We start from the raw sequence: 240,512 nt of genomic DNA, 5'->3' as shown, positions 1-240,512 counted from the left end.
TGCAAGTCTGAGTCATTTTTTAAAATGTTAATATTTCAGAAGTGCAAGCAGCACTTAGCAGAAAGTTAAGCGAGCTTGGGGGAAGAGAAACAACCATGGATATATGCAGATACATTTAAAGTGCTTTACACACGTCAAGTATTCTGGAGAAGAGTTACTCCTCACATATTGAGACACTGATTCTTAAATCCTGTAAATACATTTGAAGTATTCGTGTTGAATTTTTTTTCCTGAAGTGCTCTACTTTATCTTAATATAGAAAGGTAATATATATAACTTCTGGTGTGAAGAAAGATTGGAAAATGATTACAAATGTGTTGAAGTGTAAATAACAAATGAACTTTTGAACTCTTGCATTCTCTGAGGGTCTGAAAGGGTCTCTGCCAGGCTTGGAGAAAGAGCAGAATATGGATGCTTTTTGTTACACTTTTGGCAAATAAAATTATCTGGAATTAACATGTTTTATTCAGATTTGTTCATTTTACATCTTTTGCTCTTGGGATGCTAGTAAGGCAATTCAAACATAATTCATGCTTCATGATGTTGAATCACATGATACATTTTAACACCATTTTTTTGCTTCTTCTCAGGAGCAGAACCAGTTTGCAAGTGATCTGTCAGAATGGTTTCATAGTTTAGACCCTATTGCATTCAGCAGGTAAGAAAACTAGTATAGTCATAAAGCAATGGAAATTTGCAATGTATTTGTTTTGGGGTTCATTTTATCACTTCAAACAATACTTCTTTTTATTAAGTGTTACTCAGTTTCTCTTCTGAAAATTTCCTGCATGTGAAAGAGTAACAGTGACCCCATGTCAAATGCATGATAACATTATCTAAATAGAGGAATTTGGGGTCAGAGAGTTTGCTGGTTAGCTCTGTTGCCAAGACTGACTGTTCCAGATCCTTATAAAGACATTCTGACACATCCATGTAGTGTGTCAAGGACTCGACGATATGGAACATTTTCCACAGCACTTCTTGAAATGTGAGCTTTTCCTTTGTTGAAAAACTTTCCTGCATGCAGAGATTGCATGTGAAAAATAATAATGAATAATATGCCATCTTCCTCTGGGGGTAAAAACTGGGAAGAAATCTGGGCTCTTTTCCCTGAGCTGGCAAGGCAGAAAGCAATTGAGTGTTCTGCATTAAAATGCAATTTTGCAAAACATTTACAATACAGTAAAAAATTTGGAAATCACCAAGTTTATTAATTGTTACTTCATTCTTTTGTTCTTAGCTTTCAGAACATTTCTGAATTGCAAAACACAACTATCACTTTTAAGTCTGCTCTGTCTTTGAAAAATATTTGCCATATTTTGTATGTATGCTGACTGTATCTGTCCCTTCACTCCTTCCAGCAGTGCTACCGATTCCCAGGAAAAAAGGAAATTTGTGAGAACATTCCTTAGGTTTTAGGCAGTGCCCATTACTGCTCTTGGAACACTTAGACAAAGCAACTGCACAAAGAGAGATACAGTAGCCAAATCAGTTAAAATTCACTAGGTGAAAAACAAATGTAATCTCAGAATCCATAACAACAAGATCTGTTATATTCATAACCTCTTCTGTCAGATTACCTTTTAAAAATGTTTTCTAATCCTCTGCATATATATGCATCTATATTTAGTAAAGATTTAGAAAGTTTTGTGACTGGTAAGAGTAAAATTCCTCTCAAAATAAAGAAGGAAAATTAGAATCATTAGGATGAAAATTATCTCTGATTATCTCAGATTATCTCTGTCAAGGGGTCCAAAAGGCTTTGAAGATGGTTTTCTCATCATACAATTAGTTTTTTCTTTCCTAAACTTCAGGTTAAGTCTTATCGTATAAATTTCTCCAGGATGTAAATTAAAGATGATTATATAGGATTCACTCCTGTAATTAATGATGCAGTAGATTTCTGTGGGAGCTGCTGGCTATTTTGTACTACTGAAAATCAAGCCATTGGATTTCCATCCTCGAATAGTGACCCTTTTTTGGTACCCGTTTGTGTACATGATGGTGATGACACATAGACTTGATTTGCTCATTCATCATGACTGTTACAGCTTCAGAATCTGTCTGGTTTGGATGATCAAACTGACATTTAGTAACCTGCAGTCAAAGTTAAGGTTTTAAAACCAAATGCTCTTCTCCTCTTTTGTTTAAAATATGAGGAAAAAACCCAAGGTTCTAACAATTACTGGAGCAGCTGCAGAGAGATGAGTCTTTCTCAACTGCCTGGTCCTCTGCTCCAAAGCATAAATGGCTTCACCAAAGGTAGAAGTCATAATTCATTTATGTGTGTACAATTTTGAATGCTCCAAATTTCTGTATTTTTGGCAGCAGCAGGTCCATGCAGCCACATCAGGCACTCAAAACTTAAAGCACAGACAGGAGGGCAGAACTGAGGCTTCCTATGAGGCTTGTTCACTGGCCATGTATGCTTCATGCAGACCATGGAACCTATGGAGGCCCCTTGCCTTCAGAAGTCCCAAGCCAACCTTGTCCTTAACAGCAAGGAAATTTTGTTGTCAGTTTAATGTCTTTTATAACCATTTTTTGTCAATTGCAAAACAGGACCAGACCCTAGAGACAGTCTGTAGAAAAGGATTGCTTTGTTTCCACCCCTGGATGTGTATCCAATTCATGTTGCAATGTTTGGCTCTGGACTTCTGTTGTTTTTTTTCTTTTCCCTCTTTTTTTGTTAACTGGCTAAAAACAAAAGAGTATATCCTTGCAAAAGATCTAGGCTTGATTTTTAAGCTGAGCTTCTCACATTTAGAATCACTAAAGCCTGGAAGCAATTATGAAGACTAAACAGTCATTTCAGAAGAGTTTTGCAAGTCACCAAGAAATGAATCAGGCATGAAGTGCTGTCTGTAGATTTAGGGGGCAGCTGAAATAGAAATACCCAGTTACCACATGCTGAATTGAGGAAAAAGAAGAGAAACTGACTTCAATTTACAGCAAGTACCTATTCTATAAGTTTCACACCAGTAACAACCCAGATATATGACCTTCACCAGAGAAAGCTTCCACAAAAAGAAAATGGAATAAAGTAATTGTAAAGGAAGGCTGAACCATAAGAGAGAAGAGTGAAGAATCCTATCCAATTATAGAATCAGAAGTGTTAAATAAAGTCTATGTTGGCTTATAATATGCCACATAGCAAATAGTGCTTTAAGATAATATGTATTGCCAACACCAGAAGAGCAACTCCAGATGACTGCTGAATCTCAGAAGCAGTTGGATCAAGACAGTAAGTTGCTGCAGAGCTCTAGTAATAAAAAAAATCAGGAGTCTGGCTTAAAAGTAATGGGATTTTAAAAGTATACAATTCTTTGTACTTGCCTTTTTGTTTCTGAATCTGTAGCATGGTTTTGTGTCAGGTTTCCAAATTACTCTCTGCAAAGAAATGCCAGAACTAACTTTTTCTTGCAATACAATCTGAAGTGCTCAAATAACGCTGGAATTCCAGGAACTGGAGCTTGAATGAAAAAGCAAAATGTATGAGATACTGCAATACTAAAAAATAATTAAAGATAACTGAAGCAAAGTACTTGCTGAGCTTATTTTTTCTGCTTCATTTTTTTAAAGGCAAGGCTGATGTAGCAAAATTTATCACATAATGAAACAATGCTATGACACTCCTCCATCAGGGTTTCGCTGTTGTAACTTGTAAAGTCCAATAAACTGATCAGACCTCTCTAGGAATAACTGTCTTGGGAGCATTCTGACTTTCTCAGGGCAAAAAAGACTACTCATGCATGACACAGTGAAGTTTTGGCTGTCTCAGGATACAGTCAGTGAAGTGGCTCTTGTGGATTATCTGAAACTAGTATAAACCTCTTCCATTATACACAGCTGATGTTTCTAGACACTTGACTTATTTTATATGCTCTGGATACAGATGTTGTCTTCTGTGGAAGACAACTGTCCCCATAATTTGCACTCATCTTCTGTACTATATACGATTTGCAATGAAATGAGTGTTACAGTGTAATAATTTGCAGTGACATGCTTGACCTCCAGTTAGGAAACATTCTTATGTGCTTCAGACAGTTTATTTGTTTCTTTATGAAGTCTTTAGTAATTCCTTTGTTAATGACAAACTTCAGGGAAATGGTAGGAATGAGCTGGAGTGACTTATTAATTGAATGTTTACCTTCAAATGGCCCATTGCTGGTAACTACTAGAAGACTGTTCACACTGAACATGTAGACTGACATGAAGTAAGGAATCATCTCACAGCAGAGATTACCCTGTTTCTTGACAATTAACTTCAAAACAATAGCAAATGTATTTCTAAACAGCAGTGACAAATATAAGCTTTTCATTTCTCTCAGACAGAGCTACTCAACACAAAAGACCAAAACTCCCCACCCCTTCTCCTCTGTTTCCTTCCTACTGCCTACTCCTTCATCCCAACCTCAGCTGGCCTACAACACTCAGTGTGCGTGCTGTTATTACTGGAATAGAGAGAATTTAATTTGGCACAGAGTTTAACCACTTCCTAAACTGAAAAAGGCTGCGTGGCTTATGCATGATAACCACATCTGTATCTACAGATCTTTTTCTGGCTTTAACACTGTTAGTATAACTGAAGTGGCAAAACAGTCTACAGAGACCAGGCCTTGGCACAAAGCTTGTGACTGTGCAACACGGAAGATAACAGAGCTCTGATTTTGTTCAGATCATTTAGCATCACTGTCAGGTAACCATAAAACAAGATTCCTTTCTTTTAACATTTCTTATCCTAGAGCAGTAATGTCAGAGTGCATCCTAAAGTTTGGATTCCATTTTAACTGTCATAAAGAAGTATTTCAAATAATACTCTACAGGCCTGAAATTCTCTGCTCCTAAAAGTAAAAGCAAATTCTGTAAATAATGCCAGATGCCCTGAACTGAGTCCATGACTGAGTTCATTCTTGAACACATGCTGCTGTACATGAATTCTTCGTATCTTATGTTCTCTTAAGTAAATTCTGAAACTGTGAGTTCATTTTACCACTACTGGATACAGTCTTGTTGTTCAATGAAAGTATTACAGTTATTTGATCCACTGGTTTTCAGTCAACCACAAAGGAAACACCAGCAGCGTTCGTCATTTTTAACTTCTTCTCCATCAAACATCATTTCTGTAGGTGTTGCTTTTCCAAAATTACATAAAAGACACACCCTCCTTATAAATGGATATTTCCTTTCAACACTAAAAGAAAAATCAAAGAGGATACAAGTCCATGGCTGATCAAGAATGCTCATCTGTACAGCCTGCAGCAGGAAGGGTGCTGAAATGTAGGACGTGTCTGAAAGAATCATAGGAAATGGTGTCACCATGAGGTTTTGATCTCAGGTAGGAAAAAGGAAATTCAAGACTGAGCTGGACTCATAAATAACTTGCAGATACCACTGAAATATCTAAGATCTTCTAAAATCTAAACATTTATCACTATTAATAAACACTTAGCTAAAGGATGTGATAGTTCAGAATAGAAACTTCAGTGGTTAGATATAAAACAGTTTAAATACATTTTTAGATATTCCTCACCTTCTAACAGTATTTAACTACCAGGCCTACTACTTGTTAGGAGGCATCTATTCAAACCTACCTACTCATACCCTTTCTGTATTGAAGAAATCATCAACAAGATCATTGTATATGAAAAACAGTTCTGTACTTCCCCATTCTGTTTGGACTTAGCTAACCAAGTCATGGCACTGCTTTAAGCCAGCATATCTGAACAAAAGAATATTTGGTTTTGTATAATTAAACTACTGATTCTTGCCTGGGATTTTCAGGAGCATATGACAAAGTGAGGAGCAGAAAGCATACAGACAGCATCCAGTGATGTTACCCAGCAGACATTTGATTGAAGCAAATCTTGGGTGCTTAATCTCCAGTTTTCATGGAGAAGCAGGCTTTTAACTACCATCAAAATTGCAGGGAGTGAAGTACTGAATGCTTTCAGGAGCTTGTCCTTGGATCACTTGGATGTCTTATCCAATCAAACCAGAGCCCTGCTATTTAGTTGCAGACCTGGGTAATTCAATACAAATGGTTTGTGCAGTCTAACACACAGTTAAGACATAATGTGAAACATTTCTTGAGAATAATTTCTAGAACAATCTTTAGAGTAAACACAGATAATTTTTGTAGACACTGTGAATAAAATAAGATACCAACTTTCCTTTTTTTCTGATTGATTCTTGATATATTTGTCCTTGCAACCACACAAACCTTCATAAGGTATATAGGGTTCAATAGTGGAACATTTAGGGATCTCCCCAACATACAGGGGGCTTAAGAAAGAACAAACCCTATCCCCTCAGCCCCAAGTAATAGAAATTCATGTTAGAGTACATGAAGTACAAGAAAGTACAATACAATAGGACAATTATCTGAATAACAATATGCCACAGGATTTAAGCATATGATCAGAGTGAGATGCTGCCCTTTCTTACACCACAAAGCTCACTGTCTCCTCTTTCCACACCTTCTTACCTCCAATGCCTTTTTTTGTCCTATCCTTAGTTACAATCTTGTTCAGCGTCTGACATTTTACTTAACTCTTCTTCCTTCTTTTTGTTTAACTTCTCATTTTTTAAAATTTCCACCTCCTTCAAAACTCTCAAATGATGAACAACCACAAAAAATTATCCAGTAGTTTCCTTTGCATTTCACATTATGGCAAAAGAAGAGAGGATTTGTCACAAAAAATTCAGTTCTGGAGCTTACAGGCATGCTGACAAACAGGCAGCATATCATTTGCTACCTGAGTAAATTTTGACTGTAAATTCTTTTGAGTGTTCATTTGTATAAACTGGGCTGGTATAGCCTCAGATGAGGTTCTGCTCCTTCAGTAGGTCTGTGCATATAGAATATTATAGCCTCACCCTCTATTTGTAGGTGATTGCTGGTGTCATTCTACACTAAAGCACCTTTGGTTAAGGGGAAAAAATTGCCTTGGGGAAGGGGGACAAGAGTGATCTTTTAAAAGGGACTCTCCTCCCTCCTTCTTCACCATGGTTTTGCATTTCTGGTGAGCAATCTCAGTGGCTGCAGGCACTGGGGCCCGGAGCTCTCATTATGCTCTGTTCACCAGAGCTATAGCATATTTTGAGTTGTAGCTTTTGAGATAAAGGACACCACATACCAGCATTATGCTGTGAGTATACAAAGTTGGAGAAGGCAGATGGAAAAAAAAATAATGAAAAAAAGATATTTTGAAGGTATTTTGGTTTTGTTCTCGTCTTTTAATTGTGTTTTTGTACCTTTGAGCTGCTGTAACCTTAATGAGAATTTACAGAACAAATAAGGAGCAGCATCTTCTACCAGGGAGAAACCATGGAGAAACTAGAGAAGCTGAAGAAATTTGCTGTGTCCAAATGGCTGAATCAGAAAAATGAACTAGCCTATATAAATCCTCTTCTCAAAACACAGTGTGACTGCAGACAGGCATGAAATATTTGCAGCCATGGTCTTATTTAGGTTTTATTTAAATTATTCCTGGCATTTTTGTGTTTTGCTAGCTCACTTTGAAACACAAAATGTCTTTGAGATCCCTAAATCCCCTTTTCAGTGTGCAATTTGGGCAGATGATAAATTTAACTTTGCTTCTGAACGTAAAATAGATAAGAATCAGAAGAAATGTACAGAACACTTCCTTAAAACTAGCAGTCTATATTTTTATTTTCTTTTAAGTGGGAAATAATTAGATCAGGAGGTTGTTTTTCCCAAGGAAGAAAGAATGATGTTGTGAATTACAGTATTAGGTCTTATCTATATCAAGGATTTCCACCTCTTGTTTTCAGGAAAAGCTTCTTATTTTAATAATAAGTGGACCTACTGAATTTTTAATCAGTTCCTTGGAATAAACCAATATTTATCCTCCCTAAACTGAGATTATAATGTTTATAAATTTTGCATAAAGATTTGTGCCTGTTTTAATTAAACTCATGCAACTTTCTTTCTTAGTCAAAACACCTTCAGCAAGAGACTGGATAAATTGATGGAATTAAAGCTTCAGAATCATGTACTTTTATACAAGAAAAAATGTAATAATTTAAAATTCTGTTGACAACTTTGTCCCAAAGACAGTAAAGTCATGTGCCACTCCCTTTCTCTCCTTTCCAGCTCATCTCTAAAAAATTGTGAAAGCTGAAATCTGTCACATTCAATCAGAGAGAGGGACATTAGCAAGGGTAGTGCATGCATTGAAACTCTGGAAGCCACCTTGTATTTTAAATAAGGACTGCACAATAATTAATGCCCTCGTTTTTTTGTGGAGTTTGTTTTGTTGGTGGTTGATTGTTGGTTTGTGGTTTTTTTGGAGGGGTTGTTTCTTTTTTTTTCTGAAATATTGGATTACTATTAGAGGTGAGGTATCAAAACCAGACTAACCAGTATGGCTGTAACCAAAGATTACAATTCTTGATTTCATAAGAAAGAAGGCTGGGAGAAACTCTTTACAGCAAGGGTAAAAAAATGCATGCAGTTTTTAGGAACTGAGAATCTTTAAGTACATTTCAGCATTTTGCCTGCAGTGTTTTTGAAGGGTCTGTGTGCAGATAGGTTTGTATTGAACCAGCTTTGTCCTGCTGCATGTGCAGGTTAAAGCAGTAGTGAAGTCATTTGGCAATTCTACCAAATCAAAGACAAGCAGACAAAAGAAACCTCTTCTTCACCTCTGTCCTCCCACCCCCAGCCCATCTGCCATCTCCTCCTTCCAGTGCTCTTTAACTTCCACCTCTGAACACGTGTCAGCCAGCCTTGGGCTTTTCACTGAAAGATCACAGAGATCATACAAATGTGGGCTTTTTCTGATTGCCACCCTAAACTCCTATGTCTTCTCTCTGCACAGGCTCCAGACTTGGTGTACTAGAAAATCCATGGTATCAGTGGGTGATATGACATTCAGTTCTCTTTCACTGTATAGCAGAGTAGTATGGAAGAGTGCTTATCATTCCTGTGAAAGCAGTGTAGACCTTAATCATTATTTCCTTAGTAGTTATGACTACTCAGTACAAAGCTGATACCATGCTCCGTAAGTGTGGCATACTTGTGGTTTACAACTCTCCAACACTCAAGCAAATAGTTCTTCCTGGTGGAGAATAATGGATATTGATCTCTGCTGTCCTGCCTTGAATTCGTGAGTAGATTGTAATAGTGTGCTCAGATAGCTGCTGCCAGGGAATAGCCTTTGTTTATTTTGTTCTCTAGCCAAAGCCATAGCTATGACAGTGAACAGCATCAGTTTTAATACAAACACTTAATTCATGCTACAACTGAGCAATATTTGGGCTGTTAGTAAAACACTGATTTGTTTTTCTGTTCAATTAAGTAAACTTAGCATAAATGTTTTCCCTCAAAAAGAGAATAACACCAAGAGAAAGACTGGAGGTGCCAGGTTGCCCACCCGTGAACTAAAATATCACTGAGCCTGTTCTGTGGAGCTCATACAATACCACAGCACCAGCACTTACATAGACAGATTCAGCACTTCAGATAGGTGAAGTGGTCAGGGCCACATGGGCTATTTCTCTGCATCCTCCAAAGCTGCTAAAGTGGATCTCTGATACAGACCTTTTTTATAGAATTAACAAAATCTTCATAGCTATATAACTGTTATGGCCCTCCATGGTGGCTCTCCAGTAAAAAGAAAACAAAAAACTTCTGCTCTCTCTCCTCTTCTTTGTTTATTTCTTCACCTGTGACTAGCGCATGGAACTTTTCTTTAAGTTAACATGTTGATAAATAACGTTAATAAAGTAAAAATATTAACATTTGTTATTAACTTTTCATTCAGTCATTAATTTTCATTAAATGTTCACAGTTAAATATGGGTCTGGGTGACCTTAGTGAGGTGATTATACATAAAAAAATCAAAATTGAAACCTGAGTCTTCTGGGGTGGCAGTAATTTTTAAAAAGATACTGCAGGAAAGCTCATAATCTGATCTGAGATGGGAGAAGCTGGAGAGTACCAGTCTTGCACTGGAATTAAGAATGTCAGAGTTAATATTGATCTTAAGATTGCTATATGTATTGCTATATGTAGCACCATATACACCAAGTCAAATGGATAGAACAGGACAGCATCATGTCTCTGCAAAGCAGTATTCAAATTCCTCTTTCCCTCCAGAGTGCTCTTCCTGGCACTGCCAAACCAGCATGCGTCATACGCCTCAATCCGAGCCTTCCTCTGTTAGCTTGGAGTTTCCTACAGCTTCCTTTCAAACTTGTCTTTGTTCCCTAAAAACATTTTCCTCTTTTCAGAGGGACATTGTGACCTGCTTTGATTCATGAACACATTTAGCGCAGTACCAAATGTAAAGCCAGCTATAGGCTGGTTTCTCATGCCTGATAGCCACGTGAGAAGTACCTGAAAGACCTTCTGTGGCTCAGACAGTATTTCTAGATGAGAGCTTTGTTATTAAAGAGAAATGTCAAGGGAGTACAAACACCTCTAAAAAGCACTCACTTTGGGTCTTATTTTTGGCGTTTTTTAAGGTGGTGAACCTGAAGAAAAGGAACCCAGAAATCACAAAGCAATTTATTACTGAAATCCAGAGAAGAATCTGATAAGAGAGATAAACTGCAGGGATAACACCATTTCCTATCCATGAACCACACCATTAAAGGCACATTTCTCATTTGGAATTCTAAAATAAATACTCTGATAATGTTTTTTGCTGTTTAGTCTGTTCACCTACTCTGTGTACCTTTTCTTTTTAGACCCTTGTATGTGGGTCTAGTTGTTTCCCTATCGTTATCCTCTTATGAAGCATTCAAGTGCAATAGATCTTGGTGCTGAAAACACAGCCAGACTGCTTAGTGAAGACAGAAGAACTTTAAAACAATTTAAAAGGATTTATGGACTCACATCTGTGATCTCCGTCTCCTAGGGACGTGTGTACTGACCTCGCCAGCCATCGAAGCCCTGCTCAGTGCACTTGCAAACTACACTCTTCATTTGGAGGGAAGGGTGGGGAAATGCTTTCCCTGTACTGTAAGAATCATCTGCCTTGGGATTAATGTGAATTTTAAGAGATGAGAGGATAAAATAGAGAAAAATAAAGTGTGAGCATAGATGTCTCCTTGAGAACGCAATTACTCTTCATACTTACACTCTGAAATAAAGCCAGCTACACCCATAGAAAAAATGCAGCCATGAGCAGAGCTTGGACCACATGTCCAGTGTGCACCTGAGCTGAAGATTCTCCCAGCAAAGCCTGATTTCTGTACTGGTTGTTGTTGAATCAGCTGATATCATAGGCCCACTGTGAATATCAGACGAGCTGAGGTCAGCTCTATGCATCTGCCCAAATTCATCCATTTCTATTCAGATCAGTGCTTCTCAGCACAAGTAATTTTCTGCTGCTACTCCTTACTGAGCCATCATGCAACCAGGCATAAAACTTCACTGCCTGCAACAGCACTTGCATTCAAGTTCCCCCAGAGCTCTGGTTTCAGCAAGAAGCAAATGGTCCTGCAAATTCTGGTTTTCATTGTTATGGTTTATTTTAAATGAATCAAACTCAAAATTTCACTGTGCTTTGCAGTACAAGTCTCACATGCCCCTTTAAAGTAATGGCAGCAGTGTCAAAGTCCTGTTTGGTAATATTTACAAAGTAGTTGAGCCAGACTGTAAAGGGACAACTCCTCTATATCAGAAATCAGGAGAGCTTTTCTTGCATGTTTTTTGAAAGAACTAACATTTTTCCAAGGAGAGTTCTGAAGTTACAGACAGCCCCAGAGCCATTATCTGCTATATCCATGGTGTAAGCAAAGGCTGTAATAACTCTTCTGATAGTGCCCCAAATTATGCTTGATCATGCAGCTGAGTCTGTGGTTCACAGGTTAGACGAGTGCCCTCATGGCAAATCAGGGAACATCTGCTTTATCTCCCTTCACCAAAATATAAGCTCAATATTTTCCTATGGAGACATATTGTTGCTTCATTTCATGCTAATTTTGCTTAAATCAGCCTATTAATTTTTGTACTATGCAGTCATTCTCAGGATAAGCATGAGCTCAGTCTTTCATTATTTAATGACTTGCCCTTTGTGAGACAATTTAAAGCTCTTCCATATTGCTCATCTCTTTTGGAAAAGGACCAACTTCATGAGTTCTTTGACAGGATGAGGAGGGGAAAAAGGAAGAAAGAGCATTCTTCATTGCTTTTTAGGGACTGCACTGTAGTCTTGCTTTCTTCAGGCTGGAGAAACTCCAAATAATTTCTGACGGCACAAATAATGATGCCTGACTGGCACGTTCTTGCAAATGTAAACAGTGGCACGGTAAATTGTTTAATCTTTGCCTGAAGCATAATTTCTTAGGCAGCGAGGTGCTACCCTCTCCAAAGCAGCTGCAGAGCATTAGGAAGGTGCCATTTTCACAAGTGAAATGGGACAGATTGCAGTGGCAGTAGTAATCTCATATTTTCCCTTTGCTAATTAGCACCAGCGAAGTGTTTCTACACAATTTAACAGGACACACTTCTCTGGGGACCAGGAAGCTTCAGTGTAGGTTTGCAATGAAACAATTACTACAAAACAGTCTGAAAGTGTAATTTTGACTTCAGCATTTAAAGTTTATTTCTTTGTCACTCTCAGAGGCCACACGAAGTTGTTGGGTGAGGCTGACTGTCACTACTGGCAGATGAAACCTGCCCATTTCAGCAGGTCAGGGGAGATGATGAGATCCATCTTCAGCTCAGGCAGGCCACTGCCTACAGGAGAAGAAAGGGCCCTGCCCTGCTGCCTGCTTTGCCTGCATGGGAGACTCAGAAAGTCTGAGCATTTGCTGTGGCCACAGAAGGCCTGGGAGCACACAGGCAGCGCTGGGACTGGTCAGGCTCAGCAGCAGCAACAGGCACAGCTCCCAGGTCTCCCACCCAAATTCTTCTCCACCCAACACACCACTCTTTCCCTTCCTTCTCTCTGGCAGAAGCAGCCTGCCCTGTCCCAGCCTCAATGCTATATTCAGTTTTGCCTGAATCCTAAGCAATTGCTGCAGAAGAGCAGGAGCTGAGGAGGCCAGAGGGACCTCCCTGCAGCTTGAACTGTGGTGGGACCCATTGTAGATGGCCTTGCACAGGCAGGTCACCCTCACAGGGGCAGGCCATCCTGTTAGATTTTAACACCTGAGTGAACCTGAACACCCATTGCTTTCTTCGCCCAGTAAACAGTTCTCCTTATATATCCCACAATAGTTTGTTTTGAGAGGAACTTTCAAGACCACATTGTTCCCACACCCTTGCCATGGGACACCTCACTCTAGACCAGGTTGCTCAGAGCCCTGGCCTTGAATACTTCCAGGGCTGGGGCACCCACCACTTTCCTGGGCAACCTGTGCCATTGTTTCCACCACCCTCACAGAAAAGAATTTTTTCCGAAAGTCTAACCTAGATCTACCCTCTTCCAGTCCTGTCACCACGTGTCCTTGTAAATAGTCCCACCTCAGCTTTCCTGTAGGCCCCTTCAGGTATTGGAAGGCTGCTATAAGGTCTCCTTGGAGCCTTCTCTTCTCCAGGCAGAACAACCCCAATTCTGTCAGCCTGCCTTCACAGGAGAGGTGCTCAAGCCCTCTGATCATCTTCATGGCCCTCCACTTGCTGCAAGAGCATTAAGTCCTTCTCCAGAGATGGACATGGGTGGGGTCTCACAAGAGCTGAGCAGGGGAGAAGAACCACCTCTCTTGATCTGCTGGCCATGCTTCTTTTGATGCAGCCCAGGATACAGCTGGCTCTCTGGGCTACATGAGCACATTGCCAGCTAATGCTGAGCTTCTCATAGTGGCCTATGGTGCATCCCCTGTTGAAATAGCTGCCAGCAGTCACCCCAGGCCCAGCTCTTGGACCACGCAAGGGAACAGCCACTATGTCAAGGCAGTGGTGTCAAGTGGAACCACAGAGCTGCCCCAAGTCAGCCAGCCTGCCCAAGCCACACATACACACACACATACATATACACACACGCACACACCGACCCTCTCCCTCCATTAGATTTCCAATGGCTCTGCGGGCAGCTGGGGCAGGGGGATGGGGAAAGAGAAAGGGGGGCTCCCCCGGGTGGCCTCGCCGCCATGAGCTGTCCCATATGGGACCGTCATCCGCCCCTCCGCCAGCGGCAACGCCGCTGCTTCTCGGCCGAGGGGAGAGAGCCGGGCTGGAGGGAGGGAGCGGGGCCAGGGCAGGGGCCGGGGCTGGGTCCGGCCGGGCGGGGGTGGAGGGGAGCAGCGCCTCGGCCAGAGGGGGGTGCGGAGCCGCCGTGGAGGGCGGAAACGGGGTGGGGGGGACTTGCGTCAGTGAGGGAGCTGGGAGCTGGCGAGGGCGGGCGGGACGGAGGGACGGACGGAGGGACAGACGGACAGAGGGAGCCCGTGGAAAGGCACCGGCCCTCCCCGCTCGCCCGTCGCTCCATGAAGCTGTGCCCGGGGTTCGCGACGCCCTCGGGCTGGGCGCTGCCGCTCCTCCTCGCCCTGGGCGCCGGGCTCAGCCACGCCACTCCGCACCTGCGGTACACCCGGCCGGGCTCCCGCAGCAAGTGAGTAACACCCGCCCCGGAGGGGGCTGCGGGAGCCGCTGCCGGCGGCGGGGCGAGCCGGGGCAGCTCGGAGTGGCGGGGCGGGCGGGATGGGGCTGCCCTCTCATGCCCATGCCCGTGCCCATCCCGTCCCTGATGGCCGCTGTCTTCCCCTCCTCCCTCAGGAATTGGTGCGCCTACATCGTGAACAAGAACGTGAGCTGCTCGGTGCTGGACGGATCGGAGAGCTACATCCAGGCCCAATACAGATGCGCCTCGAACCAGTTCCCCTGCCAGCCTACTCAGGTGTAAGTAGCCGAGGAGGCGACCTCGGGAAGGGGAAGCGTTTGGCCACCCCGCCCCGGTGGTGGAGCGGTGGCTGCAGCGCTCCCGGCACCCCAAAAAGCGTACGGGGGAGGGAGGGGGGTAAGAGGGCGCGTACCGCCTTCTGCTCCCCAGGACGCCCCGAACAAAGCACTCGCTCTTATTGCAGACATCAGGCTGCCCGAAGCTAATTAGAGCCAGATTGAGCGTGTTGTTGGTCCGCACAGCCCGTCCGCTGTGCCGCCCCAGGCACACACCTCGGCGGGGCTTCCAGGGAGGCGGAGAGCGGGCGGGATCCGACCCAGGGGCTGCGGCGGTGCCAGTACCTGCTAGGAACACACCTACTAACCAGCCCTGGCATCGAGGTACAGCTTAAAAACCGGTTTTATGGTTGCTGTGTGGTGCCGGATTGGTGCGTAACAGCGATGGAGAGAGAGCCAGGAAGGCGATCCAGCGCATTTACAATCCGCGAGATCCTGTTGTACAGCAAAGGGAGCAGCCAGTGCAGAGATTTTTAGAGAGGGTGATACAAAGTAACTTGTTCGATAGAGTGTGACAGGATAGCAAGCTGTAGAGTGACCACCCGCAGCACATTGTGAGCCCACAGGTACAGCTGGAGTCGGGGAACAGCTGTATCTCACTTATCTTCTGGCTAATCTCTGGCAAATCCATTGTCCTCGGTTTCCCACCTGAAAAGCAGTAATAATTTGCATACTTCTGTTTAAAAGCTGTAGGCAATAAGCACTCTGGAACAATCTTCCCCAGAAGTCCTTTATTTAAAGGTTTTCATGGGTTAGGCTCAGAGTTGATCTGAGGTAATGGTGAGGATTCTTTTACAAAAGAGAAGAAGTAATTTTTATTTTAACATGGAATAGCAAGGATGAGACTGATATTGCTTGGTCCTGAGTACTACTGAAACAGACTGCTGGACATAAATGACGCTGTCACCCTGGGGCCTTTGACAATAAATGTTGGGCATCTGGCATTCAAGTGAACTGGTTTCTATTTGTTTGTATTGTTATTTTTGTAAGAAAAATAACTTTTTTTGCTATTAGAATGTATAAACACTGGAATTTGGGGGAAATAACAAAGGCAGCAGACAGCTGAGTAACACCATCCTGTAATTTCCCTTGTTTCTCTTTGGAGTGTTGATCTGGCCATTTTGGATTTCTGGGTGAGTTTACAGGCTGTGTAATGGGGTGTGTGTAATGGGGTGTGCCCTTTGCAGTCTCTGTAGTGGGGCTATGGAGTGAGGAAGGGCTGTGAAACTGAGCTCATTGAACACATAAATCACCAAGCATTAAGATAAGGAATTTCAGAAGCAGTAAATTAGGGTTTTCTTGGACTGTCTTCTAGTAGGTAATGAAGAAAGTGCTAAGGCATTGCTTCTAGCTCAGGAAATTCATGAACTGAGAACTGCTTGAGCTGGTGAGATCTTTGGCAGAAGTCAGAAGGGGAAGCCCAGCCTGAGCAGGGAGTTGGACTGGATGACCTCCAGAAGTCTCATCCTTTCCAGATGACTTTGTGGTTCTGTGAAATGGCATTGTCTGTCCCTGTGCTTCTCCTAAACATCTGGAGTTGGCTGCTGTCAGAGAATATGGGACTAAACAGATATTTGGTATTGCCTTTTGTGGCCAATCTCATGGTGTTTTTCTTGTTCTTTTGAGAATGGAATTGGATACTTACCATAAGCCTTTTTTTTCCCCAATTTGACTCTCTTTGTAAGACACAACTCTTAGTTTCTTCATAACCCTAAAGGTGACTGCAAAAGTATCTATTACAGCACTCACTGATAACATGGAAAGCAGCTGGAATATCAAAATCTTGAAATGTTACTGTAGTCAGAACTCTCATTTAAAAGTCTGGGACTTCTGTTTTTCTATTGCTAGCATACACTTCATTTTAGTGGCTGAGTAATAAACGAACTAATCCAAAGCATTTGAAACACATGGTTCAAATCCTGCAAACTCCTGCGAATAGGAGTAACTTAATTCCTGTGAAAACTATTGTTTAATTCAGTAGGAATAGTGGTTTGAATAAGGAAATGTGTTTATATATGTTTGTTAGCTAGTGCTGACAAAAATTGGACTGGAAAGAGCTATAAAAGCAACAAAGAAATGACTGCGGGGACTTCTATGAAATTACTCTCTTTTTCCTTTCTGCACTTACACAGAGAAGATAAAAATGAGCTACATAGCAGATACTCACTGGGATAAATGACAGTGCCTGTGTAGTCTCCTTCTGACACCCATGCTTCATCCAAGAGCTCATTCTGCTGTAGACAGTGGGAACAGTGAAATTCAAATCAAGGAAAGATTTTGTTAACTATATCATAGACATATGGGGTATTTTTAGTACTTAAGTACTATTAGGACTTAATCTGTGAGAAGATTTACTATTGATTTAAAAGAGTTTAAGACTAGGTTTAGAGAGCCATTCTAGTGTTTAGATATAGTACAAGTTATCCATAACAGTTAAATAGCTCACTTCATTAATTTTCTCTGATAGTGTTTCACTGCCTCAGACATACAGGGTACTCCTGAATATGGATTATAGTCAACACTGCTTTTTTTTTTGTTTGTTTGTTTGTTTTAAGAAATAGAAAGCTCTGTTTAATAAGCCTAAAACTCATGTGGGCACGTACCATTTTTATCTACCTTTTAGGCCCATTAAAACATAATTTGTCTGGAAAAAACACACCAATAACTGCACTTCTAGGAGTGCTAACTGTGCTTTCAGTTTGGCTACAGGGCTTATTTCCTGAAATGTTAAACTGAAATTCAGGAAATTATTATACTTCATTGCTTAAGTGTTTTATAGGTATTTGGGCTTGATAGTGCATTTCCTCACTAAAAAGTTAGTGAATGCTTTGGCTGGTTAAGGTGTCAAGGATAAATGTGATTTGAAGTGTGGCTGCTGAAGAGATAGGAAGAGGGGGAGTAGAAAGAAAAATCTGAGAGGTCCTTTGAAGTCTATGCCCTTTGAAGTATGGAGGCTTCTGATTTATTTTTCTTAAAACTGGGACTAGCAAAAGAGGGGTGAACTTTGTTATTAGGTCATTGGACTGAAAGATACACAAAAATATCAGTATTTTTACTGACTAAAAAGAACTTGTATGTTTCGAAATTCAGTAATGTTTAATAAACAACTGACCTCTTTTCACTTCTTTTGTTACAGATTTCTTTTCCAAGCTTTCTTAGTTCAGTAGCTTAATTAACATCATTATCAATTTGTAACCAATAGTCTTGTCTGATTCTACAAGCAAATTGTATTTCCCTTCTGGCTGGATTCTACACACTCTTTAGGGTTGTGGCTTCTCTTGGACATGCTCAAATCAATATACCTACTTAAGAGTAGGATGTTTTTACACCAGTTGTTTGTTTTGTATCTTGTGCTTTAGAGTATGTGGGATACCTGGCTGTACTGTAGGTGTTCCCATTTATGTCCCAGCATTTTTGGCCAAAGCTGTTTTCACTAGTAAGGCTGTCATTTAAAGTTAGAAACTAACTCTGAAGCAGAGGAGTGTTTTCTGGCTTTCCATCTTTGCTACAGAACTGGGAAATGGGATTTCCTCATACAATGTAGTAAAATAAATAGGAAAAAAAAAATAGGGAGGAACCTCTTGAGGTCATGTAATTTCCCGCATAGTCCTCCCCCTAACAGCAAAGATGGCTTCCAAGTGTAAATCAGGTTGCTCAAGGACCTAAAGAAATGTTGTTTTTATCAGATTTCCTAATTCAAGTACCAATCCCCATTAAGTCTGCTCATGACAGTAAAGATATTAGTGTGGTGAAGTGTATAAGGAGTCAGGTGACCTGTCCTTAGTTTGTGGGGGGTGGATTTCATGATTTAGTGCGAGTTGCTCATCTCAACACTAATGATAAACATATCATGATTGTTTCACTAGGTTGTGCATACTTAGAACTGTCAAGAAAATGATTAATGAATCAATAGCTAAATTAGCAAGCCTCTCCAAATCTCTCATTGAGCAATATTTTCCATCTTCTTGAATTTATTACTTTCAAATGACTATGAATAAGCTTGCTTCCAAACTAATCACAGTTTTTATCGTTGCCAAGAGGAAGATTAAAGCTCAAGCCTTCAGATACTCGTTCTGCTAGTTTTATGCAGCTATATATATCAGAATAGATGGCTATACATATTTGTAACACACAGTTTTAATAAGCAGTATTCAATGTTTCTTAATAAAATAATATTGAGTGAAAGTATGAATTGTTTTACTGAAAACAGTATCAGACTTTCAATTTAAGTGGCTTCATCAGTTTACCATTTTCTGGCAACCCAAGAACAACCTGGGTGGAGCACATCAGCCCCAGTCTAGGAACATGTAGGAAATCCTCATGTAATTTTCATCCCTTCAGCAATCCCAGTGTAGTTCAGGTTTGCTGAGACCGTTCAGTAGCTAGAAATTAAGCATACAGACCAGTGTCAAAGTGTTCAGCACCAGCCAGGATCAAACCTAAGATATGCAAGTCAGCACAGATCAGACCCTAGGTTTGCTACTGGCTTCCAGCAATGCATATTTCATAAGAAAAACTTTCAGGATGTACAAAAAAATTGAAGGGAAAGCGAGCACTGTTTAATGTTTTCCCTCCAAATATCTAGAAAGGTCTTTAAAATTATTTTTTTTTCTACTTAGTGTATTTTGTATGAAGCAGAGTTTCTTTGTACAGGCTCCAGATAGCTGACTACATAGGGAGGTTAGCCTAAGGGGTTGTGCATTGAAAACACTAAGCAAACTTAAAAAGCTTCAGAATGTACTTCTGGTTTCCTGGAGTGCTTCTTTGAAAATCTTTGAGCGCCTGCTGGGTGTGGTAAACTTTCCTGGCTGTCTCCTTGAGCTTGAAATTGTGCATCTTTGCCTCCACACACTGAATGCTACAGTTTTTCTCCTTTGTGAACTGGGCAGGGAATTTTTGTTTCACACATTCAGGTTTGTTGCAGTAATTAAAAAAAAAAAAATGTCACAAACAACTCTTTTCTTCACATTAATGTAAAGATTAGAGTCTTTAAGATTTTCTGGTGTCAGAAATGTGTGACCTGGGGTTCTGAGGCTTCTTCGGTTGAATGCCAAACTGGTGCTGAAACAACAAATTGTTAATTTTAGGGAGACTAAATTTAGATACTCCGTTTCTCAGGAATCTTTATCAGGAGCAATGCTCTGCACCCTCACTTGTCTTTTCCACTGGTTTAAACCTGAAACTTACTTTGTGGACATTCCCTACTGGACTTCACTGGTCAGTATTTTAAGATTAATATCCTTGGTGGCTGAGAGGTGGGGTGGGGTTGTGGGTTATGGATATATATAGCTCCATACGTGCTCACAAACACATAGCACCAGAAAAATGAAGCACTAATAATTATGAAACATGGTGGCATGTCTCAAGAGTGTGCAGTCCCTTTGCTGTTTCTTGACCCTATGAGGAGAGGCTGAGAGAGCTGAGGCTGTTCAGTCTGGAGAAGAGGAGGCTCAGAGGAGACCTCATCATTCTCTACAACTCCCTGTGAGGAGGGTGTAGCCAGGTGGGGGTTGGTCTCTTTTCCCAGACGACTTTCAGCAAGACAAGAGGGCATGGTCTTAAGTTGTGCCAGGAGAAGTTTAGGTTAGATATTAGAAAGAATTTCTTTACGGAGAGGGTGATCAGACATTGGAATGGGCTGCCCAGGGAAGTAGTGGATTCTCCATCCCTGGAGATATTTAAAAAGAGACTGGATGTGGCACTCAGTGCCATAGTCTGGTAACCGCAATGGTGCTAAAAGGGTTGGACTCAATGATCTCTGAGGTCCCTTCCAACCCAGCCAATTCTATGATTCTGTGATTCTTCCCAAGAAGCATTTCCCCCCAAGAGAGGAAATTGTATCTTGAATCTAATTTTTTTGGATAGAAGAATGCTAACTGAGATGAATGACATAAAAATCATCAAAATTTACTGTATGAGTAATGGACAGTGGCACTTCTGGAGATTTTGAGAGGAACTGCAAATGAAATCCTGTGGAGCCTGAGAAGAATTGAACATTTTGTCTTCTACCCATTTCTGTAAACTTTTGTGCCTTGTCTTTAAAAACAAAAAAGCCAAGGAAAGCCTCAACAGCCTCTGGTGAAATTCAGCCCCATTCTCTTGGATGTATTTAGCTAATGTCCAGCATTAAAGAGAACCATGTGAGAGAGACCAGGCTGCAGTGAGCAGATTTGGGCATGATGGATCCCTTCTTCCCTGCCATTGATAGATAAGAGGAAAGTGTTCAAGGGCAGAGGAAAATAACTTTCCTCCTTCCATCCCTCCAGCTAATATGCTGGGGGTGGAGTAGGAGGGAAGCATTGATGTCACCTGTGCCACTGCTCCTTCCCCCTGTAGCAATTTCTTCCAGACAGAGGGAACTCTCTGCTCTCCTTGTGCTTCTCAGGTGGTGTAGAGAGCCAAAGCAAACAATAAACACTGGAAAAAGTACTTATTTTGTAATGCTCCTTCCTATTTTGTCATGCATTTGGTAAAACTACAGTGCTTTTGGGGCCTGATAGTAAAGCACTTTTTACAGAGACCTGGATGGGTAGTTTCTTGGTTGGGAACACAGCAGGCAGTTGCATTACTGCAGATGTATAGTGCTGGAACTTGTTCTCTTGCTTCAATTTCATGTTGATGCTCTCAGACAGTGGCAGTTTTTATTTCAGGATTTGGTTTAGATCTGGTGCAAGTGTCATCCATGCTTTACATTAGTGCAAATCTTAAAAGCACCAAACCACTCCTAACTTGCTGTGTATGCCTGGGGAGGCTGAGCCTCCTTGGTACTATGTGTGAGTGGTGGACACCCTAAGTTTATGTATTCCACAGGGGTGCATGAAAATTGTGTTTTTTCCAGGGCAGACAATTTTGAAACGCTCTCTTTTTGCTTTTGATCATGTGTATTAGAGCCTGATGATTATATTATAACTGAACATGGCCTTTCAAGAGCTTCACTTGGGATGGTTGTGACTAGACCAGGATTTGACTAGTAGGTAAAATCAGTGGCAAGTTTTTGAAGAAAAAGTAATTCTCCAGACCTCAATGCCTGGCAACACATGTGCTGACCTGTATATATAATATATATATAATTTTTGGAAAGCAAAAATACCAGCTAGAGGAAGAGGAGCAGTGGAAAGATAAGGCTTTCTCAAGTCCCTCTGTAAGAAGCAGCTTAGTGTCTCTGATGCAAGATCAAAGGCAAAAACTATTTTGGACTTCACTGGGATTCTTTCTAAATACATTTTTGCTACAGCCTATAATTTCAGGTTTTTTCCTGACCTGATGGCTTCCTTTCACTGAACACCTAGACTTCTGGTAGGCTAATCTATTCCTGTCAAAACATCTTCTCACTGCTTGCTGTAAATACCTTAGAGATAAACTCTTGGTAGAGACACATTTTTCTCAAATTAAGCTCACCTGTGGGCCAAAGCACAAGCTAGCTGCCAGTACTGCTGTGCAGTAGCAAGGTTATAAAAGAAAAAAAATCCATAGGTGGGATTCAGCTCACTCTGATTTGTGCTGTCTGCCATGGAGGGGGAAGAACATGAGAATGGGAGCTTAGACCTCTGCAGGTGCTGATGCCAGTGGTGTCCTGCATGCCTTTAGGTAATGGGATGTAAATGATGACTTTAGGACAAGATGCAGCCCTGTTTTGGCTGTTACTGTCTGTATCAACTGTGCTTCTGTTGGGTAAGGGTAACATAGAAAACCAGTGCATGTCTGTACCTACACAGTAGGCATGTGAAATTCAGGTGTACTGAAACTCGCTGTCAGAGTTGCTAGAGACCTTTGTAATTTCATTAGAACAAGGATTTTTGCCACTATTTGTACTCTTGGGAGTAAATTAGGCCTGTACTCTTGGGAAAGAGAAAAGTTAGGGTCAACTGGTTTAGTAACTGTAGTATAAATGGCCAACAATGCTTGGACAAAACATGATTGCATTTAATGATATTTTCTGGGTTCTCTTTCTGGAGGGTGTCCATGTGCTACTTTAGCACTCCCATTGCAATATATTGGAGGTTTGGATGACTGGAACATGCAAGAGCAGGCTGTATAATTTACATGTAGTGGATCTACATTCAATAAAAAACTTTAACTAGTGAAGATGTATTATCTTTTATTCAATAAAGCCATGGTTTGCAGGCTGCTGAAGTTGTGGGACCTGCTCCAATAACTACAGAATTTTGGACCAACCTTGAAGTTTTGTACTCAGAATAAACATATCATACTCTCCTTATGTTCATACTTAACATATGCTGATTCTGCAGTCCCTTCCTCACAGTGAGGATGTGGTGGCACTTATCTCCATGCATTTCCCTGAAGGTTGAATGTTAATATCTAGTTACAGAACTGAGCCATATGTTTTCCCACCAATTTAATCCAAATGTTTCTGATTTGTTTTATTGCTATTAGGTGACGTTCCAAATATCAGTGCTAACTGCTTCCTTCTGTGGTTTAGCACCATGAGAAAATTATAGCTCTTCTCCTAGTCAAAATGTCTAGTGTTTGCAGCAAATGTGTATTTTTAATTAAGCATTTTCCTGAGAGAAATAGTTTTATCTTAAAGACGAAGAATACTTAAATGCTGTTGAAACCCTGAATGACTTTATTTCAACGGCAAAATACTTAACTATTTAAAATGGAGATTTGCATTAGCATTCTGAACATGTTTTCTCATTTTTTTACCATGTTGAGTTCATGGTGAAAGCAGTAGGCATTGGTAATTATAAGCCTTGTGTTTATAAGTTGTGGAAAAACTCTTCAAAAGCAGCTATTCTTATTTTCTCTGTTGCTAGGAAAGATTAGAGATTGTTGAAATCACCCTCTATTCATGCTTTCTAAAATAATGTTTTCATTTGTCGTATTTACCTTGATTCACCAAAATGATAAGCAAAGGGTGTCTTGGACTGGAAGTCCACTAGTGGATGGGGAGAGTAGGCACAATAAATGCTGGTGTGTTTTACGTAACTTTACACAACTTCAGGGATTAAAAAAAAATATCTTTAAGGCACTTGTAAAAATAATTTCTTATACTGACACTTACTTGATCAGTGGAAATCCAGGTCAAGTGGAGGAAGATTTAATGTTTTACTATTTTTAATTACATTCTGTCACATATCAGCATTAAAGTGGAGCTTCAGCTCTTTAAGAGACTTACAAAACTTTTGTGAACCCTTTTGACCAATTTGCCTCACTAGGTCACTGTATAAAGATTCACACCTAAAAGACTAAAGTTGTGAGATTTGGGTATGTTATGTTGTGACTGTGTAATTCTAGCCAGCTGCATAGGGCAGCAGCCATTCAGCTCTTCTGCTATACTGACTGCATGTTGGATATTTAAGTGTGCTTGTGCTTTTGTGTTTGCTATGACTGTAAGTGAGCAATTGGATTCAGAATACTGCAAATGTAAATAAAGACAAGTCTGATTTGTGTATTATAGTAGCTCCCACACCTATATTATTAAAATATGTAGAGTCACATGTTATTCTTGGGATGCGGTCCCTAGCAGAAAGTTATGTTTTGTTTTCTAACTGTAATCAAGAAAATAATTTTGTTCGGTGCTGCTAGAATATTATATCCTGGTAAAATCCTGGAAGTCTCCAGCTCCTCCAGTAAAATCACTGACAGAGCAAAGTTCTGGCTTCAAGGAACCTGTTGTATGATTAGAGAATCTCCCTTGACAGGAAGCTGAACATGAGCCAGCAGTGTGCCCAGGTGGCCAAGAAGGCCAATGGCATCCTGGCCTGTATCAGGAACAGCGTGGCCAGCAGGTCCAAGGAAGTGATTCTGCCCCTGTACTCAGCGCTGGTGAGGCCACAGCTCGAGTCCTGTGTCCAATTCTGGGCCCCTCAGTTTAGGAAAGATATCGAGGTCCTGGAGCAGGTCCAAAGGAGGGCAACCAGACTGCTGAAGGGACTTGAGCACAGACCCTATGAGAAGAGGCTGAGGGAGCTGAAGCTGTTCAGCCTGAAGAAGAGGAGGCTTAGAGGAGACCTCATTGCTCTCTACAACTACCTGAAAGGAGGCTGTAGCCAGGTGGGGATTGGTCTCTTTTCCCAGATGACTTTCAACAAGACAAGAGGGCATGGTCTTAAGTTGTGCCAGGGGAGGTTTAGGTTAGATATTAGAAAGAATTTCTTTACGGAGAGGGTGATCAGACATTGGAATGGGCTGCCCAGGGAAGTAGTGGATTCTCCATCCCTGGAGATATTTAAAAAGAGACTGGATGTGGCACTCAGTGCCATAGTCTAGCAACCGTGGCAAGGTTCAAGGGTTGGACTTGATGATCTCAGAGGTCCCTTCCAACCCAGCCAATTCTATGATTCTATGATTCTTGGGCTGGATGCAGGGAGGTGACTGTCATTTATCTGTGCATCTGGACAGTTCTGGCTCAGTGGCACCATTCCTTGCATGGGCAGCTTCCAATGTGAAGCATATCATGGGCAGAAAAGCTTTAGCAATGAGGCTGTAATTTTAAAGAAACTTTTATATACTGTATCCAAATTAGAAGAGTGTTAGGGCAAATTCCTGTTACCCTCCAGCCTTACATGACTGCCCTTGCTAAAGTATGGTTCATTTAGCTGGACTGGCGATACAGAAGAACCGTAGCTCATGCTGAGTAAATCACAATTTAATTTCTGAGCCATCCATTGCTATAGCTGTCCATAGAGCTGTCTACTATAGCTGTCATCCATTCCTATAGCTGTCTTGTTACCATGGTTCAAGGTGTAGAACATGAAAGTTGTTCTACTTCTAGATTGAAAAGCTTTTTGATTCTAGTTTATTTTTGATCCTAAAAAAGTGGCCTAGGGTTCAGGATAGTTTGTATTGATGTATCACAGCTGAAACAAAACCAGATCCAATTTTTGTATTTGCTTGAGCTCTCAATTTTTCAAGAATTTGTAAGGAATAGACTGCTAGAACATTTTAAAAGTTGTAGAAACAGTGTTTATATTTTGTGATTTAGAATGGGGGATTCTTCTGCATTTCAAATAATATTTTCTTTAAAAAATATTAAAATATTTTATGCCTATTAGGATCATGAAACTAGGAAATAAAAAGGAAACAATGCTGAACTTACTTATTTTTTTATTTTTAAGATGTAGGTTAGAACTGTCTTATAATTTGCCCATATGAAAAGTACAAAGCTTGGGTTTTTAAATTGTTTTAATATTCTTCTTTTGTATTTGGTTGTATCTTGTTTTGGGGGTTTTTTTTTGTTTGTTTGTTTTTTGTTTTGCTATATGTTGAATTCATGAGGAGGTGTCTTCACTGATGAACATAATTCCAGAGAAAGTATGCAAAGAGAAACTTATCAGAAATATGATAGGGATGTCAGAAATGGTACAGAGAAAATCCTCATTATGTAATTTGAGCAGAGAAGTGCAAATCTGCATAAAAGTTGTTCCTTTATAGAACTTGTTTCTGAGCTACATTCTTAAAACTATGTTTGGAAAAAATAGAGGAATGTATGATGATGGCTTCTGAAGACCCTGTAGCTCAAAAACAAGTGTGAGGAACACACACAAAGTTTAGAGTATTTAAGTGTTTTATGTAAATCAGAGACAAGAATGTAAAACCATTTTTGGCGTGTGCAAATTGATCTGAAAGTTCAAAGTTTGCATTCAGCAATGTGATGGTTGTGAGAGGGGTTTTAATGACTCTCAAACCACTTCAAAACACTGAAGTATCTCAGTGATCCTGTCGTTCCCTTGACTGCAAGGGTTAGTTGGAAGGAAAGGAATCAAACCCAAATTACCTACAGGAGATGTGGTTTAATACTTGAGATAAGGGAGAAGGAAAAGGAAGTTCCTGGGTGGCTGGGATGTTGTCTTTCCCAGTGGTGCCCTCTGCCTGCACTCTGCTAGTTGATTTTTCAAGCACTTGACCGTGGGGATGTCTGTACTTCACCCTTGTAAACAGGAGTCAGCACATGTTTTGGTGAAAACTAAAAGAAATGATGAGCTGGAGTGCAGTTGACAGCATGGAAGCTGTTGAGAAGGTAAAAAAAGGACTTGAAACTCACTCTGAGTTTACATGCTCCAAGGCAGAAACTGAAAAGTTGACAACCACAGCGAGGCACTTCAGTTATGAGCACCTAAAAGACAGGTTTACAGCTTAGACTGCCCCTGCCTTCCTATGGAGATTCACAGGAAAAGGGAATCCAGACCCTTATTAGAATAAACTACTCTTTGGCCAAAAAATAGTTGGGAAAATATACAATATTTCTAGTCACAGTAACTCCTTCCCCTTAAACGAGTTGTAGATTAAACAATAATGCAAAAGCACTGATTATTTCCTGAGTTCAAAATTCAGAGTACCTTCTGGCAGATTTTGGGAAGATATGGTTAGAAAAGAAACAAATTCTTAATTAGTAGTTAAAATTTTAGCCCCCCCGCCTGAAGTTGCTTAGCAGCTTAAACAAAGAAACAACAAATGGCTCTCAGATGTGGGATATTATATTAAAATTGTGTCCCTGAAGGTGAAAGAGATGAATCAAAATAATGCAGTTTTTTTTTCATCCATTATTTACATTCAGTGTAAGATTAAATTCTTTCCATTTGGTAGCTGATTACTGATTATTTTTAAACAACAGTAATTTTTTGCATATTGATACAGAAGAAAATGCTTCCTTTAATGAAACATGTAGTTGTTTAGGTTTTCTTCTGTAATAACATGGCTGTTTCTGGTGCCTGTTCTGCATTGTGTCCTCTCTGTCCCAAAATACACTCCCTGTGAGCCCAGCCAGGCTATGAGTGAAATCTGTTGCAGAGCTTCTTGTGTCCTTCATTGCTATCTTCTGTTTCATCTGCCTGTTATTAGTAGTTTAGGACCCCCTCAGCTATGAAGGGAGGCTGTGATTCATTAGTGGATGCAAACTGTTCTGATCTGAAATAATCTTAAGAAAAAATAAAAGATCTAAGAATGTGACAGGAAGGTTAGTGGTATGATACTAGTTTTATTCAGAGAAAGGAATTAACGTGAGAAATCAGGGTAGCTTTTTTGCTTCAGTGCCTGTCCCAAGTGTACCAATTTACAGAGCTCAGGTAATGAATCCCTGCTTTATTTATTTTCCTCATCTCTCATCCTGAAACGAACTGTATCTTAAATTAATGGGGGTTTTATAAAATAGCACAGCCCCTGGTGGGATACCGTAGTGGCTGACTCTAGGTGAACATGCTGTATATGTCCTGAAGGGAAGTTGCAGAAGAAGAAGTCTGTGGTTAAAGAAATTTGCAGCATCACAATCAGTTTGCTTTTGAGTTATTAATCATGGAAACTTAAGGTTGTACATACAGAATGTATGTGTAGGTTTGTCTGCATGACCCTTTTCAAATTAACTGGAGCAATAATGTACAAAGAATTGATTCCTTCACTGGTCATAGCCTTTCATCTGACACCTCCTTTCATGTCCTTATCTGACTCATGCTTTCAGCATTTTGTCCTTCCCTGGAATATCCCCCTGAGCTTTGACTAATCCGTACATACAGGGCCTGAGGAATGGTTTAAGTGGACACTGTGGAAAGACAAGTGGGACAAAGCAGACAGAAGTATTTTTTGATGCCAAGAAGAGCTGCTGCCAGTGCAGCCCTATGGGTGGGTTTGTAAGGAAAAGCAGTTAGAGAAAAAAGGTTTTGAATTTAGAGAGTAATAATTTGGTGGTCATTGTTATACTCGGAAGTGTCTTTTGAGACAAACCTTTACTTCCCACAGCACATTATCCCTCTCCTCATAAAGGAAAGCCCTTGTTCCAGAGCTGTATTTGCTCTCCCCAGCATGAGTGAGTTGAGTGCAGGTAACTTTAAAACGTAGAGAGAAACATCTACTCATTCAATGTTTGAAGGAGAAAGGGAAGAATATATGAAATCAATCATAGAATAATAGAATTGATTTATTTTTAAAATTAATTAAAAAAAAAAAAAAAAGCACACAGCAAACAAGCACCAAAACTGTTTAAATTTTGGATTTAATTTAAATAGCAGCTTAGTTTACAGTCTATTTGGAATGCTTTCTGTTTTGGCAGATACCGAACAAGTTTCAGGCCTCGTTACACAGTTGCATACAAGACAGTAACAGAGCTGGAATGGAGATGCTGTCCCGGGTACAAAGGGGAAGACTGCAGAGAAGGCCCAGCAGAAAAGCCGAACACTGCTCGTCGTCCCACAACACCAGCAAGAGCTGCAGTGAAGAAAGGCTTGGGTAACTTTTTGTTTGAGTTTTGTTCCTTGTTTTCATCTTTGAAGTTTAAGAATCGTTGTGGTTTCTGTTGAACTCAGCTAATGGTAGGTACAAAATCAATGTGGGAGATACCGTGTGGTGGGAAAATAATAGCGAGGCAATGACAAGCTTGATACAGAGAATTTCCTGAATAATAAAGGATTGGTGGGTGTAGAACACTGGCCATAAAGGCCAACTATCCACTCCAGGTTCAGGAGACCCTTTCGTGTTGTGGGTTTTTGTAAGAAATTACAGGTGTTTTTCTGGTTTCTTCATTGTCCAGCAAAAAAAACCCCAACAAACCAACCAACCAAACCAAACCAAACCACACCACGCCAAGAAACCATTTTCAGAACTATTATTAAAACAAAAATCCCCCCAGGCACTAATTTAATGATATATAACGTTATATATAATAATAGTTTCACAGTGTTTTCTTTGTTCAAAGGCATGTGCAAATTTTAGATTACTGTTAGATTACCTGCGTTAACACTAACGGGTAAGGGAATGGTAAGTCTCAATTACTGAAAAAATGTAGTGGAACAAAGCAGTCAGCTGCCTCTGATTACCAAGAAGTGGGTGTGAGCCAGTATCAAATCCACCTGTGCCCAGTTAGGGCAGGCCCCCTATTGAGCATGTGCAAGACCAGGGGGCCAATAAAAGGTGAGGCTCACACCCACCAAGGAGCTCACTCTTGGGCTAGTCACAAGAGAGGCTGGTAGCTCATCGAGCCATGGTCCGATCTTGCTAGTTCCACTACGTGAGTGATAGACTTCGAGCACAACTCTCAAGTCTATACTGCTACACCTACTCAGACCTTGAGGCATCGATCCCTGAAGAAAGATTTGTCCTGCTACAAAAAAATACCTTAAAAGATGAATGATGTTTGTTAGTATGAGGTTGTGTATTCCGAAAGGGCAAGAGGAGTGCATTTACTGCAGTATTATGCGTTTTCTGCATTAACAAAAAACGATAGATGTTTTTCTTCTGAAGGACTTTTTTTCAACATAATCAGATATTAGTATCACATAATCAGACATTAGTACCACTTAGTCAGATTTCCACTTGTATATTTCTGTGTAGTAAAATGGATTGGAATTGAAAACATGGTTTTAAACCAGTCTTAGAGATTACATATCTGCTTTAAAAATAAGCTTTTAAAATATATTCTTAGCCCCCCTAGAATACAATTTCCAAAAAAAGATGATAGTGAAACCCCAGTGATATCTTTAAGTAACTTGTACACTGCTTATTTCTAGAGATTCTCTTTCTGCTCTGACCCTAAAAGAACTGTAATTAATGCAAAAATAGACCAGTGTGTATTTAATAGTAGTACTTTGTGTGTGCAGACTTTTTATTATTGAAGGAATGTCCCACCTTGCCGATCTTGAAGAGTACATGTGTGACTTCCTATCTTCTTTGTAATGTCTTTAAGCTGAAATACAGTGTAAAACTAAGCAAAAGTCCAATTGCATGTGCTTCAGACCCTGTCTCAGTGTTGCTTTCCACTGTATGTCTAGCACACATTGCTTGGAATCACTGCTAAAACTCTTTTGTCTGAAGATTTAACTATTAACACCACTCCAACACAATATAGTCACAGTTTGACAGGAGAATTTTTCTTATCCTTAGTTGTTTACATATTCTCTGGAAGAATCAAGACTTACAGAGTTGTCACAGGTGGGGAAAAAAATGAAAAAAAAAAAAAGTCAGCATGCCCTTCAAAGCATATCCTGAAGCGCCACATCCACACGGTTTTTGACACCTCCAGGGATGGTGACTCCACCACCTCCCTGGGCAGTCCATTGCAGTGTCTGACTACTCTTTGACTAAAGAAATTCTTTCTAATATCTATTCTAAGCCTCCCCTGATGCAATTTTAGGCCATTTCCTGTAGTTCTGTCATTATTTACTTGAGAGAAGAGGCCAGCACCCACCTCATTACAACCTCCTTTCACCTAGTTGTAGAGAGCAATAAGGTTTTTGTAATGCTAACAACTCGTATGTCTGTAAAGAAGTATATTCTCTTCTTCACTTCTGCTTCTTAATATCATTGTGGATTTGTGTTTTTTAGTGTCTGTAGTAGTACATTTGAATTCTGCAAAGGTCTTTAGATTATGAATTGCATTTAAAATATAATGCAAAATCACAATTAGGAATATGCATGATGTTTTAATAGAGTTTACCCTCCTATGCATAATGGCAAAGATATATGGGATTATGCAAATAAAAGTAATCATGTGAATCTACATGATTAAATGTACTAAAGTAGTACTAAATGTTTGTTAAGCAATTGGTGGTCTATGTGCAGGTTTGATTAATGATACACTTAGTATCTTGACTTCCTAGTGCCTTGTTGATGAGAATCCCAGGAAATTCCCTTAAGGGGTCTACTTATCCATCCCCTAAGTTGGGATCAGTTGTGTCTGTCCAGAATCCAGTGTTGGAAATTCTGCAGCTCATGTGGCAAATATTTTCTGGCACTTCATTTTCTGTACAGCTATCAGGCCTCACCTTCACTTTCTCCAGCTGAATCCCATTCTTCTTCTCCTGTCCCATCAGTAGTAGATATGGAAAAGTTTATTCCTTACCAGTGTGCAGGTATCTTGCAGAATATCAGTCTTCCTTCTCCTCTCCTCCAGCTTGTTTGTTCTTGGTGAAAAGTAGATGACAGCTAAATGTCTTTTACATTTTTTTCATGCAGTGAGAAGAGTGCTCATGTTATTTTAATTTAACAGTTTGGGATGTTTAAAGCTTATGCTTATACATGCATATTTATTGACTGATTAGAGATGGGTCAGATAATAAGGTATTTTTGAAGCAAGTGTGATAAACTGGAATATCTTGCACAGCCTCCTCCAGTATATGCATTTGGATCCCAGTTCAGCAAAATACTGGAGCACAAACTACTTTAGTCATATAAATGATTGCTACTTAAGTTTTCAATGGGAATTCAGGAACAGCACCTCCCAAATTATTATTGAAGGAGATGCAGTGGCTCCAAGGTGGTCATGCTGTGATGTGTATGGATCTATAATGGTCTGTTATATATGCTATAGCTTAGATGCACTGTTGAACAAGAAAGAGGGGGTCTGTTTGCTAGTTTATTCATCTATTGCTATTCTATCTTGGCACGAATTGGTCAGTGTGGTAAAATTTTTAGTTTGGAGTGTTTTGATAGCATCTCAATTATAAACTACTGAAAAGAATACAAAAAAAAGAGCAGGCATTATGCAGGTTAAATAATTCTTTGGGTTTAAAGAAATGTGAAATTAACCTTAGCTGGTTAAAACAAGATACCACTGCAAATATTTATATCCAGATTTTGCCTCTTATTTCCATGAAACAGATGCAGAACCAACAGAAGCGCCAGAACCTTCACCATATGAGAAAAAAATGCAGTTTTTGGAGGATGAATTGTTTAGACTTACACGATCGGTGCTTGAACTTCAGTCTTCTGTGGCAGGTGTGAATGAAAACCTGAAGTTGACTGTCCAAGAAGATGCAAGTAAGGTGCTGGTCACTTGGCTGAACAACCTTTACGACCGCCCAGAGCCTGACAGTGCTGTTGGTGGTGAAACAGACAGTATTCATCTGCCTGGACTCCACAGCAATAAAGATCAGAAAGACCCATTTCTTGATTTTGAAATGGAAGATTTAAAGTCTGAGCTAGCTGAGGTCAAAGAAGCCTTGAAGATGAGGAATGACAAACTGGAGGAACTGAATGGAAAAGTAAAAGGCTACGAAGGACAACTAAAACAACTGCAGGAGGCAGCACGAGGGCCTACAATAACAATGCCCAGTGACAATATATATCAGGAATATATAGACTCAAAATTTGAGTCCCTCAGACAGGAAATACTAGATGGATTTGAAAAGAAAATGGCAGATCTGAAGAACTCCTGTGAATACAAACTACAGGATATCCAACAGCAGTGTGATGACAATGAAAATAACTGTGTAGGAATAATTGATGTTATAAGAGGAAAAGAGAATGATTTGAGGAAAGAAATAAATAATCTCCGGACTCAGATTCCATCAAACAAGTCTAGTTGTTGCAAGGACAGCGAGAGAAGTGACTTAGACCAAAAATTAAAAGATTTAGATACGAAGATTGACAGAGTTGCGGAAGCACACAGGATCTTGAATGTCAGAATAGATAATGAAATCAGTCGATTGTCAACTCCAGATCTAGAAGACATGTTTGGTGAGAGGCTGGAGGAGCTGGATGCCAGGATGAATGTTACAGAAAGAAATGCTGAAGAGCATTGTTTTTACGTTGAGGAAACTCTCCGCGGCACTATAGCTACCGAGGTGGATGAACTGAGAGATTTGTTTGACCAAAAGCTACGGTCACTAGAAGATAGGCTGGGTGGCACTATTTTTGAGATTGCTAATACAACAGACCCACATGGAATGTTTATTAATCCCGAGCCCATCTTGCCCAGTGACGCAGGGTTTGCCAATGAGCAATTTACAGCAGAGATGAGTTTCCTGAAGAGCAAAGTACTGTCACTTGAACACCTCTGTGGGCAGAAATGTCAGTCCACACCACCAGGTAGGGGGGACCTTCAGAAAGAGTTAGAAAATTATAACAGCAAACACAACCACTTGCTTTGGAAAATGGAGAACAACTCAGCTCTCCTGCAGTCTCTAAATAGCTCTCTTAATGAGAAACTCAACTTAATAAAGGGTAACCAACGTGACATCCAGAAAATGCAGAGGGATGTACGGGTATTCCGATATAGTCTAAATATCATGGATAAAGATATGAAAAATCTTCAAGATGGCTTGAATAGCTGCAAAGAGCAGCTTCTGGGTGTCAACTCTACTTGCAGAAAAACACAACGAGGTGTCTTCCGAAAAATTGATCAAATGCAGAGGACATTTGCAAATCAAACTGCTCATCCCAGTGATAATTGCTGTGGTGAAGTGAAGGAGAGACTAGAGCAATTGAATGACAATATCCTGAATGATCTTGGCAAGTGCAAAGAAAAGACCCAGGGTATCCAGGAGGGTGTTTCAGATGTTGAGAGCAGGGTCTCTCATGTTGAAAAAGTTTGTGGCAAGCTGGACTCTGTCTCAGGTAACTTGCAGAAGATAAAAGAAGGTCTGAATAAGCATGTGAGCAGCTTATGGAACTGTATCCGTGAAATAAATGGAACTATAGCATCTCATTCCACTGATATTTCTGGCCTCAAAAATTCTGTACGACAGTTTAATAGTCAGGTCTCCAAAATCACCACAGACATTGAAGGCATGCTGAAATCTCAGTCTGGCACAGGTAAGGTCTTCTTGCTTTTTTAAAGGCTTTTTTCAGTTTGTTTTTCAACAGGCTTGATTTTAGGAATCATTTATAGAGGAACGAAACAGGGGAGGAAAAATTTAATATTACACAATTTCTACTTTGTGTTCATAGTGACTCTAATTTTGGCTCTTTGCTCTAGAACACCACAGAGGACTCTGAGTGTTTTTAAAAGTATTATTAAGAAAAAAAATAGGGAAGTCCTATGTGCTTACATGTTTACTTTGAGCCAGAATAAAGAGAGAGGGAAAACTAATGTTTTTGAATTGTGTGTTTCAAGTGAGTTTTAAGTAATAACTATCAGTGGGTATTACTCCAGTACACTCGATTAGGTTTTATTTTGGTTTAGTTTATTTTGTGTGAGATTATTCTTGGTTCCTTGGGGGGAAACTGAAAATTAAATGAAGAAAAATGAAGTCAAAGAAATTCAAATTCATGTTAAAAAAGGTTCCCTGTAAGTTTTGTTCTTAGCATGAATTAATTACTACAATTCAGCAGCAACTCTTTGATATAGGACGTTTGCAAACAAGCTCTGGCATTTCTCGGTGTGGCAATGTAAGACTTCTGCTTCATAACTCTGCCAGGAATTTGTATTCCCACGACGTGGTTGGCAAGCTGGCAATATGTGCATACCCCAGCTGGCAGTGTTTTCATGCTTCAGATGCTTCTGTTAGTGGCCCAACATCTTTGCCCAAATCATCCTCCCCAGGTGGCTTAAAGTTTGTGTTGAAGTGGCTGAGAAGTACAGGCACATTCTCTTCTGCACAAAAGGCTTTGAAATGGTAAACCCTACACCTTGGTGAGCCTTGCCATGACTGCTTAGAGAACTTGCCCTATGCTACTCGGTTCCTTCTGCAGTTCTTGCCACAGATTTCAGTGCTGTGTTGTTTTTCTGAGAGTCAAAGTTTACAGAAGGAAGCTGAGTTCCTGTTTCTGTTAGCATGACGCAGAAACATAGGAATTGGAGAAGGCTCTGAAATTGCACTCCTCAGCTAGTTGATGCTTCTGGTTTAATTCTGTGTACGGGTGAGATAAATAAGAGGCCAATTCTGTAACTGGACTTAAACCAGAAGAGGTGTGGAGGGGAGAGAGCCTGGGGGCTGTGGCTGTTGGTAGTGGCTGTTGGTAGTGGCTGAGGGAGATAAGATTATGGGATTGTGAGCACCCTTGCTTGAATGGAAAAGTTGTGCTTCATGGAAGGTCTGAAAGTAACTGCTGCAGGGAAGAATATCCTTTTCACTCCAAGGTGGAGTCTTGAAACCCTGTGACAGATGAGTTTGTTCTGTTTAATTGCTGAACACCAGATGTATTGAAGTGCTTGACACAAAAATCCCCCTGAGATGAGCTCTTGTGTGAAATTAAAAAAAAAAAAAAAGCTTTTCTTCTTTTAAAGGGAGAATGCAGGGAATCTGTAAGTCTCAGGAATTTCTTTTGGTAAAATTTTTACTTAAGTTCAACAGGTGAACAGACCTTCACCTCTATGATTTTACAAAAGCAGACCCAGTCCCTATTAAATGCAGCATGATTGTATTTATATAATCCTGTTTCTCCTCAATCTCACCCAGAATTTGCACTAGGGACTAACACCGGGGAAAGATCCAAGATACATACACTAATCCTTCTTCTGCGATTTAAAGCAGGTGTCCAAGCTGCCTCATGGGTTGTATTCATCAGCCCCTATTACGGTGCTATAAAAGCATTAAAAAGCCTCAGTGTGCCTGGGTATCTGTAGCATATGTAATGCTGCTTTGGGGTTGAGCCCCAATAATTACAGGACAACATCCAGCATTGGGTGTTAAAGCCTGGGGCAGGACGCTGCTGCTGGTGCTGGGCTGAGGTACTCTGAGCATCCCTCACTGCTCTGGGGTGCTCCTGGCCTCTGAGGGATCCATGAAGTATCCCCAGATGTTTCCAATTACAATAGCACTGTCTGGCACAGCAGTCCATTTTGGTGGCCCAAATTGCAGAAAGATTTTGGCAAAAGAGCCTTTTTAGGAAGCTGTTTGGGATCCCCGTTTCATGCATTGGGTATGGCTTGAACTGCTTTTATGTCCATGATCTGCAGCATCATCTCTGATTTTCAACATCACTGGAAAATAAGCTTTTTGGTCCTGGCTGCAGATGGTGTTGAATTTCTGATGCACTATTTTCCAGTGTATCATAACATTCAGATGATGTAATTTGAATTCAGGAGGGTGGAAACAGAAACAAATTGTTACTCATAACAGTTGTTGGGGACGGTAAGGCAAGGATACACTGCAAGAAATATGATATAAAATCTTATCAAGCAGTGTAAACCCAGTGTACTGTAAACCTGAGCAAAGTCAAATTACCCTGATCTTAGGAATATGGCAGTGTTTTCTTCAGAATTTTTTATTAGGGGATTTGAAGTGCCCCAGTTCAAACTAACAATCCAAGTTAGTGAATGACTGTCAGATCCCTTTGCAAGAGGTCAGAACTATATTTTATTTATTACAATTTCTGTTGAGGGTAGCACAGTGTGCTGCTATTCCTTGTACACAAGGCAGTGATGAGGGCAGCTGTGGGTCTGCTCTAAGCTCATGATGCATGATGTTCTTGCCAAGGTAATGTAATCCAGCAGCTCCTTCTCCACCTTAAATGGTGACTGTCCCCAGCTCCACATCTTTCAGGGTAATTTGATTGAATTCTCATTGCACACTGTGCATCTCTGCAGGTACATTTGCTCCTCAAATGGCATGAGACTGAAAGCAGTGTTGAGATTAGTGGTCTTTTTAAACTTACTGCCTATTCATATAGATTCAGGAAGTTTTCCAGGAGCCAGGAGTGTTGTCTTGCAGCCAGATACCATGCTGGGAGAGCAGTTTGCTTTGGTTACAGTTATTTGACTGGAACTGCAATTCCTCTGGTAATTTTCTCTGCAGCAAGGCTTCAAAAGTTAAATATTGTTCGTTGGAGCTATAGTCTAAGAAGCCAAATGTATGCTCTATACAGCATGGATAAAAGCACAACATAAAATTTTAGTGTAGTGCAAAATGATACTTTGTAACTTCATTGTCAAATCCTTTTGGTGTTGATATAAGAAAATTCAAACCATGCCTTTATGTCTTATTGTGAGTGCAGTCACGGATTGCTTTACCCACTTGTTTGTTTTATGCACTTTTTTTCTATGTGTTTTGGGTGCTGAGGAGAACACGGTTGGGGCAGAACCATACCAGAAATGGGTGCACCTCAAAGATCCACCCACCTCATGCATCCAGTCCACCCAGTAAATCATTCCTTCTTGAGTGAAGCAAACTGTAGATTAAAGCTGCCTGCCTGAATAAACTGAATAAAAGAAAATATTTTTGAGAGGAGGAGGGGAAACAAGAGCATTCTTATTCCAACTGAGGAGGAAAACTCCTTCTGATTCGGTTGTGGATGGGCATGTGAGAACAGGAGCTGTTGCCAGACAGGGTAACCAAGTTTTCAGTCACACCAGTGATGAGAGCCAAGGCAGGAAGGACACTCAAGGCAATCTTGCAGTCCTCAGCTGTGTAATGATCTCAGCTCTGCTCTTTGCCTTCCCAGATAGATGGGAAGATGATGGACAAGATTTCTGTTTTGTCTGCTGCTCAGAAAAGCTTAGGGAGGTCCATCTAGGTTCATCCCAGCCTTCGTTGGGAGTATCATGTTCTCATTGACTTGTGAATCAAAAATACATGTTACATAACTGAACATCTGGATAGGATGGCTCCAGCATTATCATCTTTATCTTGTGATTTATTTATATGTTGTCTTGCTGTGATGCATCTCAGTAGAAGAGGCCAAATGGCTGGCAGAGTTGGCAGGCCAGATCCCTCTAGACCCACACATATCTGACTCCTAGCTATAGCTGAGCTTTAGGCAGATAATTTTGGATTTAGCTCTATGGAGATGTAGTTGTATAATTCTGAATATTGCTGACTTCGTGCTGCATGGAAGGAAGCAGTTTGCACAGGATACAGGATTTGTGCTGTGGGTGGTTATTTAAAGGTTTAGCAAAGCAAGCAGACACATGTATTCATTTGCCTTGTGTCAGCCCAAGTAGCTGTGTTACCAGAGCTCAGCTTAAGTGACTTGAGAAATGAGAATTACGTGCATCCCAATGTATAGTATTTTGTCAAACTGTGTTTTGGACAAGGTTAATCTGAAGATCTCACTTGAAAGTCTAAATCTATACCACTGTGGACAGAAGAAGCCTCACTAAGTTAACAACTCTTAAACAATTAATTTTGATACCGTGAGCTTTTTTTAAAAACAAACAAACAAACAAAAAGTGCTTTAAACCTGGGATTTTTTTCTAAAATAATTTTAATTTGTATAAAGGGAACATTTAATTCTTTGTTCTGCTCTCTGGACAGAGTTACCAAGGGCACTTCAGTCCAGCTTTGTGGTGCATTGCTTGTGTAAGTTTCAATCCTCATGACAGTTCAAGTCAGCCAGCAAAGCTTGGAAGGATTTTTTTTTTCTAGCAAATGAATGCAGGTGGTATGAGACTATGACTTCAGACAGCCTCCCAGTACTCCAGAAGGCTTATGTGCACTTTTTATGAGACTGAAAACAAAAAAAAGAGATCCACAAGGGTGAAGTGCAGGTGCCAAATAGTCACAAAGCAGCACGTGGGTTACCAGTGACCCAGTGACACCGTCTGGACCCCAGCCACACATCACAGCCAATACCTCTGTGACTTGGTCTTAAACTTTCATCCCCTCAGCAGAACCAGGGGAAGCTTTGCACCACATCTGGTTCTGAGCAGAGCCATTTGGTTTTGCCCTAGCCACTGATCAATCTATCCAGGCTGGTTTCGGACTGTGATGAATTGAAGTGCCTCATTCTGACCACTGAGACCCGAGAGCATTGGTCTCCACTGTGGCTCATGGCAGACACAAGTGGCATCAGATACATTTACAAGGGGATGTTTTTCCATTTCCCCAGAAACTCAGTTACTTTTCTGTACCTAAAGCCATCTTTTAGTCTCACAATGAAATCAAAATAACCAATGCTAATGGTTAGTCTAGAATGAAATTCTAATTATTCTGTGTAAAAGCTCTCATTGTATCTGCTAAAATCTACACATTTGTAGATAAAATTCCTATTTTGTGTAGGATGTAGATACAGTTCAGCTACATTTTTAGGAGGATAGTGCATTCTTAAGTATAATCTAAGACTTTGTTTTTATGAATAAGACATAATTCCTATAAAGGGCTTAAAACTGCACCAGATACACAAATGAAATCAGTTTTCAACCCTGATGTCATATATGTTGGCTGCCCTACTGGAAAAGTCTTTTAATGGTGTCTCTTCCCTTTAAAAATAGAGGCTTTTCTGGTCAATTATATCCTAGGGTTCTGCCTTCATTGACAGAAAATATTAGTAATGGGAGCCTTTGGAATTTTAAAATGGTTCATTTTAAAAGTAGAGAAAAATGATGTAAGTTGGTGTTCTTTTACTCAGTTTTTTTTTTGCTGTGGTTGATTTTTATGGTAGTGCTAGAGGGTCAGATAAGAATGAGAGTGCTTTGTGCTAGGTGTTGTGTGAATACAGAGTCAAAAGTAAGAGTGATGGGTGGGAAGAATTCAGGAGACGTGAAGTGAAAGTAGACATAGAGCAATGCAATGGATGTGGAGGCACTGGTGGGAATAGGTTGGACACAAAACCCTCTTGGTGCAGAATATAAAATCTGGACTAGCAGGTGAGTGTTCATGGGTTATTTTGACTGCTGTTTGTCCTGGCTCAAGGCTGCCTTTTCTCCTTTCCCTGGCCCACAGAAAGGGTGAGTCTGTTGTAGTGCAAGAAAGGAAGAGTTTTCCCAGCGCAGTCTTGGGTTTGAGGGGAAAGGTGGCCTCAAATTTAGTCCTGTTTTATTTTAAAGTATATTTTTAACCAAATTATGCAATTTTATGTACTATTTTAGACAAATCATTCTGTATCTTTCCTCTTCTTTCATCATTTTACAGGGCAATCAGAAGTAGGACAGCAGCCATTGCCACCACGACCACCTCTGCAGCCCCAACCTGGCATCTCCCTGTTGCCATCAAGGCCAAGGATACAACCTCCACGACAGAGGATCCCCCTCCAGCCACCACAGCCAAGACCTCTTCCACGTCCAGCACTTCCAGGGTCAGAAGTTATGCCATTCGTGCCTGGAACAACTGGGATCATCCTGGAGACTGGAGAGGCAGGGCCTCCAGGCACTGTTCTAATGTCAGGCAGAGGGCGGCTTAGGAGTGCGGATGGCCAGGCTGGTCAGAGTACCATGCCCATTGCTGAAGGGTATGCTGGGGCACCAGGTGAGAGAACCCAACTAATAGTGACTCACTCCTTGCTCTAAAGAGATGATAACTGAGATACATTGTGCTTTTCCAGCCACCTTTCACAGAATCATATGGTTTGGGTTGGAAGAGGCCTTCCAGATCACATAGTGTCTTCATAATCAAGATCATATAGTTCCAACCCCCCTGCCATAGGGAAGGGACACCTCCCACTAGGCTCCAGGCCCCATCCATCCTATCCTTGAACACTTCCAATGATGAGGCATCCACAGCTTCCCTGGACAACCAGTGCCAGTGCCCTCAATGAAAATAATGTCTTCCTAACTAACCTAAATATCTCCCCTCTTCCAGTTTAAAGCCATTACCCCTTGTCCTATCACTTACATGCCCCTGTAGAAGTCCCTCTCCAGCTTTCCTGTAGCCCCTTCAGGTTCTGGAAGGCTGCTTCTGATTTCTCTGGAGCCATCACTTCTCTGGGCTGAACAACCCCAACTCTCTCATCCTGTCTTCATAAGAGAGGTGCTCCGGCCCTCTCATCATCTTCATGGCCCTCCTCTGGACTTGCTCCTTCAGCTCCCTGTCCTTCCTGTGCTGGGGGCTCCAGAACTGGACACAGGACTCCAGATGGGATCTCACTAGGGTAGGATAGAGTGGGAGAATCCCTTCCCTTGACCTGCTGCTGCTTTCAGCTTTCCATGGGTGCCCATTGCAGCCTTTGCTGCTGGGAACGGGGTCATGGCAGAGGCGATTTGTGAATGAGCCTTTGAAGCCTCCAGCTGGCCACAGAAGCAGAAGAAACACATTCAGTGCCAGTTTTGTTGCCTTTGCCAAGGCTGCACAAAACATGAGGTCAACAGGGCTGATGTAAACTCCTTGGTGCCTACTGCAGTCTTTCCACTAGGAAAAATTAAATTAATTTTTTTTTTTTTTCCCCTTGCCAGAGTGGCTTGCAGTGGATTGAGTGCATTGTAGTACAAATTTGTTTTTCTTTGCCAGAGCTGTCCCAGCTTAACAGTAATTGAGCATTACATGGGAGATGCTACTTGGCAGGTATTTTAGTAGGTTGTTGCTGTAGCGAATGGTGTATTTAAGAAGACTGCAGCAACACTTTGTCATAATGTATTCTCACTATGTACTGTGTGACACATACTACTTTTTCTTTGTAGGATATCCAAAGTTATCTCCTCCTACAGCGGACTCACAAGGTAAGGCAACCTTGCAAGAAATTTTTACACAGGTACTTAATCTTTGTTTCAGTCCTTGAAAAGTCAGTTTAGAGAAGAAAGTGATGATTTTTATTATTTAAGTATAGCATCGAGGAAAATCCAACTGGTTTTTGCTGTACCTTAGCAATAAAACATAATCTGCAACCTCTGAGGTTTTGAAAAATCATTTGGTTTGTTTATTTCAAGTTTGTTGTTTCAGTGTTTGTTTTAAATACAAAGTATTTCTATTTCCCAGCAACTGCCAGTACTGACTGATCTTTTTTTTTCCCTTTTAAATGAAGAAATATGTTTTTTTTTCCTGACAGTTTTGATATTTTTAGCAAGATATAAATAAGGCTAAGACTGAGATCTTGAAGCACTGTTAGTACCTGAGCTAGGGCATGAGTTGGTTCCTCCTCATGGGAGAGTTTTGAGCTTTGCTAGAAATCACAGGGGCTTGTGTTCCTAACTTCAGTGAAAGCAGGAGTGATGCCAGTGCCAACTACAGTTAAAAAAGATTCAAAATGCAGCTTTCTTGGTTTGGTAGGCTATTTTTTTATATATATAAGTGTTAATCTCACAGTTTATTTATGGATTTGTATGATGAACAGGTACAGATCTTGTGTGAGACATGCTATCTTGATAAATATGTTGATTGAGTGCTACTTGCCCTACAACTTCATACTCAAGATCTTATCAAGCCCTAGGGAATGGTATCCTGGATCAAAGTGAATATTCCCACACCCTCTTCAAAAAAGAATGATTTAATCTAAGTTACGTTGAGGAAACAGGAGAAATAGATGAAAATAAAACATTAGATCTTTATGGCATCTAAAATCCTGCCTTTGGGACTTAGTTTGATAGACCCAACAAAATCACAGATAATCTGAAGACTAGTTTGAGGACTGAAAAAAAGAATTGTAAAGAGTTCACAGTGTAATTCTGACACTTATACATTTGAATTAAAAATCTGTCATAGCCTTAAAGCAATCTTTATGCTTTTGAGGATTGTGGTGGAGCCTTAAAGCAACCTTTTTGCATTTTGGGTGTTGTGGTGTGAACAAGCAGTGATAGATGAGGCTTCTGGACGAGGATGAGAAGTAAAGAAATGTTCGTTTATCTTGGTAACAGCAAAGCCAACAGAGATTTCTGATTTCTTTAATAAATGGATTTCCTGGGGGTTTTATTCCACTTCGTACAACCCATTGCCGTTTATAGACAGCAGCATTTTAATAAGTTTATCCTAAAACTGTGTGAAACAGTAGGTGGGTGTTAAGAGCATTGAAGGGCATGCTGTGGCAGGCAGCGTGCTTGTTTGCTGCTTGGTGGAACATGGGGCAAGGAATGTTAATCACCCTGGCATCCGGAGAGATGTGGCCTTGACCAAAGAGTTCCTTTTCCTGTCAAAATATATTATGCCTGCTGATCCAACTTCCCAAAAAATGCCTTGCAAATCCCAATGACAGGTACAGTCATAGGAAACAGAGAGGTAAGGATGGTTCAAATAGCTATTAGACTTCCATGGAGTTAGAGTAAATTTACATTTGCTGTCTCTAATGGCCAGTGCCTGCTTAAAAACAATAAAGAATGAGAGCATTTTGGGGCAGAATTCAGCAGTTAACAGTGTTATGGGAATTAACAGTTGGGGAAGGGAAGACTTTTGGCTTACTGGAGGAGGAACTTAATGCTTAAACAGGGCATCAAGGAATCCTTACTATCTAATTCATGCAGGACCACAGTTTATGATGTCTTTGCCAGTCTTCCCTCAGTATGTTTTGTGGTACTGAAATTCAAATTTGAAAGAAAATCAGACCCTCTTCTACTACTGGTCCTAAAATAAGACGCTTGTACTATTAAATTGGCCTTCTAAGTAGTCACATTTCTGTTTCTGAATAGCTTCTGTTATATAAAAGCAGTGCTTAGAAAGATGTTGAGTGTTCCCACTCTGTCCTCTGGGATTAAACTGATGCTCTCCTTGAATGCTGAGGCATAATTTGCATACTTCCAATACTTAAGAATTTCTTGGGTTGTTCAGATCCATTTGGTATCTGTTTACCTGCATCTTAGAGTATAACTCTGTGGGTAACATTCTGCAGACTTTAAAGTATGAATGAGGCACTATGAGTCACAATATTACACATTAACTCTGTTTTCATAGGTGGGTTTATGGCAAAGGTGAGTTCAGTGTCAGGACCTTAGAGAATCTGCCTAATCCTTTTTAATATAGAAAGAGTTGAACCAATTGTAATTTAAATTAATACCAGCAGCAAATGTTACTGAAGCATGGCAATTTTACAGTTATGAGAATTTTGGTTTGCTAGAGCAAGGAAGATTGCAGAGGCCAAAGTAATGAACTAGCCAATGAACTGGTCTGGGAACTAATGAGAAAATGCTTGTACAAGCCCCAGGTCATACAACTAGGCAAAGACAGAGCCAAGAAGAGGATGTGGATGTTCTGTTCAGCATACAGAGAGGGTCACAGTGAAAAAAATCCACTGAAAGCACAGGCTGCTTTCCCTACCCTGCCCCCTCATGCAGAATGCATTGTTGTTTGTGTCCTTAACTCTGCAGTTTCAATGCAGAGTGGTTGCTTCTCTCTAAAAAAGTCATTGTAGGATGTGATAGAAAAAAATCTGAGCTAGTGAGCCCTGTCACTGTGCAGACACTGCTCTATCTATATATCTGTGCAGAAAAAGGGCTAGTTTTGTTTTTTTGGCTTTTAAATTCTTTTTATCTGTCTGATACTCAGCTGTCTTTACTTTCTATGGGACTTCAAGCAGCAAGCCTGTAGGACATGTTTCAGATACAAAGCCATGATGGTACTTCAGTGGTGTTTTTTTTACCATGATGGTGTTGCAGATGGTCTTTAATTTGAAGAAAGAGCTTACTGAATACATAAATTACCTTACCATACTTGCCATGGGTTCTGCTGCCTGTCCAGCTCTTCCTTTTGATCACTGGGCAGGGAGGGGCATTCTCATGGGTTTACAGTAGTGGCTGAGCACTGGGAAACTGAGTTTACTGACTACAAGGTAAAGAACATGTTATCACCCACAGTGACACCAGTGGCTGTGTTTTGCTGTTGTTTGCATGAGAGAACAGCACAATTCACAGAAGTGTGCTGAGGGATGGGGTAGGGGATGGTTATCTGTGCAAGGAGTGGTAGGTAAGCATTAGGGCAAAACTCTTGCTGCAGTGTGGAAATTGTAAGAGCATGAAGAGCTGTTAATGACAGACTCAGGAGAAAAGTAGCTGTGTCTTCATAATGAGCTAAGGTATCATCTGCATCAGAAACACTCTGATTTAGCAGAGCTAATGGGCCCCATTTTTTAAGCACTGGCTCATGGGTATCAGCATGGCACTGTTCTGTGCTGCATGGCCATCCCATGAGCAGAAAGAATATTTCTAGAAATGAGATGTGTTAGGGTCAAACTGAAGAGATGATAATAATAATAATAAAAAAAGGTGAAAGAGCGATAAATTGCTGATATTTTTGTCCCATTTGCTCTAACTGAAATTATGCACTCTGCTCTTGTTTAGATTTAGGAGTATTGGCCATGCAGAGGAAATCAGACATATCCTCCCTATTCCTGCCATATGCAAAGGAGTTGTGAATGCAGACAGACACATTACATCCTTGCAGTCTCTCTTCTGTGTAGATTCTTGAAGAGTCCTCCTTCCAGTCACTGAACACTTCTCAGCAGCACCATAACACTTGGTTATTTTTCCTTCTTTCATCTTGACAGAAAATGCCTATACTGTGCTGCTGTGCTCTGTTTTGTTCTGATTATTTTTCTTCTCTTTCCTTCTGCTCCTTAGACTCTGTGGGAAGTATGAACTGTTCTGGGAAGTCAAAAGAGAGGTGGAGAATCAGAAATACAACTACCAGATGGGCAGAAGTAGATGTAACCTAGCAAAGGCCACCCACGTATCTCCTGTGGTCTTTTGACTCCTCAGAATACTTGGTTAGGTTGCCATGAACACACAGCCCTGCAGCTGCGGACATATATCTGTATATCAAGTGAAACCTTCTTGAGTACATCTAAAGAGTTCTTTTCCTCCCCCAGAACCTGCAAAACTGAATTTTTAATTCTGTGGTTAAATCTTTTATGAAACTTTTTGTCTTCCTCACAGTTTCTTCATAAGAGCTGTGCATACAGTCCTGAGCTTTTAAAACTTTTCTACATGATTTTTATAATTTCCACAACACCGACTGCTTTAGTGACAGCAATTTCCAAGCCTTCACCTTGCCTAGAGAAGCTGAACTTTGATCTTTGTATGATCTTTGTTTGCAAGTAGGGGCATGTAAGTGGAGGTTGTTCACCTCTCTGTCAGGTTCTGCAGAAGTTCTGCTGAGAGCTGTCAGTGGGACTTGAGAAGCTTCAGACAGGCACAGAGTGTGAGGGAGCAGAGTTGTGTTCTGTCTTTCCTGAACCTCTTTATATTGCCCGCTGACCTGATCTATAAGGGTATTTAGAGGGGCTGAAGACTTCTCTTTTGGACAAACACAGATGGTGTGCTAAACTAGGCTGTAGATCTGAGAGGCAATTTCAGCAGCAAACTCTTAATAACCATTCTAGCAATTACTGTAGGAAAATCTTGAAGGATGCATGGTGAGCCAGGGTGGGAGTTGCTCCATTGCCCAGATGAGAGCAACTCAAAGAGAACTGCAGCTCCTCTAGAGGGAGAGGACAGTGTTTCTGGGCAGTGTGTAGTGTCTGCCACCTCTGCAGAATGACCACAGGGGAAAGAAACCTTTCCAAGTGAGACAACAAGAAGCTGAGGTGCATTTGCAGTTGATTTGAGTCTTAGGGTAAGCTGAGGATACAATGAGATGCTCTGTGTAATAGTCTGGTGTTAAGGTGCTGGAACATGACAAAAGCTACTTACTTAAGTAGACTTCCTGCAGTTAATTTTGGTCCTTTCAAATAATCTCATCTTCACTCACAGGAGTACCTGCAGGCACACTGGCAGAAGGGACTAATAAAAAAGTGTTTCGGACTGTTTTCTGAGCATGAGACAAAGTACTGAATAAGGAGATTTCCAAAGATACAGGAGGCAGATGGTTACTAGCCCCCAAGGGAAATTAAGGTAGTTATTTACCATTTCTGAAGATGCAGGCATGTCTTCTGCTTGCCTTCTCTTCCCAAATCCCTATGCCAAATTGTTCAGAAAAAAAAAATAGCATAGCATTTGTATATTCACATGTTTTGTCACTTTTAAGCTTCAGTTTTTAAGTGATATAACCTGAATTGAACATTGTTTGCTGATTGGCATCTCATACTGAGAGGAACAGAAAACCAAAGGTGCATTTTAACAAAGGCAGAAGAAGGAGCAAGGGGTGAAACAGCATGGAGAAGACATGTGGCCTAACCTGGACAGGGTAGAACACAAAGAGCATCTAAGGACACCTCTGAGTGGACATGCTGTTTAGTTTATTGTCTAAACAAAGCAACAAGGGCTGACTTCTGGTAGTGTGTCCTGCTTAGTGTTAAGAGGAAAGGGCTAAAATGGGACTAAAAACTGGTCAATCCCTAGACATTTGACATGAAGTCAGTCTGTTAAAAGTAGAAATTTGTCTTAATTATCCAAACTGTATTTCATCCAACAGCACTCTAAGGGCAGTGTTTAGTTAGTAAGCAGGCCTCCTATAAAGTACCTCAGGCTCTGGTCTGGTGAGAAAAAAAATAAAATTGTGGAGTGACAAGTCCCACAAAAGTGAAGTGCTGGAGAAAGAAAAGTCCCACTGGTGGTTCTCTTTGCTTTAGTACCAAAGTGTTCCTTCTTTTAGCTACTTTCACTACCCTTCAGCAGAGGAGAAGGCATCTAAGCTGCATGCAGCTTCTCTGTGTGACTAGGGGAGCTGGCATGAGCCACACACCTTTATGACACTTTATGTTGCTTTTGTGACAGTGACAGAGGACAAAGATGTCCAAGGACGGCCTCAAAGGTCTGTGGCAGGAGCATTGGTGGATTGAGAGGTGGCAGGATTTCTGCTGCCAGCATTCACAAGGCGTGTACCTTTCCCTTAGAATTAAAAAAAAACCAAAGAATCTGTGGCCAAAGGGAGAATTTTATGGTGGTCTGTAAGTTTTATGATGAGACACCTGGGAGCTGGGCCAGCAATACCTATCCTGATTCTGGCATCCCTCAAGTGACAGGGTTAGTCCAAGGGGAGTGTGTACAGGAACAGAGACTCTGGGTTACAAAGCATGACAGGGAGAGGCTGTGTTGTCATCCTGATGTGACTCTGATTCATGTTGTTACCCATTTTAGGACCTGCTGCTGCTGCTGCAGCCTCTCTGGTGTCGTTTTCTGCTGGGCTCACACAGAAGCCTTTCTCCAGTGATGTCGGTGTAGTTCACTTCAACAAAGTGCTCGTGAATGATGGGGATTATTATAACCCAAATACAGGTAACACCCAAAAAATAGACTCACAAAGATGCCAGATGAGCAGTACTGTGGGTTAACAGAGTTGAATGCCTTGCTGGGGCATTGAACCAAATAAATCCATCTAAATCAGATACATAGGGGTAAAAGCTTCCCTTGGATGTGGACAAGCACACATTTTGCCACTGCTGGTTTTCTACAACTGCCCAGCAATACTGAGGCCCAGCTCTTCAGCCCACCCCAGGGCAGCTGAGCCCAGGTATCAAAGGTGAGGTTCCCTGCTAAGCCACCTCACTGCAGCTCAGTCAGCTGGGTGCCTGGGGAAGAGGAGTGAGGGAAATGATGCCCACAGCCTCCCTAATAGCCGTGACTGAGTTCTGCCACCTTCCCAAGCAGTGTCATGTCACCTGAGTGTGATAGTCATGTCACCTGAGTGTGATAGCCACGCCATAACTCCCGGGGACTAGCACAGCATGTGGGTGCCCCTTGCTTCTTCACCCAGGTCTGAGCCATAGAAGCTGCTTAGGCCAGAAAGTTTCTGAATATGGATGAGTGTTGCCCATGCCCTGAAGGACTGGTGGGCTCTAACCCAAAAGCAGCAAGCCTTTGGCTTTGTGCTTGCTGTCAGGTGTCCAGATGCCCAGGCTGAGCTTGTCACAGTTATCTGCATGTAGCATGGGGTAACCCTCATCCCTTTGTCACTGTCCTTAGAGCAGTCAGGTCTCTCCATTTTGAATAACTCCAAAAAACCTCAGTCTGTCTCTCTTCTGCAGGCATTTTCACATCACCATACGAAGGGCGCTACCTGATCACTGCTGTCCTGGCCCCAGAGAGGGATGAGTACGTAGAAGCAGTGCTGTCTGTCTCCAATGCAAGTGTGGCTCAGCTCCACACAGCTGGGTACAGAAGGGAACTGTTGGAGTATCACAAACCCTACTCGGGGAGACAGACCTGTGGTGGTCCTGGGACGTTCCACCTTGTTCTTCACCTCAAAGCAGGAGATGAAGTGAACGTTGTCGTCACAGGAGGCAAACTGGCCTACACAGACTCTGATGAAATGTACTCTACGTTTAGTGGAGTTCTCCTTTATCCTTCCATTTCTCATGTTTAGGTTTACCTTGAACAGGAGAAAAGGGTAAGATATTCAGAAGTTGTGTAATAAAATTCAAAGCTTTAATATATTCAGTTTATGTATTTGATTTCAGTGATGGGTTTATAGTCTATGCTGAGACCTTTTTCCTCTCCCCTGTTTCCAGAGGTAGCTACAAAAGATGTTTCTGTGGCTAAATTAACTCCTTCCCAAGCCCTTGTTTACTGGTACAAGCAGAACAACAAATGTGTTCTCAGTAGATACTTCTCCACTCTGCTCATGCTGCCCCCTGTAAAATTGCCTTTGCAGTCTTCTCCTTAGTTTTTCAAATTGTCCCTGCTGTATCAAAGTTTACATCCTTGCTGAAGTTTACAGATGTAGTTGGCTCCTTTCATCTCTTCAGGAAAGCAGGGCCAGTGACATTATATGGACAGGGTTGATGACTTCTTATTCCTCGTGTTATTTAATTTAATATATTGGGTGAAGTTCATTCACATAAACAATTTGTTCAGTGCAATTGCTGAACAAGGTGCAAAGCAAAACCATACAGGTCTGCAAAAGTTTGGTTTTTAAAATTTTTTTTTCTCTCCCTTTAAAAGATGAGTGACTCATTCCAGTCAAGTGGAAGCAGCTGTGCAGGGAGAAACTTAACCTGGCCTCAGCTTTCCACTGGGCAGATGTGAGTGTGAGGTGCGGTTGCTACTGCTAAAAGATGTAGAAGTTATTTGCAATTGATACAGTAAAAAAAGACGATCAGTTAAGCATGATGCTCTTGAGATTAAAGCTTGCTGCCTGAAATGAATAAAACAGGTCAGAAAAAAATCTGAATTGTCTGTGCTTAGCTAGAAAAGTGGTAATTTTGAAAAGTTTGGAATATTTTATAAAGCTTGTTTCTGGTACTACTATAGTATTTGCAATAAAAAGGAGGATTTCTTCCTTGTTGCATTGTAGAGGACAAATCAGATGAAAAATTGCTTACCTAGGAAATCAGCCTTATTAGCTAATACTGTCAAATGCACAACCCAGCCATCTGCACTGAGTCTTTGCTGTAACAGCCTCCTGCATCAGTGCTTTTGAATGAGGTTTATTTTAACACTAAGCATCTGTTTACATGGATGAATCAACTTTCTTAGCTTAAACAGATAAACACATTTTGGGCAAAAAGTTTATTTCTTCTGGCCACTTCTTGGTGACCATAACAAAAGTGATGGTTTGGCTCTTTAGAGTTAGCATTTTGATCTCTTTTGTGGCTGAAAAAAAAATAATAATCCAGACATGCTTTATGAGAGCAGGACTGTTCATTTGTCACCTATGTATTTGTATATAAACTGGTATTTTTTATAGTCTATTCATGCTGCATAGAGTTATATTTATCATAGTGGTTTGTGTAGTATATTTTTCTTCTTACAAATGCAGAACAGCTGTTCATAGCCTCAGAACAAACAATTCTTTTAGGTGAAAGAAGAACTCCTCGTGATGTAAGCAGCACAGTATGTTTAAGCTGAAGCCCTTCCCATCTCAAGAGGTCAGACCAAGACTTATGCCTTTGTTGCTTGGTTTTGGAATAGATACTCCCTAATAGCTCCGTTTCCAGGCGATGAGATGGGGCCTTCCCACAACAAACGATCACATCCTGGAAGTTGAGCTGTTTTTGAGAAAACCAGGTGGAAAAGCTTTCTCTCCACAGAGGAACTCTGAGTCAGTCCCTGTGCAGCTAGCATTGCACTGGGGGAGTTGTGAGCACAGAAAGGAAATTTTAAGTGGAGTTTTAAAGCACTTGGTTCAGGAAGATCTCTTGGCACCTGGTTTTCTGAAATGAAAGTGTTACTGATAAGGATAAGCTAGGACTGGATGTATGTTGTGGCAGGGAAGCTGTAAGAACAGCTGTTAGTAGCAAAAGATGTACAGTGAAGTTGTAATTCACAGCTTGAGGGAGCTGCCCTCATCTCATTTTTTATCAAAAGCCAATTACATCAACCACTTTTATTTTTTTAAACATAATTTCTTGTTATGTATGAAAACCGAAGAGGCACTTTTCCTTTTAGGAAATTTTTCACTCTCCTCAAGCAATCTGTGTTTTCTAAGAAGTTGGCTCCAGACTATGCGTGACTCAAGTATTGTTAGATTATTGTTGCCTGTTCTAAAAATGACTCATGGAAACAAACAAAATGAGCTGAGTGCTTAAGGAGACCTAGCTGGCAAACACAATTTATTTTTTTTTTTCTTTTTCTTTTTTTTCTTTTCCATTTTTTTTCTTTTTTTTTCCCCCCTCCTGTGCGACATTATTAGAATCAGCAGTGCAAGGTTAGTGCTAAAGTTTTATCATCCAATTCTTACCTAACTGCTCCTGTAGATTTCTAGATCCAACCCAAAAATCTTTACAAGCTCAGTTCTGCACATGGAACAGGGCTGTCTTCTACCAGAAAGTTTCTCCTTGTACCCAGGATTTGCTGCTGCTGCAGTGCTGAGATTGTTGGAGCTTTTCAATGCAACATAACTGGCATTTGTACACAGTTCTAAAGCGTTGCCTAAACTGTGTCACAGCAGGCCCCAGACTTCGCAGTGTTTTTTGAGGACACCTTTTAGGAACAGTTTCACATCCCCTGTCTGTAGCAGTGCAGTGGCTAAAGCTATATAACCTTTGACAAGGAATCTGTCTTGGATTCCTGCCTCTGTTGAGGGATACTTGAACCTTAATTGCCACTTCTTTGGTAATTGGTGTAATCAGGGTAGGTCAGTGCCTCCTGATGCGGTTATTTTCCTGGAGTTTACAAGGTGGGAGATCACAACACTGTAGCACCTGAATAGCAAAGAGAGGGGAGAACCCACATTCCAGCTCTGCTCCAGTTAAGTGCTTGGATAAAACATTCTTTAAAGCAGCAGCTGAAAGAGACTCAAGCACAGACACGTTCACAGGCCTGGTCAATTTCAAAGGAAGGAGCAAGAGCCCTGCTCCAGGGTACCCTGAACCCACTGACAGCATTTGGAAACATCTTTGGGGAGAATCAGGAACAGAGTAAGGAAATACCTGGACTGAATGAACACCCTGCAGTGTGGGTTTATGATTTGAATACCATGTCCAAGAGCACCCACCAGCCCAAATAGGAAGCATCTGATAACCAAGAATACCTTATAAAAAACAACCTGGTAAGTGGAAGCTCTGAGGCAGGTACATTGCCTGTTTCATAAATCACTGTGCTGCCTTTCGGATCAGCTCTGCAGGCAGCTTTGTAATGCAGTGTATTAAGACTGTGAGATTCTCAGGAGAAACAGTAGCTGTTGTGCCGGGTGCTCCCATTTCACATCAAAACAGGAAGAAAATCAAACCACACCAGCTGAAGCAGTACAGACCCTTGTGTCTGACAGCCCCTTAGCCAGGCACAAGGTCAGGTGGTTTCTCAGGGACTGCCCAAATCTCAAAAGCCACCACATCCCCCAAGGCAGTATCACTGGTGAGATAGGTAAATTCCCAGTGCCAGGTCAAGAGGCCAGCATGCCCACAGAGACATGGGAAGGGTATCCTACAGCATATAACTGGGAAGGGCCTCAAAGTGAGATGTATCAGTCATATCCCAGGAAAAGCTTGGAGCAAAGCAGGAATGCCAACTTTCACCACAAAACCTGTGAAAAACTACCTCGTTATTATAATTTGCTGTTAAGACTTTTGAGATAGCTGAGACATTTCTGTACTGACTGCTCCAAGCAATTGGTGTTTTCTGTGGTATTCCACCATATTCAGTGTACCCCAGGTTACTTATTGCAGCAGCTTTGTGCAGTCTTGCTGAAAGATTCTATTCAGCTTGATGAAGCCAAGCAGACATACAAGAAAAAATACAAATAGTCAAGTAAAGACACCAAACTCTAAGTGGAAGGCATAGGAAGGCAACCGAACACAAAATGTCCCTCACCATCCTGTGCAGCTTTAAAATGGGCTTGGAATGCAAGGTAAAGGGCTCCCCAACTGCAACCAGGAGATTCCAGTCAGGATTGAATTATTTCCTGAGGCTACACTGTGCATTTGGAGGTGAGTTTTATCTGCCAAGTCCTTTGGTTACGGCACAGTAGTGGATCTATTTCACCAAAACCACAAATGTATTTAGAGCCTTAGCTTGGAGACAGGAGGAACATGCACCACATGGAGACTCCATCAGCAGGGATGGAGCTTTGGCTGCCAGTTGCTCCCAGATAATGGCACAGAGATCAAATTATCAAGTTACCAGGAACACCTGAGGGCTGTGTCCTGTCATCACAAGACAGACTTGCACTTGAGCCAGCACCACCCCTCCTGCAAGGTACTCTGCAGACTTAAAAAAAGATACTGAAGACCAGCTCTGCCAATTCTTTGTATCTAGACTTCAAAGAACATCTTGTAACGTGTTACAACATAACTAGGTTTTGGCATTTATCCATTTTGCTATCTTGATTTTGAAAATAATAATAATAACAAAAAAAGTTATCACTTTTTCAGTGAAGAACATCTCATTTGAGACTATTCTTTATGTGTGCATGTGTAATGTACCTGTGTAATATCCAGAAGGAGTAATATCCAGGAACATGAAGAAAACTGTGATAGATAACTGCAGAAATGTCCAAATAAAGCCTACTTGTCGTGTGATATCTTGATGCTCTTTTGCTTTCCAGAGAACACAGCAGCACTGTAAGCCAAAATGTTTGCTTTGTCCTCCACCATCTTTAAAATTTCAGTTTCTGTCTTCATCAGGTCAAGCTTATATGTGTATTTAAAGTGGATATTCAGTGTCAAGCACTGTTGCATAGGCTTTGTGGTACACAGAAGTTCGGCCAGGACAGTTCCTTACTTGTCTTAGTGACTCATTTGGTGCCCTGATTCCTGGTGAACAGATTTCTTTTGCAGGTGACTGTCAGTGATCACCTGGCGCAGCTGCCTGACCAGTTCAGGGCTGACCAAGAGTTAAAGGATGCTGGTGAGGGCATTGCCCAAATGCCACTTAAGCACTGACGGGCTTGGGGCATTGACCACACCCTAGGAAGCCTGTTCCAGTGATTGACCACCCTCTTGGTAAAGAAAGGCTTCCTAATGGCCAGGCTAAGCCTCTGGAACACCTTTGAACCATTCCTATGTGTCCTGTCACTGCATCCCAGGGAGAAGAGGTATGCACCTTTCTCTCCCCTTCCCTTCCTCATGAAGCTGTAGAAAACAACAAAGTCACCCCTCAGGCTCCTTTCCTCCAGAAAAGACAAACACAGAGGCCTTAACCACTCCTCATAGGACACTCCTTCATAGAATCATAGAATCATAGAATGGGCTGGGTTGGAAGGGACCTCAGAGATCATCAAGTCCAACCCTTGATCCACAACCACTGCGGTTATCAGACCATGGCACTGAGTGCCACATCCAGTCTCTTTTTAAATATCTCCAGAGACGGAGAATCCACTACTTCCCTGGGCAGCCCATTCCAATGACTGATCACCCTCTCCGTAAAGAAATTCTTTCTAACATCTAACCTAAACTTCCCCTGGCACAACTTAAGACCGTGCCCTCTTGTCTTGTTGAAAGTCTTCTGGCAAAAGAGACCAACCCCCACCTGGCTACACCCTCCTTTCAGGGAGTTGTAGAGAGTGATGAGGTTTCCCCTGAGCCTCCTCTTCTCCAGGCTGAACAGCCCCGGCTCCTTCAGCCTCTCCTCATAGGGTCTGTGCTCAAGTGCCTTCCATCCCTTTCATCAGCTTTGTTGCCCTTGTCTGGACACATTCAAGAGCCTTCACATCCTTCTTAACTTGTGGGGCCCAGAACCACACACAGTGCATGAGGTGAGGCTACACCAACGCTGCAGGGGGATGCAGGGGGATGACCACCTTGTCTGAGGGGCTCTCTACTACTCCTCTCCCTTACTATACCTGTGCCTGGTTTTACCCTGTCCTAGGTGCAGATTCCATCATTGGTTCTCATTAAAGCTCATACCATTAATCACTGTCCAATGCTGCAACCCAGCTAAATCCCTCTGCAACACCTCTTGTCCCTCAAGAGAATCAGCAGCAACTCCCAGCCTGGTGTCACCTGCAAACTTGCTAACAGAACATTCACCTCCAGATTCTTGATAAATATACCGAACAGAACCAGCCCAGTAACTGAACCCAGAGGACCAATGCTGGGGACTGGTCACTGGCCAGCTGTAGCCCCGTTTACCACAACCCTTTGAGCTCTGCTCTTCAGACAGTTCTAGGCTGATCACATCTGTAAACTTCAGCATCTGTTCTGTCCCCAGCCATGCTGCTGCCATGCCTGTTTGGCAGGGATGTCACTGCACACCAGCGTGGGACATCAACCCAAGAGGGCAGCCACACTGTTACAACACTGGGGTTTCTCTGCTCCTCTTTGCTACAGCCTCCTGTGCAATTAGAGAGGTCTTGAGCATCTGGTATTGAGCAGAAACATCACTGTGGGTGTGATGAATTTGTCTAATGCTAGGGGAGATGAGGACATCGTGCTTGGAAAACATTGCATGGAAGTGGCCACCCCTTCCATGCAGAAGTCCCTGGTAAGCCCTGGCTGTCCCCAGCAGCAAAACCTCCACACACTCTGAACAATCCCTCCCCTTCCATGCAGCACACAGCATGGAACCATTTGTTGTGGCTATAACCCCATACTGGTACTATCCAATAATGTCAGTTTGATGACAAGAATTATGGATCCATTGCATAAATACTCTGAAAAAATAAACTGAGTGTGAGACAGAAAGGAAATGTATCAGTCCTTAGAAGAGCAACTTGAATTCCATGTAAAATTATGAACAGTTTAACCCCCTCATTTACTAAATTAGCAATACAAGGATGGAATTCAAGTACTAAATGAAGAAATATTTTAGTTTAAGTTTATTTTAATAACATTGTTCTGAACATCAATAAACATTGCACTGAAGTATGGGTTACTGTACCCAAGATAGTCCAGTCTTAACAAAAACCACTGTATTGGTATGATCACAGATTTGACAGTTTTAAACACACTACCTTATTAGTGATTGGGTTGTTTAACAATCAAGTATTCCACATCTTCAACATAAAAATGAAAGAAATGATTGAAAAGAGTTTTCTCCCCTCTCAAAATAAACCAATATTTTGACTTTCATCTGGAAGTAATTAACACTGTAGAAACAATCCAAATCAATTCCATTCTATTAGCAGAATTTAACTTTGGAAAAAAAACCAAACTTCTTCAGGCAAAAGTGATGCTTTAAAGGCATCTCAAAATCACTATGTATTTTTGATGTTTCATTATGAATTTGCATTACGGTCATTTAAACAACTCTCACTCGTGTGACAGCATTTTCTAGAAGACTTGTATGAAATACTAACATGAAATCTCACTTCTTTTGTCTTTACCATAAGCAGATTCAGAGTTTGCTTCAGAAGTTCCATAACAGAAATGACACAGGTGTTAAAATTTTCCAGTTAAAAAAAAAAAAAAGTTTTGGAAGGAGTATACTGATGACAGGAAGCTAAGGATACGTGAGCCAACATTGCACATGGAATTGTATGCCGTTAGGGATGAGAGCCCAACCTTTTGAAGTACAAACACATCTAGTACAGTAAAAAAAAAAATATATATATTAAAGATACAGAAATGTGTACAACTTAAATTACGGATCTTTAAGTCATCAAGGAAATGGGTAACAGGTTTTGAATTGCAGTGCTCCTTATTTATTCCCAGATAGGTATCACTGACTTAGCCTCTGACATGGTTCCAATGCTAAGAGGATCTGCATCTTCAACAACACAGCCTTAACAGGGGGTGTATGCACCTACAGACATACACACTTAGAAGTTCCTCTTTCACAGAAAGAATGATTTAGCTTGCATTAATTTTAAGTAAGTATAGCACAACTTGTTCTCAAAACATTAGTTTCAGGCCACTTCATCTCGACTAAGATAATAAAGGACAGGCTAATACTTAATTCTTATTTCTTCATAGTAATATTGCAGCACAGTCCTGCAGTCTGGTAGTAATGAGATGTCTTTTCTAGAGTCAGTAAAGTGTCCAGTGGTCCAAGTTACATAAGGTATGCAATGGAAGGTACAGTGCCCCCATATTCTGTCCCTAAGCAGGGTTAACAATCAATCTGAAAAGCTTCAAATACAAGCCAGATTTAGAAAAACAAAACCAAAAAAACTCCACAACAAATCCCCACCCTACTGATATGAGAAATACTCAATAACACTTTTAGATTTTATAAAAAAAAAAAAAAAAAAAAAAGTATCAAAACTGTAGCTGTGACAGAGCAGAACTAGTAAAATTTTTAAGCAACTTTTTGGACATCCCTATAATGCAAAATACCAGGTTAGCTGGATGAGCAGCTCTCTACAACCTTACCATGCCCATACTCACACCACCTTAAACTATATGCATTTGGAGATAAACCTGTTTTTCCACACTGCTCATTTACTCAAGCCCCCACCTTTAAATCCACAGATTATGGCAATCTGGAAAGATGCATGGAAGTGAAGAGAAAATATAGCAAAAAAGTCAATTAAGAAAGATATGGCCAAGCCTTGGTAACAATCTGTCCCATCTGGAAACCCATTTCAGTTTCATGAAGTGCTTTTATTTTCAGAAAACCTATGTAAACACCAGGGCCACTGAGAATTAGTTAAGCATGGTAAAGAAAATTTTTATATCCACAAAGGGCTGTTTTAGGAGAGGCACCTTCACTCCCTTTATGTAAAATATAGTCTTTAGATAGAATATTTAATCTAGCAATCAAAATATTGTGTTGGATTCTTATTTATTTTAAAGTATTAAAGTGACTTAAAAGCTCAAATCTCACTGATATTCAAAGCACTTGGTGATCATGAAAATTTCCATTCCTAGTGAAATCTAAGGAATGAAAGGTAAGAAAAGGAAAAAAAAACCTCATGGGATTATGCTTGTAGGCTTCTGACTGACAGTAAAAAAAAAAAATTAAAAATCCTTTAAGTTGAATCCTGTGAAATCCACATAAACACTGAGTAGATTTGTGACAGGACCAAGAATCCAAGAATTTGCTGAAACAGTCACAGAAAGTATTGTTCTCACTGTTCAGGAACAAGGATGCCTTTCAGTTCACTGACATGCATGGAACACTGTGACAGGTAAGTATGTTTTCTTTCCCACTCTGATACTGCTTTGAAAGAGAGGTTCCATGTTGACTTTGTTTGCCCCCACTCTTTATATAAGATTTTATAAACACAGGAATACACAGACGTTTGTCAGGGAGAAAAGTACTTTCGCTTATATAGTAATGTAAAAATTATCCCCCAAGCAGTTTGTCAATTGTCTACTTTTAGCTGGTGTCACATCAGAACTGTGGATTAAGACTCCTCAGCCTGATGGAGAAAAATATCCCCATGTGGGGCAAAATTCTCCAAATGTTTTCTGCAGGTAGTGAACCCAAGAGAGCTCCTTTCCTACATTTGTCCCAAGCAAGCTGAAGCAGAAGGGCTGCCCGAGCTTCTTCCCAAGCAGAGCAGCCCTTGTGCAGGCACCACAGTCCATACAAAGGCATTCTAAAGATCCCTGCACTTCCCTGCACACTTTCTGCTCCCACTGGGAGCTGTGTAAGGGGAGAGCTTGACCTGGAGCCTGGTGGAAACTCTGGACACTGCCCCTGGAAGGATCTTCAATGCTTGGCCCCAGAAACTTGCTTAAGGAGTGACAGAGAAGACTTTGTGCCCAGAAAGCCTGGGATTGATGTTTGAATGATTGATATTTAAATGACTATAGTCCTTAAGCCCTCTGGGCTGGTGGAATGATGCATTCCCAACGTAGATTTGTCCAAACTAATTCAACTTAAAAAGCAGAACTACCTTTGCCTTCAAGTATTTTTGGAGAGAGATGCTACCTGCTTTTACACAGCTGATACACACTAGACTTGGAATGCAATTTGTTCATGGGCTCTGATCTGAAACAGGAATGATGTTTATGAATAACCTAAAATTTAAAAAAAGAAAAAAGAAAAAAAAAGGGTTTATTCTGCTTTGCAGCATTTAACCATTCTCATACCTGGAATCTCACTATTGAGCTGCATTTCCTTCCAGCTACTGAAAACCTGCAGTACAAATTCTGGAAAGACCTGCAGCAGACAATTAAAAAATTAAATACATAATTTTTTTTAGTATTACAATTCCCTGAATATAATCTGTACATACATTTTAACTGGCCTACACAGCATACACACACATATGCATTATCTCTGTGTTGAAAAAGGAAATAAAAATGCCAGCTTCTCAACTCTCACAGAAATGTTCAAGATTTTTCTGATGGAAATTTAACATGACATAGTTCAGCCTGAAAACAAGAAAAGCCATACAAGTATCTGAAGATAACTTTCATTTTAACAAGCTCATGAAATAGCTTAAGCAGTGCATGTAAAAAAAGTAATAAGCAGAGCTAGCATGAGCACAGTCTTGTAAATGTGACCAAAGGCATATTTACATTTAAAGAAGAATTTTGTGTCTCTCGAGTCTTGTCAGGCTAGAAACATCTACACATTTCCTGCATTTTAGCTGAGAAAAAAAGCACACTGGTCTTAGGTTCTAGCTCCTTTAAAAATGGCCTAGTTGCCCACCTGAACATTAGACCACATTTCTTATTAATAGGTCTGACATTCTATATTTGGCAGTTTCCATACACTTTTTGGCTTCATTTTAGAAAATATATAATTAAGACTAATAAGAAAAAACATGTTTACAATAAGGTCTGTATTGATGAAAATGCAAGGTCACAGTTTACCTCAGCATTTAGTTGCCTGAAGCACTTGGGTACCATGACCATCAATGACAGGCCAATCTCAAGTGCTTAGAACAAGTATATAAAGACAAGCAATAAAGAAACAAACAAAAAAACCCCCAAAACCGACCCCTCTCCCCCCCAAAATTAGACAGCAGCTTTGCATTTTCTTTGCTTTAAACCAACAGAGTTAAAGTGATTTCTTTAGTAAGACTTATGGTACCAGTATATAAATTAGCATCTTCGTTAAGAAAAGTTCTTCACATTTAAACTGAAGTTGAGTAGCTGAATATGAAATTTCATCTCTAGGTGAGACGTATCTTTCAGGCCAGATCATCCATATTAAGGTTAGGAAGAGGGTCTCTCCAGTAGCAAAACGAGCTGAATTCTGGGCATGGAAATGCAGAACTCTGTTCTTTATTAAGTAATGGGAACACATGTTCCACAAGCTCACTTAGTCTGTAATACCTATATTAAAAAAAGAAGAAAGATCATTATTTACTGTAGAGTTGCTGTTCAGTTGTAGCCAAAAAAGGATCTTCAGAAGTCTAGATCAGAAAGGTACAATCAAGTAAGGCATCACTACTGCAGAAGCAATTTTCTATTTTATTTCACTAGGTTTTTTGTTTGTTTGTTTGTTTTTTAAAAGTTTCAGATAAGTATCCAAAGCTGCCTCTAGCAAGTCAGATTTTCACATATCCAATAGGAGATCAAATCACAGATACAGCTACAATTATTTTGTACTTTCATTCCTAAATACTTTCTTTAGCTGGAATAACAAAAATGATCTTACGAAGATTTGTTTCCCTTGGTCCGTTCTTGGATCAGTTCACCCTTCGGATTCACAGTAAATATTCTGCAGTCTGGAACTCCCACTTGCATGTAGGCATACACATCCTGTAAAAAGCATGGAAAAAAAAAAAAAGCACATGCTTCAGTACTTCCTTATTGAATGTAACATAAAATTTCTTGAGAAAAGCTGATCCAAAGTTTACAATAAAGTTTCCCCTGAAGAAAATGCCAACAGCAGACAAAAAGCAGCTAAAAAAGCTCAAAACACAAACACTTAGCATAGCAAAACATTCCTCCCAACTCCTTAGTTCCCATTTCCAAACAAACATGCACAAAGTCCATACCACACAAAGCCATTCCTTGTGACAACAGGTCTCTTACAATACTCCCCCACCCCCTCTCTCTCTAGCTCAACTATGACAGATCTGTAGAGAAAATGCAGGAACCACTCAATAGGAAAGAGGAGCACAGAATTAATTCCCTTAGGTTATAAAGCTATCAAAAATGATGAAAAAAGAACATGGAAAGGAGGAACATATCTAACAAAATCATGAGAATACCAACAAATCTTTACAACCTTTATTATATAAGGAGTTCTAGTAACTTTTACTTAAGATATCTGCATGCGGGTTTTCCTGACCAAACCCATAAAAGCACCAGTGTCCCATTTCCTTATTAAAATTCAAACAGACACAACAAAAAGAAAAGCCTGTTTCCTCTGCTTGCCAAGTATTTAATGCATTTTAACCCTTCAATTAGAAAGGGGCAGACTTACATTGGGCCTGTTTCCAAAAGCAGCATAGAAAGGCTGTTTACTGGGAGCAAACAAATTCTTGATATCATTCAAACACTCAATTTTGAACTTCTCAGGCTTCTTCTCTATTACTTCCCTAAAATAAAATTTCAACAGTCAAATTCTAAGTCATCAATTGATAGAGAGTACAGTCCTTTCCCATTTATCTGGCATTTATTTTCTTCCTGTTGCTAACTTTGGTAGTCATAACACGGATTTGTAGCTTTCCATGAATGATACAGGAGAAAATAAAACATACTCTGTTTTCCAATATCCATAATAAAAAAAAAATAGATGAGCTAGTGGGAGGTTTCCCTGCCCATGCAGGGGTGTTGGAAATAGATGATCTTTAAGGCCACTTCACACCCTAGCCATTCTATTCTATGACTCTAGCCTGTGCCTAGGCTAAGTATATGGGATGAAATTCCCAGTTGGGAACTGCTGTTACTGTAGATGATCATCTGAATCAGAAGACTGAATCAAGTACACCCAAACTTATTACAACTCCTGCCTCTGAGAGAAGAGGGCAAGTGGCCTATTAGTGACCTTAATGGAAACTGCACCATTACAAGCCATGACAAACCAAGCAAAACCAAAACGACTTCTGCAGATTTAGCTCTTCCCATCAAGAACAGGTAGACTATGGATGATTCAAAAGATCAACTGAGTGGAACCGTAGCTAAACTCCATATTGCTTTTAAGTAGTTTATGTAAGGAGCACTCCCAATACTGCAAGATCACACACTCTCTATTCCCCAGGTTTTTTTCTTAACCCCCTACCTTGTGTAGTAGCATTACACTACAATCTTTGCAGCTATACTTGAAAAGACAAAGTTGTATTGATATAAATTGAACCTAATAGTACCCAGTCATGAACTACAAGAACGCAAAGGGAAAACAAGCTACTCTGTGACTGGTGTTTTGCAGCCACTTTAACATGTCCACAGAACCAGAAATATACTGCAAATGACACTCAGACAAAACCAGTAGCTTGTAAATGATCACTAGAGACATCAAGTTTCAGTAGCAAATCTAGCAGAGACTGGAACATTTTTAGAGCTATAATGGTTACCATGATACATCTTTTAAATCTGCTGCTTTGTCTCAGATGAAGAGGCAATGAATATATGAAATCTCACATGCTTACCTATGAAAGGCAGAAAACAAACTGCTTGGGGACAACATGAGAGGGCCTCTGGGGAGAATTGTTCCTTCATCATTCACCCAGTGAAGGTATCCTCTGGTCATATCTGCCATCCCAATGGCACGGGCAGAACAGTACAGAAACTTGTAGCCATTTCTAGAAAAGAATTATCAGCTTAGTTCATATTCTTCCTGCAAGGCATATAATAGCCTAAATATACGACTCAATTAAAACTGAGACACAGGAAGTGCAAAAAGAACAGGGATGGTAATACTACAATGACACAATTAGATAGACTACATTGTCTTTAAACAAGTGCCACTTTGGTTTCATCCAGCTTCTTTCAGCCCAGCTCTAAGAGGACGGCAATTATTTAAATTATATGCATGACATAATATTGGATGCCAGATCTCTTGTCTTAGTTGTTGGATTTTTTTTCAGGTTGTTGGCAGAATTTGCAGGACATAATGAAGGGCAAATAACAAGAAGCATTCATCAAGCCCTACATTTTTCCTGCAGACATTTAAGGTTCATCTGTATGATGCAACAGCACAGTTATTGCATGTACAAAAGGCTTGAGTGTTTATGTGCATTTTCAAAGACTTGATTCAATCTGGCAAATAATTCCAAAACTATTCTCTTATAATGCACCAAAGAGATATCCAAACTTCATCTCCTATGGACACCAAGGGGCCACACATGCAATTTAGCCATGGAACAAAGGCCACAAGAATGAAGGTCAACAACAGATTCTAAGACCCCAAATATTTTGGGGGGAAGTAAGACACTAGTCTTAAAATAATATCTTTGTTTTTAAGTGGGTGAGGAAGTGTTTAACAGTTGATCGCCCTGATTAAAAAAAAAAAACCCAAAAACAACAACCAAAAAAACCCCCTCAAAATCCCCAACACAATAACAAAACCAAAACAAAACCCAACAACCAAAAAAACCCCCACCATTCTGAAGAGTCTGCTAATCAAAGGACTCAATTTCTTTTTACAAGAAAGATGGTGAGGGACTTGACTTTTTAGGATGTCAGGTAGTGATAGCACTAGGGGGAATGGATTCAAACTTGAGGAGGGTAGATTTAGATTACATGTTAGGAAGAAGTTCTTCACCATGAGGGTGGTGAGACACTGGAACAGGTTAGCCAGAGAGGTGGTGGAAGTCCCAACCCTGGAAGTTTACGGCCAGGATGCACAGGGCTCTGAGGAACCTGATCTAGTGGGAGGTGTTCCTGCCCATGGCAGGGGAGTTGGAACTAGATTATCTTAAAGGTCCCTTCCAGCCCTGATAATTCTATGATTCAATCTGAAAGGGGAGCAAATATATAGGCTTATTCTGCCCTAAGTTACTGCACATAAATATTATAAAGTTGCATATCTCTTAGATGAACACTACATTTAAAAGGGTCTTGTTCACAACATATTTGAAACAAACACCTCACCACTGCTGCAAGGGTGAAGGCACACAGGCTGCCCCTGCAGGTTCTTGGAGACAGCAAGGTTGAGTTGAGTACCTCAAGTTGGGGCATTCCTGTTCTACTGTTTTACTGGACTGCATTTCCTTAACTCAGAAGCACAACAAAGTGACACAAAACTTGAGCCAGGCTATCAACCTTCCCTTGGTGGCAACAGCAAATTGTTAATTAGGCTTGTTTCAGGATATGAATTCTAACCTAAAGTGCTTTCAGTTGAGTTTGGTAGCAAACACATCAAAACACAAATATTTATGCATTGGAAGGACACAATTACAATTTAAGTTTGAGTTTACATTGTACCATGTTTCTAATAGGCTTTGTAATCAACCTGAATTGGTGGAAACGAACATATGCCTGACTATTTGAGAGACTTTTGCTATTACGGTTTTCTGTAGTCACAACAATATTACATACATTTTTTAGGAACTAAACTGAAGAATCAAACATTTGAGAAGGGAACCAGTGACATCCATTCCTGTAAAGGTGTACATCTGGGGAAAAACTTTGTTTTGTTTGTGAATGACAGAAGTAGCTTATTTCCTAACATTTAAACCAACAAACTGTAATAAACTGCATAGTTATTAACAACAATCCAATTAACTGGCCACTAATCCGCTTTCCCCCCCAAAAAACCCAAACAACCCTGATTGCTTCGCAGATTAAATACTCACTCATTTATGGAATGATAGAGTTTTGCAATGCCCTGGTGAGTCCAGTCCTTGCCAAACTGAGGGAGGATTTGTCCTAAAGCATCAGACCTAAAAACAAAATCAGAGATACATGATACTAAGGATATGAGTTTTGTTAAAGACAAAATGCTAATGAATAAATTAATACATCATTTATAATTAGGATTTACAAGTATATCTCTGCCTATGGTATTAAGAATTTCAAAAGATTGCAGAGCAATTAGTGGGGCCATGCAGCACAGGCTGGTTTCCAAGTTAACCTATGGTTGCTAAATCTGAAGAAGTCTAACAGAAAGAGCAATAGCCACATAGTCTTTAACAAGGCAATTTCTAGTTTGCTGTAAATGCAAGCACAAATTAAAATCAAAGCAATACATTTTTTCCATTACTGTTAATGAACATTCTTTAACAGTCTTCTTAAATCATTATCTTATAATGGACAAGCAGAACAGGATCAATGAAGCAAGAAAAGTAAAAAAAGGTAATTATACTTACTTGGTTATTGTTCCATCAATGTCTGATATGATAACTTTATCATTCCAGTTCCAGAGATATATTGTTCCAGCACAACGGCAAGTTCCTTGATACTGGGTTGTAATACTAAATACAACATCATTAGGGCCGTCTCTTAGCTTTAACTTTGCCTTTAGAATGAAACAAAAGAATTGAAAATTTAAAAGTGAAGCACGAGTTAACACTACCACAGTTTTTCTTGCAAAGTCTGTTTTGTATTCTGGGTACATGTATTTGTCCATCATATCTCCCAAATCTGCTTACAGCAGCAGATATTTGACTCTGCTACATTAATTCTTGCTATTACAGTAGAATTAACAGTATTATAAATAAAGTAGAACTTTCAATTTGCCATAGTAAGCAGCAGCATTTTTTACTTAGCAGATGCCTTCCTTCAAATTTTTTCCTGATTAAGACTGTACATTTAGACAGTATCAGAACTTGTAAAGTAGACTTCAATGAATAATCTGCATACCAATTTAAATGTACACCATTAAAACAGTTCAGATCCCAGGATATCCAAACTGCAGAAGCCAACGTCACTTTTTTGGAAACATCTTAATGCAGGAGTCTAATTATAGAACTATGTAAGAAATTGTATTTTTTTTTTTGTAAATCCAAACACAGATTCTTAAAAACCACAACAGGAGAAAGAAAAAAGAAAAAAAATTCACTGCAGCTGCCCACCCTAGCACAGGAAAATACTTTGTTTCTTTTTTTAAATTTAAATTTGCATATTCCTTTTTTTCTACTGCTAGAAAACAAAGACAAATTCTATTTTGTAAAATGTACTTATATGTTCCTTCTAAAAAAAAAAAACCAGAGAATGTCTAACTCTTAGAATCAGAGTGGTATTATGGAGCATCCTATGTACAAGAAAGGCACCCCACTTACTATTTGGTCTGAAGACAGTCTAAGTGATTTCTTATAAGATGTAATGTTCCCATGGGTTGGATGCTCTAGTGGGGCAGAATCCATCTTCAGGGACTCCTTCAGCTCCTGTGATGCTTCATCACTAGAAGAATCATCTTCTGGAGGTCTAACATCAACCAGAATAAATGTAAGCAACAGAAAATCCTTTAATGGTGTAAGGTTCTTATGCAAGAGTAATTTATGCTTATGCTGAGGATTTGCTACTAGCCTGACAGCAACAAACTCCACTGTGAACTCCCAGATGAGGCCAATAAGCAGGTAAGAATTGTAATGCACACTACTACTGGTGGAGCTCTAAACATTGCCATGATGGTTTAGTAAAGACAGTGTCAACTGGTAACTAATACTCCACTGATGTACTGGGTAAACTGTAGATGAAGACAGATAGTGAATGAGTAATTGTTTTGTTTTTTAAAAAAGCTGACATGGTTACTACACAACTACATAATTTAAACTGTGGGTGATAAGTTAGTGGAGTAGCTCACCTTTTAAGGCTATTCACAGACTTATTTTTCTGCTAATTAGAGATTAAGATTAAAAGCAGCATTTATTTTCCCTGAAGTATTCAATCACAATATATTTAGTTAAGTCTTTAAGATGGCATTTATATCTTTATAATGGCATGTATCTTTAAGATGGCATATTATCTTTAAAAAATCATAGGAGCATATGAATATGCCTAATAAATTACCTACTTCTGTGCTAAATACTCCTAGTTTTCAACTACAGTCTTGGGCAACTTGTGCACTGCAATGAATTCTAATTTATTGTTTCAATTATTTGATATTACAAAAAAATGCACAGTTTAAATAATCCATACAATATTAGGCTTTTACAAAAAATAAACAAACAAACAAAAAAATAACCCCCAAAACAACCCCAGAATCCCCCAAACAGTACTTCAAAAATTATACCACTATATTCACAAGTACCAGCCCATTGCTAAAGGTTGCCATATACATCTTTTGTTCTTCTGTCAGTTATGCTACTGTTTAAGAAGTAAACACAACAGGACTTAGGAAATAATTGTAGTGTATTTGTAGCTCCTACAATGTTTGCTGCCCCACACTATTTTGCTGAATTGTTTACTAAACACAGCTGGTTCCGCTTAGGTAGCTTAAGAGGAAAATATTTTTTCCTGGAGTACATTCCTACCGAATTCTTCATTTAAAAAACAACAACCAAAGCAATAATAACAGCAAGAAAAAGCCCAACAAACAACAACAAACAAACCAACAACACAAGAAAAGACGACCACACTTTTCAGTCCACAAAATAGTGTTCAGACAGGAACACACCTACTAACTTGCTCTTTTATAGTTGCTGGCAGTTCATTTGCTCTTTGTGTCTCTGTTTTCCCCTCTTTTGCCTCTGGTATCTATAAACACCACAATAATAAAAAACACATTTATATTTTAAGTGGATCCAAGTGAATTCATAGTTCACACTTAAGCAAATAGTTGTCAATATAGTACATAAACAATTATATTGTCTCAGAATCACTTTTTCTGTAAGTTATTTAACAAAAGGATACTTATGAAGAAATGATCCCCTAAAGCTTTTTATTAAATATTTAATATTTAAACATTGTTAATAACTATTGCCCAGGAAGGTTGCGGAGTCCCCTTCTCTGTAGATATTCAAAACTCCCTGGATGCAGTCCTGTGTAATGTACTCTAGGTGATCCTGCTTTAGTGAAAGAGTTGGACTACATGATCTCTGGAGATTCCTTCCAACTCTGATAATTCTGAGATTATTTCAGGAAACAAAACTCTGTATGCCAGAAGCTGAGAATTGCTAGTGCATGATTAGTTTGGCACTCAAGGAGCTGTCAACTTTTAAACTTTTAAAGTTTAGAAAGCTTAACTAAGTCTATGGTGTGGTGCCTGAGCATAACATCTATTGCGCACAGCACGTTTTTTTTATTTCTGTGTACATTTCTGAAAGATAAAGCAGTCACTAAAAAACAGCTCTGACAACTGCTTATGGCTTAAAAGAACATATGTTAAGCAAATTGAGCAACAGCTGAATACATTAAAATTTTGTTGAAACAAGTAGTGAACAGCAAGTAAAAATGTAGCATTTAAAACTGTATGTGCAGAAGCGGCTACGGCTACTGCCAAAACTGAGCAACTCTCAGCAGGCAATCAGTGACAGTGAGAATTTTGAGTGGTGTTCTGAGGCACTTCTGGCAAATTAGAAATTTTAACAGCATAGGGGAAGGAAAAAAAAAAAAATAATTAATGTTCAAAATAGGTCTTGAGTTACCTGTTTAGTCATGCTTTCTCTCTTGCGCCAGAACCACCACCTTCCAGACTTCTTTGGCATCTTTTCCTTGACCCAAGACTCAACAGTAGCCTGAAAAATTAGGCATGTTTTTAATTTGTTTAGAAGACAAAAAATAGAGATAATGTGTGACTACATATAAATGTTTTAAAAAGAATACAACTATGTATTTACCTTAGGTAAACTCTTCTGAAACACCTGCAAACTCAAAATCATTGGAGCAGCCAACGCCCAGTTATAATACCTGTTTTAAAACATGTCATTGATAAAGTATTACAAAACCTGACCAGAGGTCAATAAATATATCAGTGTGCAATATAAAATGCCTTTTGGTTGATGAAAATCTATTTGCTGTCAATAACTAATATTAAAGTTTTCTGTAAGAAGGGTTTAATATATACATTTCAACTCCAGTAGCAATTGTTGGAAAAAGTAGTTTCACCTCAGTTAAAACTACATTTAATGCAAATTTTCACTTTAAAATAATTCTCCTTGATGCTGAGAAACAGATCCAACAAAAATACAAATTGCAATGGAAGCTGAAAAGAGACCTTTTATGACCTACATACACGATATAGAGAATTTACCTGTTATAAATCCTTATTACCAAATTAGGATTGTCTATGAGTCCAGGGTTTTCAGCAAATTCATGATAAGTAATAATATGCTCCATGAATTTTTCTGCAATAGAAGTAGATTTTAATTAAAAATAATACTAAAAAATCCCAAGACATCTGATGAGTTTGTGTGTAGGAAAATGCTTTCTGTCATTTCAGAGTCTTTGGCTGATCTTGCAACATCACTCAGGTTAGCTAATATGGCCTACCTGTCAAGAGTCTGTGACTGCCTCCTCAGTTACAGGCAGAGCTTTGTACCACTTCAACACTCACAGTAATAAGAATCAGGAAATTAGAAGAGGAAGGAAAAATGAGAAGGTAGGAACTAATTCAGTTTGCAGGCTGAGAAAAAAAGTCATGCTTGTCTAAGCAAGTTTTAAAAAATTATTATGGCAGATAAGGGGCCTACACACTACATTAAAAGGGGAAGGCTATTGTCACCTTTTCAGGTTTGTTTAAACACTGACTACTTAGAACTGTTTCATGATGAATGACTATACACGATTGCAGAAATTAATGATTTACTGTAAGACCCCTGCAAGGGAAGACATTTTTTTCCAATCAGATCCAGTATTCCTATCACTTTACCTAGAGAGCATTTATTAATAATCATTTAAATTTCACTTGATGCATTAGAGTCTGGATGACCACCTAGAAAAATAATACTAAAAATACTGCAGTACATGTTCACAAAGACTGTGTACTCCTAGAAGCTCCCTTAAAAATGCATACAACTTCAGTGTTGAAATTAACCAGAGCATTAAGACAGAAAAATCAGCTGGTAAATGTCTAGAGGTTAACAAAAAAATTAGAATAGGAAAAGTAGAGGAGAAAAGAGTCCAGCACAATAGCAAAAGGGGTTTTAATAGGTTAAAAATATAAAAAGGAAATAACAGTATGCATTTGGAAAAAATATGAATCAAAGATTCATGTGGGACCAAGTAACTTCAGCCAGAAGAAACAAAAGTGGTTGGTCAGATACATAATATGTAGAGCAAAAAAGGAGACAAGAAAGCTTCTCAAGGCATCAAGTACTCTCAATTAATGATGCTAAATTCTGCTCTCTGCTTGGCAAATGCTTACCAATTTTAGAAAATTAAAGATTAGCCATTTTCTTTTCTCAAAACAAGCATGATAATAAGCCAAAGCTTTGCCAGGTGGAAATCAGAGCACTCAAACCACTTTGCTTTGCTGCCTGAGATTTATTACTCATTATGTTCTAGTCTTTCACATACCTTTAGAAATCTCTCCATTTTCATTGAGACCTCCACAAAGTGAAAGTGTAACATCAGGCAAGTCCATAGCAGAATCAGACATGCACTCTGTTCCACTATCAGCAGCAGCACTTCCTACAGATTGAGGAGACTGGGAACCGGAAAGGGTATCAGACTCTGCCCACTGCCTGAAGCCTGGATCAGAATCACTAAAGGGAAGAAGTCCACATTTTCACTTACAAGAAAAAGGTACAGATTTTAGGTTACAGAACACACTATATGAATACTCAAACCCCTCACTTTCTTGCTGTTGCATTTTAGTACAATATCTTACAACATAAATTTAAAACCATCAAAACAAAAACTAAACATCCACTGCCAGCCCTTCTGGATTAGTGGACTGACAGCTTCCAGTTCTCCTAAAATTAATCTAAACTGGAAAATAATTACATTTCTCTTGACTGCAACAAAATTGATTTTAAACGGAAAAAAGATCCTCTACATTCTATTCCTGCAGAACAATATTATGCTGCTCTATCTTTACCAGAAAGCTGTATAATAAGAAAAAAAGCAAAAAGGACATTGATGTTTTTAGAATGCTGTACTTGGAAAAAGCTCAGTTGAAAGATGGTCTTTCAAATAAAAAATATCACACAGTCATCTAAGATTAGAGTTATTAGTTTGATCCCAAGTAATGTAATCAGTAAGTACTGAATAGTTAACAATTTTAGGTTTAACATAAACAAATAGGCACTTCTTCCTTATTAATCTGTATTTTTACAAAGGTCTTCCTAGACAGTTATTCTTCTGGATAGTAAATTAAAGAGTATAAAATGCTTTGACATCATTGAAAAAAAAAAAAGTTAATTTTTATATTGAGCTGCCTTGCATGAAAATCTCCTGTTGTTTTTTTTTTTATGTTGGTCTTTTTTTGATATTAAAATTTGGAAGGGTTGTACAGGGCATGCAAAAATTAACTAATCTGTGCTTATCTATAGCTAGCAATATGGGAAAAAAACACTGGTGCAAGAGGGGCATGCAATTTAAACTTACTCCCTTCTATCTTTGCAGAACCATACAGGTTCCACAAAGATGAAAACTCTCAGTAATGACCTCCCACATGATCTTTTGATGTGTTTCTTGACAAATCGGAAGCAAATTTTCACAGTGAGAGTGGTACTCATTACTCAACAAAAGCTATTAATCTGAGGCCCACTTCTCATCAGAACTGGCACATGAACTAAATAATGCATGCAACAAACTCCCATAATGCAACTCCACTACAACCCCAGTCACAACTGTAATCCATAGAACCTTGATTCAAAATTACCTTTTGGGAAAATAAAGTGCTGCAACTTCAGGTTCCAAAGCCTTCAGGTCATCCAAGTAAATATCATCAGGCCCTTGATGATGACTTCGCTTATGCACCCCTGTTAATTTTAATAATTAAGATTACTAAGATGAAGCTATCCAGACACATTAAATACAAATACAATTGTGGAAGATTCAAACTTACTTGTATTTATAAATTCAAGAGTTTAATTATAGTTTTAGTTAGATAAGACTTCAAACTGGAAAAATTGAAAAAGACATTTCTAATTTTTCTGCTATAATCTCAAATTTGGTAGATCCCACTGAAGGAAAAATTAACAGCTTTATTATGTACCTTTCTTTTTTGAAGGAGAGTCAATTTTTGTTGTTGGCTTTGTTTCTGGTAAAGGGTCCACCAACAGTCTGGAATGATGATCAGCATCCAGTGGCAATGGATCTTGAGGTTCTGTGATTGCAGAAGCAACAGAATCTTTAACATCCATCTGCTTAAGCAGAGGATGAGTTCTTGGCTCAGGTTTCAGTACTGTACAGACAGAATCTTTCACGTCATCATCATCTTCAACTTCATCAGAGCTAAAAATGACCCTAAAATGAGTCTTCTCTGATGGAGTAATGGTGGCTGTTCTGGGATGTTCCAATTTTTCTTTCTTGCTTATCTGAAAAACAAAACTCTAGTCAACCTTTTCACCTTACATGTTTGTGTTGTTATGGTCTAAACACTAAACTCGTACTCATGGTACATGCCCTTGCCATAAATAAATCTGGTAAGCATCTAAGCACGCAGTTTAGCAACATAAAACATGTGCCACCTTATTAGAAAATTTCCTTGCAAATGGAACTTCATCCTAGCTTATTTACAAGGTCAGTAGACAAAATGGCAAAGAGGAAGTCCTGCCTTGACCAAACCATAGCAAGAAAAAAGCATAATTGTGGATGTACCATGGCTTCTGTCACCAGCTCTCCTGTTTAATACCAAACTTATCAAGGCTATGGTTCCTCTAAAATGAACTAGAAGTTTCAAAAAAAAAATAATTTCTAAAGTTGCTTTCTTCAGCTTCTAACTAAAAACTGAAACATTTCAGATTTTTACTGCTGGGTTTTCTGGAATTTGCTGACCAGCTTTTGAATTCAACAAACTGGACTAGCCACAAGGGGGTGCTACTCCCCTATTTCTGCTGAATTACTCTGCAGAACAGCAGCAGATTTCCAATCCTCTCCAAGGACACAATTTTAGGTATGTCAAAACTCCGTTCACGAAGTCAAAGATAAAAGATAAATTTACCTTGGTGGATTCTGGGAAACCTCCCCATGTCCATTCCATGTGAGATTCCGATCTGAGCAAACTCTCAGCAGGTTTAACTTCTAGCTCTGAATCGCTTTTAGGGCAGACTGGATCAGAGAAAGGGCTAGCAAATCAAGAACAAGAAAAAAAAAAAAGGAAAAAAAAAAGAAAGCTACAGTGTTTAAAATGCATTTGTTGTGCAGCTACTGCTGGTAGAGTTTTCTACAGCTTAACAGAGCTTCAATTATTCAGCAACATGGCAAGAAGCCCAGCAGCGTTTTCAGACAGTGAGAAATTAGGTTAAAACCAAAATCACATTAAAGGACTTACATAGTGATCACCTAAACAGATTTCTCCCTTCAGACAATATTCAATTTTTCAAACAAAATAGAATAAAAGAAAGTTTCTCTAAGAGTAATAGAGAAATTAGCTTTAAGTTCCTTTCCTCTGTAAAAATACAGCATTTAATCTTATTATGCCAACCCTTGACTAACAGAAGTCCTGAAAACCTAACTCACAAATACACAAACCAACTCCAGTTTCTGACGAAGTGAAAACAACATTAACAAGATAACTCAGGAGTAGAAAGGGAGATGACTTGAAAACTTCCCTCAGATGTATGTATTCACACTATATGACTTTTTAAAATTCCATCCTATTTTTCCTACAGTGGTTATTATACATAAATCAGAAACAGACCTCTGAAATTTACTTTAGCCAAGACTACTTTTAAGCCAGAACAACTCACTCCACAAAATGCTAGGAAGGTTTTATTTCAAAATCATTTTGCTCTTATGATTTTAGGAAGGGAAGGCAATACAAGAAGCTGTGTTGAAGTAGCATTTCATGCTGGGAAAGGTCCAAGTCTGTCCTTTCGTGAACAGGGCAATTATATTATTTATTTTTGGTTTGTTGGTGTATGTATATGTACACATATATAAACCTCAGTATTTGAATTGTAGGAACCAGAACTGGACACAAGGACTCCAAGTGTGGCATGATCAGGACTGAGTACAGTGGAATGATCACATCTCCACCTCTGCTGCAGATGCACCCTAGGACCTGATTTGCCTTTGCTGCTTCTGCAGTAGACAGCTGGCTGATGTCCAGGTTGATGTCCACCAGGACCCACAACTCCTTTCAGCAAGAAGTTTCCTGGCCACGGAGATTTGAGTTTCTGCTGGGGTCTTTGGTGGTGTCATCCCAGGTACAAGACTTTGCACTTGTTTTACCAGGAGAAGTTTCATCTTGATATAAGAACGGAATTTTTTTACAGAGAGAATAATCATTCACTAGAGCAACTGTCCCAGACACATAATCCCCATCACAAGAGGCTGAACTGCTGAGTGCTCATTTTGACTCAGTCTTTGCCAATGCCAATTGCTCCCTGAATTGGAAGACCAAGATGGGGAGCAGAATGAAGCCCCCACAGCCCAGAAGGAAATGAACAGTGCCTTGTTGTGCCTCACAGATGTGCCCAAGTCTATTGGACCAGACAAGATCCACCTGAGGGTACTAAAGCAGCTGGCAGAAGTGCTCACCAAGCCACTCCATTTTTTATCAACAGTCCTGGTGAATTGGGAGGTCCCAGCAGATTGGAAACTGGCAGATGTAATGCCCATCTACAGAAGGGCTGGAAGGAAGATCCAGGAAACTATAGATCTGTCAGTTTGACCTTGGTGCCAGGAGAGGTTATGGAGCAGATCATCTTGAGAACCATCACATGGTACATACAACATAACCAGGTGATCAGGCCCAGTCAGCATGGGTTTATGAAAGGAAGGTCCTGTCTGACTAACCTGATCTCCTTCTACAACAAGATGACTCACCCAGCGGATGAGGGAAGAGCTGTGAACATTGTCTATCTGGGCTTTAGTAAAGCATTTGAGACTGTCTCTCACAGCATTCTTCTTCAGAAACTTATGGCACTTGGCTTGGATAAATATACCCTGAATTGGATAAAAAATTAGCTGGATGGTCAGGCTGAAGGAGTAGTAGTGAATGAAGGGATGAGAAGAGATCATCTGACCCAACCTTTCAAGGGAAAAGTTGTCCAGTTACAAACTGAAAACAGAATCACAGAATGTTTTAGGTTGAAAGAGACCTCAAACATCATCCAGTTCAACCTTTGACCAACATCATAAGCTAACTACTAAACCATGGATGGTCAGGCTGAAGGAGTAGTAGTGAATGAAGGGATGAGAAGAGATCATCTGACCCAACCTTTCAAGGGAAAAGTTGTCCAGTTACAAACTGAAAACAGAATCACAGAATGTTTTAGGTTGAAAGAGACCTCAAACATCATCCAGTTCAACCTTTGACCAACATCATAAGCTAACTACTAAACCATGTCTCTAAGGATCAGGTTCAAATGTCTTTTAAATACTTCCAGGGATGGCGACTCTACCACTGTCCTGGGCATTATTATCTTTATTATGATGCCTGGGCATATTAGAAATCCGCCAGCACTTCTCTGTCCCTCTTACAGCGAGGTGTCCAGAACTGAACACAGGACTTAAGATGTGGCCTCACCTGAGCCAAATACAGAGGGACCATCACCTCCCTATTCCTGCTGGCCACTGAGTTCCTAATACAAGCCAGGATGCCATTGGCCTTCTTGGTCACCTGTGCACACTGCTGATTCTTATTAAGTCGACTGTCAACCAATACCCCCAGGTCCCTTTCCACCTTACAGATCTCTAACCACACTTCCCCAAGTCTGTAGCTCACCATGGGGTTGTTCTGACCCAGGTGCAAGACCTGGCATTTTGGCCTTGTTAATCTCATGCAATTAACCTTGGCCCATTGGTCCAACCTGTCTGGGTCCCACTGTAAGACTTCCCTACCCTCCAGCAGATTGACAACCACCTAGTTTGGTGTCATCTGAAAATTTACTGAGGGTACACTCAATGCCCTCATCCAAATCATTAATGAACACAATAAAGAGAACAGGCCCCAGAACTGAACCCTGGGGAACACCACGTGTGACCGGTCACCAGCCAGATTTAGTTCTATTCATGCTAACATTGTTAAAACAGGAATAACGTTGATGGATTCAGGCATCAAACAGCTAAGGGATATCCTTTTTTGTTTTATTCTAGTGAGTAGGACAAACAGGTCCTCATTGAAAAAACTTGGGCTATTATCTTCCCTTAACTCTTCCTGCAAGGTTTCTTAAGAGCAAGATGAACAGTTAGCTTTTCCAGATCATAAAAATGGAGGTTATTAAAATCTCCCACTTCTCTTTCACTGTACATTATACAATCTCTTTTGTGGCTTTGGAGAAATAATCTAATGCAAAATTTCTCTTCCAAAAGGCTCATACGAGAGACAATCCTCCATCCAACCCTGATCCTCAAAGAGGGAAAGGAAAATCACCAATTTTTCTGCCACAATACAATCTGTACTGGATAGCTTCTTCTTACTAAGACAAAACAAAACAAAACAACAAACAAGCAAAAAAATGCCAACAAAGCCAAACAAGAGCTTTGGTATCTCACATGATGCACAACAATGTTGTTAGAGGATGTAAATGAGATGACAGATAGGGTTCCTATCTCCCCAGTACAGCCTGCTAGCTTCCGTTTGCTAGGATTTTTTAAATTTAAAAGGAGTATCAGCCTCCACACCACAATTATCTAACTGATACTATCTGTACAACACCTTGTCAGTCCTCAGGGTCACACACTGTGACTGATTCTCAGTCACAAAACCACAAACCTTTGGGGAACATTTGATGACTACACCTCATCAAGTACAACTGAGGTTGTGGTAGGCAAGCCAAAAAAAAAAACCAAAACATTAAAATGAAGGATAATGGGATTTCCTGTCTAACTGCTTCTGCTTATTAACAAGATATACATAGGGGCAATTAGCAGGCATGGTGTGGTACATTAAGGCTCTATTACTGAGGCCACAACCATGGAAACGTCCAAAGCAAAAAGGTTATATGCACTTCAAAAAGTATTATTTTCTGAATGTCACTTCTATTCTGCACTATCATCTACTGAGAAGAGTAGGCACCTGAGCACTGAGCCGCTAACATGCAGCGATGGATACCACACAAGGCAGACCAGTAATCCTCATTGACACTGTGAATGTATCTGCTATGAGGCAGAATGCTCAGTAAAACTGAAAGGCAATAAAACTAGAATCAAGATAGTGCTCAGCACACCATGCACTATATGTAGCACTATATGTAGCACATATATTCCTGAACACTAGGGCCAGCGTTCAGGAAAAGTATGACGTTTCCCTCAAGTACTACCATAGACAGAATGCTTTCTTATGGAAATTTATGTTACAGTGGTGAAACCCAAAGGATGAGCCTTGAAAAATCTAGAAGCTGAAATACAGAAAAATATAATAGCATGAACATCAAAAACTAAATAATTTTTTTAAAATAATTATTAATCCTTATACAAATTATGACAGTACAAAGTTACTTACTTCTCCAAAGGGGACCAGTCTCCATCAGATAAGGGGTAATGATCCTTTGAGTGATAAATCAAAGATTCTTTTTGTTCTTCACCCTTTGGTGATGAATTTGAGGATCCTCTGTGGAAATATGAGACAGTCAGCACTAAAATTCTGCACTACTAATTTCATTTAAAAAGTTGCTTGTATGTTAATATGAAACACATGCACAAAAAAACCCCAAACCAAAACAAAACACCAAACCAAATGCTGTGGAAGGTTATTGAAAATAAGGTGGCTAAAATGTAAAATAAGTATGCATCAACTAATAACTTCAAGTTACATTATCAATTCTAAGGTATTTATATAGCAGCATTTATAAACAGTGCTACCACTTCTTCTCATCTTTATCCACTTTATATATGGTCTAAATAAATAGATTTTAGGGACAGATAGCAACTTTAACTCTTTAACACCCTTTGCACTGGAGACATAGTGCCCTCTGCTCCTAGTGGTACACACTGTAAACTCAGTCCTCTTGGTATAACTTTGGGGAAGTCAAGCACAACTAACATAACTGAATCATAGCTAGAATATGTACATATGTTTTAAACAGCTGCATGAACAGTTAGAAATGGATTTTCCCAAGGAATAGGAAACAGCTTGTTCTCCATAAGAACAGAAATAGGTAAGACATTACATACCTGTGGCTAAATTTTTGACCTTCCTGTTGGAATATGAGCCTCCCTTTTCCTTTCCTAGTTTCACTTTGAAATACAAAGCTATGTGTAATAATAGGGTTTTTTGTGTTTCATTTTCCTTTTTTACAAGCCACACATTTATAACTAAAAATACTAAACCAAAACTGCTATTAACCTTACATGCCAACAGAATGTGAAATGAAAGCTTATGAACATTTTTTCACAAGTGGAGCTGGGAAGAAAACTGCATGCCTATGGCAAGGCACTTTATCTCCTACCTTGGTATACCACTAACAGATAGAGAGTTACAACCATAATGTCTCTGGGCTTACATTACTACAGTATATTTTTTTCAGTTCTGCATTTACTTGCTATTCATAAGGAAACAGCATTCTTATACAAACTCTTCTTCCTTTCACATCAACACACACTAAGAATGCATTTGTACTGATGTTTCTTGTTTATATACATGGAAAAAATCTTGTTTACAAAATAAACAGCCTTTTCAATCATTCATGCTAAAGGGTATGAAAAATAAAACCAAAGTAAACTTTATGAAAACACCATGGGCTGTTCACCTATGACTAAATGTCACTATAATTTCACAGTTCAGTCAAACCTACAATTTCTTATTAATCTCTAGTCAAATTACATCATTGCTATAACAGCAATGTGGATTCTGAACACTGGACAAAAACAGCCATTAATGGTGTGACATTCCTAAGTTGTTTATGCATTTGTAATAATTCACTATATAACGTATAAATAAATCATGGGTTCTATTTTCTTTCTCCCTGTACTTGGTTTCACTGTAACAAGTTATTGTCATCTTAATACTCTCACACAAAAGACTAAACAAAGATCTTGCTTTTCTTAAATTGGAAAAAAATGAAAAAACAAAAAAACAAAGCCCCAACCCAAACAAAATGTCAATTCCCAGACTTAAAAGGAGTAGTTAATAAATAAATGAAAATTCACTGACATTAATGTGACAGTGAAAATTAGGGCAAATGAAAGCCAGACATTCTAGAAAATACTTCAAAATTTATATTTTTTGTTGCATTTTATTGGCCATAGGTATGACAGCAGACTCACGCTTTTCTGTTTTTCAGACAACACTACATTGAACAGTAATGTTGTCAAACAAAGTAGCTTTGTCTGAAAATTAAGTCCACTTCTTTTGTTAAACAGCCTAAGAAGCTTCCACACAGAACCAATGAGTAGGCACCTTTCCTGGATTTTAAGCATTTATAATTTTGACAGCTTATAACCTTTCCTACTACTTATATAGGCTTCTTCAGCATATAAATACTTTACCATCAGCTCCACTCTAGAAACAGTTTATATGTTTCAAAATACAGGACTGATTTCTCACACCAACATCCCTCCTTTATGACCACAATATATGTAAAGAATTCTCTTTACTAGTGTGAAAGGCATTCATTTTATGTAGTTTTCAGTTATGAGAGCAAACTTCAAGTAACCAAGAAGTCAAATTCAGATGGGTGTACTACAAGTATCCCCCCACACTGTATGTCTCATCTCAGAAACTACACTGAAACTTTCTCAGTCACACTACAGATCATGACAACATTTCTTGATCAGAATGGGCTTAACTGAATCTCATGTCCATAACAAAATGGCCAAACTTGAAGGATTCTGTAAAGATGTGGAAGATAATGGTGTGGATTTTCATTTTGTTTGAGGAAATGCCTAGCCAGAGCCTATTGAAACTTACACATTACTTACACAGAGGAAAGGTACAAGTCACCTTTCAAATGTTCAGTAATAATAGCAGCAAAAGCAGTCAGCAAGTATCTGATAGTTTACCTTAGGGGTTGTACAGTTTTTTCATCATCTGAGCTTATTTCCATTTCAAAAATCTCTTCTGTTCCAGTAGAAGAAAACTGATCTTCCTTCCTGCTATCCTGTTTGTATTTCTTTCTTCTTCTTTTTTTCTTTTTCACAGAACCTGGGGTGAATACAGTCTCTGTTTCCACAGAGTGTGAAATTTCTGAGCTTGAACACATCCTCTCATTTTCACCCGATTTCAAATGATTGTCAGTGTCTTTAAAAAACTGGTCTTCAGTGGGTATTGGAGATGTTGCCAAATATGCAGGAACTTTTTCCTAAGAAAACCAAAACAAAACAAAAACAAACACACCACAAAGATCAGACTATTTTTTTTACTTTGTCTAAGAGAGTTGTTTAGTGCAAATCAATCCCTCCATCTATATTAAGACAGCAAATAGCTCAGTGGTATGAAGCTGATATCCAGAAAGGATGCAAGTTCACTAAAGGGATTACAAAAAGTTCAGAAAAATGCATGTTAGAATTCTTATAGGTTTTGACATTAAAAAATTGATTTTACAAGCAAAATAAATAGGTGGTTAATGGAATGTTATTGAAATTATCTGCCCTTGAGCACACCAGTTCTATCCATGCTTAGTAAATGTGTTAACAAAAATAGGTTAATTAAATCTACTGCTGTCTATTTGAAATAGACTCATAAAAAAGTGTAAGTTGGAAAGGACATCTGGAGATTATCTGGACCAACCTTCTGTTGAAAGCAGGGCCTCATGTTAGGCTATCCAAGGCCTTGTCAAGCCAAAGCATGAGTATTTCCAGTGAGAGAGATTCTAGCACTTCTGTAGACAACCTATTCCCATTTAGTATTCTCACAGTGAAGGATTTTTATTATATCCACATGGAATTTATTCCTTGTGCCCTTTATCCCTTGTCTGATCACTAAGCATTCTTGTGTGCCCCCTTCTGCTCTATAACTATCTTGTAGGTATTGCAAGACTGTGGTTAGATCCCTCTGAGTCTTCTCTACTTTAGGCTGAACACTGTCAATTCAGCAACCTTTCTTCTCATTTCAGATTCTCCATCCCTTCGATGGTGGTTCTCTGGACTCTCTCCCATTTTCCATGTCTCTTCTGAACTGGGAAGTCCAGAACTGTGTTGTAGGCTTGGCCTAACATATATTAGGTTGAGTGGGGCAACCCCATGCCCCTCCATCTGCTGTCTGTACTCCTACTGCTGCAGCCTAGGTAAAAGTACATTCAATCTTGCCATCCATGTCAGATACTAGTTATGTAAAGTATCCTTCAAAAAGAAAAACTTGTCTATAATTTGCTCACATTAAAACCAACAAACAATAATCCTCAATTAATTACAACTCGCTACCCTTTGAAGGAACAACTGAAACAAAGGAAAAACTTTAGCAATGTATTCCCTGGGGTTTATGTATTGACACCTTGACTGAAAGAAAAACACTGTGAAGGAACAAAGTGGAACTAAGGTAGAAGAGAATGGGATTTGCATAGCCAGAGGAAAGAAAAAGTTATGGAGCTTCATGGTACAAAAGAAACTAATTAAAAGATGTATCATTATTTTACAAGACTCGTATGCAGAAGAGTAGTCAGGAACTGTACTGTGATGAGAAACAACCAGAACACTGATACTACTTTTGATGTACTCAAAGTCTGAGCATATCTCTATTATACAATATCAAAATACCATTTTCCCATTGAGCTAAGAGTTACAGACCAAGTTTTGTTCCATTGGTTGTGAAGTATAGAGAAGTGGAGAACAAAATACAGCTCTATATAGCACTACTGACACACAGATTTTGCTTTGTGAAAAAACACCAAATATAATTATAGCACCTTAATAAAGCTAATATTCTATACAATTAGTGAAAAATAATCCAAAACAACAAAACAAAATTTAAAAAAAAACAAACAAAGGAAAAGAAAAACTGGCTGAAAAATTATGCTGGAAATTTACATTATAATAGTCCTGAGGCTTGTGGCTTTACTTCCGAATGTCAAGGAATAAAAACAGCAAAGACCAACCACTTGAAAGAGCTTGTCCAAATCTCACACAAACTGAATGAGAGCTTTATCAGTTATACCTTAAGCAAGGCTTCAAGAGGTGACCACAAGGACAAGCTGATCAGTAGCGGAAATACTGAGAAGAATAAAAAACGCCTAAAAGCAGTAAAAACTCAGTCCTCTGCTTTGTAGCTAACTCAGTCTATAGTTTGACAAGAACAACCAGCTTTCCAGAACACATTATAAACATTATACACAGATAATGCTCTCGTTTTAAATTAAAATATACTGATCAAGTGCAGTAGCTCCTTTAAAATATTGTCCTGATAAAGATAGCAGTAATCCCCCTTGCTCTCTGAAAGTATTAAAACTGATCAGTTCCCATGAATGGCTGACAGTCTACATCTATAAAAAGCTGCTTTCAGTTTTGATTTTAATCATGGTGCATGCTAAAACAGAGCTCAACCTCCCTTTCTCTTAGCTGTTATGAATCCCTACCTAAGATACCAAGCCTTAATGATTCTTTTCTCCTTCAACTTTAGATTATATTTAACTTTTTTCAAACTTCCTCTGATCCCTCACAGTAAACAAGTAGTGCTCTAAAGTAAAAAGATGAAGCTCATTTCCTTGAAAGATTCTAATTCCTAATAACAACAGGAAGTTAACACTTCATCTTTTACTTCAGAGAGATTATTTTTTCCTATCCTCTAGCTGACTATTTTTATAAACCATTTTGAAAACATGTATGTAGAATTCCTTTCCTATCTTTCTGAATAACACCAATAGATTCAAAAGTGAACAAACCCAAAGCTCAGAATCAACAAATATTGTGATTACATAGGTCCCCTACCCTTAGGAAATCAGACTGAAAATGAACCATTTTTCTGTTTTTCAGAGGCTCATTAACTTCCGGCTGAATTGGTTCTTGGGAAATCAATGACAATGGCATCTCAAGCTGAAGTTACTGTTAACTGGTGAAAGTTTGATAGATAAAATTGTGAAAAACTGTGCTAAATATTTTAAGACAAATTAAAAGCATATTAACACTGAAAATCTTTATTACTACAGAGGTCACTAGCACAAGCTATAAGAACTAAAGCAAAAAACTATCATAAGCCACTGCAATTTGTGTAACTAAAGTCAACAAGAATACACAAAACCAAAATTGTTTTAAAAATTAAAAAGCTAATAAAAAGAGGTACTTTGTTATCACTGGTAGCAGAATTGTACAAAGCACCAAGCATCTTGGCAGTATATAAAAGAAGTGTTAAGATTCAGTCACAGCAAATCTAGCTTCATAGCATATTACAATATTGACGACACTATATGAAGCATTTTTAATACGTGACTTTGTTAATACTGCCTTGTAGTAACCATTAAGTACAAAGCTCTTACGTTTTCCTCCTCAGTTTCTTGTACAAAGAAAGCTTCTCCATTGTCACCCAGTTTCATATGAAGATCAACAGCATCACCATTAATTTCTATATCAATCTGCAGAAAGAAAAAATTCAATGTAAATAATTAATCATAGAGGAATGCATTGATCTCAAGGCCCACTTAGCTCTGAGAGTAAAATTTGTTCCATTGTACAGTCATGCCTCTTTCTCCTCCACCTGCTTTCTGAAAACCTGCCATAGTAATGGTCTTTATTTTGCCTGATACATTGCATGCCTAGCAAAAAGCCTAAACACCTACAAGAAAGAACAGAATAATAATAAAAAAACATCTGAAGCCTGAATCTTAACTAAATTAGAGAGCTAGAATCATAAATAATAATCAACCTAGCTTTATTTCCCGAAAGAATGAATGATACTGTTCATATTCCTGTGCTTAAACATGAACTGAGATCTGGCTGAATTTGAGTCCTGAACACCAATGGTTAAAGACCACACACTGGGAGCCTCCTGGAAGCAAGCTTCCTTTAAATGGGACAGAGATTTGCCACCATTATTTCTTCAACTCTGTTAACATTGTTTCAGATTTTCCTGGTCACAAGTTTAGGAGGATATGACACAGGAGCCTAACATTTCCACAACTATAGTGCTTTAGTCAGAGAAAGCATGTTTTTATTCTCCTAATAAGGTACTTTAACTTAGATTACATTGCACAGGAAGGAGACATTACCTTTCCTTACATGTATGAGATAAAAGAAAAGAAGAAATGTCCTTCTAAAACCAAGATGTAACCATTTTACTTCCTCTTCTTTGTGAAATCTTCAGTATGCCATTGGGTTCCATCCCAAAATTTTCCAAACAAAATGTTTTCAATATTCAGTAAAATTAGCTTATTTGTCAGTACATCTGCTTATCTAACGGTATATGTGTGTGTGCATTTTGCCTAGCTAATTACAATTTAATACATGTAAGATAGAAACACAATGGATTTGCCTTATTACTGAACATGCCAACAGTATTTCAGATTATATATAGACACTTTTGTCTAGAGACCAAGTTAAATACTGTAATTGCTGTAAGATATCCAATATGAGAGTTACTCAAGTTCTAATCTCCTGCCAGTACAAAAGAAAAAATTACACCCCAGTCCATACAGCTTGAACTGTGATGGGAATATGCATACTCCTAGCTACTTAGCATGCTACAAAATGGCCAGTCAAAAAGAAGGCTAAGATTAGCAAACAGACTGCCAAGAAAAAAAAAAATGCACTTCCACAGTGCTAAAACAGACAGTATCCATGTATCCTAACCATTGTTACTCTTGCATTTATGAGAGTAAAACCATAAACCAAGGAAATCCAATCATAGAAGATGATAAATTCCAAGCAGACAACCATTCACTAGGGACTATACTCAAATCCACAAGATAGCAGCTTTTCTTTTTTCTCCCACAAGAACTGGATGATTTTAATCTGAAAATCATATATATTTCACCACTGAACACACTTTTTAAAAATATTTTCTTGAATTTTCAACTTAGTAACATGAGTTTTCAAAAAAAAAATAAAATCTTTTCTTCAACCTTCTCTTTTAGCTTACTTAGACAGACAATTATCCCTAATTTTAGTTCCTACACCACACACTGGTTTCTTCAGACTTCAGTATATATCCCAAGTATAGAATCTAAGCACAGCTATGCATATTTTGTGTTCCCATTCATTTTGAGACTACCAAATTATCTTAGCCTCATAACATGCCAGAGAAAGATCTGCACACAAAACAGTAATAAATATTCAGTTGACTGTTGAGACAACAATCAAACACAGAATGGCAACTCCAAGGAAACAAGCAGCAGCAGCCATCCTCTTAAGCAAAAGATGAAAACTACACTGACAACCTGGTAAAGCAATTCAACAGCATTTTTGAGGTACCCAGAAGAAGATAGTGTCTCAAATTTGGTTCAGTTTCTCAGAAGTATATTTGAAGACATTTAGCAAGCCTACGATTCTGATCACTTCTGTTTTAAGGGTATCTCATTTTCCTGCAAAAAAGTACAGATCTACCCCTCTTGTACCTTGCTGGTACTCTGTTGCACATCTGTTGACATCTGTTAGGGAGAATCCACTTTTTATCATCAGTGATGATAAGTGTGCTTATTAAGAGAAAACATCATTGGGAAATAAAAAGACAACAATGAAACAAGAAAACTGATGCTAGTCTGTGTTACTACAATAAACTTAAAACCCTTAGGCTGTAATTCCAAGTGTGGGTCATTAACAAAAAAAAAATTAAATAAAAAATAAGGACCTAACATGATTGCTTTTTCAGTTGCAGTTTGGTCTCCTTTTACAAATGCAGAGTAGTTTCCTGCAGTACCCTTTCACTTCTTATAAAAGCAGCATATAATCCTGAGGTTTTCTGATCTGTCTAAATCAATCTATCCTTTGGCAGCACACCCACAGACAATACTGCCATACACATTGCTCCCTACAGACCGTAAAGTGCCCCCACAATCAGTCCGTTTTTCAGTCAAATTTACAATCCAATCCAACTCACTTCCTAGGCATGTTTACTAAAGGGGCTGGCAGGACAACCTGCTTGGATAGCACCAGGTTATATTTCAAACATGCTCAAATAGGAACAAAGCTTCAGTCCCAGTTCTTATTAGCTTGTGGCTATTAATAGCAACATTTCCTGCTGCATATCAGCCTTGAAGAGAACTAACAAGGAGCAATATTTATGACAGGTCACCAACCCTTAAGACATGCCTACTTGTCCTCCAGACATTCCAAAAACAGTTGCTTACAACATCAAGGATCAGTTCAATAGCATTAAGCATTTCTTTCCCAGCATACTTAAGTAAATAAATAGCTATATAAACACTCTAAGCCTGTGTAGTCTATATGTTTATATTACTTTTTTTTCACAGCTCAAGAGCTGTCAAAGCTTTTTTCCCACTTTTTTTTTTTTTTTTTCCAGAGTTCCTAGATTACCACAGGAAGTTCTGTTTTGCATTCCAAAACTACCACTCTGTACAAAATATATGAGAAACTGCTTTGTACTACACAAGTATGCTAACTGGGTGTGTGGGGGAGCTGGAGAAGAAAGGAGGAGAAGGACAAAAAAAAGAATGCATTGGTATTCAAAACTTTGTTTTGGCCCACTTCCTGAACTTACCACTTTTTCTTTAGATCGCAATACACCAAGCTTCCCAAATCGGACATGAAAAGGAGAACACTGGTATGTACCATCTTGTTGACGGACCACAATGACATCAATGCATCCAGAAAGGGTTGCCTGATTAATGCCTTTGTACAGCTCCTTCACAGTAACCAGGACTTGTCCTGCAAGTTGTCCTACGTAGTTCATAGTCTGAGACTAAGGAAGAGAAAGAGAAAAACAAATATAAATACATTTTAAAATTATGAAGTTTTCAAAAAATATTTTAAAACCCCCATCTAAAGAGATGTGTAATGTCATTTATCAATTAGTCTAGTTACTGTAACATGCTTTACATAAATGTCTTCAAGAGTTAAGAGAATTTTGAGGCAGTTTTAAATTGCTAACAATCTTGTTACAAAACCTATTCTGAATAGTTCATCAACCTGAATCTTTGATTATTTAAATATTCCAAAGTAAATTTTGAAGCATGTTATAGGTAAACTTCAAAACTTACTTTCAAGTTATGCCTAATTACTCAGATAAACTAAAAAGACAAATTCACTCCGATAAGACTGCCTATTTAATACAACTTGTTCATTACTGACAATAGACACAAGTGTACATAAAGAAGAAAAAAAATCTTAAAGTCAGGAAAAGTTATGTATAGTGTAATATACATGACTCTTCCTTTACAGCTTTACATTTTAAAAATGGCTGAGACACTTTAAAGAAATTAGTAAAAGATCTAATGGGAGACTGATGCAGTTCAGATTAAATGTGGAGAAAACAAATATGGAAGAAAAGCAGTTTTCTTCCTATATAAGGAAAGCACAACACCAGTGCATTTATGTGCCATGAAACAAGTACTAAATCTCTTGCAACATACAAATCACAAGCTCATAAAACCTTTCTTGAAAAAAACTGCCATCAACCTTCAGATGCTAAAACAGAGATAAGCAAGGCTTCCACCTGTAGAAGGTGATGCCAAATAGTCAGTTACTGAGACTCTGCCATTAAATTTTGATTAAACAAAACAAGTGTTATCTATAGCTACAATGTACACTCCTCCAAACAATTTATTGAAGCTGTATTTAAAACAGCCGCTGAAGTAAAGTTTGCTCTGTGAAAACACAATGAGCCTAGCAACACAATCTTGTCCAGAACACCTCTCTCATCCATGATCTTGTCCTGAACATCTCATCTACAAGAATTAGATGATTTACCAGCTAACAACTATAATTTTCACAGAAATTATGCCCAAAGAATAAACACTGAATTCCAAATATTATATTTTCATATGTGAAAAGCTCAAGTCTTAGCCAAGTTTACAGACTCATGCATTACATTATTTTAAATATAAAGTTACCTTAACTATTAACTACTTTCCACAAAGATTCAGTCGAGAGAAAACCAGTCTCTTGTAGGTTTTTTTTCCTGTGGTTTTTCATACTCCTGACATCAGAAGATTGAAAGAGAACAACATGTAGCCTAGGTGAAGGAATCTTACTAAAGAATATTAGGGAGTTCAGGACAAAATACACAGAATGGAAGATGCACATATTAAGATTATGCTACAGCCAGACAAGATAAAGAACACAGAATTACTTCTTGAACATCCTGTCTAATCCATTAAAATACTTAAGTGAATGAATTTTGAATGAATGAAAGTCCTCCAGACTAAAAATACAATGTGAATTATGACTACCAGTAAAAAGTGAATTCAAACAATTTCCCAGAACTTCTTTAGTAGAAAGAGGGAAACTATGATGGTGTTCTAATGGAAGCTTAAGTGAAACCTTTCCTCACTGCTGTCTCCTACCACCCACCCAAAGGACTGCTACAAGCTCATTTCAGATATATCCAAACAATTGCAATATGCAAATTTAGCATATTTAGTAGAACAAAAAGACACTGCAAAAAAGAACACTAACCACCGAACACATAACAGAGCTTAAATTGTAAAAATTCTCCTTTGAGCTAATATTTCTACAATGAAAGCCTAGAGTGAATTTCTTTGTTTATTTGCTTATCTATTTTATTAGCCTCTGAACAAGGTTTAGGATTTTTCTTAATGCCTCTCAACAAAACTGTATGGGAACAGTTCTTCCTCTTGATATTGCTTTCATTTTCTAGGTAATAATAAATTATTTCTGTTCAGAGACTCCAAATTCTTCCTTACAATAACACAGAATATACTCATTCTAAAGCAGGCTACTTTTGCAGCATCTACCAGCACCAATATAATTGTAAAGACTCAGAAAATCTAAAACTACTTGCACAGACTTGGAGCAGCTACAGAAGCATTTTTCTTCATCCCACACTTCTCAGGCCTAACAGATATTACTTAATCACATTTAGATTTTTCGGACAAAAACTCTCCTTCCTCGCCATAAGGCTTGAAAAGGAATATGTTGGTTTTCTAATACATATTTAAACTGTTTTCAAACTATCGACAGAATTGCTGTGCTAAGTAACATGCTAGAAAATCTCCTCCTGTACATTTTGTACAACGTGGTTGATGAAGACAAAAAAGAGCAGTCAATGAGTGACTAGTGAGATTAGTAGAATGGACTCTCTATCAACAGTACTAATAAAATTCAGTTTCAATTCTAAGAAGTAAATCTATAAAACTGACTGCTTGCTAATGAAATAATGACTCTCACTAAATGTGGGAGGTCTCACTTCAACCTTTCCTCATCTGTTCCTCTTAATCAGATGATTTTAGTGCTCTCATACAGCTGGCAGGAGTCTAATTTTTTTCTTTTTGTCATTCTTGTTTGTTTCAGTGCATTAGTAAGTTAGATTAGCTCATGAAGAACATTATATAAACACTACAGTGTCATGAGGCACAAAGCAGCAGCAAAGAGAAATAAAAATAAAAAAGCTCAGGGCAGGGAGCTGAACCTTTTGACAAGTGAGGTATTTGCTGCAGTTCTAGGAACTGTAGCCCAAGACAGAAAGGTAGCAATATTTCTCCCTTACTGTTTAAGAAATCAGTCTTCCCATACAATTGCAGTCAATCTTTATTCTAAATCTTAGGAAGAATTCTTTAACACATAGTCATTATCATTCACAGTATAACTTGGCCATTTCCAAGAGGAGTCTATGCTATTGGCTTTCAAAGAAATGTTGTTTCATGTCACCAAGGAGACTTAATTTGTTTAAAGAAATGTTTGGCACAATCAGGAACTGAAATGCTCATTAGAGCCTCCATTCCATATATTTAATTTCAATGAACAGGACTTGAGAAGTGGTCTTTAGCAGGAATTCTCTATAATTTAAGTAGTGACCACTTAATCAGAATTTCACACCAACTGCGAAAAACTGAGTTCAGTTGATAATCTAGTTTTCCTCACATACATGATCTGATCTTATCACAGGAAACCATAAAAAAAACAAACAAATAAGCCAACAAGACTGAACCATTCATCTACTTGATAGAGATCCTTGCTTTCCTGTAGCAAAAGTTCTCTTTTATAGATCTCAGTTACATAACTGTAGCTCACAACAGAGCCACTAACAGAACCTCTTACATGGCAACAAGTTAGGAATTTCTAACCCTACTGAGTATTAAAACCAGTGTTTATAAAGAAAGCTTTTTATGATCCAGGTCTTAATGCAAATATTGTTTCGTACATTGCAAGTAAACAAAATTGTAGTTCAAAACCTATGGTATATTACTGTTTATCAGGTTGCAATTAAGCTTCTAACATAATGATCACTTTGTAAGATAAATATTTAAGAAGGTTCAAACTATAGCAAGCAAATAGAAACAAAGTGTCACTATATACCTGTGAAAAATTAGATTACTAATTTATCTCAAATGTCAACATAATCCCAGCTAGGAGATTAGAGTTTTCTTGTAAAACGCTGGAAAATTTGTGAGCACTACTGAATCTGACTATAGGGAAGAACTGCACAAAATCTTAGTTTTTGCATATTTCATGATACTATTTTGCTTTTAAGTTTTATTTATTTTGATATTCAGAGTACCTATATTACCTGATGCAGTCAAATTCCAAAACCCTGCCAGTGTAGTTCACTACTGCTTCCTCTTCTAGACTAGCAAATTAAAAGGCTATCAATACATAAGGACTCACAGCAGAGACTTTTTGTGACTATCAAGGCTCTAGAGAGATTAATTTGTTTAATATTTATGCAATACCACCTAGTTTGCAAAAATTCTTACTGCTGAATGTATTAATATTAATTGCAACTGTAATTGGAATAGTGGAAAAGGATCTCTGTCCTATATAATAAAAAAGACTTTTTTTCTGTCAAGAAGCCATTACACTGCAAAAGGCAGAAACAAACAGGTTTTTTCCTTTTGCCTTTTTTTTTTTTTTTTTTTGAGGGAGAAAAAAAGTAAATACAAAATAAGAAGGATCTATTTTAGATGTTCAAGAACTAAAAATAAAACTCGGTGCCTCCATCTATAATATACTCAAATCAGTTAAACTAAAATTAGCCCTGCATATGTTGGTTGATTTCTTCATGTTACAGCAATGAGGAACAGAATGGCTCTCAGAAGTTGTTAAACAGTACTACAGCTCAAATAAATTCTCACATGGTCTACAAGACAGATAGCCACTTTTTCTAAACTCATCACCAGGAAATGCTTACATTAGTGTAATTAGAGCAGGAGGTTTTGCAGACAGGAATAGTACCTATGTACCATCAACAAAGACTTGACTTTGTCTGCTACAGATCCAACATGTTTTCTTTAACAATTTCTTACTGTTATTCAGTAATATACATATACACATTCCAAATATAAACAAAAGTCTGTCCACAAATTTATGTTTTCTATGCATTTGGAGTACTGCTTTACTAAAGGTAAACTGTATTTTTTGCTTTCTTAAAGCAAACACCTTTTATGAAGGTTAACTCATATGAGCACAAACACTACAAATGCCCAGTTCAACAACAGAAAGTTCCTCAAAAGCAAGCTATCAGATTACTCTAGAGAGATACAGCTTTAGAGTGCATGAATTTTAACTATCACTGCAAAATCAAAGTGCAGATCTTAGATTATAAGAGAATAGATATTTATACATTTATTTTGAGACACGTTTATAGGATTGTAAGTCAAATATTACATGATGTAAACAGTAAAGAAGTTGCATTTGTTTCAAGAGAGCAGGTAGAAAAATAAAATAAACATGCATAGCAATGGTGTCTCTCAATTTCCCTCATCTTGCCTATATTTACATGTATATATACATGCAAAAAGCTTTCCTTAACCAGAGAAAACATTTAGCAAGTGTTTAACTAGTTTCTATTTTGTACCTAGAAAAGACTGGGGGCCAAAGGGGGAAAATTACAGTGTGAAACAGAACCACTGAACAATCAGGTGTACTCAGCAAAAACAAGCAAACAAAACCATCTTTGCTTGCAAGCTAAGATTTTAATTGAGGTTTAGGATTGCTTCTAGTAATGTGGAGAATACTTATGGAACAAACACAGGAAAAGTAGTAAGCCATTTTGAATGCCTGATTAAAGTCTTTCACATAAAATTTCACATTAAATATATGCAGTCAATTTTTATATATTTTTAACTACACCATAGGAAATTATATAATCATACTTAGAAATAAATCTCTCAAACTCACCAAGATTCCAGAAGGAACCCTTTCATGGGCATCAACAACACTTCTATTGAGGTCATCTTCAAAACCATCCTTTTCTGAGAAATTCATCTCAGAAAAACCTAACTTTCCACAGTACAGGTAAATGCAAAGTTTATAGCCATATCATGGTGTATCAGCATTTCTTCTCTTTCCATGGAAGCAAAAGAATTCTGTAAGTCCTCTGGTCCCTTAGAGAAAAACGTTTGGTGTGCTTCCCCACACAGTACTATGATTAAAAAGGAAGCACTTCTTTAAGAAAGATCACATAGAAACTCCCTCACCAATAGGCTTTGCTTGAAATGTCACAGCCCCCTTGCTCTCAGAGATAAGTACTAACATGGGCAGGCTTTGCCATGTGTTTGCACTGATAGGTAATGATCTTGTTTTACATCAGGTCACGTGACTTCAGCTGAAACTCCCACGAAGAGAAACAGGGATTTAGTTAATGATTCTTAAGCAAAGTCTACATTACCTCACTCGAAGACTTTTTGACCACTGTTGCAACTCTACCACCTGTAGCAACATTCGAAGTCCTAGTTCAGCCCACTGGACACCTAATTTCAGAATTACTACTGACCCTCCATTTGCCTGCTCCCTCTGCTGGTGATTTCACTGAGCTAGGTAGTCATGTTTTATAGGACAAATTTGATGGCATTTCACAGTGGTATTTGTGGGCTATTCTGCCCCCCCCTTTTTTCTAAAATTGCATTATAATAATGAAGAGAAATTGATCAGGTGCCAAGCTGATGTGAAACCATACCAAAACAATGCACACCCAATTAAACATTTTTTTCCTGGGGAAATGTTTCTACTTTCTTTCAATTGAATTGTTAGAGCAGTATAATTTGGGTGTGTGGACAATAAAGCATGTCAAAAGTTCACAGAGCATCTGGCTGACGTTTTTAGTCAATATGATTTAGTGTTAAACAGCTCTGTGAGAAGCAGGGAGTTGTATTTGATGATCTTCATGGTTTCCTTTCAACACCAGACATATTCTATGACTGTACACTTACCTCCATGACCGAGAATAAGAGTTACTTTCTTTTCTGAGGAATTGTTATATGTCATTACTTCTCTAAATAGTATAACAGATAGGTGAAATAACTAAGGAAATTTAGTAGTAAAAGGAAACAATTCTACCCCTGAATGGAAGAGAGATTCTCTGAGGACCATTAATATTTCTCTTAACACAGACATACTCTCCTTACCTTAAACCCATGCATCTCCTCCCCACACTCACGGTGTTACTTTGTGTTTGCAGAAGACCACAGAGGTTTAATCCTTGAATTGCAAGCTAAATGACAATCTATTATCCTACTATCACCTTCACTCTATCAGCCCCCAAGTTCTGTAAACTTACTCATTAGGATCTGAAAATGAATCACGTTACAGGATGCAACCAATGGCTTTTAGGTTTCCAAAATAATTAATGAACTACATTCAAGGCCCAAAACTAAATCAGTCCTCAAGAAAAACTCCCAAACTGAATGTTGGGATTGCTAGATCTGCAGTAAAACTACAAGAAATTGCTCTGGGCCCTTTTCTATACAGTGAATGATTCATATTTAATGTGGGTCTTCACAACAAAAATTGTTAGCAAACATGAAATGTTTATTTTATAGGGTAGTCAAAATTATTAGAGACACTGAATTTTCCTCTGTTTGTGTATCATTTATATATCATTATATAATGCATTAAAACATCATAAAAATAGTTACAAACAGAATGGAAGCCAGTTTAGTAAGACAGTCTTCTATTCAAATTTTTTGATCTATTTTTATGTTAGTTTTTGGTACAATTTCCTCTTATAGCTACAGTATTTCAGATTGACATTTTCTTAAAAGATTCGAGAAGTGCTTTAGAAGACAGCCTTTCTAGAATATTGATAAAGCTGCAGTCACTGCACAGGCAGTAAGGTAAGATTTATATAGGTATTTAGCAAGCCTCCTTCTCATTCTCATTATTAGTAAGGTAAATAAAATACAACTTCCTTTGAGTAAATTTAAAGTACTGTGTAATTTGCTTAAAACTTACACAAGAAAATTAGCTTTAGTTTTGAAAAGCAAACACTCGAAATTTGGAAGTATTAGAAGAAATATTTTTCATGCAACTTTTATTCAGCTCTTTGGTGTTTTCTTTTTTCTTGCCTCTACTCTTTGTGAGTCTACATATCTTATCCCATTGCTTATTAGTCAAAATCCCTGATGGGAACTATGATTCCATTTTTAAATGATACTTCTCTATATTAACCTTCATAAAATATTTTATTGCATTAATCTCTAATTTTTTTCACCTATCCAAAGGAAAATTCTGACCAGAAGATGAAGAACTAAAAATGCAGTGGTTACCAACACAGCTAAAACCTCTTTGCATATTAAAAACATTGTTTCTATAGGCTATGTTTGTAGCTGTTAACCAGATTTCCATACCCCAGATGGTCATGAGGAAAAAAAAACAACCAAAAAACACCCTTCTAACTGCTTGTGAAAATTATATTTAAGTAATTTCACTGTGCCGTGCAAACCCTATCTTGACATTGGAAAAGGTCCTTTCTTCTCCTATTCCTAAATTCCACCACACTTTATTTTCATGTCCTTTTTACACTTTGTCTATTGAGTGCAACCAAAGCAGAAGAGTTCCCAATTCTCCTATGGAAATAACAAAAATCAGACTGCAACTGAAAATACTTTCCTGTGCCCAAGATCTTGATCGTAGCCCTGGTGTGAAGCATATGCTCACTAAAACTGGTAATAAAAGTTCCGCTCATTTTAGCTTGTGATAAAATATATTCAATACAGCATCTTTTTTACTTTAAACTGCAGAAGTCTATCCATCCTCATTGTTGACTTCTAAACCAAATTCAAAGGCAAACAGCTTTGCCAAATTAAAATAAATTTACACATGAATAACAGAAGACATGCAGAGTTAAGACCACCTGCCTCAGATCCTTTCTCAAAGGGACATAAGAATTTTATTAAGACAAAAAAAAAAAAGCTGTTTTTTCCTCTAGTAGACTGGAAATTTACTATTTTAGCAAGTTACCAGCAACTAAAAATCATGTTCTTCTCAAAAATGCTGGAGTGGTAAAAGGCAGAGTTATCTGCTTTCACTCACAATTCCCAACTGTTCAAAAACTAAAAATAATGAAAAAAAACCCCTACCATAAGTAATAGCAGCATGGTACAAGAATCTAAGCAATTAACAAATGTTAGATAAACAACAGTGATACAAAAGCACTGGTGGTTAAAATGAGTCCAATCGAGTATCTAGTTCTCTATCTACGATGCAAAATGGTAAATTCAGTGTCTTCAAGATGGTCTGTTAAGTAAAGAGCCACTCAAATTACAGTATTTGTCAGTGCACCCTAAGTATTTTTTTAATTCTATGAAAAGAAAAATACCAACAAAAGAAATTTGTTGCTTACTTGGACTTGGCCCTTTTGTAATATGTCAACAGCTTTATCCACGTGATCCACTATGAATCATCTGATTCCAGTACTATGGCATCTATCCTTCTATTAACTTAAGCACTTTCTTTTAAGTTACCTTTTTTTTTTTGTTTAGAAGAACAATGAGAGTTGATAGAGCGAGTTTTACTGTTAAAATTACCAGCAGAGCAAACTCTTCTAAAGCCACACCATACTTGGTTGAACTTTTTTCTAGACACATAACACTCAGTTTCTGAATAGAAATTCCCTCTATCATTTTCAGATGAAAGTAGATTGTTTTTCCTGTGTGTTTCTAGAGAACACCTAGCATTTCTCTAATGAACAACCTTTTATCTTTTGATTTGCTCCATTTAAAAAAATTTTTTCCTCAGGAACTGATCTGCCTCAGCAGTATTTACATTTTCTTACAACCTTCCAGGATTCAAAATTCAAAGCATAGAACATAGTAATGTATTTAAGTGTTAAGTATATTAATGCATCTTGACCTATTAGTGATCTACAATATGGTTATCTTTAGAACTGATACATGAACGTAAGATCTGTGACTAGTACATATCTTCAGGATGGCAAGAAAGAACAGAAATATATTTATACTGAGAAACATACAGAATATCCAAAAAATGCTAAACATAGTATATATAGATAAGAAAACTTCTTTTGTACTAGATACTCCATATTGTTGAACCGATTGACCTCTATCAAATTAGAACAACATCCATAAAAACCTAAAGACATGGCCTAAAGCTGGCTTAGCATATGCTGGCTTCAGCCACACAGACCAACAAAAACATGTCACCTAATACAGTGAAGACTTTTTTATTGTTTCTTCATGTATTTACATTTCTGGTATTGAACATGAGCATTTTATATGAAGAAATGGGCCAGTTTCTCAGTTAAAGATCTTGTTCAGTCACTCAGTATAGATAATAGTAATGAAGTAGTGTCCCTTTTGAAGGGGGAGGAAAGGGTGACTCAGGACTTCTGGACTTAATGTTAAATTACATTACTGAGAAGCTGAAAGAAACTGAAGAAAACACAATGTTTAATTAGGAAGTGGAAACTAGAATCTTTTACTTGGAAATTCTTGGAGAAGAAGAAAAGGCTCCGGAGAGAATTCTTCCAGTACCTGAAAGGGCCTAAAGGAAAGCTGTGGAGGGACTTTTCACATGGGTGAGTAGTGATAGAACAAGGGATAATGTCTTTAAACTGCAAAAGAGTAGATTTAGGTTAGGCATTAGGAAGAAATTCTTCACTATGGGAGTGCCCAGGGAAGCTTAGTATACCCCATCCCTGGATGTGTTCAAGGCTGGGTTGGATGGGGCTTTGAGTAATCTGAAGGTATTGGGGGAGGTATTGGAACCACATGATTTTCAAGGTCCCTTCCAACCCAAACCATTCTATGTTTCCATGAAATTCCCATGAACTATCAATACATGAAAAAAAATTATCAAAATTAAAAAAAAAAATACTCCAAAAGTTCAAAGGCAACCTGGCTTGACTTGGAACAAGAGTTTCATATTTAATCAGCCTGCTTGCACAAACTGAAATGTAAGCTCTAATGTTACTACAAAGTAGAGTGTTTGTAACAATGAAGATAAGATAGCAGCTAGGCAGAATAAAAACTGTTTTTTAAGTGAAACATTCCTAGCAAAGCATCAACATTTTTACTCTGCTTGAAGTGGGTAATTTTATTTACAATTAAAAAAAAATCTCCACATACTTGTAACAGTGAGATATCTACAGGGATGAAAACTGTTTGTTACTGTAGGACCTTAAAATGCAACTTGAAGGAGATTAAAAGTTTATAAAGAAAGCAATCCTAATTGGCACTACCAGGTGCAAAGAACATTGGAATAGTATGGTGCTATGTTATGTTTTCAGATTTTGCCCAGTGCGGGATAAAAACACCTAATGCATGTGCTTTACACCTGACATGTATACGCCTGAAAGCTTTTTCACTATAGATGTATGTAACTTGCAGCAGTGAACCTCACACCAGGTGTTCTTCCACCCCTTTTAAGACAGTTACATACAAGGTATTTGCAATTCATGATCTAAGCAATGATTAAAAGTTACTTCATATGTAAGCAGAAGTTATTTTATGGAGGGAAAAGAATTGCATTCTAATTCTGAGATCACACACAGACCTTGAAGAGATGTTTTCCTATATGTTGTGATTTTGCACTTAAGTTGTAAGAGACCAGAAAAGAGGAGAATTGGGATCTGCAGTACTAACCATGTAAGCATTTTCCAGGAAGAGAGAAACAAATGCAACTAATTTAACCTGTAGCTTTGAAAGAGGTTCCCAACATGGCTTTGAACAACATCCTTTCAGCTTTATCTGATCTAGATTGCAAGTTCTCTGGTGCAGAGACCAATTCATGAAGCATGCAAAGAAGAGCTATTTTGGGCCTCAAGATATGTAAAGAGGTGTGTCAAGTGCAGTTAAGTATATTTTCTATTTCCCCATAATTAATCATGACTTTACACTAGTGGAAAGAAATGCTGAAAATCTGGAGAAAGGACAGAAAGTTCTCAGCCCTGAGAAAATGAAATATTTTAAATGCATGTCTTCCAAGTAAATAATAACAAAGAACTAAATTAAATTTTGTAACAAACTAAATGACAGAAATTGAAGTGTCCCCTCTTCAACAGACCATTAAAAAAAATTTTTGTATGCTTAACTGAAAAATTATGCTATGAGCTTAAAAATCAATACTGCAATTGGTTATGAGAGCCTTTCAGCACTCTAGTTATTCCTACTGTAACTAAGAACAGCACTAGAAAAAAACAGCATTTCATTCGAAGTTCCTAACATCCTGGTTTCATTTAGAAACTTTTTGACTTTAGCTTATCTGTTTAATATTCTACTATATAAGAGCAATATGCTTTACCTATCCTGCACACAAACAAGGGTTAGGTATCTAAATGATTGACATGCCCACACTTGGGGTAACATAAAAGTTAAGGCATTCCATGGGTTACGATTTTTCAATCTGACCAGTGAATATCTGTACATTCTTAAGATGTACACTTAACATTTTTTCCTCTTTCAATATGTTTGCAAACATTAAGAACTCTACATTCAAAGTTGTCCTGAAAAATGCTAAAGTATATAAAAAACACAAAAGTAAACAAAGAAAAAACACCAAACAAACAATTGAGTTTTGTAGCATAGCTTATCATCTTCTCCACTGTAAGTCTCCTGAATAACACCACATGCCACTATGGGATATGGCTAATAAAATCTCTCATAACAACAATGAAATTTGGTTAAGGAAAAAAAAAATGTCATCAGACAATGTGTACATACAAACTGCAGCCAAAACACAGGTATAATTATGACCAGATTTTGTTGGACAGAAACACACACCGTTTAAACAGCCTTTTGTCTCTGTTAAAACTCATTGATGTCTTCTACATGTACTCAGTAACCGCTTAACGAGAGGAAAAACGTAGTTCATACAAATTAATGTAGATGAGCACCTGGCAAAAACTGAACTATAGCATACACACAAAAATAAAGAGTGCGCTTCCAGGGACTAACACTTCATAGTCTCTGGGATAAACAGAAAAAACAGAGGAGGAGTGCCCCGCAGATAAGCAAGTCACCAACCCCAGTTTAAGAAATACCCATCGGTCAAACGGAAGGAGCTCGGGCAACGAGGCACGTATCACAATTTTAAACATTTAAGAGTCGCACCGCCAAGCGGAGCCACTAAAAACCGACGCCCGAAAACGGCACACCGCCCTCACGTCACCTCACGGCTGGGAGGCAGCTCCAGAGGTCACTCAGGGCTGCCCAGCGGGGCAGGCAGTCACCTGGCATCCAGGGAACTAGAGGGGATGTTTCCCCTCCACCTCCTACACCTCACCGTACATGGGGACGGCCCGGTTGCCGCCGGCCTGGGCTGCGGGAGAACCCAGGGTAGCGACTGGGAGGGCAGCACCGGCGGCGGGCGGGCGGGCAGGCCGGCCTCCTGCCCAGCGACTCTTAAAGTAGGGGCTCAAGGGTCGCTGCTCGGAGCCCCCTCTTCAGGGAGGGGAGCGAGGCTGGGTGGGCAGCCGGGGCAGGCTCCCCACCACCCACCTTCCCTCCCTCGCTGCCGTCCAGGCTCGCTCGGCGTTCCCCCTCCCCGCCTTTTCTCTCTCACACCCGGGCAGAGAGCCCAGCCCCTGCGCGCCCACTCCCCAAGGCGCCTTGGCGGCAGGGGCTCCGTCTCGCTTACCTGGAGCGAGGCCCGGGGAGGCCGGTGTCAGTCGAGGAGGGAGGGACGGACGGACAAACGGACGGAGGGACGGAAGGATGGATGGATGAATGGAGTGGAAGAGGCAGGGAAGGGAGACGAGGGGAAGAGGAGGAGGAGAGGGGAGAGAGGAGCGCAGGGACAGCGGCGCCCGGCTGGACGCGAACTGCGCCAAGCGCCGCCGGTTGGTGCAGCGCGCGCCCGCCCGCGCGTACTGGCGGCGGGAACGCGCCGCCGCGCGCTGAGGCCGGGGGGGTGAGGGAGGCGAGCGGGGCGGAAGGGCGAGCGCGCGCCGCCTCGCCGCCGAGGTCCCGCCTCGCCGGGGGGACCACGTGACCGGTGAGAGGGGGGGGTGAAGGGAGGGAGGGGGAGAGCGAGGAGGAGGAGGGCGCGCGTGCGCAGGGCGGGCGGCGGTTAAACGGCTGCGGGGGGGGGGGGGAGCCACAGCTCCGCTGAGGGGAGTCGGTGATTAGGACTGGACCGGACCGGACCAGACCGGACCGGTGGAGCGGGGTCAGTGTGGGGTAGGAGGCGGCTGTTGGCGAAGCAGAGTGGCAGAGGTTGTGGTGACTACGGCCTTGCTGTCACCCGCGGCGCGGAGGCGAGCCTGCGGCCTCCCCCGGGCCTGCCTTCCTCACCCGTCCTCTGCCTCGGAGCGTTTATGGCTGGGGTGATGCATCCCAGCTACCTGCGGCCGTGTCTTGGTTCCCGCCCGTTTCCTCGGGGGCCGGACTGAGGTAGATGAGCAGCAAGGTGCTCTCCGGAGTTATTTATTTATAGCCGTACTCTGAGCTGTGTCTGAGAATTAACACCACGTGACGGGGATGCTTCAGGAGCAGCCCCTTTCAAGGTGTTTGCCGCTTTGTGCATGTGTCATTGCCGCCTTCTTTTTGGGGTTGGTAAGAGGAGGCTGAAACAGTTTTTTTGTTTTTGTTTTGCTTGTTTGTTTTTTTTTAATGAAAGTGTAGAATTGAAAAATCAAAGCATGTCCACCAGGCCACATATGTATTTCAGGTCAGCAGCTTCATCTCCCATTGCTTTTGTGAATCATCACTGAAGTTGGCTTGATTATGTGTTATTAGTCACTTGAGTCACACTATTGCCCAGAGGCCCCAGATGAAATTAGGACAATAATATGTACTGAAACAGGATCATGTTCTCGCTCCAAACAACTTGCAGTATAAGGGAAAGAAAAGGTTTGCATAATTGAAAATACAGCTTAGGGTTCATGAATGTGAATTAAATGCATTATCAGTCTTCATGTTACTTCTTCATTTCACTGTACTTTTGCTTACCAACTACTTTTTCATCTGTTGACATGAGCTTTGTTAAAAGCTGGCTTTACCTTACTTGGTGTTGGGGCCATTTGGGGCTCTCACATAGGTTTTTGCATAGAATCATAGAATCGGCTGGGTTGGAAGGGACCTCATAGATCATCGAGTCCAACCCTTGAACCACTGTTGCTGTTGCTAGACCATGGCACTGAGTGCCACATCCAGTCTCTTTTTAAATATATCCAGGGACGGAGAATCCACTACTTCCCTGGGCAGCCCATTCCAATGCCTGAATATAATTGTCACATAATTGTCACAGAAAAATCAGGCTAATTAACAGAATATTCAGTGCAACTGACAAAAAGACCTGCTAGCATGCAAAGTAAGGTATAGACAAAGCTTACTGTTATAGTCCATGTACCTTTAAAAAGATCACTGACAATCTTTTGTACCAGTCCTACAAAGAGGTAAGTTCTGTTGATTAATCTGTACTTCCTGGGGAAAGCTGCCTTATAATCAGGATAACTTATAGTCCTTACTTGCAAATAATATATTTCAATCAATATTTCAATCCCTTTAAACATGGAACTAAACCTACATTACCACTGCATAATATGTAGGCTTAATTTTTAAATAAAGCAGTTATGGAAGAAGACACATGGAATTACATGGACAGGGTGGCTGTACTACACATATGGGAAGAGAAAGAAAGGCCTGATTTCATACCTGCCCATTTTGATGATGTCATTGTCACGTCACCCTTCAGTGCAGCTGTCTTTCAGCTGCAGCAGCAAGTTTCTGAAGTGGCCTCCCATGTGAATGTAATGTCATAATAATTACCTATAGTTATATTAGTGTAACATCTGTCACAAATATGCAATCTGTCCTTCAGCTAGTAGATCATTTCCCTGCTTTACCAAGTTCCTTATTTGGCATCCTAGCTCTTTAGTTCATGAGGGTAACAACATCAGTGGTTGCTCCAACAGAATGTTTTTTATTTGTGTTCCCACAATCCTGTGTGAAAATAAGATTATCCAGAAGTGTCACTGCTGATAAACATTGCAACCCATGTGTGATTTTAAATGTAGTCAAATGGTTCTGTGTGTTTGACAGGAGATTATGTTGCCTGAGAAATAATTTGCATTCTATCATTATGTAGTGGACAGAGACTGAAATATTTTTTCATGGTTATCATGGAGAATAGAATACAAATTCTATACTTCATTTGCAAGAAAAAAATATTGAAACAAGGTAACATAATAAACTTTAATCAACAGTGGTGTTAATTTTTAACATTTTGTTATACATTTGTGAAAAACTACAGCTTAAGTAATGAATATTTTGTTCTCTTTTTGATATTTTTGTGTGTTTTTCATTTACCATGTATGGTAACATGCATACAACACTGCTTTTGAATAGTAAAAAATTGGCAGTAATGACTGCGTTTCCATCCAAATTTAACAAAACAAAAACCAAAACCGAAACACCAAACCAAAGAAACAACAGCCCCAGACTCTGGTGCAGTTTTGTTTAAATTTTAAGGAGTATTTCCAGTAGGATTTAGTTGAAATATCAGGAAAATACTGATTTTTCTCTCAGCGAAAAGGGAAGACCTGATTCTGCTATAGTGACATCAAAGAGTGATCTGCCATTGGCTTCATGGTGAGAAAAGTGGGCTTTGTAATATGTGGTTTGGGACATTTTTAGAACATTCTTCTGAGAACTGGCATGTTTTCTATTAAAATTAATGAAAAGACCCCTGTGGCATTTTGCAGGAATTGGATCAGGCTCTCAGTGGTACAATCTGTTCTAAATATAACTTAGGCACTGTCATTGATGTTTATGGGAGATGGGCTCCATCTGAAGGAGCTGTAAGAGGTGATGGATTTTTAGAGAACAAGTTGAAATAACTGCCATGGCAAAGGGCAGCAAGAGTTGTGTGAAACAGCCTGCAGCTTTAGAACATTTTGAAAGGCTGGTCTCTGGCAGAGTGATGTAATTATTTTCTTTAACAGTTGCATTAAGGTTCTCATTTTACAAGTCTCCTGCCATGGGAAGATGTAACACTGAAATGAATCAAGTTTTATGTGTCAAACAGTACTTAAATGTCAGAAGATGATTTTAGTTGTACTTCTGTCTGTATTTTAAGTTTCACATACCACTTTTTAGTGTAGCAGTCATTATTTTGATTTGAATATTTTTTTCTCTGGAGCTTCCTACGTCTTTCTGCCATTCAGAATGGGCAATCCAAATTATTAAAGGTTCTACCTTGTTTACAGAAATATTACTCTAATTGCCTCCATACGAGCACTCTGTCTAGTATTTTATCCATCAGGAATCTTTCTGTTGGTTTTAAAAAGTTGAATAGAACCCTGTTGGAGTTCTGCTGGAAGGAAATGGATTCTTCTTTCTATCAGTGTCTCAGGTGCTGCATATTTATACACTCTTAAGATTCTTTATTTTTTCATGCCAACAGTCTTATAAGGATGGATTAGAAACTGTTTTCTTTTTTTTTCTCCAGAATGGCTGCATTTGTCATCGGGTCTAGCACCCTAGAAATATCAGCAGGGTGCAGTGCATTTTCATCAATAATGCATGGAAAAGGACAATGTTTGAGTCTTCTAAAAGATTAAATCTATAAACTTTCCTAGTACTTAAAATATTTTTATTTCCTGTATGTAATAATTTCTGGTCACTTAAAAGTTGAACTTAGCTTTCCTATTGACAAAATAAATTCTGACCTTTATTGGTTTTTTTTTCATCTTCAACTCTGCACTCCATAAAAGAGTCATATTTTCTTAAATATGTGAATTATCACAGTGATGATTTAAGGCAGAGATTCTTTAAATTTATTTAAATTATATTTATTCCTCACTTGTGTGGTCTATGAAGCTCTACTCTTTTATAAAAAATCAGTGTGTCTGATCCTGGTGAAGGGACGAAGGGATAGTGTTGGGCTGTGTCATTGACGAGAAGGAAGACAGAGGATTTAGCAGGTCTTGGGAGCAAGAATATGATCATTATAGCATAAAGGGTGTAGAGAAATGAGCATGTGCGGTAGCTGATAACTTCCTGGGTTTATAGCTCACCAAGACCAGGAGGGAATTAATGGAGAGGACTGAAAAATAGTCATATGAGACAAGAAATGGCCAGATGTCATCCTGAGCTACTTGATGAAACAGGTGTACATGAAAGAAACTTGAATCAAAAGAAAATCTGTTTCTGTTCTCCCTGTATCCCTAGGAGATGGTTCTGCTTCTGGAGATCTTCCCCTGTAGCCTAATTGGTCCTGGTGAAAAGTACAGTCCACATGGAGTTAAAAAGACTTTTTTCCTTGAGAAAGTGAGTGGGGTCAGCCTCCAGCTGGGAGGCCTACAGCTTTCTAATAGCAACATTTCTTTACAGAGTAGGAAATATGCCAGTTTGGACAGAATTTGCTCTAATAAACTCTTTATCATGGACATTATTAAAGTCACCTTGTCAGCATACAGATCATTATTCAGTTGCTTAGAAATTACTATAGTGCAACTAGTCTGGTCCTGAGACATAAGTGCCCATCTACTATGCATTTAAAGTTAAGAACTATGACAAATGTTAAAAACAAACAAACAAACAAACCACAAACCACTAACCACCTTTGGTGTTGAAATATTATGGCTAGTCTACCCAACGAAAAAATCCCAGCTTGAACTTATCCAGATCACAAGATCTCGTCCTCCATTCAAAAACAGTGAGGTTTCCTCAAGGCTTTTTTTCAGGTGTTTTTTTTCCCTGCCTATCCAAACTTCCTGCAGGCTGAGGAGCCTTTTCTGCTACTGCTGCCTTTCCATCGGTCTTCTTTGCTGCTTGCTGGTTGCTTTGTGTGTCCTTTTCTGTTTCCACAGGGGGGATTTCATTTGGATCAGGTGTCTTTTCTGTAGCAATAATTTCTTCTACTTGTGGCTTAATAAAATCTGATTTAGGAGAAGTAATAAAATTTCCCTTATGTATCCTACGCTCAGCAATGCGGAGGTATTTAGAGTAAGATTTTGCTTTCACATTGCTTATGACCTTACCATGTTATTTGCCTCTTCTCATACCCATATAAAGAGATTCTGTATCACAAATAACATTACTGCATTTTAGAGCCAAAAGCAAACCTGAGTCTTTACGGCCTCTAATTAAAAAGATTAAGGGGTAGAGCCTGCAGAATATTTATTGTTTCTCACATAAGTCATCCCATGATGGATGGACTGTGCAGAAATGTCTGGCTTTCTCAGTAAGGCCAGAGAGGACAGAAATCCAGTTAAAGATCTGTGCTTGCCTTAGGAGCAGAAAGGGGAGCAGAATAAGAGCATGGAATGTCCTGTCAGCTATGATTTAACATGTATACACCCTGTATACAGAATTAAAATACTTAGGCAAAAATATGAAAAACAGGTGTTTTGATAATGTTGGCATTTAAGCCTTATTTGGAGATAAAATGCTCTACATGAGGGAGTTGTAATTGTGAAGAATAAATCAGTGTCTAAGTAGCAATTATATAACAAGGGTCTAAAAGAACAGTAAAAAAACTGTAATATACAAGAATGTTCAATCACCAGAGAGCTTTTCATCTTCCAGCTTTTCTCTAAATTGGACAAAACTGGTCACTTATAATTCCAACTTTAACCATTCAATATGGACATAAAAATAAGAGAGAATAATTTAGTAATCTCAGATTTGATCAGGGTTTTTGATCCCTATTTGACCAGGGTTTTCTAAAACACTTTCGCATTTAGGGTTCCTTAATTTGTAAGGCCTATTTTTTTGGTGTTGTGTCAAACATCAAGCTGCTGAAATGACATAGAATTTAAAAAAAGACCTCTGGGTATATATGCATGCCTAGGAAGGCTTTCCTTTACATTCTGAAGTTTGAAAGTATTTTTTATTACTTAAAAACATTTCATGAGCCAATGTGAGAACTCTCAGCCCTGTGGAAGGGTGATTTAAAAGTGTCGATTTAAACCTCTTTCACTGAGGCTTAACCTGGCAATCCATTTGTTGTTGGTTATGAGCATACAGATTGTAAACTCCAGAACTATTGATTGGCACAGACTATTAACTGCATAATGTTTAACGAATTTTTCATTGGCGTAGAAGACCATGAAGGTGAAAGGGCTCTTACCTTTCTTTTCTCCTTCCTTCCGTTTGCTTGCTGTCATATTTCTTTTCTTTTTAGATACAGTTGTATTATTCTCATCATGGCCTTGGACTGTGTCAGTCTGTCCTGACACAGGCATCACAATCACCTGAAGCAAAGCAAGAACACAAAATGCACAAACGAAAAATGGGGCTGAATCACAAATGCACCTTGAAAACACCACATCTGAATCCCTGTCAGCAAGAGGTTTAGAGGCAGCTATTGCTCTAACTTTCACAGACACAATGCATCTTCTGAAGCAAAGAGAAGTAGAATCCAGTCTGTTATCTAGTGATGGCCCACCTGTATTTCCTTGCAGTTCTGCCAAAAGGAGGGAGGCAGGGGGACAGATTTTTGAAGATAAAGTAGTAGAAATAAACTGCTGCTAAACTACAATCATTAAAAGTATGCTGATGCTGAGTAGTAAACATCAGTTATTTGGTATTGTGAAGAACAAGTCATAATCTTGCTTGCACTCTGGAGGTTGGAGGTTTATGTCCTGGGACCAAAATGGAGTAACCTGTCTATCATCCTTGAATTGGCTTCATGTCATATTAAGAGAAATGATAAAATAATTTTATATCAGTCCTTTAAACTCAGAAAGCTCACTGTATCTCTAATTGCAGATATTCTCATTGTTATATTTTGAAATTTGAAACTTAAACTGTTTAATTTTGTCTGATAGCTGTTGTGACTAAGAAATCTGAACATTTTTATGATATCAACTCATTAATATAGTTTAGACACTTAAACTTTAAAATATGCAATAATGTCATCTAGTTTGATACCTGAGTTGTAACTATTTTAGAAAAGGCTTACATGAGCACATGCACTGTTTGTGTGAAATGCTGAAAACACATTAATTTTACATAATTTCATCTTAAAAATCACTGATATGGAATCTATTATGGAAGAAAAAAATGTTTATACCAGATAAACTTAACATGTTCCTTGGACTGTTCATGCATAAAGGTAAGCACATGCTAATGTGTTTTGGTTGTAAATCTGATCTAAATCTGGATTATTGTTTTTTTCTGATTAAGTTCATAATCATCATCCCTTTGTAAAAAATGAATAATAAAAACAAACAGAAGCTATCAAAAATTTGCAAAAATCACCACTTTCACCATTGATAACTGTTAAATGTATTGTTACCTGAGCCACTAAAAATTCCCTCATGCTTCCACCTTGCCTTTAAAGTTAGCTAACAGTAAACATGAGATGGCAAGGGCTTAAGTGAGCATTAACTCTACAGCATTTTCAAGGAGCATCCTCACAGACATCCAGTACTGCAGCAAAGTGAGTGGCTGGGAACCAACACTATTTCTGCATTTGCAGTGGCTAAAAACAATGTATGTGGAAGGTGCACGCAGATCATGCTTATACTGAAAATACATACGTTAGTTCTTTAGATTTTGATGTGAAGAATTGTGCTGTTGTGAGACTAGTAATGAAGAGAAGTATTAATCTGGCATGTTTCTCTCCTAATTAGCAACTGGGCCGGTAATTGCTTCTAAACATAAATATATATATGATGTATATTGTATCCCCCATATATATCATATATAAGCCCAGGAGGATGGACATTCTGTTGCTCTTCCTCAGCTAATAATAATCAGTACAATTGTTGTAAAATAGCTGGCATGGAAGTTTTAATCTATATAAGTGTGTTAAAAGATCTGGACAAATGTTTTGTGTCTGAAACATTTTTATCTGAAAAAAACCCACAATTTTTCCTATGTTCCAGTGAAGATTCTTTTTGTAGTGTTAAAAGATCTTCACAAAAACCAACCAAACAAAAAAGTTACTTCTGATCTCCAGTGTTAAATTTGGTGAAATTAACTGAGGTCTCAGCCTAACAAAATACTTACCCAACACCCTGTAATCATGAGCAGGTCCATTGGATCATGTGAGACCACTCCTCTGCCTCAGTTTGCAAGTACATCTTGTTGAGTTGAGATGTGAAGCAGTGAAGGTCTGGACAGAAAGGTGTGAAGCAATGCCACGGGGGGGGGTTTGTCATGAACAGTAAAGTGAGGATTAATAGAGATCTAAAGGAAAGCTAAAGGTAATTACAGTGGTAAAACCATTAAGACACTTAAGATACTGTGCACAGCTACCAGAAGTGTGACTAGTAAAACAAGACACAGTGGAAACAAGCTGGTGATAGAAGGAAAGAAGTGAATTTAGTTTATTTGTGAACACAGAATAGAGAGTTCATACAGTTTTGCAGACACACACACACACACATTAGTATTCTGGCCTCCAAAGCCTGATTTTCATTTATGTTACAGTACTTTTACCCCAGTTGGGCAGATTAAACAATATTTATGGATGTAAATGACACCCATACCAAGGCCTCTGTAAATTAACACAGCAATACAAAGAGACCTCAATGTAGACAAGAAACAGTACTAATTCCTCTATTATTTAATTCTCTAACACATTCAATCTATGCTACTTTACCAAAAGTGGAAAAATTTGAACTGCTGCTCAAAAAACACCTTGATTATTCTTTATGTTTCCATCTACCTCATCATGAAACAATTTTTCACCGTTTCCATTTTTTTGTCAGGTCAAGCACTCCAGGAAAAGGGTCAAGTGGCAGACCTATGTTTATAGCCAGCACACATTTAGCCTGGCTGAAGATGCTACAACTAGGTTCTGTGAAGTTGGCAGTAATACAATATATAGGAAAGGCCCTGTTTTCCCTGGCATAATTAAATGGATTAGAAGCCAAAATGAAATGAATGGAAAAATCCAAGGCTACCTGCTAAAGCAGAAAGCCATTTACACACAGAGATTATGTCAGCCTATCATCCAAAGTCTTCCCCCCAACACACACTTCTGCTTCCTAGTCTTAAATTCAAGCTCTTGTTTTCTTATCTTCTGTATTCTCTTGTTCAGACTGTCTCTCTTCCTCAGGTATGTACACACTTACGGTGACATCGCTGGTCTCTGTGCCATACTTGTTCTTCACCACAAGGCTGTATTTCCCAGAGTCATGTGTGGACACATTAGAAATGCTAAAGCTGACATTTTTTCCAGCTTCAAATTTCAGGATACAATTAGCATCTGATACAAATGACTTTTCGTTCTTCAGCCACGCGACCTCTGGAGTAGGATCTCCCCAGACAGTACAAGAAAGATTAAGTGCCTACAGAGAAAAATATAAAAGGAATTAGATGTGAAAGTAAATACTTGGTGTGTTTTTTAATGCCTGACTTTCCAAATGTTACAATCCACTGTTTAGGTTCCTACTTATAATAAAAGGATGCATATCATAATCAGTAATCAGTAATTTTTGTCAGAGTCTTCTGTGTCATAAAGGAAAAGACAGAACTCAGTTAATTCAAAAGCTCCATTAAAACTTTTCAATATTTTATGGACCTTCATTTCTACTCTCAGATCATTTGTAACTTTCCCCATGCATATTATATAATGCAAAAGTAGATGTCTGCTTTGGGGGTGGTTTTTTTTTGGACCTTAAATGAGAATTAAAGGAGCTGCCAAATGTATTTGTTCATGGTAAGCTCGCTATACATTTGCCACAGAAGTAAAGAAAGTGTCTGCCTTTTTAAATAGCTAAGAACAAAATGTCCCTGGAATATTGTTTAATTTAGGATCTTTTTTAATTATGCCCTGACAGCTTTTCCTTGAATTGTTTTATGCATTTCTATAAAACTATTTTTAACTGAAATAAATACAGGCTTTACTTTTTCTTTTGTGTTCATATAAGTATTTTCCTTTGATGTTAGTAATGTTTCTAAGTGCCATACTGAAGGAAGTATCTTCCTTATCAGAGAGATAATGTTGTTGGTGAGATCACTGGCACTGGATGCTGTCTCTGGGCTGGAGAGTCTATTGTGCACACAATGCTCAGGCCTCCTGTTTTTTTGTTGTCAGCTGATAAATTCATATTTGAGAGATACCAATACATGGAAATGACTCCTTCCTTCAGCCACAATGCCATGGGAATCTTCTCAAAGGAATTAGCAAAAATGAATGTCACATAGAGAGTCAAATGTGAAAAATGGACCTTTATTTAGGAAGGAATCTATTTATGTCTAAATGTTAAATAATTCATTGGTCTGAACTTAAGAAGTTATTAAAATTAGATGTTTTTTAACATGGAAATTGATGAATTTTTACTACGGAGAAAATGGTCTTCAGTCATTCATTAGGAATGGGCTAAGTGATACATGAGAAATGGACAAGTTTCCATTTCACTGCAATCAAGTTTTTCTTCTCTTTCGTTTTAAAAGCTCTTGATAAAAATAAGTCTGAAGTAGAGACCACTGAATAGTACTCACATTGTTGGCTTTGTGAACTGTCACGATAAAAATCTACTGTGAGAAATGTATTTAACAGCTACCTTCTCCTCATCTCTGTGCTGCTTATGTGGTAGTGTGATGGTGGAAGATGAGATAGAAGACAGACACCCAGAAGGCAGAAATGATCCAGCCCGGCCCAGCTCAGCAGGGAATGGTTTGGTTCCGCTCAGCACAGCACAACTCAGCTCAACCTGGGCCAGCCTGACCTTGGGCTTTTGGGGCTCAGCTGGCCCAACCTGACTCGACTTGGTTCAGGTCGGCCCAGCTAGGCACAGCCCACCTGGGGCCAGCATGGTGCAGGGTGGAACTGCAGAGCATGGCACGGGTCAGCCCACTGGGCCTGAATGGGGTCAGCTCAGCCCAGATCAGCCCAGCCTGGCTGGGAACGGAACCGCTCAGGCAGTGCCCTCAGGCAGGCACTGCATATGGGTCCCTTCAGGTGCTTGGTGTTTCTTTATTGTCTTCAAGTTCTCCAGAAGACAAGAAAGATCCCCACTGAGCAGCCCCAGCTGCTGTTACACGGTGCTAATGAGCTGAGGTCCGTGTCCAGACAGCTCTGCGAGTGGCAGCATTCAAACATCAGATGTTGGAAGTGGTGTCTCTACTCTTTAATTCAAAGAGCTTCAAGCAGCACTTTGTTTCTTTTTTTTTAATTAAACTCTAGATAAATAATTCCTTTAAATAGCTATATTTTGCTTAACCTTGCATCACTAGTTCCTGTTTTGACATGTGTTCCTCTTTATCTTCCCAACTTTTGTTTATTTTCCAGCTGCTTGTGTGCAGAGATGTATATTATAATTCAATGCATAGATGGTGATATCTTTGGTTTTCTGGAAGGTAATTTCATAACTGTGGAGTCTGAGCTAAGGAGAAGTGATCACCCACTGTGGCTGCACCGATCTGTTTCAGGTTTTCTGGTTTTTGGGGCAGGAGATTTTTTTTTTGCTCATATGTTCATAAGCTAATGCACATCTTTGCTCACAGAAAACCCTGATTACAATGCTGTATTCAATCTGAAGTTCTTATCCTGGTATAAAAGTGTGTTCTGTCCTCCTGAGGAGAAGAGGCACCTCTCCCCTTTAGGATATCTCCCCTTTCCCAATAGTTGTCTGGCTCTGATGATTTGGTAGCCGGTGGTCCCCTCCCCCCTTCTGCCTTTCCCAGCAGATTTTCATGAGCAGGGCAGTACGGGTGGCAGAGGGAAGTGAATCACTGGATTTCAAGTATTGCTGTTCCTCTTGCATATTAGCACAAACTCATTTGCATTCAGTGATTTGGGCTGAGATGCAGTGAGTGAGCTGAAGCAGTTCAGTCGTGCGAACCTGCTCCCTTCTTTCAGCCTACCTGTGAGGGAGGTCACCTACGCCTGGCAGAAGGGCAGAAGGCAGAGTTGGTGGGCAGAAGGATGCAACGAGATGCAAGAAGGAAGTTTCTAGGTCAGAATCCCAGGACTCTCCTTTTAAAAATAAAACCTTCTTACGCACTTACAGGCCTTCACTGAAACAGCCACTTAGGTTAATTTGGCCATCTGTACACAAAATTTATGCTGGTATTCTCTGTCAGGTCAAATTCCTCCCTAATAAGAACTGACACTTAGCCTTTTCTGATTATATCACACTGCTGAAAAGCATTTCTGTCTATCAGTAGAAGCCTCTTAGACCATCTGTAACACTGATTAGCACCAGGTAAGCACTGGGGCATTCATTCTCGCACACCCCCCCTTCAGCTCACAAGAAGAGCCAGTAAGTAGCATCACAGTCATAGTATTAAGTTTGAGATACACATATGCTTGAAAGTTTCATCTAAGAACACCAGTCTGCTCATATTACTCTATAGTTATGGCTCTGCTTGTTTTCAGAATCAAAGTCTGCAGTTTCCAGTCCTCTGCTATCTCATTTACTGATTTTCAAAGTCCTTGATGGTTGTGCAATTTGCATGAATTACACAACAGAGAAGTGCATTCCCCTCTCTCCAGCATATATGCAAACAACAGAGATGAGCCAACACCACCCAAACAAGCTCTGTTTTCCCTGATCACTCTCTGTCCTGCTCCATTTCTCAAGATTATCATCCACTGAATCCAGAAACATAAGGTCAAGGATATTTGTCTGGACTTTTGTGGATTTTTCAGTCACTTATTCAAACATGACAAATGCCCTTGCTATCAAGGACAATGTGTGTCCGGGTAAGACTTTGCAATTCATGTTTTACAAACTCCCTTTCTATAAACTCTACACATTATGTTGTATTGAGTTCATACTCAACTTCCTATCAACCCACTTTTGTCAGAAAGCTTAAAACTGGTAATAACCACACAAATTTATCCCCTGCCAAAGCAGTATGAGAACCTCATCCTGAAGGACAAGCACTACTAGCTGAGAACCTACAAATTCATTCTGTTTCTTTGTGTCTTCTACCTACAGTTACAATGCTCCTATAAGTACTTCTTAGTTTGCAGCATTTCCCAAACTGCTAAGTCCTTTAATGAAATGTTTAATGAAATGTTACCTCATTTTATAATGCCAGCATTCTTAAATTTCCCAGAAGTCCAGCAGAACACTGTTGGCTATGTTATAACTCACATTGTAAACTCACATTCAGACCACAGTTTTAGATTCTTAGCACTTCAGCTCTGCTCATAATCAGACATTTAACTCAGCTGACCTACTGCCAGATAAATAAAGCCAGAAATATCAGGAAGCTGCCTTATGGGAGTTGTCATGTTACAGGTTTTCAATGACATTCATGTGCCCTATTTCATTGTTTTGATATGATGGAAAGAGCAACTGGCTAATGGCAGACCAGCAGGAAGTGAAGAACAGGCACTTCTTGGTCTCAGAACTATTAAGCAGCAACTTGTAGAAGCAATGTGCTGGGAAAAGGCTGTGAGATTCAGAACTGATTTTCTGGGTCATCTTTCTGTGCTCAAGCACTGAAGTAGTCGTGTTCCTTTGGGAGAGCCTTATAATGATCTTTCAGTTAAACTCTGCTAATATAGTCCTTTGTAACACTAGTGACTTCTTTTGGCTTTCTTCTCATTTACTTTCACAAAATAAAGAAAAATTTCTCCTTTTGTTTCAATGAGGATTGAGTTAATGTGGTTTACTCCTTTTACATCATTTAAAAGACAGCCTTGACAGGTATGATTATCTTTCCACATTGCAACGAAGTTAACTGCAGAAGACAGAATCACTTGCTATCTTGTAAAAAAGGAATTAAACTTCCCTGATGCCCTATTATTTAAAAAATCTTACTGTGAAACCTGTGCATGAATTTTTAAAGAGCTGGTTATATAAGGAGTCTTAGTCTCAGCTCACATTGTCATCTCACTTTTATCTAAGAAAGACACTGCCCTGAATACATAAACCCATCTGTGGAGGAGCGTTGAATTATGTACAGAATGAATAAATAATGTAGCAGATTTTAAAGATGGCATCTTTTTGAAGAAAAAAAAACAAACAAAAAAGTAAATGTTTTCCCATCATTGAAAGGCATTCAAGCTGTTGTGTAAAGCTTCAGTTAATTCACTGTACCTTGCCCTCCTGGATGGTGACAACATCTGGCAAGCCTCCGAGTACCCGTGCACGATCTGGAAATAAGGAAGCGTCATTTTCTTTAGAGTCTCAAAATCAACCGTGTCCCAGATTCTGTTTCCCCTCTAGTTCTTTCCTCTTGTTTCTGTACAACTTGCCTCTGATATCTGTGCTAGCAGAGAATTATTCAGCATCCAAACAATTTGGATTTTAAAAAACAGTGAATTGGCAACAAAACGTATTAAAAGCTGATATAAATCACATACAGAGGGATTTGAAGTACATGTGCTGTGGCTTGAAGATTTTGCCATCAGTGCTACTTCTGAGTGCACAAAAGAAAATATGAATTTTGAGATCTAGTACTGTAAACTTTTATTGTCATGAACTAAAAATGTTGTGTATCCAAAAGGAAGTTAATGTCACCTAGTAAAGTAGTGAGATTAGGTTTTAATCTAAATACAAAGACTTCAGGGACAGCAGAGAAATTCCAGTGCTTTCTAAGTATCTGGGTGTAAATGAGATCACTATCTGGTCTAGTTTTAAGCTCAGAGTCCCATGGGAATCATAAACAAATACAAATAAGCTGATCACATGCAGGCTTTCATGCACTTATTCTGGAATATGAATTTTGTTCATTATACATCTTGGTGGAACCTGGCAGAGGAAGGAAATGACTGTACAGTATGTTCCCCTCTGATATATTCTGTGAAAGATGTGCTCTGGAGCACAGAGATAACAACCCTATGAGACCAGGAACGGGACTGTGTTGTGTCAGCGTGTCAGCCCCTTATGAATGGTCAGGGGTTAGAAATTATATGACCAAGGCAGGACTGTTACCAGCCCTTCATATGTCTCAGCTGGGACTCGCTGAGGTCTCTCTACATATCCAGGCCACACTCTCTTTGGAGTGTACATAACACATTTTTTTCTCCAAAACTTTTCAAATGCCAGTTCTGCTCTCATTTCTTTCTGGACCTGAAATTCATCTGCACTGGGAGATTTTTTTGATGTGTTACATTTTTCCCATGCATTTTTTCTGTAAATAGGGAGACTATTGAGCTCAAAAAATCAAGTTGAATTCTAATGACTTATTCCTTAAGTAATTCTTACATACTGCTGCTTTAATTGCCCTGTTGTAATTGACAAACATGCAAAAGTATCAGGAGTTTCAGGGATTAATCTTTAAGCTACTGTTGCTTTCTTACCAACTTCTGTGTGCAGTTAAGAGCCATCTGACATTTTAGATGGTTCAAAACTATCCAGCTTGTTTCCTCCATTTTTGAAAACAAAGTGATTTTTGTGCAGAGAACATGCATAACATAGCTCATCAATAAAGATAATTTTTTAGAGAAGAGAACTGGAGGTTAGTCGGGAAAAATCAACACAACCAGTAACTAAAGTGGTATTAGCTGCAATGCAGACCAGGGTTAAATCACTAAAAGGTCACTCTCCTTGCTTCCCCTTGCTATAAAGACAAATTAATCTTAGGATGAGCACATGCACACACACTTGTATACATGGCCTCTTTCTCCCAGCCTTTGTGGAGAGAAAGAAAACCTTTGTAAAGGGTTTATTGCAACCATAGTCAAAGAAGGGTGACTTACTTTTCTCTGCAATCGCAGCTTGCCTGAAGTTGAAAAAAGCAAAAAGAAAGTGAAAATTCAGTTAAGGTTTACTTAGAGTGGTTGAAAAATAGCTTGTCTTTTTAATTGCCTTTGATTTGTTAGGGAAAATCTGCCAGCATTTGGCAATACTGCTTACTTTTTGTTACCTAACTGTTATATAAGAATTGCACCAAAGAAGTCACATGCAAAACTCCTACAGACTTCTGTAAGACTAGGATTTGTTGCACAGGATATATTTAGCTCCAGTACAAAACAAACAAAAACTTTTATTATTTTATGGCTGCCATTACTGTATTTAGATGGCATAATACTTACTTTAATCTCTGGAACTCAGCAAAGGCTTCATCAAATGCTTTGTAAAGAGAAAAGTTGATTTTAAAGTTAGGTTGAGAGATAAATTATCACATAAAAATGCAGAGATCATTAAAGAAATATTAATGTATAGATGTGTGCATATTGTATAAGTCTTAAAATGCTGAATGATTCAACTAATAAAGGTCATCTTCTATAAGGCAGCTGTTACATATATACATATGAATGCATAAACACACTTTTTTTTCCTTCTAAAAGTCAGTCTTTTAGACAAAGAGATAGCAGGAGCACAATAGGCTGAAATTGTCTCACAAAACAGGAAGAAACCCACAATACACAACTTGTAGCACTGGTCTCCCAAATTTTTTTATCATGCAGTCCTACAGGTAAAAAACTTCTAAGCATGCACCCCCAATATATGTTTATTTATTTATGTATTTATTTGTCATATAGATGTACTGCTATGACAACTACTGAAGTTGTCATGTTTTCTTCCTGCACCCCTGTAGATCAGATCGCACACTCCCCACTTGGGAGATGACTGGATTATGGAATACAAGAGATCTGTTTTTCCCCAAAATGCTTTTCACATCTGCTTTGAAGGATCATACTAATGGCCGGGGAAAAAACAAACAAAAAAAAAAACCAACCCAAAACCAGAAGAAAAAATAGACAGCAGACTGCTGTCTTCTTCATAAATTCAGTCTAAGCTACCATCAGGAGTAGATCAACCTCTCCACTTTGAAAGAGAAGAAGAAATCTCTTTTCTCAGGAAGTGGGGATAGAGTACAGAAGAAGCAACATGGAGATGATTATAAGGTTATTTCCCTTATGCTGATCTTTCAGACTCAAAGTGAAGCTTTAGGGATGAGAAAGGCCGGGGATGGAAACTTGGCAGTTCAGCAGCAATTACTCTGCTTTGTAGGATCTGAGTGGTCTCTCTGAGTAAAAGCTTCCAACAGTCAATCCAAATAATTTTAGCTGATCCCCTAAAAGTCCTTCATTGTGCTGATGAAAGGTCTTGACATCTTTGAAGAATAAGGAGCTTAATTATACCCATCAAAGAAACACAGTAGGAAATAACAGAACAAACTTGTCTCTCACTTCCTCCCCCAAATATAACTTGAGAGATACAGAAAGCATTCAGTGCTACAACTTGTATTTAAAATTTCCAATCAATGCCAGCAACACGAGGGGGTTTATAAGATAGCTCAGAAACTGGGCTGTTGTCTCAGTAGACAAGCTGTAAGTGGGTATTTGGAACAGGAAAAACACTTTCATAATTTATGGCCCGAGAGCATTGGTTTGGGAAGACGAATTGCACTGTCCCCAGAAATGCTGCCAGGTCTATAGCAAGATCCTGCTGAGGATGCTCCTGCTTTATGTACCAATTCCCACATGCAGCTGATGTTATCAGAGGGAATGGCCTACCTTGTCCGGAAAGATCCACTGTCTTTTTGTGTCCTGTGTTACCATCAAAGAGATCCATTGTGTATTTGCCTTTGTCCTGTGGAGTTGGCTCATTGATCTGCAGCCAGATCTGCTCCCCGGTGACACCGGTCTTCACTCGGTCTGTGAACTTAATCTGGGTATCACTGAAAAATACACATTCCCCATTTGTTTTGCTGGAGTATAATGCATTTGCTTCTGAGTCACTGAGTACATCTGCAGTTGCTAAATGGTTTCCAAAGTGCTATGGTGTGGCACCATTTTTTGAAACTTTTGAACAGAATAAAGCTCTGGGCCAGAGGGACAGAACTGACATGAGTCTTTCTCTGTTCAAGATCTAGATCTTCTCAAAGCTTGCATGTTATTCTATGAGCTGAACCATAAAAGTTATACAAATTTAAAAGCCAAATCTCTGGGTAATTGATGCACACTCGAATGATCCTGTTCTCTGCTATTCTTTGTTGTTTACAATTAGACATTCTTTTCTGTAAGTATATCTTCTTCCACACACACAAAAAATCAGTTTCTCAGCTTCCTAGCTAAGCAGTTAATTGACCCAGATGAGGCAAAAGTTTTTTGTCAAACAAGCTACTATTTTTCTTATCTTTAAACTGATAACTTTAAATAGATTTTTTCTAGATTAATTTGATGTACTTCAGTATGAAATTAGTTTCTAAAAATTAAATGAGAAATGAGAGGAAAAAATGCATGTGAGAGAAAAAAACCCCAGAATACTTCATATGCATTCACAGTTTTGACATACTTAGGACTCCTGGTGGTACCAGGTCAAACCAAGTGCCAAGAAACAGGGAAAACTCAAACTGCTTCCATTTCTCTGACAGTGTTGCTGGTGAGCATCTGTGTCAGTAGTTACAGCCAGACTGCTACAGCACATCCTGTGTATTCTGTGCCTCATTTACATGGCTTTTATTGAGAGATCAGTAATTCAGATTCCATCCTAAAGAATAACTACTACCATGTCCACAGGATGTGAAGCAGCAAGAATAGTAATGATAGATTTGAAGGGATTAAAATATGTTATTACTATTAAATGAAATCTAAGTTGTTTACTTCTTTGTGTTTTCCAGTGTGTTTGCACGGACAGAATTCAAAGCCGTCTTGTGGATTTGGTTATGTAACTCACATTAATTTTATGAGGAGCTGGGCATTCAAATTCTTTTTTTTTTTAATATCAGTCCTTCTGTCTGCCTTGGTTAGGTTTGTAGCACTCACAAGGAGGAGCTGTCTGGATTTTACTGCCCCAAGCACATACTGATACTTGCTTTGCCTCCTAAACTAAAACCATGCTTTAAGAGGACCTACTTGCTTGTCCCAGTTCCTGTGAATTCTGGCATCTAGACAAGCAGATCTCCAGGCTAGGTATCTCTGAACCTGTGGTTCTGGCCTCTTTTAAACCTTGTCAGCCTCTCAGGTTACATTTGCATCACTCCTTAATGCTGATTCAGGGAAAGATACAGCTTCCATTTGCAGGGTGTGAAATGCTCTGAAGCAGCAAGAAGGCCCTGTCAGCATTCCATGGCATGGGGCTATCTTTCCCGTAAGGAAAATGATGGGAGGGCCCCGCACCACCAAGACCTGACTCCAGTACTGGTTTCACATGGGTGTCATGTACTGAGATCACTCATACACGAAAAGGTCTCATGAGAGATAAGGAAAAATAACCCTTGTCTCTCTCATATATCCAGGTTCCTTCTGAATCTACAAACCCAAAGTTACAACGAGTTTTTCAAAGCTTTCATGTACTTACTTGTGCACCCAGCCTACTCTCAGATCTTCCACATAGTAAGTAACATAGGAGTACAGCCTGATACCCTCAGCTGTGCTCTGGATTTTCAGGTCTGTTGCAGATAGAGCTGAAAGAAGAGCACATGGTTTTATGCAGCCGTTCATCGAGTGTCACAATGAGTCATTCATTTGAAAAGAGAATGAAGTACTTACCAATCCTCCTGCATACTTCATTCATGAGATCTGAAAAAGCTGTGGAAATAAAATCCAGAGACTAAGACTCTGTGTCTGCAGCTCAGGCATAGTCAATAACAGGACAAGTACTGGCTTGGAAACATTCTCTCCAGTAGGCATGAAAAAGAAATCAGACCTACCTTAGAATGCATATTAGAAATTTAAGTAATAATATAGCCTGCTGTCCCATGATTTCCAGACTTAATTTTTAACTGCAGCCTTGATGAATATTGCTGCACCTGAAGGCATTTTGTATCTCTGTGTGTGTGTGTGTAAATGACATTATTTTGTTGGAATTCTAACCCATCCATATATACATTCTAATGAAGAGGGCTTTTCTCCACTTGCTTGGAAATATGTGACATTTTGAAAATGCAGTAATGGCAATGAGTGGAAAAGCCTCTGAATAAATGAAAGGCAAAACGTAATAAAAATGTGAAATCTTTAAAAATTATCTAGTTCTAGAATTTCTTTCCATACATCTAGACATGCATTACTGATGGCCTACTGAGGAAACCTGCTATCATTTACTTAGCTTGTTCATCACATTCCAGTTATACAGAATTCAGATGCAATAAGCTATATTCAAACATTATTTGAACTGAAAAATCTCAGTTTTTCTAATGAGATGAGATGAGATGGTCTTGTGTACAAACAGAACAAAGCCACAGGAAGGTGACACACACAGCTGTCTGCACTAGCCCAAACATGCATATAGGCAAGCAGTCAGGCTGGTGTGGCTGACAGCACACAGAAACTGGCTCTGACCTGTGTCTGTAAGCTTTAGCTCACTGGAGTCCTTTCCTCTGTCATCCTTCAGTATGACTTCATAAGTGCCAGTATCTTTCCTAGAAAACTGAAATATTGTAACAGTAAAACCAGTTTTCAGCACAACTACTGATGAAAAACCTAGATTTTACTCCTGAGCCAAGCTGACATCTCATCCCTGTCCCCAGGGAGGTGCCCAATGCTGGGAGCTGCCCCCATGCCTGCTACTGGCTGAGGAGATGTGATGGGACCCCTTGGCTGGGGTGTCCTGGCCTGCAGCCCCTTGACACTGCCCTTCCTTAGCCAAAGAAGGGAGAACAAAGAGATGAAGTGGTGGGGAATTCAGGTCACCCCCTCAAGCCTGCAGGAAGGCTGGATATGGACCAAACCCCTCTGGTGACTCCAAGAGGGTGCTCCTCTGCAGGCCTGAGTGACAAGCACTTTCCCAATGCCATTCACAACGTCACTGTGGTCTCGTTCTGTTGTTAAACTGAGATGAAAAGGAAGTGACAAGCTTATTATCTCTTCTGTCATCATTTCCTGAAAAACTGAGTGAGCAGCTAGATGCTTGCTTTAGCTAAAACACAGACTGCTTGTGAGTTTTCTCCATTTTAAAAACCCACTTCCCTTTTAATTGTTCTGCTGAAACATCAGATGAGATTGTATCATTCAACTGAATTTATAACACTAACTTGGTAGCTGGGGTCTAGTAAGGAGAGTCACTCACCTCTGATATCAGCAGAGTGCACACACCATCTTTGAAGTCATGTTCTTCATCGACCATTATCTCCCTGCTATCTTTGTACCATACAATCTGTGTTTCCTTTGTAATATTAGCCACCTAAGATGGATGAAAACCGCAGGGTAATTAATCTCTTCATTTGAGCAAGAGAACTGAGTGCCTGTGCAAGTTTCTCATAAGAGAACAGCAAGCTTAAAAATTTGATCTGAGTGAGCTGTTGCAGGCCTTCATTTTAAAATGAGGGTTGCAAAAGGGTAAACATCAGGGAAGAAAAGAGAGAGAAATAGACTGCAAACAGCCTCAAGGAGCTGAGGGACCCAGTAAATCCTGCTAGGGGACTTCTGTGCACCTAAGCCAGCCAAAAACGAGGAAGTCCTGGATTTTCTGGATTTTAAGGATGATAGGGTGAGGTCCCTTCCAGACCAAACCATTCTATGATTCTATGATTTACAATGACTTGTCATTCCTATTCAGGTGCCTTTTCCTGGGATGGTGGCTGACACACCTGTAGGAAAAGGTTCAAGCCATTTTCCAAGGTATTTTCTTACATGTGATTAGCAGTCACCCCAGTGTGATTAGCCTCAGAAACTGTCACTGTCCCATATGCAGCTGGGAGTACACAAGGAAACTTGCATGGCTTTATTTCCTTCCCAGCCTGACTGTCTAAGTCATGGTAGGTCAAAGTGTTTCGAACATTGTACTTAAGGTTTTCCTTGCCCCTTACCTTACATTTCAACATCACGTTACAGTCATCAGTAACTTCCCATCCCAGTTTATCCACGAAATGAGGACCTGTTTAAAAATTCCAAACATATTTTTAAAGGTCACATCAATGGTATTCCCGATACAAAACCAAAGGCAAATGTGTTTTTCTTTACAAGAATATTATACTATTTTAATGTGGTTTTATTTTTCCTGTTTCTCCTTCAGAAGGTGAGCATATTATTGAACAGTACCCACTTGTTTCAAATTAACATATATGTACTTACATAAATATACATATTGTTTATATAACCATAAGCAAACTCTTAACAGACTAACACATATGTCATTCTTATAAATATCCATATTATCACCTTGTTTCCTGTGCCACTCTTTTTGCTGGAAATTTGCTTCATCCCGCAGCTTCTTGAATACTAGGAATTAAAACCAGCAAGAAACACAAGATTAAAGATCGTGTGTCATTTGTACAGCACTGAGGGTCAGTGTCACAGTCGCAGGTGCAGCTCTGTCCCGGGGAGGTCAGTGAGAATCCTGCCACAAGGTCAGGTTTTCACTGAACATTTCAAAGTGTCAGAAGCTGATTACAGCTAACCCAACTTTCCCAGCTGCTTGCAGTCACCAGGAGTTTAATGTGTCACCTCTGATGAAGCATAATCCCCAGTCATAGGGCTACTTTCCACTCTCAGGAGGAAGGCAAAGGAGCAGCAGCAAAGTCAGCAAGCTGTTCAGGCTCTCAGAGGTGCAGCTACTTGCTCCTGCCTGAGTGGGTTTTTTTACACGGGAAATTTTCATTCCACCCATAGGAAAGCAAACCATGACAGGCTGCAGTATATTACATTTCTATAACAATTCCCCTCCCTCCAAGCACTTTTAAAATTTCAGCTCACACAGATACAGCCCTGTGCTGTATTAGTCAGGAAAGCACTGTGACATGAAAAACCACTGGAAAATCTATTGGTAATGAAAATATGATGACAACTGAAGTAGCCTTGGTATAATTTTTCCAGCCTAATGTTCAATATAGATGAGCTTACCATCGCCAATGAGGACAAGACTGGATTGATTGGTTGCTTTCCCATCCTGTAGTTGGAAAGTGTAAGTCCCTTCATCCTTGTCATCAAGTATATCCATAATCATTTCAACAAGGCCAGTCTTCTGGTCCACCTTCATTTTGTATTTCTTAAAGAATGGAAAGTAAAGCAACAGTTAATGGATGCCATAGTCAAAAATATTTGTCTAACATTCTATGGAATATTTAGGCAAAATTTTGATTTCTTTATTCAGATTCCTACTGTCTCTAGCTCCAGCTTGAAATATAAGATCAAATAAATAAGAGATTTGCTAAAGGTGAAGCCTATTTACCAATGCCATACAAACGTGACATTCCTGTTGTATGGTGGCTACTCTGTTCTTCATTAGAAAAGTTTAGATTTGCATCTCTTCAGAATAACACTTTCCTTGGGTAATATTATATTTTTATGAGGTTTTGTGTAGAATGCTCCATCTCTGCCTTCTCCCTGATGTCAGTGTTGCAACAAAAGCAGGCCGTGTCATGTCTCTGGGAGGAACAAGCTTTGCTGCTGGAAACCATCACTTGGAAATTTTTCTTTGGTGTAATGAATTCCTCCAGACAGCAAAGAGAAGTGAGAACCAAGCACAGGGGTTGATGAGGTCCACAGATGAAGGAAACCAGGATCAATTTGGGCTACTGCAGTGACTCCCTGAAGACCACAGTAACTGCTTACCTGGGACTAACTTATTGCAGGAACTCCTGTGGTCCTGACAACCAGTAGGTTGTTTAACTCTGCTTTATAAACTGCATCCAGTAGAATTCAGCTGCAGCTCAGAACTATGGACAAAATCTTTCTAATGATGCTTTCAATGACATATTTGAAAGCAATATGAAATAATGAAATAAGGTATTTCTCATGAAAATGCATTAGGGTGGAACACTAGATTGAAGTATATTGGAGACAGATGCTAGTTCTTACTGATACTCATAGAAATGCAAACACATGTAAGCAAGGAAAAAGCTTACCTCTCCATTGAAAATCTCTTTATCATTAAATACAAAGTCTGCCTTTGCATTACCAGACAGGTTTTCAGCTTGCAACCAGAATCTCACTTCTCCTTTTTCCAAAATCTCCACTGCCAACTCAGAGGCAAGTGGGATAGCTACAAAGAAGAAAGAAAAGAATGAATCACACACAAAAAAAAGAAAAGAAGCACATGCTTTGCCAGTGCCCCAAGAACAATTTCTTCTATAATCAGAAAGCCACCTCTTCCTTTCATACTCAGATACTGTATGCAAGATAACTACCTTATGATTGCTCTTCATAGACAGAGTGCCTCTCCACCCACATATACATAGGATGACAGACAAGATTTAATCTTTTGATCCTTCAGTCACCAAGGCTGTACAGTCTGGTGGTGTTCAGGATTTGATTTATGCCAGTGACCCTCCAGTCTAACCCAAGGCTAAATCTGTTTCAAAGGTAAACTGCAAATATCTCTGCAGTGTGATGTGAGGCTGTATGATGCAGACCCATGTTTAATGAGCCACTTAACAATGTTGCTGTAAAACAGTGAATTGACTCAGCAGAAAATGAAACACAACAAATGCCAAGCACAAAACCAGATCAGAAAGTCAGCTCCTGAGATGCAGGTTGGGAGATGTTTGTAAGCATTCTGATTTGTTACTGGGTAGATCTCCATCTCCTGGAATTCACTAAATATCACAATACATCTGCAATATCTCCAGTACATTTTATTTACCTATGAATAATGGAAACCCAAAACATACAGACAAATTCTTTTTGTTAGTAGGGGGAAAAAATGTAAAGAAGGAGGGTAACACAGATAATTTTATGATAATTTTACTCTTTTTTTTTTTTCTTTTTTCCTTCTGACTTTTAGTAAATGTCCTTAGCTTGCATTTGCTTTAACTTTTGTTAAAAATATCTTAATCAGAAACAATAAACACAAGCATTTAGACTTTATTATTGGGGCACATTGCTCATTTTATTGGCTTCCATAGCTTTTAGCTGTCTTGACAGTTGCTCAAATTTTCAACAAAATCATACTCTAGGGAGTACGTATGCTGTATGTGAACTCTAATCCACTCTCCAGTTTCACAGCAGTGTAAAATCTGCATGGCAAGCAGCTGAGAACAGAGTACAAACACATTGCAAAATGCCTGATGATGCAGTCTGGTGATAGGGTAAAGATACATTTCCTCCCAGACAAATCCCAGGACAGGGTTGTTTTTCCCTTGCAACTGAAAGTTCTTCTGTTCTAGTCTAGTCTATCCTAACCTAGCTTAGTCTCTTTAGCCTCATGTATGCAAAAGCCCTGCTAAAGCAGGAGAGGACAGGACTGAGGGAATGTCTAATTTAATCTTTCCTAAATGATTGGAGTGCCTTTTGGAGCAGAGCTGCCATCTCACCCCACTGCCAAACAAAGTTAGGGTGATGAGGACAGCCCACATCTTCCTTTCTGATCCTCACCCCTTCCCTGCACCTACACCTTCCCACACCCACATGGGTGCTTTTGGTGCTCGAGTGGCACAGGATCTGCCTCTGGCAAAAATCAGGCTTCTGGGAGAGAAGGCAATAGTCACATTAAAAAAAAGAGGAATATGAAAAGGACACAGGCTTAACCAGGGAGGAAAAATATTTAAAAAGGAGACTGGTGGGACAGCATTACCACAAGGGAGCAGTACAAAGAAGAACCCCATAGGAGTGTGCCTCAGCAGTGCACCTGGGGTGAAGCTTCTTCACACAACACATCACTTTGTGTGGAAGAAACAAAAGGAGTCTTGCATAATATCTCAAAACAAAGGGACTGAAATGCTACAGAAGCCAGAGGAAGCAAGGAGGAGAGAGTGTGAATAGACATCAGGCTGCAGTGCTTTTGTCTCACTGTCAGCTCTATGGCAATTTTAAACCCCCACTTGATTTGCATGTAATTAACTATGAATATCTTAGTCTAACATGGAAGAGAGGAAAATATCTCAGAAGCTGTTAAATAAAGGGCTGAAAGGATACAAAAGGATTTTTTGGAGGGGAAGAGGCCATTCACTCCCCAGCCCAAAGAAACTGGACAAATCTGCATTAGAGTCCTCCATGAGCAATAGTCTTATTTTTAAATATTTCTGTAAGTACCAACTGACAGCTACTTGAGGCATTTTACCATCACTGTGCTCACAAGGTTCTGCATCCTATTTGTATAGGATCACAAAGTACTGTGAGCACTTGACACGGCGACCTTGGGCAGTTGCTAAATTGCAGAGGTGGAAATATCTATTTTTACCTAGCACCAATACACCACTGTGCCCACATGTAGCTGAGTTCTGTAAGGCTGCATTATCCCAGCAACAATTTTTCCCATGGTGTTACTGGCTGCAGATGTTTCTAAGCAGAAATTACACTTCAATGCAGTTCAAAAGTGCAAACAAAGCAGCTCACAAGAGCTCATGTTGAAACAAAAATGCCAAGCAACTTTGTTTTTTGCTTTTTTTTTTCCAAGAGAGAATTAGAGTAATCCACAAAACAGATCATCTGGAGATATGACTAGAGTTTCATGTTGGTCCCTAGGAGCTCATTATTATTTTTCTAGCCTCATAGCCATAGCCAGATATATCTTAAGCCCTATTAGTATTTTTTTTAGCCTCCACAGGGACTAGAGGAGCCAAAACAAGTAAGACAGTTCCTTCCTTGAAACATTAGGATATGTTCTACAGTGATCTCCCTTTTTTCCTGTGCCTCCTGGGGCCTCATGCACAGCCAGAAGTGTATTGTTACCCAATATGATGCAAAAAAGAAGACACTGTCTGTGTCCTGAGGAGCTTATTTGGTGACATCAGTTTTGAACACAGAGTGTGGAAGAGCACCCAGAACAGAAGGGCTGCGGGAAGTGAGGACATGAGACAACACTGAGGTTTTTTGATGACTAAATTTCAGTGTGAAGTTATAATTAGGAAGAAACAAGGAGGAGCAGAAGTAAACAAGGGGATGCTTGGGCTGCCACTAAGCTGATAAAAAGTGATACTAAGCTGATAAAAAGTTGAGAAGGGTAGAGATGTTATATGGAAAAGACACAGAAGGCAATGAAAAGGAGAGGCAATGTGGGCAAAAAGGCCATTTCTGCAGCCATTTCTGTGGCCAAGCTTTGGCTGTGCTGAGGGGCATGATGTGGGCTGAGTTGGCAGATGTGCAAGCAGTTCATGCAGGAAGCTGGAGGAGCTAAAATATAGGCAAGAGTTTTAGTGCCTGGAAGAAAAAAGAAGGGAATGTAGCAGAAGATGAGACAAGGTTTAAGTATCATCTTGTTGTGTGTAATAGAATTCATTGTAAAATCTAGTTGTTTGTTGGGTTTTTTTAATTATTCAAGTAATATTCAGTGAAAATAACCAAGTTGTCCTGCTACCAGGATATCACAAAGGTGTTTGTGAAGTTAACAAAAATACCACCCTAAGCAACTGGAAAGATGTTGGCATTACCAAGTGCTACAGAAAAGGAGGAGGGAATGAATTCCATCAAAAAAATTCTAATTTGTAGATCACTACAACTCTATTTACTACAGTTGCCTACTTTGTTAACCTTAACCTTTACATTAACTTCAGTTGGAGTCATTAGAGAATTTTCAAAGTTGGGTTTTCAAATGAGGTTAGCTATGCTGAATAAGTGTAGAAGACTACTCTGCAGAAGAAACAAACTGAACAGGATACTAATTTTTCAGCTATTATATAGACTTATTATATGCCAAGAGCAGTCAGCTAGAACAGATCAGCAATACACAAACGTACTGAAAGAAAGAAGAAAATAAAGGAATCTCAGACCTTCAATTCAAAGCCACTTTCCCTTGAAATTACCATGGTGACTTCACTAGCTGATGGTGGCAGGAGCTTTGTGATACCCCACTGCATGCAAAACATTTCCCTACAGACATCTTTGATTCACTTACTTGGGAATTTGTGGTCATGGCTCAGAGCAAGCAGGCGTTTCATTTCTTTAAAAGACACAAAAGAAATAATATCAGGTTTGTGTGCCTTATGGATTGGAGAGACACAGCAACAGGGGAAAACAAGACTAAAAATCAACAGGCATGCTTATTAGACACTGTGTTTACCTTCCTCATTAATTGTGTAGCTTGATGAAACTCCATCAGTGTCTGTAACAGCACAAGAGTAAATTCCCAAATCATCTTCTGCAAGATCTTTAAAGGTAGCTTTTGACCTTCAGAAAAAAATGAACAAACAAAACATTTTGATAAAATGATGAGATCAGTCTGAACCAAACACCTCATTTATGTCTCTAACATCAATAAAAATAGTCTTGTATTAGCTTTTGCTCTGTTTAAAGAGAAAATATGGGGCTCTGGCCACTAGAAACCAGGGTAGGTCCAAATGTGCTACAAGTGGAGATGGTACAACTCTCAGACAGTGCCAAAAGTACTGCAGATAGCTCCTTTAAACTAGTTCAAGCATGCCTAAAAACATGTTGCCAAGTTTTTGATGAGCACAAAAGGATGCTGATACAGGCTGATTCCATTGTCATGTGCAATACCAAAAGTAGGGTGAGATACCATTTCTTTCTTTGTGATTTCTATAACTAGAAGAGCACATAGGTAGTTCATATGCATGAACCTATGCATTTGCCAGTTCTTTTTCTCTGAAGAAACCAAGTAGGCTTGCACAGCATTAGAGGAATCAGTCATGACCAGCTCAGGCTGTGGTGATGCTGTCAGAAGAGTCCTGCTTACTTAAGCCCCTCCAAAGATTGCACCAGTGTTAGTTACATGGCAAAAGCATTTTGTAAGCAGATAGATAATTTTCTTCTTTGGAGATGATTATTTAATATTTATTATTTATTATTGTTATTACTATTATTTACTTTGCTTAACAGGTTGCATGACGACAGAGCACAGATTTTCTCTCCCTGAGCCTGACTCATTCTGTGCAAGCTCCAATGTTCAAATGGCCTACCAGAAACAGATTAGCAGATTTAACTCTTCCTGGGGTCATGCATCCAAACGGGTAGATTTCTGTGACCAACCTATGTCTCTCAACCAGGAGACTATTGCTGCCACAAAGGGTTCTTACTTTCCGCCTTTGGTATCGATGCTCAGACGAGAATCATCTTCAATTGGTTCATAATTCTTGGACCAAACAAATGTAGAGTTTGCAGACATCTGATCACATTCAAAGTTCAAGGAAATTACTCCATCATCATCTACATTAACAACCACTTCCTTGGTTCCTGAAAGAGCAGATAAGGTGATTCCACTTTCACAGAGAGGCCAGGAAACCAACTTTATATAGACATCATTCATAGGGTGGATTAAGCAGACCTTTGCCATTTTCTCAGTCAGCACATAAACTGGTGCAAACATTGGCCTCCTCAGTCTGATCCACAAGAGCAGTTCTTATTCTAATCCATAAAAGTGAGGAACAGACTGAAGAGCATCATAAATCAACTGATTCATTTGAGCAAGTCTAAGCACCCATGGGAATTACAATATTTGCTTTGGAAAAATCCTAAGGGGAAAAAAAAAAGAAGCAGATCTCTAAATCCACTAAATGTTTGAAATATTAAATAGTAGTACTTTCCTTGGGAAGGGGTAGTTAAGAGCTTTCATTAAGCAGCATGAATTTCCTATCCCCTAATAAGATAAGAGTTCTAAAAGAAACATGGTGTGGAAATGCAGGTGCTTGAAGAGGTGCAGAAGGCAGAAGATGGAACAGTCAAGTTGCCCCATCAGGACTAACTTGTGCAACTGAGGCACATTTTCAGTGACTCTGGCTTTGCTCCAGGAGGGTGGTTTAATTGCTGTGCTTGGCATCCGGCCCTGCCAATGTCTGCAGCATTAATCCTGGGCCCCCAAAGGGAGTGAATATGTGCAATTAGCTGCTTTAAGTTACCCACCCTGTTTTTCCAGTATCTACAGTCCTTGACCTGGATGAGGTGACCCAGTTTGTCCTTTAAAAGGCGCTGGGGGTGAATCCCAGATCAGAAACCTGAAGGAACTTCTATCCTGCCCTCCTGGCACCCCACTGTCATTGAGGGGATTTTGGCTACAGTTTGGGAAGCTCAGCAAACTCATTATCTGTGTCGTTAACTTTCATTTCAGCAACTTGTCTGAGAATATCAAGGAGAGCGTGTGCACTGAGACTTGCTGGAGAACATCCAAGCTCCTTTTCTGAACAGCTCTGAGCTGGATCTCGCATCTGAATAGGGCACTCATGTTAAATTAGTTAGCCTAAGACAATTCTGGGCTGCCCAGAATGTTAATGACACACTTTCTCCACAGAGTATTGTACCTTAAAGACAATATCCTTATTCGTGGCACTGAGATTAAATGCTTTATTTTATCCGTAATTCTTATTGAGCCTCAAGCGTACAAGGAGATTTCTGTGTTTCATCATCGTGATACTATACTCATTCTTTCCAGCACTGTGAGTAGCTCCTGAAATGTCAATTTGTCTACACACAGCTTTCTTTGTCTTTATAATTTGCCATAACCATTTAATGAAATATGAGATTAATATTCCCATTTTGCTACTGTGATTTACCAGCCTTTGCAGTAGTGAAGCATGTTAAGAATCAATATATGATAAAAAAAGTCTAAGGTCTAAAAATATTTTACTAAGCAAACATTTCATTTGTGTTTATCTTCCTGTAGATCATTAGCACATTCATCTTCTGATGTCAGGTTATGTTATGTGCAATAAAACTATATTCAGAGGGTTCATTTGAAGGACAGAATAATTTATATTTGTTTTAAAGTATTCTCATTATTATAACAATGTGTGCCATTTGTTTTCAGAAGTGATGATGAAGTTTACCTCTCATGAGGTTAAAAAATCTTTTAAAATTACTGACCAGAGGTCTCCACTGATCCTACAAAGCAAAACTGAAGAGGCTGAGTAGTAGTAGCAGCCTTAATTTCATTCCCCTAAAAAGCTCGATAGTTTGAAAATAACATCCAGAGCTTCTCTTAAGGTCATCATAAGAAATAAAATACTTAGATGTCATATCAAATTTCCATTTATCTAAGCATTTTCTTGCATCAAAGGGAAAGAGATAATATGAAGATAAAGCAGATAGCTTCAAAATGCTAAGGTTAATGGCATCGTTTTGAATAGAGCTGGTCAGAAAAGTTGAGTGGGACAGCATTTCTGACATTCAAGCCCCTCTCAGGTGAGTGATGCAGGATCAGAATCTAATTTTGCTTTGCACAAAGATGAACATGGACTAAGTGCAGAAATAGGGATGAGTTGCAGTCTGCTCTTGGACTTCCTTTGGTTCTTGTGAAATGCCCACACATCAAAGTGTGTATGTCTAAAGGCCAAATTAAAGCTCAAAAGTAGCCTGGATTGGTATTTGTTTAGGTGGGTGGGGTTTTTACTTGAGCTCTAGAAGATAACTGTAAAAATTACATGTGGTTTTCAAACAAGAGAAGGTGGATACAAAGTATCTCATCATCACATTTACACCTCACTGGATAAAGACAATTGGTACCATTCTGTCTGTCTTAGAGCAAATATTTTTCAGGATATTTTTAGCTGAATTCTTTGATCAGAAAGCTCAGTCATCTGGTGATTATTACCCATTTGCCAAAAGCAACATTCCAGCAGGAGCTGTCTAGAGAGACCTGACAATCTGTTGTCTCCATTCAAGATGGTAATAAAGGCAGCATTCACTGAGCAAAATCAAAGACCTGTGGTGATTTTTAAAAAATAGTATGACTGTTCCTGAGATCTGTGTGATTTGAGTGAGAAAGGTGGAAGCTTGCCCAAGAGACTGGCTTTTGAAATGTACTTTTAATAAACGTCTGCTCCTTTTTAATACTTTTAAGAAGTTTAGTTTGGCAGATACCTTATCTGGAGATCTCAGCTCAAAATATGGGTCAACCAGATTTGTACAAATAAAGAATTTTCAGCTTCCCTGAGATTTCACTCAGTCAAACCCTGATTTCCCTGTGATCTCTACATTACATCTATGACCCTAAGCCTCACTTGCAAAAAGGATCCTGATATGTGCCTCCTTCTCTAGAGGTAAGGTCTGTAAACCAAATGTTCTGCTCAAACTGATATTTCCAGGTGGTCATCTACCCCATCTGACTGAACAGTGAAAATGCTGTACAATCCTTTATTTAGTACACTTGAAGATTGTTATGGTAACAAGGTTTTATCAAAAGCCTAACATATATTAACATTAAAAGAAAATGGATTAGTAAAGGCAGAGTTTAGTGCAAATACTGGTTTGATTCTCTTTTTAGAAGTGGTTGTTGTATCTAAGTTGTTTTGAAGAAAAAGCTTCTAAGCTTACTTCATTTTCAGTTGATAGAAATAGCCCTGGAGCTTCAAAACACTAAAATTGTGGATGCTGTATTTTTGAAAGGTCCTGTCCCAAGCCCTCCTTACTCACACACTTACCCTTTTTTGTCCTTGCATCCCACTTTTGCATCTTCTTAACTTACTATCTACTCCTTTCAGCCCCTTCCTCCCATCCCAGCCTCACTAGGAGTTGCCCTGGTCTCACCAGTCTGATTTTTCCAGTTCTTTTACATTCCCAATTTCAAACCTCCTTTTTCAAACTTCCTTGACTTACAGCCTCACTGAGAGCTTAGTCAAGGCTTTCTTAAGACTTCTGCTGCCCTTGTCATAAGAACCAGGAATTTTTGAGAGGTAGGCCAGTGTTACTGCAGAAATAGGAGAACTAAAAAGGGACCTGGGATTCAGGAAAAGGGAAAGGATCCTAGGGAAATGCTCCTGAGGCAGCCAGGATGGGAATGGGAACTGATGATCACCAGTGCTGTCTGTTCAATACCTTACAGTCAATACCACCACAAAAAAGCCCTATTTCATAGAATCATAGACTTGTTTGAGTTGGAAGGTATCCCATGGGCAGGGACACCTCCCATTGGATCAGGTTGCCCAAGGCCCCATCCAATTTGGCCTTGAACACTTCCAGGGATGGGACATCCACAGCTCCCCTGGGCAACCTGTTCCAGTGTCTCACCACCCCTACAGTAAAGATATTTTTTCCTAATGTCTAACATAAATCTTCCCTCTTCAAGTTTAAACCATTGCCCCTTCTCCTCTCTCTACACACCCCTGCAAAAAGCACCTAACCCAGCTTTCCTTTTGACCCCCATCAGGTATTGGAAAGTCACTATAAGGTCACCTCAGAGCCTCCTCTTCTCCAGGCTGAACAACCCCAGTTTTGTCAGCCTGTCTTCACAGGGGAGGTGCTCCAACCCTCTGATCACTTTTGTGGCTCTCCTCTGGACACGCTCAAGGAGCTCTATGTCCTTCTTATGTTGTGGACTCCAGAACTGGACACAATAGACCCTGTTTGGAACACTGGGCACTTTCTCCAGGCAGGCACAGTCATCACCCTGACTGTAGGCAGGGTAGGCAGCTGTTTGCCCAGGTAGTCACCTCTTCTGTCCATACCCCTGCACTGCTACTGGTGCTCTCTGCACCTGGCTGCCCCAGGTCCCTGAGCTGTCCTGCCTCGCTGCTCCCTGCCCTCTGCCTGCCCTTGTTCCTCCTCCTTTAAGGCTCCTAGAAAACTTCCCAAGAGGGATGAGATGTACAGATGGAGGAAGGGAACTTGCCAGAGGGAAAGAGGGTGTATGGTGGATCCAGGCTGGGTTGCACCCCTGCATCTTCTTACCTCATACTAACCTTATACTAAATTTGTTTAAAATATCTGGGAATGTGTTTTCTCACCTTGTAGGGCCCTCCACTTCTAAAATATAATCTACAAGCCATACACCCATGCTTATGTTTTTTGCTGGGGACTTAGGGACAAAAATATGTTGATTCCAAAGTCACCTATTTTACCTCACAGTAAATAAAATGCAAGGGTTTTCTGAAGTTCCAGAAATGGACATTCTGCCCCTGCACTGATTCCTATGTGTCTTACTGGCATAACGGACTCACTGAAGCAAGTCTTCAAGGATGACTCTAGCAAGCAATTGTAACTGAATTCCTACTGAAGGTGGTCTCCAAAATGATTTGATTATGTTCTTAAAGCCAAGGGGAAAGATAATTTCTTTTACAATTTCCTCAGACACATGACATAAGCTAAAGACAGGAGAGAGATAAAATATAAACAGCTAGCTTACTATAGGAAAAAAAAAATCTATGTATGTAAAATGTTTTGGTTGAGCTGATCTTAGTGGGTCCTCTCTTTATGCATTTATCAATAGATACAGGCAAATCTTACAACTTTATTATATTTTTATATTCCTGAGCCTGTAATTATGGTGAGAAAATCTGTTCTGACCTTAAAATGTATTAGACAAGAAAGTAAGATATGAACTTCTGTTCATCTCCTGCTTAGTAAAAAAGTTTGACTTGAGCCTGTATTTAAACATACTGCAGAAACAGGAACCTGCTTAAATATGATGAAAAAGAGGAAGTATTTCTAACAAACCTGTTCTTGTTTCAGCTATGGCAGGACGTGATACATCTGATGGTTTCCCAACACCAGCCTGGTTTGCTGCCCGCACACGAAACACGTAGCTCACACCTTCTTTGAGGCCACCTATCTGGAGGAAGAAAGCATGCACACATGCACCAGGTGTTACAAAACACTTGTTTTAATTTCACACTTTGTACAGTTCCAGTCTGGATGCTTGGCAATTATATCTCTCTGTTCTTTTTGTTTTGCTCTTCCAGTCGATAAATATTTCTTTTTCATGGATTTTTTTGTTTTTGTTTTTCAATTCCAGAGCGACATGACTAATCTGCTTGGCTTGCTCCTTCCTTGTATGCATAGCTAACATTTAGACAGTGTTATTACTGTCATTGATCTCTTTGCAAAAGCAGAATTGTTATTGGAACAGGATGTTTTTACCTCATGTATATTGACCTCTGAAAAAGGATAGCGTTTTACAGCAGGGAAGTTCTGGCTTTTAAAAATGAAATTATCAAGGTAATAAGTGCCAGCAACACCTATTTAGAAACAGGAGTTCATTTTATTGTATAGATTTAATTGTGGTGACTTGAGGAATTGTACTGACATTATAATACCTGCAAATACATGCCTTTAAAACAAATGTGAAAGGATGACACTTAGAAGTGAGTTGTCTTTCAATTGTTCCAAAAAGTATACAAACAAACCTACTTAAGATATGTGTCTAGAATGGAAATACAGCCAAATCTTTATTTAGAAGTCATTCCACAAAACAATGTAGCACAATAGTGTAAAACATTTGGGTTTAACTTGCCATGAGGGAGTATTTTGTGTTAGAACCATCTGCCACATTACCACAACATCTATTTTTGTGCCATCTCTTTTAGTGTAGTGATACCTATATTACCCTTTGAGCTAGAAAATGCTAGGATTGTCTCTTGTGGTGTAATAATGGTATTTGGGTTTAGCAGTGCTTTCTTTGACTTTTTGGCTTGTCATACCAATTTGTCTTCTGAGTTGCTGGCTTGTCTGCCTACACAGGCATTACATGTGTGTATCCTCAGCACAACATCAGCTATTATGTATTTCATTACATGGAACAATGATCACCAAAGGGTGATGCTATCAAAGGCTGCTAGTCCAGTATTTGGACCTTAAGCTATTTACCTTCAAGAATTTCTTTTGAAGTAGCTTCTCATTGACACTTTTCCAAAGTTCCTCCTTTGCTTGAGTTTCCTTCATGTCAATATAATAACCAATTATGGGACTACGACCAGTATAAACTGGTTCCTTCCACAGCAAAACCAAGGAATCCTTCCTAACTTCTGTGCATGTGACATCATGGGGTGGCCCTGAAAAATAAGAGTTAAAGCTGGCATCAAAATAAACCCCCAAAAGGCTAATGCATAAGACTGCAAAAACCAAAACTAGACACCATGTTGTACACCCAGAGCTGACATAGCATGTGCAGCTGCTCTGTCTCATATCTAGACCCAATATAAATACAACTCATGCCTATTAAAAAGACCAGCCCTAAAAGCAATCCAATTTGTTGGGATTTGGTATCTTAATCAAATATTTGTGAAAAAACAATAATGGCAAATAATCTCCAAACTCGGGGAAGTAAGTTAATTTCTAAATTTATGTGCTGCTTCAAGGACTGCTTTTAAGTCCTCTGAAGTCAATGGGTGTTATTTTCATTCATTTCAAGGAGTGTTAAAAGGCCAGCAATCTGTCCTTGAAGTGACACAAGGGTGAGACAAGGGTTACAGGACCACATTCTTCTCTGCCTTGTACCTTAGACAGATATTAATGTCTGCCACGTGAACTATGAAGCAAAGTGGCAGACAAAGCAGGAAGGATTAAGAAAATACAAGCTTCATGTAAAATGCTGTTTATTAAATAGGGATTGTTAAATCCATCATTGTAAATGTACTCAATCAAAGTTATGTAGATTCAAGCCTGCATATGAACTTCTGAACTTCAGTGCCTGTTGACTCCCCTGGAAACTGAAGGCTTTGAGAATTTAGATATTCAGTCACAGAGCACCCTTGGGCTACGAAAACACCTCCCACACAGGATCCTACCAGGTACAGCAATAGTCCATTCTTCACATTTGAAGGACTGGCTGGCTGGGGAGGGTGTCCCAACCCCAGCCAGGTTAGCAGCAGCCACCTGGAACTGGTAAACCATGTTTTCCTTCAGGTTTTCAATCTGCAGAATCAATAAGATAGTACTTAATAACTTTGGATTGAGTCTTTAGAAGAATGCCAAAATGGCCATTATTGAATGCATGACCATGCTTTTAATTTCCTGAAGAAATGAAAGTCCTTTATGTAGGTAAAGGTAATATGGACACCTTGGTAATCAGGGAGGCAGCATGGTATTGCTCAACAGTCTCATTATTCTGCCTCATGATGCAAAGCAAGTTCACTTAAGGCAAGGGTTGTCCTCCCAATGGGGTGAAATTCAGTCCTGGCATTGCTTCTCATTTGTAAAGCAGGTTCAAGCTAGCCCTGTCTCTAAACTGGATCAAGAACTGATCACAAAACACAGCTGGCACAGATTTGGTTCTAGCATTGGCAAGCACTGGCACCAGTCCATCTAGCCCAGTAGGAATTACATTTGTTGTTAGGGCTTAGAAAAATCTAGGCAATGTCTAGATCAGTGCCTTCACAAATGACATTTGGTGCCAGACTAGCAGGTAAATGTATAAATAATTTTGCAGAGAAGTTTAACTGAGCTAAATAAGTTTAATTATCATAAAACCCTCTGAACACCAACCTATACACAGAATCATAATTCATCCCAATTTGTCTTTGAGATCTATTTTGGAAATATTGTCTTCATCTACAGCAATAACAGAAGTTAACTTCTTACCCTGTATGCCCTCTCACTAACAGCCTTGATGTTGGCCTCCATCCATCTCCCAGGAACTCCATCAATCACTTCACGATAGTTCACGTAGTAACCAGTAATATCAGTTCCTCCAGTGACTTCAGGTTCTTTCCATCCTAATACCATTGAGTCATGAACACTCTCAAGCACCGTGATGTCATAAGGAGGAGATGGAGGAGCTGTGTGAATGTGAATAATACATAAATAAATAGGGAGCAGTATTTCCGTAGACAGACTGGCATTCAGTTACCTTGTTCAGATGGGTTCCTATCCTGCATTTCCTAGTTAGGACAGCATTTATGTGGCATGGGGAAGTTTCTGGAGTTGGAATAAGAAATGCAGGATAAAAGCTTCAATACACCAAATGAAAAAGTCCAAACTTCATAGGAATTAATTTTCAGGATCAAGCTGATACACGGTGAGACTGTGTTGCAATTGCAGCTCTGATGTAAGTGATCACGACTCACTTTAAAAATGTGGAAAATGAGGAACTAAAACTAATAATACAGGAAAAGTAAAAAAAAAAATGGAGATGCAATGATTTTTTCTCTTGTGCTGAAACCAAAGTATTTTTCACACATACAGTATTTGTTGTAGTTCCTTTTTTTAAAATAGACCCATATTCTTCCCTTCCAACAGTGTAGTTTATCTGTTTTTTTGTTTTGGTTTTTTTGTTTTGTTTTGTTTTTTTGTTTTTTTCCTTTTTAAATTTATACACTGTACAAGTTTTATCATTGCACCCATCACATGATCTTACCTTAATGGAAGGATGGAAGGAAGTGTTATCATGGGCACTGTAGACTGACCAGAAATGGAACATGGCTGTTACTGGAACTTACATTTAAAATTTTGCTGCATCCTCTTCTCCTTAATTTTCTTTTAGCAATACAGAAATCATTAACTTCATTCCAGCCCATTTCTTTGTAAAGCTTTTGGTTTGTTTAGAAGAGAATTGCTTGCCCACACCCTATATATTATGTACTAGTGAAGAACTCTATTTGTGCTCATGAAGTCCTACTTTTGATGGAAATCATACATCATATCCCTTTCTTTCTGTCTTTGATGTTTTATCTCAGTGTCAGCAAGACTCGCGTACCTCTAATGTATTTCCTGTTCAGCATTTTGCACAAGTCTTTTGAGTCTTACTCAGAGGGGTGAGAAGGAATCCAGTTCACTGGTCAGGTACCAGGACTTAATGAAATTCAAGTCCCACATTTCTCTGGCATGATGGGTGTTTAAGTATTAACACAAAATATGATTTTGTGTGTGTGCCTTCAATTTGATAGGTTTTCCTCATTACCTACTGCTATCAGTAAGAGATCACAGAATCATAGAATCAAAGAATTTTCAGGGATGGAAGGGACTTTTAAGATCATCTAGATCCAATCCCCCTGCCATGGGCAGGGACACCTCCCACTAGATCAGGTTGCTCAGAGCCCTGTCCAGCCTGGCCTTAAAAACTTCCAGGGATGGGGCTTCCACCGCCTCTCTAGGCAACCTGTCCCAGTTTCTGTCCAGCTACAACACACTGTTCATTAGAACTGTCTCAGAGGATAAGCTGTAGCTTAGGCATAAAGCTACAGAGGTTCTTCATATATCCTAATACAATACAGATCTTCATGCTTACCACCATAATCAGATTTTGTTCCCTTCACACACATATAAACCAGAGACTAGGTAACAAGACTCTAGGTAACAAGACTCCCCCCAAAATTACTGAGGTGATTTAGAAATAATACAGTATCTTGGGTAAACTAATATGTAGTCAAACGAGCTATTAAATTAGAAATGAATTTATATATTTATTCCACTTTCAGTAGTCACTAAATTTTTAACTCGTCTTTGATACCATTACTTACATACACAATGACCTTAATGGAGAGCTGAGCATGTAATTAATAGGTCTGATGGAAGATTCATGACCGGAGAGCACATTCACTAGAGGCTTGGACAAGCAGAAGTCACAACTTTCTGAAATGGATGTACTAAAGCAGTGAAATCTATGTCACTAACTCTCACCTATGTCTTTCTTCTTCGTCACCTTTTCCAGTGTCAAAGGGTCCCCAGGCTGAGACTTACGTGCCTGCTTAGCAGCAGCCTTTTGAGGTGCAGATGTGATGGTGTCCTTAACCATTTCTCTCATGTTACTGCCTCCCGTACTCCCCAGTTCGTCAGAGCTACTGGGTAGTGTGTCTCTATTAAATTTAGCATTGCATTTTAGCAAAGCATCTGTGTCAAAGACAGGCTGGGAGGACTCATGCATGCCTTCCCAGCTGGTAGTGCAGTCTGTTAGTCCACCAGCTTTACCACTCAGTTCAGGACACACACCATGAAGCAATCCTCCCCCTAAAATTGCCAGAAAACAGCAAAGACATTTTGAATTAGAATACTGACTTTTTTCTTCATTTAATCAGCACAATGAAGAAATGCATACAGTGAACAATACATCCAGAGTATGACAAATCACAGGTTTTACACAGAAAATGTTAAACTTGAATCCACAAAAATTTGAAATGAATAAAATACCTCTCAACCTGCTCACATGTAATGCTCTTTTGATAACGTCTGTAGAGCAGAATAAATATTGAAATTTCATAGTAATCTTGATTTGCTACAATTGTTTTAGTATTAGAACTTCCAACTCATATTTCTGATCCTTTCAAAATTATCTCACAAAATTGCCCTTGGCCACATGTCTCTGCTATAAGGTTGTGAGGTATGAAGTTTAGATACAAATGAGAGTGAGGATGTTGCAGACATACAATTTATTCTAGCCCAATGATCTCATTAATCTTTATGGATTAGGTCAGGCAGTGGCAAGCAGAAGTAATTCTTCAACAAATGGAGAACACACAGTGTTACAGATGGTACACAAAAGACACATTGCACTGATTATTAGCTTTAAGTATGGAGACAAATTTCTTAGAAACTGACAGTATCTGTGTGTTAGATGTGATAAATACCCCAATATGGAATCCGAGTGACATTCCATTTTCCAGGACACCTATGAAGTGAACTTAGCAGTGCTCTCTTACAGTGGTTCACAAGAAACACCTGAAGAAAACTGGATGGTGAAGGCAAACAGTCTACAGTGAAGTGATGGTGAAACTATGACTGTGAGACCATAGGATCTATGTATAAATTATTATTTATAGACAGCATTGTAAAACAAAAAAAATTAGTTACAAATAGTTGTTGAAAACATCTTTACTTTTTTTTTTTTTTTTTTTTTTTATATTTACTATGGAATTGAGCAATGAAAAATAGCTTACCAATGGCTGCTTTCACTTCTATAGGCTCCGAATCTTGTGAGAATTCACTGAGTCCTGCTGCATTAACAGCTCTGACTCTGAAAATGTAGCTCTCACCATTCTTGAGCCCATGGCAAATGAATCTAAAACAAACCAGTGAAGGAATACTTAGAAAGTATTATGAAGAAAATAAAAATCTTCAGGGGGAAAAGAAAGGGTTTCTTCCATAAAATTTATTCTGGTTCTGAAAACTGAGGACATACTATGATCCCATGAACTTCAATGAAGGTCAGAGAATGCAGACTCTATCTGAGTTTTGTGTTTTAAAATAAGGAACAGCATGAAACTTCACCAACATTTGATGTAACCACAATATAAATCACAGAATAATATATGAAGGAATATAATACTGTCACATACAGCTGTTGCAGGATGAATGAACAAAAGAATACTTAAAAGAAATTGTTGTGCTTGTGTTTAAGCAAGTGGTGTTTTAGGTATTTCTGATATAATAAGCATTATTATGGTCCAAGGGTATTTAGCAGAGCCTTACTTATTGTAATAAGGGTTGTCATGGATAGGAACTACAAATAGGTATAATTTATAACAAGTATGGGCTGTAATTACTTCTTTAGACTTTGAATGTGACATTCGATCTGACTTAACTTGCAAACTTTTAAACCTTGATTATTTTTTCTGACTAGAGACTGAGCTTATGTTGGTAAGAAATGTGAGTTTATACACTATATTTAAAAGTGTTCACTAACATCTTGATAATGACAAGTGAAAGAGCAGTTAGTAGGTAATATTGTTAGCATTATACAGTTCACATTTCTTCCTGACATTCTAGCTATACAGTCCAGACATGTTTACAGCAGCCTTCCAAAACACAGGACTATGCTTTCAAACATAATGCAATTTAGTTTTCCACATTTGTAACTTCAGTCATTCTCTACTGTACTGTTTTTCATTGAACTACAACAGCTAAAACTAGTGATCTGCTTCTCTTTTCTTCACTAGCCATGTCCGTGTTTCTTCCCTTGACTAATTATTTCTAATATAAGTTTGGTTACAAATTTCTCTTGGACAAAATTGCTTTTTGAAATAGGCTTTTATAACTTCTTATGAACATCACCTGCAAGAGTGATTGCAGTGTGCTGCCTAACATAGAGCAATTAACTCTGCTACTACTACTGACTGAAAAGCAACTATACCTGGTAAATCAAGACCTGGTGACCATTACCTTGTGCCTTTAACTGGATTGTTGTTGCATGGTTCCCAATGACCAGATCCAACTACACTTGACTCAATGTAGTACCCAACCAGCTCCTTGGCATCTGAGGGCTCTTTCCAGGTGAGCACAACTGAGGTGTCTGTATTTCTGGTTGGCATAACATGGTCGGGAGGTTTGGGAATATCTGTGGGAGAGAAACAGAAACAAATGAGTGACCAGTCATTCGAAATTTACTAATAGAGTAAGAGTGAGATTCTATTCTTGCTGATATTAGCACAAATAATACACATTTAACCTCCTCAAACTCCTCTGATTTCAATAAAGTAGTCCAATGAAATAGGACAGGATCAGTAGGTTCAAGTCTTTGGTGGTGAGGTTCCTCACATCTCCATTGCCTATGGTTATGGACATTTCCTTCAAATCAAATTTTTTTTATACCCTTGTGCTGAATATCTGCACCAGAGATGTGATTTAGAGCTTCCTAAAAAGGGAAAATGTGTTAGGTGCACACTGAAGGATTTTGCACGCCCTGCAGAATAAACTGGAAACAAATTCTCCTGATAAGTGGCAAAAGTGTTCTTCAGAAAGAGCTTTTTTAATTTTCTTAAATAGTACAGATCTTTGAGAATTCAACCAATATGAATGAACCAAAAGAAAACACAGACAATCTGGGAACTGGATTCCAATCTGCACTGGCATTTGGAAACAAATTGCTAATGTAGACACAGCTACTGATGCTTTACTGTAGTGAATGTCTTGGCTTTTCTTCTAGTGGAAACAGTCTCTGTATTCATGTAAGTATAACATTCTTCACTTTTGTTTAATTTGGCAAACAAGAAAGGTTAAACACTGCTGATGTCTGGGCATATATTCAATAAAGACTCTAAGTAAAACAAAACATTTTTGTACTTCCCTGAGTTTTCATTTTCTTTCACTATATGCAGCCTTTGCAGTTCTTGGCATCACTTAATTCCCTTGGTTTGCACCACTATACATTAAAGGTTCAGCGACCCAAACCAAAGTTATTTTAGTGATGGGGAATGAATCACTGACTACTCTTCATACTTGAATTATTTACTGGGCAGCTATCTGTCTTCAGACAAAACAGTTACATCATAAACAGAAGAGATCTCAGGGAGGGAATTTAGTACCACTGTCCACGCACTTACCAAGTTTGTCATCCATCACAGTGGCCTCAGTTGCTTCTGAAGGTTCACCAATTCCAGCTGAATTGCAGCAGCGGACTCGGAAGCAGTAAGATTTGCCTTCAGCCAAATCAAAAACTGCAAAGCGAGGAGACTTCACAGGGATCTCAGTGTTCACCCTTTGCCAGTCCTCTGTACCAGCAATGCACTGCAGTCAAATCCAGAAAACTGCATTTGGAACAAAACTGCCTGAAAGCTGAGTATCTAACTTGACAAGTCTTTCTACCTGGATCACCAAATGCATGTCAGGTATGGAAAAGAGGGAGTTGTGTTCCTTTTTTGGGCCTTTCCACAGAATGAGTATATTTCAAAGCTTATGAATCTAACAGATGTCCATCTATGCCAGAAAATGTACATAGAACCTTAGTGGATTTAATATATCAAAGCTAAACTCCTCTCCACCAGAAGAAAGTGATGTTATTATTAACTGCAACCAGTTCTGCGCCACTTTCAAAGAAAGTTCTGCAGACATTCAGCTTCCAAAGAACAAAACTCTAACATTATCACATTGCTACTAAATGCCCTTGTACCATCCTTGAGAATATTTTCAGGGTATTAATTAATCAGGATTTGACTTTCATTTTCCAGAAAAAAATTACCATGTTCAATTTGTGAACTGTTCTTCTTTGTGTTGCTAGAAGTTCTACATACCTTGATCACTTATACTGTTAATATTAGTGATTACATTTGGCCTGGTTTCTGAGGGATTTCAAATTCTCAGGAAAACACTACCTGACTATGTGACATTAGTGCTCAGTAATTAGCATACAACAGATTAGTAAAAAGCTTTCTTATATAGAAGCTCAAAATTCATATACTAATCCTCTCTGTCTGTTGCTAAGTGAAACCCATTTATTTAGATCAGATTTCATAAGAGAGATGAAAAACACATAATGGGAAGATATTTATGTCTCCCAGGAATACACTTCTAGGTTGACAGGGAAAAGCACTGGTAAAAAAAATTGTGAGCTATGTGATACAAGTGAAAAGGGAGATGGCCTGAAGAATTTTCTAGACTAGCAGCCATGCAAAAAACATTTCAGAAAAGCAGGACACTGAAATTAAAACTGATTCTATTTTAGAAAATAAATTCTGTCATCTTTGTTGAATTGGTGAAGCAAAGCTAAAGTTATTGTGGGGGATAAATATGATAAGGCAGCTGGAGAAGAAAGTGTTCATGCCAAGAAGCTCTTGCAGAATGCTTGCAGCCAAAATGTTAACAATCTGTCCCATCAGACAAACTTCCTTTATAGAAATTTTATTTCATATATATATATATGTGTGTGTGTGTGTATGTATATGTATATATATATTTATATAAACATGTGACTTTGGTCTGTGCCTTCTCATTATAGTTTTTCAGACTATCTGCTCTAGAGTAGGTCAATGACACAGCTCATGAAAGGATATTAGAGCATGTGACATATTCTGCATCTACTTTTCTATTTCCCATCTTTCTTTTCTTCCTAGTTAATCTACAGTAATTATCAAAATGAGGTATACAAGTTCTAGTTCTGGCCATAGTTTGAAATTCTCAGGTGGAAATGGAAATAAATTAAAGATCCAAAAGAGATGGCAAAACAAATGTGAAACATCACCACAACCTGATTCAGATTCTGTCCATTTTTACCTTTTCCACAAAGTACATGATACCCTCATGGCCCCGCTGTCCAGGAGGTTTCCAGCTGAGAACAACATAATTCTTGGTGGCTTCAATAACTTGGAGATCTGTAGGCGGACCAGGAACAACACCCTCTGAAGAACAGGGGAGAGGAACAGCAGTGGGAATTAGGATTTAATTTATTGTGGTAATTAAAGTATAAAAAGAGCATTAATATATCTTGCCACCAGATTTTTTTTTAAAAAACAGAGTTAAAAGTCTTCCAAATATTGGTTTTAAATGTCATTCCTTTAACTTTAAGCATGTTTATGTGTTAGGTCCTGAATAATGAAATCTCACCTCACAACCAAGTTAAGTTATTCAAGGTCAAGTGACTCTCACAACAATGAACTTTGGGTGTGTGCCAAACTTCACTGAACTCACTGGGAGTTTTTCTAATTACTCACTCAGCTTCACATGAGACATTTGTAGGCAAAAGGGCTCTGCTTACCTGCAGGTTCTTCCTCAGTGACAATAATCTGTCCAGTCCAAGGAGCAGAAGGGTGACCTGAAACAGATGTCAGAAGAATCATGAACATGAGAGATTCAGGGATTTGAAAGAATGAGGAAACCAACTCTTTGATTGTTCAAAACTACCAGTGGCAAGATTCATATGAGCTCCATTTTTGGTCACTGCTGTGACTGTTGATCATGTAGCAATCCAGTCATCTAAGCTGGTTCTAGGATGACTGGCTTGAATACTGAAAAGAGCTCAGCAATCAATACATCCAGAAAATTTAATTAGCTGAAACATCTATTCCTTCCTGAAATGCCACTGAAGTCACCTAGGTGACAAGCAGCAGTATTTGGCTCACTCAGCTCCTTGTTTTCAGATAAAACTTCAACTTAATTTTCTATACTGTATTCATTTGGTTTAACAGCTCATTCATTAAAGGAACAGCCAAATTCCTGAAAGCTGCAGTTTGTTTTTAACCACTTTTGCTCATGTTACCAGCTTTCAAATCATAGGTCCCAGTCACAATCAGGAATGGCTCAGACTGACTCAAGACATTTATTTTACATGATTTGGGTGGCTCTCTCAGTGCCTCCATGTCATCGTTATTCTTGCAGTTAGGCATTGAGATATTAACCAGGTTAATGCACTGTCAGGAATAATTTTTGCAAGTGTTGTTCTCCACCTCCATGTGTTTCATCTGTTTTGAAAATATGAGCAGAGATGGAGCAGGTGGGAACAGGCCACCAGACCAGACTTCATAACCTGAGGCAGCTGTAACACATCCCATTGAGAAGAGGCCTCCCTCATACATCAGGTTTCACATGGCTGCCTGAGTACAGTGTTTCTTGGCAGTGCCAAAATTCCTTCTTCCAGTCTTTTGTCTTCTTAAGTTTGAATGGGAACCTTGATCATCTGACCACAGTCTGTAGCTTGCATCTTAATTTAATGTAGAGACATACAAGCTGGGACCGTGGGAGCTGTGAAGCTTTGCGTGGAATACCAAGGACCATTTGCAGTGATGCCATTTTAAATAGTAAAACTTCAGAAACAAGTAGAAATAATTTCAGGCATATTATTTTGGCACGTGGGCAGAGAGGTGGATTTGGAAGCGAAATGTCTGGGACGTTGCCAGGGCACAGGAAAAATATCCTTGACTTGTAAAATGTTAACTTTAAAACAGAGAGCTTGTGATCATTTATCTACAGGGATCATTTATCTGTTGGGTTACTGGTATTGTGCTGATGTTACTGCAAGACTTTGATTGTCACATGAGCACAAAATCAGCCACTCTTGCTGGTGGCACAAGGAGAGATTATGCACAAGATCTGTTCAGCCTTTTTGTTGGTTGAACAAAAGCAATCTCTTTAAACAACTGGCTCTCCTGTGCCTTTTCCTCCCTTCCTGCTAGTTCAGAGCATAGCCACAGCCAGCCAAAGCCATTTGAACAGATAGACCACCTTGTGCAAACAGCACTGAAGAGGATTTCTTCTTTGCAAAGCTGTCTCCAAAGGATACTTTCTTTTTGCATTGCTCCCTCTAGTGGGATTTTGAAGGATTTTGAGCAGAAAATAATCATATTTATTGTTTTATAAGTGAGTTGTGAAGTTTTAGACCTCTTGGGCAACCTGCAAACAAGCACATCTTACTTCTAAGCCTGGCTCTGTCAGCAGGATCCAGAGCAGCCACAGGCTCTGACACCCGGGATGGCAAGCTAACACCAGCGTTGTGCACAGCTCGGACTCGGAAAATGTAGGAACGGCCTTCAACCAGGCCAGTGACAGGAAAACGAGCAAACTTCACAGGAGTTTCATTGCACTGGGTCCAGTGGGATGTGCCAACCTCACACCTGAAAATACAAACAGCAAGAGCAGGGCTGTGAAGGGAAAAAAGTGCAAACTCAGGGCACTCCCCCTCCCCTCCCCCACCATCAGTTCATGGTCACTGCCTGGTCCATACCAGTTTCCTCAGCAGCACTTATATACCGGTGACATCAAAGCAGCTGCACCAAGAGGTCAGGGCTGAAGTATGCACTAAGCCCCCTGCAGCTGCACCCCTTCTTTTCTGAACTGAGGAAAGGACATGAGCAGAACTAACTTCACTGTTTAAACCCTCCCAAGTATGTTCCAGGATGCTTAAGGAGTGTCAGCTTTAGCACACTTGAAGAGACATGAAATACATGTATCTTTTGCAGTTGCCAGAAGGTGACTAGTTCATCTTTCATGCACAGTGCTTCTCTGCACATCCCACAAAAGGATGGGCTTCACAGGGTGTGGAGACCTCCAATGTGAGTTCTGTGGCAAGCCCAGTGCACCAATGGCTGTGAACAGTGTTAAAGTCAGGTACTCAGTTGGACCTGCCCTCAGGTTTTGGGCACCTCACTACAAGAAGGGCACTGAGATCCTGGAGTATGTCCAAGGAAGAGCAACAAAGCTGGTGAAGCACAAGTCTTAGGAGGAGTAGCTGAGGGAACTGGAAGTTATAGGCTAGAGGGGAGACCTTATTGCTCTCTAGGACTGCCTGAAAGGAGGATATAGCATGATGTGGGTTGGTCTCTTCTCGCAAGTAACGATAGAACAAGAGGAATTGTCTTCAAGTTGTTCCAGGGAAGGCTTAGATCAGAAAATAGGATAAATATCTCTACTGACAGGCTTTTCAAGCACTGGAACAGGCTGCCCAGGAAGTGGTGGAGCCACCATCCCTGGAGGTATTTAAAAGATGTGTAGATGTGGTGCTTGGGATTTGGTTTAGTGGTGGGCTTGGCAGCGCTGGATCAACAGTTAGACTTAATGATCTTAAAGGTCTTTCCCAGCCAGAATGATTCTATAATTCTGTGATTCTAAAAACCTCTGAGGCTACCCAGGGACTCTACAGTTTAGTGGCTGCAGCCACTGCCATGGCAAGACCTGGCAGGATGGTGCTGGTCCCACTGGTGGACTGGGCAGGAGCCTGGTTTCTGGCAGAAGGCAGGAACAATAGCAGCTCTGGCTCAGGGAATCAGGAGGACACTGTGGGGATGGCTTTCCAGTATCCAGAAAGGTGGTTAACAGAAATATCAACTACTAATTTAGGAAAGACTTTTATTGCTGCTGAGATACCTGCTGAACTGAACGTTATGGTGCCTGCCCTGCTTTCTTGGTAGATGCAAGCATCTTTTCTGGAAATTGTTCTGGGGTTCTGTTTTCTACCTGGGGAGAAAGACGCTGAGCTTTGCTTACAGTGTTAGCACAGAACTGTGCTGCTGCCTCAGGTGACCACCTGCTTACTCCTTGAGGCTGTTAGGGGCAACCCTGGCTGAATATTTGGGTGCCTTCAATGGGATCAAATGCTGGAAAGGAGTAACACATCTTTGAATTCAGAAGTGTAGAATAAAGCACAGAAGAGGAAAAGCAAAATGCTCTTTGTCTTGCAGTTACTCCCAGTGCTAACACTCCTCAATAGCCTAGTTTTAAAATGAGATGTTATTTTTCAGTGGTTAGTCCTGTCTTTTCTTTAGGATATTTCAATGAATGTTACAAAGATGTGACTTAGACCTAGCACTACCCAGTTACTGAAGCAACTGACAGTCAAAGATTACCAAACCAGTAAAATTGTATTTAAATTGAATATTAGATTTGTTTCACAAAGCAATGTCCTCTTTTAAAACATATAAAATTTGTGCATATACAATGACATAATATAGTGGCATATTTATTTTCTTTTTATGTATATACACAATGTTTGGAGTTTTTTGACATGCACCTGAATTAGCACATGGGAATTCCATATTACTGATGAAGTATTCTGTTACTGAAATTCAAATAAATATTACCAGCTCTGAAAAATTCATTGGTAGTCTTAAGTTGCTGACTGAATTTCTTAAATTCAGGGTCCTGGAGTCCTGCCACTGTGTGACAGATTCAGTTTTCATGTTTTTATAAATTATTTCCAGTTCTTATTGATGCAGAGAGAAACATAAGTGTGACCTGCATGAAGTGTGTGAATCCACAAACTTAGAAAACAACAGCATGTAAAAAATACCCAATTCTCTCTGAGATAATATTTTGCTTTCTGGTACCTGGTAAGTATTTGGAAAATGGTAGAACACTGATACAGAAGGAGCCACAGCTGTCTGATGAAGGAGCTGATCTTCAATCTTACAAACTACCAAATTGCAAAGTCATGAGGGCTCTGAGGCCTCAGAGAAAGCAGAGAGGGATGAGTTACTTAATCAGTGTCTTGCAGAATCCTTTGTTATGTAGTTAAATGAAGCAGGCTGTAATTATTTATATGAAAGTTAGATTGGGCCCAGCCAATCTAAAACAAAAATAATTTCTCTCTGGCCAGCAACAGGGATGAAAATAAAAATGACCTTTTTTGTCTCCTGCTTTTCAATGTGCTTTTTTAGGCTTTTGAGTTAGAATGAGCAGCAATACAAACATTTCAGTCCAGCTTGCTCACATTTCAGTCCAGCTTGTTCACTGACCTGTCAATGAAATATCCAAGGATGGAGTTTCCTCCATCGACAGCAGGCTGCTTCCAGGAGACAATGACATAATCCTTGTTGGCATCTAAGCACTGCACATCCAGTGGTGCACCAGGGGCTCCAGGCATTTCAGCATCAGCATCTATGAGGATGGAGACACACATTTCCAAATGTGAACCACAGTTCTCTCACAATTATTAATCTTTAAGGGCCAAACTATGCCCCTACTGAGCAAAAAACAGAAGTTTTATTACTGACTTCAAAATTACTTGGTTTTGTATTCCAGTGTTTTTCTAGGTTTTGGTTTTCTCTTTGCCACATTTACAAATGCTCAGCATGTCACAATACACTATATATGTAATTCACCAAGGCCTTTAAAATAAAATTGGTAACATGTTCTGCTTAGGACCTGCCAGAAACATTGCTGAACTGAAAACTTGGCAATCTATATACTTACTTGCTATTCTACTTGGGAGAAGAGGCTGGTATCTTGCCTTGCAGACAGGCAGTAGCTAAGACAAAAGTATTCACACACTGAATAGGCAACACTGAATTAAATATATCTTCACACATAGTCCTTCATTGTTTGTTTTTGGTCAGCTATGGACTGCAAAGGTATCAAAACCTTTTGAAGTTTAATTATAGCATGCATACATTATCATCAGGAGCATATTCTTCCTTTTAAATGTTTATCACAGATCTGAGACTGCTGATGTGAAAGGGCCTTGACTCCAGCATTAGCTTCTGGACTTGTCTTATCTAAAGCTTTACAAACCAGAGTGCAGTGCTGGACACTGGGGAATTTTACTGTTTACACAGTCAGAGTCCAAACTGTGAGATGAGTTAATTTTCATGTAGACAAAAATAACCTTTGCAGGAAGATTGTATGTAAGACTTTCAAAGGAAAGAGGCTGTTTCTGTGCAGAATAACATCAATTATAGGAAGCATTTTTCAAGCCACCTACTTCAAAAGAAGACCTGACTTAGACAAGAAAGATGTGTATATACAAAGAAAAAATACTTTGCTAATGAATATTATTCATACATTCTATCTAAACTTCTTAAAGATGTTTGATGTTCCAAAGCACTACAGGATTTTGTATGATAATATACATTAATCTTTTTTTTCTACACTTCCAGTAAAAAAATTTTATAAGAGTATTTAACATGCTTCATTAAGTAAAGCAGTAGTCTTCAGGGAAAAAAAACAAACAAAACACCACACTTTACACTTCTCTTATAGGCAGAATAGTATCACATGGAGCTTTTGAAGTTGTGCCAAAGTTACCTAATCCAGGTTCTAATTAGAGCTAACTCAATGCATTTTTAAAACCAGTAAAGTAAGGAATCCAGTTAACATAACAAAATAATAAGAACATTAAAAGTAATAACAATATGTTTTTAGTAACCTCTATATGAAAGATATCCATTTCCCGTATTTACTGCTTGACGAACGTGATGAACCACAGTTTCTTTCCAAGACAGAATAGGAAATACCTGGGACAGCCAACACTGCTGACCAGCCTCAGGGAGGCTAGGATTTCATCCCTGATGGCTTGCTGACAAATGCTGACCTGTAACCATGGCAGAAGAGTCACACATGCTCTGGAAGCCTGTCTAAAGACTTAATGTTATGATGCTGATTAAGTGCACCACTCAGTCCCATCAATACACAGGGATTTCTACACGTGACACAGAAAGACAACTGCTTGTGCTTCAACACCACAGCTAGCCACTTGTACCAAATTTTCCTACAATTTAGGAGGAGCAGTGAGGAATTCACTAGCAAACTGAGACTGTGGCAGTCATTGAAGTTGGAATGCGGACTATAATTAATCTAATTAGAATTTGGCAAACACACCAATTGGCTAATAATATACTCTGCTGAAAGGGGTCGTGGGTTCACAGTCAGGTCATAGCTGCATTGATAGAAGATGTAAGAGGAATGAGGGTGATAAGGCATTTATGTAGCAGCACAATTTAAAACAAAGGAAGAAAGACAAATCCTGTTCTTTGTCATGGGTGGTCATTTCAGTAGATTCTTTCTTCAGGTAATGAAAACGTGTGCTTCAGTCATATTTTCTGAGCAGGCTGTTATCTCACACAGCTCTGCTGGACTTGGCAGCACAGGCCTGGTCTGGGCATGGTCTCAGTGCCAAGAATTTTCAGAGCCTTTTGAATTAGCCTTTCGTGCTTCAGCTGCTTTTAGCAGCTGGGACAGATAGAGAATCAGCAGGCAACCTGATAGCCATGGCTTCTTTTAAAGAAACATTTCCCTAATAGAAATTCAAGAAAGTTTTTCATGGTAGAAGCAAACAACACCTAGAGAAATTACATTTTATTTCTACAGTTTGTTGCTTTGCTTTAGAGAATCAGAGAATGGTTGAGATTGGCAGACTACTCCTGAGATTGCCTAGTCCAGTCCCTGGCTCATAGCAGGGTCAGATAGAGCTGGTTGCCTGGGACCATGTCAATTCAGCTTTTGGATATCTCCAAGTATGGAGAATCCACAGCCTGTCTGGGTAACCTGTTTGAGTGTTCAAATACTGTTACAGGAAAAAAAATTTCTTATGTTTAAATGAATTTCCTGTGTTTATTTTAATTTGTATCAATTGCCTCTATTCCTGGAACTGGGCACCACTGAAAAGAATCATAGACTCATAGAATGGTTTGGGCTGGAAGGGACCTTAGAGATCACCCAGTTTCAATCCCCTTGCATGAGCTGGGACACCTCCCACTAGACCAGGTTCCTCAAAGCCCTGTCCAACCTTGCCTTGAATGCTTCCAGGGAGGGGGCATCCACAGCTTCTCAAGGCAACCTGTGCCACTGTCTCACCACCCTCACAGAAGATAATATCTTCCTAATATTAAATCTACCCTATTCCAGCTTAAAGCCATTATCCCATGTCCTACAGCTACACACCCTTGTAAAAAGGCCCTCCACAGCCTCTTTAGTCCTCTTTACCAGGTATTTATACACATGGATATACTCCCTCTAAGCCCTCTCTTCTCCAGACTGAACAACTCTATATCTCATCTCTCCCTCATTTACAAGGTGCTCCAAGCCCTAGTTTACCATCACAGCCCTTTGATACTGACTGTAGTCAGTCCATGTCTCTCTTCTACTGAAGATCTCAGGACTGGACCCAGCACTACAGATGAATCTCTCACCAGCACTGAGTAGAGGAGAAAAGACCACCTCATCAATCTGCTGGCAATGCTCTTCCTAATGCAGCCCAGGATGCCACTGTCCTCTGTGACAAGGACACTTTACTGTCTCATGTTCACCTCAGTGTCCACCAGGACCTGCTGAGTCTTCTAAAAAGTGGCTTTTCAGCCAGTCAACCCCCAGCCTGTCTTGGTGCATGAGATTATTCTTCCTCAGGTGTCAACATGTTTGTTTCCCTTCTCCTGCATTTTTTCCTGCATTGTGCATTAAAGAGAGACTCTCCAATAGCACACAAAATATTGATCAAAACAGCACAGTTTAGCTACAGCAAGACAGCTATGAAAATGCATTTTGACACTATTAAAGAGATTTTTTTCCTCTTTATGATCTTGGTATTGTTTATAGGCTGAAACTGCAAAAGAGTAGTGAAGCTACATCACCACCTAAATTTCCTCCTCAGAATGCCAATGTGGCTTAGAAGTCTTCTAGCACATGACACCAAAGCTTTGGGGTATGCACTCAGTTATTCCAAAGATAACAACTGGAAGATAGAATCTCCTAATAGAAAATTATTATTCTCTTTTTATTGGAAAAAAAGGACCTAAAATGTCTGAGACTGGTTTCGACAGCTTTTTCCTAATTTCTCTGGGGAGTTTTGTTCACAAAACGATGTCCTACCTCGAACAAAGACATAATTACTGAACTCTTCAAAGTACTCTCCCATCACCACTCGTAGAGTGTAAAGACCTTCATCTTCCTTGTTGGCATGAGTTAGAGTTAATGAAGCTTGTTCCCCACTCCAATGCATCTGGACCCACTTGGATGGTGTAATAAGTACACCTAGAAAGGAAAGAATTTAATGATTAGAACTGGTTGGATCTACTGAGAAACAGATTCTGAATGTGGAAAATAGATTAGAAATACACAGGAGGCAGTTCTTATTATGCAACTTTCAGTCTTTGAAGACAATAATAAATTCCAGCTAATTCTGCTGTAATTACAGCTAAATTCTGCTCTTATGACCATTTTGTCTTAATTTTGAAATTGTAACATCAGAGAGCAACAGCACAACACATTTGTACCACTACTTAAGAAACTTCTTGGTGTACAAGTAAATAGCAAAAGCTGCGTGGGCTACATAGAATGGCCACACAGGTGATGGAGTTGATCAAAAGGATTCTAATTTAAATTTCTTTTTTAGAAAGGAAAAAACAAGATGTTTTCACAGTGCTTTGTCTGTTTCTCACTGTGGTTCCATTCCAAAATGCTAAATTTTGAAAAACTTTTAATTGAGAAAATATTACTGTTTGGAAACCTGAAAAAAGGTTATATTTCTTCATGTCAAACATTCTCACCATTTCTGTACCACTCGATGTCTGGTTTGAAGAGCTTGATATCAGGAGTGATGACAACTTTGCAGCCCAGACTCATTGTCTCACCTTCTCTCCCAAAGGCAACATCAAAAGTGTCAACAAAGCTGATCTCAAACTTGGAAGCATAGCCATGAGGGCTAACGCCAACTGTGTAAGGTAAAAAAAACACCTGTTTGTATACTTTTTTCTTTCCTTTTGTGATGAAAGGAGTAGAGCACGATTACTAATACAAGCTTAAACTTTAAAATATAAATAGAAACAGTATATATTCAGGCATCATGTTCAGAGGTAACTGCAGTGACAAATAATCCAAGTTGCAATTATCACAGAGAACCAACTATTTCTTTATTGATACAACTCTAGTTCTTACAGCTAGACCACAGAATCATAGAATAGCTAGGCTTGGGAGGAGCCTAATCATCTAGTTCCAACCCCCCTGCCACAGGCAGGGACACCTACCACTAGATCAGGTTTCTTAAGGCCCCATCCAATCTGGCCTTGAAACCTTGAACCTAGCTCTGTTCATCAGGGAGATGCTCCTGCAGAATTTCATTCCAGAATTTCCAAAATTTCAGATCCAGCATTTTATCATTTTATCATAAGGTTTGTTTTATAACTTAAACAGAATTTTAATTATGATTAATGATTTATTCAGGCCAAGCTGATCTTTAGCTTATATGGCTCTTTTATTTCCCTGTTTAAACTTCTTGCTCCATCTCAGGGCAGTCATGTGTCCGCTCAACCTTCATTTTTACAACATAAATAAGTCTTTGGGGGGTGTGTGTGTGGAGTTATTATACAATGAGCTCTTCATTCCCACAGGCACTCAAGTAGCCTGCTCCTGAATTGACCTTTTTCTGATGTGTGACCTGAGTTATGCAGTATTCCAGACAGAATACACTAAGTGCCTTATACTTCTGCTGCACATACACAGCACAGGGGCTTCCATATTTCTTTTGAAAACAGCTCAGCTGATAAAACCTAGGGTCAGATTTTCCTTTTCCACAACTGCCCCGCACTGGCAGATCACAGTCTTTCTGTGATCCTGAATATATGCAGGCCACCATCTTCCATTACCAAGTGATAAGTCTCAAATTATACTGGAAACTCCTGACCTTGCATTTTGTAATGTGGTACATAATCTTGTTTCTATTATTTCAGAGCTTCAGTGTATAAATGGCATCTCATATGCCTTTGCAGCATACTCCTGATTGTATTTGTGCTGCTACAATAAAAGAAATTTCCATAAGTCTCCTTGGTCAAGGCTTCCACACACAGGAGCTCAAGGGCACTTCACACACATCAAATATGGGGGTGGATTGTCTTAACAGTTCTTATCATAGAAGTATCTACGCAATACTGTAAAACACTTAAAATTGTGAGGGCCTCAGGTAGAACAGATTACAGTTCATACCTTGATACATCCAAAATATTCAAATTGGACTCTGGTGACTTCATCTTTTCCATGTATTTTAGCAACACAATGTATCACACAGCAGCAGACAAGAATGATTAAGTCAGCAACTCTACTTATGAACTATGCACTGCTTAGCTTTTTTCCAAACCATGTTTTATTGCAAGTGATGAAGTGTCTCTCTCTGACTGGTTTTATTCATCAGCTACGGGCGATATTATAAAGATGTTTTCTTGTATAAGCAAATAGACATAGACATAGAAGACAAAACCATTTTCCCCTACGGGTAAGGCTAATACCATCTGAAATTGTAGAGCTCAGTACTTTGTAAATCAGACCTACTTCTTTTTTAAATAATGTTACAAAATATTCTGCTTAGTCATGTGTCATGATGTCACAATTGTAAATGGATGTGTCAAACAAACATATATTGCAACTTACGGCCCAGAGGCATGGAAACACTTCCAGCATGCAAAAGACTTGGATCAATATCTGGTTTGTACCCTAGACAAAAAAAGAGCATCTCCAGTCACTGTCAACAAGAGGTAAATGAACTTGGCAATATGCATCTTAAAAAAAAATTTGAAAAGAATAAAATACTTTGCAAACCTACTCTTTACCACAAGGGAAGCATAAGCCGAAACTTCTCCTTTAACATTCATAGCAGAGGCCCGATACTGAGCAATGTCATCAAAGTCACATCTAAAATTACAGAAATTATTAGTCATGGTACCCATTTACCTCATTGGCACACCCTCTCCTCTGTTTTAGATTTTAAAAACACCCCTCAGAAATCTGCATAAAATCTATAAACAAGAAAAAATCTTGGAAGACACTGGACTGATTGTAGGCAGTAAATTTTTTGTAATGTTAAAAATCCAGTGTTTGGAATACATGTTTCTTTTCAAATACCACTTGCAGATTTGAAACAGAAAATACAAAGGAAAAACTGTTAGAAAATACAAAGGAAAAATATTTATCTAAGTTATCTCTAGCTTGCTGTCTCTTAATCAGCAATGTTTAATGTTGAAGCTGTAGAAATGGTTGATTTCATAAAAATACATTCCAAGGGCATCTACTAGAATCTAAATTGTCAAATCTAGATTGCTGTTGATTGTCAAATTAGGTGATTAGTTCTTGTGACTTCAATGTTTTTCTAATGCAAAGTGACTGTAGTGATTTCCCATTCGGAGGATGAGTACTGATTAAGATCTTTCTTGTGTATAAGTGAAGACATCTGAGTTTTGTTTCTCATTCAGTAGGATCCAGGAACTTTGCAATATTTGAAAAAAAACCAGTTAACACACATATTTTAACCCTGAATTAGATTTTTCTCATATTTAATTGTACTCATGCGGCAAACAAGTGGAAAAAGTTATCAGAAATATTCCGCATGTTTTTGACTCATCCATAAATAGAATAATTATTGAGATAAAGTACTCACTTAAGTAAATTGCATAGCCTTCATTGAGAAAAAAAGGTATTGCTTCAACATGTAGTAGACAACATTCACTTCAGCTGTACAAATTTGATATCTCTTCCATGCCCAAGAGATATGTTCACATTTTGCAGGTCTCAATATATATCAATCTTTCAGCTTAATCTATTTGTTAAATTATCCATTATTCCCTTACTCGTTAATCTCCAGTGAGTGCAGCCCATATCGACTTTCTATGATATACTTGCCAGGGGGAGTCTGGTCATTGATGGGCACGTTGTTTTTGTACCTATGGAAAAGCAAAGAAACAGTATGCCACAAACCCAAGTGAAAAATAAAATACATTAAAAGGTCAAGTGCTTGGTGTTTGAAACAGAACATAAGTTTCTGCATGTTTTCTTAGATAAACAGGAGTCTAATTTTCTGGAAAAAACATCATTGAGAAGCTTAATCTCTCTTTTACTTTGACCTGCCTCAGTTTAATTCTATTGCCTTTAAAGGGAGAAAATAGTACTGAACACAGTGAAAGCCAACTTATATAACCATGAATTTCATGTTACTGTTTGTAAAGGAATTGAGGAGTCATGTGAGCAAAACCTCAGGGTTTTGTGAATTGCAAACACTAGAAACAAGCATCCTTACCTAACTGGTATCATATACATTTGGTTTGCATATTTAATTTGCCTTTAAAACCTGCATATTCACAAAAAAAAAAAAAATCATGTAGAAAATTAAGTTTGTTTGGTTTTTTTGTTTGTTTGTTACTTTCATAGCTAGGTTTGCAGAAACCCTAGTGCAAATATGATTAGACTGGTAAAAAAAAAAAACAAAACTTGATGGTAAAGTGCATTTCAGAGAGGGATCTGGCAAGAACTGTACTACCAAAGATTCCTCTGCCTTTACAAGTATACCCTATGAGTGTTTTCTGGCACAGGAATATATTCAGGTAGGAAAAGTTTACTGTCAAAAATACTGTACAAAATCCCCAGTAACTTGAAGAAATGAACCAGTACTGCCCAGTAGTGAGCTGGCACTGCTAATTTCAGAATTTATATAAACAGCATGAGAATCAGGGAAGAAAAGTTCAGTGCTTCACACTAGATTCTTCCTCACCAGCTACTGTTTAAAAAGTCACTCATTCTGAACAATATATGGTGTAACCCACTAAATGTTTGGGTGAATCCTGTCTTAAGTGAACTCTGTTGATATGGAACAAACTGTCAATAAGACTCTAATAAAATTAAAATTAAAATAAAATTAACACTGAATTGTGTTCAATACATTTGGGATTGGTGTGAGGTCTATAAAGAAATAATGTTCTCTAAGAAAATGTCCTCCTTTAGCAGAGGACATTGTGCTCCTTGTGCTCCATAAGATGTGTATATAAGGGAAGTGGAAATACAAATTATGACAGATAGAAGTATCTTCATCTCTTACTTTGATGTGGCTTAAATAAACATTTTTCTTCATAAGTCATAACAGACATGGAGCCAAAGTGGTTTGCATCTTTGTTTTATATTTTAAAGGTCAGTTTCTCAGACGATTTTAATCAGGAAAAGGAACTGCTCTGCTGTCAAAGGCATGCCTCACTTAACCAAACAAATCAGTAATAGAAAAGAGAATAATGCCCTCAGTTCCTAATATTTTCCAGGGAACATGAATTCCTTTGAAATGGGATGTGACTCTGACCTCTTTAGCTTTTCTCCAAGGGCTTGGGTGACTCTTGGATCCCTCTGGCAATGTGGGAGTTCAGTGGCATATAGTGCCCTGCAGACACAAGCTGAGTCAAGCAGCAGTGAGAAGGCTTTCACCTCTCATCTTCATTAGCAGGTTGGAGAAAAAGTAACCTATTCAATTTTTGCTTATTTATATAAACCTATGGAAAGAGTAGGGATCCTGTGTTAGCAGGACCACTTGTTATTTCTGGAAATGCAAATTCCAGAACAGCCAAGTCATTAGCTAATGTTGGACTGCAATCTCCCACTGTCATTATGCACTGATAGTTTATGCTTTCTGCTACTGGTTTCAAATGTCCTGGGTTTTCCATATGCTTTTTCCAAGGCATTCAGAACAGCTGCATCACACAGTAAAGTTTTCTTTAGAGAAAGATCACGAAACCTTATAATTTATCATGTACAGCACTGAAAAGTCTCCATTGCTTATACAAAGAGTGACTGTTTGGAATACACAAATGACAATTTATTAGAAATGCTGAATGAGAGTTGACAGATCCAGGTCAGCCCTATACTATATCTCAGAGCTAAGACACATGCTAAAATGTCTGTGAACTCCATTAGTAGCCTGTGGCGAGCTGAAATCCCATTGGAATTCAGCTGCACAGTGAAGTGCTGTATTAATTTCTATGATCCACATTTAGCATTTAGATGAAAGGCTGGTTCACAGTGAGAGCAGAGGCAGACAGCTGAAGGTTTGCTTTAACCGTGTCAGGTTTTTGGGATAAAATCTCAAGCAAAGTGAAAATGTCTCAGCGCTCGTGTTCCTGGTTAGGATTCAGGTTACAGAGCTGGACTACAGCCATAAGGGTAGCTGTTAGCTACCTTGCATTCCTTATGTCCAGCTGAGACCAGACTCAAAGGGTTTGTCTGGAATCCTCACTGGGAGGAATGTCAAAACAGGGTACTTGCTACCCTTACAAGAGAGGAAAAATGTGTTCCTGCAGAGCCTGGCTATCAGTTGTCTTTGTCCAAGGAGAGAGACAGAGTCACTTCACAGGAATCTGTCCTGGTAATGCCCTTCTTAATAGCACTGTTTCTTAATTTCCCTCAGATTAAGTGTTTTACATCTAAAATGATCAGAGTCCATCAAGAAATCAAGAAGTAAATTCTAAAATAGGAGTACTACTTAACATCATGCTATAGTAGATATTTTCTGCTGTCTCCACAAATACAATCCCCACAGAGCTTATTCCTAGTTAATGCTGAACACAGGCTTATTTCTTGTTCCTTTCATAAACACATTTGTATATTTTATATACACATTCTAGAAGAATTTTTTTAAGTCAATAGTGAGCATAATATCTCATTTTATGATTGAAAAGATTATTACCTATTACCTTCACAACTTGTTGGTATCTGTATGGTTGGAACAGGTAAGGAAGATCAGTTTAAGAGATGGTGAGACAGTAAAACTTCACAAGTCATTATTAAACTGAATTCAGTTTCATTTAGGGTAAACTTTAACTCAGGAGTCAAATTAGACTTTCAGCTACGACCAAGAGTACATTTTGGAATTCTTACAGTAAAGATTTGGTTCAAAGATCATTCAAGTGAATAGAAAGTTTCCAACAGACTCCAAAGCTTTCAGAAGATTTGGCTGATCCTGAATCTGTCTGCAGCCTTTGACTTCAAATGATTTTGCTGTGTCTGATATGAACACCCTGCATCATCAGATTTCAGTTTCATGGAGATTCTGTACTGTAGCTGCTCAGCAGCCACACAGCTTGCTCTTTACCAAATCATTCTTTAGTGTTTCGGGGAGATTAATGGCATTTGTAGACTAAACAAAGTACTCAGAAAACATTTTTTTAAGAATAATACTGACAGTAAATGAAACTGTTATTCTGCCTTGATCTGTAGGCAGAAAGAAAATATTGTGTGTCTCTATGAAAGAAAAAAAATCTTTGTATTGTTGTTACAGAAAGTTTCATTTTGCCTTTTAATTTTTTTTTTGTTGTGTTTTTTTTGTTTTTTTTGTAAAAGGTGACTTGGAAGGTGTTTGACAGGCCTCTCTACGTCATTTTTTTTAATTGAACTTGAATCTTTCCTGAAAAAAAGAGTACATTCACTGAGATAACTTCACATACTGGTTATGTGATGATGTTTATTAGTAGAGGTTCAAACTTACCAAGTAACACGGGGTGCTGGCCAGCCAGCCACAGAGCAACGAAATTTCACATTTTGCTTTTCCCAGACAGTGTGAGAACGAAGCTCAATAACAAACTCAGGAGCATGTAAAAGTTTATCTTGATTCATTTTTTTGTGGAATGCCTGAGTCTCTTCTATCTGGAAAAGAAACATTTGATTATAAACTCCAGCAGTTATAGCTGCAACCTATTAACATACAAGATTAACAATTATTAACAACATAATTTTTGTAAGAGCAGTAGAAAGGTTTGCAATTTTTATTTAAAAATCCAAATAGAAATATCTAATGTACTTATCTTACCTGGACACAGAAAACAAAGTTTTCACCTTCAAGTAGTTTTTCTTTGATTTTACTGACTTTTTCCCCTTAAGGCTATTGTAAGTAAAACTATTTCCCACCTTTATTTATTTATCTTAATACAAAGTGAAAGGTGAAAAAGGTCTGAAAGTCAGACGTCTTCTGTACATTTGTCTAATGTGAAATTATGTGTGCCTGGATCATCTCTGACAGACTGCTTTCAAACCTTCCCTGCTGATGGGATCTCTCATCATCCCAGAGTAACTGTTTCAACTGCTTGGTTATCAACAGAACTGGAAAATTCCTAATATACTTCAAATCTCGCTTTCTTAAAACTAAACTATTTATTTTCTATCTGAACTTTCACATATCTGGAGAATTACTGTTCCCTGGATTAAGGTTATCAATAGAAGGCAGTTTTCAGAATTCTCCATTTTTTTATAAACTGTGCAACACCAATTTTCCTTATGATTGTTGTTTCCCAGCTCTGGAAAGGTTCTACTTGTCCTCAACACTCGTAAACAGTGACTACTCATTATCAGAGGTCCAACAGTCTCCAACACAACAAAATAATTACCCCCTGGATTTTAATTACAATACATTTGTTAATACACTCTAGAATTGCATACATTTCTATATAACAATGACAGTCATTAAATTGACTGACATTAGATTTATGACCTGGTATAACTCCCAGATCCTCCAGTACCTCTACCTAGCCAAGCGTTCTTCGTTTACTTATTCTTTTTCTTTTTCTTCTGTGTGTAGTGATTTCCTTTGGTGGTTATCAAATTTCACCTTCACTGTTTCTCAGTTTTTCAGATTATGTTGAATGTTCTCCTTGTCCTTAAGAGGTGTTTACACCCCCTCCAGCCTAGTGTCTTGAGTATATTTTATAAGCAAATCACCAATTCTTTTGCTTAGAGTATTAATTAATTAAATGAAACATATTTTTACTTGATACATTCTGCCAATCTGGACATAACATATCATAACTATCCCAACAAATCCTAACTAACACCAAACAAAACAAGACCCGGGCTGTTTACAGCCTAGGTCTTTATGTCTTTTACCGTTTTCTGCAGGGCCACACGTTCAGCAGACTCCCGGATCGCTACTTTCCTTGATTTTTTTTCATGATACTCCTCTTCAGAAGTTGAAGAAGTGGCCACTTTGCTGACACTAATTCCTTCACCTGTAGCAAAAAGATTCCTCTTGGCAACATATGCAGCACTTTCTTTAATTCTTTCTTCTTCTGTGTCTGTGATCCCACTGATATTCACTGCTCTAAAAGAATTGTCAAAAAAGCAGGATCCCATTGGAAAAATGTTTAGAACATATTAAATTTCTACTTTCTATCAAGTTAACCATGTACAGTGGCCAACAGTCTTTCATAACACATTTCTGCTATTGCAGTCACATATGTATTGAAAGCAGAATCATGAAAGGATACTGGAGAATCACTGAATATTTCACTGTGCAAAGTTGAGAACATTTTCAGTACCTCTGTATAACTATGCCATACACATTTTCAGTTTAAGGATTTGTCCTGGTTTGAGAGAGTCAGAAGAAAAATTGCCTACAGCAATACCAACCTGAGACCTTATTGAACCCCACAGGCAGTCTGTGAGTGTAGCAGTTATAAGGTGGGAACAGACATGCCTATGGGGAGGAGGTGATGGAGCAGGTGGCCCAAATGGACCAATCAAGGCATTCCTTCCTGTCATGCTCAGCATAAAATGGTTCCTAGGAGAGTCTTCTTTTGGCCTCTTTGGGTGGTGTGCTGGCTGGATTGAAGTTTGCTTGCTTTGTCATTGATACCTGTGCTGCAGCTGATGTTCCTGCATCTTATTTTCTTGCTGGAGAAGAACATTGCTCACCAGGACAGGTCCTGCCTCCCAGACTAGGATCAGCTTGGCTACTCCAAGACTTTTGTGGACTGTCCTCAGGACCCTGGACACAGGCACTCCCATCTTCTGCTGAGTCCATTTTGAGACTTTTCTGCTTAGTAACTAAGGAGTGTGGATTCCATATTTAAATATTTTTATATATTTGTAGTTCATCATCATCATTACTACTTCATTACTAGTACATCATTACTACTATGTTATTAAACCTATTCTAGGTTTTTTCCAACCTTAAAGTTTCTCTCACTTATTCCCCTTTTTTTGTTCCTCTGGGAGGGTAGGGGGGGAGTGAGCATCTGTCACTTGGTTATTGGCTAAAACTGTGACATCATTATGCTGCTGTGGTTTCATATCTCCACTATAAAGATTAGTGGAAGTCATACCCACAGACCATCAGTTACTGACTTATGGCTGTGGCATTGATAATAGCACTACTAAGGGGGGAAAGGAGATAACTATGGCTATCTAACCATGTCCTCATTTGTTATACAAAAAAAGCATATTACTGTATATCACAAAAAATCTATATAAATAGAAAATTCAATTTTGTGATGCTTGTACGATGACTTTACTTTCAAATGTTTTCAAGAAAATTATTAAGAATTTTCTTGCAGCATGCTCCCTGGGCTTTCCACAGAGGTGAAAGGCAAAGAATGATTCCTGGGGGGTTCAATCCTGTTTCCATATTCTGTGTGGACATACCACTGCAGCCATAATTTTTTGGCACTGTCAAGGCATCATAGCTGCTATTGTAGTACACATAGAGTAAGGAGAGTTTTTTGGCTTAAGGAGAAACATCAATATTCTTCTGCTTTGTTTAGTTTCTTCAAGGTACCATTAGATGGCACAATGAAAAGTTCTGTTTAAATTCTTGTGAAGTGCCATCCAGTCAGCATTACAAAGAAGGCTGTATCTGTTTATTTCCAGAAAGCACTCAAGCCCATCCTCACTCGTTTATCATAAAATGCTTACTACTTCTAGAAAGTGAAAAAAGATTAGGAAGAATTTTTTTTCCACTTTCTTTAAGATTGCTAATATTAGGTATTTGATAGTACATCTCAACAAGATTTTGTCAAGAAAATTTGGAGCCAAACCCATAGTTAATTGTCCAGCCCTTTATCTTTGGGCTATGAAGTCATTCAGTGAGATGCAAGGCAGCCAAGCAGTGGAAAGTGCTGTAAACTTAATCACCCATAAAAACTGCTCAAAAGATTAAAAAACTTACTTAACAGCATGGAGCTTTGACCTCCCTCATTTTCAAATTCTGCCTTGAACTTTCTGTGTTTCAGTTAAAAGTTTATTTTATTAAAAATATAAATGGGGTGACAGATTCCTTTCACTTGGGCACATCAGCTCCCTGCACAAATACCATCTGAAGCTGCAGAGATATTGTCAAGATTTCTAAAGACAGTTTTGAGAACTCTGTTTAATGACTAGGAATTTAACTATCTACACAGTTTAAATGAATCAGTGGCATTTTTCTTCAAAGCAAGCTAAGATAGCTTCCTCCTTAATTACAGTAGTTGAGATCATGCAATTTTACAGTATAGACCTGCTCCTCAAGGCACAGAGCATCTTCTGGGGAACAATGAATATCCTCAGACTCATACAGGGCTCAGCCTAGTCATCTACAGTAGTGCTTCCCAGATGCTTTTGGTTAACAGTAATAAATATTTAGATTTTCTAATAATTTCTTCTTGCTATAATCTTCCCAGATCAAAGAGAAGCATATTCCTTGAAATGATGATGCATTAGAATCAGCACACAGGACCATTTAAGAGTTGATTTTGCAGTCAGGCCTTAGAGGTTTCAGTAGAAAAAAAGCTTTAAGCAGAAACAACAGGATCAAATCCCATACAGCACACACAAAATGTTATTTAAAGGGTATCTACCTTTTTCAGTCCTTTGGCATAGGCTCACTTGTGTTTGCAAATAGTTCCAAGAGCGACATCCAGTATCTTTAGCAGTTATGGCTTTAAATCAATCTGTTTTATCATCTAGAACACTGTCTGGCTGTCCTTAATTTTATTTTACAGGGATTAGCTAGGTGTTTAAAGAGTGGTGAAGTGAATAATCTAAGTGAGGGAGTTTTTTACAGCAGAACCTGGGGACTCTGAGATAGAACCAAGTAATCGAAAACGGTGACACGGTGCTGAAGGTCATCCAGCAGCATGGATAAGAACTCTGACAAACCAAGAGCCCTGACCTTTACAAATAACAATTCTGTGTAAAAGTTATCTGCCATGGGAAGCAACACATCAGCTTCACAGGAGAATTTGGGAATGATATATAATTAACCACATAGTCCAACAGGCTTCAGCTGTTATCTTTCAAACAAAAATAAATATCTGACAGGAACGTGGCGTGCAACTTCCGCAGTGTTGGCATGCAGTCATGAACATGATGGCAACAGAAGAAAGGCCTAAAGAAGATATGCCAACTATTTTCATGCCATATTGCACTGGGCACCCTAATAATAATAATATGTCGTTTTTATATATTTTGACTAATTAAAAAAAAGAACCAAACAAAACCCCCAAACAACTGCTTTGGTTATTTCAGTGGCAAAAAAACCTCACACGAGTTCCTGAGCTGCCATGTGCAAAAAGTAAGATTGATACCAACAATAGGAAGAATCATAGAAACATAGCATCATAGAATGATTTGGGTTGGAAGGACCTCTAAAAGTCATCTCATCCAACACCCCTGAAGTATGAAGGGACATCCTCAGCTAGATCAGGTTGCTCAGAGCCTTGTCAAGAAAATTAACATTAATAAATATATAAGAATCCGACAGTAACTCTTAATATAAGATCCCAAAGTATTACACAGACACATGATGTTACACACCACCACACTGAGTTAGAATGCAGATGAATTCATTTTACAAGAAGGAAAGAAAAAAAAAGATGTTTTTTTAAGATTTGTTAAGATTCATTAACATGATGTCTTAAGATCACAGGGACCTATAAAAAAGCTAACACTGTCATCCAGAACTAGTCATGATTTTCAGCTATTGACCAACATGATAAATTTTACTTCTGTAGGCTCTAGGCACAATAAAAAAGGAAGATATTTGTTAGAGAGCATGAGAGACAGATGATGAACTGCAAATCTATTGCTATGTAAGCAGAAAAACTGGGTGAAGTACAAAGCTACTTGTGAGAAGCCTTGAAAACATATGTTTTGTGTGAGACATATTTATGTATTTCTGTCACAGAAGATATATAAGAAAATCTGAAGAAACTATTTTAAAATGCAGCAATGTATGCTTCTGGATGTTGGCTGGATCAAAGAGTGGTGAATCCAACACTGAAATGTACAAGGGTTGAGGAAAAAATTACTCCAGGATGGTAGGAAGGAAATATTAAAATCCAGAACTGCTGGTCTCATCACAAACACTCAAAAAGTAAAGTAATAATATCTCCTATTGACAAGATGGAACTCAGTTTCATATGAAAGCAAATGTTTGGCCACAAAGCAGAAGTGACACTGGGTGTTGATTAATCAGTAGACAGAAAAGCACTGGCTCCCAGATACATCTTGGAAATGTCCACGGAAAAACACTGGGCTGCAGAAGAAAGTCAAGTGGAAAGAAGGTTCCTACTCAACTGCAGGTGGGCAAGAAATTTTTCTCCTGGCCTCCAAGCAAGAAGCAGTTTTCCATTGCACACCCTGCTATGCATTAACTGGACAAGTGACTTTACTCAAACTGTCAGAGACTCCTAATAAAATCAGCATGCCATACCCCAAAAAGGACAGGGGAGCCTCCTTGCTTGTGTTGGTTCTGGCTCCCACATAAAGTTCATATTCAGGTTTACTGAGAACACAGATGCAGCAAGATGTATTACATCCACAGTCACCGTGCAATAAATGCCACCAACATGTGAGCTTGGTATGAATCATTATGATGATTTGACATTTGGCTTTATTCCAAGTGTTACCTGGTGCCAGTAAAAAAAAATAGCATTTTGTTTCGTTCTTTCTATGTTTAATGCTTGGTAGGAGGCATGGAATTAGAGAACAAATCTTCACACCAAGAGAATAGGCTAAAAGTATGTGGAAAACATGCTTGTCCAGTTTCAAATAGGAAGAGTTATACTATCTTAATTTCATAGAAAGTGGCCCTGGTGACGTGTTTAAAACAAAGTCCAGACACCCACATTCATTTGCCCTGGCTCTGTATGCTCAATTTCTCATTTTCTGCCTGTTGACTTCTTGATTTTCTATCCCTCATGTGAACTGCAAACAATTACCTTGAGATTCATGAGAATAAAAAGAGATTAATGGATTTGTTATTTTTTTAATTTTATAAATAAAATGTCAGAAATAAGATACCACACAAAAGAAAAATAAGCATACCGTCCTGTGAATATGGGCACTGAGTAGTCAGTGACTTCATTCTCCTTGTCCTCTGATACCAAACTCTGTTTTGCTCTCTTTGCTTTGGGACTCATCTTATAGGACTGATCTTCAATCATTAAACTGGAATCTTTCAGTCTGAAATAAAAATAATATTTTTAAATTCAGGGAAAAGAAGAGTTTTAAAGAAACACTCCGAAATAAGTTTAAAGTACTAAAATGTTTTGTTGTCTCTTGTTTGATACGAAAGAAGTGTAATTTTTAATAACCAGGGCTTTGGAGTTATTAAGCACATCACTAAATGCACTTTTGAAAAATTCATAATTATAAATGTAACACTGATGCCCCTTGATATTAAATATAGATAGTGAGAATAAACAATAAATCTGATAGCACTGCACCTTAAATGGCTTCTTGGTTTGGGACTTGGAGAGATTGAGTACCCAGTTTTGGTAGCTACTGACATAACTGAGACTACTGAGTAATTTGAAGGTTGTGTCCGAACTCATAACCTCCACTTTTCCAAAGTTTACAGTCCTGAATTTGTCTGGTCCACAACCAAAATATATTCAAAGTAATAATGCATTTAAATCTCTACAGAAATTGTAGGGCAGCATATTGTCCAGTAACCAGTGCTGCCATTCCGACTGCTCTCCTGTACCACCCCAGTCCATGGAAAGAAAAGTGAAATAACACACTTCAACATAGCATGGATAAATAGAGAATGAGTAGCAAGAACAGAAAGCAAACCAAAGGGAAGGCTTCCCCTCCCATCAGCTGGGAAGGAATTCTGATGGGTGTGAAGTGTATTTGAGGGAGTCATCTTGAGTTCATTTTTAACATGGCTACAAACTGTATTAACAAAGCTCCAAGTATCTCCATCTTTTTTTCCCAATGCAACACCTCTCTAACTCCTAGATCTAAGGAACATCCTAATTAGCTGTCAGCCTTTTTAAAATCCCCAGTGTCTGTTCATCTCTGTCTCAACATGACCAAGGAAAATCTGTGTGTCTTTTTCTGGTCTGGAGATTTGTCTACACGGCATAAACTTCCTGCTTATGTGCATAGGTACAGGAGCTGAATTAAGGCATGTGGTTTCTCATCAAGGCTCTTTAGCTCAGACATGTACCACTAACATGGCTACACTTCTTCCCACACCCTGGGAAGCTCACACTGCTGTCACTCCACAGCATGCTGTACACATATATGGGTTTTGAAATTCATGCTAGCACTGAACCTCTGAGAATGCTACACATGTATGATATAAAATTACAGACACATATTTGGTCTAATGCTTTCCTGAGGCTGAAGCCTTGCAAGAGTACCAAGCTTCGGAGATGCGACCAACACAAGTCACACCAGGAAAACTGCTTAATTTCCAAAAAATGTGTTAAAAATCTATCCATGTAAGACCCTGTGCGTGAGATCACACAAGTGTAGTTTCATTCTCCTATATTTCTTCCCTTCATTTCTTTGTGCCTATCCCTCTGCTCAGACTGACTTCTCTCCCTGACCTGTTAAATCAGTCTCCCATTCTCTAGCTCTCTTAATGGCTTTCTTACTGTCATTTCTTCTTAATCTTCACCCAGTTCCCTTCCTGAACTTCACATCCTCTCTCACATCTGCTTTCTAGTCCTCATCTCTTTGCCCTGCCACTCCCAGCATCATCAGTAAGAGTTTCCCACACTTTCTGCTTGCTCTCCATCTCATGCAACTCATCTGTAACCATTTTGCCCAGCACTGCAGTGATGCAGCCCTCTCCTCTCTGCTCCCTGGGTGTCCACTCTGTAGCCACCACCACCATGTCTACAGCACCACAGCCAAGAAACACTTGGCACAGACCAGGAAAAATTTCCTTCCTCTTCCTTCCCAGTTTCCACTCAAATAAACGTCCAGACAGAGAGAGCTGAGCATGGCAGGCATCACTGGGTCAGCCAAGACACAAACTGAGCCTACAGGAGGGACAGGCTCCCTGCACTGGGCTCTGATGCCAGATGCATCCCAAAGCAGCCAGCAGGGGTGTCCAAGGGTGGGGGACCCAGATCCAGGGACAGAAATCCCAGTAGAAATCACTTGGAAACAGCCCAAGCAGAGTAAAATAAAAGGGAAGAGATGGAATGGACCAGGGTATGCAATGGCCTCACTCCTGGGTTGGGCACCAATGTGGTTGCCATCATTACAGTCAACCACAAATGCTTAGGGAGAATGTATTGTCAGATAAATGCTGAGAGACATCAAAGGCAAAATATTTTAATTTTTTTTCAGAAATTATCTGTGGTCTTTAAGGAGCAGCAGTTCTTTGCTTAGCAGGCGGCTTTTATTCCTGTCCTATTTTAAAATGGGACAAGCCTGGAAGTTTGATTTACACCAGATTTCCTAGGGGCTCTAGGCTGAACCCTCTCAGAGGCCACTTGATTCTTGGTTGTTTCGTTTGCAATTTATAATCTCTTTTGTACTTACATGCAGCTCTGTGTGGGAAAAATTATTCCTCTGCATTTCTTTCACTGTTTTCTGCAATAACATTACATGGCCATGCTTACCTCCTCCCAAGGTAAGAACCCCTGTGTCTTACCTTGTCTAGGCAGAAGGTATCCCACACATCCCAATACCCTGCTTGCTGATCTCCAGCCCTTCCCTAATTTCAGACTGTACTTCTTAAGGTGAGATGATCAGAACTGCAACTGGTACTCCAGCTGTGAGCATACCTCGGATTAGCATACTGACAAGATATGCTTTCTGGTTTATTTTCACTTCTCCTCACTGATGTTCCAAAATTTCTAATTGCTTCATGACCACATCAGAGCATACAGCTGATGTTTTCAAAAAAGGTACCCCACGTAATTCCAAATTATTTTTTTAAATGGTACTGCATAAGCCAAGAGCTAAGATGAATAAATTATAAGAAGTGGAAATGCTTCCTTTTTGCAAATCCTCCTATTATTTGCTTTTGTTCATGGAGGCTATATGGAGGCCTCCATGTGTAGAAAAACACATTCAAATGGGGATCTTTGCATGGGAAAACAAATTGGTCTTTACTATAATTAAAATTATTTCCCTGTTTTCCTTTTGTTATTACTATTTCTTGCTGTGCAACACAAAAATCAAACCCTACTTACAAGCATTATTTAAGTAACCCAAATGAAGACTTCAGTTTTTTGAACCAGACTGTAAAATCTTGCCCTTTATTTTAAAATGTTCCAACCTTTTACCTGATATGTGGAACAGGATCTCCCTGGAGGAGAAGGAACAAGGTATCAGTGCTCTCTAGTTTCACCAGGAGGAACAGTACCATGACCTTTTAACAGCTTTCAGCCTCATTTGATCTGCCCAGCTAGTGTATGCATGTGTTTTTCCAGGTCAGATATTATCTGTACTGCCTTATCAAAGTTAGTGACCCAAGCTTAGTGTTCTCATTTCTTGATGGTTTTCAGCACATTAAAATAGCAATGACAGCATTTGCTTAGTTTCTCAGAAGGTCACTGAAATGGGAGTTGGGTGACTGCAAATGCTAAAGGGACAGGTATTGTCCTGTTGAGATGTAAAAAACAGATGGACACTGTTAGCTTTTCCTTCTAGCCCAACAGGGGAAGTAAATGCAATGGCACTGTGCAGGGCCTCTGAAACCCCCAACCAAAGATTTTGTTTTGACATCTTGTATCAGAAATAAATATACTGCAATATACTGGCATTGCTCTTGTTTCTCTGCCTGAAGGGACACATTTCCCATGCTGTGCAAAGACACCCTGCACCCAGTGGATGTAGGTATGTGCCCTATGGACCACAGCACCCTATTTTATAGACAATCCACCTCTTCGTGAAAGGGCCCATTTACACCTCTAGAAAATAATGTATATTGTCCTTAGCATGATTGGTTTACACTTATGTCTTACATTATTCCAACAGCTGGCAGGTATCCACTTGGGACACACAATAGCTGTACCAGCTGTACCTGGTACCTCCATTAGCAAGAGGCATTTTCCAGGCTCTGTTTCCAGCAGCTGCTTCTTTCCTAATGTGCAATATATTTGTTAACCATGAATAGGAGAGATTGGACTTGCAAAAAGAGAGAAGGAGAGAAAAAAGAAAAGAGGGATTTTCAAAAGGGACCTCTTTAAAGCCACCCTCTAAAGATGAGAAATGCTCTTCAGTGACTATATTCATTTAAAGTTGCTGAAAGATTTGTCACAGGCCCTGGCAATACTGCTGGAAATAATCACGCTGCTTTCTCTAACATGGCTTCCACAGCAACATTTTTTGAAGGGGAATTGTTTCCACATAGCAGAAACATTAAAACAATTTCCATGCTTGGCTATGACTCGGAAGCCACCTTCTTAACCCTCATCTATAATAAACCAACAGATAAGCAGTGCCAGTAGGGATCTCAAGAGCAGAGTCTTCTCACGTTTCTTCACGTGTGTTATTTACTCAGTCCAGTGATGATCCAGGTCACACTATTGCTCTGAACAGCATTCACTCCTGGTGTCTGGCAGCATAATTAATTGCAAGTTAGTAAGGCATCTCTCCTCTGCTTGTTTATTTTACCTGAATTATGCCAGGTCTTCTGTGCTGTTTCTCCTGGACTGAAAAACATATCCAAATGCCTGAGCCACACCAATAACTTGTTTTATCTCTAAGCATTTCTCTGACCCATTTGGTGGCCAATAGCAAGTCTGTGACACAATGGGATTTTCTGATACTGCTGGCCAGGAAAATAAAACTCAAAGGTTGAGTAAAGGCAAATGACTGAGCTTCCAAAAAAAACCCCACTAGATAAGCAAGTTTAATCCAGCCATCCCATTTGAAAGGCCCAAAGCACCTTTGGCAGACCTGACTTAAAGCTTCTGAGAACCACATGGAGGGTGGAGAGATGCCATGAGAAGAAGGTTCTCCCACAGGAAATAACCTGTCCATGCTGCAGTCACCAAGGATGGGACAGAGAAGAGGATGTGTGGCCACAACAACAGTTCTTGGGAGACAGCTGCCATCCTTTGCCCACTCCTTAGGGAGACAGCATCCCCCAGTCCTCCTGACTCCACAGAGGCCAAAGGAAGCAGTGTTTTGCCACAGGTGGCACCACGAGATACCTTGTAAAGAGGGATGGGTTGTGAAGTGGGAACCTTTACACAAAAAACTTTTCTTTTAGAAGCCCCAGGTTCTGCAAACTGTAACCAGCAAAGCTACAAGCTTCTGTGTTTACCCCTTAGAATCATAGAATCATAGAATTGGCTGGGTTGGAAGGGACCTCTGAGATCATCAAGTCCAACCCTTGAACCACCGTTGCGGTTGCTAGACCATGGCACTGAGTGCCACATCCAGTCTCTTTTTAAATATCTCCAGGGATGGAGAATCCACTACTTCCCGGGGCAGCCCATTCCAATGCCTGATCACCCTCTTGGTAAAGAAATTCTTTCTGATATCTAACCTAAACTTCCCCTGGCACAACTTAAGGCCATGCCCTCTTGTCTTGTTGAAAGTTGTCTGGGAAAAGAGACCAATCCCCACCTGGCTACACCCTCCTTTCAGGGAGTTGTAGAGAGCGATGAGGTCTCCCCTGAGCCGCCTCTTCTTCTTCTTGCTTTCACCAGTTTGAATTTCTCACCTTTACTTCTTCAAGCTGTCATGCTGTGAAGAAGACCTACAGTTCAGGGGAGGGGGGCTGCCCACTTACAAAGGGACCTCTTTTTGTTTTGTTTGAAACACAAGCTGCATCTCCTTCAAGCTGCCTTTGTCCATGCTCTGGGCACAATTTCCACTCGAGCGAAGCCTCAGTGACAGAGAATTGGGTTCAGGTCAAAGTCTTGCAGTTTAGCTGGTCCTTAGTCCCTCCCTGCTGTTTTGCCATGATAAATTCTCCACATAGCACTAACTGCAAGTCAACACTGTTGTGTTATGAATACTCTCTTCTGTAAGATGGCTACAAAGAATGATGAGACTTAAATTTTGCAGGTATAGTAAAGTTTAGCAACAGCTACTTTGGCTAAAAACAAGAAGTGACTTGAATAAAATCTCTGTATTTCAATAGTATAGTCTTCGTGTTGGGCTTTATGGGGTTTATCTATTATACATAAATGTATATTTGATGTTGAAATCCAATGATATGCAATAATCAATTGCCAGCAGAAGAATTTTATCTGGATTCAGATTTGTGGGTCCGTTCAGGTGTCAAGCAACCACCACTGTTGTAGGCTAATTAGGCACAGCATTTCAGTTCAGGGTCCTCTCCTTTTTGAAAATTAAAAGTGTTTGAGGACTCTTCTTTTAGTTTTGCTACACCATTCCTTTCATAAGAATTAAATCAGAAAGTCTTTAATTAGCCCAATTTATTTCAGTAACACTTTTTGTCTCCACATTATTACTTGAAGTGTTTTGGAGAAGATAGTTTGATTTTGAGTAAGATGATAGCACAAACCTGGAAAAAAATATTTTAAATTGGCACCACATTTACCCATGTAGTTGCTCTATTGTAGTTGATCTATTTTATTACCTCTTGCAAACTGCAGGAAAATGGACTGCAAAAGCCAAATAAATACCAAGATAGAGGCCATATTAATTATAAAATTAGGTTAATTACTGAAATAATAATTCAGAACCATATTCAGTTATGTATTAATTAAGTTTTGTGCAAAAGAGAGTCTCATGAGCCCTAGTCTTACACAGCAGCACTGAGTTTCTCAAAACTCCAATACAAGGACAGGATACAGACAAAGTTACATCTAAGACATTCTTATCTTTGCTTAGCAGGGTTGTACACCAATATGTTGGCAACTCTTGTACAAAAAGTAGCTTGGAAGTTATCACTAACCATACTATTTTAAAACAAAGCTATTTTCTCAAACAAAACTTCAGGAAATGTGGAAATTTTTTGATTTCTCTCCCAGTTAAGCAGCTCCATTTTCTTTAATATTATTTTGCTGACTTCAGAGGAGTTCCTGGTGAGAACACACAGCTTCCAGAAGAAACTCATTTAACAAACCAGAGTAACTGTGACATGGAAGCAGGTTTTGGCTTTTTTTGCAACTTCAAGTAATGTTACCATTTCTTATAGGAACATTTTCTATGAGAAGAAGGAGGCTTTGGGTTAGGGTCAGCAGCAGAGTGTAGGCACAGCTGCATCACCACAGAAATTTATATTATCTTCCCCTACCAAACACCCTCAGTCAGTCCCAGCACCTCCAGTTTGCTTCCCTTCATCAGCAGGTTAGAAATGAGCTTCTTGCTCATTTGTGCTTGATTATTTGCACAAGTAAAATTGTTTCACCAGCAAAGACTTGCTATTACCCTGTCCAAGACAGTCAAGCAATCAAATGGTTCATCTGGCCACCAGCAGCTTAAAGATTCAAACTCCTGCACAGACCCAGGCAAATAAAGACTTCAGTTGCAATCACAAAGTATTGTTTACTGAGGTACAGGTAGTCTTTCCTTCAGTGGTTTTGTCCAAAATTCCATATTTATCCACAATCCTTGGAGGATATTTAATTTTAAGTATTTAAACTTTTCTGACAGACAAGTCTTAATCATCTCTGCTAATAATGCTCTGAATTTTTTATTAACATAACAGTGAGCAGATGTTTTGGACTATAATTTGTTGATCATTTCCTCTATTGCTAACAGCTGCTCTAATCTTACTTTAATACTCCCCTAATTTCTGTAAATCTCTGAGATATATATAAGCAATGTGAGGCTATGATATCTAAAATATTCTGCTAATGTAATTGCTGCAGTAATATTTATTTTAATTAAACAAAAAAACATAGTAGCTAAGTGTAGATGTTCTCCTAGTGCAAGAGGAACACTTCAGAGTATTCCTACTTTGGAAACAGTAAGTCTTAATCCATATTCTGTGTGCAAATTTCAGTTTCTTGAAACATTCAGTGTAAGAATGAATAGTCTGAAAAAGAGTTTTTTAATTATATATGGGCATGCCAGCGTAAAGTTATGCAAACAGCCCTAAGTTCTTTTACTGTTCCAACCTGGCCAGATAAGAGCAAAAGCTGTATCAACACTGCATATTAAATACAGCTGTACTACTATGGCTAAATACTTTGGAAGGAAAGGTGGCTCATCCCTAACCAGTTTGGAGTGTGACCATGTTGTCATTCAGCCACACTAGCATGGCCAGTGCTCTTCTTACCAGTCCAACCATCACACGTGAATTAGTCCAACAAATTAAACTGACCACAGACCTTCCCATTGCCAAAGCCAAAGGAAAACCCCAAGCCTGGAAAAGACATTAAGAAGTTATAGAGACAACTTCTGTGGAAGAGGAGGAGAGTTTTGCCATTGACTTCCGTGGGAAGTAGTTGCATATTACTCTTTCAAAATATTTTTTCAAAGACAGATTTGCTTACCCAAGACTGTAGGCTTCAGATCCCAGCCTGTAGGCTGCAGCCAGCTTGTTGACGGATTCAGACCCATGGCTGTAGGCAGCTGAGGTGTTGCTCAGCGATTCAGACTCAAGACTGTAGGCAGCAGACCTCTTGCTTTGTGCAGCAGACTGATCATAGGCTGCAGATCCATAGCTGTAGGCTGCTGACTCAAGGTCATAGGCTGAAGAAGAGCCATGGCTGTATGCTGCTGAAGAGTCAAGGCTGAAGCCTGCTGCAGATGCATGGCGATAAGCTGCAGAGCTCCTGGCATAAGCTGTAGATCCTTGAGCATAGACAGCAGATTTGCTCTTGGTTTCCTTTTGGTACTGGCTGACAGTGGACTGCAGTGCTTTATGGCGGTACGCGTGGTCGTAGTGGTCGTGGTGCCTTTGGTAGAACGGTAAAGACATCATGGCTGGCTCCTGAGTTGGTTTTTACTGCACGTTTATTAAGGTAACAGGACAATGTCTGAAAGAGAACAGACCAAGCATAAGGACTAATGTTAGCATGCAAATAACACAGAAAATAAAAGCTAACCCAGAAATTAAAAAATCAAGCACGGTAGGTTTGGGTTTTCTATATATGATGTTTTTTAAACATAAGGGTAGGTTTGTATTTAAGTTTCAAGATGCTAGTATACTATTCATCAGGAACAGAAAATCTTGCACTATTTTGTATGTCCATTTGTAGCTTTCCTCTCTGTTACAGCAAACTATTGAAGATTTATGTGATTAATTTCTCCACTCATTTCTGCCAACTTATTAAATTTTATGTGCTTTGCTTCTTCAGAGATTGTGTAAAGATTTTGTTGAATTACAAAACAGAGAATAAACTCATAGATTATTTTAAAAGTCATGAGCAATTCCAGCAAGACTAGCCAGTACTTTGCAAGCTAAAATAAATATTTATGAACATTTACTTCATTTTTGTAACAAAATTTTCAGGTTGAATTCAATATTCAGTTTAGTATTTTAACAGTGAATGAAAAATATTGAAAAACATTAAAAAACATTAAGACTGAGAAGGATGTGACTTTTTTTCTGTAAAAATGCATCTCATTGATTAATTTGCATGTGATTCCAGAGATCCATTTAAAATATCTTCCACTTTTACAGTTTAATCAGGGATAGTGTCAGTATGCAATGACTAAAACAGTATCATGCTCCTCAGTCTGAATGATCCTTTTTTTAAAATCCAGGATTTCATGTTCAAGATCATCAAGAAACTTCCTCCAGACAACCATCCAAGTTCTACTTTGCACATTCATCAATAGATGGTCTTGCAGTCACTCAGAGTAGGAAATTCAATCAAGTGAGAGGTATTTCCCCTCTCAGCATGGGATGAAGGTTGAGTACAGAAGAGACTTCCCTTGGGTTTTTTTTTTCAGCTGGCAATTCAGTCTATATTTTTTCATTGTTTTATTTTATGTTTATTAAAACTGTTGTTTCCTTCTCTGATATGCAAACTTTCCTTTACTAACCTCTGTCATAACTTTTTTGTCCCTGAGGAGGTGATTATGAATACAAATGAGCTACAATGGGGGAATATTTAGAAGAATTTAAAGATCCCAAAACAATGGTGAGAGATGTTAGTTATTGTGTTTTTTAATATCACTCACAACAATAGCAGATTCATTTTGCTTCTGGTTTTGTTCATGTTAATGAAACAACTTATCTGATGTTCCAATATAAAATGAGAGCTGTATTATAGAGCTGTTGTGTAATCTCAATTTCATTTAAATTGAGATTATTTTTCCCGTGGTTTTCATGCTTTAATATTTTGTTCTGAGAGTGAGTCAACAAATTGACACTATTCTCTTTGGTATCTACTCACATACCCAAACTAAGGTAAATTATAAAAAAAGCCTCCAAACTATCAATGTTTTATCTTTCTTATACTTACGGGGTTTTTAATTGGGAACTTCTCTTTGTGTGATAGCAGAACAGATCACTTTTTTTGCAGAAAGTTAACAAGAAAGAAGGTTATTCAGATATCTTTGCACAGGTACAAGAAATAGCTCATATCTTGACCACAGTGAAATTATGACTAGAAGGAGACCAGTTTATCTGGTAACTTTTATTTTACTCAGACAGAGCAGAGGAACATTAGCCTTTTGTTCTCTGTGGGAAAAGCAGATGTTCTTTTTTACTTCCCTTATTTCTCTTGCTGGCTATTTCTTCATGTAAGTCTAAGAGCACAACTATTCTGTCTAGTTTCATTGTCAATATTTTGTGTTGCTATCGATTTCACTTTGTTGGCTTCTGTTAGGACATAGTTCTTAATTTCTCCTAGTTTCAGGAGTTTTCTTCTCCATTTTTCTTTATTGCTTTCTCTCCCAGATCTGCAGTGAGGGAGCTCAGGGTTTGCAAGCCATTGTGTTATCAGCTAAGCAACGTTAAGGCATACAGACAAGTCTTACTTTGCACAGGGAGAGGAAAAGAATATGAAAACATCCTGTTTTCCCTCAGCAGAGTACTACAGTTGTCTTCCTTCAGCTTTCTTTGCAGCTTTGACTACAAGCATACAAGGAGCACAAGGCTAGTAGCTATTCCAGTCCTGTCCACTCAGGGATTCCCACAGCTTTCCAGGTTTCAAAGTAAGGAAAGCATCCAAAAGAATTAAGCAATGCATGTATTGCCCATTAAGAAGTTAAATGAGGCATTTAATTTACATTTACATTCCTTAAATCTTATCAGAGCCAAAGAACAAGCACCAGGCTTAAAGCCAGAATGTTTACAATGAACAAAGGCAACCTTTTTCTTCGAAACATAAAACATCTGAACTTAGGAGCAAGAGGAGTCATCTATGACTGAGTAGGAACTAAGGCTGTAAGGCAGGAGCAGGGCAGGAAGCAGCTCTGATGGTTAAAATCAAAGGCCAGTTCTGACTCACGTTTTAGAAGAGGAAACTCTTTTTATAGGTATTTTATCATGCCATGAGTTTTGTATACCCTCTGAAATATCAAGTATTGCTCACAGGTCAGGATCCATTAGCAAGTCTAATGCTATCAGACATGACGAGAAACTCTGAGTCTTCTAAGGATTTTGGTCCTATTTGGAGCACTGTCTAATTATGGGATTGACTTGCACCTCTTAAGTTCTATAAAATCCATGCTACCTGCATTTACTTAATTTATATCCATCCTCCTTGAGCGTGAGGTCAATGCTCCCTCTAAAGATCTGTGTAAGATTTCAAAACTGCAGAGCTTGGCCTAAAAATATTAGTGGCCATCCTTAGATGAATATACAGGTTTTGGAGCTATATGTTAGCAGCTGTTGAACTGAACTAAACTGAACTTTCTTTACTGAACAGATGGACAGTTCTGTAGCTTTCACAGGTCATAGCTACACATTAAAGAAAGTGATTTTATTGACGTTACCTCTTGTGCTGTTTACCAGTCTCTAATTCTTTAAAGATCTAATTCATCAGTCAGTAAAAACAGTGAAAGAGATAAAACACAGAAACCTTTGTAAGGAGGAAAAAAGTTATAACATTTTCTCCAGCTCTGTTGATAACTTTACAAATCACAAGACACACTTTGGAACTAGAAAAGATTTAGATTATCTACACACTCTCTAAGCTTGAAGCATGTCAGACTCCTCCTGTAGCTCAGTAAGCCATGCTTCATTTGAGAGTACTGTGGCAATATTCAGAGATAGCCGAGTTGATAATAAGCAGACCCTTGCACTACTTTGCTTTGTTTCACAGGTAAACCCTCAGTCTTCAGTTCATGTCCACAAGTCCCTCAAATAACTGCTGAGATGAGAAGAATAAAGAGAGCTACTATCAATCTGGCACTACAGATTCAGGTTAAAATTAATTGAACACATAAAATCTTCTGTCCTACAGGAACACTTACCAGGGCCCAAATGATCAGCAGCAAATGGAGTAACTCTGGAGTGGTGAATAGCAGAAAATTACAGCAACGATGAAGTCAGCAAAGGAGGAGGTAGTCAGGACGAGGGGTAAGGACTGGACTTCAAGATCCAGAACAAAAATAATGTCTGCAGTCAGTGGAATGTCAGAGCCCCAGTCCAGACCTTTTATGGCCAGGGGAGTGATAAATATAGCATCGAAGAGGGAGAGAGACAGGAACAGATACTGATACCCTGTGCTATCTCTGTGCAAAGACATGATGACAGCAGCTTCAAACTGAGAGCCCTCCCTTTTAAGTATCTTCACTAAATTCAGTGTAAAATCAACATTTCTTTTAAAAATTATTTCTAGGATTTTTTTCCCTTTTGTCAGATTAAGGAGAGAAAACAAATTTTTTTGCTTCGTTATCCAGAAAGTAGGAAAGATCAGTTTCTACATTGACCATGATACAAGAATAAAAATATTTAATGGATGTCTTTCTTTTTGTTTGATGCCAAACCACAGTGCATATAGTGTAGATATTTCAGCTTAATGGCAGAGAGTCTGGAGAAGTAGTCAGCAGCAAAACATTGTAAAGCCATACAATGTGTTACAATTCAATAAAAGTGAGCTTTCTTTGTTCTGTTGACAAGGTGTTACATTTTTATCATCTTATTTAAGATAAAATACTACATTAAGAACATGACCTCATGAGACTTTTAAGTAGATATAAACAACGCAGCTCTAAGACCCAACTTTTTGTTTCTAAATTAAACGTTATCACCTCCATGGGTTGTTAAATAAGTTTGTCTTATTTCGTTTTGGTCACAGCATTTTGGCATGGAACTGTGCACTCACTGTGGCTGAATATTGTTACAACAGAACAATTTCTGTCACCTGGAAATAGGTTTTAATATGTGAAATGCATTGTGTTTTCATTGTAAATAGAAATTTTGCTCTGTGCTGCACATTTAATTTTCAATATGAGCGATTAGTCCACACTATTTTGTGCATTTGCATTGTCAGAAATATTAACTCTAACTCTCAGTACTAGTATAGCCACTTTCCACCACACCCACCTTGCGACACAACTAAGAAATTTCCAGACCCTTCTCTTCTGCTGAGGCCTTTGTCATTTTCAGTGGAACCACCAGCAGGAGGTCTGGATGAGATCAGTGGCTCCCAGGCTTTTCTGTACAGTGGTTCAGCAGTATCCTCTTCTTCCCCTCACTGCCTGGATCTCTGCGGTCTCCCCACTAGTTCCTTGGTGTCTGGGGGCTGTTACCTCCTGTCTGGTGTTGCACCATGGAGTAAGCTCACATGTTTCCTCATCTTGCACACCAGGAGCTGCTCAGCTACATCAACCATATGGCATTTTGGTCTTTCCACCTGAGCACAGGAGGTAATGGCCAACAAAGAGCTGGACACTCACATCAAGTGTCTCTTGGTTCAGGAAACTGGCCAGACCTGCAACAGGAAGAATGAAAAAGGTGAACTCTAATAGAACTCCTTCTTCCTCCAAGTGCTAAGCTTTAGTACTTGGTCTATAATATAAATTTCTAATTAGAGAGAGAAGGGGCCTCAATGGAGGGACCTCTGGATGCTGTTACAGACTCCAGACCTCTCCTTCACCGCTGGTTATTTCTTTGCACTGGCATCTGAAAGACTTAATTATATATAAATTGCTTTTGAACATTTCAGAGAGAAATGTAGAGAAATGAAAACAGTTAAACATCTTGTTTCTCTGCTCTCATTGCAATACAATTTGTATAGGTCACATGTGGGATATAAAAATCTAAAGATTTTCAGTGTTTTGCCATGTGTCATGGCATTACTGAGTCGAATACAGTTTTCAAATTCTGTGCTGCCACTGTTTATTCTGCAAATAAAATGGAGATAATGTGACAGCAAAATCTTTTGGGTTTTTTAATTATGTTGGCATTTAAATTTACACACTTTTATCTGGCTTTAAAATGAGATAATATCCACAGCTAATTTAAAATCATTTAACTCCTATTTGAATATCAAAGTACATGTTTCAAACCACTTGGAGCTCTTTAAATCACCGAATCCCCCTGGCTTTGTGTATCCACATATATTTAGTGATACTAGTCCTGGGAGAAAGACTCTTTGGAAATGTTAGTTCTGCCTTCTGCTAATTAGAATTACATAGTGCCTGAGACCAGATTGTTTTTTCTGAATGGGAAAGATGGAAGATTAATTTAGAACCTGACACAGCAGGAAAAACAGCTCTCTAGATTGTTCATTGAAGTGCTGAGAAGCTACAAAATCCTCTAGTTGTGTGTAGTAGTCAAATTGCACAGCATCCAAGTCCGTCTCGTTCACTAGACTACAGAACCCTCAATAAAACTAGCAGAACATTTTTTTGATGGACGGAGTTTTTAAGAATGTGTGTTGTCTTCTGGAATGTATTTTCAAAGTTGGGCCCAATATTCTGAGTGGATTCCCAAAAAAGACAGTTTTCTCCAGTAAAGAACTCACTTTGGGAAGACATGCTACACTCCATTATATCCTAACTAGCCATCTTCATCACCCACTGGAGACAGGGGAGCACTGTGTCTCCTCACCTTAAGAGGTGAAGACCTTTCTCTCTAGGTAAAGTCAGTCTCTGTGTCTCATTACTCTCTATATCAGTCTTAGTTTGTGTATTTCACATGGAGCCAGAACTACGAGAGAAGGAAGAGCAGCCTACTGCAGCTTGAGAGTTTGACCTCCATAGCATGCAAAAGTAGAGGGAAATATATTTAAATCTGACAGGAACCAACACAGGTGCAAGTTTTGAGTTATGAGTGGTGACTGTTACTCCTTGTTTTGCACTGGGAAGTGCTGGTCTGTTATGATTCCAGCAAGACACTCACACTCTGTGAGATATCAGCCAAAATGTTCCTGCACCACAGCCTGGCACAGCACGGCTCATCCTGACTGCTGTGTGGATTCCTGAACCTTCCAAAGGGACCCATCCATAGTCCTTCCATGGACAGGGGTCTCTGGTCAGGATGACAGCACGGTTCTACCTCTGGTCCCAGCTTCTTCACTGCCAACACATGCATGGGAGGGAGACCAGTCTGTGCTCCTCCCTTTTGCCTGCTGACAGACAACAATGTGAAATATTTTTTTCATAAATTTAGCAAAGCCCACCTGTACCTGTTCCTGCACAAAGTTATCTATCTGCACCATGGGTGCTCAGAACCATACACAGTACACCAGGAGAAGTTTCATTAGAGACCATGACGCTCATACTGTGACACATTTCTGTCTCAGATGGAAAAAAATATAATCTAATAAATTTTAGAAGTGCTTTGGCCTTTTTCACACATATGCACAGGGGCAGACTGCAGTCAACCTGTCTGATTGATGTCTTCAGACCTCTTTAGTCCTCTGTCACTTCCAGCTGAGGCAATCTACTGACATCTTACAACTTATGACCTTAGGCTTTGTACTATTGAATTTCATCTCTGTTATCCAACACCTTACTCCTATGTAACACTCTAATCCTTCTTTGCAGGGCAGATGACCCTCAGTGTTTGGTAGTCAGCAATTTACATTAGCACCTTCATGGTTTTCAATAATAAGATCAGCAAACACATTAGGTCCCAAGACTGACTGTTTCTTTGCTACTTAAATCTCTCTGCCCATTCTTCCTTTCTCCACAAAACCTGGTATTGCTTGTCCAGCTATTGGATTAGCATGGGGCTTGGCTGCCATACACCTCTTGTGTAAATTCTCCATTTCAACTGACAGCTTTCCAGGTGGTAGGACATCAGATCCAGATGGATTCAGTCAGTGACATTTCTGTTGTTTGGAAAATTACTTATCGTGAAAATAAAATAAAATAAAATAAAATAAGGTTACTTGATCTGCTCTTCCTCATTTTGTTCTTCTCACTCTAGATGGGTTAGAAGATTTATTTTTACTAAGCACATTACATCCATATTTCCATTTTCCTACAAATATTTGATACCTTTTTCTTTAAAAATTGTTTTAAATATTTTTTTTCCAAAATCCTTTTGAACTATTGACTGTTGGTGCCCAGAAAGACTTTTTCATTACAGAAGTATTTGCCTTACCGCTCTTCGTAACTTTTATTCCACAGTTTCTTTTTGGAACTGGAAGTATCCCATAACAAGTTCATTGCTGGCAGCATTTCTTTTTCTTTGTAACATTTTAAAGGTTTCTGTTCATATCAAAACCTCTCCCTGAGAGCCCATAGCAGATTTCTCAAGCTATTACAAGAGAAAATTCTCATAATTTCTTTAAGTGCCTGTGGTACTTTTAGGCTTTTTCAATCTGTAATATCTTCTGTAATTTTAAATTACATATCAAAACATATTGTTGTTAAATGTTGTCCCACACTGTATTTGTCATATTTTCTACACACCACAGATCCTTCAATACTTGTATTCAGATAATGATGGATAACTCCTCTTACCCTCACTCTATTTATTTTTGCATCTTGGAAAGACTGGCTAAAACACATTGACTCACAACTGTTGAAAGACCAGAGAGTTTCTCCCACCACAGATTATCCAAAGCCAGAAAACTTGATTGGGGTATAATATTTGAACTCTTGCTGTTTGGTTATGGAGTTTTTAGAAGCAGATAATATACTTCCAAACAGGAGTTAAGTGGTTTGGCCAGGCTGTTGGCCAAATGGGAGTGTCCAATGCCTGGGATGGGGCTATGCCAGTACCCCCTGGGCAGCTCCCATGGTCCCCAGGGAGCCTGGACACTTAAACAGTGACTTGGTATTGATGGTCTTCCCCTTTTCTGTTATCAAAAGTCTGTTAACTGCACTGCTTTGTTACAAAGAAAACAAACTGCAGATATAATCTCACTGAGATTTAAGCCAGTATTGCATTAATATGAAGAATTGCTGCAGGTATTGCAATAATCATGCCACAATCATTCAGGCATAGCAAGCACAAATTTACCACCCAGTACACAATAACAACTTTCATTTTCCTTGTCCTCACAATGATCTATTAAATATTTTTGAATCAGTCAAATGTTTTCATTAAAGCAAAGGACAGTGGCAATGTCTTAGTAGGAAAACAATGGTTTTAGCTATCACATTTGGAAACTACTTCCAATCTAATTATTAAGCTGAACTAAGTTTTGAGGAAAATTTGCATCAGAAATTTAAAAAATATATTGTTTTATTCAATATTCCCTGCATGACAGTCATCAAATTTAAAACATCAGTGATAAATGAAAATGTCTTCCAGATACTGGGGATATAATGCAAAAAGACAAGGTGAAGGTAAAGAAGTGAAGATAGACAGGAGCTTAGTATTTCAAGAACAGAAGGAAAAAGATGGAAAATAGATTAGGAGGACCTGATGGGCAAAGACACAAGACTGAGATATTTCTGTGATTATTTGCCTTGTGTGATTCAGTGATTCAGTCAGCTCTGATCTTGCCACTGCTGCAGGTGTACAGAGAGCACAAATGAACTGGTTTACAGCTCTCAGATATACCTCTAGGTGATGGCTCTGTGAATCAATCGTTAACTACTTTGTTAGCACAAGAACTTGAGGTCAACAAGTCTCTGCTAACACATAGATGGTGTTGTACAGTGAGGCATATCACAACTGAACATAATGAAAAAGCCTCTTCATGAAAAGAGCAAAAAAGAAAATAAGATACCTGCCACACAAGGTGCTATTAAGTCAAGGCTGTGCTTATACAGCCTTAATTCTCTCCCTGTGAATGATTATGTGTCTGTACATCTGACCACTTCCAGTACACAGCAGTGTCCAACAGTAATTGATCTGGAGGCACAGTGATCATTTGCTCCCTCTCTGTCTCTCTTCTTCTTGTGTTATTCTTAAAACCACTACTCTGTTTTCACTATTCATCTCCAAGTCTTCCCTCCAACTTTATACCTTTCTGCATGCTGATCTTGCTTCTCACAATTTGAGATGAACTATTGTATATGATATATATGTGATATATATATGATATTATTTATCATAAATATATATATGATATATATAATATATATATTATATGATATTTGGCATGCCTTATTTGGCCTCAGAAATAGAGGTCTAAATTTACCAGTCTACATGCTATCAAACATGTAAATGCTATCCTAGGAGCTCAGTTTCTGAAACCTTAAGTAATGTCTTAAAAGGCTGATATATGGCATGATATGGTAGAAACAAGTGACATATGGACCATTTTTGTTGTGCAAAGTACAGTCTGTAGCATTGGAGCACAGGCTGTAGCATTGGTGAGTCTACATCCTGACCCATTCTAGTTACTTGGTTTCTCATTTACAGTATTTTTCATTTAGTGCTTCAGTCATTTTAAAGGAATGCTGAGAAAAAAAATCATGAAATTGAGCTGAATTATTTGTCTACTAAAAATCTTGGTACTGTTTCACTACAGCTACTTTGAATCTCTCCCATGCTATGTCACTGTGTACTCTATGTGTGGAAACTATGATGATTTTACATGTGCTTGTAAATTTGACAGGCATATGTAATACAAATTTATTCAGAATATGCAAATGATTAAGGAGAAACATCCTCTCACTCTCTTTTTTTTCCTGACTCGGATGATGATTACTGTTGCTTTGCATAAATCCCAGCAGAGATGTGGGAGCTGGAGAGGTAAAATATTCAAGATTCCCATGTGAAGTAATTTGTCAAAAATTTTCCACATGCTGATGTGCTTCCAAAGGAATCACCTTTTCAGATTTGAGATATTGCATCGCACATCTCAGATATTTTCTATTTTAAATATAATTTTGTTTAACTTTTATATATGAGCTTGGATTTTTCACCAGTTCTGATTTTCTTGTCAAAGCTTTTCCATGCAATACTTGTCAACCTGCTGGGTGAAAACCTGGCTGGATAGCTGAGGCCAAAGAGTAGTAGGGAATGGAGTTAAATCCAGTTGGTGGCCAGTTAGTGGTGACAGTGTGTGTCACAGGTACGTGCCCCAGGGCTCAGTTTTGGGGCTGGTCTTGTTCAATATCTTTATCAATGATTTAGATGAGGGAATTGAGTGCTTCCTCAGCAAGCTTGCACATTACCCAAAGTGTGGTGGTGTTGGGAGTTTTTGGAAGAAAACAGACATGTGAGCAATCCTGACTATTTAACTTTAGCCAGAGTGAGCTAAGGGCCTTGAGGGCCAGCTGCAAGGTTATTAAAAGATCAGCTATGTGCAAAAGATAAGGGAGTTGGCAGCAGAAAAGAAGAATAACAGGATAGGAAAGCATCGCATAGACAGCACATAAACAGTTGTATTTAACCAGTTCTGAGCCCCTGAGAAGAAAGTTACGGCAGATAAAAAGTTGTAAACAGGATGCCTGCAGTCAGCAAAGCAGGACAAGGACGATAAGCAGCACCCTATTGCAACCTGACAACAGGTGTGTGGACAGCAACACACAGCCACGAAGAGGCCAAGACCATATAAATGTAATGCTTTGCTTAATAAAATCGAGCTTTGTTGCTAACTCATATTGAGTCGTCTCTTTGCTCCACAAGCCCGCCTCCACAGGGTGGGAATATTGATCTCCTTGAGGGTAGGAAGGCACTACAGAGGGACCTGGACAGGTTAGTTAGATGGGCCAAGGCCAATTATATAATGCTCAAGAAGGCCAAGTGCTGGGTCCTGCATTTCGGTCTCAACACCCCAGGAAATGCTGCAGGCTTGGGTAGCAGTGGCTGGAAAGCTGCCCAGTAGGAAAGGACCTGGGGGTGTTTGTAGACACCCCCTGAACACGAGCCAGCAGTGCGCCCAGGTGGCCAAGAAGGCCAACAGCATCCTGGCTTGTGTTGGGAAGAGTGTGGCCATCAGGAGAAGGGGAGTGATTGTCCCTCTGTGCTTTGCACTGGTGAGGCTGCACCTCAAGGGCTGTGTTCAGTTCTGGGCCCCTGACTACCAGAAAGACATTGAGCTGCTGCAGGGAGTTTAGAGAAGGGCAGCCAGGGTGTGAAGGGTCTGAGAACAAGCCCTGTGAGGAGAGGCTGACGGAATTGGGAATGTTCAACACTCCCTACAAGTACCAGAAAGGAGGTTGTAGGGAGGTGGGTGTTGGGCTCTTCTCTCAAGTCAGTAAGGATAGGACTAGAGGAAACGGCCTGAAGTTGTGCCAGGGAAGGTTCAGAGTGGATATGAAGGAGAATTTTCTTACTGAGAGAACAGTCAGGCACTGGAATGGGCTGCCCAGGGAGGTGGGGTCACCTTCCCTGGAGTATTCAAAACCTGTGTAATTGTGGCACTTCAACGCATGCTCTAGTGGGCGTGGTGGTTTCTTGGGTTTCTTTCTGGGCTGACAGTGGGACTCGGTGATCCTAGAAGTCTTCTCCAACTGTGACAATTCTGTGATTCTGCCACAGTCCTCTCACCTAAACTGGAATTCCCTGTATGTTTCAATTTGGACTTCTTGCCATTTGAAAGGACCATTGTTTTGAGGTTTTTTATTTATTTTATGAATTCTTAAATAAATAATTTCTGGAAGTAGGCCCATAAAGTATTATATTCATGTCATGGTTGAAAACAGGCGGGGACATTATAAATATAAATGAAATTTATTTTGCGTTATTTTTACTTTAAAACTTATTTTATGCAAAAACATCAAAGTCTAGAAAGCCAACAAACAAAACAATCTCATGTGGAATCTGAAAGAAACCCCAGCTGCAATATAATGATTTGCAAAAGAAAAAGCTGATTTTCTCCATGCCTGTAGGTCCAAGCTACTGGCTTGCCTAAAGCACAAAGTAAACAGGAGTTGGAGAAACCCTGCTGGAGGCTCTCAGATGCAAGTAACTATCAAGTTTTGCTAGTAGGCTGAGACAGAATATTCTTAGCACCAGATAAAAAAATGAACTTTGAGAATGTGATTAGTTTCCTATTCGTTTCTCAAGTCCAAGAAAACAAACTCACCCAACAACTATGACAAAACATAGGTACCTTGTAGCTGGCCAACTTGGTAATTTGGTACTGGTCCCTTTGCCAAGCCATAGGAATCTAGGAAATTTTTCCAGTCCATAAACATCACCAATACATGCTACCCAAGGGACAGGAGTCAGAAGACTTTGGTTCAAAATCTGTCTTTTTTTATAGAACTTTTTTTTTATTCTATGCTCTTCCTTTACTTTCTTTTCTGTTTCCTCTCTCTTGTCTGAGTATTTTGCACTTCACAGGATCCTAGTATTGCTTGACTGCACAAAACATTGATTTTTAAATTTCCCTTATGCCAGAGGGAATTACTGTCTAAAATAATGCACCACCAGCAGAATTTCTAAATCTATCTCTACTTCAGTTGTGGTTTTCAATCACACTTCTCTCTAAAGGGTCTGAATCATGTGCAGCAGTATAAGACCAGCATTTTAAGTTACTCTGAGTGGTTTATGTCTGAAGTAAAATAAAACAATGGTTATTACTTTGAGTGGATTACATTTACACAGTTGAAACTATATTCAGTTGCTGGGAAAGTTATTACTTATCCTAAGCAGAGAAAGTTGTTCTTAGAAAAAAATAAGCCTATCTATAAATGAAGGACTTAGGAAATTGGTCATATAATTTTGTTAGATAAGATTACTGGTGCTAGACAGAGTATCAGTGTTCCATCATTTTACTGTTATCTCTCTATTTGCCATTATTTCTAATTAACCTTATATTTGTAGAAAATTGCATACTCTCTCATCTCAGGGTACTGTACTGTTAGTCCAGCTATTGATTTCTACTGGTTAGTTTAGTCTCAGCATAGAGTAAAGCACATCTGAATGGCAACTTGGATCTATGTTGAGAATCACAGAATCACAAAATAATCAGAATTATAGAACTGGTCAGTTTGCAAAAGACCTCTGACATCATCCAGTTCAACACTTATCCAAATTCTACTAACCTAGTTCTACCAGCCCACTGGCAACCATATTCCTAAGCACAGTAACTATTTGGTTTCTAAACACATTGAGGGTTTGATGCTCACTAAAACATCTGCATAAAACTCATTCTCAGACCACTGCATCTCTGAGTTGTGTGTATAATAATAGCTCAATATTCCAAATGGAAGCTCAGACCGGCTAATGTACCACACAGTTATTTGCATAGATCAGTGAAAACTGCTGAAAGCAATATTGATATTCACAATCTCTAGCAAACACAGCAATGCCTTATTTGGTTTTTTTCCATTTTTCTTTCCAAGTGTCAGATACAAGCATAATATTATTTGACTGAAAATAACTTTGAAGTAATGAGCAAACAGAAGCCAACTGTACATTTCACAAACTTCTTTAGTTTCTGCCCTTTCTCAAATTCTTAAAACAAGCTTGTCATGTTAAATTGATTCTGGAATTCCAACAATTTCACCTAGGAGAAACAATTACCTGGGAAAGATGACTCTTGGGAATCCCAAAATACTTCAGGGAAGAAAACCTATACATTAGGGCATTACTATTCAAGATGTATGGCTGGGGTTTGGAACCAGATCATCTTAAAGGTCCCTTCCAACCCTGAAAATTCTATGATTCTATGTAGTATGCAAGGGGTTTGGGAACAGCACTCACTGTGTGAGTGGCATATATACACTTAATGAACAGATAGCTTTTAATAATAGTGGACTTAGAGTTCACTGAACTGAAGATGCATTCAACATCATTACAACTTGAGCAGGCAGATGTAGGCTGTTAAACCTGAATACAGCCCCAGGGAATGGCTCTGGTAGGGTCAGGGCATAGCGGGGTTATCCTCTCCCTGCCTTTTCTGCTCTGTCACCTCTGGCTTTTGAGTTGGCCCATGGATGTAGAAGATGACAAGGAGTTACAAGAACCAAATATGTGAAAGACTGACTGAGAATATAGAGCTGGAAATCTTTTTCAACCTCTAGTCTGTTTCCAAAGTGTATTTGCAAACTAGGTGGTATTTAAAGCTTCTGAGTGACAATAACATTGTTGATGCATAGATACCTCTTCTAAAAGAACAAGGTACTTCCCTTTGCTGGACAAGGCAGATGGTGCAACTTACTTCTTTGCAACATTTGGAAGGCTAGGGATCACTTTGCTTTGCCTGTAAAGGTGCTACATGGGTAGCTTGGCAGCCACTTGAAACCTGCCTGGTATCTAGTATTAATAATTCTGCATTTTTGTTATAGGGTGCCTTTAGTTCTGGTGTCCTCACATATATTTCTTCTGTGGCTAACATTAGCTGTTTCCTGTTCAAGGAGCTGTAGAGATACCAGCATCTTGGATTTTATCTTTCTCTAAGACTCTGAATTGTTCTGATAAACATACTGTAAAAATCTTTGTCAGCATAGGCCCTTGCTGACGTTTGTTCTCACTGTTGCTGGTAGTGAGCTGGCAATGAGGTGGAAAAGTCTCTTTTGCCCAAGAATTTTCTGCTTCTGAACTGCTTATAGTAATGGTTCCTCCAGCACTCAACCCCTGAGCAATGAGTAATCCAGAGAACTACACACAGAGACCTTTACTCTTTGTGGATGGCCATGTGCTGGACACGATCTTAAAATGCCTTCTGACATAATTGCAGCACAATGTATTGCAAGAAATGCAGCTCTGCATGGCCCATTACACTGTGAACCCCAGTGGATTCCTAATCTTCGTATCTGTCACAAGAAAAACAGTGGAAAGATGATAACACCTAGTATTATCATCTCTGTAAACATACAGTCTTTGGTTTAATTAGAAATACTACAAAACAGATAACAACAAAATCTCTGTAGGAATAGTTAGAACAGTGATGAAGACATAAAATAAACATCACTTTAGTTCTGGCTAAAGGCCAAAGAAAATTAAAGTTAGCTACAAAGGAGATATCAAAATGAATAGTTCAAGCCTATTTTCACATTCTGTGGTTTTATGAATGAATTTTTTAGGTTACTGACCTTGCAGAGGCTGAACTTGAAATTTTCCAATTCTGATGGGATTTTGTGAAAAATCTTTGCAATTAATCCACACCAGAGGGACACAGCAATATTTTGTGACCAGAAACATTCTTAAAGAATTCTTATTTTGATCTATATATGATGGAGAAACAATTTTCAGCAAGCCATTCAGCAATACCTTGATGTTTTAAATACATTTATTTATCATTACTTCTGCAGGTCTGAAAGTGTTAAAAAAATAAAATACCTAGAGAATATTTTCCAGCTTCCCCTCATTTTGCCTAGAGAAAAAAAGTTAAGTTATTAAGCATACCACAGCACTTTAAATGTCCCATCAAGAAAAAAGTCCTGTGTGTGAGGTTTCTGAGAGGAAGGGCGTGTGGTGCTCTGGCAGCGATTTGTGGACAGAGAGCTGAATCCTCAGCCCCAAGCTGAGTGCAGGGCAAGTCTGATAACAGCCCTACAAAAGGTGTTGGTTGTAGCAAGACAAACCTCCCTTAGGGAACGGCGCTTCAAGGTCCAACCAGGTGTTCCAGCAGAGACTCACAAGCAATGCTCTAAGCCTATGGCTCTCAGAGTTGACTAGCCCAGATTGGTGTTGTTGCTCGGAGAGCAACTAGCTTCTCTGCTGGCTAGCTCAGGACTAAACTAAGCCTGTGCTTCAGGACTCACCTTTTATTGGCCCCCTGGTCCTGCTCATGCCAGTGGGGGCCCACCCTAATCAGGCACAGGTGGGTTTAACACAAGCTCATGCTCACTCCCTGGCAATTAGTGGCACCTGGTTGCCTCGTTACACTACAGTTGGTGCTTCCAGGGCTGATTTTCTGATTAACCTCCTGCATCTGCATAAAAGTTTGCTCTTACGTTATTTCTCTCTAGGGTCTCTAATGAAACCCCACCAGGAGTACAGTGCTCTGGAGTCCCCAGCACAAGAAGAATATGGAGCTATTGGAGCAAGTCCAGAGGAAGGCTACAGAGAGGATGAGGGCTTGAGCACCTCCTCCGATGAAGACATTGAAGTAGCTGGGGTTGTTCAGATTGGAGAAGGGAAGACTCTGGGAAGACCTTATAGCAGCCTTCCAGTACCTGAAGGGGGACTAAGAAAAGCTGGGGATGGACCTTTTATAAGGGCATGTAGAGACAGGATGAAGGGCAATGGCTTTAAACTGTAGGAGTGTAAATTTTATTTAGATATTAGGAAGAAATTACTCACTCTGAGGGTGGTGAGCCATGGGCACAGGTTGCCCAGAGAATATGTGGATGTTCCCACCCTGGAAGTGTTCAAGGCCAGGTTGGATGGGGCTTTGAGCAACGTGGTCTAGTGGGAGGTGTCCCTGTCTCTGCAGGGGGGCTGGAACTAGATGATCTTTAAGGTCCTTTCCAGCCCAAACCATTCTTTGATTCCATGCCTGTTACACCAGCTACCAGAGTAAATATAGAGGGAATAAATTCCTTCCCAGGAAAGGGAAGGAGTCCCATGGTCATGGACTCATGACCAAGTGCAGCTGTGTAATGATGGCTAGAGGGTTAAAAACATCAGCTGCTGAGCTCCAGAAATGCCTGGTGGAGCAGTTAAATTTTTTTTGCTGCTGGGTTGCTAATGAAGAGGGGGATAAATGAGCAGCATCTGGTCTCAAGCACATGCTGCCTGCCCCTGGGGAGGGTGCAGGAGGAGTGAGAAATCCAAACTACAGCAACAAAGATGGAGTCCTGTGGTCATTCTGGATGCTGCTCCAAAGAAAGCAGCAAGGGCTGGGCAAGCTGAGTCTGGTGGGAAAAGAACCAGACAAGGGCTTCAAAACCTCCAGTAAGAAAAGTGGGAGGGAAAAAAATGAAAAAGGAATTTTATTACATCAGTCAGATACCCCAAGGAAGCCCTTTTTTGGGTGCTGTCTTGGTAGAGCATGGTCTGTCAGCAGCTATTCAGAAATAGGAGACACTCACAAGAAGACTCCCTTTAAAATGTGAACATCTAGAGAGACTACAAAACACTTTTTTCAATTCCCTCTACTATTTGCAATTAGCTCCTCTTCACTATTTTTACTCCAGCACCATGGTTCAGATTGCAGTTCTGGGTGGAGTGTTTGGAAAACGATTATGCCTTCCCTTACCTCCACATGTAGCTGGAGAAGTTGAGTCAGGTTACACATACCATTTCACTTTATCTTCTGGTTTCTGGTCTACAGGCTGCTTTCATGTGTAAAATGGCTGGGGGATTAATACTTTTTTAAAGTGATAATTCTTTCTTAAAAGTACAAAAGATGGCTCTCTACACAAGGGCTTTTGTAACATCTTCCCAGCTCATTAGCAGAAAAAATCAGATTTCCCCCCATAGCTGACAACAGGGGGTCAGTTCCAGATAATGTTTGTGGTATAGGTTTACAAATAAGAAAATTTCAAAATATTTGATTTTTAAAGTATTTGTCTTCCATCAATTTCTCACAGTCCTCGATAAGTCCTTATTGCTTTCTCTATGCGATACCAGGGAGAGAACATGTTCTTAATCATAAAATAAAAATTAACATGTTCCTGTTGGACATCCAGGTAGGCTTAAACTAGGGAGCAAGGCTAGAGAAGGAAGGTGTACCTCGAGCTTTGTGAAACTGGGTGTCATTTGCTGTGGTTTTGCTCATCTTTTTCATTGTAATTTATTTGTTTGTTCATTGCTGTCTGTGTGCTCATTTCATCAAGTCTTCATGACACTCTTGAAGCTCATCCCAAATCTCATTTCTTCTTGCTCTTGGACTACTGTAATTCTTTAATTTTTATTTTTATGTACTTCTCAAGCACTTTGATATTTTATTCAACCAAGATTTATTAAAAATTTCCATTTGGCATCTTCTAAATTCAACTCAGAATCCAAGGAAGATTTGCAAACCTTGTTTGAGTGGTAGTAGGTCTGGCTTCTCACACACATCCAGGTACCTCTGCTGAAATCAAGGAGGGTAATTTTGTTATACAAGCAGAAAACTTTTAAATCTTTTTTCTTTTTTATTTCACAGAACCATAGAATCATTTTTGTTAGAAAAGACCTCTAAGACCATCAAGTCCAACCACTAACCTAGCACTCTTAAGTCCAGGACCAAATCATGTCCGTAGGCACCACAAATACATCTCTTTAGATAATTCCAGGGACGGTGACTCCACCACTTCCCTGGCCAGCCTGTTCCAGTGCTTGACAAACCTTTTGGTCAGGAAAGTTTTCCTCATACCCCATCCAAAACTTTCCTGGCATACAATGAAGTTTCCTAATATCCTATCCAAAACTTCCCTGGCATACTACGATGCTGTAGCTGTTATTTCATTTGTAAGCTTGATTGAAATGATGTAAGCCAAAATGGTTTTCATCCCAGAAAAAAATACTTGAGTGAACACACTGATTCTCAGCCTGAAACCAGAGACAGCTCAGAGTTTCATCACAGGTAAAACTGTGATGCCACGTTTCACAGAACTTTAATAAGCCGAGTTCTCAGTAAAGCTGCTAAGTAACCAGAGCTTCGAGATACTTCTCTGTTTCTGGTGATTGGAAAGAAGCAATTAACAGCAGTGAAGTGTGGCAAAAAGGGGTTACTATAGCACGGTAGTCTCCCACTTTGTAAACTTTCCGTCAGTTTCTCCCAGTAGAGATAGGCAGACGCTCTCTCAGAAGCACCCCAAGTGCCACCCGGGAGTGTCAGCTGTAAGGTTTTTCCCCTTAATTTCCTTGTCCCTAGCAGGACTTAGTCCGAAATCGATTTAATGTCATTTTTACAGCGTCCTCTCCTGTCCGTGGCGGTACAGGACCTCGCCGGTCCCACGCTCCTATCCCAAATGAGGAGCTCCCCTTGCTGGCGGCAGCCGGTACAGGAGTGATTGATGCTTCCGGCCCCGGGGCAGCATCTGAGGACAAAAATGTGCCCATCTCAAGGTAGGAATTAAAAATTAAGGCGAGTAAGTAATCCTCTGGATCCCCAAAGCCTCAAAGCAGGCAGCAGCAGGGCTCCGATGCGTGTTTCTGGGGGTGGGGGGCGAAGGGGGCTGCCTGCCGGAGGATGGAGGCTGAGCCCGAGCACACTGTGCCTTGGGTGTGGAGGGAATCTCTGTCCCAAAGACAGAAAAGTAGCAGGCTGCTGCTGGCAATAAAAAAGGCATCTTCCTTTCCCTGGTACACGGCACAGTCCTAAGAGCTATTCCATCCTTGCTTGGCTCCTTGCATTCAACATTAGAACTAGGTTTTGTCCCAAAATGAAAGGACAAAACGACCTCCCATATAATGCAGCAGGGCAAAATGACAGAGATGTGGATTTGCAAAGGTGAAAAGACAGTAACATTGCAGAGATGTTCAAACTAAAAACGTTCCTCTAGTGCTGATCAGGGATAGGAAAAAAGTAATTTGGGCTGGGAAAAATGAGTTCTTTAGCAGAAAGAATTCTCTGGAATGAGCAAGAAAGTTAAATATAAGATCTGATGTTATCCAGCATACTATGATTAAAGGTAACTATTTTTAATCATTACTTTGTAGTTATTTGCTGTTTAACAATAGCAGAAAACTGAGTTGCTACATAGACACAGCTGCACTATGGACAGCCCACCAAAGTGCTCTTCTTTAACACTTCAGGCACTTTGGTCATTTCTCTTTCTTCTAATGAAGAAGACTATTACAAATCAATCATTTATTTTTTTATAACTGGTCAGTTTTTTTCTCTGAAAACAAGATTGCTTTCATGAATCACTTCTACTGCCATCTGTATTTCTTAAAGATGCCTGAAATCTAATGAGCCTCTAAATTTCTCCCCGCTTCTCAAAACAAAAGGTTGCACACTGCTTCCCATTAAGAAATGATTCAGAAAAAAATCTTGCATAAGGGCAGTGGGCAGCATGGTAAATAGCAAGGCTGAAATCATCTCTGCTTAGGCAATATGTTAGGTATTGCTCATTATGTTAAATATTAAACCTGTGTGCTGCTCATATCCTGGCACTTCAGACACAGATCTCGGGTACGAAGGCTTGTTCTAACAGGTCTTCCTATATATGTTTACATTTTACCCTTTGATTGTTCATTTATTTGTACATTTATTTCAATTTGGGATAAGATAAAAAACTATTTTAGAACAGATCATTAAAATAAATGCAAATGACTGAGTCAATATTGTATCAGGTTTTGAAGGAACATTTTTATGGGAAATCATTTATTTCACTCTGGAATAAAAACGCAACCTCTAACAGATCAAAATCCCCCTTCCTGCTCTTATCAAGGTTAACTCTGCCAAATTATGCATCAGTTTTGCCACTGACTCCAGCAGAAGTATTGGACTCTGGAAACATAAGAAACAAGGTTTGAAAACGGTGATTCATAACAGACACTGGTTTCATATCTATCATGAGGAACAACCCATTTCTGGGTCACGAGAGGACAGGTTGTCTAAGAAACGTGTGTGCTGGAGGTCAGGGGCTGCCTGCTGCCATGCAAAAACCTCATTCTACGAAGGAGGCCTGCAGTGTCCCACCAGAGCAGAAGGGAAACAAAGGTGTGACAGAAGCTACCCTGCTTCCCCATCAATGAAAAATATTGCAGGAGGCACCAGCACTGGGGAAAACCATGCAAGAGGGAGACCTTTTCCCTGCCTTAGCAGTTCCTGGTGCTCCCCAGCAACCTTCTCTCCCAGTCAGGGTAGCCCAGCAGCACACAGCCCCACACAGCTGCCTGCTTGCTCCCTGCCTGGACTGCCCCATCATGGATTCACAGAGTGGTCTGGGCTGGAAGGGACCTGAAAGAGCATCTGGGTTCAACTCCCCTGCCACAGGCAGGGATACCTCCCACTAGGCCAGGCTGGATGGGACTTTGAGCAACCTTGCTTCAAATGCTTCTGGGGAGGGGACAGTTCACTCTGTTCAGAAGTTTTACTTCTCTCATCAAAGTAGAATTTAATACACCTGAGGCCTCTGGCTACCTGCTGCACCTGCTGGCATTGGCCAAGGCAGGTAAAAATTATTCCCCGGTGGGATGACATACAAACCACAAACCAGCAGAAGCCTGTTTCCTTCATAAGCCAGGACAGATAAGCAGCCTTATCATCTCTGAACCCAAAACAGGCACATAATTAATTTCTTAAAAACAACCTTCCAGACGTACCAGCTCCATCACTTAGCGAGCAACAACCTGATGCATTGTGTGGCAGCCCAGTAGAATTCACTTTTGCGTTTTATTGAGTGGGTTACTGGCTCCTCTGCACCGAGGACACCCGGGACAGGTAACAGGTAACGTGGTTGATTTTTCTGTCAGAAAACGGGAAACACTCAGGCTTGTGACGTTTTATGAGGCAATTACAACTCTAATGTAAAACAACCAAAACCAACCCAAAAGAAACAGAACACCTCCCCGGAGAGGCGGTGCCGGGGATTCGAACATTAGCTCTGAGGCCACAGGAGCCGGGAGGGCTGTATGGACCCCAGGGTACAGAGCCACCCCCTAGCACCGGTCCGGGCGGGGCAGGGGGAGAGGTGATAACGGCCCCACCCATGGCGCGAGCAGGAAACTCCCGCCGTTGCCTTATAAGGGCAGACGCGGCGCTCCCTCGCCCGTGGAATGCGGTGACCGCACCGCGCTGCACCAACTCTTCGCTCAGTCGGGGGAGACAGAACGGGGCGGACGCCGAGCCAGGGAGCCTTGACGCTCTTATTCTACGAAGAGCAGAGAGATCCCGAGGGGAAAACCCCAAGTATGCAATCACCTCCGAGGCTCCTCACCCTCTCGGCGCGGTTTGTGCCGCCTCCTTGGGGTAGCGGAGAGCCACCTTCCCCCTCCTCTCCACGGAGATGGTCTCGCCCACGCCTTCCTTCCTCTGTGCCGGCGGGGCGGTGGCCGCTCGCTCTCCGGAAGCGCTGTTTCTGCCCCAGCCGTGGTTGTTGCGATCGGACCAGGACCCCCTTCCCGTAACCCTCAGGTGAGGCAGGATCGCCCCTGGCGCAGAGGGGTGAAATAGGAGTCTCGGCGGCCGCCCGCGGCGTCTGGAGCCGTGGGGCAGCGAGAGGCTTAGGGGCCGGGGGCAGCGTATGAGGCGGGGCTGCCTAAGGAGCCGGGCCGGGGGTCGCTTGCGGCGTCACCCCCTGAGGGGCAGCCCACCCTCGGCCCCAGCTTCCCCGTTGCCGCTCCCGGCTGGAGCCGTGCTTGCGGCGGGCCCCGTGCGTCTCCGTTACCCGGGAGCCGCCCTGCGCGGCTGGGGCCGGAGGGGGGGACACCCGGCTGGGTGGTGGTCAGCGGCTCGCCCTGTGCGCCGGGCGGTGGGGCCTGACCGCGGGCACCGGCAGCAGCTCCCTCTGGCACCACCGCTTTGGCCGAGCGGATCGGCTGCCTTCCGCCCCATCGGCCCTTTGCAGCCACTTCCCTGACATAGTTGGAGCAGGGGAAGAGCAGTCTTGAAGTCTCTTGAAGATGTTGCGAGAGCAGGAGGGGTCGTGAGTCTGTCCGTGCCTGCTGAGGGATACTGTCGCTATGGCTGTACCAAAGCTGTTAGGAATATAATATTGGTTTTCTCGCTGTAAGTTATAGACAGAAGCTTTGTTGAGTTACCAGAACTAGATTTTGAGGTAGGTTTGACTCCTGTTAAAAAGGTTTAGGAGAACTTACTAACGTGGAGTGCGTTAAGGTGGTCTTCAAGACAAGATGCGATTGTGCGTTAAGGTGGCCTTCAAGACAAGATGCGATTGCATAGTTTGTTGGGGGTTTTATAAGTGTAAACTGTACTTTATTGAGCTTTGCCATTGATCTGCTGGGATGCCTTGGACTTACCTCTTCCTGCTACTACCCAGGCTGTGATGGAAGAGTGGTGGTACCTGATGCTTGAATTGATTCCATGGTCAGAACTTGGGAAGTAGCTTTGAGAATGACTTTTGAATTTGGTCATTTAAGAGGTGACCATCATAGCCTAGTTTTATAAAGTTCCCAAATAATTGGCAGTGTTAAAATATTATTCAGTACTAAGAGACTCTGTTGGGTGTGGGTTTTATTGTGGTTTTTGTTTTATGGTGGGGTTTTTTGTTTTGTTTTGAGTGGTAGACATTCTCAGTCACTGCAAAACCACTGCTGGAACATGAGGCTGTTCTCTGAAGCTTTACTTCTGGTCACTGACCCGAAACAGATCCAGCTTGCACCATTGTTAGTGCATTGTAAAGTTTCATATCTTGTCTGAGTTCTGTAGTTGCTCAGTTTTGTCTCCTAGGGTTTATCTTTTTCCCAGAGATACGGTGCAAAAGATGACTTCCTGTGATTCTGTAGTTTGATGCCCCTTGCTCTTGCTCAACTAAGCAAATGAATGTACATGTCCAAGCAGCATAGTTCTATTACTGCTACTCTAGCCCAGTGGGTTCAATTTGTTAATTTTTTTGTTATGTGAAAGTCTTTCCAAATAAAGGCCATGTTTTTGGAAGTATCTGATAGTCAGTCTTACAGGCAAGACCATATATTAGAAGTTCCTGGGACAGTTTCCAAAACAAGGCCCAGACATTCAGTCCATCATAACATTATACAACATAGACTAAATCTGCCAGTCCTGACTGGTACTATTGAATGAATATTTCTACATTCATCTTTTCTATTTTCACCCTATACTTGCCCTATTTCAATTATAAAAACATTTTAAATAAATGACCTGGTGGGTTTATCAGAATAAATCCTATTTTCTCTAAAATTAGTGGGTCCAGTATTTGACTCAAGTGAGGTAAGCTCTTTCTCATTACATTTTTCATTGTTGTACACAGAGAGGTAACACCTACATGTAAATGCTTCAAACTTTTTCCTTCTAAGTGGATTTTTTTCTAATAGAGTTTCCCAGAGTCGAGTGCAGTGTTTCATGCATAGCTACACCAAACTTGTACTGAAAGGCTCTCTGGTCTCAGTACCTAATGCTTTTCTGTGTACAGGCTGACAGGTTTCTTCAAGTGGGAGTTGTGCCTTCTGTATTCTGTATGGCTGCCTTCCATGCCTAGTTGAGAGAAACTTAGAAAATAGTAACACAAGCATGGGCAAATTTTTCATCTTCTCTAGTACAGTATTCTGATATGGCAATTTTGGGAGCATAGTTTTTAAAAAGAGGCTTTTTTCCTATCGTGTAGCTACAGTTGCCAGTAGTCTGGTTTTGTTGCCTTCTCTCAATTAGAATTGCACCTGATAGAATTGTACCTGATAGAATGGCAGGTAGGGACTTGCTAGGAGCACTGCCTTACAAAACAGAATTGTAGAATGTCAAGTTGGAAGGGACTTCAAAGATCATCTGGTCCAGCCCTTCTAATATTATTGTTTATATAAGATGTCTCCTGTATAAAATAAAATTTTTAGTTAACTTTGAATGGGCCATATCCTGAAAACTCTGAATTATTTCAGAGAACAGTTATTAAGAGAGATTGTTTGACTATTTTGGGCAGTGGCACTTTCAATCGATAATTCAGAATTTAACATTTCCTTACCTCAGTAAAAATCTTCATTAAGTAAAAGATTGAAGTTATGTACAGCCCTTGACTGCAGCTTGAAAGCAAACTACCTTTATTGTCAGCTCTCTTCATAAATATCTCGTTGTCAGGAGTTCATAGTTATTTGTTTAAATGGTGTTGGAGGCCAGACATCTCAGTTAGCTTGTGGTTAGTGAATGCAATGAAGAGAACTTCAGTGTTGTCGAATGATGTGCAGTTGCATTTCATAGGCTATTTTTAGTTCAGGACATAATCGTTTGTTTTATACGTCAGAAGAACGTTGTATATGCACATAGGATTTAAAAGTGTGGAATTAGCAGGAGAAAATCAGTAAGACTCGTAGACAGACTGAGAAGGACGTAACCATGGAATATCCTTTTATGATCCAGATGCTTGGTGCAGCGTGTAATGTATCTGATAAAAAGCAAGGTAAAATGCCTTTTGCTTAATTAAAAAAGAAATTTGTTTTTTGCTTGAGTAGGAGGATTGACTATGTGAAGGAGTTATCTTGCTTAATTTTACTGTATTTTTTTAACAGAAAATACAGTAACTTTTACAAAGTTCTCTAAGAAACTGTTAGAACTATGCTGTGACTGTGATTGGAGTTGCATTTCTATCAGATTTTTTTTTTAAGTTACAAAATGGGGTACTTAGTGTAAATTTCAAAATGTTGGCGTTCTCACTACAGTTGAAGCTTAGATTTGTCTTCTTTCAGGACACTTGCTGCAGGTGCTTCCTGTAAAATTCAAAATCCGGGATAGAAGGAAGCTGGTTTGCTGAACAGTTGTTTTTGGCATAATAAAAGATCATAGCAGCATGGATTGCTTGCACAGATAAAACCTAAGCATAGAGGTGTACAAGACTTTTTGAAGCAACATTAAACAGGATCTGTCTCTACTTCAGTGGCAATGTTGAGGAGGTCTTTGTATTTCGGTGAATGACTCGGCTTTTAGCGTGTGTACTATCCACTGTAGCTGAACACTAAATATATCTTCCCAGCTAAACAGAAGCAATTACACTGAAAGCCTTTCTTCTACCTTGATTATGAGTGTTAGAGCATAAACTACTGTGTTTATTTCTTGACTGCTCAAAGAAAGCAGTGAAATTTGTATATTTGTGATACATGGAACTATGTATTCTATGAGAATATACAAATGTTTTTAAAGGTTGCTAACCTAAAAGAAACAATCTTCAGATTTTTAGAGCTATTGTCATTAATTCAAACAAAAACATGTTGGCATATGTACTGTGTTTCTTTGTGCAAGAAAAGAGTGCTTTTGAACCAAGTTAGTGTCCTTTTCCTAACACAGAGTCCTCTGGTTGACTTTGGTGAAGAACTCTATAAGGGATTCTTTGGCAGATCTCTCTCCCTGTCCCAGCACCACACAGTAACCTTCACAAAAACATTAGGCTCCTGTCAGGGTCAACCTGTGTCCTGAGACTTGCTGCTCCTATTCTAACAAAATGCTATTCAGAGCGTGAACCAGAATACATTTGAGTCTTTCCCCCCCCCAAAAAAAAAAAAAGCTAGTTTAACATAACTGCTTGATTTATTTAACCACTACATACTAGGTTAGCAGCCAATATCCTATGTGGTAGGTCAACAGAATCTCCTAAACTGAATAGTATGTAGTCATCTTAATTTGTGGAAGATGGAGTTAGTGTACTGAATCATTAATTAAAGTTCATTTCAAGAAGTACTATTTGATTTTTTTTTTTTAATGTAGATTGCTATTGGCCTACAGTGCCAATCTCAGAAACCTGGAAGACATTATGTTTAATAAGTGAATTTTGAATGAAAAAAACTAGAGCAGGAGATTAAAAAAGAAATGTACTTTAGGATATTTGCTTATAACATGCCATGGATAAAGGAATATAAAATTCCTTCCCCAGTGACTGGTAATCTGGTCTAATAGGGCTAAAATTTGGTACATTTCTCTCTCCCTAGAACCAGCAGCCAACATGTCGAGCAAAAGGGCAAAGACGAAGACCACCAAGAAGCGCCCTCAGCGTGCCACTTCCAATGTATTTGCAATGTTTGATCAGTCACAGATTCAAGAATTCAAGGAGGCCTTCAACATGATTGACCAGAACAGGGATGGCTTCATTGACAAAGAGGACTTGCATGATATGCTCGCCTCCCTTGGTAATGTCTGAGAAAGGGAAGGGGGTTCTCACACTTAACGATGTAGCTGGTAATTCTCTCATGTATAAATAGAATAATACAACACTTGCTGACCCATTGTTCTGAGATCTTTTGCCATGACTCTCAGCTGTGACTAAATGTTATTAAAAATGCTCTTTTTAAAATGAATTATTTTGCTCATATAGCTGATCTTGATACTTCTTAAAGATAGATGTATATTTATTTGTAGGAAAGAATCCAACAGATGAATACCTAGATGCCATGATGAATGAGGCTCCAGGACCCATAAACTTCACGATGTTCCTCACAATGTTTGGTGAGAAGTTAAATGGCACAGACCCAGAAGATGTAATCAGGAATGCTTTTGCTTGCTTTGATGAAGAAGCAACAGGTATGTGGGTAAAATATCAATCTATGTGTATTACTTCTGCTTACTTTTTTAATAATAAATACTTGAATTCATAAAATTGTCATGAATTTATCAACTCAAAGTTGTGATTTCTGCAAACTAAAAATCATACCATGTATCTTCAGCAGCTGAAATTACCTTTTCAAGCACTACACAACTTAAAATCCCAAACATCAGTTGTGTTGTTCAAGATGGCAGGAAAGCATGTTGCAAATCAAGATGTTGATTGGAAACCATGGCCTTAAAATTTTCTTAATTTAAAATTTGGATTGGGTGCAACTTGTCCAAGGGAAATTCTCATCTTCAAAGCTGTTGTGCTTTTCTGAAGAATGGGTTTTCTGTCAGGAACTTGTATCCACCTTCCCTTTTTTAAGCTGTACTTAATGGAGAGGAAGAATTAATGCAAGAAAACCTGTGTGACTCAGAAAAGAGCTGATAGAAGTTAAGTTAAATGAGTTACCACAAGTTATATAAAGCTGCTTGTTTAATAAACAATGCAAAAAATGTATTCTTTGCAACCAGTGTAGTAAATCTGAGTTTTCTAAAATTTTAGATCAATTTAAAGTCTTTGAAATATTTCAAACTTATGTTTTGTGCTCTTGTTGAACATTGGTAGTAAAGTTCCTTTTTTTTTTTAAGTGGTTTTTCATAAGGAATGTTCTACACAAATGATTCTCCTTTGTGTAAAATGTAGAGTTGTTAGAAGGCTCTCAGTATTACTGGGAGTGTAGCCCTGATGGTGGGAAGAAGGTCTGATGTAAATTTGTCAGTGTGTGTATATATATAATTTTTTTATTTGAAACAACACAGACAGATCATAAAATGGCCTTTACTTGAAGAAGCAAGGCCATGGAAATCAAGGACATGCTCTAGTGGGCATAGTGGGTTTTTTTTCTGGGCTAGCAGTTGGACTTTGTGATCTTAAGAGGTCTTTCCAGCCATGAGAATTCTGTGGTTCTGTGACTAAGTGGCTTGATTTGATTGAATACTTCTAATTATACAGTAATTAATAGGCTTTAGTGGCCTTGTTTTCATGTGGCAACAAAGACTGTAGGTCTCTTAGTGAAACAATTCAAAGAAATCATCCATCTATTAGCAGATGAACGTCAGACTTTCTCTTAATCATCTCTTGCATTATGTTCTAGGGTTCATCCAAGAAGATTACCTGCGAGAGCTGCTGACAACAATGGGAGACAGGTTCACAGATGAAGAGGTAGATGAGCTGTACAGAGAGGCACCCATTGACAAAAAGGGGAATTTCAACTACATTGAATTCACACGTATCCTGAAACATGGAGCAAAAGACAAGGATGACTGAGCAAATCCGAGTCCCTGCGGATGATCTCTACTTCACATTTATGTTTATTTTTGAGGGTTTCTTCCTGATAGAACTCGATGCATGCATTTAGCTTTACAGCTTTTGCCTTTCTCAATGTATTTATCTACTCCAGGCCATTTAGGCACATTTGCACCTGTATAATCAGACTGGAAGTGGGGAGAATATTGAGGGAAAGGATATGGGGACAAAGATCTATGGACTTGATAGTCCAGAAAAAAAAATCTCAATGTTTCTGGTTTAGCTGGATTTTTACATTTTTGTAACAAATGCCATTTTGAAATAAAGATTGGTATATAAATAAAATACCTCTTTTTATTTTTTATGTGAGGAATGACATTTCTAGGATGCATTTACAAATGCAGGCATGTTAATTATTATTTTATTTGCATATGCATATCAAGCTCATAACCTCAATTTCTTAATGTTTTGTTCAGTGTCCTGGTTTTGAAAGGCAGTATGTGCTGGTCTCTTCAGAAATATAGCTGTACAAATATTTTAATGTTAGACATCACTTCAACAACCTGGTGTTACTAGTTAGCCAAAGAAATGGGGAACATATTTGTACTTAATAGCCAGCAGAAAACATTTATGGCTCTTAGGCAGGTATCATGCCCATCTTTTATTTTCTTTTAATATTGATAATTTTGTAGCAATATTCTCATGTCAAAAGTTTGTGTTCCTGTTTGCTAAGTTTTTATGCTGGCAACAAGTGGGGAAATGGCTTTGAAGCAAGCAAGAATTGCATGATGCTGGTGTCCTTAATACCAAGAAAAAAAGGAAGGTTGTTCCCTAAGTTCTTAGTATGCCTGTGTCCTACCACATCCCATTCTCTTGGCTACTGAAAGCTGAAAAGCATAAGGAGAATTTACCTTGCCTACCTACTTCCCAATCAAAGTGATGATCTTTTATCAGAGACTGTGCCCTGAGCTATTTCACATGTCTTAAGACCCCAAGGAACAGGAATGTTCCTTCAGCTAAAGGGCTTGTAAAGTCTGGGACAGCATATACTGTAAGGAAGTTTTGTCTCATGCCCTGTGTAGTAGAATGAAAGTTTGGCAGCTTGTGAAGATATCCCAGGTTTAGCTATATAAGTAAGTTAACTTTGTACTCAGTAGGCATGCTTTGACTTTTTTTTTCCTCAAATTCCTGCGTTGTTTTCATTTCTGAGCTCAAACCTCATTTAAGCCATTTTTCCTCAATTTTGTGGGTTTTATCTCCAAACAAATTAAGCTTCATTTTTTGTCTTTTTCTCCTACTGTTCTACTACTGAAAATTGGCACACCTGATTGTTCTGAAAAAGTTTTTTAGACTATCTCTGTTCTTTGGTGTAGTTGCTGAGGTATTTCTCCATGGGATGCTTTCAGGGTTCTAGGAACAGCTCATTTTCTTAGAAGGTAATTTACAAGTATGGGTGGAAGTTTTCGCCTGCACTGCCCAGGTCACAAAGACAAGAGCCAGGAGACCTAGGAAACTGTTCTGTTGCAATGTTGCTATGTGACATTCGGCTGAGGAATAGTTACACTGCCACTTCTTTGGGCTCATCTGGTCACACGTGTACAGGTCAGTTTTGTGTGCATACATGTAAGCATGCTGCACTCAGGATAGAAGTTAAGATTCTCTTAATTATCTTTTTCCCTTGAGTGTCTAAATTTTGTAAGAGTGTTATGAAGTCCCAAACCATTATTTTTCTGATCCTGCCTTCTTAGTATATCTTAGATGCTGATGTATTTATTATACTGAGTAATCAACAGCAGACAAGCCAGCTGGATTTCTCTTGCTGGAAATAACTTATGAATTAGTGGTTTTTAAATCCTAAATATGTTACATAAAGAAGAATCTGGTATTATCCCTTAAAGGAAACTCTACTTCAAAATCTTCTGTACTGCTGCTCTTAATTTTTGAACAGCTAGCTGAAACATGGGATGTAGATGCTTTGCTTCTTGTGGCACTGTGTGGGTGTTATGTTCTTGGCTGCTCTCTGTGATTAAAGGGTGGGGACAGGAAACTTTATTAATGTAAAGATACTTACTCAGGAAGACACATTATTGAGGAAGAATTTCCAAGGTTGTTAAAATATAACTAATCATGACCTTCCAAATTTGGGTTTCCCTGGAATCTGTATTGTATCTGTATTGGAAGCCAGTTAACCTGCAAGTGGACACAGACCCCTTAACCACTGAAAGGCTACAAGACCTACAGAGCCAGCCAAGAGACCATATAAGAACATCAGATGTGTTTTGTAGCTAGGCAGTGAGGAATGTCCAGACAGCTGAGGTTGCGTGTTGAGGGCTGCAGGGATGTCATCAATAATCCACTTCCAAAAATAAAAAATAACTTTGGTCACTGAAACAGCTTAAGATTCCAATGCCTCAGATTAGCATTTTGCAGCCAAAATCGTGGAACCTAGTATTTTCTCAATTGGGATTCATATACAATGGTCCCCAAGATCCACACCTGAATAAGCTTATGATTAAAAACTATTTTTATAGGCTGATACACATTAATAGCCTGACACGTACAGCGATGTATATAGTGCCCTGTGAAGCACTACTGAAAAGCAGTGATTTATTTAACATGTAGCCTGCTCTAACACTATATCCACAAAGGCCAAACTGAAGCCAAAGAGCTTCTGCAGCTGCATGAAAAACATCCAGAAGAAGACTGTGTTTGTGTGAAGTGCTGTTAGTTATGCTTACTTGCATTTTTATTTTTTCCCTTACTCTGATTTGCTGGAGATACGGGTAATGTGGAGCATTTATAAACACTCAGGATCCACTTGTTTCTGCTCTTTACCCATCATTTAAGCAAATAAAACCATCGTTTATCACACAGTGATCAGATGACTCAAGCATTTCACAACACAAAGTCAGATTAATATACTAGCTCAGCAACTAACTGATGGCACAGAGGTGGTGTTTGTACACCCTGAAGTAAGGATCCATTTCACCGCTGACCTAAGGACTATCTTTGGATCGCTTGTTTCTAGGATCACCATCCTATGTTGAGAAACAAAATTTAACACAGGGGCCCCATCCTGGCAAAAGACACCAGTAACAGCATATGCCTTTGTGTCATGCCCAGTGCATTTGTACAAAAAGCTCAAAAATACCTGAAATCTTGTAACCACATGTTTCTTGCAGCCTTTGCTTGTTTGAAACATTACCATCCTATTATTTGGTATGTTCCTAGTGTGTTCCAAACATCAATGAATAGCTCTTTAACCACAGCGAAGGCATGCAGACAATGTAAATCCAAATAACGGGTGAGTAACAATCACAGTCAAGCCAGGGACATTTTAGGTATCAGCATTTAATCTGCTCTTGGTATTGCTCATGAACCCATGCTCCTATTTTGGCTTGCTTAATTTATTTTTCAAACTCTACCATCATTTTCAGATAGTTTTCTCTGGGATAGTATTACAGAAGGCAGGAATGATAGAGGAGCAAAAAGAAATCAGTAAATGCCTCTCAAAATGTAGCTGAAAAATAAGTTATCATGAAATATTGAAAAGCAATACCAGAAAAATATCAATTCCACAGTTTGTATTTGCTGCACTCAGCAGTGACTCCATAGAGATCACTGTTTTCCTGAACTTACATATTAGATAGGGAACTCTAATCTTAGGGGAAAAACAGTAAGAAAAAAAAATTGTCCCATTTTCCTCTGTAGTCTGTGTGCCTGTATCATTCCCCGGGAACACTCATTTTGGGTAGGTGCAAATTCTCTTGCTGTAAGCAAAGCACACAAACTGCTGTAGCAGCACATTCTTCAGTAATCCCTGTCCCACATCTTTTAAAAAATAACTTATATTGCAAATTTCAACAACACAGCATACTACCAAGAAATCTTTTCAGCCTAAATTTGTGGTATTTCCTAAAGAACACATCATACATAATAGACTTTGCATCACAGGGCGTAAGGGGTCATGCAGGCTCTATGAATACAATAAATCCAAGGGAAGACAATTACATGTTTCTCATATGCAGGTAATAAATGGGAGAGCAGGATATCAATCTGCCTCCTGGAAAATCCTAACTGTTGCTACATGCAGACACCTCTGCCATGAAGCAATGATTTGGTCATTTAGTAATGACAAAGCCTTGATGTTCTATAAATCTTGGAAGTTACAAATACTACAAGATTAGGCAGGTCAAGACAACTTTTAATATATGTACTTAAAGGAGCAAATAGTGTGTGACAGCAACACTGATTTTAACATTCCTGTAAACTGTCACTACACAATTTTAGAAGGTTTATTTAATCCTTAATTTGTAATTTCTCCACTTTGACTACTGTAGGGTCAAAAGTGAGAATCAAAAGGCATAATTTCCAGCCTGTCTAGCATTTTCATGTGACTGGGTGTAAAATGAGGCCTGTGAGGCCCCTCTTCGCATTTGCTAAAATAGAGCTGGCATCAGACACAAGTAACTTGACTTAGCACTGTATCTGACACTGCTGGTTTTTTTCTTGCTCTATCCAATTCTTTCTTACTTGTGATCTTATAATCTCTAATACATAAGTTTTTATACTGGCAACATATTTATCATTCCACAAGAAGCACATTGATTCTGAAACTGCTCCACCAGCCAACATGCCTAGGCAACATGAGCCTGCCTAGGCAATAGCTAGTAAGAAAACTTAAAACAGCTTACTTTTTACTTCAAACTCCCTCTTGTTTTCTGGGTATGTTTTATAATATCATTTTAGGCCTTTGGCCAAACATTGAACACATTTCATTTCCTTCCTTATTTGTGCATAAACATTGTCAGACAGCTACAACCACTAATTTAACATGCGAGGGCACATATGTACACCCTTAGGTTTAGAAGAATTAATTACACGTTTGAAAGACTGGAGGCCTTGGTCTCTTCTTACTAAGAATGCTTTATCAACACTTGGTTTTGCATTTCATCTGGAATCATGATGTCTTGCAATATTTGTGTTTAAAACTAAAGCAAAAAGTGAGAAAACCCCACATATTCGGCTAAAGTTACTGCTATGTACTAAATGGTATAAAAAACAAGTGATGGTGGTACAGTGACTATTTTATCATAGAGAACAGGTAGCAAGGGACAAAAACCTAGCAAAAATCAACAGCCCAAAATGGAATTTTCAACTTTTTTTAATCTGTGTTCTTATATAGAACAGACTTTTAATTTAGGAATGCAAGAAGCACTTCATCTGCTGAATCCAGTCCCTCAATACTTCATTTCAATGGCCATCCATACAGTGAGTGAGCTGCAGATTTAAAGTTTTTTGTGTTTTTTTCCTGTTTTACAACACTTCAGAAGCTGACTTAATTTTATTTATGTCTTGTTACATTTCTCTGCTTTGGCCTTGTCCCTGGAATATCATTGTAATACAACGGTCTACAGAATTTACGTTCTTGCCTTTTCCTCAGCTATGCACACTAGAAGTCACCAGAATGTCAAACAGAGCTATTTCTCATTTGCAACAGGGAGAAGGAATATATCTTCTACAGGCTCCAGTACATTATCTGACAGCCTTTACTTTTCCTGCTCCAGCATCTATATTATGAGAGGGGCCACCTGGAAAAGCAGTAACTTACCATTTTTATTAATGAGGTCTTTAAATGAAAAGAGGGAATACCATGCAGCTGTTTAGAAGTCTTGCTCAGGTCCTCCAAGAGACCCAAGGAAAGACATGCATTCAGAGTCTTTTCTTTCACTCATGACTTCTCAAATGTTTTCCTTTTGGACCACAGTTCTGGAGCTAGTTTTGGAGAAATTCCAGAACATGTCTGGGACATTTCCAGCATCATAAAAAGAATGGCTGTTGCTCTGACTGATGCAGCACTGCACTTGGGATAGCATAAGAGAAATAACAAATAACAGCTGGAATCAGGAAAGAAGGGATGGAAAGGAAGAGGAATGAGCCAAAATATTAGGTAAAGCAATTGACAGGGAAAACAATTTTGTTAAATGACTGTTTTGACCTAGAAATGACTCGGAACAAAATCAGAAATAGTTGAATGTGCTGTCAATACTGAACCTCTACAATAGCATTTGCTGGTGTCATGGAACAGTGATAATATGCTCAGAAAAATCTCTTAACTAGCAAAACCATCCACCCCTGGACTAGGAAGACTTTTATTGTGAACTAGTGCAGCTGTTCCTGTACAACTAATAGGATTCATAATGAAACATCATATGACACACACTGACTCTGCTTCATTAAGCAACCAAGTTAATCACAAATATTTGCACTGTCATCAGAACTCAGCAGAGGTGAGGGAATAGAGTGAATCAAAAGGGAGGAGGTAAAAGGTTTACTGTAAGTTGCTTGCTGCCTATAACAGTCTTGGAATTTACGTATGAAACATAATTATGAAGGCTTTTAGGCACTCCAAAGAAAACAAGTCTAGGAAAACAGTTCAACAGCATCAAAGTATTTAAGTATTTTAGATGGACAGGCTAGGAAAATTGTACACATTTTGCTTAAAAGGTTTTTTTTTGTTAAAGAAGACTGGCATAAGTAAGAAGGGTGGGAAAAATTAAAGAAACAGTAGTTCATAGAATCATAGAATTAGCCGGGTTGGAAGGGACCTCAGAGATCATCTAGTCCAACCCTTGACCCACCGGAGCAGTTGCTAGACCATGGCACTGAGTGCCACATCCAGTCTTTTTTTAAATGTCTCCAGGGACGGAGAATCTACCACCTCACCGGGCAGTCCATTCCATAGCCTAATCACCCTCTCTGTGAAGAAATTCTTTCTAATATCTAACCTAAACCTCCCCTGGCACAACTTAAGACTGTGTCCTCTTGTCTTGTTGAAGGTCGTCTGTGAAAAGAGTCCAGTTCCCACCTCGCTACAGCCTCCTTTCAGGTAGTTGTAGACAGCAATGAGGTCTCCCCTGAGCCTCCTCTTCTTCAGGCTGAACAGCCCCAGCTCTCTCAGCCTCTCCTCATAGGGCCTGTGCTCGAGTCCCTTCACCAGCCTGGTTGCCCTCCTTTGGACCTGCTCCAGGACCTCTACATCCTTCTTAAACTGAGGGGCCCAGAACTGGACACAGTACTCGAGGTAGTTGAAAGAAGAAAACTGAAGGAGTTAAGAGCATGGCATTTTTAAAAATAAAAATCATGTTTTCAAATTGAAACATCAATTCTTATTCTGAATGGCTTATGCAGGAAATTATGCGGTACTGACAAATAAAAAAAATTTGGCACATACATTTTTGGGTGTGGTAGTGCAAGCATTTTTCCCCCAGCCCACAAAACAAAAGCAAGCACGTCACTAGGTGGCACCATGCCGCAGCACAGCACTGCTGGAGCTGCCCGAGAACCCCTGGCCCCAGCCGCCCCGCAGTGCCCGGCAGGGAGGGCACGCTCTCTCCAAGAGTATTTGCCGAAGCGCTTCCCTCTGGACACACTTGGCACTATGCGCTGGCAAACGGCGGGATAAACCACTTAGCAGCAGGATACCCACTTCAACCTCGGCTTCCCAGAACACACTTTCCCTAGGATGTGCCTGGACTTTACTGGAAGAGCCTGAAGGTCGCCTTTCAAGACCAGGCCTGCTGTCCCATCAGATAGCGATCTGCAAGCACAGCTCCCCGCACAGCCAGGGAGCACCTCAGAGAGCAGAGGAGCCTCAAGAACTCAAGAAACAGTTCGTGGCTTCACTGTACTGCCAGAACCAGCCTGTGAGGCAGCAGGAGGTGAGATTATAGCCACACTCTCCTCCAGGGTTTGCCGGGGATGCACAGTCACAGCCAATTAAGAGCTGCTCAGGGCTGTGGGCAGCTCAGTGGTTCCATCCTCAAGCGGCAGCATCCCCAAAGGGAGGCTCAAGCACTGGAAACGAAATCCTGCTCACCTGAGAGGTCATCACAGACCATCACAGAGGTCATCAAGACATTTACTGTTTTTTTATTTTCAAGATCAAAATGAGTATTTTCCAAATATTATGAAGCAAAGCAAATCCCCTTTTCCCCCTTTAAATGTCTTAAAGTGGTATCACGAGTGCTGAAATCAAGTAAAATTTAACAATTTGTAAAAGCATTATGTAGATTTACTTCTGCATTTAACAACTGCATCTCATTCCATTATGATGTCACAAATCGGAGACAAAAGCTTTGAGAGAGACAGACAACTTTGTCAGTAAAAACTGATCTCATACCAGACAAATAACAATACTGTAACTATTCTCACATGGGCTTAAACACTGGAAACAACATAGATGACAGTTTTCATATAACACCTTTTTAATAGCATGAAAACCAATACAATATAGTTGTGTGTTTGCAGCTGTGGTTCGAATTAAAGTAAGTGATGAAAGGATTTTGAATGAAGATATCAAATAACTCTTCATAATTAAATTTCAACACACAATTCAGTTGTTCAAGATCATCACAAAGTATTTTAATAACTCTATTACTATCTTGGCATTTCTACTTCTTCTCTGCCCACTCACACTTTCAATTCAATTATTCAGAAACTCTGCCATGGAAAGTAAGTACAGAGGTTTTTTTCCAAAAACCTTTTTTTCATAAGCATGCTCTCAATTCATCAAAGTTTAATGCATTTTTTTTTCCATTGTGCTTTGAGGCAAATTTTAGACGAGCAATATTAATATACATCAGGGAAGAATGCTTACAAGCAAATTAGGTCAAATTCTTAGACCTCATTAAATAATTGTTCTGGACTGAGGGGAGAGCAGGGAAACAAAGCCGTGTCTTTTAGTAACATAAGTGTACCTTCAAATTTAGGACTGCAACATCTATATATTAACCACTGTATGTACAGTGCCTAAATGTAATCCATTGACATTTGTAAATATAATCAGTAAATTAAGCAAGAGCCTGTTGATATGTTTTTTTTCCTTTCCTCTTTACGAGTTATGGTGTGCCAAGATACTGACTGTAGGAAACAAGTTAGAAGAATTAGGAACTGACAGTGAAGCTTTCCCATTTGGCAGTATTTTGGAATATTTTTGTGTGCTAAGCAACACCTTCTTGAAGGCCAAGTTTATATGGGATTTCAATATGCAAAATTTAAATAACATTCCATTCAGAAATTCAAAACTGCAGAGGCAGTCATGGGCTAAAACCAAACTTAAGTTACCTGAGACTCCATCCTCACGAGAGCACTAAAACCAGCTTGTACATCGATTTGAGATCCGACATCAATAAAGAGAAAGCTAAGAAAAAAATAGCGTTGCCCTTCACGTTTTTAATGAATGTCCTTTCTATTAATGAATAAAATAAAAGAATAAATCTTCCAATGGGTCTTACAATTTACAGCTGCGAGAGATGCTGTATCTTGTTTATGCGGGAGTACTCATTTAGAAGATTGCAAAGTAGAATTTTTCTGACGCCTTAAGCGAACTGCGTGGAAACCTGAATGTCAGGATAACGCCTTAAACTTGTTAAAACCGGCAGCATGTCACCAAATGATCAGGCTTCATTTATCTCCTCACTGCTATGAAACCGTGAACCTGTTAACTCCGCGGTGGCCGGCTGAGCCTTCAGGAACACAAAGCTCCCTCTTCAACGTGATACGTAAAAATAAGCAGAGGGCGAAAACCTGCTGACCGGAGGAAGCCCTCCAAGAACTACGCTTCCCTCTCTCATGGGAGTGGAGCGTCCCCGCCGCGGCCCGGGTGCCGAACCCCGGTTGAACGCGGCACCCTCCAGTCCGGAGCTGCCCCACGTACCCCCTAATCTCAGGCAGGCGCATGAAAGCAGCTGGGATTTATCTTCCCTCAGCAGCTTTCTGAGCTCTCCCCCAGCCTCAGAGCCCACCCCGCAGCCACCAGCGGCTCCCCCTCCTTCTGTACCCCGCTCCCCGGGTACCTGAAGGCGGCGCCCAGGGCCGAGCTCCGGTGGAGGCGGTGACTTCCTCCGGGCTGCACCAACGCTGCTGGAGGACGGGGGGGAGGAGGGGGGGTTGGGGAAAGAGGCTGTCGCCGACTCACCCAAACCAGCCGCCCCGAGGAAGGAAAGGGGCTGCAATCGTTCGAGAAAGGGTCTCGCTGCCTTTTCAGTGCTTTCAGCCACTTCTACCTCCTCCACTTGGTGTCGATTCCGCAGCTCGTCCCCCCCTCCCCACCCGTCACTCAGCAGGACGATGGTTTCTCCGGGAAGCACCGGGACTGCTGCCGCTTCCTGCTTTCGCCGTCTGTCTCGTACCGTGTTCCCGCAGCGGACCTTTGGGTGAGGCTGAGGAGGCTCCGGGAGCCGCCGGGGGGGAGGGGTTTGGGGGCGGAAACGGGGACGGGCACGGGCTGTGGAGAGGGTGGCCGTTGGGAGACGCGTTCGAACCAGCGGCCGTTGTGGCAGTTGCTGGCTGAGGGAGAAGCGATGGCGCCGGGACCGCCCTCACCGCCGGCTGAGGCTCTGACAGACAGAGCCTCAGCATCAACCGGCGGTGGGGTGGCTGGAGGGGACCCTCGGTGCTGTCGCTAGTGGCGTCGTCTCCTCATGGAGAGGGCAATAGCCCTTCGGACACTGCAGGCTTGAATCTTAGGGCAGGATGTAGCTTTTGAAGAGAGATCAGCATTCCTCTGCCCACCCTGCCCCCCCCCCCCCGCCCCAAATATATATTAAAATAAAGTCTTCTTCGTGCGACGTTGCTGGAGACCTGAGCATTGTCGCCGAACTTGATTCTCCCCACACATCCAGGCTTAGGGCAAGTTGTTTCCAGGTCACAGCCTTCTGTGGTGGAATTGAAAATGTAGGTTTGTACATGTAAGTGTAGGTTTTCCCTATTGCTCTCTCCCTTCTGCCTACCCTAAAAGACAAATGCAGTCTCCCCCAGTTCCTTCTATAAAATCCTAAAGCTTGCTCGGCAGCACTGTACAATGGAACACTAAGCAGCCTTAGCAACAGGTAAATTAATTGACAGTGGGAGTGAAGAAATGGACCATTGCTCTGCCTTGCTCAGACCCAAGCTTAGTTAGCCTGAGGGTTTACAGGTGAAGGTACCTTTTTCTGAACAGTTTTTCTAGGGAAATGAGTTTTTGCTGTGTGATTTGGTTGCTTTTTGCTTAAAGGAGTAGGCAGCAGAGGTCAGCTTTTAGGCATGCCAGACTTGTATTAGATTTCAGATAAACACTAAATGCATAAAACTAAATAGAGGTCAGGCAGAACCTACTGGTGTGAGCAGAAGTATAGCTAGCATAGTTTTCTCCTAGTTTTAGAGTGTTGTTAATAATAGAAGGCCAGACAAGGGCAGACTCATACAGAACAGCAACTGCTTACCACTTTCAGGTGACAAGTATAGGTTCTTCAGAGTTTATTCAGGTGAAATGAGTTGTTTTGCTCCTTCCCCACCACCTATTTTGCACGCAGTTATTGTATATCCATATCCATACAGAGCTCTTTCACAGCCTTAAGAACAGCTCTGAAAATCTTGCTTTGCTCTTTTATACTTGAGACCAGCCCATGTTCCCTTCTTGAAGGTGCCTGTATCAAGAAGGGATCCCAGACAAAAGCTGTCCCTTTGAAGACTGAAATTCAAGCTTAACTTCTATCTGCTTTTAGTATTTTTTAGGAGCTTGTCTTTCATTTCTTCATATTTTATGCATCTCTATTTCCATTCTTGATTAGGGAAATATTTTCTGATGAAAGTAAATGGAAGTGTGTTAGATGCGTTTGCTATTGATGAACTTTAACATTAAACCTTACTACAGTTTTTAAGTCCTAACTCTGAGCTCATTCTATGTATTGCATTTACTTCTCTCTCTAGTGTAAAAAAATCAACATGTCGAGCAAAAAAGCAAAGACGAAGACCACCAAGAAGCGCCCTCAGCGTGCCACTTCCAATGTATTTGCAATGTTTGATCAGTCACAGATTCAAGAATTCAAGGAGGCCTTCAACATGATTGACCAGAACAGGGATGGCTTCATTGACAAAGAGGACTTGCATGATATGCTTGCCTCCCTTGGTAATGTCTGAGAAAGGGAAGGGGGTTCTCACACTTAACGATGTAGCTGGTAATTCTCTCATGTATAAATAGAATAATACAACACTTGCTGACCCATTGTTCTGAGATCTTTTGCCATGACTCTCAGCTGTGACTAAATGTTATTAAAAATGCTCTTTTTAAAATGAATTATTTTGCTCATATAGCTGATCTTGATACTTCTTAAAGATAGATGTATATTTATTTGTAGGAAAGAATCCAACAGATGAATACCTAGATGCCATGATGAATGAGGCTCCAGGACCCATAAACTTCACGATGTTCCTCACAATGTTTGGTGAGAAGTTAAATGGCACAGACCCAGAAGATGTAATCAGGAATGCTTTTGCTTGCTTTGATGAAGAAGCAACAGGTATGTGGATGAAACTTAGCTGCTTGGTGGGGGTCAGTACTTTATGTTGTGTTTCTAAATAGTCTGCTGATTACAGTAATCCTTCTAGATGGCATATTCTACCAGTAATGAGAATTTGCCTTGCTGCTGAGAAAGTAAAAATCATCTGTTCTGTGTGAGTACTGAGGATTAGTAGTAATGTTCTGTGAGGTTTTGAAGAAGAGTGGGTAGTGCCTATGTTCCTCAAAGTGTAAAATAAGATTCATGTGGTCTAAGAAGATAAGGGATTCAGATTGGTAATTGTGATTTTCTATGGCATGGGAAAAGTAACAGCTGTGAAATCTGTAACACAACTGAGTTTGTCCTCTCTGAGAAGCGTCTGCATTCTTCCATGTTTTTAGTATTTCAAGGAAGGCTGTCCAGACTACATAAACTCTTTTGAACCCTCATCTTGCCTAGTCTGCTTTATGGCTCTGATGACGAATATCATGTGTCATATCCTCACCTACAGCTCAGTCTGTTTTCAGATTGCAGGTAGGCCTGCAGCCTTTATGATCTAAAGATAAAAACTGGGGTGGGGTCTAGAAGACAGATGTGACAGATTGGACTGACTTGCATTACAAGATGGGGTGGGGGGAAGAGAAAAAGCAGAGCTCAATTTTACTATATCAGACTTTCAAGCTGGCGCCCGTAATCTTGAGGTTAGAGTTTATACTTTATTTATTAGTGTAGGCTAAGATTAGAGGTTAGAGTAATCTTGAGGCTAATTTATTAATGTAGGCTAAGATTCTGGAGAAGTGTGTAGCAACCAGGAGTTAATCCTTTGCCAGTTCTGCAGAATTACAGAATGTCAAGGCTTTGACATGTGAAAATGCCTTATTAGTGTGTGCTGAAATCAGTTAGCCTCTGTACTGGACATGTCACTGCACCTATAACTTTCCTCACAATTGTGCACCACAATATTTCAGTCTAACCTGTGGATATATGCTCTGAAACTTTCAAAGGATATTACTCCATTTCAAACAGCTATTTTCAGTCTGTGTATTTTTAGCACCTTTTGCCTTTTCAAAGAGCATCCCCTTCCTGCTGAAGTGTAGGTAAACAGCCTTTCTGCTGGTAAGGCCTTTTCAAATGTTAATTGACTTCCTCCCTCTCCGGGGAAATCTCTTTACCATCTCCTAGAGAAGGAAGTTTTGTTAGTAGGTTAATTATTTTCTCTCCACAGGTAGTCTGACATGCTACAGGGGTTTTTTGTGCAACAAAACAAGAGCCTTCGAATTACAATATAAAGAAAATTATTGTTCGACCAGTTCTTTTGAAGAGTAACCTTCTACGTCTATGTAAACAATAAGTTACTAGTTCAGGCCCACATGTACTGATAAGATTGATTTTATTATCTTTCAGCTCTGTGTGGTAAATGTTTTAGTCTAGTCCTAGGATTATTTAAGAATAATGGTTCCACAGTCCTTTCTGTGTCTTATGCCACCCTCCAATTTTAACCAGGAAGCATGTTAGATACGTTATAGTGTTTTATTGATTTTTGATTCATAATAGTCAAAATGCAGTCTGAAAAATAATGTGTTTGTGGAACCCATGTTATGTTTGTCTTTTACTCATTTTATTCACAGATTTGGCTTATGATCAGTTTGTTCCTCAAAAAAAAAAACCAAAAAAACCCCAAAAAAGCCCAAAGACTTTTCCAGCTTTATCAAACCTTTTCTTTTTTTTCCCCATTCATAATCTCCATGTGCAGTGAGTTACAGGTCTTATTTTCTGGCTTTACATCGGTGTAGTTAATCTATATTGAAACTGTGTGAAGGAGAGTGGGAGTAGTGTTTGCTTTACAGTTTGGTGCTACTAAAACTTTTAGTAAGTTTCTGGTCTGGCATGTTTGGTGTTTAATCACATAGCTGTTCAGACAGAAGCAATTAAGTCCTTGAGGCTAAACTTGCAGCACCAAAGGCTTTGCATTCTTTGGATACTAATCCTTATGTCACCTCTCATCACTTCTTGGTCTCTGTAGGACTGCAGAAATAGAGAGCCTAATCTGTTTACCTGTTTTTTCCCCTTATTTACACATCTGCAAAGGGACAGCTCCAAAATGTCACCCGATGAAGATGAGCCTGGCTAACCAAACATTCTCCTTTTTAAAGTAGAACATTGCTGTTAGGCTTCTTCATTTGGAGTCAGCAATCAAGGGCTTGTCTACACTGGGATATGATGCTGTTCTAATTAGCATATGTTGAAACACCTTTTTTTTTTTTTGTTTTCCCTGCTGTCTACATCAACCCTGTGATAATTTGTCAAGCGTATTGACTGCCTTTTGGTCCCCTGGTTCCCTGTTTGGTTTTGTCTCTCCAGTGAACTCTGCTTAAGTTATTCAGCACTTTCCAAAGCAGATTTTAAAAAAAATCAAATTCTCATTGCATCTACAGCAGCTGATGTGAGTGTCTAAGATGATTTCCAGCTGTTCTGCACAGTTTACACATCTTATTTTTGGAATATATTTCTACCTCATCTGTTCTGTTATTGTTATTTCTCCGCCTAAAGCTCAATAACCAGTTTCTCTCTCAAATGAAGCAACTATTGTGCATGGTAGGCCTTATTTCAATATTAAGCAGTTCCTGCATTCTGTATTCTGTCTACTATTTGTTATGTACATTTTTGTATTAATCTCTAAACTTTGCTGAAATTATTTGGCAACTGGTGGTTCTGCCCTTCTATTGAAACTGAATTAACCGAATGTACTTAGCAACTGCTCATTTTATATCTTTATTTCCTCCAAAATCTTCTGCTAATATTTTTGCATAAAATAACTAAATATATCCTACCTTTTTTTGACTAACTTCTCCATCTCTACCTCTCCACAGTTAACATCCTTCGTTCTTCCTGAGTTAACTTGCTCAGTCCTGCCTGGAAGTCTTTTCTGTTATAAACTCTTTCCCTGGATGATTGCCAGCAGTTCACTGTATCCATGTAAACTGCCTCCAGCAACAGTATTGTGCAGCAGCGAAGAGAAAACCGGTGGTTATTTAGTCCCCAGGGGAAACTAGTTTATACAGGATAGGCAAATATATCTAATTAAGTCAAGAAAAAATATAATTCAATTAAGGGAACAGCTTGTGTAATGAAGGCTAGCAGTTACAGGAACTTGTTTTTCCACTTTAAGCTGTTGAATATCAGTAGGTAGAAATAGGTGTTGTTAGATCACAGCAGATCTGTGTGAAATGCAGCAAACTTCTCCTTCCTCTTTACATTCAAGGAATTTCTTTAGAATTCAACTGAGAAAGTACTTTGGGTTCTTCGTGAAAATACATTTATTACACGCTGTGTTAGTTCATGTTGGTCGGTCGGTCTGTCTTGTCTTACTGCTTTTGAAGACTAAGCTTAGAAATGGCTTCCTTTTTGTCTTCCTCTCTCTCTGTCATTCTAGGGTTCATCCAAGAAGATTACCTGCGAGAGCTGCTGACAACAATGGGAGACAGGTTCACAGATGAAGAGGTAGATGAGCTGTACAGAGAGGCACCCATTGACAAAAAGGGGAATTTCAACTACATTGAATTCACACGTATCCTGAAACATGGAGCAAAAGACAAGGATGACTGAGCAAATCTCTGAGTACCTGCAGATAGCTTTTTCGGTTTTTTCCCCCATTAATTTTATTTCTCAGGATCTGTTTTTTCTTTTTTTTTTTTTTTCTTTTTTTCTTGTTGGAACTTTTGCATACATTTTCAGCATTCCAGCTTTTTCTCTGTGAACTTTGGGGCTGCTCAGGCATGCCTGCGCCTTTGTAAGAAGACTGGAAATGGGCAGGGAGAGGGGACAGCTTACAGTGATAGACTGAGGGACAAATATTAGTGACTGTGGAGGCCCAGGAAGAAATATCACTCCTAGCTAGATTAATTTTACACTTTTAATGGTAACTTTTCAAATAAAACATTGCTATATTAAGTACATCATTAAAATTCTCATGCTAGAAGTGGAATGTTCATCTACTCATATCTGTAAATATTTTTGCAACTGTGTGCAGTTGTGTTGTTACCTATTTCTGCCTTAAAAATGAAGCATAAGTCACTTAAGCTTACTGATGCTTGTACTTTAGCAACTGTGTACTTCACTTAATACTGTGAGCATACAGAATGAAGAAATTCTCATCCTTCAAATTTCAGTACATTATAAATCAATGATTTCTGTCCAAGCTTTGCACATTAAACTTTCTAAATTTTACAGATGTAATTTAGGGGGTATTGTACTAATTTAGTACCTCAATTTCTAGACACTGAGTACATTATTAATACTGCTTTTTTTAAAATTTATATGGTAAATCCTGGAGTTTTCTTAAAAAAAGATACTGTGTTTGAGTAGAAGGTGTGACACTTCTTACCAGATCTGCAGGGCTGACAATACAGAATTCATTACTTTTCATTACAACTCTTTTTTTTTCTCTCTCTTTTTCTTTTTCTTTCTTTCTCTTCCCATTTACTTTCAAAGCACAGTGAGAATGGGGCTGGAGAAAGAATGAAGGTACCCTGTCTCTGGCCTTCTTGTTTCCTCTCTGAAAATGTTACTCTTGCTTTCCAAATGAAGCAGTGCACCATATGTTGCTAAGAGGGTGCTCTGGGTGGGTAAGAGGGAGACAATCATATTAGTTCCACTTTCACATCATTAATCTTGTGGGTTTTGGGGCAGGGAATGCACTTTTTGCAGTACTCCAAAGCAACTTTGCCATAATTGGAATACCTGTGGTTCTGTTTTTTTTGGTCTTGAGAGAGGGTGATCAGATCTGCTTCTGTCATTTCTAGGGTTTACAGTGTTAACACTTAAGAATTTAGTCATTTGGATGAGAGAGCTTTGATGTGTCTTGGTAGGCTGCTATTGTGAACTGAATTTTTAATAAATTTCATTAGTGGACAGTGATTCTTGCTTTAGAAATAAAACTTTTTGTTCATGAATAAGAAAATACAGGACTCTTTTGAGAAGGACACTACCATAAAAATTGTTCCCTCGTACCTTTAAGAGGCTTCTGAAGCTTCTGCTCTGCCCGAGTCCCAGTAGCTTTGCAGAAGAATGGCAAGTGGGAAAGTTGCTGAAAAACAGAAGACAGTAGAAAAGGGTTCAGAACTCTTTCAGAGAAGACAGAAAGAAATCTAAATGCTTCAAAAATAACGGGTTTCTTCTCAGTTTCTCTAAGCTGCTCTTTTTGCCGAGAATACTTACATTTAGAGGGGGTAGAGATAGAAAACCTAAAAAAAAGGACTTCTGTAAACTCATCCGTGAAACCAGTTTTGCTGTGTCTGAAGGAGAGCGGGCTGTCCTTTGCAGGGAATTCGAGGCCAATGTCCAGAACCATCAGTAGGTGGCATCGCAGCTCCTAGCACTGACTTAGTTGAGGAACAAATGGCTCCCAACACACTTTTTTGGGTTTTTTGTTTGTTTGGTGGTTTTTTTGGGTTTTTTTTGGTTTTTTTTAGTTTGGGTTTGTTTTTTGTTTTGTTTTTTTGTTGTGGGCTTTTTTTTGAGCCCTGAAGACCTCATTTGATGCAGTGTATAGAGGAAAATACTGTCAATTTCCACAGCTCTGCTCCTACCACAGCAAAGACCAATTCTTTTGGGATTTTTTTTCAAATTGCAGTTTTTGTCTGTGCTGAATTTTAATCAAGCTCTCTCCTTACATTAGGGAGAAAAAAAGGTATCTGCAAGCCGTCGTTACAGCCATGTATGTACAAACACATGTGGTGTATGTTTGAAAAAGATTGGGTTTCAAAAGGACTCCAGGCCTTCCTTGTAACTCAAACCAGATACACTGCTCACGCATTTCATTTCTCACTATCTCAGTCAGTGCTCTTGTGTTGTACGATTAGCTTTGAAAATCTACCCCAAATTCAAATTTATGTGTTTGCATAACTTTATTTACATATGAAAGGCTAAAACCTGTGATGGAAGCTAAACTGTTGAGACTCAGAGTGAGGCAGCTGGTATTTATCTACAGCAATAAATGCCAATCGTTAAACCCTCGCTCTTGCTCATGGGCCAAGGCTGTGTGTCTTTATAGCAATGCTTATATGTCATTTGGTCTTGTGATGATGAACTGTAATTCACCAGTGCTATTGTTCTTATCCTTGCCTGTGGGAGAATCTTTGTTTTGCTGTCTCATGTTTAATGGCATTTCATGCTCTGATACAAATATGTCAGAGACACTGATAAAAAATGGACTTCTGGGGGAGTATTTCAGAGGCCTGGGATTTCTCTTGCAAATAACTTTTAAAACACAACACATACACCCCCCTCTCCCTGGCTCACCTCTGAAGCAGAAGGTGCCTTGCAGTCTGTGTCTATCTGGAACCAGTAGCACTGGTTTTAGAGACCAGCTGCAGTTCTCAGTCCTGGCAAAATCAGTCCTCATTAAGAGCCACACAGAACCTCCAAATGTTCTTGCTGAAGTGGGTCAGCAGAACCTGAAGGTGTTTATGGCAGGATGTCTGTCTCTTCACTTTTTTATTATTAATTCAGGTTTTTTTCTAGCAAGGTCACTTGAGTGGAGGGCTGGAACAATCGGGCTTTGAATCCTCTCAGCTAGAAGAGAGAATTAAAAGTAGGTCTGCAACATTCAGGCTGACTGTTAAACCACTGAACAATTGAATAAGGGAGGGTGGAACTATCACAAGCAGCTGTGTTTTATTGTGCTTGGTTTTGGTTTTGGTTTTGTTGTTTTTTTTTTCTTTTTGGCAAAGGAAGGCATTTAGACAGGATTGAAGAGATCAGTTCTACCTGAAGACACTTTCCTGCTCTTGAAGTTCCCAGAATCTCTGATTCATAAGCAGGACTGGTGTGTTTGTTTCCTGAGGTTACGGAGGCAGCTAAGCTGGACTCTGAATGAGTTTTAACTTACAAAGTGTTTCTTCTTCAGTGCTGTTAATGAGAAGCAGTGCCTCACCAGGCAACTGTCTCACACATCCTGTATTTGGCCTAACACCCCCCACACATACTCCCCATCAGTGGTAGGTAATAACTTATAAAGAATGTCACTGCCCTTAGCACTGGGTGCTGTAAGCTGCTGAGGCTCAGCACCTGATGATCCTCGAGCAACTCAGCTATCTCTGTACCAGGGGCAGTCATTTTATAACCCATGCTGTCCCTACTTGTGAATTACAGCCCTAAATCCTGTAGAAAGCACAGTGGTGGCTCCTTACCTTCTCTCCAGTATATCTTGCTGATGACATTCAGCAGATCCTTACTCAGTAAGCTTGTTTTAATTGTTACTAATCTTAGTGCCTAACTCCCCTAGATGGGGACAAAAAATCACCTGTCAATGTGGGAGGCATGCCTCACTGGGAATAGTACCAGTGGTGTCAAGCATTCTTCCCTGTCATCCAGGTACCAAGCAGTGAGGATTGAATCCAACATCATCCAAATGTCAAATAGGACGATGCTTGGTCTAGAGAAACGTGAGAGTCTTAGGAGAATTCATGTCAGCAAGGCAGTAGTGTCTTAATAGGAGGCACTTGGTATGACCTTTGTGGACTGTATCCTAGCAGCAGGCATGGTTTACACTGCTGTTCAAACACCCCTGGCTAAACTGCTGACTCATCGCCAGTTCCACTGTATGCATCCCACTGCCTAATTATAAAAATCGTTTCAGAAGCACTCATTAGCTGTGAGACACAAACCTAACTCGAGTTCCTCTGCAGTCATCACAAGATCAGGAGTGTTAGTACACTGAGTATTTTAAAACATAAAGAAGTGTTCACACGGCTTTAATAGCAACGCATACCAGTCCCAGCAGGCTTCTTTCAGTGTGTAGATAAGAGTTGCAAATTAAAAGATACTTGCAGCTGGAAGCTTCCTTTCCAAATAACTGCAGGTCACTGTGACATTGGAAACAGTTGCAAAAAAGCTGCAGTAAGACCACAATCGCTGCATACTGCCCCCCCTCCCCTCCATGCACAGACACAAGATTTCCTTCAGAAACCTGCTCAGCTCTGTGCCCCACAGCCCTTGCAGGCTTCAAAGCTATAGGGCTGGAGTCAGTTGAAAGGGGAGTTGACAAGTTTCATGTTAGCAAGATAAGCTGGTGAACTTTGTGATATATTTTTGGAAGAGAATTAAATGGAACAAAATTACTTGTAGTTAGTGCTTGCCTGTTTCTTTTACTGACTCAGGGGATATGGTATTGTATATTTATTAGAACCTGAGAGAATATATTGTGCAAAACACAAGTTATAACACTGTTATTGCAATCCTTTTGGCAAATGGGAACTTAGCCATGAATCTAAACCCTTCTACTTTTCCTGCCCTCCTCTTCTGCTAATGAAAAAGAAAAGAGAAGAGAAGGAAAAGAGAAGGAGAAGGAGAAGGAGAAGGAGAAGGAGAAGGAGAAGGAGAAGGAGAAGGAGAAGGAGAAGGGAAGGGAAGGGAAGGGAAGGAAGGGAAGGGAAGGGAAGGGAAGGGAAGGGAAGGGAAGGGAAGGGAAGGGAAGGGAAGGGAAGGGAAGGGAAGGGAAGGGAAGGGAAGGGAAGGGAAGGGAAGGGAAGGGAAGGGAAGGGAAGGGAAGGGAAGGGGAAGGGAAGGGAGGGGAAGGGAGGGGAAGGGAGGGGAGGGAGGGGAAGAGAAGGGAAGGGAGGGAAAGGGAAGGGAAGGGAAGGGAAGGGAAGGGAAGGGAAGGGAAGGGAAGGGAAGGGAAGGGAAGGGAAGGAAGGGAAGGAAAGGAAAGGAAGGAAAGGGAAGGGAAGGGAAGGGAAGGGAAGGGAGAGAAGGGAAGGAAAGAAAGGAAAGGAAAGGAAAGGAAAGGAAAGGAAAGGAAAGGAAAGGAAAGGAAAGGAAAGGAAAGGAAAGGAAAGGAAAGGAAAGGAAAGGAAAGGAAAGGAAAGGAAAGGAAAGGAAAGGAAAGGAAAGGAGCAAGGAAATTTTCTGTTGTCAGAAGACAGCAGTTCTTTTAGACTTTGACATTTTTGTAACTAATTGAGCATAATCTCAAAATTCCACAATAAGTAGTTTTGCTGCTGTAGCAAGTGTAACTACACAAATTGTCTTGCTGTTGTTTGTTACTGAGGATTTTTAGCACATGCATCTATTCTATGATTTCTTTGCTTAGGAGAGGCAGAGAACAGCAGCAGTGTTACAGGTGTTATTTGGGGATGTCCTACTAGATGTAGACCTAGGAGGAGTCATCAAACTCATATAAGAGGATTAGTAAGGAATAAATTGCAAAAACGCAGAAAACTGATTCACTTATGACTATGGGCTACCTGAACCTCAAAGGAAGAGGATAACTGCTGCCACAAAGTGCTCATTATGACTGTGTAATTAGCAGGAAACCTACCTGGTAGCAGCTATAGCAGCATTAGGAGTTGCAATGTGGATGGGAGAGTAGTCAGAAGACAGTACTTTTCAGAAGTACTTGGGTTAACTCTCATCCTGTTGCAATGCGTGCGATCTGCTGCTGGCCCTGAAATTTTCTGCCTCAAGCTCTGGATACAGAATTTGGGTAACTGAGTAGCCACCTAAACTTAAGAAGATTAAAATACCAGAAAGATGAGAGAAGATAAGGGCTGAGATACTGAAGTATTTCCTGGTGCAGCTGATCAGAGGGATGACTCTCTCTAGTTGAGATCCCATCTGAGTTCTAGTTCAGATCAGTCTTCTCCAGAAGCTGGACACCAGTGCCTAGTCAGCTCTTCAGATAGCCCCTTGCTTTGACAACCTAGGAGCAAGAGCTCTAGGGCTCTGTTTCATATTTGATGTTTCCCTCCCTCTTTCCCCCCCTCCTCCTCTCCTTTATGCAAATACTTAAATGTCTTCCACATGTGGTGGGGCCTGCATCCATCCCTTCTGCTACAAGCTTTATACATGCCTAAGGGTTGAGGCCCTCAAGCAAGAAAGGCATTCCCCTCCCAACTTTATGAACCACACCTTGGGCCTCAGCTCAAGATAAGACTCAAAGCAGGTAATAAGGTGTACATAAGGCAGGCTTTGCAAATTTGGTGAGTAAAACTTCAATCACCTCTAGGAGTAGTTCAGTGGCAGCTTTGAAAATGCTGGCAGTATGTAACTGGGATGTCAGTACCTCAGACATTATGGGCTCTTGGCTGAACCACCAAATCAGATTCTTGTGCACATCCCTGGATGCCCAGCAAAAGGGCAGCACATGACAAAGCTGTCATGTGAGGGCAGTAGGTAAGTGTGCAAGAAAAACAGGAGACTGTTTTGGCTGGTGTTCTTACTAGTGATGCCTGGAAGATCTTACCCTATGCCAGATGTTCAGGGCCAATAATTATGCCTCTTCCACCACCAATCTCAAGGATTGCTAAAAAAAAAGAGCTAACATCAAACAAAGGGGTGCTTGTCTGCTTATTTTCACAACCGTTTTCCAGACTCAAAGGGTACTTTACACCTATGTGACTGATTCTGGATTATTCTTACATATGACAGATTTAGTGCTTGCACACACCCTTTGCAGGAATGTTTTTTTGTAAACTACTGGTGGGTTTTAAAGTGACTATAAAAGCAAGGAAAGCATTTGGGAGATGCTGTTATTATGATCAGGTTAGGGTGTGTTTATTTTAGTTATTCCTTCTCCTTGCAATCTCTCCATGCCTCCCTTAAGACTATCCACAGGCTTTTCTTCTACAGCAAGATTATACTGAATTGAGGGAGGTTCAGCTAAAAAGGCATTTTCAGCAACATTACATGATTTTCCAATTTGTATCTTTACACACCAATACATAATTCTGTCTTACTTCCTGATTCTGCTGGTTTTAGGTAAATTTTTTTTTTTTTATTTTTTTTTTAAAAGGTATGGTTTGCTTGAGTTTCTGACTCTAAACAATATTACGTTTATGACTTTCCTATGCAGTTTGACCAATTTTATCTCTGTGGCACTTGAAATTTTCATTTGGTGAATCTCCTCACATTTTTCTGCTATATGCAGCTGATGTCAGACACCTGTGATATCTGAGCATGTTCTTACATGGTCCACAAAGGTTTGTTTCAAGCTTTTGTTCCTAGAACCTATGAAGAAAATTACTATATAAAAACTGTTTAGAACAGAGGTTGGTTGGGGGTAGGGGACAAGAAGTTTTATCCCTGGAAATAAAAGCAATGTGGCATGAAAGCATTTGTAATGTGGGTTACTTTTAATGAATCTTAGCCACTTAGCTGACTGAAGATAGTAAATTGGTCTTTCCCTAAAGTAAGTAATTAACTTTCAACACTGAAAATTAAATTGCTTAAGATTATTACATAGTTATCTGAACAATACTTCTAGTGTCTTGTTGCTTTTATTGCTTTTTTGCCCCCGGCATTCTGTATGTAATCATCCAGAAACCATGAGAAATATTGATTAAATAAATTGGGGCCCTTTGCACATTACAATCTTGGTTTATATAATCTTAAACAACACGCTATAACTGTAACTCAGTAATAAATAAGAGCAGAATGAAGATAGAAACTTTGGGCAAAGCTACTCTGTCCTGTAACCTATAGTCAAAAGTAGTTTGTACTTCTGAAATAAGTTATGTCTTTACTGGGAGAGAGACACACTTCTGAGGTAACTTCAGTAGATATTTTCCTCTTAGATTGAATTTATTTCCTCTTACTACACTGAAAAAAAGCTGCTGAGGAGCAGCTTCAGTGCCAGTTCTCACAATGGTCTCAGAACTCCTGACAGGTGAGTAGTTCTCCCTCTGTGTTTGCACAGTGTCTGGCAAAACAGGAGGAGGGGTTGCAAATACACTGTCTTCCAGCATTTCTATAATTAAAGTAGGAAGAAATTTTTCAGTAGTGGTGACAAAAGCTATGCTTGAACAGTTTCCACCAGGCCCTCTGTAATTCAACAAAACATGGTTTCTACTTCTGCTTTGGCTGGGCTAATTTAACACCTTTCTGTTACCAGTGCTCTAGATAACAAGTGGCAACCAAAATATTCCAAGGCTGCCTCATCCTTTCTTATCCCATACCCTAATGACAAAAGGAGACAATTGTACCTTGTTTGCTAACTACATGCTGTGCTTTATCTTGTGTTTTGGCTTATGTTGTCATCAAGTTGCTAATCATCATTCTGTGACACTGTCTGCACGGCTCCTCCATGCAGCTCTTGGCAGCATTACACAGGGATGGCATCACAAAAGAAATAACGCAAGTGTTGGCACCTGTTGATAACTTGTTTAGAGGGAAGTTGTTCCTTTTGCCAACTATTGGCACGTCAAATCTCCAGGCTGCTAAATAAATGCTATTATACATCACCAGGGCACCAGATGGTCTGTGTGCTTCTGACCACAGCCCTTGAAACAGGCAGGTAAGAGAGCTGCCTTCTAGCCTCGGTAGCTATCTGCTTTAGCAGCAGTAAAGCATGTTGTGAAGAGAACCAGGGAAACCCTCTTCTAAAGTACCAGAACAATAGTGTTTCCTTATGGAAGTGCTGAAATTTCTGCTGGCCCTTTCAGACACAGATGAATAAGTAACTTTAGCTGTTTAGCGTCTGCTGCCCTGTACAACCACACATACCTGCACCCTGCTGTATCTGCAGCATTAATTCGCCCTCAGATAACTCATCTTGTATTTGGATATGAGAAACTGTGGCTTAAACAAGCTCACCTCAACTTGTGTAGCTTTCATGTCTTAAAAAATTAGTCCTTTCTATATGGCTTGGGGTCTTTGGCATTGAATGGACAGAACCAGTGGTTTCAACATAGCTGGAGGTGACAGGGTTAAATGTGTCAGCAGGGTAATACCTTCCACTCAGAGAAGGAGGAAATGAGGTCTGAATCAATTCTTAGAGTAGCACAAATTAGTGAGCTACTTAGAAGCCCTCAGAGAGGCTCCCTGAGAGCTTCACAACTTACCCAGGTAATTACAGCTTCAGATGGCCATGATGTGGGTGTTAACCATGAATCACACAGGTGAAAGTAGGGCTGAATCCTCAGCAAGACTGGTTTCATAAGCCTAGGTTCAACTACATTTTATTGACCTTACTGCCAAGATACCCTCAATCCTCCCACTAACCGCTAGCCAGAGGACAGTACGTTATTGCCATTTAAAACACTGGGACAAGCTGTGTACACCAAATCCTAGTCTATGACCAGACAAGTAAATCCAGTACCCATTCAAGTTTGACAGGCAAATTTTGGCTCTGTGCCTACAACTCACTTTTTAACAAGCAAAGCTCTGTTTCCAACCTATGCTGCTTGAAAGGAACTTCTGTTTTTGAAAACATAGCTAAGGTAACAAATGACTTAATCATCTACCCATGTCCCACAAGCATGGGCACACACAGGTTTTGCAAAAGAGTTTAAGACTTCCAGGTTTCAATTCATACTGAACTTCAGCTTTGAACTCTTAACAGAGTGAATTGTACTTTTCCTAACCTAATTGCTTGCACGCCTGATTGTCTGGAGTGCCCCTCTAAACTTGTTTCTAGAAGACTCATAACATATCTAATGGTCTAGGCTGAGCTGAACAGCTTCATTGTTATTTTCAAACTAAAGCCACATGCAGAGTGCAGTGTGATGGTGTCTTTGGGCCTAATTTGTGTCCTGCTGTTTCGTGGGGCTGAACCCAACAGCCATACTCTGCATGTGTTTAGCAAGGATGGACAGCAGAGTTAAGCACAAATGTGGGGGCATCCCCTGCAAAATCACAGCTGATGAGATTCATGCCTTTTGCATTCTAGTTTAGTATCTAGAGCTTATCCATGGCAACTAGAGACCTGAGTGCAATTTCCTTCTGACCTTGAAAAAGCTCAAGGCTCTTATATGACTGGATGTGGCACTCAGTGCCAGGGTCTAGTAACCACAGAGACAGTGGATTAAGGGTTGGACTTGATGATCTCAGAGGCCCTTTCCAACCTGGCTGATTCTGTAATTCTGTGATTCTGTGATTCTATATCAGCAGCTATTCTAGAATGAAACTTTTTTCTCTTGTGGAAGATGGACTTTTAAAGGAGAGTCAAATTCACGGACATGAGAAGTCAGATAGTGTATGTGCCTGGCTCTGTAATTCAGAAGTTCCTAAAGAAATTGACATTGGTCTTCTTCAGAGAGAGGCCCAACACACATCATGTCTTTTGTCTAACACAAAGAATTTCTCAGAAGATGCCAGCTCTGCCTTCTCTCCTAGGAAGCCTCCTTCTTATTGAACTGTAAAAGCAGGTTAGGAATTTTTTTCTTCTTCCTACCTCCTTTCTGCTTTGTACATACCCTTACCATTGGCTTTTCTGCTTGTCCAGTTAAGAGGTTTCCCTTCTAGTATGATGGTTGACGTTGGTCTCATTTTTACATATAAAATGTTGCCTTTTTATTGGATGTAGTACTGGTGAGCTGCAGATGCAAACAGGGTTATGGGACTTCATATGCTGCATTTAGTCATTATGTCAATTCCAACATAGGGTTTGAGTTATAAAGGATTAATTGTCCTACTTCAAGGAATACAATATTCTCATTTGCGTGAATCTGGTGTACAAATAGATGTTATGACTCTGTGGACAAAAAATTATATAAATGGAAGGGAACCCTTAACAGGTCCTCTTCTTAAAAAATAAATCTCCAGGTGGCAACATGATCTCTGGCTATCCAGAGGTCATTCCAAAAAAGCCACAGTGAAATGAGCCTACCTAAAGAAGCATGGATGGGAATGGAAAACTTCATGTGTAAATACCAAATTATCCCAGGCACAAAGACCTTTTTCTTTTTTTTTAATAGGGAAATATTTTATCTGGATTAAATGGAAATGCAGAGTTGAGCTACTGGTTTCTTGATTTTTCTATTGACTAGCTTTTGATACTGTGTTCTGCAAGGACACAGGTAAGAGAAAGAAGCTGTGTACACTCTCTACTTCCAGTTGGGTCTAGCTACTAGTCAGTTAATTTCTCCTTCACTACATAACTCAGGAAGCAACTACCCATCAAAAATTTCCCCAGCTGGAGAAAGGTCACAGGGCAAATCTGGACCTGGGAAAGCAACTGTAACATACGGATTGTACACATCTTTCTTCCTCTTGACCCAATTCCTCTTTCAAGTAGCCCTTACATGTTCAACAGAAGGACGGCCAAAGCCCTACACACCAGGTAGAGCCTAGGCTTAAAACATATGGAAAACTGTGGAAGAGGCCCTCAGACTCATAGGATAATCCTTCATGCTAAAGCACCTGAAGCAAAGTTTCTAGCTTGAAGCCCAGCTTTCCATTTGTCAAGCCTAAATAACTTCAAAAGGTGGGGGTTCATAGAGGCATACCAAGTCTCTGCTGCATGTTATGCTTGTTCCTGCTCAGGTTCCCGCCCAACTCCACCCTCAGACATAAGTCTTGCCAACTTTTAGCTCCCTCTCAGCAGAGCTATTATGCCACAGCCTAAACATGCCAACACACATGACTCCATGCCTTTAAATCACACTGCATTTCCATGCATGGGTTTTCCCTGCCCTCAGCTCCCCAGCCAGAGCACCTCTCCAGCACAGGATACATTTTGAGAGAGGAACCTTCCATACATTCCCATTGTATTAGCTTAATATAACAGAGAACGAAACAACAGGAAAAAAGGACAAGCACTGGTTGGAAGGGGAAGGGTGTGTACAAGTGCCTCCATGAGTGAAGTCAAGCATTCACCCTGTTTCTAGCTTTTTTGGTCGTTTTTGTTTGTTTTGGTTTTTTTGTTTTGTTTTGGGGTTTTTTTGTTTTTTGTTTTTTGTTTTTCCCAGATGTGGTGCTTGGGGTTTGTAACATTGCAGTAAGTTGTATAGCTCTGACAATGTTTTCACAGCATACCGTGGGAGAATTAGTCTGTCCCTAACCCAGATCCTGGCAGAAGTAGCGTGGGTATGGCAAGTCATGAAAGTGAAGCAGTTCTGGCTCCACATCTGTGGTTCCAGTGGTGGCAAGGCATTGATCCAGTGGCTCTTTCTCTGATGTGTGTAAGTTATGCAACAAGCCCACTTGTTTGCAGCTCTCCTCCTTTTAAATTGTCTGGAATCAGAACTCTGGGGCTATTCCACACTGCAGATAGGTCCATTTTCAGCTGTTTGACCCAGTCAGCCCTTCACATATCTGCTGTGTCCCAAGACACTCTGCTCTTAGCTTTGGGGCTATGCAAGTCAGCACATTCCCCTTCTCCTGGCACATCTCTGTACAGTTCTTTCTCTCCTCAGCTTTCTAAACCAATCTCAGCTATATCAGCTTGCACCACATTCCATGCCTTTCTAGTCCCAGTTCCTGTCTAAGCTCTGTGAATGCACAGAATGGCACAAGATAATCTGTTCACAGCTCCTGATTCAGTCCAAGCAGTCAGAATATGCCTAACTGAAATACATTTTGGTGGAAGCTGACATTATAGCAGATGAGAAAAAGTTAGGAGCAAACATCACAATCTGATTCAATGACTTTTCTGGGCTGCTGTAGAAGACAAGTCCTGGTACAAAAAGAAAATCACTGTTGACTATGGGAAACAGATACCCTGAAGGGGAAGATGCTTGCATAACTAGTGTATGAATAATAATTAGTGCACAAGGTGCTATCAAATTCAAGAATACATCAAAATTCTATTAATAGAAAGCATTAGTGATACTGTTATTAATTACCAACTACAAAAGATTAATAAAAGTTAAAATTAGTCTGTACTGTGTTTGGTGAAAAACCTAGAAAGATGGAACAAAAGTTCATTCATGATTCGCTTGCTGAAAAGGGAGTTTTTGAGATTCAACAAGAAGCAGATGGACTGTCAACATGAAAGGAGCAATTGATCAGAAGAGAGTGCAGAGGGGGTCCCACTACAGAGCAAGATCAGGAAATCTTTGCGACGGGCAAATAATAGTGAGGACAGAGAGCCCAGATGAAATGTTACTTGGGGTTTCTTAAGGGTTAGAAAGGCTTAAGAGTCTAGTGATATGAGTTAGAAGGTGGCAAACTAGTAGTAGTAGAAATCGGAGAGGGGGGTGGGGTGAAGAAAGGTGAATTTACATTACTACAAAGATCAAAATTCTTTGTATGTGGCTCAGGAAAAAGGCCAAATGGGGAAGCTGAATAGAGAGATGAAAGTTACTGGTACTGAAAGGGGAACCAGTATTATTAGTGTCCTCTGATAGCAGGGAATGGCAGAAATCAGTGTGCTGCTGAGAGCACTGTAGAATAGTGTGGCATGAATGTATCTGACGGATGAGGAAAGAAATTATCTTTTTCTTTCCTATTTGAGAACCCCAAATTACTTTGTGCTGCAGTAACTTGAGGCATAGAGAAACTTTCTGGTCTTGAGAGGAGATATATACCAATAGGCCAAACATAACTGTTCATATTATAATGGCTAATGGAGAAAGGTTAGCAAGGGATGGAACAAGATGGTGAAATCTGTCTGAGATAGGAACACACTATTCAGAAATACACTGTCTGGTCATTTTCTGAGTGGTGAGATGATGGAAAAACACACAGAACAAAGGAGCGTTGGGTCGGTGAGCCCAGAAGTTCTAGGAGGTAAGCAAGAAAATCACTCCAGAAAGGGCAAGAACAAAACTGACCGTATGGAACAGAAATGGACTGAGACAAAAGAAACCACAAGTACAAATTCAGATTGAACCACATGTCAGTTGTACCAATTCATTTAATTGAGGAGGTTACTTAATATTTCATGTGGAAATAAAAAGTTTGCATTTATTCCAGTCCACTGTGGTCAGTTTTAACCATGTAACCCCAGAAATCTGATAGCCACTTTAAAGCAAAAGTAGGAAACTTCCTGGAAACCAGAAGTTTTGCTATCCATATGGCTGGCACATTCCATTCTGATGCATATACAACTGACATGCTTAAAAATAAAGTGACAGCATAGAGTTAAAATTGTATTACCTGCTGTGCCCCCCTATTTTTTTTTTTTAACCAGGAAAAGGGGTGCCTAGATCAAGCCTCCTCCTTTACCTCTAGTGACCACTGTCCTGTGTGTGCTGTCCCTGGGCTGGAAAAACTAAAGGCAAGTTTTGTGGGGAAAGGGGATGCTTTCAACAAAAGGCTGCCAGCAGATGAGAGAGAGGGATGGATGGAAGATCAGCCTGTGGAGCTACAGCCTGACATTGTAGCAACAGCTGTGAACAGCAGTGCTGCACAGGTTCTGGGGAGGGACCAGGGAAGCACAGACCATGGGCTGTAGTCAAGGCAGGCAGGTTGAGACCCAGGCACAAACTCCTGCAGCTGGTTTGAGAGACAGAGACAGACTTACCTGGCAGGGAATGAACTGCCCTGTTTCTAATTTTCTCTTGCTTTGCCTCTTGAAATTTTTTTAAGCTGTTTGTCATCCTTACTCATGCAGATTCATTCTTACCCTGGAAGTGACCCTACATGTTTCAAGTCAGATGTTAACTATACAGGCACCAATGTGTCATAGAGAGCATTTCAAGGTAAAATTGTGACCTAAAAGCAATATACAGGGCAAACATTTGCCTACAGAAAATAGTTTCCTGTGTATAGGTTTTATTGTCAAAGGCTGTATTGCAACATCATTATGTGACTAAGACCAGGACTTTGGGCTGGTTAGGACAGATTTACTACCCTGTATGGGCTTCTAGTGGCAGAGAGACCTATAGGTTCTACAGCAGGTGGTTGAGTAAACTAGCACAGCTCAAGAGAGAACAAACACTACTATCAAGGAAGAAAATGCTAAAGGTGGTTGAAGACCTAGATGGTGAGTAGAACCCAAGGCAAAAAATCTTCCCATATTCACCAAATATATAACAAAATCCAGAAAACAGTACTACTGAGGTTGCACTGAGATCTGAACCAGGTACTGCCTACCAACATTAATGTGCAGAGGACCTGACACAGTGGGGCTTCAACAGAACAGCTCCTTCTCCCTCCTCTTTGGCTGACCAAATAAATAATGGACCCAATAGACTCTGCTGGCTGAGTGGAAGGGAGTGCCCTTCCACATTCCAGACAAGAAGGAGGACTCATCCTGAGAGATGAGATGTAGTCAGCTGTTGCTGTCCTTCAGAGAAGGGAAGCAAGCCCAAAAGCTGTATTAAAGCCCAGATTAAAACCAAAGAGTTTCTGGATGGGTGCCCTCTGGAGGTCATAGCATTCTTGCTGATTGGAAGGCAAAATCATTTAATTTACATAGAAATATTTTTGGCAAGAACAGGGAAAATACACACTATATGATGGATATGGTTTTGATTATGCTTTGAAAGTTTGCCTGTGTGGAACAGTAGCAGCAAAATAGTTTGCTGTTTAAACTATCCCACTCCAAACTTAAAATAAAGCTCTTCTGCTTAGCCAAATATTAAAATGACATTTCACTACAAGATCAGTCATCTCCCAAAGCTGCTCTCTCTTTACTAAGAAAACTTTTGACTTGCACATTAAAACAATGGTGGGTGAAAATAATCTTGATCACTCATGAATCATCTCCTGTTTATTCAGATGTTAAACCGGTATCTTTTCCTTTTCTCCTTACAACAATCTCTTTAACAGCAGACTTGCATTCAATTTTACAGGAGCTCTTAAATGATGACTGATGTGAATGATGAATATAGAGAGAGAAGTTATTTTTGCAAGTAATTATTGCACAGCACAACTGCTGCAGCCAGCACTCCATTAGAGAGCGTGCAGGAAAAGCCATATAGCTGAAATTATTTGCAGATCTCTATTTTAAACTCTAACTTCATGTACTTGGGATGTCTCACTTGAGAGTCCAAAGGATAAATATTTTTCCTATTTTTGTTTAAAAATTATTTTTATCTCAGATTTTTTTTCTGTCAGTATTCCTGCTATTCTTTAATTTGTGTATGTTGTGGATGACAGTCTGGAACAAAACCATAGAACACGACTTGTTTTTGTGCAGATCTCGGAACACTACAAAAAGGGCTGGCAAAATGAGGGTTCAAATACTGGGCCTGGACTGTTCCCATTTGGTCAGGATGTTCTCATTCTATGTGCACACTCATACTGGGGTTTGAGTTTCACAGTTGTTCTCTGATGCAGGCACCATGAAGAATACATCACTTACCAAATCACTCTGACTCACTAAGTCTTTTCAGTTCAAGGCCTCATCTGTTACATGTTTGACCAGTCTCACTGGATGCCTATTTCATGGCATAGCCAAAATTTCCTCTTTGATTAAAAGTCATGACCAATTGCAAGATTTGGCAAATGGGATCTCCTGATAAAATTAACATGATCTTATAGTTATGAGTATACATTTGCATTTCCAAACTAGAGAGAACAATTCACAATGTAATTTTTAATGTTGTTGGATCCATTGTACAGCAAAGACCAAGGTACTGAATCCAGAATTTGCTTTTCTTTCCACAGAAACCTACTTTAACAACTTAGAGTACCAAGGTAATCTTCAATGCATCCACCATTCCTGAGTAAAATTTAATATATTACATTGCCATTCTGCTAAGCTGGCATTTTGAACCAGGGCAAACAGTTCTTTCACAACCTTTACTTTAAAGTTTTCCACCAAAATCCTCTTGGTGGTGGGCAGCTATTTAATTTTTAAGCAGACAAGGATTCTCTAATAAAATCAAAGTTTTTCCCATAGAACTGGAAACTACAAGAGCCACATAAAATCTGGAAACTTGGGAAGCACATTTGCTTCAGCTGGGATCTGTATTGTCTGAGTGCCAAGTATCAGTTGTGAATGCCCTGCACCCCTTACATCGGCACATACTAAATCAGAAATCATCTTCTGTGTGGGGTCTGAGCTCTCTCTTGGTGCTACCTCACAGGCCCTGCTTGGTGTAGGTGTCACAGTGTCAAAAAACCCCTCCCTTCTACAGTCAGGTGAGGCACGGTGATCACAAGCTACTTGCACTCTGAAAGCTGCTGCCCCAAGGAAGATATCATGGGGAAGACCAAGTACAGAACAGGGAACTAAAGGGAACTGAAGTCCTGAATCTGTTGCAATGCCACAGGGACTGAACTCATTTCTCAAACTAAACTACTGACAAGGTAGCTTTCACTGGTGGAGCTGGGTGTACTGGGTGAAGGGGACAAACATCTCAAACACGGTGCTGTTGGAATTGTTGTTTTGGCTGCTCTGGTAGAACCTCCTACATCACCACTACAGGCAAAAGTGTCCCACTAGGGATGGCAAGACCTTTCATGCTCACCCACACATACACCCAATGTAGGTCTGAAGAGCAGAGCCATGCCTGTAAAACCTGTCTTGCTCACACAGAGTCAACAGTTTGGGCCGCTTACTGTCTCTCCCCTCTGGCAGGTGAAGAAAATTCTCCCTGAGACAGATGCCTCTGTGCTTGGCCTTTCTCACAGAGGAGGAACCACTGACAAGACCACTACTTCTGGTGGAAGAGAGCTGAGTGTGCCAGATGAAGGGGAAGCCCTGCCCAGGCAGGTTTCTCCCAGACCTGCTCCCTGCACCAGTAGGTACAGACCCTTCTACAGCCAGGCTGTGTGAGAAGTATTCCCACACAGTTGTCCTCACCCTAGCTGAGCCACAAACCCCTCACAAGTTCTGCCACTCAGGAGTGGCACCCTGCTTGTAAAGTTTTGTCTTGCTAAAGGCACGGTGTTACTCTGTGGCAAGTTCAGATCCTGTTCCTTAAACAACTTCCGCAGAAAGGTGAAACCTTGCTGCCTACCTCCAGGAAAACTGCAGCAGCAGTACTGAGACCATTCCTAAAAATGACAACTGCAGACATGACCCCTGCCTGCACCAAGCACAAACTGAGGATGCTGTAGGGCTCTTGGAAGGTTTCACTAAAAGCTGGGTAGGCTCTGTCTTGCAACTGAGACAACTGATGTACCACAGTCCCACTGCTCAAGGGTGCCAGAAGGAAAGCATGGATGTAGAGACTGCTTGCAAGCCTTCATGTTAGAAACTGTGGTAAATTTATACTCATAAAAGTATCAAGGAGCAGCATGCAACACCTCCCCAGAAAAATGACTGACTTTATTTATACATGTAATGATGTATAATATTCTTGCCCTTACTCCATTCTGTTGTTGCTGAGACAAGAAAAAATACCCTCAAACTCAAATGGTTAACATAGGTATAAACATCAACAATACTTCTTTTCAAAGCAACTGTGCAAAAAATGACAAGTAGAAAAAGCATGCAATATTTGTCAGCATAAACTGAAAAAAACACTGAAAAGAGAACTGTGGAAAAAATCTGTTGTACTTGCAATGGTTTAGGCCACATCCTGATTTCACATCCTGATTTAATTCAGCACAAGTCTGATACAACACCACTAAGTCCACTTTGTATTTCCCCCAGATAACTGAGCAAATGAAGACCCAGAATGAAATTAAACTTGATGTTTAATTAACAGTTAGGCTGACTAGCACAGATGAAAGCATCATCCCCAAAACTGTTCTTCTCTCCTTCACTTCACATTGCATTTTAAACATATCCAGACACTGAAACTACTGCAGAGCTGGGGAGGTCCTTAGTTACAGGACTGTAGTTTCCACAGACATCAAAGGTTTGTGCTCTGAATCTGCATGGGTTCCTTATTTAGTAGCAGACTGAATAATGTAAGCAGTGGATTTTGCTCTAGAGAGCAGCATGCAGCCCTCAGACCTACCAGGTTATATTGCTCTATGCAGCAAGCGAGTACAGCCTGGTGGTTTCCTCCAAAAAGGTTCCTCAGCTTCCCACTGACTACTAAAATAAAACAATTGTTTTGCTGATCTTCTGTCCATGCTGCAAAGCATACATATTTTCCTGGCTTCCAGAGTCTATGAAAATGCTGCTGAGAACAAGAACACTGACTGTTAAATACTTCCTTTTGAAGGGGAATGGGTGGATGGTGTTCCCTCAACATGTATTATGTCTTTAGTCAAAATTCACTCAGTCTTTCTTCAAGCTACATTTTCAAATGGGTCAAGAAACATTCAAGAATGAGAATAAATACTTCTTTCTTGGAAACAATCTAAAAATCTACAACTAGTTAATTAGATCTCTTTATTACCTATGAAACTGAAGATACTTCAATGACCATTTGACCTTTTTTGGGTTTCATCTAAAATGGAAATATTGGGACACATGTAACTAATCCCTTCCTGTATCAGTAATTCCAAACTAAATAACTCTAAAGCAGAAGAAAAGCTCCAATATCAAGTGCTACTAGATGACTAAGGCCACTATAAGTACTATCAATTTCCTGAAAAAGCTGCTTTCTAACCCTGCAAGTAGCTACCCTTTCATGACTTTCATGACCTCAAACCCATCCTAGCATCATTCAGTAGGTGTGTCACTGACTGAAGGCAGCCCCTAAAGTCTCAAAGCAGAAGCCTTCAACCAGACTCTTCCTTCAGTGTGTTCACCAGGACAACTGTAGGTTGAGCCTGTAGGTCATCTCTGAACATCCTTAAACCTTAATCCCTAAACCTTAAACCATCCTTATAGTACTCACAAAACTTAGAACAAGACTTTTATTTTATTATTTTATTTTTATTCTGTGTACATTTAACACTTCTCATGTTAGGTTAGTGGTTAAAGTATTCACAGCTACCACGTAAGATCTTGTTTC

The 240,512-nt window shown here is 39.6% G+C and overlaps 5 protein-coding genes across 11 annotated transcripts; 3 read left to right on the top strand and 2 right to left on the bottom strand.

Annotated features, from left to right (window-relative positions):
- Positions 1–14,301: 14,301 nt before the first annotated feature.
- On the top strand, positions 14,302–53,779 carry EMILIN2 (elastin microfibril interfacer 2). The gene is made up of 8 exons (XM_030446208.1): positions 14,302–14,531; positions 14,696–14,818; positions 28,881–29,056; positions 32,423–34,357; positions 40,336–40,668; positions 41,817–41,855; positions 48,132–48,269; positions 49,019–53,779. The coding sequence occupies exons 1-8, from the start codon at positions 14,407–14,409 to the stop codon at positions 49,354–49,356; spliced, it is 3,207 nt and encodes a 1,068-aa protein (XP_030302068.1). The 5' UTR covers positions 14,302–14,406; the 3' UTR covers positions 49,357–53,779.
- Positions 53,780–56,151: 2,372 nt separating this feature from the next.
- On the bottom strand, positions 56,152–102,009 carry LPIN2 (lipin 2). 6 transcript variants are annotated; one of them, XR_003987160.1, is made up of 21 exons: positions 92,276–92,585; positions 86,679–86,879; positions 83,503–83,598; positions 80,099–80,397; positions 77,601–77,708; positions 73,152–73,275; positions 72,204–72,525; positions 71,868–71,967; positions 70,559–70,746; positions 69,294–69,387; positions 68,881–68,950; positions 68,689–68,778; positions 67,719–67,798; positions 66,382–66,526; positions 65,470–65,618; positions 64,957–65,043; positions 62,809–62,961; positions 61,644–61,758; positions 60,870–60,973; positions 59,351–60,544; positions 56,152–56,892 (listed from the first exon to the last, which is right to left on the bottom strand). XR_003987160.1 is itself a non-coding variant. In XM_030444085.1 (21 exons), exons 3-21 carry the CDS (start codon positions 86,868–86,870, stop codon positions 60,400–60,402), a joined length of 2,661 nt encoding a protein of 886 aa, XP_030299945.1. In that variant the 5' UTR covers positions 86,871–86,879; positions 88,030–88,115; positions 99,971–100,238; the 3' UTR covers positions 56,158–60,399. The 6 variants fall into 6 exon arrangements, 5 of the variants coding, with proteins under 5 accessions (XP_030299945.1, XP_030299946.1, XP_030299944.1 ...); XM_030444085.1 differs by lacking the exon at positions 92,276–92,585 and adding exons at positions 88,030–88,115; positions 99,971–100,238 and having other exon boundaries at positions 56,158–60,544; XM_030444086.1 differs by lacking the exon at positions 92,276–92,585 and adding an exon at positions 101,989–102,009 and having other exon boundaries at positions 56,158–60,544.
- Positions 102,010–104,988: 2,979 nt separating this feature from the next.
- On the bottom strand, positions 104,989–179,680 carry MYOM1 (myomesin 1). 2 transcript variants are annotated; one of them, XM_030444158.1, is made up of 40 exons: positions 179,558–179,680; positions 175,681–176,166; positions 167,333–167,470; positions 162,137–162,350; positions 160,746–160,903; positions 157,078–157,170; positions 156,057–156,145; positions 155,885–155,947; positions 154,012–154,176; positions 153,335–153,496; positions 149,488–149,629; positions 146,672–146,871; positions 145,020–145,076; positions 144,539–144,663; positions 142,873–143,056; positions 141,713–141,887; positions 140,491–140,612; positions 139,238–139,564; positions 137,201–137,397; positions 136,408–136,534; positions 135,488–135,672; positions 134,339–134,453; positions 128,992–129,148; positions 128,019–128,125; positions 127,854–127,898; positions 123,928–124,064; positions 122,924–123,068; positions 122,243–122,302; positions 121,891–121,958; positions 121,152–121,265; positions 120,425–120,512; positions 119,636–119,674; positions 119,445–119,550; positions 117,659–117,822; positions 116,231–116,267; positions 115,895–115,917; positions 114,291–114,346; positions 109,365–109,580; positions 106,409–106,532; positions 104,989–105,215 (listed from the first exon to the last, which is right to left on the bottom strand). In XM_030444158.1, exons 2-40 carry the CDS (start codon positions 176,109–176,111, stop codon positions 105,004–105,006), a joined length of 5,367 nt encoding a protein of 1,788 aa, XP_030300018.1. In that variant the 5' UTR covers positions 176,112–176,166; positions 179,558–179,680; the 3' UTR covers positions 104,989–105,003. The 2 variants fall into 2 exon arrangements, with proteins under 2 accessions (XP_030300018.1, XP_030300017.1); XM_030444157.1 differs by lacking the exons at positions 104,989–105,215; positions 106,409–106,532; positions 139,238–139,564 and having other exon boundaries at positions 108,891–109,580.
- A 21,478-nt stretch (positions 179,681–201,158) lies between these two features.
- Positions 201,159–205,071, top strand: LOC103539066 (myosin regulatory light chain 2, smooth muscle minor isoform). Its single transcript, XM_008505540.2, is given in 5 exon segments — positions 201,159–201,197; positions 201,199–201,301; positions 202,821–203,018; positions 203,248–203,409; positions 204,573–205,071. Coding segments are annotated over 5 exon segments (675 nt in total). The 3' UTR covers positions 204,746–205,071.
- Positions 205,072–214,861: 9,790 nt separating this feature from the next.
- On the top strand, positions 214,862–223,059 carry LOC103539067 (myosin regulatory light chain 2, smooth muscle minor isoform). Its single transcript, XM_030446035.1, has 4 exons — positions 214,862–214,941; positions 216,476–216,674; positions 216,904–217,065; positions 220,478–223,059. Exons 2-4 carry the CDS (start codon positions 216,491–216,493, stop codon positions 220,648–220,650), a joined length of 519 nt encoding a protein of 172 aa, XP_030301895.1. The 5' UTR covers positions 214,862–214,941; positions 216,476–216,490; the 3' UTR covers positions 220,651–223,059.
- Positions 223,060–240,512: the final 17,453 nt, after the last annotated feature.

Source organism: Calypte anna, chromosome 2 (genome assembly GCF_003957555.1).
Source record: "Calypte anna isolate BGI_N300 chromosome 2, bCalAnn1_v1.p, whole genome shotgun sequence".
In the NCBI taxonomy this organism is placed as follows: Eukaryota; Metazoa; Chordata; class Aves; order Apodiformes; family Trochilidae; genus Calypte; species Calypte anna.
Note: the sequence above shows the minus strand (reverse complement) of the source record. Positions and strands in the feature narration are given on the sequence as shown.

What these genes read in the sequence shown, in the direction of transcription:
- EMILIN2 (XM_030446208.1), top strand. Translation starts at nt 14,407, where the DNA reads ATGAAGCTGTGCCCGGGGTTCGCGACGCCCTCGGGCTGGGCGCTGCCG. An exon ending in CGGCCGGGCTCCCGCAGCAA is followed by an intron (nt 14,532 to 14,695) that starts GTGAGTAACACC and finishes CTCCTCCCTCAG; the next exon opens with GAATTGGTGCGCCTACATCG. An exon ending in GAAATCTCAGTCTGGCACAG is followed by an intron (nt 34,358 to 40,335) that starts GTAAGGTCTTCT and finishes ATCATTTTACAG; the next exon opens with GGCAATCAGAAGTAGGACAG.
- LPIN2 (XM_008505545.2), bottom strand. Translation starts at nt 92,362, where the DNA reads ATGAATTTCTCAGAAAAGGATGGTTTTGAAGATGACCTCAATAGAAGT. An exon ending in GGGTTCCTTCTGGAATCTTG is followed by an intron (nt 86,880 to 92,275) that starts GTGAGTTTGAGA and finishes TCTCTTCCTTAG; the next exon opens with TCTCAGACTATGAACTACGT. An exon ending in GTTTCCCAGAATCCACCAAG is followed by an intron (nt 72,526 to 73,151) that starts GTAAATTTATCT and finishes TTTGTTTTTCAG; the next exon opens with ATAAGCAAGAAAGAAAAATT.
- MYOM1 (XM_030444158.1), bottom strand. Translation starts at nt 176,111, where the DNA reads ATGATGTCTTTACCGTTCTACCAAAGGCACCACGACCACTACGACCAC. An exon ending in CTTGGATATTTCATTGACAG is followed by an intron (nt 146,872 to 149,487) that starts GTCAGTGAACAA and finishes TTGTATTTTCAG; the next exon opens with GTGTGAGGTTGGCACATCCC. An exon ending in ATCGATACCAAAGGCGGAAA is followed by an intron (nt 128,126 to 128,991) that starts GTAAGAACCCTT and finishes TTTTTTCTGAAG; the next exon opens with GTCAAAAGCTACCTTTAAAG.
- LOC103539067 (XM_030446035.1), top strand. Translation starts at nt 216,491, where the DNA reads ATGTCGAGCAAAAAAGCAAAGACGAAGACCACCAAGAAGCGCCCTCAG. An exon ending in TGATATGCTTGCCTCCCTTG is followed by an intron (nt 216,675 to 216,903) that starts GTAATGTCTGAG and finishes ATTTATTTGTAG; the next exon opens with GAAAGAATCCAACAGATGAA. An exon ending in CTTTGATGAAGAAGCAACAG is followed by an intron (nt 217,066 to 220,477) that starts GTATGTGGATGA and finishes CTGTCATTCTAG; the next exon opens with GGTTCATCCAAGAAGATTAC.